General features: G+C 40.1%; 14 protein-coding genes, 1 non-coding gene and 1 pseudogene across 29 annotated transcripts; 7 read left to right on the top strand and 9 right to left on the bottom strand.

Moving 5' to 3' along the window:
• Positions 1 to 29,903: 29,903 nt before the first annotated feature.
• micall2b (mical-like 2b) lies at positions 29,904 to 49,370 on the bottom strand. Its single transcript, XM_049571880.1, has 16 exons — positions 48,943 to 49,370; positions 46,304 to 46,352; positions 42,691 to 42,832; positions 42,416 to 42,603; positions 42,082 to 42,209; positions 40,459 to 41,187; positions 40,150 to 40,352; positions 39,044 to 39,101; positions 38,362 to 38,504; positions 38,067 to 38,131; positions 36,787 to 36,910; positions 36,593 to 36,695; positions 34,363 to 34,436; positions 34,167 to 34,281; positions 31,659 to 31,705; positions 29,904 to 30,405 (listed from the first exon to the last, which is right to left on the bottom strand). The coding sequence occupies exons 1-16, from the start codon at positions 49,083 to 49,085 to the stop codon at positions 30,329 to 30,331; spliced, it is 2,388 nt and encodes a 795-aa protein (XP_049427837.1). The 5' UTR covers positions 49,086 to 49,370; the 3' UTR covers positions 29,904 to 30,328.
• A 5,940-nt stretch (positions 49,371 to 55,310) lies between these two features.
• Positions 55,311 to 71,308, bottom strand: gaa2 (alpha glucosidase 2). Its single transcript, XM_049571564.1, has 21 exons — positions 71,144 to 71,308; positions 69,875 to 69,986; positions 67,754 to 68,329; positions 67,416 to 67,561; positions 66,682 to 66,847; positions 66,136 to 66,232; positions 65,459 to 65,578; positions 64,216 to 64,334; positions 63,992 to 64,123; positions 63,801 to 63,911; positions 63,351 to 63,464; positions 63,176 to 63,260; positions 62,956 to 63,073; positions 61,376 to 61,509; positions 60,432 to 60,583; positions 60,151 to 60,299; positions 59,932 to 60,073; positions 59,725 to 59,823; positions 59,420 to 59,584; positions 58,138 to 58,284; positions 55,311 to 57,404 (listed from the first exon to the last, which is right to left on the bottom strand). The coding sequence occupies exons 2-21, from the start codon at positions 69,965 to 69,967 to the stop codon at positions 57,339 to 57,341; spliced, it is 2,931 nt and encodes a 976-aa protein (XP_049427521.1). The 5' UTR covers positions 69,968 to 69,986; positions 71,144 to 71,308; the 3' UTR covers positions 55,311 to 57,338.
• Positions 71,309 to 74,690: 3,382 nt separating this feature from the next.
• On the bottom strand, positions 74,691 to 82,833 carry LOC125886301 (oocyte zinc finger protein XlCOF28-like). Of its 2 annotated transcripts, none has more exons than XM_049572395.1 (6): positions 82,630 to 82,833; positions 80,606 to 80,739; positions 78,919 to 79,871; positions 78,580 to 78,757; positions 78,332 to 78,460; positions 74,691 to 76,658 (listed from the first exon to the last, which is right to left on the bottom strand). In XM_049572395.1, the coding sequence occupies exons 2-6, from the start codon at positions 80,721 to 80,723 to the stop codon at positions 75,961 to 75,963; spliced, it is 2,076 nt and encodes a 691-aa protein (XP_049428352.1). In that variant the 5' UTR covers positions 80,724 to 80,739; positions 82,630 to 82,833; the 3' UTR covers positions 74,691 to 75,960. The 2 variants fall into 2 exon arrangements, with proteins under 2 accessions (XP_049428352.1, XP_049428351.1); XM_049572394.1 differs by having other exon boundaries at positions 74,693 to 76,658; positions 78,332 to 78,463.
• A 664-nt stretch (positions 82,834 to 83,497) lies between these two features.
• Positions 83,498 to 101,852, bottom strand: LOC125886213 (oocyte zinc finger protein XlCOF6-like). Of its 4 annotated transcripts, none has more exons than XM_049572238.1 (8): positions 101,673 to 101,852; positions 99,422 to 99,916; positions 98,326 to 99,030; positions 93,036 to 93,097; positions 92,802 to 92,954; positions 91,394 to 91,613; positions 90,989 to 91,240; positions 83,498 to 84,336 (listed from the first exon to the last, which is right to left on the bottom strand). In XM_049572238.1, the coding sequence occupies exons 2-8, from the start codon at positions 99,876 to 99,878 to the stop codon at positions 83,717 to 83,719; spliced, it is 2,469 nt and encodes an 822-aa protein (XP_049428195.1). In that variant the 5' UTR covers positions 99,879 to 99,916; positions 101,673 to 101,852; the 3' UTR covers positions 83,498 to 83,716. The 4 variants fall into 4 exon arrangements, with proteins under 4 accessions (XP_049428195.1, XP_049428193.1, XP_049428194.1 ...); XM_049572236.1 differs by lacking the exon at positions 90,989 to 91,240 and adding an exon at positions 85,033 to 85,299; XM_049572237.1 differs by lacking the exon at positions 83,498 to 84,336 and adding an exon at positions 89,308 to 90,631.
• On the top strand, positions 93,251 to 96,747 carry LOC125886214 (E3 ubiquitin-protein ligase TRIM39-like). The gene is made up of 2 exons (XM_049572240.1): positions 93,251 to 93,379; positions 94,545 to 96,747. The coding sequence occupies exon 2, from the start codon at positions 94,547 to 94,549 to the stop codon at positions 96,203 to 96,205; it is 1,659 nt and encodes a 552-aa protein (XP_049428197.1). The 5' UTR covers positions 93,251 to 93,379; positions 94,545 to 94,546; the 3' UTR covers positions 96,206 to 96,747.
• A 1,710-nt stretch (positions 101,853 to 103,562) lies between the features above and the next one.
• On the top strand, positions 103,563 to 110,552 carry LOC125886398 (uncharacterized). The gene is made up of 11 exons (XM_049572585.1): positions 103,563 to 103,973; positions 105,612 to 105,777; positions 105,948 to 106,206; positions 106,317 to 106,590; positions 106,680 to 106,857; positions 106,956 to 107,032; positions 107,131 to 107,311; positions 107,410 to 107,658; positions 107,840 to 108,011; positions 108,922 to 109,058; positions 109,188 to 110,552. The coding sequence occupies exons 1-11, from the start codon at positions 103,695 to 103,697 to the stop codon at positions 109,313 to 109,315; spliced, it is 2,100 nt and encodes a 699-aa protein (XP_049428542.1). The 5' UTR covers positions 103,563 to 103,694; the 3' UTR covers positions 109,316 to 110,552.
• A 3,004-nt stretch (positions 110,553 to 113,556) lies between these two features.
• Positions 113,557 to 131,930, bottom strand: LOC125886048 (zinc finger protein 879-like). Of its 2 annotated transcripts, XM_049571974.1 has the most exons (12): positions 131,731 to 131,930; positions 128,644 to 128,818; positions 128,068 to 128,534; positions 125,380 to 125,587; positions 124,917 to 124,969; positions 123,285 to 123,450; positions 123,105 to 123,197; positions 122,912 to 122,986; positions 122,729 to 122,815; positions 119,886 to 119,963; positions 118,182 to 118,424; positions 113,557 to 114,714 (listed from the first exon to the last, which is right to left on the bottom strand). In XM_049571974.1, the coding sequence occupies exons 1-12, from the start codon at positions 131,737 to 131,739 to the stop codon at positions 113,930 to 113,932; spliced, it is 2,439 nt and encodes an 812-aa protein (XP_049427931.1). In that variant the 5' UTR covers positions 131,740 to 131,930; the 3' UTR covers positions 113,557 to 113,929. The 2 variants fall into 2 exon arrangements, with proteins under 2 accessions (XP_049427931.1, XP_049427932.1); XM_049571975.1 differs by lacking the exon at positions 131,731 to 131,930 and having other exon boundaries at positions 128,657 to 128,783.
• A 2,420-nt stretch (positions 131,931 to 134,350) lies between these two features.
• LOC125886049 (bifunctional apoptosis regulator-like) lies at positions 134,351 to 147,066 on the top strand. Of its 2 annotated transcripts, none has more exons than XM_049571977.1 (9): positions 134,351 to 134,606; positions 136,061 to 136,361; positions 137,649 to 137,747; positions 138,108 to 138,180; positions 141,307 to 141,479; positions 141,726 to 141,870; positions 143,512 to 143,691; positions 144,213 to 144,409; positions 145,492 to 147,066. In XM_049571977.1, the coding sequence occupies exons 2-9, from the start codon at positions 136,069 to 136,071 to the stop codon at positions 145,682 to 145,684; spliced, it is 1,353 nt and encodes a 450-aa protein (XP_049427934.1). In that variant the 5' UTR covers positions 134,351 to 134,606; positions 136,061 to 136,068; the 3' UTR covers positions 145,685 to 147,066. The 2 variants fall into 2 exon arrangements, with proteins under 2 accessions (XP_049427934.1, XP_049427933.1); XM_049571976.1 differs by having other exon boundaries at positions 134,353 to 134,606; positions 138,093 to 138,180.
• Positions 147,067 to 148,611: 1,545 nt separating this feature from the next.
• txndc11 (thioredoxin domain containing 11) lies at positions 148,612 to 161,734 on the top strand. Its single transcript, XM_049571844.1, has 13 exons — positions 148,612 to 148,921; positions 150,303 to 150,399; positions 150,538 to 150,657; positions 151,085 to 151,182; positions 152,731 to 152,860; positions 153,085 to 153,178; positions 153,368 to 153,480; positions 153,586 to 153,789; positions 154,786 to 155,491; positions 158,417 to 158,604; positions 158,720 to 158,832; positions 159,011 to 159,091; positions 161,059 to 161,734. Exons 1-13 carry the CDS (start codon positions 148,794 to 148,796, stop codon positions 161,585 to 161,587), a joined length of 2,601 nt encoding a protein of 866 aa, XP_049427801.1. The 5' UTR covers positions 148,612 to 148,793; the 3' UTR covers positions 161,588 to 161,734.
• Positions 161,735 to 170,951: 9,217 nt separating this feature from the next.
• LOC125884983 (uncharacterized) lies at positions 170,952 to 220,365 on the bottom strand. Of its 2 annotated transcripts, none has more exons than XM_049570326.1 (65): positions 220,225 to 220,365; positions 215,748 to 215,844; positions 211,617 to 211,635; positions 211,436 to 211,484; positions 207,063 to 207,185; positions 206,471 to 206,670; positions 206,288 to 206,391; positions 205,272 to 205,384; positions 204,710 to 205,096; positions 203,583 to 203,657; positions 203,191 to 203,432; positions 201,118 to 201,202; positions 200,818 to 200,961; positions 199,380 to 199,582; positions 199,193 to 199,287; positions 198,000 to 198,118; positions 197,716 to 197,892; positions 197,592 to 197,623; positions 196,892 to 196,989; positions 196,682 to 196,704; positions 196,547 to 196,568; positions 196,431 to 196,458; positions 196,256 to 196,334; positions 195,989 to 196,135; positions 194,860 to 195,065; positions 194,415 to 194,518; positions 194,201 to 194,319; positions 193,937 to 194,113; positions 193,815 to 193,846; positions 193,613 to 193,710; positions 192,284 to 192,306; positions 192,173 to 192,194; positions 192,055 to 192,082; positions 191,842 to 191,926; positions 190,625 to 190,771; positions 190,336 to 190,547; positions 190,092 to 190,195; positions 189,384 to 189,502; positions 189,117 to 189,272; positions 188,555 to 188,769; positions 188,289 to 188,374; positions 187,509 to 187,636; positions 187,283 to 187,408; positions 186,998 to 187,188; positions 186,811 to 186,899; positions 185,405 to 185,532; positions 185,135 to 185,262; positions 183,399 to 183,516; positions 183,066 to 183,284; positions 182,762 to 182,932; positions 182,227 to 182,376; positions 182,073 to 182,137; positions 181,794 to 181,923; positions 181,433 to 181,518; positions 181,213 to 181,342; positions 179,333 to 179,523; positions 179,032 to 179,122; positions 178,770 to 178,899; positions 178,502 to 178,692; positions 176,061 to 176,222; positions 175,840 to 175,976; positions 174,561 to 174,712; positions 174,366 to 174,460; positions 173,556 to 174,159; positions 170,952 to 171,451 (listed from the first exon to the last, which is right to left on the bottom strand). In XM_049570326.1, the coding sequence occupies exons 2-65, from the start codon at positions 215,797 to 215,799 to the stop codon at positions 171,375 to 171,377; spliced, it is 8,238 nt and encodes a 2,745-aa protein (XP_049426283.1). In that variant the 5' UTR covers positions 215,800 to 215,844; positions 220,225 to 220,365; the 3' UTR covers positions 170,952 to 171,374. The 2 variants fall into 2 exon arrangements, with proteins under 2 accessions (XP_049426283.1, XP_049426291.1); XM_049570334.1 differs by having other exon boundaries at positions 207,063 to 207,182.
• Positions 220,366 to 223,446: 3,081 nt separating this feature from the next.
• Positions 223,447 to 227,687, bottom strand: LOC125886504 (piggyBac transposable element-derived protein 4-like). The gene is made up of 3 exons (XM_049572755.1): positions 226,887 to 227,687; positions 225,659 to 226,774; positions 223,447 to 224,122 (listed from the first exon to the last, which is right to left on the bottom strand). The coding sequence occupies exons 1-3, from the start codon at positions 227,033 to 227,035 to the stop codon at positions 223,696 to 223,698; spliced, it is 1,692 nt and encodes a 563-aa protein (XP_049428712.1). The 5' UTR covers positions 227,036 to 227,687; the 3' UTR covers positions 223,447 to 223,695.
• Positions 227,688 to 233,186: 5,499 nt separating this feature from the next.
• On the top strand, positions 233,187 to 238,765 carry LOC125883653 (kelch-like protein 10; annotated as a pseudogene).
• Positions 238,766 to 240,565: 1,800 nt separating this feature from the next.
• LOC125886089 (ADP-ribosylation factor-binding protein GGA3-like) lies at positions 240,566 to 255,540 on the top strand. Its single transcript, XM_049572034.1, has 16 exons — positions 240,566 to 240,937; positions 243,321 to 243,405; positions 243,914 to 243,989; positions 245,358 to 245,456; positions 246,670 to 246,793; positions 246,963 to 247,063; positions 247,155 to 247,235; positions 247,399 to 247,536; positions 249,943 to 250,156; positions 250,267 to 250,428; positions 250,513 to 250,580; positions 250,667 to 250,779; positions 251,934 to 252,094; positions 252,205 to 252,374; positions 252,579 to 252,689; positions 253,664 to 255,540. Exons 1-16 carry the CDS (start codon positions 240,895 to 240,897, stop codon positions 253,772 to 253,774), a joined length of 1,857 nt encoding a protein of 618 aa, XP_049427991.1. The 5' UTR covers positions 240,566 to 240,894; the 3' UTR covers positions 253,775 to 255,540.
• Positions 248,008 to 248,090, top strand: trnal-cag (transfer RNA leucine (anticodon CAG)). Its single transcript has one exon. It is a non-coding gene; the product is annotated as a tRNA-Leu (tRNA).
• Positions 255,541 to 256,896: 1,356 nt separating the features above from the next.
• On the bottom strand, positions 256,897 to 274,665 carry LOC125885672 (cAMP-specific 3',5'-cyclic phosphodiesterase 4C-like). 2 transcript variants are annotated; one of them, XM_049571361.1, is made up of 17 exons: positions 274,411 to 274,665; positions 272,606 to 273,450; positions 271,469 to 271,603; positions 268,497 to 268,624; positions 268,214 to 268,396; positions 268,058 to 268,097; positions 267,716 to 267,786; positions 266,327 to 266,489; positions 265,235 to 265,328; positions 264,969 to 265,126; positions 263,934 to 264,032; positions 263,680 to 263,844; positions 262,308 to 262,407; positions 262,007 to 262,161; positions 260,149 to 260,271; positions 259,849 to 260,031; positions 256,898 to 259,110 (listed from the first exon to the last, which is right to left on the bottom strand). In XM_049571361.1, the coding sequence occupies exons 2-17, from the start codon at positions 272,645 to 272,647 to the stop codon at positions 258,052 to 258,054; spliced, it is 2,898 nt and encodes a 965-aa protein (XP_049427318.1). In that variant the 5' UTR covers positions 272,648 to 273,450; positions 274,411 to 274,665; the 3' UTR covers positions 256,898 to 258,051. The 2 variants fall into 2 exon arrangements, with proteins under 2 accessions (XP_049427319.1, XP_049427318.1); XM_049571362.1 differs by lacking the exon at positions 274,411 to 274,665 and having other exon boundaries at positions 256,897 to 259,110; positions 272,606 to 272,735.
• A 3,141-nt stretch (positions 274,666 to 277,806) lies between these two features.
• cdc37 (cell division cycle 37 homolog (S. cerevisiae)) lies at positions 277,807 to 285,836 on the bottom strand. 7 transcript variants are annotated; one of them, XR_007448921.1, is made up of 9 exons: positions 285,457 to 285,836; positions 283,080 to 283,376; positions 282,887 to 282,992; positions 282,106 to 282,221; positions 281,892 to 282,014; positions 281,600 to 281,782; positions 279,964 to 280,035; positions 279,602 to 279,810; positions 277,807 to 277,847 (listed from the first exon to the last, which is right to left on the bottom strand). XR_007448921.1 is itself a non-coding variant. In XM_049571378.1 (8 exons), exons 1-8 carry the CDS (start codon positions 285,646 to 285,648, stop codon positions 279,694 to 279,696), a joined length of 1,161 nt encoding a protein of 386 aa, XP_049427335.1. In that variant the 5' UTR covers positions 285,649 to 285,836; the 3' UTR covers positions 278,081 to 279,693. The 7 variants fall into 7 exon arrangements, 6 of the variants coding, with proteins under 6 accessions (XP_049427335.1, XP_049427334.1, XP_049427337.1 ...); XM_049571378.1 differs by lacking the exon at positions 277,807 to 277,847 and having other exon boundaries at positions 278,081 to 279,810; positions 281,600 to 281,737; XM_049571377.1 differs by lacking the exon at positions 277,807 to 277,847 and having other exon boundaries at positions 278,084 to 279,810; positions 285,457 to 285,835.
• Between the last annotated feature and the right edge of the window lie 414 nt (positions 285,837 to 286,250).

Genomic DNA, 286,250 nt, shown 5'->3' with positions numbered 1-286,250 from the left:
GCATGTACAAGTACAGTAAGTGTGTGTGTGTGTGTGTGTGTGTGTGTGTGTGTGTGTGTGTGTGTGTGTGTGTGTGTGTGTGTGTGTACAGTGAGCCTGTCTGCGTTAGCATGAGCATTTTCCTGGGGTGAGACTCTGCAGGGAGCAAGCCTCTCTCACAAACACCATCTGTCAACAACAGGCTCACCTGCTAGCAAACATTTAGCTCAGGAACCATCTCTCTCTCTCACACACACACACACACACACACACACTCACACACACACACTCTCACACACAGCAGCACAATTCAGTAATGTCAAAGCAAAAGATAATTTCCCACTTAGTCGACTTGACAACCTCACCTGCTTTGCAGCCTCTGCAATCTCCGAAGAATACACATGGATATGTTTGTATGTGTGACAGACAGAGGGATAGAGACACACTGAAGGGATTTTTTTTTTTAAAAAAGCACAAAACAGAACATTTGACACCTTGTTTGAACATGAAAATTGTTGGGCTGGAGAGTAAAAAGCAATATGCAGAGTGGGAAATGTTTGAGGGAGAGGGAAGGTGAGAAAAGAAGGAGATGAAGACAGAAGAGGTGGGGGGAACTATTACCTGAGGTGTCTGACTAAATTAACTTCTCATCATCACTAATTAGCCCCTTGTTCCTCTGTTCCCTCCAGGTAAGTGCTACCTATATTATTGTGTTTGTGCCAGAGTGGTGTGTGAATGTGTGTGTGCCTCGTGTTCATTGTTTGACTTGTGAATAGCAGCAAAATCACTCCTTTGTTTCTGTGTCACTGTGTGGGTATGTCACCCTGATAATCCTTGAGAGATCAGTATTTATATTTACTGTCATTTAATTCATATTTCTAAGGTGCAGTTATCATTATAATTATACAGAGTATATACTGGTATGAAAACACGTTCAGGGCTGTAGCTGTGGCCATTTCACCACATTCCAAGCTCCAAAGTCACTCAGTCAGCTAAGCTTCTCTTCATGTTTAACTTTCTGGTGAATTAATCCAGTTTACTCTCAAGGCAGTGTTGAACGATTTTTTTAAGTGTTACTTGATGTCTTGTTCTGTATTGATAAAACATGTAAAAAGCTTCACACAATCAAATATGAAGACTTTTCTTTAACATTAGTAGCACCACAGTTTCCTAAACATGCATACTAGAACATCTTATGGCACTATGACATGTCATAAATATAATTAAAATATATGTAGGCTGCCTGTATTCTCAGTAAGGGATCAAATCAAATATAAAGCTCACTTCCATCCTCCTAAAAGTCATTACTTAAAATAGGCAATAAAGCTAGTGTGTGAGCTTTAATGATAACATGTAGGCTATAATATTTAATAACATAAACAATACAGATTTGTGCTTAAGAGGCTATTACAATGAAGAAATATAGGGATAGTCATGTAAGCTGCCCTGTGAGGCTGCACTTTAGGCACATCTGTGATTTGAGCTACATGCTAACATCAGCATGCTAACATGCTCAATGCTAATGTCTAAAGAAGAGAAGAAGCACCCTAACACTAGCCTGGTTCCAGACCATAGACCCCGCCCACTCAACTGAGTAAGCTTGCATTACTGGTCTGGCATACTCCAATGAATTTGCGATTTATCTCGTCCAAACGATGGACAGACCAATGAACGCCGGGGGTCTAGTGATTAGCCAATCAGTGCCACGCTGATGTCAAGCTGTACGCCGGTGGGTAACTGGTAAGGATAGCAACAATGGCAACTGCTACAGATCCTACAGACCACATTAACGATGCTATCGAGGTATTTCGCCACTACTCGCATTAATGGAGGACCAAATTAAGGAAGCTGCTAAACTGGATTTAACGGCGATGCAGCTGGGCGTGCACGACGACGGAGACATTTTAAACGGGCAATGCTCGCTTGTTTTCGGCACCCCCGAGGCATGGATACTAATGACGTCAGATTCTGGGTGAGTCGTTGATCTCTACTGATTGGTTAGGGGAAAATCAAATTCCCTCCCCCTTGTAAATCGCCTTCAATGGAAGCCATGTCAGACTGAAGATTCTGGGAGCTGCAGTCTGACACTCAGGCTAACCTAACACAGTGTGATGTCAACTTCACAGTCTCCATTACTGTCTAATAATATTACATTAACACAGCATTAGACAAATTGTTCCTTTGTGCTAAATGCTAACGCCATTTTGCTAACATGCTCACTATAACAATGCCAACCTGCTGATATTTAGAGGATATAATGTTTATCCTACCATGCTCAGTTTAGCATGTTAGAATGCTCACAGTAGTTAATTAACACGAAACACAAGTTGCATGAGACCGATAAAAAAAAAAAGGTTAAAGTGTTGCAGTATGGATTGCTTAGTGGGCCTACTGGGCACAGGCCCAGGGTCCCAAAGTGTCAGGACAGACCCTGGACTTCACCTGCAAAAATCACTCATCATGAGGAAGGGACACAAAATGACCACAAGGAGACACAAAAAACAACCAGGAAGACACATGATAATTATAAAGAGATATGAAATGACCAAAAAAGACACAAAATTACCTCAAAGAGACACAAAACCGCAAAAGATGCATAATGACAGACAAAGAGATGCAAAGAAACAACTCCAAAAGAGACAAAACCACCACAAAGACTGTATGTGTTCTTCCTATAGGAGAGGTCTTGGGGTCTATTGCATATCTGTGACCATAGACCCATAGTCTCCTAATCCACCCATGGCTATTGGTCAGCAAATTTAAAATGTGACACACAGTGCAAGATATGAAGTCCTGGGAAGTGATTAAAATCCACCCGGATGGGGAGGTGAATGTTTAGCATTATATGGTAATCAAAATATAAAACCAGTAGTCTCTGTCTTACTCAAAACCACAAATTTTAACCTTGTTAAAGGAAAAGTCAGGGATCACCAAAGTCAGTAGGATTCATCTTCAGTGCACCAGTCCACCCAATCATCAATGAGTTATTTTAGTCTGGATCAAAATTGTGGACTGACCCACAGACCGACATTAAAGCCGCGCAGATATCACAGCCCCAGTCTGGAGTTTTTCAGACTTATAATAATAAAAATATACAGTAATATGTATCAGTAAAATAAGAATGCAAGACAAAATCTGAAATTAGCCAAGTCCTCACATGAAATTTCCGTGTAGGAAACCCATCCAGCAATAAACCCCTTAATTAGTTTGCTACATCTCTCTGTAAAAAGAGGTTTAACGTTAAGTATTTCTCATATTACCCTTAGTGTATTAGTGCGCAGTGACAAAAGGAATATTCCTGCTCTATATCCCTGCTTCCTCGCCAGCCACATTTCAAGAATGTAGAATAATCTGATTATTCAAATAGATGTTAATTAGAGCTGTTTCCTCAAAAGATGGCATTATTCACTTGAATAAAAGCGAGTCATCTCTGAAGATTCCTCTAATGCCACAGAAGAACCTGCGTGGACATAAAAAGAACAGCTCCGTCATTTTTTTTGTTTTTGTTACATTTTTATTTGCCCAATTTTCCTTTGTGTTCCCGCAGTGTTCCTCTGGTGGGACATAATTTGAAGTGGAACAATGGCGCCGGATGAATAACCTGATATAATACATATTCATGGCGTTTGAGAAGCAGTTGAGTTGATCCACTTGTTTGAGAGACAACAAAGGTAGCTTCCGCTCCTCTGTTATCCTCTCTGCTCCCAATCCCTCCTCCGTGCCTCTTTCAATAGTTTGCCTGTTCGTTCCTCCTTAATTATCTTTTGAAATCCCCCCTCTGTTTAAACCTTTGTCCTTTTCCCATGTGGAACCTATAAACAGACAGTAGCAGCTTTCTGGGGGAAGTAAAAGGAGGAGGGAGACAGAAGAAAACATTTCTCAGGTTAATCTTCCTGCTGCTAAAATAGAGGAAGCATCTGTAGCTTTATAGCTCTGTAGCCATACTGTTTTTGTACTCTGACGTTTACCTGCAACATGCAAAAGATGTCGGCATTGCAAATTTAAGTTAAGGTCTCCTGCATGTATAAAACGTGACTAGCAGAGCAAACACACAAACACTAGCCGCTATATTAGCCACGCAATGTAAAATAACAACAGACAAGAATAGCTTCAACAGTCTCATTGGTAGAACAATTGTAATTACAATAACATTGTGTGGTAATCCTTCTAAATAGAAGCCAGGAACTAAATCGGTTTGATGACGGTGGTGCTCAGCTTAGTTGCCTTTCACCGGTTTGTACGGTAATCCTCATTAACAAAACACTAATCCCGTCTTCCATGTTGCCATGTTCAGTCCTGTCCCCCCTCTCTGACATATAAAACTTCACCAAACTTCTCGCCCCACTTTAGCAGAGACGATCTAATCACCCCAGTCCAATCACAATCCTGTAAACTCTTCATGTGGTGTATTGACTCTGAAAGGATTCAACAGTTTGCGAACATTTGCTCGGTTGTTTACAACAGGCTCACAGATGTCAGAATCAGCTTCTGCAAATGTTTGTACATTCATGGTAAATTATAAATCGTGGCTATTATGTTCCTACACTCAGTCTATGAAACATGAATGTCTGTGTTGAACAAAGGATTGAGAGAGCTCTCCGCTTGTCACTTGGCTTTCAGCACTTGGGAAACAAGTTGAATTTGAATGGACTGTGCAGTAATTAGCAAAGTCAGCTCCCGTTTTTTTCTTTGTTTGCAGCTGTTGATGGATAATATTCCTCACTGTGACTCGAAATTAATTCATGTGCGATCAAATGTCAAGCATAAACATTAACACTTTACGTATAAATATCAAAACAGGCTGTCAGCATGTAGCTCTTATTCTCTTACTTTCATATTAAAAGATAATCTCAGCCAATTAACAATTAACAGGCTTTTGTTTTTGGAGAAGAGAATAAAAACCACCCTCTATCTGTTTGTAATATCCAGTCCAGGTGATGATCTCTCCTGCTTTATCATCATTTTAAACATCCTGGGTAACTGAGCAGAAACCAGGAACCATTTAATCCATTGAACCAACCTTATTTATTTATTTTATTTATTTTACTTTATTTTTATTATGATGAAGAAGAAAAAAGAAAATATATTTTGACCAAATCATCACGGATTGTTGAGACATTCCTGGTCCCCAGAAGATGAATCCTAATGACAGTGATCCCCTGACATTTTATCCAGTCTTTTCACCCTAATATGTCTAATGCTGGCCCCACACTACAGGACAGTTGGGTAGAGTTTGGATCAGATTCACGTCTTTCGACAGCCGCGGGGGAATGACATAATCTTAATTTTACGGACTGGACTGGCATCTCAAACAAACATGTTTGACATTTAGGACTTGAAATCCTGTAGCATCAAAGGAACAGCACTGGAATATTGAACTAAAACCCCCACTAGCCAATGAGAGTGAACTGACAAGGAAGCATCAACAACACGTTTGAGATTGACAATAAAACTTTATTTCCAATTCACCTCCAGCTCACACTGCAAAATGTAAACTGTTATGATTCCATCTTCTCAGCCGTGACTTCTTCCACAGCTCTCATTCTTTTTTGTGTATTGGTGCAAAACAGCACACACAAGAGCAACCAGCTTCTGAAGTGTGATCATACAAGTTCCTGTGAGATCCCAAGTCCCTTGTATTGTCATTCTGAAATCATGTCGTGAAATATGGTCCTTTGCCTTGACAGAATCATCTGGTGTGTACGTTGCAATTAAAATATTAAAAACTAGTTGAATCTGTCGTTACATCTGTGGTGTGTGTGATCTGTGTGCATAAGGCATTACCTCTGATTATAACAAGTGAAAATTATTCACTCCTCTGCTCAGTCTTTGTTATAAATTTGATTTGTCACAAACTGGTTCATGGAATGTGACGAAGAGAGAGTGAAGGGCTATAAAGATACAAACCTAATTTAACAAACTAAGGTCAATACAAAACAAACAATGGAGTAGATAGATCAGTGATAAAAGGAGCACATGGGTGTGTGTCATGCACATGTTGGAAGCCTTAAAGGATGCAAAACCAAAAGACAGTGATGCTGAAGGACGCTAGCTGTTGGAAGAAAAAGACAGACTGAGCACAAAGACCAGCTTGCCTAGCAACTCCCATGTCCTGCAAAGTAAAATTATTGTTTTTGTCAATGGCAACACACCCAACTCGTCAAAAACCAACGCTTGGTCACTGACCCTACATGTCAAACTTTTACGCTCTGGTACTCTTCTAGTGTACGTTTTAGGCGTTCAGGGACTGTGTTTCAATTTATGCTCATTACATTGTGTCTCATGACATCACTAGCGTAGTATGCTACACATATTAACATGCAACACGTAAAAATATCTCGATAGACTTTTGGTCTCACATGAGACGCAAAATGTAGTCTACCCTGTGAAAGTCTGGAGTTTGTTAAACCTATCCACCTCCTTCCCCACCTGCATTATGCAGACTTTCTCACCTTTTATACTATGGCAAAAATGCTGCCACCCAGTGCATCCCAAACTTTTTCAAAAGGCTGCCTCTGTGCATCAGCTTCAGTTCCCTGTCAGAAAGACAACACAACAAAACAGCTAAAATATTCAAAAAATAGCTTACACTTATGCTGATATAATTTTTTTTAGTTGGGTTTTCTTTTAGGTGGCTAAAAACTATCCAACTGAGGCAGCATTTGCTAGCGCGTTTCATTTTCTACACATGAGGCGCTGGGTTTCTACCCGGAAGTTATTGAAAACAAGCATTGTGATTCGGTCTAAAGGCTTTAAAAAGCTATTTATGCTGCAATCACCTTAAACATCTTGCATCCGTACTGCATCTTTCCTCAGTATTCCTGTCACTTCTACAGCAAGAGGATATTAATTTCAAATTAAGCAGTGAAGTATTCAGTCTGTCATTAGCTACTTGATCTGTGTGTGTGCTGTTGCAACTTACATAGTAAAAAATATTAAGAGTGTCTGAGGAGATATTCAAGGAGATAAAAGCTGATGTGTGTTATAATTTTCAAATGTTTGACCTACTTAGATCCTCACCTTTACTTTCATCATGATATCAAGTTATTGGTAACTATTTTAGTTATAACACTGATAGCAAGAATACAGTATACCAAAAGTTCCCTCTTTACTTACAGCAAACTGAGATGAGCAGAAGGCATTAATATCATTAAGACTTGCAGAATAAAGTATTTTACTGTCAAACCTTTTCACTAAATCTGTCACCGGCTTCTCACAGCCACACCATGCAGAATAATATAAGATCTTTAAAGTTTTGAAGGACATTTACTGTCTTTATGTGACAGCCATTTATTCGTCTGGAAGAATCTTCTCTAATAAATTTCCAGGCTACACAAACTGTCCCTGACCCACCTACAGCTGCAGGCTCCTCGCCCACAATCCTTTGCTTTCTAATTATTCAAATAACAGACAGGACCGAGAGCTGTGATTCGCCAGCCCTCTTCAATTAGTGTTGTGTTAATTAAAGAGCATCATCAGGTTCTCGTTAGTGATTAAACACCCGAGTGTGATTACTTAACTCAGCAGGACTCCTGACGAATCATCTGCCCCCTGATCCCTGCGATGGGTGTACGCGAGCGAGTGTGTGTGTGTGCGCGTGTGTGTGTGTGTGTGTGTGTGTGTGGGTGGGTGGGTGGGTGGGTGTGTGTGTGGTTGAACATGTGTGTGTATGTGCATTTGAAATCTAACGATGCTAAGGCGCTAGCTATGGGAAAAGATTCTCCCGCTCACGCTGCATATCAATGCTTCAATGAACACTGCATATGCAAAGCTGCGAGTACGTGTGCGTGTTTGTGTGTCCGATTAAAGGGGGATTTTTGTTCACTTGCTGATGAGGTGTCTGAAGTAAGTTAATTGCCTATCAAGAGAGCAAGCCAGCTCTGCCTCTTGTGTGTGTGTATATGTGTGTCTGTGTACTTGTTTTTGTGTATTTGTCAGAGGCTCTACATGCATGTCTATGTCACTTCACAAGCTAATTGCCTATCAGAGGACTGCTCAGGTCCCTGTCCTTTGCCTGGATCAAGTCTGTGTTTAAGTGCGTGTGTTGGCATATGCATGAGCCTGTGTGCATAAATATGAATATTTTATTTAGTAGTTGGAAGTAACGAAGTACATCTGCTCAGATTCTGTTCCTAAAGACTAACACTGGTGTTATTATAACTTTTTATCAGTGTTAAAAAGAGGCTAAAACTTGTAATGAGTTTATCCTGCTAACATGTTTCTAATATAACTTATGTCTGTATATAATAGAACTCCACAGTTGCCCCAAAACTAACTAAACGAACAAATACTGCACTGCTTCCATTAGTTGAAACCTTGCATCATTGCATTCAATACTGTTAATGCTGTTCTTCTAAAACAACTTCCCGACTTCCCTTTTCTAGTTTTGACAGGAGTTTAGTGTTAGGAGGACATCATGCTGAGGTAAACTTAAATTTTTCAACCCAGACACCAGAAAATTATGGGCATTAAATGGTTCTCCAAAGCTCAGATATGTAACATTTTCACATTATTATCATATAGCAGATACTTTAAGTCTAAAAAACGCTGTGGATAATGTGTGGTTAGGTTTAGCCACAAAAACGCTTTGTTATGGTTAAGAAAAGATCCTGGCTCAAAATTTTGGCTTAAAATACATCATCTACAGGGCACAATCCTGGTAGGAAAAGCAGCAACATCTCAATAAAAAAATTTTCAGGCCACAAACCTGGGAGAAAAAGCAGCGATGTCCAGAACAACCGCTCTGTGGGCCACTTTTCCAGGACTTAAAGCAGAAATGTCTGAGGCAAAAAACATCCACTTTTTGGGCCACTATCTTGGAGGAACAGTAGCGATGTCTGGGCAAAACAACAACTACTTTTAGTGCCTAAAAAGCCACTGGACAGCAATGACTTGGTAAATGACTGGGTGTTTTTTGTTGGTCTCTGCAGCTTGGCAGACATCTCACCAAGTTAACACCCATCCATCCTCCCCTACACCTCCCGAAACATTGAACTTTTTATTCTCCTACATGTATTCCAAAACTATATTTTCTTGTGACTTTGCAGATTGTTTGACATGCAAAATATACATTATAAAACATCGTAGAATATGTTATATATGATAGAAAATATGATGCTCCGTTACCAGAAGCCAACAATGTATAAAGTAGGTGAAATTAGCCACTTGAAGTTGACTTCAGAGGGGAGTCAATCCCCGCGGAGCCCCATGTTATCATGTCCAAATTTACAGCAGAAATAAACATGTTAACAGCCTGGTACAAACAACGGTTTGGGTCTCTATAAATGATTTAACTGTACTGGGGGGCTTTTTTATTATTCATCGGTTTAAATGTTATTAAGACATAAAGGTGTGCCTCTTTGAGTGATAGGCTGTTCGTGAGGCATCATAACAGTCTATAACCTCGTTTCCACCACCTTTGAAACCAAAAGTAAACCTTCAAACATGGTACCTAGACCCTAGGACCACTTAGTGTTTCCATCGCAAACAGCACTCTAAAGACTCATTCACACTGGCGCTATTTGTTCCACTTTAAACGAACTTCCACAGATAGTTTGCTTCGTTTGGAGCTGTGTGAACGCTCATTCGAACTCCGGTGCACACCAAATGAGCAAACCCTGGTCCGCTTAAAAATTGGGGGTCTCGGTTCACTTGCAAGTGAAGCCTGGTGTGGTTCACTTATGGTGGGGAAATGCAAACGTACTATCCAGCGAACTAAAGAGAGGAAGTGAACCAAAGAGAGGAAGTGAAGTAGAGTGCAGTGCATTTTGGGTAGAAAAAAAAACAAAGCAAAAAGCGCGAACTGGGAGAAGCAGAGGTAAAAAAAAAAAAAAAAAAGAAAGAAAAAGCTGGAAAATGTCTCATGGGCAGACATGGAGTAGTGAGGAGGTGCAGGCGCTTACTGATATATGGTCAGAGGACTATATATCGCAGTTTCTTGTGGCTACCCACAATAGATTTCTGTTTTCGGTCCTGGCCAATCAATGAGCCGGGTTTTTTTCGTCCTCATGCTTTTTTTCTTCCTGGTTAGTGGTCGTATCGAGCAATGCCGCCCCCAAACAAGCAGCTGCTGTAACTGCATGAAGTTATCCAGGCGGTTTGGTCTGCCTTAAAAAGTGCAGTGTGAAAGTGAACCGAACCAAATGAAGGTGTGAAATTTTTGGGCATTCCCCGTCCAATCGAACTGAGTCCCCCGGACTATCCTGGTGTGAATGCACCCTTAAATGTGGGCGAGGTTGTTGTCACTCACTTCTCTGACCAGCACTCACTGTATTTCCTCCTTTATCAGCCTGCACCTTGTTTATTGTCCACAGAACAGGGTTGCATGCCAACATTTTTAGGATTGCAGTTCACATAATCCGGTCAATGTATTATTATTTTTTCAACGCTTTAAGATTCACTCATTACTAAAAGTCTGTGTCATCCAAGAGAGACAATAAAAACTAAAGTAATGGTCAAAGTTCTCACACTGAAATTCAAGGTTTCCTGGTGGATTTGCATCGTCAACTCATAATTCAGTAACATAACAAGTTAACATTCCACCTTAAAAGTCGCCAGCAATCGACCCAGTGACTTAAATTATTTTTTTCTCAGTCTACAGCTGCTGTGAGAGCCAGCAAAACATCCTTTCATTTTATAGTTACAGTTTACTAATAAAACTCTCCAGCCTCAGAACCAGCCACAACTCAGCCCTGAGCAGAGTGACCGTCCTCTACTGACCAATCAAGAGACTGCAGTGTTCACAGCTCCACCTTTTAGTACCAGATCTGTGTGCTAGGTACCAAAAATGGGGACGGTATGGAACGGTTCCATTGGTACCATCCACAACTTTCCACAGTGGAAACAGAAAAAATGCATACTGAACTGAACCGTACCGTACTGCTCGGTGGAAACAGGTCTTATGAGTCAGTTCTACCCCTCCATCCTGCCCAGTTCTACCCCACCATCTAAATATAGTCACTTCCAGCCAAAATGTCAAACTTGAGGCTTTAAAAGGGGTCTCCACAAACCAATAGGTGATGTAGCTACGTCCATGATTTTTATACAGTCTGTGGTAATGATCCAATAATATTTAATAGAATATGACTATGAAAGTGGCCATTCTGCATATTTTAATACGTAAGTAAAATGTGTTAATAATGCTGCACAAGTACAGTGCAGTACTTGTCGTTGTAATGGAGTATTTTTACAGCGTGGTGTTGCTACTTTTACTTAATTATAGTCCAAGTGTATCCACCTTTGCCTGTGTGTGCATGTTGTTTGTCTGTGTGTGTGTGTGTGTGTGTGTGTGTGTGTGTGTGTGTGTGTGTGTTCCCAGCAGAGTAGTTTACCTCCAGAGGACCAGAATGCTAATTAAGATGAATCCACCTCCAGCCCTCCTGGCCCCGCCTCCTTCTAACACATTCATCAGTGTTATGCAAATGTATGTGTGTGTGTGTGTGTGTGTGTGTGTGTGTGTGTGTGTGTGTGTGTGTGTGCACGCATGTGTGCAAAATCACATCACAGGCCGCACAGATCACAGCTACCACCATCCCATCTGACTCATAGTAATATATAGCATTTAATAACCCTGTGTACACACACAAACACACACACACACACATATACACACAAAGACAAAATCAATATCCATGATTTAATAATGCAATGTACCAATCCAACTGGTTTCGCGGGCCTTATTCCTGGCCACAAGAGCATCGCCACGACAACAGGAACCAGAATAACAGATCTACTGCTAGTGTGCTAATTGAATGCATTTACGTGTGTGTGTGTGTGTGTGTGTGTGTGTGTGCACGTGCAGTGAGAACACAGGCAGCACATTCTTCATCTTTGGAGTGATGAAGTAGGATTTAATAAACCAGCAAAAACACACTCATAAACTCACACACACGCAGATATCCTCAGCAGGTGAGCGAAGCTGAGTTGACACTTTGTCAGCACAGTGTAATTTGACATAATGAATGCAAGCATCGTTACTGCTGTTAATTGGCCAGACTAATTATACTCCGAGGACGTCATTAGAGAGAACCTGCCGCTCCAACTGTGTGTGTGTGTAAGTGGATGTGTGTGTTTGCGTGTGAGTGTGTTTACGAGTCAGGTCTGGGCAGACGGTGGGAAAAGTGCAGGAGACTGGAAGAGACTGGAGGTGGGTTTGAGCTCTGGAAGGGAGCGGCGATGAGGAGGAGCAGTGCAGGTGGTGAGGATGGATGCAGGGGGACGAGACAGGGTTGGAGGGGTGAGGAAGGGTCTGGTTTAGGGTGAGACAGTGGGAGGGGAGAGTTTAGGTTTCAGGCCAAAAAGCAGTGATGGAGGAAGGCAGGAGGTTTGAGGAGCGACAGCAGGACGAGGACAAGGGAGCTTGAAAGGTTCATGCTGTCAGGAAAAGTTTGTTACTGTCTCCTGCCAAAGTCAGGGCTGCTAATGACTTTCTTGTAGTGGAGGTCTAGAAACAAGGAATGAGTGAGCACAAGCAGTTATGACTACATTAATCCAGGGATGCAAAATACTAAAATCATTGCCGACAAACATTTTCATGTGTATTTTAACCCATAACCCACCATTACCTCTCTGTGTCTGGTTTTCACTAGAGGACTTTCTCTATTATACTGTAGCAACAGTGATGCTTGGTTCCTAAGTACCTATTTAAACGCTGTTTCCAAATGTCTGCACTCAGTGAGGCACTAAATGGCTTAAACAGCAGAACAATCTCAAACATATTTGTTGTAACATTTTGTTTCTACAGCAACCATAAACTTGTCACCAGTAGCTTGTTTAAAGCTACAGTTGGTAGCAGATACTGATGCACCGAGGCACCTTCAAGCCGCAGAGACACACCAGGCAGCTTGTCAATTTACGGTCATTACAGCAATTGTGTCTTTTCAAAATAAAATTCAGCTTATGTAAATGCACAGTTTATTGTAGTTCAATGCACACAGTCCCTTTTCAAAATAAACTTAAACATAGGTTTAAAAAACTGTTTTAAAATAAGAACACTTGATATTAACATAACATCACATGACATACATCACGTCACATGACATGCATTACTAGTGTAGTATGCTACAAATAGCACACTAAAGCCTTTGCACACTGAGTCCATTTTTTTTTCAGATGCGCTTTTTTAATCCGTCATCTGAAAAAAATCGTCACGCACAGAAACCTTGCACAATGATTCCTATGCATTCTATTCTATTCATTTTTAAAATTTGAAGTGTGTAGCAAAATGAAAAGACACATTTCCTCCTTTGCGTCTCTCCACTGGAGTTACCTATCTGACTGTCACCACTCCCTCCCTGTCTTTCATTTGGCACCGCAGCTGAATGAAGGGACAGAGCTGTCCTTCCTGTCTGTCTCCACATTCTGTGTGCGGTCCACATCCTCCTCCTCCTCATCATCATCCACCTGAATATTACTCCTCTGTGTTGTCGCTGCTGTGTCCCGCCTTCACATTTTTCTCTCTGATTCTTGGTCAAACATCTCTAAAGGCTTCTGACAGATGCAAAAAACTCAGAAAATTGAACCTGTTCCGAAAATGTTAATGACAAATTTTTTGTCACAACTTGAGGTTGTTTTTATTTTTATATGTGCAACAATGTTAGGCAAAAAAATTCTACACTGTGCGCAAAGGTCTTAACACCTTGTTTCCACCCAAATTAGCGTGTGTACACAGGTTTTAAAACACAGGTAAACTCCCTTAAAATAGGCTCCTTTCCGATCGCCAGTAGAGCAGAGCTGTGTACACATCCATGTCATGGACAGGCTGGAGAGCAGGTAAACAGTAGACAGCACTATGAGACAGCAGCACGGTGTAAAGAAAACTTTAGGTGGTTACACTTTATTATCTCTTACTCACTCAGCCTCTCTTTCAAACTCGGTGCAGACTAATTTGGAATGATGTTTGAGCACTGCTTGGGAAAAGATGGAGGCTTTTTGTGACAGCGCATCATAGCATCTCGCCAGTTAAGGGGCTAAAATTAGAGAGTTCACCTGGGTGTTGTGTTACCATCAGTGCCAATGGGAGCCAGAGGTGATAAATACCCATGACTACCGCAGAGTCTTTTGACCCGGGTGTGAATGCCGATTAAAACCATTCCCATTGCATTAAAAGCCAGATGTTAGCGGGTGTTCGGGTTAGGGGCTTATGTTGCTATTCAAATAACTCAACTGACTCTTGGTTTGTAACAGGACACAAACAGCGGTCTCGTGGGTGAAGATCCAGAGTTTGTTTTACCCATCCACATCCCCTGCCATCCGCCCTGAGTGAACTTTCTTATTCTATACTACTGTGGTTGCTTGGAGCAGCTACAAATGGGGCCACCTGGTAGGTTTCATACCGCCACTAGAAGGTGTCTTGGTGCATCAGTATCTGAGTCTGAGGGCCATTTGTTAAGTTAGGGGTGAAACTGGATTTTTCAGACTCAGGTAGTTTCTGTAATAAGCTCAAAAGCTCCCTGCACTTCAGGACAATTTACTGTATTATATCCATTCAAATAAAACCCTCACTGGTAACAGAGTGGGGACAATGCTATTTATTAATGACATTTTAAATCAGAAAAACTACCATGACCAAACAACAACACACTGATGGTGACCATGCTGATGCCTCTTGACTGAAATGGCATCAGTGGAGTATTTACTTAGTCAGCCATTACAGCCAAGCAATTTGAGCAAATTCTGAGAAACAATATCGGCTCGCAGTCCGCCGGCAGAGCAGAGAGGGAGGGGGTGAGAGTCTGCAACGGGTAAAGCATGTAATTTCCTAATTCTGATCTTGCAAGACAATCCGTCCTTATCAGTGTCTGATTCCCACATCGGAGGGAAAGTAGACAGAGAAGCTGCAGGCCATCACACACACACACACACACACACACACACACACACAAGAAGAGGCATGAAATTACATAAAGGAAAGGGATACAGATAGAAAGACTGAGAGACTAGTGAGAGAACAAACAGGCCTATCAAGACGACCACAGACCCAGATAACAAGATAAGGCCTAATCAATCAATCCTTGCACACTGAGAGAGATTGCGCTAAGTGGCTCATGAGTCCTGCTGAAAATTAAATCTGCACACTCCTTCAAGTAAGACAGAATGTGGGGAGTGAGAGTTGGAGGGAAAAGGAGAAAGAGAGAGGGGGGGATAATAGAGGATAATTTCATCAGCGTGGCCCATGATGAAGCTTTTACACGGTGGTTTGAGAGGCCAAACTAAAAGGCTGGAGGTTTGGTGATATTGAATATGAGTGGTGTGTCATGATTCGATTTGTAAGACGATAGCCAGGAATGAGATTATAGCGTCTAATGCGGATATCTGAAAGGGTGTCAGATCTTGAGGGTGTATGTGTGTGTGCGCGTGTGTGTCTTGAAATTTTCTTCCTGAGCAGAGGAAGCTTAACACACTGTGATTCACTTTAATTCACTCACTCCATCCTCATCCATCCTCATCACAGCTGTGCGTCCTCTATGTGTGTGTGTTGTTTTAGCTTACGTAGACTAACCATCACCAGGCTGCTAAAACAAAAAATGCTTCAGGAAAAAAAGCAAAGCAGCAGAACCAGAAATGAAAAGGAGAAGATGGAAGCCAAAAAAAGAAATGATTTCAAATCTTGCGTTTGGTGAAACAGAGGTGCCAGTGTTCCACCAGATGATAAATCATTTTCTTGGTTTTCTGTTTTGAAGCCACAGCGCCAAAGTTTATGTTTCATTTGGCCTCACGTAATTTTTCAGACGCTGGAAAAACATCTTCACAAGGCAATATTTAAGACTATTCAAATGTTTACTCTAATGACTTCTCTATTTGTGTGAACACGTGCATCGGCCAACTCCAGCTCTCAGTGTTTATCCAGGGAAAATGGCGAGTCAGCGTAACACAGTACCAAACATTAGTAGAGACAGATCGTCGTGATGATGGACGCATCGAGCCCAAGTGTTGCTGACTCTGTCTCATCTTGTCCTACCACATTATGAGGGGTGAAACTTTTTTTTATGTCAGCTCTGCTGAGAGCTCATTGTTTTGGTTTTGCAACACACAACTTTCTGTTCTGCTTCAGTGTCACTGCTCTCATCATTGTTTTCTAGCTGTGGAAGACAGACGTCTCTGGGCTCAGCAGCAGCAGAAGAATTACTTTCCGGTCATTATTCAAATACCAGTGAAGCTATGCTAACCACGAGATGATGTTAGTACATTACAAAATGTCTATATTTAACGAAAAGCCAAAGAAACACTTTGTTTCACCAACTGAATTTAATAATTTTGAAATATAATGTCGTTCCACAACCAGTGTCCCTGTTTCTCTGGATAACCCACTGAAACACAGTGTTGACCGTTTCCATTGGACTTTTTACCTTGGTTGACAGATTGTGGATTATTCAGAGTATATGGGACACTGGACAAAAACAAGAATTTTTCATTGTTTTAGCTCCACATATCAAATTCTTTTCACCTCCGTTGCCTTGAAGTCAAGGCAGGAATATCTTGAGATACCACTCGAGACAGAAAATATTTGTTTTTGCTTTTTTAGTTAAAGAAAAGAAAGTAGAGAAGGAAAGAAAAATAACAGAAAGGAAGACAAAACAAACAAGGAAAGAGGAAAGAATGATGAAAGACAGAAAGTAATCAAAAGTGAAAGATATTAAAAATATTACTGACACTTCTTATGCAGTTTTCATCTTAAACTGAAAGGGCACTCAGATAGTGCAGACCTCTGCCAAGGCTAATAGTCCAGTGTCCATGATCCATGATGTGCAGATCTGCAGGCGCAACCACTATATATGCTTGTATATATTTCCAAAAAAAATAGAATTATTCAGTGCCACGAACAAATGGAAATGCAGCGAAGGATTGCCAAAAGATAACCAGTGTTGTTTAGTCCTGAACGGTGGGCTGCAGCCTGGCAGCCGTCTTGCCTTCGTGCACCGTATCCTCATAGAACGGGTTTGTATGATATCCTACAAATTAGTGCCCCACAAATTAGGTTATGACCTTAATGTAAAGGCATGTAATTAATGCAAAATTACAGAGGTTAGGTTTAGGTTTAGGCAAGTAAAGTTACTGTGGTTCGGCTTAGGGGCTAGTGACATGCAGCAGGGGGCCACAGGCTGGGCTCGAGCCCGGGCCGCTGTGGCAGCAGCCTTGTACATGGGGCGCCTGATTTATCCACTAAGCCACAAACGCCCCATTTATATAGCACCTTTTATGCAAGAAATAGAGCACAAAGTGGTTTGCAATAGTTGCGACTGTGTGAAGTGTAAAAAGAAAGAGTTTTAGACCTGTATCAGGAAGTCCAAGCTAGTTAAAGGCTAAAGTGAACACATACGTTTTACCTGTCTTTAAAAAAGATAATTAGTGAGCTAGCTTCCTGATACCTAAAGGTAGTGTGTTCCATAGCTTTGGGGTGTCATTGACAAAGGCTGCATCCCCAATCTCCTTCCGGCTGTTGCTGGGAGCCTCCGATAAACCAGCAGCAGCTGATCGCAGTGTTCTTGGAGGAAAATAGTTAACAAGGGAGCTGGCAATGTAGCTGGTCTGAGCCTTTTAGGGCTTTGTATACAATGAGTAGGATCTTGAAATCAGTTCTAAATGTAACAGGAAGCCAGTGCAGAGCAGCTCAGACTGGCCTGACGTGCTCTCTCCTCTTGGTGCTGGTTAATAGCAGAGCTGTACAGTTTTGAATGAGTCTCTAAATGGTGTCTTTTGGGAGTCCAGTAAAAAGTGTGTTACAGTAGTCAAGTCGGCTTAAAATAGAGGCATGAATCAATTTCTCTGCATCTTTTTTTCTTCAGAAAAAAACGTTTGCAGAGACATATGATGCAAGCATTTTCTTCTGGCTGCTGGGCTGGAAAACATGACCTCTTTGGCAGAAGTAATGATCTTCTTAATAACCACAGGCATCAGATACATGAAGTCAGGTTAAAAGTACAACACTGTGTCTTAAATGTAACAGAAGTCGAAAGTACAGCACTGCTACCTAAAAAATCCCCTCTGTCGCACAGTCCTACATGACCTCACACACACAACACACACAAACACAACCAACATATCTGAATTATAAAAAAGGGAACAGTGACGCAAAGCAAAGGCCTCATAACCAAAAATGGATTGGTACACACACACACACACACACACACACTAATAAAGTTGTCTGAGTGTTGTTTGGCAGGGAGGGCGGGTGGGAGATTCATGAGTTTTAATATGCAGAGCAACTGCAAAGTGGAAAACCAGACACACTCACACACACGAACACACCTACAATGTGACATCAGTTTCAGAGCTCTACACACACTCATACACACTCACAGACACACACACATTTCACATGAACTATGAAGATGTTTTTCTATTCATATGGTGACAGACAGCAGCTAACACACAACAGATCGCTCCCAGCAGAGAACACAGAGCCCTCACATCATTAACACCTCCTGCTGCGTACCGCTGGGCTTCAACTGTCTGGGGACACAAAGCCAAGAGAGGGAAGAAACAAGAGACGAACACTTAGGACACGGACAAAAAGGTGCTATAAATGTGTGTATTTACGTCTGTGTTTGTGTGAGTGTGTACACACTCTCTGTCTCCCAAATGCCTCGACTCATCTGCTAATTAGTCAGGAGCAATTAAGTACGCTTAAACTAACCGCACACAGATGCAGCCCAAACACACATCGAGGTAAACAAATAATCACAAACACAGCAAATGACTCACTTTAACTGTATCAGTTAATAATAAAAAAAAGAGGCAAAAGGAGTCCTCAAATAGAAACAGAAGAAAGGATTGTCTGTGAAGAGGAGTGGAAAGTGAATGAGAGAAAGGCAGACACAGAGAAAGAAAGGAGTAATAAGGAGTGAAGCAAAAAAAGATCATCATAAGTCCCAATGGACAGATTGAAGCAGAGTGGATTCTATCACATGCTATCTCTCATTTATATGCTAATTCACACTATTAACAGAGAAAGAAAGAGAGGGAAGAGAGTCTAATAAATAGCTACTGATTGCTGTTTGTTCATTAGTTAGTGTTTTTTTAAGAAATGCCGTAGTGAGCAACGAGCCAGCTGTTTCCGTTACAAGAAAAACTGTGTCTCATACTGTCTCGAGTGCGAGTGACAACAACGCGAAAAATGGATGTTTGAAATGAAATGAGAAAAATATATATATATAAAATAAAGCCAGAAAGAAAGATGTTATCAATGTAATTCAATTTGGATTAACGCTGCAAATCATCTCCTTTCATCCCTCCTCCCCTCCTTCACTTTTGTTCCTTTATGATACTGATAGCCACTTGAGTGCTTCTCTCATTTTCTGCTTTAAGCTTTTTGCCGCTACTGATCTCAATTCGGCTCAATTAACTATAAATATGAGCTCACGTGCACACATACACACAGTGTCGGTGTACTTCACTGACCTTCAGCCATACAAGAGGCAAAAGATCATGCTGAGATGCCACGAAGAACAAACGCAGGTACAGAGACAGTTTGTCTTTTGATGTAATGTAATTGGGTGTGAATGTGAAGCCAAAATTGTTTAATATTCTTATTCTGCCATATTTTTCATCATGCAAATCCAGCTCTTTCCAATAGGATCTAAAAGTGGGCGGGGCTATTCCAGGCAGGATTCAAGTTTCTTGATTTGAGAAAGAAATCAAGGCCTTGAATGTTTTTTAAAATACACATGAAAAGAAATTTGGTCACTGAATGTGCTTGAATTTACAAATACAAATAAAATACAAATTGTAATTCTTTTGATGTTGTCTGCCATCATTGTAACACATGGATAACTGGTGTTGGTGAGGTTCTGTAAATCTGCTAGTTCTCATTATAAAAAATCCCAAATGTTTGTGAGGCTAAACATCAACAAAATGGATTGAAGCTGAATATTTGGAAAAAAAAACATGTTGCAAATTTTGGAAATAATCACATCTATCCTTTTCTGATAAATTTCGAATTTTGGACTTTTCAATACCTACTAGTTAAATGTTATTGGAAATGTTTGGAAACAATTCTACACAGCCACGACTGGACTCCAGGCCCACAAGTAGTACAATACAACCCCAATTACAAAAATGCAATTATTTTAAAATTGTCTTTGACTGAGATTCAGCTGAATACAGTAAAAAGAAATACATTTAACATTTAAACTTATTAACTTTACTTTCTTTGATAAATATACACTCATTCTGAATTTGATGCCTCCCAAAGTTTTAAAAAAAAAAAAAAAAAAAGTATGGTGCAGGAGCACGTTTACCATTGTGTCACATCACCTTTTCTCTTAGCACACTATGTGTTTGGGAACTGGGACCGAAATATTTGAAAGTAAACTTTTTCCTCAACATTCACAAGCTGGCCCCCTAAAATCTTCAAGCTTTAAAGATTGTCTGTGTGGAAGAATGAGCCAAAATCCCATCTGAACACTGAGAGATTAACTTCTTTACAGGGAAGCTGAAACAAATTTCACTTAGCATGTTTAATACTTTTTCCTGTGTCACTCCACTTTATTGCGTATCATTTTTATGGATGTAAATGTTACAATTTGTTTATCAGTGCAGTGTTATTGAATTAATACTGATGTCTGATCCAATTGGGTGTGAATGCGAATACACCAAAATTCTTTATTATTCTTATTCCACCATATTTTGCATTATCTAACTCCTTTCGCATTTTTCAATATAGAAACTTCATTCAACATTCATACTTTCCAACATATGCAGCATTTTTTGGGAATTTTTTCCCCATTCAAATGAATGGAGGACTGTTCAAATCTGTCATAAATTCCAATTTTTCCCAAGCATCTCCAACTCCTCCACATTCATATATTCACGTTGAAATTCAAACTTTAAAATGTTCCCCGTCTTTCATACATTCTGGCTTGTATTCAACCTTTAAATCCCATTGATACTTTTTGAAATATTCAGACTTGTTTGGAGTATGGTAAAAATGCCCTCCTCAGGTTTTATAATGGGTTTCTATGGGACAGAGCTAGATCGTGTGACATCATGGCGAGTGTGTGGAGTATCTGTAAAATCTTATTTAAAATTTCTCTTTAACTCGATGTCACACCTGCAGTTTTGACTCTACATACACAATTTAAACATCAAAATGTAGTAAAATGTGTGCTGGTTGCAGAAATGTTTTTTTATGGAAGCAAACACACTTGCAAATTTGGCTCAATGAGTCTCCAAGCAAAGGTAGAGCAATGTTTTTTCCACATTCACACCTTTTGGCCAATTCCAAAGACAGAACCCAGTCAGCTGCCATGACAACCCAAATTCAACCAGTACCAAAAACAAGACGCCCAGGCCAGATTAGCAAACTTTCTGTTGCTGCTGTTTCACAGTTTAGCCCAGTGCTACTGCTGGCCATTTGCCTGCTGTGACCTGGGGTGTGAGGGTTTGCAGTGGCCATGTTTGAAGCCTGTTCTCGTCCCAGAAAAGCAGTTCACAGCAGTGGGGCGTGATAGCTGGTTAATTCTTGTCTCATTTTTGGCCTGATAAACAGAGAGAGAGGGAGAGGCTGCACACAGCTCAATAATATATGAGATTAAAAAAATAAATCAGTGTATGGGAAACAATGGGTTACTGTATGAAGCATGTGCATACATGCTCATCTGGTGGGAGGGGCTTAGTACAGACAAGGAAGAGATGCAAGAGGAGCATGTGTTTTCAAATGTATTTATTTTTTTCCCTTTTCAAGAAAACTTCCTAGCCCTTCTTTAAAAGAAGCAGCTATTAGAAATGGCATTGACACTGTTTCTGGACTCTGCAGACTAGACAAGATAGATGTGAGTTGGAGATTTCTTTTTACTTTTGCCCTCTGAGTTCTTGTTTGTTCTTAAACATCTGATTTTATAACTTTTATTTAAATTTTATAAAGCACCATGGTCAGTTTGTGTTGTTTTTAACATAAATAACATGGAACACAATTAATTCTTCGTAAATAAAGTGACTTGAGTGGACATCTTTAGTTTTAAGTAGAAAGTTAAAGTAAGTTTAAGTTTAAGTTAAAAAGCCAAAGATCAGTCACTAAGAGAAAATTCAGGGCTTTTCACCTCTTCTCTGTTTTAAAGCCATTTAATCAGAGCAGGATCTGATCTTTAAAAAGCTTGAAAACATGAGCGAAAATATTCACCCTGATAGATGGCGTTTGTGATTCATTGAGCACAGATCATCTCTGTCTTTTACATTACTCATCCATACAAACACAAGTATCCATCCATAGAGGGACTTAATCTGTGTGCACACAAAGCACACACACACACACACACACACACACACACACACACACACACACACACACACTGATCATTACCCTCTTGCCTTGTCACAGACACTTGGAGAAACACAAAGAGGGAGACCTGAACTAAAATCCTGAGATGATTTTGCCGCCTGTCACCATCACCATCACCACCATCATGTGTGTGTGTGGGTGTGGGTGTGTGTTTGTTCAAGTAGAGACCACATGCAAAGGGTTTTCACGGGCGACATCCAGAGGTTCTTGAGGGGGGTCCTCGGGCTGTGATCGCTTTTCCAGTGCTGTCATCACAAAGACGCACTTATGCTAAAACAGCACTCTGTCAAAGCACAGTGACCGAGACTCAGACACAAAAAACATTTTGTTCCACCTTGTGTACTCATGCACACCGTGATGCATCACACCAACACCAAAATCACTTTGTCATGGATTCCACACACGCCAACCTGCTCCTCCTCAATGCAGAAATCTGTCTTCACTCTAAAATCTGTCGTCACTTTTACACCTGGTTCTCACTGATTCACCTAAGCGGAACATATTGCACTGAAACGTATCCAAGCACAGAGCAAATATCTATACATGAGATTTTTTTAAATAAAGCAGTCTACAAAATAAGGTTGTAACACTTTAAACTTCTTTACGTGGTGTCCAGTTTATGACCTCTCGCTGGTTTATAAGAAACAGAACATTATAGGGCATATAATTTCACACCAACTGGAATACAGATCCTTAACTCAAGTAAGATCAAGAGCAGTGATTCCCAACTCGTCCAGTCACAGGGTCCAGATTTCTCCTTAGTCATTTGTTCAAGGTCCACACAAGTCAGTGTTTTCAGTGTCATACCTGTGTTTGGCCATGTCGTTGGGCTAGTTTGTTGTGTCTACAGCAGAGTACAGCACTCTAAAGTAAAAGCTCTGTGCCAGAAATTCACTGTTCTTTAAAATAAAGAGTGTTTTTTACAAACTTGACATGTTTGCGAGTCACTTGTGGTCCATTCAGAGTGGACTGGGACCCACGAGTTAGGAACCACTGATCTAGAGTGTAAAGTGTTGGTTTAGTTAAGTACAACATTTATTTTAATATATGCAGTTCCAGTAAAGCACCTTGCCATACCAATACAACAGTGGTGGAAGAAGCACTCACATCCTTTAATTCAGTAAAAGTAGTAATATTACAGTCGGCCACAGAAATACTTACAAGTCAACATTAAGTAAAAGCACAGAAGTATTGGCTTCTAAATACAACTAAGTTTTCATTATGCAGAATGGCCCATTTCACAATAATGCACATTATTGGATTGCAATTACTGATGCATCTAATGTGTTCATATCTTTAATATTGAAGCTGGTATTCAGCTACTATAAATACCCTTCCTAATGAGGAGTTTGTGAGTTTTAGTAGAGTATTATCTTAATCTATAATATTAAATATTCATTTGTTTGGTTTAGGGTATTAAATAAATGCATTGCAGTATTCCCTGCTGAAATTTGGTGTATTAGAAGTTAGCAGGAAATGGAAATAGTCAAGCCATGCACAAGTAATTCAGGGGTTTGTCTTTTTCAGAACACATGCAAAAATACAATCTGGACTATAAAGGTAATTATTGGAAGTATTTAGAAATCAGAAGCTGTTTCACTAAAGGCCAATTCATTCAAGACAACCCAGTATTAAAGTTTTTGGAGTTACCTGGCATAGCACACAGGGTAGCAATGTTCTACAAAATCTTTAGTGGGTTACCAAAATACATTTGTAAAAATCTGAGGATCACCTGGCAGAAGGACCTAGGGTGGGAATTAAACAATGAGAAACGGTTGAAAATACTACGAAATACTGGGAAATATATAAAGGAGGCAAGGGGGAAATTTACTCAGTATAAATAATTCATAGGTTTTACTTTACTCCTTCTGAGTTGTACAAGATGTGTCTACTGGCTCATAATTTATATTGGAAATGTCAGACAGAAACAGGAACACTTCTACATGCAATCTGGGAATGTAAACTGGTTAATTCATTATGGGAAAAAGTTGAGTATCACATAGAGAAGTGGGCGGGTATGACGACACCTAAATCACCAATATAATGCCTTATTATGGAGGACCACACAGAATTACGGAATGTAGCAAAATATGACCTTGTTGTGATAAATGTAGGGGTCGTCACAGCTGCTCGCATGATCCTCAAATTGTGGAAGAGTACATCACCTCCAGATTTTGAAAAATGAAGGAATCAGTGTTAGAAATTGTGTCATATGAACACGTTGACTAGGGTCAGCAATGAAGTTGAAAGCTTTAAGAGGTCATTGGCAGGCTTTTATGTTTGTAATGATTTGGTGTTTAGTTGTACAGCTGGGTCGCTAAATTAGTATTATGGGTATAAGAATGTGTAGGTACCAGGTGCCTGTGGATAGGTTGAGTTCCAATAACAATGCTGTCTGTTTGTTCAGATTTGACTGAATAGATGAGTAAATAAAAAATTGGAAAAAAATAAAAATAAAAAAAGAGCACTTTCTGAATTTTGTACAATAGATTTCATGTTTTTGTGCTGGAGAATAAATTGCCCAAATACATGTTTCTTTACGGCACAAGACACATCTACATGGCTATGTGGACACCCAAACATCACACCCATATGTGATGGTTCAACATTTCATTTAGTACTATTAATCTGCTGCTTTAACAGCCTCCTCTCTTCTGGTTTCACTCTTTACACAAGGTGTTGGACCCCGGCTGCAGGGCTCTGCACCCATTCAGTTACAAGAGCATTAGTGAGGTCGAACACTGATGTAGGGCAGTAAGACCTGGCTCATAGGCGCTGTCACAGCTCATCCCAAAAGTGTCAAATTGGGTTGGGGGCCTCTGTGCAGGCCAGTCATGTAGTCGCACGCCAAACTGGGAAACACATTTTGGCCCATAGCCCAGTGTACAAGAAACAACCCCTGAACAAACCTGCACAGAGTCAGACGTGTCTACATAGAGGTGGCTCATGAATTTGTGTTTTCTATATTTTGAAGCTGCACAAATCACAAAGTTTTAGTTCAGTCTCAGCACTCTCAGGTCCTTTGCTTAGTTTCAATGAATAAACCCTGGTAAAAATAGTTCATAGTTTCAGAGCTTCTTTTAGTGTATAATCACCTGAAAATAAGACTAGCTGAGTTTTCATTACCTTAGAATAAGATGTTTATGTCTACATAGGTAGCAGGTCACCACAAGACGCCACTGAATCTCCCTAAATATTACACACTGCCCTTTAAATGGACGCAAACATGACACCAAACAAATATTAATGTTGCTCCTTGTCTGCTGGACGTGTACATAGACAACTTGCTAAAACATTTTTAGTATATCAGTTCTATAAGGTGATAATTTTGTGTCTTCAGCGTGTGGTTCGTGCTGCCCCCAAGTGGAAAATAAAACAATCAATGCACGTACCAGGAGAAAGAAAATGTTAAATAACTAAAGTGATGAATAAAAACAGGAAGTTAACTTGAGGTGACTTTAAGACACCATAAAATCTGCAGTGTGTGAAAGACCACGCTGAACACTGGTAAAGGGATGAAGAGAAATAGTGGGAAGTGTGCAGTGTGTCAAATTATGAACACAGCTTCCTTTGAAACCTTAAAGCAGTGAGGAGAAGAGCATAAAGGCGTGTGAAACAACAATACAAACAGGTTGAGTGTATGCTAATGTCAACTTTATACTTTTTTTAACATGGATTTAACAGATATGAGCTGTGAATGGTTGAATCACATTATGTCAGGACGGCGTCGAGCCTCACCGAAAACTCACTAAACTGTTTAAAAGTCTGTGTGAATGATATGTGAGGGCCCACTGTGTTATGTAAATGAACCACCTCAAAGGTATATTTACAGTCTGCGCTGAAACAGCACTCTGCCACATTATAAATGTACCTTACAGAGTCGACTTAAAGGCACGTTTTTGCCCCAAAGATAAACATGTTCCAAAGTTTAGCGGAGACGTGATTGATTCAGACACACAGCGGTGCAGTGATGGAACATTTTATCATGGTTTTAGGAAGGAATCAACAAACACTTTCACACATAACAACAGGAACAGATGTTGCCTTTAGAGAGGGGGAGATTACACAGTTTTGTATTTTCACACCAAAGATATATATATATAAAAAAAACAACTTAGAGCTAAAAGTCAATTTTCCTGCTCTTTTCTTCTTTATTGTAGTATTCCTCTCTTTTCCTCTTTGCTACCGTGTATGGATATTTTAAGCGTAGCAGAGAGACAGTGTTGTGTGTGCATGTGTGACGCTCAGAGCTCAGTGATTCTGTGGTTTTGTTGCAGGAGATTAACAGCTGCATGCTTATTCTTCACCTGTAGCTTTTACAGGTAGGATGACAAGACGGTGGACTGCTCGGTTTTTGGTCACAAATCTTCAAATGTTCTAAGTACATGCTTGAAATGTTTTAGACAAACCTATATTTTATACATGCAGAGGTTCAGCAGAAACATATTTATCTAAATTACAGCATTTTCTGTGTCTTGAATTTTAAAAATAAAACAAAAACAAAAAAAATGATTTAATAATTGATTTGTATGGTAAAGGGTTATGGTGAATCTAGGGACTCTCAGCTGTAGTGATGGCAGTAAGATGATTTTTATTAAAAAAAAAAAAAAGGGGGGGGACCAGAAATGAAATGATATGCAGTTAGGAAACAAATAAGATCTTCATATTTCTAAGTTATTCTTGTTTCTACTTTCTCCTTTCCTACTTCAGCATCATAACTTTTATATTCTTGCTAGAAAAAAATCTTGTCCCTTTGCAAAAAGGTGTTTTTGATGTGTTATATTTGAGAAACAAAAAGGAAAAAAAGGACATACGGATAATAGGGTTGTCGTGTGCTGTGCAGATTTTAAAGCCCTTTGAGGCAAATTTGTGATTTGTAATTTTAAGCTACCTGACCTGACATGACTTGAAACTGGCTTTGAACAACTAGTTATGAAACTGGCATGTTTCCTCCTCACTCTGTTATTGGAGAAGTAAGTATCTGAAGTGCAGAAAATAGGAAGCCTCTGTAGCACACATTTTGCTAAAGCAAAAGAGGACTTAAAGATTGTTACTGACTATTAAAGTCCATCGGATTCTGTGTTTTATTAGAATTTTAGTCATTCCTGACACAAGAGAAAAAGAGATATGTGTAACATTACAGTTTGTGTATTATGTAATAGTTTCACTAGGGAAGTGGTAACAAAGTGGAAGAGTGAAGCCTGTGTTGCTGTTCTGCATTAGTGAGAATAAAAGGAAAACCCAAAGCTGAAAACTTTACTTCTTTTGGGATATACATATAAAATGTATCTATGTGTGTATTATTCTGTGTTCAGACTGGACCTTTAGTGTATTCGTCAGCTCTACAGACCAAAAGATACAAAGAGATTTGCACTCTGGGAGCTCCAGTGACATGGAAAGTCTCATGCTGCCTCCTGGTGTTTCCACAGAGAAAATACATTTTCACTGCAACTGCGACTGTTTTCTGAGACCAATGATTAATTCTACATGGGCCAAATATGATCAGAACATTACAGTGCATGAATAAAACTACCAAAATAAAAGCCCTAGTTTAGGCTATAGAACATTTAGGTAAGTAATATGACAACCACCTGCGACCACCACTGCTCTGCAGGAGCTACTGTCAGGTGAAATGCATTGAATTAACAAAGTTCAACAATAATAACATGCAGCATTAAATTCTACTTCCATATGAGTAAATTTCAGAGAGCCATGATCAATTCATGATGTTGTCATTTTATTAAAATTTCAGTAGATTTATTACAGTAATCTGTTAAAACATCCAGGCCTGTTTCTCCATTTAATAATCAGACTGCTGTTAAGTACCAACTTTATACAATATATACAGCTGAGCGAGAGGAGAATAAAAGGGACAAGAACACAAACATATATACAGAGTTACATTCTGTGTTGAAATTGAGCACTTTGGGTCACAACACAGACATTAAAAGTTTGCCTCAGTGCCTCTAGAGTTATAGATTATGACACAGACAAGCTAAACAGTTAATTCAGCAAAAGAAAGATTTAAAACATACAAAGATCCAATATGGACCAGATCTTATATTTCTAACACTCACAATCATCCAGTCTACTCAAACTTTTAGTTTTTACTCAAACTTTTAGTTTGAGTGATTAATCTATTTGAGTGACGTGACGCAGACCAGATATAAAACCACAAACTGCATATTCAAGTCCAACAGAACATGATTGGATAGGACAGTAAAACATGACATGACATCCAGTGACTGCTTTCGCTCATAAATGCATTATCTGGAGAGACTATAAGCTCAAAGGTGCAGTTGATGATTCAGAGCTTTTTGCTTCATTCAGGAAGAATCACAGCTGATTTTCAAACCTAAATATGCAGTTGAAAGCTCTAACTTAGAGAGTAAACCTTCAGGATATATGTTTCCCAAAGGTCAAGAGTGAAATGCTGTGTGCACGAGTGTTTTTCAAGAACTATGGTTTCAAAAAACAAACTTATGCCTGCATACAGACTGTGACACATTCAGCTGCAGAGTGATTATATCTTAGACTCTAAATTTGAGAGGTGTGGACTCGAGTCACAAATCTGATGATTTTGGACTCAACCAAGTCAAAAAGACTTGCAACTCCACTTGGATTAACACCAGTGACTCATAATTTAAATCAGACTTGAGCCTTTTGACTTGAAAATACTTGATCCCCTCCCCCAAGCCTACAGATTAAAAATTTTATTACTTAAAAAATGTTTCAAAAATCAATTTATTTCCCCCCGATTTCCTGAATCAACTAAAGCTAATGCTAATCATTTCAAACAAGTCAACACCTCATTCTCCACATCCACTTTGAACCAATCTGACAGGGTCCAATCAAGCTGCAGAGGAGCTGCAGGAAGAACAAACGTTACGTTACTGAGCGTCAGCTGAAGAAAATGATACCAAAGCTATTTTGCTCACTCACAAAATCTATGCAGTGGTCAACACAAAATGAATCGCAGTGTGCAAAACGTGTGGGTCAAAAATTACAGACGAAGACGGAACAACTTCCATGAAAATAAATACAAATCTTTATAAAAGCCTTAACGTTTTTGTAAATCTTATATATTCTTACTTTGTTGTTAAAATGGCATTACATTTGGGGAAGAGCGCATGATGACTTGTTGAAGACTCTTAATTCAAAGATTAGGACTTTAGACATGAATTAGGACTTAAGTGCAAAGACTTGCTTTTGACTTGCAAAACAAAGACTTGTTCCCACCTTGGCTAAATTATCCCATAATAAATAAACCTCAAATTGGAAACCACCGGACTAGATGACGCTATTATAACAAGAAAAGATTTTTTTTAAAAAAACCAAACTTGTTCTTCTCAAAGGGCAGTGCTCTGAGTCTACGTCGTCCAAGAAAAAAAAGATGCTGTATTTGACAGAAAACTACAGACAGAGAGAGACCTCTAAGATTAAATGCAATTTACACATGTAATTGACAACATCAGAGTCAGAAAGTGACCCTGAAGTTGTTCTTGTAGTGTGAACTGAAACATGAGCAGAGAGCACGACGCATCTGTCCGACCTCTGTTCTTTAACCCGTATTAGCATCTGTAGTGGTACTGTATACAACCAACATCTCAATATGTCGCATATGTAAGAAGATATAAGGAGAACGTGTGTGTGTGTGTGTGTGTGTGTGTGTGTGTGTGTGTGTGTGTGTGTGTGTGTTCGAGAGCATTAAGTAGACAGATTAAGACTAGAAGGGTATTAAAACTAACAAGTGGAGCACTGAACCCAATCACAACACGGCTGGTGAGTCATTAACCCCTCAACATCAGCTGTGTCTGTGCATTTGTGTGTTTGCATGTGTGTGTGTGGCACTAGCAGGCACAAGTAATGTCAGATCTTGAGTGATGCAGTCGACAGAGGGAAGGGCATTTTTCTAAAAGCGCTTAGAATGACGGATCACACGCACACACACAGACTATCAGTGTTATCCCATGAATCACAGGCTGAGTACACTGACATTAAGACTACAACAAAAAAAAAAAAGAAATGAAATAAAACATCAAAGACTGTAGCAGGCGCTGTGTACGAGGAGCATCATCCCTCCTTCTTGTTCCCCCAGCCGAACAGTTTGGACATCGGAGACTTTTTCTTTGGCTTGTCTTTCTTCATGTCTGAGAGGGAGACAAGCGGGAGGGGAGGTTAGTCAAAAGATGACAGAGGGGAACGTGACACATGAGATTGGTAATAGTAATTCTGTGACAGCTCAATCAATAAACCCAAACAATTTTTATATTTTCGGCTATTTAAAAATAAAACTGAAAATCTAGACTCAAACAGAGGTAATCCCTCTCAGTCATCACTTATGACCCACCTGAAGTGTGTGGCGAGGTCGTCTTATTTTTTGTGTTCAGGACATTTTTGGGCATGTACCCCCACAGCGCCCAGATGAGGTGGGGCCACCACAAGCTGATTCTGATATAATTCATATATGTAATATTGGTACACATCTGTATGTATCATAGGGTTTCTTTCACATTCACTTTACACAAGCAAAAAAAAAGTTGTGTTTAAAAGTTTGTTTCTATTCATTTTGAGTCATAAGCTAGGTCTGTTTCACCAGTGAGGGTTCACATAAGCAGAGGCACTGTTGCCATGGTTACACGCAGTTAAATGTAATTAGCATCCTGTTTCAGGATGTCAGTTAACCTTTGTTTGAGGCAATACAAGTTAAAAAAAAAACACCTGCCAGAAAATGAAAAAGCTGTATTTTCCGTGGCTGTGGTATAAAGCAGCATTTATCTTGCGTGATACAACATGTGTGTAAACTATCACATGACTGCACTCAGAGTAGGACTGAACTGTGAAACTTTGGCATTAACTTTATGAATACATTAAAATGAAATGGCTAGTCTTTAGCCCACGGTCGGCATTCACTCGCTGCAACATAACGACCTTTCACTGAAGTTCAATAAATCTCCTCAATTTTCAGCCCTGCTTTCCCGGTCATGAATTGCAAATGAAGGCGGCTTTAACTCTATTCTATCAGAGGGTCAAATTAACCAGCTACATTATCCATTTGTCTAATAGGAAATGCCGCTGACAAAAAGAGGGGGAGCATTTTGTTTGATGCTTTTTCCATTAGCAGTCATTAGATCAAATGAGATGAAAACATCGCCCGGTGGCACCCTTAAAAATGCAGCACACTCTCACACGCACACACACAGACAGACACACACACACACACACTTCCATAAACCACAATGAGAATTCTATCTACTTCAATTAGAGGCACCCATGATGGAAATCCTCAATTGGATAATTTATAAGCCAACTAAGTTGCAGTGACATCGGGGTTGTGATAACTAATGAACAGAGCGGGGGGTGGAGGGGCAGACGGCCTGTGGAGGTGTTGGGAGATACTCACTGAAATTCATCATCATCTTGTTTAGCTGCTCGTCCTCCTCTTCCTCCCTGAGAAAACGCAGAAAAAACAAACACAGATTAACATCAGTTCACACCTGTATGAACATACTGTATTCATACATTCAATGGAATATAGGGCCCCCTAATAGTTAACTCAACGTTGGTCGACCAGAAAGGTCATTAGTCGGTAAGATTTCCTTGGTTGCTTAGTCGCAGAAAAAAACAAAAAAAACAAAAGGGAAGCTCTATTAGGAGCTGCACCATGTCAAAATAAATCAAAACCTATATGACTGGACCGTGTGGGAATTTAATATGAAAAGACAGACACAGGAAGTGGCCACGCTCAGCAGTTAGACAGGAGTCACATTACAAACCAATCACAGCTGACAGATATCTTTCCCTTCTTCTGTAAATATTCGTCTGACAAATAATGGAAAAGTTGATCATTTTGGTGCAGGGCTACCCAGAGCTTTATATCTGTCCCAAGGACGATAGGCCTACGCACTTAAAAACAGCGCCTGGAAGAAGATCAGCTCTGCACTGACGTGCCGTGGCACGTGTACAGCCCCTAATTTCCAGGGCTGGTACCTGCGGTTATTACACAGGCTAGTTAGTAACATGTCAGGCAGGAAATCCAAAGTGTGGGATCATTTTGAGAAGGTGAAGGATGAACCCAAGGTGATATGTAAACTTATCTTCATTGGTCGACTACAAACATGACATATCATCTGAAACATGTCAGCAGCTACATGCCCATTATCCACTTAGCACAATCATTACTGCTTTGCGGACAGCGTCATTAACAGGCGGCTCGCTCAGTGAGTGACGTGCACTTGTAGATAAAATATAGGCCTATATTAATGAAGGTTCTTTAATACCGTTTGTATTTCTCTGTAATGTAGCACAGTGTTAACAATGTTACTGATACTATTCTTTCTCACACCTTGAACTCAAACAGTTGTGTTGCCCCGCCCAAAATATATCATTTAATAATTAAATTAATCTCGTAAACATGCAGGCGACTGGTTGACTAATGGCCCTAAATGACAACTATTGATCGACAAGGAAAATTCTTAGTCGGGGGCAGCCCTAACGTGAGAACTGTGCAGTGACATTTTGTTATGTTGGCTCTACACTCGAGTACACAGGATTTGAAACCAAACAATGACCATGAGATAATGCTGATGCTAATCATTTCTTCTTTATCGATTTAATTGTTTCTTTAGTTTATTTATTCATTTCAATTTCATTCACAATTTCCCAGAGCCAAAGTAATGTCTTTAAACTGCTTGTTTTGTCTCACAAATAGTCCAAAACCCAGAGATATTCAATTTACAGTGATATAAAATTGATAAAAAAAAATCACTATTCCTCAAATCTGAGAACCTGTAAACACTGAATATTTAGCATTTTTCCTCGATATACGACTTAAATGATTATAAACATTTGTAACAAATTCATGAAATAATAGTTTGAGCTTTACTATGAGGGTGAAGTGCCCATGCCCAGTTTTAATTTCACATCCACATCAGCTGAAAAGTGCAGGCATTCATATATATCATTTAAGGTAAAATCCTTTGCATTCAACAAGTCTCTAAAGTCTCGGACTCACAGACATCAGCAGGTATTTGGTATCTCCCCTGCTGATGCCCCATTGGGACAACTTTACTTTTAGCTTGTTTCGGAGGCCTTTTCCATTCAGGGTCATTAACTAAGTAAGTAAAACACATTTTGAGTTAAACTGAGGTCGTGAAAATGTGTACAAAAAAGAGCTAAGAGTCCTGTGTACACTCAATATGAACCCTAAAACCCTGAATTTCATACACTACAAACAATTTTCCACTTAACTTCCTCTTGACCATGTAACATTATGTCATCCAGAAGAATTCTTAACCATCTAAAATCAACAACATAATCTGTTGCTGTTTTTAGGTAGAAAAAACGGTGGGGCAACAGCTGCTTTGGACCTTGCAAGACCAGAAAATTATACAATTTTACACAACATGCTATTTCACATTTCCCACACAGTTTAACAAGGTTGATAACCAGACTGAGCACAAACCACAGTCTCCAAATTTTAGCGTATTGTCTTGCTGCTTTTATGTTTGATAATCCTCTTAATAAAAATCCTTGAGATCCTGAGAGTCTGTTCTCGACCAGGTGGAATCAGCTCTGAATAACACATACAGGAGGCTCAAAAGCATCTTCTCTGACAAGCTAGCTGTTAGCTAGCACCACTCCAGTCCAATTATTTTTTACCAACATTTTGGATTTTATAACATTATCCTGCAGCTGGTGGGCACCAACGTGTTTAATCAATTTTTACTTCAAAGGGGAGACTTTGAAATTTGTGCTGTTGAAGATAATCCACATAGTTCATGACGAAAGAAATATAACATCTACTAACCACGAGCAAATGACAACAACAGTACTTTGCAAACTCATACTGTCGCAAACCTAATCATTATAAATAACAGCAGCTTAGCCTCCACTATAGTCGTATACACACCTGAGTCTGTCCTCATCCAGACCATCTACTATAGCGTTTCTGTCATTGACGATCTCCACCAGTTTGGCCATCAGCTGCTCTTCTCTCTTCCGGTCCCAGGCTGTTTTCAGATGTTCTGTACAAACAGAAACACATTTTAATCTCAGGTCTGTTTCATGTTGTGTCTTGTGTTGAATGAGTTTCCTCAAACTCTCACCTGGTTTGTCCATCAGTCGTCTGAGCTCCTGCTCAACACTGGGCTGCTCTTCCTCCAGGTCCTGGGTCCTTCCACTACACACAAAACAATATATGAATTTAAACTGTTGTATTTGTTACTGTCATGTAGAGTTGTATGTCTATTGTCTTGTTGTTTGATAAATCTAGTTTTGCCTCAGTTCCAAAACTATTCAGATGAGCTGTACCATCACTGCCTTAACACATTTTCCATGATCTCTGGTTGAAAGCTTCATTAAGTAGCCTACACTGAGTAGATTAATGACACGGAGTTAAGATCATTTTGCCAAACCTCTATAGCCAAGGTCCAGACTGGACTTTCATGCTCAACTTTTTCCACCATTTTTTTTCTCACAAAATTCACAAATCTATCCAACCTTCACTAAATTTGGTGTTCAGAGGACAGCACAAAAACATTTGTGATATATTCGTTTCATTTTTGTGTAAAATTTGGCCAAATTCCAAATGGGTGTGGCCTATTCGACATAAATTGCCAGAATTATAAAAAAAAAAAACATACACTGCACCTAATGTATTTACTGATAAGATTTATACACTGATGGAATTCAAACTATAAATGGAAAAAAGACCACATTTATATACTGTAATGCTTTTCTTCCTTGCCAGACAAAGCACATTACAATCTTCAGTATGTACTGTACCTCTGTCTACCATCTTCCTCCTGAGCCACATATACAGGTGGTTAAACAGCACCATATCTATGATTTATTTAAACCTGCATTAGCTCAGTTTTTGGCCACTTGGGGGCAGCAGAAACAATCTGTAAACCCAACACTGGTCTAAATTTATAGTTATTGCTCATTTAGATATCCAGCAATTACAGAACAGAAAAATGTATTTGAAGCTAAGTCCAAGTCCAATATTCACTCAACCTTTAGCTCCATTTTGGTCTGAGAAAAATATCTAGCTCTTGCGCTGCTTGATGCACAATGTTCACTAGACTGTCATTAACTTTGCCCGTCTCCCATTTGGTGCTGGCCAGGTAGTGTACACTGGGTTTATAGGACTGAAACAATTAAGTTGCAGTGTGTCAAAACCAGAGGTGTGGGTTCAAGTCATATGACTTTGATATGAATCATAATCGAGTCACAAATCAGATGACTATAGACTCAGATTAACAAAATCAAAAAAGACTTTCAACTAAGTAAGTAAACTAAATACTTGATACTTTCTCTGAGCCCAAAGATTAAAAAGTACGTTCTTTAAAAAGTACCACAAATCAATCAATTTTCCTTCAATTATGAAATCTACTAACACTATTAACACTATTTATTCCAAGCAAGTCAGCACTTAATTCATCAGATCCACTTTGTTTAAACCAATCTGACAACATCTGGTCAAGTTGCAGGAGAAAACAATGTTACCTTACTGAGTGCTAGTTGGAAAAAACTATACCAATGATAGTTTCGCTTGTGTACAAAAACTACACAGTCATCCACAAAAAACAAATTACAATATGCAAAACAGGCAAAAATTACAGACAGAGGCGCAAAAACTTGTTTTGATAAATACTGTAAATACACATTTTAAAAAAGCATTTTATGTAAATTGAATCTATTAATCTTTTGTTAAAACGCATTACATTTGATGAAGAGCGCATTATGACTTGTTTAGGACTCAAAACTCAAAGTTTAGGACTTGAGACTTAGTTGTGACTCGCAAAACAATGACTTGGTCCCATCCAACCAATAAGCTTAAAGACACTAAGACACGCGGTTGCAGGGCAGATGATCATTCATGAGCGACCTCTTTCACACTACACATAAGCATTTGATCCATTGACAACATAAAACTATCAATTTAATGTCCATTAACTCAGTTCCCAGCAAAAAAAATGAATTCTGACACTGTCTGTTTTTCAGTGCAAATCTAGATTCAAAAGCAGAAAATGTTCTCAATATTTTTTTGTTATATACATAAAATTGCAGGGTTGTGGCCTTGGTAGAGGTTTAACATGAATTTATGAAAGAAATAATTGCGGTGCATGTGTGCTGTTAAATAGCATCCTGCTTCACGCTGCAGCCAGTGGGGCGCTGTGCCGTCTCGTTCCAGGACGCCCTGCTGTGGGACGGGGGAGGGAGGACACTGGGAATTCAAACTGTCAGCCTTCTGGCCACAAGTCTGTTTCACTAATCGCTAAATAGTGGCATGCCCCTTTTCTAAGTGCGTTGTGTGTATGTGGGCGTACTCACATGTAGACCAGTTCGGACTCCCGGCGCATGGCCACCTGCTTGTTCCTGATCAAGTTGAACCACTCGACCATGAGCCCATCCATGAGAGAGTCATCTACGCCCTCTGACACACAAACACACACAGTTTAATCCCATATACACACCTTCTGCTAAATCCGTGAGGGCTCATACAATAATGAGTGTGTTTATCTCACCTTCTTCAGAGCTGCGGAGCCTCACCTCCAGCTCCACTCCCCTCCTCTCCCACTCATTCAAATTATCTTCAATCTCCTTCAGTTCCCTTATGATTTCGTCTTTAGGAATGTAGTCTGGTTTAGTCTACAGACGTAACACACATATATGCAAAAATTAAAATGGAGGATGTGAACCAAAACATGGATCAAGAACGCAGGTGAACATGACCATGCCATCCCAGTGGTATTATTATATGACATCCTTAAGGCCCAGACACACCAAACCATCCTCAAAGAAGTAATGATGACGAAGGCCGACTGTTGCGTCAACTCTTGTCACCTGTGTCTCGGCTGAAATGTTGCATTGAACACACCACAAAGACTACAGCCCAGAGACAAATATACGTGTATGTTTTGATATCTATGCTCCAGCTAACATCCAACCACATGTACATTCTGCACCTACGTGAGAGAAAATAACTCTCCATACCAGCAGGTGGAGGTAGTCTGTATTTTTCACTAAAAAAGGAAACCAGGTGACCAACAGGACATATTTAGGATGCTAGTTAGCCAGTTAGCACATTGACAACACAACCCAATGTTAAAACAACAGAGGATATTCACTGTGCACCAGCGAACTATAACTCAAACAAGTATGAACCATTTCTGCTGAATGGCTCAATGACTACAAAAATAATCTTACCTTACATAACAAGTTTGTTTCAATCTCACACCCTCTTGACTTTAGCCTTTTTTTTTTTCTTTCCTCAATTCAGTGTCTCTTCTTGTGCACTGAGCTGAACGGCCAATCAGAGTAATTTCATCTCTGACACCTATTCAACAAGCCTACTTGGATGAAAACAAGACTGGGCCTACTACTGCCAACGATGCAGGACACACCGCAAAAACTAGGGCAGCAGACACTCACAAACAGCCTTACAATGACTGCTGGCTGATAGTGTAAAAGGTTTTCCTATCCTTCAATCAGTTGGTTATCAGAGAAATGTATTTTTTTTCCCTTTAACACCAATCAGTAGATTAAATAAATTAAATGTTATTTATTTTTAGTCTTTTATATGTCTTTCACTAGCTCATTTTATCTATCAACTACTTAGTGTTCCTATTATTTTGGTTTTGGTAATGTTACACACTTAACCACTTCTATGTACTTGCTAACTTTGTTAGCGTTAAATGCTTTAGCTATATTAGAGCTTATACAGTGAATAGGCCTATAGCTCAGTCTGACTGAACAATGATGTATGAACTAAAGAATTTTTTTTTTCCATTGACGGTTCAGGTACCTTGGAAATCTTTGCCTCTGTCTTGGTGCCATTTGCAGTCAGATCTTTTTGACCATTCTGGAATCCTTAAATAAAAAGAGATAAAATACAAAAAATTGATATAAACCCACTAAGAACAAAGACAAAAGAGGGAGGCAACCCTGAGAGGTCTGAATCATGTTTGGCTAATTTTTAGGAAGACCATTTGTGGTATAAACATTGTCCTATAATAAAAGAAGATTGGCTACAAGATAGCAATGTACAAATTTTTTTCTTTCTTTTTAGTGAATCATATTTAAGCAGAATAAAGTGTTACCCTTTGATGCAGGTGGAGTGACAGAAATGCTCGGGGTTGAAGGATGTGAGGAGGGAGAAGGCCCAACGGACAGTTCTGAAGTCTGAGGCTTTCCGGCTCCATTAGCCCATGGTTTCGGCGAGGGCTGTGACGGAACAGCCGGTCTGTGGATGGATAGAGGACGAGCAGGAAAAGAGAAAAAGAGAGACAGAATTTAATTAATGGCAATTTATCTGCTCCTACAAGTAGTCCCCTTTTCTACAGTGCTTCCTTTTGATTCATGAGTGTGGGAGGAAAGGTCATCCGGGGGAAAGGAACTGAGCACTGAGCATATGTTGCACCACGGAGGACTCTACTCAGTCTTGACACCATTTGGGGCTCACATGCATGTGGCGGAAGAGGAGAGACTGAAAGCTCTGACTACAAATGATGGCTGAGCCATTTGGAGGAGCAGCAGGTACAGGCTTCCTGAGGGAGGCAAGGTTGGATAGATGGATGAAAGACAGGATCAAAGGATGGATGGATGGACAGGACATCAGGAGAGATAAGAGATGTTGATACGCTGTGATGCCCGCCCACGTACAGATACTCCCTGCTGGAGGTATGACAGTAGAAACTGAGCCAGTAAGGGCAAGGAATTAACCAGAAACACAGAACATGGAGGAAACACTGAACAAGATAATGCCAATATAACACATCTTACTTTGAGATGGGTTTGAGCTTTGACCGCCAGTCCGCAGGAGACTCGTTGTTTTCTGATGCTGATGAGAAAAAGGAAATGAAACAAATCTTGAGTGTTTTTCACTTTCGGGTTCAGCTCATGAATCACACCCATCAACTATCCAGTGTCACTTCCTGTTGTTATTGTTTCGCTGATAGAGCTATTTGTCACCGACAGCAGGTCAAATTTAGGGCAAGAACAAAATAAAAAGTCCACATTTACTGTAACCTGCTGTGTGTTCTGATTCTAACAGTGACACTTATTGAGCACCATGAAAATAACACGAGAGCTGTCATCAAGGCATCAATGAGTATGTCAAACATTAAAAAATCCCCCCCAAAAAATCCCATGGAATGCAAATGGACATTTTTCCTAAAGAGATCTATTACACAACACAATGACAAGTTCATTCTTTACCTCTGTGAACAGAATGTGTAAGAAACTAATCCAAACTCAAGGTACACCGTGTAGCTTTTCTTTGTGCAAGGTCTTCTTCATGTGCAATGTAGAATTTACAGAAGAAGACCATGAGATGTGGGTTAATAGCTCTGGAAAGCTAGTGAACCCTTGAGCCTGTATTACTGTGTTACATCTGAACAACTATTAAAACATGAAGCCAAACTGAACTTGAACAAAATCATGTTGTGTCATTGTTCACTATTAACCTGTTCACAGTTTTTTTTTTTTGCACCTTGCTGTTAATTTTTATCATATATATTTTGTTTTTTTCCATACTTTATATATTTGCACTCCTTCCCACTTTGTATAGCAACCGATGCACAACAATCTCCCTCTGGATTAATTAAGTTTATGACTTTATGGCGCTGAGCAAGCTGAACTATTTATTTAACACGACAAGTTTCCTGTCATGTAATTCAACACAGCTCACAGCTTTGAACATTAATTTCACAACTTAATGTGTGATTTTGCATGTATTTGCCATATCATAATACGACCAGTGCTTTCTGATAGATCATACCGTACACAAATCAGGCTTTCCCACTCACTGCTCCCACACACACCCACAAGAACACGCATTAAAACAGGTTTAACTGCTCTGTGCAGTTATCAAAGTGTGTGAGTTGAACCTGAGGTGTTGGGTGATGCCCTGCCGGGCTTTGGGCTGCCTCTGTCTGGAGTTCTTGCTCTGACTCCACTCTTGCCGGATGGGCTCGGAGTCCGGGTGTCTGTCGGAATCTGAAAGTCGGCGAGGATTGACGGGTCTGGTTTCAGCCTCACTCTCCCTCTGACTCCTTCTGTCTCCTTCTTTGGTGTCTCCACTTGAGAAGGTCTGATTGGAGATGAAGTGTTATTAAATGCTGTTATTCACCAGTAGAGGTCAGGCTGCAGCACGACACCATAAAGTCTGGTCATGTGAGTGTGGTTCGATTACTTACTTGTCAGTTTTCTTTAACACTACATTTGTCCACGATGGCTTGCTGTTGTTATTGTTGTTCTCCTCAGCTAGTTTTTTGGAGATGAAGGCTGCTGCCGTTGCTTTAGCCTTTGAATCTCCACCTACACCTGCTGCTTTAGCTTTCTCCCCACCTGTGTTCAAGCTCTTATTTGCTTCCTTTTGGCCAAGGCCACCAACATTTACAACCACAGTGACGGCCTGCCCTGCTGTGGCCTCCTGCACCTTACTGGTCACATTCGTCCCTTTATTTATGTCAAACTTGACAGTTGTCGTCTTTTTCTCTTCATCTTTAGCTGTGTTATCTGACTGTAAGAACTTCAGCTTGGACTGCTGTGTCTTCGCAGCCGTGGTGGAGGTACGGGGAGCAGCAGTGGGCCTGGTGTTGATAGAAGTGGTTGTTGTGGTGAAGGGAGATTCACAAGTAGTCCGTGAAGCTGTGGGTTTGGAGACAACAGATGTCTGAGAGTCTTTAGAAGCAGAGGAGAGACTTGAAGCTGGCTGGGAAGGAGATGGAGTCGAGAAAGTGGAGGAGAAGCTGGGAGGGGTGCTGGGTTTCTCCGTCAGCCATGATGGTCTCAGTCTGGAGGATGTGTGAGTGGTAGTGGTTGTGTTTGTTTTGGTGGAGTCTGGCAGAGGTGTAAACTTGGAAACAGGGGTGTTTGTGGGTAAATCTCTGAAAGGTGCAGGTGTGTTTGTGGACGACACTGACCTAGAAGACAGAAAGCACAAGACATATAATTGTTGTAGTGTGTAATACTTGGATTTCTACCATCTGTGGTAGGAAGACGATAAAGGACTTTCCAAACAGCCTAGAGTTCACTTTTGATTTTTTATGCCTTTATATTTCCCACATCACTGTAAACATGATGTTGCCTTGTATTTTCAGGTTATAGAGATTTTCCATATATGTTAACATTCTATGTATCATTTTGGCATATGGATTATTACGTTGGTCTGTTCTGTACACACATCTATTGCACCTCTGTCTATCCTGGGAGAGGGATTCCTCCTCAGTTGCTCCTCCTGAGGTTTCTACCATTTTTTCTAATTAAAGGGTTTTTAGGTGGAGGATTTTTCTCTTAACCGCTGCTAAGGGTGTAAGGATGGAGGGTGTCATATGCTGGACCGATTTTTCATGAAATGTGAACTGTAAATGTCACACAAATGGACGGTGACACGAAATATAGTAAGCAAGACACAGGTATAACGGCTCTAGGTTACATTAGCCAGTACTAGCATACACAGATCTCCAAGCAAACTGCCAACAGTTGAGTTGCATTGTGGGTAATGTAGGTGTCAATTATGACAAGCAGGAAGAACGTGTCTGCTGCACCAAGTTTGATTGTATTCTTCCCTTAATTGACCATTGCGAGTCAAACACTGTTATAGGAGCACAATGAAAAATCAGTGGTGTACTCTTTTAATGCATAATTTAAATGCAAATTGATTAATCAATTTATAATTGCTTTTTCAGATTTATCAATTAGTTAACTTTTTTTAACTTTGATTTTAATTGAGAATTAAAGCGTCTCTAATCGTTCTGGTGGCACACTCTCAACTCTATAAGCATCAGTTATAATTAAACTCATCTATGGGTCCTTACTTTGCACAGCTCCTGTGATAGAGCTTCCCGTCCACTAGATGTCGCTGCACCAGGTGAACGTGCTTGTTGCATGACACACATTTGTTACTCAGGGTGCCTGTCTGATGGGATTTCTCAACCACAACATCCTAAAAGAGGGGAAGAGAGAATGTGTAAATGTTTAGGAGAGTATTACCATACTTACTGAAACTCGTCTGAGGCAATGTGGGATTTTTATTTGTTTTGCAATAGCGGTTTTGCACTGACACAACAGAGCAGCGTAGGTATTTGGGTCATTTTTAATGAGTTTGGCTTTGCAAATATTTGTGTAAGATATTCAGGCAGCAAAGATTACCTTTGTAGCATTTCTGGTTTGTCTTGGGGAAGGAGAGGGCTTTGAGATGTTGGAGGAGGGGGGAGGGCTGTTCTCTCTGGCAGGGGTGGAAGAGGGAAACACCTTCGCCACCACCGGCTGGTTCTTCTTCCCAGACGGTTCCTCTGTGGGAGCGTCAGCTGGGCGCTTTATACCTCCCATACCACCAACTGCAAACACATGGATGAACAGAGTGATAGAGACACATGAGACAGGAAGAAGGGAACAAAGGCGAACACAGAGACACTGATACTCACTTGGGGAGCGTCCATGGAAGTAGTTGTAGTACTGTGAGACGTATGTCAGGATACTGAGGCGGTCAGGGACCTTAAGAGCCACCATGTCTTCTGCATCCAGCAGTGCTGGAATTCCCAACTCCTCCTCCGCAACCTTGAAGGCCTGCAAAAAACATCGGCTTTATCCAACAAAACAGATGCAGCTCAGGGTGAATTTTTAGCTTCTAGACCCAGTGGCCAAAGATTGAAATGGATCAATAAATCACATGAAAAGCAGATCTGACTTTCTGAGACCTCAACATGACTTTCTGCATCTTAACACACTTCAAACAAGACTTAAGCTGCTTAGTATTCAAGTGCATGTTTGGCACTGTGAGTGTCCCACAGAAAGTTTTCTGTCAAAAGGAAACTGAAAAGCTTTACTTTAAGTGGGTATTCTCTTTTTTTATTCTCAAAGGAATTCTGGCCAAAATCAGTGTGTTTTGACACTGAGGAAAGCAAGAGCGCAAATACATGTTGGCAGTTTTGAAAAAGTTTCCATTTGTATTCCTAGATGTCCATCCTACCTTTGGATGTGGACATGTGTTTTGTGTGTTGGAATTAATGTTTTCTATCATCCATATTTGTTTTTTGCATATCCTAAATAAATTCCCTTTGGTTTGTTGTGGTAAAATTCTGGCCACAGATTGAATCTACACCTTATGTGTTGACAGAGAAAGTGAGTCAGGAATTTCCAAAGTTTAGCGATTTCATGGAAGCATAAAAGGCGACAAGCAGAGGCAGGCCTGAAGAGTACCTACAAGAGTCAAAACTTAATCAGTAATCTGATGATCAGGTGCGCCATAAAAACACTGTTTACTTTACTGTGCCCTTTAATCTCTTACAGCTTGTTGTTTTTAACCGATCTGTTCCTTTCGTTTGTCTCAGCTGATCCTGAATAGTGTCAAACAATGGCTGCTAATTTGGGCTTTTGTTTAATATCTTCAAATATAAATATCTTCACTTCAAAGAGCAACAGATGTTGATCTTGTGTCAGTTTCAGAGCTCAGAGTCAAGTTATGGAGCTCCTCAGGGAAAGTGAAAGTAAAGAAAGCCATAAAGCAGCCACGTCAAAGTGTCCAGACTGAAACACTTTGTATTTGGCAATGACTTCTCCTCTCAGCTATGCTTGAACTCTGATGTTTTAGAAAATTCCCAGTTACATAACATCAAGTAGTACAGATGTAATATCCAGAGCCAACACGCACGTAGCAGCAATCTATGCCTGCAAGGTACATTTACTTTTACTAGCAATTCATTCCTTAATTATTTTTGGCTTGATTTAAAGGCACAGTGTGTGGGATTTAGTGACATCTTGTGGTGATGTTGCAGAACTGAAACTTCTCCCATGTGCCAAACGTATGGGAGAACTATAGTGCCCAGCCATAGACAGTATAAATAATGGACATAGCTTCCATAACGGCACCCACTGGTTTGTGGACTGCCGTTTTGAAGCCTTGAGTCTGGCATTTGCGCCGCTGCCATCTTGGGTTTTTTTGTATTTTTTTTTTTGGAGCCAGAAGTAACCATATTTGGACGAGAGGCTGGAGCTGCAGGGGAGCAAGGGGTAGGGCTGACTCATAAACTGTAGTGACACCTTGAAGACACTCAAGCGGCCCCACCCTTAAATATGCAGAGCCTTGGGCCATAATAAAAATGTAAACAGGTAAGATCTATAAAAATCTAAAAAAAATCAGCTGTCATGTAGGGGAAATAAGCTATAGAGCCCAAAACTGTTTTTTGAACCAGGCTGAAAACGTGTTTATTTCTGCTGTAAAGTGGGTATTTTAACATGGGGGGCTCTGGGGATTAACTCTGTTTTGGAGTCAGCCTCAAGAGGTCATTCAGTGAACTGCAGTTTTTGACACTTTCGCACTGGCTTCATTTTTCAGCCCCAGACGATGCCGCTTGTGGTCAATACAAAAACACGAATGGCCCTGCTTAGAGCCAGTATTTGATTTGTCCGTTCTGGGCTACTGTAGAAACAACTTGGTGGACCCACTCTGTATGTAGATATAGACACTTATTTTAAGGTAACAAAAATATATCTATTCTTACTAGGGATGCCCCCAAAAGTCGAAGATTTGAATAATCAATCGGAGACCCCTCAGTCAGCTGAGACTGCCTTAAGTCGAGCAATCGTGGGGGGTTTTATGTCGGTGTGATAGTCACTGTGCTGTGCAGTTACTTCTGTTTTGAGCCCCAGATTCTGCTAGCTGTGATTAAGGAGGTTTCTGCAGCGTGAGCGCTCTTGACTTTCATTCTACTCTTTAGTACAGACAGCTACGGATATGATGCAGCAGCAGGAAGGAAGAGAGACTGCAGTGTAAGGCTCCAAAATAACATTATCTTCTGCCTTCTGTGGTGAATTTACAGCTCACAGCAACTTAATACGACACAGTCTCTGGCTTTTGTTTGATATCTAGTGTCAGCACAAAATGTTGTTGCACATTTCTGACATTTCGTTAGCGCAGTTAGCTTGTTTACTTTATTACGTGAATGCTGCCGTCACACTGAACGTCCCGCTGAGCCCTGTCCAAACTTCATATGGCAAAAACTATCTGTCGAATATTCATATTAAACTGCTGAATCTGATTTGACTGACATAATTCTGAGTCTGGGACAGTCTTTATTCTTATTTTCAGGTCATTATAAACTGACAGAAACTTAGTGATAAATATACTACTTTTGCCCACAGATGCCCCTAAATCCTGCTAGAAGTATTTTATACCCTGCATTGATTACATCCATTTTTACAAGCTTGTGGTCTTCCTTAATGCCCTTGTTGACACACTGCAGCACATCTTAGCATGTTACCACCACCTGCTAATTAGTGGAATAGTGTGACACCTAGAGCGACAGTATCACTCGAAATAAACAAATCGGGGACCCACTAATGGACAAACGGCTCCATATTGAAACTAGAGGTCTTAAACTCCACAGGGAGCCTTTAAAGGAATACTTCATCCACTAAGTGATTATTTGTTTATCATGTACTCATCCCATGTTACGTTGAAGTCTTGAGGAAAACCTTGTTTTTTTTGCATATCTCCACAGTGAACGAAGAATCCAATGGCCGAGAAAATTCTTGATGAATTTAAGTCATAGGGGTCCGCGTTTAACAACAGCAAAATTAAATAAAAACATCTTGTTTATCCAGTTGTGTGCTCAGTACTTCCCAAAAACATGCATTTTTGCTAAAATCATAATATTCAAAACACTTCCGCATTAACAGTCTCATGCATGGATGAGGAGCGCACTTGTGCTGCGTATGATATAGCTTTGTTGGTGTTAAATGCAGACCCCCAAGACTTCAAATAATCAAGAATGTTCCCCTTTTTTGGATTTGTCATTCACTGTGGACGTGAATGTGGAAATTCAACACGACACATTGTAAGTAACATACTAATGATCATTTAGGGAGTGATGTGTCCCTTTAAGTCAGGTGGATTCCTCCTCTGGAGACCATGAATGTCTGTAGATCTGCTATACCAAAAAGCTGTGTGTACTCCAGGTAACAAGAGTTTGTCTGAACAAAAAATCCAAAACAACATCAAATAAAAAGGTCAAAATGCAGCATGTAAACATTTCTTACCAGTTTGTTGTTCTCATAAACATCCTCCTTCCTGAGTGAATCAAAGTCACTGCAACAGAGGATGGGAAAAAATTAGTAACAAAACATGAGATCCAACTTCCCTTCCTCATTCATTTGTTTACCAGCAGTCTGGACCAAAAATGTGTCATTTAGTCACACACACACATATGAACACATATCATGACACTGACAGTGTGACAGATCGATTCATTACATGACCGCTGTGGTGTCATATGATCTCATGTCAGTTTGTCATACAGCTGAACCTTACAGAAAGCTCAGCCTGCATTCATAAAGGCATTACAGTGTCTATGTTCAGTAAACCGAAGCAAAGCCTTTAACCAACGTTTAAAGCTTCAGCCCATGTAAACATGAAATGTGCCGCCACGCTCGTCTGGCTGCAGCGAAAAAGTGGAACGGAAAGCACTGGAGCAGCTGTGTCTCATCTTAAAATGAAACTACTGTCTGTCTTCCATAATGGCCTGCCTGGAACAAACCCAGGCGTCTCTGTGTGAAACTGGCCAAAGCTCAACAAGAGATGGTGAGTCAAGTCCTTGGAATATTCAACCAAAGCCTAACATGGACAGATCTTATTCAGAATATCTTGTGCTGAAAGACTTTTTAGCTGTCAAGTAAAAAATATTAACCAATAAACCCTGGCGGGAAGTTATCAGGAAATCCTGAAGGAAGGAGGTGGTTTTTTGGAATGGGTGTGTAACACATTATCAAACTGTAAGACATTCAAAGTAACTTTAATTTTAATCTGTAAGTGCACCCTAGTCCATCCAAATAGTAAGTAGCAGGGGCCACAGAGACAGGAAGAGCTGAAATGTTTAGCTGACTAAACGACTCACGTCAATAGGCAGAATATTAAACACAATTTTTGATTGTTACTTACAAGTTTAAGTTATTAACACTCAAAATATCCAAATATACAATAATTTCTGTTTCTCAAATGTCGAAAAACCTGCCGCTGTTCTCCATTTCATGAAGTTAAAAACTGAACATATTTGGGTTGCGCACTGTTTGCCAGAAAAGACAAACATTATAAAGACATCACCACCGGCTCTGGGGCGTTTTTCATTACTGTCATATATTTTATGGAATAAGCAAAAAAAAGAATCAAGTATGGAGGCTCTGAGAGGTGAGGTGATTTTTTTTTTTCATTTTTGCAGGCAATGTTGGCCAAAAAATAATCAAGAGATTATTTAATGGTCATAAACATCATTAGCTGTTAGTTTTTGAGTCTTTTGAAGCAATGGCAAGTCGTGTTTTAAGCAATATGCCCATCAACAATAAGTCTGTTATTGCTTAATGACGTTCCAACAACTGGGGTTTTTTTTTTTTAATACACTGCTTGACACCATGATCTTTCCATGTACAGGCCTAATACTTCAGTGTGCAAGATGGGTGGCTGTAATGGAAGAAAATAATGACTAAGGCTCAATTACTCAGCCTTGTTAAGTTCAAGTTGTAAGTTCATATGAAGATGATTTCATCTTGAATTTTACTTTGATGATGCAGATCAGACCATATAAATTCAGATACATGTTTTTTAAAGTAATATATTTTTGTGCTATTAATTCAGTTGCATTTAATTCTCAGTATCATATTTATGGCTTGATCCTCCAGGATTTTACCAGATCAAAGCCTGAGATCTGAATGTTGCTTACAAGCCTCAGTTCAACTTGTTTTTAAGGGAGTTAAGTCTCAAGTCCTTTAAGCCAAGTTTAAGTCTTGAGCTTTAAAGTAACAGTGTGTGAGATCGACGGGAATTCAGTGACATCTGCTGGTGAGGATTGCAGATTGCAACCGGCTGAAAGTTCTCCTGGTTAGAATTCCTTCAGTGTTACTTGTACAGGAGAAGTACACTCCTTTTCTAAACAAACAAACCTGGTGATTGAAACCCCTAAAAAAAACTGAATAAAGTGGTTTCACGCTACAAAAAAAAAATTAGTGTTTTTTCCAACGCTCTTGTTAGGGAGGGGCTGCTTACACACAGTGACTGACATATAAACGTAAATGGCCCTATCTAGAGCCAGTGTTTGGTTTGTCCATTCTGGGCTACTGTAAAACATGACTATGCAGATTAAAACAGCTCATTCTAAGGTAACAAAAACACAACAATTCTTATTTTCAGGTGATTGTACACTAAAGAAAACATACTTATTCTATCGTTATACTCTATTTCTGTAAGTATGTCCTTGAGGATAATACTGAGAATCGAAAAAGATGATTATGATGTCCAGTAAAATTAGTCAATAGAGATAATAAAATCTAGTCCAAGTGTAAAACATACAGACTCCACTAACACTACATAGTTAGTGGCCCTTGCTGCAGACCTCAGGGGGGCCACTCTGTATTTTGGCCCTCCTCGGTCACTGAACTCTTCAGTCCACATCTGAGCTGCTGTTCCTGTTTTTCCAGCAGACCCATGAAGCTGAAGTTTGTTCCCTTCTATTAAAGAACAGCTGAACCCTACCATAAAGCTGGGAAGTAAAACCAATGGACTCCTTCTCCTCTATAGTTTATATATATATAAATAGCCAGAATACATCTGGCACTGCTTGGTGTTTTACAACACTAGGAAAACCACTCAGTCCCTGCGTGTTGTCAAGTCTTCTGGTTTCACTACTCACATGAGATCGGGTCTGTGTTTGTGGATGAGCGCGCAGAAAGCCAAGCCGTCCCTGAAAGACGTGGTCATGTTGGTGATGGACACATCCCGGTAGCCCTCACACCGGAGCTTGCACCACTGCTGCAGCGCCTTGACGGCCGACATCCCCGGAGTTCAGAGCCGATCTGATCCGCGTGTGAGTGCAGCGGCGACCGCTGTGTTAAGACTCCCGGAGCTCCCCCACTCCTCCTCTTCCTCCCTCCAACACCAAACTTCAGAAAGTTTCCACAGCCGCTTGGACACGCCGGATCCAGGAAATGACAGACAGCAGGACTCTGTGTGAATATGTGTGTGTGCTGGCGTGTGTGTGTGGGAATCACCTTCTCTCGACTGAGAACATGGAAACAAAGTGGATGTGACACCTGTGAAAGGTCGATAGTGACGCGGTATGGGTGGAGTTCAGTCCGCCTTTTGTGTTTCTGTTAACCCTGTCAGTGTGTGTGTGTGTGTGTGTGTGTGTGTGTATAACCTACTCATACAGACTTATCACAGGGCCATAGATAACAATTTAGAGATATGAGTTTATGAGTCCAAATTACTGTAATTTGTTTTACATCTTAAATATTGTTTCACTTGACTGCTAAATTATATGTTCTCCTCATTTTATCTGCTGCAGGAGACAATTCTCCAGACTGACAGAAATACCCTTAAATCCCGCTGGAAACTCTTTCACTTTCTCTTTTTTTGGCACATTCATGCTAAAGATATCTCACAAACAACATCACAGTCATCTCCCTCTAAAAACCCCACCAGGTGTAATTATGTCACATAAACTCCCCAAGAACCCACCCAGAAACTAAACTAAGAGTCATGTCCCACTCCCCCCTGTTGAGTCACCTTCCAAATAAGAAGTTGCTGTAAGGAACCTGTAATATGTATTTAAGGGTTGAAATATGGAGCTATAAATGGAGGATAAACTGTGAAACCAGTTAACCAGGACTGGTTGTTGCTTGTTCAAGTCAGCCTGTCCCTGCCTGTCCTCTGGGTGTGTTGATGGAGGCGGGTAGTATCTGTTCATCTGACACCTGCACACATGCACACAAGCAGAGCAGCACTATGCAGTTAGGAGACATTTACCTGGAGGGCTTTCTACCAGAAAGCCTGACAGTCTATTGGTTAAGGTTAAAGAAAAAGTTGTGGTTAGGGTTAAAGTGAATAGATTTCTGTCAGAAAGGTCTTCTACAGGGAAAACTCCTGCCATGTGCCCGCATTGTTTGGCTGATTCAGACTTGCAAGGACTTTCTATACTTTGGTTCACCCTCTCCACTGCAGGTTAATGTTTGATTCTGGGTTTTTTGTCTGTTTCTAATCTGACTGGTCTGCAGATTACAATTAAATCTGGTAGAAAGGACAGAGGGAAAAAGAAACAAGTTAGTTATTGGTGCTGATAGCAGCAACATGTGTCCATTTATGAAACACCATAAGCTGTCTGTCAGACATCATCAATGAAGTTTTTTCCACTTCCTCAAATTTTAAGAAAATTCGATAAATATTTCAATATCCCCTAAAATGTTTTTCTTTCTCTTTGCTGCACCGATCAAGATTTCACTAATCAAACACTCAACACTCAAGGCCATTGGAGTACAGTGAACTCATTGTCATGTTCAAGAAACCAGTTTGAGATGATTTGAGCTTTGTGACATGGTGCGTTATCCTGCTGGAAGTAGCCATCAGAAGATGGGTACACTGTGGTCATAAAGGGATGGACACCGTCAGCAACAATACTCAGGTAGGCTGTGATGTTTAAACCATGCTCAGTTGGTACTAAGGGGCCCAAAGTGTGCCAAGAAAATATCCCCCACACCATTACACCACCACCACCAGCCTGAACCGTTGATACAAGGCAGGATGGATCCATGCTTTCATGTTGTTTACACCAAATTCTGACCCTACCATCTGAATGTCGCAGCAGAAATCAAGACTCTCTCTTTTTCCAATCTTTATTGTCCAGTTTTGGTGAGCCTGTGGGAACTGCAGCCTCAGTTTCCTGTTGTTAGCTGACAGGAGTGGCACCTGCTGTGGACTTCTGCTGCTGCTGCTGTAGCCCATCTGCTTCAAGGTTGGACGTGTTGTTGGTTCAGAGATGGTCTTCTGCAGACCTTGGTTGTAACCAGTGGTTATTTGAGTTACTGTTGCCTTTCTATCATCTTGAACCAGTCTGGCCATTCTCCTCTGACCTCTGGCATCAACAAGGCATTTTCACCCAGAGAACCGCTGCTCACTCAGACCAGCCTGTCTGGCACCAACAACCATGCCACGTTCAGAGTCACTTAAATCACCGTTCTTCTCCGTTGTGATGCTCGGTGTGAACTTCAGAAGGTTGTCTTGACCATGTCTACATGCACTGAGTTGCTGCTATGTGATTGGCTGATTAGCTATTTGCATTAACAAACAGTTAAACAGGTGCATCTAATAAAGTGGCCGGTGAGCGTATATTACTCTGTGTAGGTGGAAGGGATAACTCATAGTGATGGAAATTATCACCCACTTTTGCAGTTCACCTAAACTTTACAGAGCTTTTTAGCATCTTTCACGTTCTCTCTTATAAACTCTGCTACAGTTTTCAACAATAAAAGTCTGATAAAGCCACTGTACACTACCTGCTCAGCACCACACAGCACACACAAAGCACAGCTGGTGAATATAGTGGAGCATTTAGCTGCTAAAGAGCCTGTAAGATATTTTTCTAAGGGGGTGTGTGGACACAACAACTTACAAGTGATCCTTTACAGTTTCGTTTGCTGCCCCCAGGTGGCCAAATAAGTCAATTAATGGGGCGTTGGTGGCTTAGTGGTAGAGCAGGCACCCCATATACAAGGCTGTTGCCGCAAAGGCCAGGGTTCGAGTCCAGCCTATGGCCCTTTGCTGCATGTCATCCCGTCTCTCTCTCTCTCCCCCCTTCACACTTGGCTGTTCTATCCATTAAAGGCTAAATGCCCAAAAACATATCTTTAAAAGAAAATAATAAGTCAATTAATGCTGCTTAAAAGTGAGTTTGATTCACTTTAAAATGCATCTCTGGTGCTTGAAATTTGGACCTTGCTGCAGTGATACAGAAGTGCACTGTGACAACACTGTTGGGTTGGCCAGAGGAAGGCGGTGATTTTCAGTTTCACTTTTCACGTTTGTGGTTTTATGCAAAATTTAGATGCAAATTTAAACTTGTGGAAATTTTGTTATTAAAATTAAGTACTGGAAGCTTGTGCAGCCATGTAGGAGACATATACTCCTGTTTTTTCTCTCGTTTAACAATTTTATTAATGATGATTTACATGAACTTGTCCCTAGATGTTTTGACAGTGACGTCTTTAAATTACATATTAGTCACCATGATTTGACACATCGTTTCCCTCTCTATGTCAGGGGTCAAACTGTTTTTATCTATATTTACACTCATCAAATGACCATCATGACACATGTTAGTTGTCTGCCAGAAGCTAAAGTTTGGGCCTTAAACCATCAATGATGAATAAAAGCTTCAGATTATCAAGATAATCTGACAGTGGAGGGAAATTTACAGGACTTTCAAAACAGAACTGGATTCTGTAACAAGAGGACAGTGATTAAAATGTTTTGTTTACATAGCTCACACACACACACACACACACACACACACACACACACACACACACACACACACACACACAGAGGCAGCTTCCTTTAACCAAACAGAAGAGAGCAAATGGAAAGGAAAAGTAAGAAAAGTATATCTGATAAGGGGGTAAATATTTGGCTGGTTGTTACACAGGGCATGTCAGCGAGCAGCAGACCTCACCGCACCTCTGACAAAGGTGTAAGTGTGGAGGCCAAATACAAAATCATGAGCACCAACTGAACAATCTGTTGTTTTCCTTATGAACAGTTTTGACTGTCCATGCATAATTCGACTTCACTTAATCATTACAGAAATCTAACTCTAACAACAAATCTAGTCCTAAATTATCCTCAAAGAAGTGAGGGCTTGCCAAAAATAACTTAGGCTTCAACACTGTTGGTCTTGGTGGAAAGAATATAAGTGAATAATGAGGAGTAAACATGCACACATATACATATATGTAGGTGGAGCTTTCGGAGGGACACAGGGGACATGCCCCCCTCAATATTTCAAACATGTGCACCATAAAGACATAAACGTAGCAGAGGACATCAACAAACCTAGACATTTACACCAGAAATTGATGCAGAAAATGCACAAATTGGTGCACAAAAATCCCCTAGAATGCAGGAAATTGTGTGTGATGCTCAAACTTTTCTTGCGGAGGACCCCAAAACCCCGTTTCATATGCCCCCACCCCTCCAAGCTGTAACAAACCTTGATCCTTGTACATTAAAAGAGCTGTAGTTTGTGTTGTGCACAAGTTTGAGACTCACTCGTGTTAAAAAATAAACCCAGATGGACAGAAAGGGAAAGTAACAATGAGGCTGCTTTTAGCCTTTTTATGACCCCCAAGACTCTCTTGCGCAATAAACATCTCACAAATTAAATCAAATTAAACCCACTTCATTTTACAACATGTAACTGGCATTGTTTTGTTTTCTGAAGCACACTTTGCAGCTTCCTGTATGAATTATGCAATAAACAGGACTCATGTTCAGACTGAAACACTATCTGGCAACAATGGATTGGTCAACATGGAAACCCTGACACTAAATCACTCTTTGCTTTTATACATTTCCATTCCTCCCACATGTGCATTAGGAACACGGTTGCTCAAATCAAACATGTACAGAATCCCTTTACAGTCCAGTGAAGTCCTGTACTTTGTCCCTCTCTCCACATGCCGACCATACAAACACCCCCCACGCACAAATACTTAATCCTCCCAAATCCAGACAGGAAATGCCCTCGTCAGTAGAGCAGAATGCTTTTGACAGACCCCCGTTGCTCTCTCTCCGTGCTCTCTCCTCCCCCTCCTCTGAATGATATATGTGCCCTCCACAAACTGCCATCTGGAAACAGTTAGCCTGTGAACGTTTGCACAGAGCCAATAAAAGCATGTCTATCTATCGCAAGTCTATCAGTGGTGGAGGATAATTCAGCCCTGCTATCAGAGGGGGGATATGGGACAAGTTGTTTGCTTTCACTTACTGGAGCTGGTGTGTGTGTGTGTGTGCGTGTGTGTGTTTGGGACAATCAAATACTTGTTTAGTGTCATGACTCATGAGATCCAGTCAAAGTCTTGGCGTAGCTTCAGTGCTTCTTTCAGAGTTCACAGCTTGTTTTCTGGTTAGTTTCTATGGATGGCAACACATGTGAGGCATTCATTATGCAATGTTCAAGAGACAAGCTAAATTAGTTCAGCCCTCACATAAAGGCTAATCACTGAAAGAGGATGTGATGAAAAAGAGGCATTAGAATCGCTGATGCTGTGAAAACAACAGGAAGAATATTTGAGACATTTATTTATATTAACACTGGACATGTCTGTTCATTTGAGCCGACGCAGACCAGGACTTTAACCTTAGTAACTGCAGTAAAATAGATAAGGTGAACACTAACCACACATCTTGCAGCTGCAATTCACTCTAGAACAATAGGTATTATAAGATAAGATGGCCATATTTCAATATTATGGTAAAACTGACTGTAGTTTAACCCCATGCTCTTGGTTACTAAGCACTTTGGACCTGTTGTGAATTAAATACCTCGTTCAAGGATGCTTTCATCAGAGCCATATAGAGAGGGAAGAGGATTTGTTCTTTTTCAGCAATAAAATCTGATAAATATCCCATCTTTTGCAGCCTTTGGGGAAAGAACACAATCTGGTATGAGGAATGATAACAACAATCATCCTCAAAGCATTGAGAAATTGTGTCCTCTAGTGGCGCATGTGCTCCAACACCTCAGGTTCAGATACAAATGCAGGCAAGAGCAAAATAAATGCAGATTTATGTATTAAATGTATTGAAATAAAATCTGTCAATAGCAACAGGCACAAATTTATAGATTTCGCAGAAAATGGAATGAATTAAATGATTTTATAATGACGATTCTTATACCTAATATTTATTTGTCTAGTCATTTTATTAACTTTTTTTTTAAGATATTTTTTAGGGCATTTTTGGGAGAGACATGCAGCAAAGGGCCACTGGCTGGAGTCAAACCCGGGCCACTGCGGCAACAGCCTTGTACTGTACATGGTGCGCCTGCTCTATCCACTAAGCCACTGACACCCCCATTTTATTTTTAACTTTTATTGTATATTACGGAATTGTTTGATTTTATGATCTATGGACACATTGCTGCTTGTTTTTTTTAACCGTGTCTTGTAAGGTGTCCTTGAGTGCTCTCAAAAGGCGCCTATAAATAAAATGCATTATTATTAACTCAAAAAAAAAAAAAAACAACATGAGTTTTCTTTGCCTTGAATCTTTAAAGATATACTTTTAAGGATTTTCCAGACCGTAAGCAGCAGGCATCCAAGAGACACGACACAAAAATAAGGCAATAAGTGATGCAAAAGTCCAAAAGAGATTGATTTGGGGTTAGCTTTTACTTTCACTGACCGCCTTTACAAACAATAACCCCCAATCCTGCTTAGTATATCTTTAAGGTGACAACACATCCAGGTCAACGCAATTCTTTGTTTTGTTGCCCCAGAAGATGCCCGTCATTAAACAGAAAAAAGATCCAGTAGCACTCCAGTAGTTTTCACATTGTTCATACAATTCAATTAAAGCAGTTACACAAAAATTGCAACACAAGGCTTCATGATAAAATACAGCAAATTTTTAGTCACAATTTGAGATACTTTAACACAAATGACAGTAAAATATACTCTGTTTCGATGTCTTTACATGCTGACAAATGTTCGGGTAGTCTGCTTTACAGCACACATGCATCGACGATTTGCTTTGAGAAGGTGCAAGCTTGTCACAGTTATCTGTGAGAAAGGCTATAAATTCAAATCAAAATTTTTCACAGCATCAAGGTCAAATTTAAGCAGAATGAACCTTGCTGATCTTGGAAACTTCCCTCAACCAGCTCCAGAAAAGTATCTAGCTTCAGGTTTTAGTGGCGTTCTGCCTTTAGAGGTGTCAGACAACCAGACAGTTCACAGTGAAATGATTGCACGACACGTATGGCTGGTCTAGTATACCATAGTTATGCATTAAAGTAATCAACGTGCATAGCCGTACTATGGTCATCAGCATTGAAAACAGGCTTACAATATAAAGCTGAACAAAGGATCATCTGGAACAAACCCAGAGAAGCTCCCAAACACACAAACAGGAATCATAAGGCACCTGTATCTACCTTTATAATACTGCAGCACTATTTAGTGCAAAATTAGGCTGTAAACAGCATTTAAGCACAAACAACATATTAAATCAACTATATTCAGACTCAAGATTAAAAAGGAAGATCATCCTCTTTCACTTATTGCACAGAATCTTTCTGCTAAAGAGAATTTAAAAAAAAAAATGCAGATTTGATCTACGAACTGAACTAAAGATGAAACTGCCACGATGTTTGTGTGAATCAGATGACAGTACAGTGATAAGTTATCAGCCATTAAATTAGATTTTCCACACAGAAAATTAAAGCAGTGTCCAGACTACTGTAGGCCAGTGGTTGTGTATTGTCTAAAAAGCCTTCATGGGGTTTTTTATCCATTGTTTGAAACGCCACACTGTAAATATAATTAACACTAACTTGACCTCACTCACTCCAGTACTTGTTTATCTGTTCATCTTTTCGGACAGATGGACAGATTGTTTTGTCTCTGTACTCCAGCACATTAGCTGTGAAATGAAACAATGACTTTGAGGTTAAAGTGCAAACTCTCAGCTTTAATTTGAGTGTTTGCAAACACATCAGGTGAACTATTTGGAATTGTAGCACTTTTTTTATGCAGAGCCCACTCAAACAAAAAGGTCTACGAGTCCTACACTGTCCACTAGAGCTGAGAATGGTTTAAAAAAATTATAAAACCAGTACCAATACCAACACCCTTAAAGTGATACAGATACCAACAGAGTACCTCGTTTGAAATTATCCTTCCACATTTTACACATCTTTTTTATATCAGATGTCATTTTTTTTCTAGATCTGGGTACAAGAAGGATCGAATGCAGGTATCATTTGATTGTAGGTTTTGATACAACTTGACACTAGGTTATTTCAGTCGATATTACTAATATTATTCGATGTTACTGAGTACCGATCCCCAGCCCTGCTGTTCACCTGTTACAAATGTGAAGTTTAGCACTTAAACCTCAGTTAGTGTTCCCTTTAATGTTCTGGCGTACAGAGCCAAAACATCACTGTCCTAACGCTCACAGACTGCACTTTGTGGCAGCTTGTGACTTCGACAGCAAACAGAAAATAAAACCAACGATTGAAGAGTGTCTGATTCAGTACAGCCAGCTGATGGTGAAGTTCTGACTGAGGTTGAGACCAAGATCTGCAACTGTTAACACCTGCAGAGAGAAAACACATCGCTTCAGCGTTAAGAGTTTCTTCATTCTGATAAAATAAAAACATGATAATCTGAGGAGCCACTATAAAGCCTTCACACTAGATCTGCTTTTAATTTTAAGAAAGAAAAAAAAAAGATTTACATTAAAAATGCAGACTCTTTGTGATTACACAATATATTGCATTGTGTTAGATTAGCTGTCAAAAAACATATGAAGCAGTTAAATTTAGAATATTTAGGTATTGCTTACATGTGTGAACAATAATGATACAGTAATGTGATTACACAGCGTAGCACTGACATGGACCATTCTACATAATGAGTGCTTTTACTTTTCATACTTTATGTGCACTTTGTTGCCTATCCTCTGTGTACCTTTCCTTAAGTGCAGTTTTGAATGCAGGACTTTCACTTGTAATCGAGTATTTCTATAGTCTGGTATTGCTACTTTTTTTTTTTTAAATGATACTAATACTTAAAACCTCGCTGATGCATAAAGGTGAAATAAACAAAGCTACAGCTGAACAGTGACAGCTGATAAACAAAAAGATCCCTACAGCAAATAAAACTAACAACACTAACTTCATCTTATGCTTAATTAATTGCAAGACCACATTATTTAAGAGGCCAAATCCACTTAAGCCAACCTCATTATACTTAAGTGACTCATGATAAACATTAAGCACAACAGTAGTTTCCCATTTTCTGTGTCTGTCCGTTCAGCATGACCTCACCTGGTTGGTTCTGTAGGTGAACGCTGCATCTTGGGAGTTCACCAGCACTCTGCTTGGCGGTTGCTTCACACCATAGAAGGAGGCCGTCTCGACTGTGATGTAAGTGGCCTCCACGTTGCTATGGAGCACCTGTGATGTCATCACATTCTACAAAATAAGCAGATGGATGGGGGTAAGTTACATCGCAACATGTTTTAATGAGTATTTCCTCAAAACTAGACATTAAAGCTGCACAAATCCATATTTGTGTATTAATATCAGTCAAATGACTATATGTAATGTGAAAGGGGCTACTCATAGTGATGAACCTACAGAGAAGTACCACCTGACTGCAGCTCCCCCAGCTCTGTGGAGCATTTAGCCTCTTTCTGGTAGTTGTTTTGGTTTTACATCCCACAGCTTTAACTGTTCTGATTCAGTGTCACCGCTCTCATCAACCCCATTTTGAACCCCAGCTGTTTTCATTTCAAGAAAGCCCTGATAAACCAACTGTACATTATCTGCCCAACACCACACAGAAGACAGATAAAGATAGCAACTAGCTGACAATTAGCTGCTACAGAGCCAGATATTTCCCTCAGGAGTTGGTAGGGACCAGATCAGAGGTAAAAGTGAGTAAAAATTGGATCTGATGTTCAAAGAAACCAATCAAAATGAATGCTAATGCTGCATTAATATGTGCTTGAGGTGGCTGTTGGCTAACACATTTGTTACAACTACTTGAGAGGATGATCACATACAGTATATGTTCTGTTGACAGCATGTTCAGCTGCCCCAAAACAAGTGGCCAAAACATTAAAACTGGAGCTTTAAATTCCTGCCCAGTCTTTTACTGCTATTGGCCAATTACATACAATGTGCTTGATATGAAATTATGAGTGAGTGTCGCAAAAATACTTTAAAGATTAACCATTTTCAATTATTTTAACATCAAATGTCAGAACCTAAAAGCTTCTCTCTAGACAGGCAATATTATAGCAAAGAAATGGGCATTGATGGGCTTCACTGTAGAGGATGAGAATTAAGCCTCATTAGACCAGCATGCATTGCTGCTACAAAGTATGTTTTGGTTAAGTAAGTTTCTCTTCATCTACACACATAACCTTGAGCTATATCACACAAGTTCAGACACAGTTTGTGAGGGTTTTAAAACGGGCAGAGAAATGTGGGTAATCACAGACTGAATCAGATAATGCAGGGTGGGATGAGGAAGTGGTAGTGACACTAAGGGTGGGTTTTGTTTGCTTGTAAGGCAAAAAAAAAAATAGCTGAGTGTGAGCACCTGTGAGACGTTGAAGATGATGTAGGCGTACAGATTGTTCTCGTAGGTGTCAATGGTCTCTCCGTCATCCCAGAACAGATCTCCACTGGCAGAGCCATCGTCAGAGAGAGCTGAGACCAGATGGAGAGGCTGACCGCTGCTTACCCACAGGGTCAGGTTGGGGGCCTGTACAGATAAACATGGAGAGAGAAAAACAAATGTGAAATCGTACATTGAACAAGAGCCTGTAAGGTGAGGAAATTCGGAATCAGCCTGGAAAAAAACCAAAACAAAATAATGTAATTTGAGTCAAAAATCCTTTTTACCTGTGTTGGAATAACAGAGCCCTCACGCAAATGCAGGTTGATCTTATCTAGGGGTGCTTGGAGTTGAACGTCTTCGCCCTTGCTGCGCAGAGAGTCACCCTGAGGAGTAGAGAACCCCATGTGGCCATAAGTACACTATTCACACCACACTGTTCACAACTCACAATGCACTGTGCTGAATACTGATAGTGTGAGTGTGGGTCTTACCGTGTAGTAGTCATACCACAGACCCTCTGGGAAGTAACCATCCACATAGGTGACTCCAGGATCCAATACTGGTGTCACCAATAAACTCTTCCCCCACAGGAACTGTTTGTCAATTCCATAGGTTTTTACATCTTCTGGGAACCTTTGGAGTGCATGGAAGTTAGATACAGTAAGGCAAACATCTTCCTGATCCAGACATAATAACAATCAAACACTTACTCAAACATCATCGGCCGTGCGACAGTGTGTCCGTGTACATGTGCATGATGGAAGAGAGTGTAGAGGACGGGGAAGAGAGAATAACGCAGCAGCAGAGCCTGCTTCATGGCTGTACGAGCCTGAGGGCTGAATGCTGTTGGGTCTTGAGACTGTAAATTAAAGAAAAGAAAACAGTTAAAGAAAAAAGTAACATCCTAAAAAGGAGTGAAGGACAGACTGGCTCCTGAGTATTTTTACCCACTGTGCTTTGTGACGTTGGAGCCGTGACCGTAAGATTTTACCTTCATGTCGATGGCGTTGTGGTTTCGTGTAAAGGGATAGAAAGCTCCCAGCTGCGTCCAGCGGACACACAGTTCCTCCTGCGGCTCCTCGCTGAAGCCACAGATATCTGCTCCCACCAACGGGATGCCCAGAAGGTTAAAGGTCAACATACCTAAAGGAGACAAAAGAGAATTGGGCAACGTCAAGATAACATGGAAAGGAGAGATTTGGAAAAGGTCAATATTAAAGGAACACTAAAATGACAGAGAACCATTAATGAAATATTAAATGGACGACTTAAAACACAATTCTAGGAAATCTAAAAATAATACACCAGTGTGGGTGTTACTCTTCTTCCTCATTGTGCTGTAGTCGACAGAGTAAGTACAGAGTAGTGTGTGCAATAAAACTTGTGTAAGTACCTCATGAAACTATAATACAGATCTTTAGAAACGCACAACCTTCAAATTAGCAGTTAAAATACAACGTTAGTGTGTCATAAAATCCTATAAATATATTCCAAATTGCTGACTAGTTTGCATTTGTTGAACAACATGGCTATCACTCAAGGCTGCATTCATTCATTTTGGCCACTTTGGCAAACATGATAACACACACAGAGACACAGAGCAGTGTCAGCATTCATTTAGAGTCCTGTTTTTGTGCTCTTGCTCTGTTTTGACCTGATCTATGAAAAATAAGTTGTGGTGCTCATGATTAAAGAGGACTTTTGTTGATTTGTTTTTAAATGGCCAGATCAAGGTTGGAACAGTGAAATGTTAATATCAGAATAAAGCAGAACATAAAACTGTATGTGTGTGTGAGAACAATTGGCAGAGACAACACAAAGTAAGATGTTTTCTCTATTCCACCAAATTTCTGTTTTATTCATTTGAAAGTTAAAACATGGCTAGCAGTTATTTATTCAGTCTGCTTCTGTGTATGTGTAATGTATGTGTCTAACCTGCTATAGAAGTGTACAGGTCTTTCCACTGGCTCCTGTTGTCTCCCAGCCAGTGACCTGAATACATCCCCTGACTGGGGAAGGTGGAGCGAGAGATTACAAAAGGTCTCTTTGCCAAGATCCGCTTCAGAGCACTGGAAAATAGGACACATGACAAGAAAAAAAAAATCAGCCTTGCTGATGCTCGTCTAGTGTACAAAGTGATTAATGATCTAGCTGCTCTTCCATTAGAAGAGTTCATACAACTGTGCTCAGACACTGGGAGGACATCTAGGACGACCAACAAAGGCGACTGTGCAGTACAGCTCAGATCTACTGAGTTTGGTAGATCAGTTTTATCTGTTAAGAGTTAAAAACTATTGGAACTCAGTACCAAGTGAGATAAGACAGTGCAACAGCTTTTTTGGTTTCAACCCAATCATGAACCCATCACACATGAACTCAAACACTTGATCTAACATTATGAAATCTACTTATATCTTAATGCTGTAGTTTTATTATTGTTGTTGTGGTGTCTTAGTGCTGTATTGTTGTTGCTGTTGTTGTTGTTGTTGTTGTTGAGATGACTTGATGTTGTGTTGTCTTGCTACTGTTATTCCTGAAGCCGTTGTGTCACGAATATGTTATATTTTGTAATTGTGTTTTTTAAATAATAGTGTGGTTTAGCAGAGAAATTATTCTTTGTTTCCTACCCAGGGACTACAGATAAAAATGAGCTTATAGCTAACTCTGGTGCAGCTAAGTGGCTGTGCACTGTCGCTGTTAAATAAATGAATAAATAAATAAAAGACAGCGAACAGGCAGATTTAAGGTAAGGGCACAACTACTCAAGTTGCAGTTACATCAATGTCTGTCTAGATTCATATATGTGGTGAGGACTAAGGGATTAAGTACATTTTTGTGCTGCAATGGAAGTTATCACTATACCGACGTATGATTCTAGTGATTAAAATATCCAGTGAGAAACACGTATGTTATCTAACATATCTATGTTACTGCGAAGAAGCTACATATTCTAAAACATGGATGCTTCACACATCTTCAACACGGAGATCTGTACAATCAGCACAGTGTCAAGGTGAACACCAAAGATAAGAGTCACCAATTCAGATACTGACCAAATGTCTCCCCCGCTCTTCCTGAGCTATGACGCTAATTGTGTTCAGAAAAGTGTTTTTGCAGAACATTATAATGCCACAGTGAAGCTGACCTTTGACCTTTTTGATATAAAATGTCATCATTTTATCCTCTTAGACATTTGTGTGAAATTTTATCATAATCAGCATATGATATCTTGAGTTATGGCCAAAAACGTATTTTGTGAGCTCACATTGAACTTAACCTTTGACCACCAAATTCTAATGAGTTCATCCTTGAGTTCAAGTGGACGTATTGTGTGCCAAATTTGAAGAAATTCCCTCTAGGCATTCTTGGGATTTTGCGTTCATGAAAACAGGATGAACTGACAACCTGAGAACATAATTCTTCTGGCCACAATTGTTGCTGGTGCAGAGGCAGCAGTGTTCAGCATTGTATCTTTGTTGTGTGTGTGTGTGTGTGTGTGTGTTATAGGTCTTGACCTTGCAGATGCCTTAGCTTCCATAAGTCCATAGAGGCTGTGCATGTTATAGTGTATGGACTGTTTTTGCTGTGCAGTGGCACACACAGTTTTGCCTCTCAGCAAACCTCCGAGTACTCCTGAAAGGAAAGAGACACAAATTTACATTTTGACAATCACATGTACTCTTAAATTGTGTGTACGTTACGTTTGTTGTGTGATTTGTTCTTGAGATTTCCCACCGGGTGTGTAAGGGGGATTTTCAAGACTGTTTGATGGACAGCCCTTGGTGGACCCATCCAGGAAATTTGACGGCTCGTTCATGTCCTAAAGACAAATGAGGCAAAAGTCAGGGTGAAGACATCATGACCTGAGGAGACCAATTACTTTAATAGTATCTCCCATTTCAGCACTTACAATCCATAGTCCATCAAATGGCACCTTCTCATGGAACCTCTTAAGGTTGTCGTACCACCATTCATGAGTCACATCATCAGAGAAATCAGGATATGCCGTCAGACCAGGCCACACCTGGAGGGAGGGACAGAGAATTTTCTTTCTTTCTTTCTTTTTTTTAAGATATTTTTTAGAGCATTTTGCCTTTATTGTACAGGACAGGTAAGGGTGGGGTGGGAGAGAGAGAAGGGGGACATGCAGCAAAGGGCCACAGGCTGGATTCGAACCCGGGCCACTGCGGCAACAGCCTTGTACATGGGGTGCCTGCTCTGCCACTGAGCCACCGACGCCCTGAAAATTTTAATCCTAATACACCCTCAACATTTACTACTGACAGCAGAATACAGAGTGGAGGGTAGTAATTGTGTCCTGGAATAATCCCATTCATGAAATATCATCACTGGGTCTCACCTTCCCAATAAGTGTTTTTCCTTCCGCATCTTTAATAAAAACATCCCTCCTCAGCCCTTCATCATACGGCCAGTATGAGCCCTCAGGCTGAGAGCTGCTGATACCTGGGTCCTGCAGGTAGAGACACAACTGTCATACAAGCAAGCCAAAGCAGACACAACACAAACATTTAAAAGCAAACTCCTGCGTACCAGGATTATGACGTAGCGCTGGTCATGGGCGTGCAGGTCCTTGACTAGATCAGGCAGTGTGGCGAACTTTGCTGAGTCATAAGTGAAGTCCATAAATTGGTCCATGTAGTCAATATCATTCCACTGGACATCCTGTGAACAAATCAACGTTTAAATCATTTATTTCACATAAAAATGAAGAAAAAAATACAAACAGACACACAATCAAAATGGGTCAACTTTACCTGGGGTATCCCATAATTCCTCAAGCTCTTGACAACCTCCCAGGCAGAGTCGCTGGTGTTGTAACCCCAGCGACAGAGGTGGTAGCCTAAAGCCCAGTAGATGGGCATCGCTGGGTAGCCTGTAAAAACATGGAGGGATGAAGAGAGGGAAAGGAATGAGGAAATCGTCAGTAACAAATGCAGGAAATAAGACTATCACAGGGCTGACACATAGAGACAGACAACCATTCATGCTCACATTTACACCTACAGACAATTTAGAGTCACCAATTAACCTGTATGTCTTTGGACTGTGGGAGGAAGCCGGAGTACCCGGAGAAAACCTACACTGACACAGAGAGAACATGCAAACTCAGCAGAAGCCAGACCCATAAAGTAAAGACCATAAGGACAAACCTAAACAGCAAAGGTATGTAGAGTATTTTTACTTTTCTCTGTGGATCAGTGTCATACTTGAGTAGGGTAGCCAGTGAAGTCTGGCTTTCAAGAGAGCGTTGTAAATAATGGCTTCAGTTCCCTGTCAGAAATCACTGTCTGACAGAAAGGTAAAGCAGTGAAAATATTCTAAACATAACATTAACTTGGTGGTACTCTTGCCTGCTTCTCTAAACTAGGGGCATGCAGACTGACACCTACTGTAGGTAATACAGTGACTATGAATAAGGAACTCATACAACCCCACTTCAAAAGATCCGAACTATCCCTTTAAGCAACCTGAAGCTGTTTGTGTCTGTGAACCCTAGAGCAGTGATTCCCAACTGGTGGGTTGAGGTCCAAAAGTGGGTGAGACACTTTATTTTAAAGTACAGTGAATTTCCAGCACAGAGCTTTTATTTTGAAGTGCCATTTTGTGCTGTAGAGTGAGTGACTGACCTACAGCTACTTGACAGACAGCAAACTGGCTCAATGACATGGACAAAGCTCATAAGACAATAAATGTATTAAACTATGTGGACCTCGAACTAATGACTAATCTAGACCCTGTGGTTGGACCAGTTGGGAACCACTGCACTAGAGCATTTCTTTTAGTGTTTATTTTATTCATCCATGTTTGATACAAAATCAAATAATGGATTGTAGCAACTGTTCAGCCTCCAGAGTGACTGAAACTCTCTTTTTAAGTGAGTAACAGCTGCAAAATGCAACTCAGAAAAGTAGTCTGTAAGACAGGAATGTGCTATCATCATATAGCTACTGTACACAACATTCCCACGTGACTTCACCCCCACAAACTCCTACTGACCTATGACTTCCACATACTGTTCAATCACTGCAGCAGGGTCAGGACCAAGGAAAACATAAAAATCAAGGATTCCTCCAATAGTACGCCAGGTGAGCGCCGGGGCGGGCTGGAGGATCACATCTGAAGAAACAGAAAAACTAAGGATGAACATTTGTTAATTGGAAGTTAATTCTTCACAGTGAGCTTTAATTAGGGACCACTGAGAGCACGCCTACAAAGCTAGCGAGCAAATAAAGAAAGTACAGAGGATATAATGAGTGACTAAGAATACATGTACAGCTATGTAAATATTTTTAAGTAAGTGGCTGATTATCCCTGCTCTGTAACATCTCTCATGATGACGAAGGGAAACCAATAAAATTAAACATTATCTACATTTACAAACCTATTCAACCGTTCAGTAAGCAGCACTCAGTATCTCCATTAGGAATACTAATGAAATACAGCGTGACCTCTAAATGACCTCTATACATAACACTAGAAAATTCATATTTCCTGACACTGCAGTCACGCTTCTGTGAAACTGCACAAACTGCCATTTAAGGACTTCTGTTTTTTATAAAGTTGCTTAATGGTGTCATATGAACAGCTGTGTGACTTTAACAATCAGCTGCTAATGTGTATGACTGCACGTAGTGAAACCTTAAGTGGAAGTATCTGGCGTCTAGCAGACTGACCCATTGCATTGCTGTTCAGCAGGAAGACGCCGTGTGCGTTCCCTCTGTCCTCCATCGCCAGGTAAAATGGATGAGCTCCATATAAGTTTGTTTGTTCCTACATCGTAGAGAGGAACACATTTTCGTTTATCTTATTTGTACAAAGATGAATTGCACATTCAATAAAGATGTAATCCTAAGTAGAAAGATCCTGAATGTCACAGAAGGAAAAACATCGGTTTAATATATGATGGCTCAGTTCCATTAAGTGTCCCAGGAAGCTATTCCAGTGAGCCAGCATGCACAACAAGACCTCTCTTAGGTGGAATACAGCCATCATTGCTTCTATTAAATAAACCCGTGCTTTTCGTGCCAAGACATGTCAAAATGTCTTCTGTGAAAAAGCTCTATCTTTCATGCTGACTCACTCTCACACCATCATGGCTTACTGGAACACATTAATGTTATAAATAATACTTATACTTTTCCTACTAACATTTAAATGTCTGCTATTGTTTTAAACATTTGTGTCTAAAATGTTTGAGACCATAACAGGTATCGTCATACCATAGGAGGCACATCTCTGGCCCACATGGTGAGTGTGTTCCAGTGGACATCGTGCAGGAAAGTGGAGCGGTGCTCACCCAGCCCATAAATGAACTGACTGGGCAGGGTGGTGGATAACTGGAGAAACTGATCCGCATAGAAGAGAGGAGCCGCTGTGGTGTTCAGACTGAAAGGAAACCGTTGAAAGGAGACACAGTATTATAACATTAATTATTACATAACAAGATACAGTGGATTATTTTCACAACTGGATGTGCCTTAAAAAAAAAAATACTTCACCCGCAGAAATTACCATTTGTATATCAAGTGCTCACCACGTGTTAGAGTGAATTTTCTTGCATGCCTCTACAGTGACTGGAGAATCCAAAAAAGGCAAATATTCCTGAAGTACTGACCATACAGCTGGATAAATGAGACTGGGATTATACTGCCCGAGTTGTGTGAGAGTTTGTGAACAAATGTTTTGATATAGTTTTGCTGCTGTTAAGCGCAGCCCCCTTTTATTTCAATTCATGAGGAATGTTTGCCTTTTTGGATTCTCTGTTCACTGTCGGGGCATGCAAGAAAAACAAAGTTTTCTCGGAGAATTCAACCTAACATTTTGTGAGTAATTGAAAGACAAATGATGTGGGTAAAGTATTCCTTTAAGAGTTTCTAGTATACTATAGAGGTTAGATTGTGATCATCACACCTTCTTTACCCATCCTAAAATAGCGTATTCAAGTCAGACTTACAGCACTGCACCTGTGGAGCTCCTCTTCACAATGAGCCCAAATGGCTCCTTTGAAAGCTCTACTTTGTAGGCTGGACTTTTGGCCTTCTTGGTGGCAGCGGGAACAGAGATTGGAACCTCAAATCGTGAACTGGAGGGGTCTGTAATCTAGATTAAGAAACGTGACAAAAACAAACAGACCAGAGAATTTATAGTGGTGTGTAATTAAAACTTTATCAGCTGACCTATGAACAGTTACGACTGCTTTACACCCACCTGGTTGAATAAAAAAGGGTTGGCACTGATCGTATTAGGCAATAAATTTGTTGTTTGCTTACATGAATGATGGGTGTCACTCACCCTGACTCGTAGCCGTGTGTCTGTCTCATAACGTATCTCCACCTCTAGAGAGAGAATATCTGCTGGGTAGTAGGTCTTCACCTCCCTTACGAGTGTACCTTTCTGTCCCAGCACTGTGTCGTTTATTGACACAAGCGAGTAAGAGGGGAAATCCTGGGGATAGAAACACCAAGGGATACCATTTCTCCCTGATGGGCGAGTGGCAGAGGACGAGGGGGAGGATGCAGGGATAAAGCAACAGTTTCTTGCCTCACACAACTCTCGGGTCACAACCACCTCTCTTTCAGGGTAGCAGTCAAACCTCCACGCCTCAGGGATTAAACTGCAAGCCTCCCGGCGGGAAGCAGCCACAGTGTCGTTTACTAGTGTCTCTACTCGAGAGTCTGGTGTTTGTGCAGGGGCCGGTGACGGGGGTCTATGTGGCTGCTGCGTGGACGGTCGGTGCAACCAGAACATGGTACCCAGTAGCCAGCCTCCACAGAGGAGCAGCAACAGGCAGCCAATCACAAGGAAACCTGTGGTGACAGAGCATGCCGGCCTCTGTGGAAGCAAGGAGGCTTCCTCTGGCTCCGGCACCTTAAAACACAACAAGGAAATCAAATAAGACACACAAAAGCAATCAAGAGAAACTATTTTTTTGTACTGTAAAAAACTGCTGATCCTTGAGAGCTACCATGGTTTTTTTTTTTTAATTTAACCAGGAAAGCCTCATTAAAGGGCAATTCCAGTATTTTTCGACCTAGACCATACAGTATTTTCCCATGTTTTTGTGCCGCCATTGAGAGTGCTTGTTTTTGCAACTATCAGGCTCAGGTTGTTATTTTGAGACTGACATTTTTTTTCTATACCTTTTGCTTGTTCTGCTCGGTCTTGTGTCCAAGTCTCGCTGAAGGAGACGACTTGTTCGTAAATCTTGCAGACTTTTTTTTTACGTTGTCAAAGTCTGCTAAATATTCAGCCACAACACTGAAAACTTTCAGATAAGGTTAAGATATGCTTTCTGTACTCAAAAAAAACCAAACTATTAATGGCACTCATCTCTCCAACTCTCACTCATGTAATAAGTCACCGCTCAAGAGATTTCAGAATGAGACTTCTCATTACACTGTAGACTGTTTCACTGCTGCTGGCTGCAGCGCTCTCTCAAAACTGGACCAATTCAAAAATTGTTCCCACAAGTCAGGTAGACACAAAAACGTTGGGAAATAAGATTCAAGTTGATAAATACCAAAGTTCTACTTTAAAATAAAAATATCATCTTCAACAGTGTCCAAAACAGGCAGCAGTGTTACAGACTAAAACATAAAAAATGGGAAACACAAACTCCTGAAACAATCTAAAGTGGCACCCTCAAAACAACCTAGAGCTGTCTCAAGCCATTACAGAGACAGACTGAAGGGCTCCAACTAAAAATTGTTTTCATTATCACTTATCACTTGTTTAGTCCAAAACCAACAATCATTTTGTTTCCTAAGAGCACATTCAGCACCAGATACAGACTCCCCCACTGTTCAAAAGAGCGCTACAAAAAATCATTCATACCCACAGCAATACAACTGAACAACTCCTCCCTCTGATCAAACTCATATGCACTTTGAACCATTCTTCCTTTTCTACAAAGATATTTATTGTACTGTTTTTATACACCCTTTTATACCTTTTATTCACACCTTGTGATCTCATGTACTTTTAGGATTTTTCTTATGCAAGTATGTGTGCTGTGTTCTTGTGATTTGTGTCTTTTGTCATTCTTGCCCCTGCTGCTGAGGACATTTTAAATTCCTCCTGGGGATTAAATAAAGTCTATCTATCTATCTATCTATCTATCTATCTATCTATCTAATCACAACTCAAACAAAAGGCAACAAATCCTCACAGCTGAGAGGCTGGGACTGAGAAAACTATTCATTAGCTCTTAAGAAAATCAAACTACAACTATCAAACAATGAAATAATTAGACTAGCATGGCTAGATTTATAACATTGGCTGCCCAAATAAAGAGCATGAACTCTCGACATCAATTATTTAAATCTACAGAAAAAGACCAACAATTTGCACTTTAAATCTGACTGCAGAAGGTTCAAGCCAGAGGAAGCGGTCTACATAAACACATGAACTCACTGGGACTTCTTCATGGACAGGACGAGGCTCTTCTGACAAAGCTGCATTGGAAAACTGAACATCTTCAGGGTTCAGCCGCTTGTACGACACCATCCTGACAGTGTATGCTTGTCTAAGTGAGCGGTTGAACATGTGAGAGACAGAAACAGAGACAGCACACAAAATTCAGTTGGGTGGAAAATCTCATTTCCTGATAATTGGAGCTGGTGGGAGAAGTGTGCATAAGAACCGCTGGAGTGAAATTGATTTGACAGTTAAGTTTGACGATTTCGCTTTAGCACTATCAGAGACGAACGATGCAGGCTAACAGAGAGCAGATGGATGCTTAAGACAAAAATTACGGGAACTACAATGCAGTGATGGAATTTAACTAAATAAAATTACTGAAGTACTGTACTTAAGTGCAGTTTTGAGGTACATATACTTTTCTTGAATATTTCCATTTTCTGCTACATATACTTCTGCTCCACTTTATTTATTTGACAATTATATATTTAAGTTATGTTAGGACTTTTAACTTGTAACAGCATATTTCTACACTGTGCTGTTACTGGTTTTACTTAAGTAAAAGATCTGAAAACATCTTCTGCCATTGCTTTAATGGATTTTTAAAAGTCAGGGACTAAAGATGAGTATATCTATGGGGTCATTAGTCAACACACACACACACACACACACACACACACACACACACACTTAGCATTTAAGCTGGGGAAAAAGGCTCCCATAAATGTGCCATTACACCGTCATAAATTACTATAATTTCTATGTTTAATTTGTTTAACGATCATAACTGTACATTAAAGTCAAGCTGCATCTTGTACTGTAGACTGTTTACCTTCATCTCGAGGGTACACATGAGAACATATCGTGTTTATATAGCTATACTTTTAAATAAAACCTAGCAATGCCTTGGTATAATGTCTCAAGGTCGAGGTATGACGAGGGCCCATACTGATATGGCATGATGAACACTGTCCGAGGAGCATTATGTTATACTTAGCTAACTACAGCTAGCCCTGCGTTACTAAATCATGTGAATGTCAAAGTTCACCGCAGACATTTGACGATTTAATAAAATACAGTTCAGCCTGTCAAAATAATAAGGTTATAGCAGTGAGGGGACATTAACTGCTGCCTCGAGCCTGACACAGTGGTACGTTACTGTGGCATTACAACGTTTATCAGTGTTAGCTAACTTTAACGGCAGTGTAACTTGAAGCTAACGCGAGCTAACGTGACAAGGGCGTTAACATCAGCAGCACTTACCTGGATATCCCTTGAGTCTTACATACACAGAAAAATATAGTTTACACAGCAGCTTTCCGTCTAAATTAATGTATCTTTAGCTAAATAATCCGTAACGTTGAGAACCTCAACTGTCTGCATCGTGCGCGTCTGTTTATCTTCATGTCACGTTCACTGTACATCGTAATTTATACAACTTCCGTTTGACAGCCTTTCTGTAAACTTAAAATGTCATTTAATGTGCTCATGTCGACAACGTTTTAAAATATAAAGACTGATAATACTTCACCTGTCATGTTGTCTTGTTCTTCTTCTTCTTCATTTTTTATTTTGTTAAATAAAGAGTTAAGGAGAAATATGTCCTTGCCACGGTGCTGCCTTCAGGAGCAGCTCAGGGTTTTCTAAAACTTGTAAATCAACAGTCTTCTGTCATCAAAAAAAAAGAAGCACTTAATTTTATTTTCTGGGAACGTTTAGCAGGCTAGTTTAACTACCAGTAGTCGAATTTCTCAGTGGTTCAAGAAATTAAACTGACATTGCTAAAATATTGGTTTAAAATGTCTCATATTGACTAACAAAATGCACTGCACATAATCTTGGCCAGTGTTGGGGAGCAACTGGTTACATGCAAATAAATTACAACATTAATGCAACTGTAATCAGTTACAGTTACTGAGAATAAATATGTAATTAAATTACAGGTACTAATCAAACATGTTGGTGATTACAAAAAGGGGTTACATCCAAATATAAGGTTTTCTGTAAAAAGTTTAAACGTAGAAAAACTCTGTTTCTTTGCATGTTTTTGCCCTGCATGAAAACCTTCATTTGGCATAGTCTATTTCCAGACATCTTTCAGCTTTGATAATAAAGAAAAAATAGGGAGTGCTGCACTGGCTTAAGGCTCTGTGTAGTTAGTTGGGGGAAGAATGTAGGATGGGGCAAAGAGTCACTTACTGATAAACAAACAAACAAACAAACAAACAAAAACAACGCCTTACCAGGGGACTGTATCACGAAGCAGGATTAATGTCTCAGCGAGGTAACTTCAGGGTTAACCCTGGGTTTTCGGTCTCACGAAGCCGGTTCAGTTCTTATCGGGGTAGATCACCATGGTAACTTACTCTGAACGGCTATCCTGCTCCGGAGCAGGGTAAGTTCAGGGTTGAATCTGATCCTATAAAAAGCACCACCCACTGGCCAATCAGCTGTTCGGAAAAAAAATGACAGAAATGCAGCCCAGTCATGACGGGAAGTTTAATTCATTTGATTGACTTTGATTTGAAAGTTTATTTTGAACATTAAAAAAGAAAAGAAAGCAACAACAACAGACAATGAAAAGATTGTTCAAAAAGGAGTGGAAAGAAGTTGTAATTTCATCCCACCCCTTCATAAGAAAGAAACTGATCATTTGTGGACACTTAATAGCACCATTAATTAGTGCCAACATTTTGTTTTGTTGGAGGAAATGATCCCTGTTAAAGATAATGGGCCTAATTGACAGCTTTGCTGCTGGAAATGTGTAAAGTAGCCTATCATGTCTACACTTCATGGTGTTTGAGGGATTTTCCTTTTTGTTTTTTAAAGAGGGAGACTAGGTATATTTTTGCACAGCTGTTAATTTCTATCACAGCTCAATATCAGGATGATTTTATTCAGACTATCAGTTTGGTGTTGATATGATTTAATTGTGGCGTCAGCTTTAAGCTTTATTGTAGCATAGGCTATATAACGTTATGACAAAGAAGACCAATTTATCAGACGCAATGATGTTAGACGATAATACACGCAATTCATCTGCGCAGCATTGATTTCATGGGATTCAAGGGTGTGATCAGTGTCAGATGTACAGGTACAGGTACTGTAGCTACTTGAACCAGTGATGAGTAATTTAACCTACACATCATTTTATTTGCTACCTTGTTTTGTCTTGATTTTTCCCTCTCTCTTCCTCTATTTCTTCTTTCCTCACTTTTTTTTCTTGTCTATTATGTGATTTCATTGATGTTTTGACAGGGGAATTTCTTTGATAGGCTTTTAGTGGCTTCTAACCTCTCTGGCACTTTTCTTTTTTTAATCTTGTAAATTTTATACTGTCTGTTTTTAACATTATGTGCAAATAAACTAATCTAAACTAAAGCTAAATATTATTCATCCCGTTATGCGTTGCCACGCATGTTTCCTCCTCCTGCAGCTGCCACGGTGTTGGCCTTTTCTGTAAAGCTGCTTTTCTCCTCCTCATATTTTAGTAGAATTACTCTATGAGCCTCACGAGAAATACTTGTTTCCCCTCACATACGGCGCTCTGTGAGGACGCTCAGTGACGCTGCGCTTCTCTCATGATTGTGATTGGTCCGCTGCGTGCGCGTTCACGGCTCTTGATAAAGCAACTCTGGGTTGAGTTACCGAGTTGACATCCAGCGTCGTGATACCGATTATCCTGATTGCCATTGTTAGGGTTAGTCAACCCAGGATAGGTCTGGGTAACCCAGGAAAGGTTGATCTCGCTTCGTGATACAGGCCCCAGCTCACTCAGTGTAAAAGTCCACAGTACAGGCTCACAGTCCAAACATGCATCTGACGCACTCTGACTGTAGTTAAAAATCCTTCATTAATACACTGATAACCACTACATTTAAACTAGAGTCTTCATCAGGGTGTAACATGCACTGGAAACAGGTGTGCAGTTTCAGAGCTCATGTGAGGGTCATGTGACACAGGTCACATGATATATTGGTGTAGCCCTACTAGACAAAAAACCACATGGACAGGAATGAAAATGACATAAATCTATAATTTGAATAATTAACATAATGGTGAGGTTGTACCTATGAGTGTTTTTAATTGTACAGTATTAGTGATTACATGTTTTTATACACATATATTACTGGTGGTAATCCTTTGTAAGCCTTATTAAGTTTTCCTCTACCAGAGGCCTGGGAGTTTGAGGGTTCTGCACAGTATCTTAGCTGTTCCTAGGACTCTTCTGGACAGAGACCTCAGATGTTGTACCTGGAATCTGCTGGAGCCACTTTCTCAGTTTTGGGGTCACAGCCCTGAGTGCTCCGATTACCACTGCCACCACTGTTGCCTTTACTCCCCACATCGTTTAGCCCTTGATATTTTTCAAGCTTCTCATGTTCCTGTTTGTTGATCAACATGATGTCTGGTTGGTTAGCCACCACCAGTTTGTCAGTCAGGATCTGGAAGTCCCACAGGATCTTAGCTCGCTCAAGATGTCTCTGTACACTATGCCAGCCACTTGGTTGCACCTGGGGTCCTGTTTGGTGTGGTAGACCCCTGCTTCCATGGGTGCAGATCTGATAACAAGTTTGGGGGGGGACACAATCAGTTGTGATTTTTTTTTTAATTGCACACATGCAAATCATGCCCACAGAGCGCTTGAGATTGCCAGCATATTTCACGATTTCATAGAGGCTCATGACCATCACCAAGTCATTCAAAAAGCACTACAAAGAGAATCATATGCTTACCTTTACTGTTTATTTCTCTTTAACAGCCAGAAGTACATGGAACCAGCCATCACCCTCCTTTTCACTGCTTCGCCGTTAGTTAATACTACTTCTAGTTTCAGGGTCTCAGGCATGTTCTGTCCACTCATGTTCTCATCTCTTGCCTCTCACGGATTCCCATTTCTCCTCATCATCTTCCCTTTCTCCCAGTATATAGGACTACTGTATACATTTGTTCAATTTCAATCATTTAAGCTATTTAGAATTGGGGAGGACAATTTGTGTTTTTCAGAATTTGGGGGGGGGGGCATGTCCATCCCATCCCCCCTGGGATCTGCATCCATGCCTGCTTCTATTGATCTTTTACTGAGTGTCTGTTCTTGTGCTGCCATGATAGATAGATAGATAGATAGATAGATAGATAGATAGATAGATAGATAGATAGATAGATAGAGCACACCAGGCTTTAGTACTTTTACTTTTATTGTTAAGTATACCATGTCTCATACAATTAGACAGAGGCAGCACTGGGCAAAATTTACCATCTACATGGCTTCAAATTATTGCCTTTTGTATCACAGCCTTATAGGATGACCTTATTCACAATAGTTACTTGGCCTTTAAGAGCTGTTCAAACCAGGTGAACCTGATTCAAAATCTGGTTGTTGAATAACACAAACAGAGATAAAGACTGATCGCCACTAAGGCAAAATGGTTTTGGCAAAAACAACAACAAAAAAAGATGATTATCACAATCTCATTGTTTCATTACTGGTTTTTCATTCTGACATTTCAGTAGCTCAAACCCAAAGAATGAATTCCAGTTTCACCTGATTCATGAACTGCTCACTGGCCATCGTAACGTCGATACAAAAACATAATTACGCTTCAATCCCATTTCCACATACACGATTAGTCTGAATGACAAATACTGCATGGAGAAGTGTGAAATCACAGACCTTAAATGAGTCATTTGTACTACAATAAATACTCTAAATGTGAGTGCGATATTTTGATGCAACTAACATAGGTGAGAGTGATAAAAGAGAGTAAATATGAGCTCTAAAATTTATCATCTGAACAGTTCCCAAGATTTTATGAAAGAAGTGTTTGGTCATTTTGTCTGAAACTGTGTTGTTAGTTGCTGAACATCACCTGACATGTGTCTGTGTATTAATTTAAGGGAGTTAAATATTTCAGCTTGAATACTTTTTTTTGTGAACCACCACATAAAGTTTTAATGCCAGTCTATTCACAGAGGTAGTCCCTTACTTTCCCCTCTCTCAGTTCATGTTTTACTGCCTAAAATCTTGTCTCGTTATACTACTACTGGTACATATCTCTATGGTTTATATAAATACACTGTCAGTCATTTTGGTCTGCTATACACATATTAATTGGAGAGTTATCGTCACTCTGTGATAAATCATTGTTCTTCACACTGAATGCAGACACATCCTCAGGGAAAATCTGCTCATGTTTCCGTTTGTGGAGCCTCAGGCTTTGTGAGCGGCTGAAGCCTCTCCCACAGATGTCGCAGCCGTACGGCCTCTCTCCCGTGTGAAGCCTGAAATGGTTTTTGAGGCTTGAAGCTCGTGTAAAACTCTTTTCGCACTCGGGACAGTCAAACTTCTCCCCAAAGTGGATTTTCTCATGTTCCCTCAAGCGGCCCGACTGATTAAAGCTTCTGTCGCACACAGAACAGTGGTAGGGCCTCTCTCCCGTGTGTGTGAGCCGGTGTCTGTTCATGGCCCCCGAGTGGGCAAAGCTTTTCCCACAGTCTGGGCAGGAGAACGGTTTCTCTCCAGTGTGGACTTTCTGATGACCTTTGAGTTGCCCTTTCTGGGTGAACTGCTTCCCACACAGAGTGCATTGGTAAGGTTTCTCTCCCGAGTGAATTCGCATGTGAATCTGAAGAGCAGACATCTTGTGACAGTCTCTTCCACAGAGCCCGCAGCAGTAAGAGCTCTTTGTCAGTTTGTCGTTACACTGTTCCTGCCCTGGTGACGCTGGAGGGCTGTTTTTATCACTGTCGGAAACATGATCAGGATCCTCTCCAGACACTGTGGAAACATACATGATACACTGAAACATGCCATTTTGTAACAATAACAAAAACACACATATTTGCTTGTTAAGACATGGCTCCCTTTGAAATCCACCATTACAGAAAACTGAAAGGAGATAAAATAAGAAAGACCCAGATGATCTGATCTGTGCAAGCATTATCGTCCAGTCAAGGAGTGACGCACGTGTGTTTATGTTTAGGGAGAACTATAAAAGCTGCACCAAGTTGCACCCCTCTATAGACAGACACCTGTCCCAACTTAAAACATGTCTACAGCAGCAATATTCATTTTATTGCTATTGGGTGCATGTTACGCGTCTGCTTCGAAGTGTAGACCTGACAATAGAAGGAAGTGACATGTTCATATGCTGGCTTTTTTATCTTAGCAGCATCCCACTGAACTGAAATAGATACACCAAAGGTCCTTGACAGAAAATGTGATATTAAACAGTTTATTTATCAGTCCATAAAATAATCTATTATTCTGCAATTGTCAAGTTAATCATAGGAAGGTATATAAAAGCTATGAATCATGTGAAATTCTTAAGGAGACTTAAGAAGAAACACAAAATCACCACTAACCACAAGTGCAGGGTTCTCATTTTCAAACCAGTCAGTCAGTCACACCAAAGAGTCAGTCAGAGTAAACTGAAAAAAGACACAGTCTGATTTCTATCATTTCAATCAATCAATATAACAGAGGGTAATGGTTCTTTCTCTAATTTTAAATAGTTTAATAAAACTACAATTAATAAATCTGTCAATGACATTTTTCATTTAGATCGGCTAAAAAACTTTGGCTACAAATGAGAAACCTGCTTTTGCAATCTTTAGGTAATTTAGATAATGACAAGTAGAATCCACTCTTACACTATGTCCACACTAAGACAGCTAAATCTGAAAATGCATGTTTTCTGCTCCTTCCTATAATTAGCCAGCATTTTTGTACCAGAGTACAGGCAAAAAATGACTCTGGTGCTTTACTGTTACCAGAGCTAAATAGAGGTTAGCCTTAAATTTGAAAGACTTTTAATTCTAATTAAATTTTAATTTTTTTACATTTTAAGTTTTAAAATTGTAAATCATTTAGTAATTAATTTTACCTTTTATATTTTTGTTTCTATTCACTCGTTTATTGTAAATGTGTATCCTTTATTTTTTTGTATTGCTCTGTAAAGCACCTTGAATTGCCCTGGTGTATGAAATGTGCTGTACAAATAAAGCTGCATTGCCTTAAATTTTATTGTGGACAGGAGCAACAAAGCTTTTTAAAATGAATATTCAAGTCCTCTCAGAAAGTGCCAGGAGCTTTAGAAAACAACGAGCTGTCACTTCTAACTTTGTGATGGAAAAGATATTTAACCACTTTTCTGTTCAGGGGTTTCAGTGCCGACAGAGATCTTAAAAATAATAATAATTAAAAAAAAACTATGTAGCCTAACATTTTTTTAGAATTACCCAGCTCAGTGCAGGTATGCCAGAAAAAAAACAGAGTGAAACAATGAAAGAGTGAAGAAAAAGAATATACAGTGTAGGGAAAGACAGAAGAGTGGGCTGAAATCACTGAGAAAAAATATGTTTTAATCCAGTCATTCAATGACACTGGGTCCCAGTTAATGACTGTAGTAAAGACAGTAATTAATCTTTACTGTAAAATAATTTCCTTACTGTTCACAAGTTCCTCTTCTTCCTCCTTTACTGTAATCCTAATTTCTGTGTTGCTTTCCTGCTGCTGCTCTTCAGTGTCCTCCTGCATGGTGCAATCCTCACTACCAGACACCTGGTCAGGAGCTTCTTCTACTGAGGGAAACACAAGCAAAACAACCACTTAAATGTTAAAATCATCATTAAATACATTCACACTACTTGTGTTATGTTACATAAGAACAAAAATCTGACATCTCATGTTTATTTACCACACAAGGGCTCCTCTTCTTCCTCCTCTTTCACTATTACATTCATATGCGGACTGGAAGCGACATCCTCCAGGAGGTCTTCTGGTTCTTGTAGGTTACTTTCACACTGAGCTGTTTTGTCAAGACCTTCTGAGGAATGGGGGTCAACTGCACTGAGCAAACTCTGACTGTCTGACACCTATAAAAACAGTTAAATAAGAACAAATGGAGGCAAAAATAGTGTTAGAAGGTTGTAAAAGACCCAACTGTACAAATGCAGAAGAAAAATTAAACATCTCAATCAAACTACCACAAAAAACACTGAGATTCTACCGTGAAACTGCTGTGCACTGTCTCTACCTCAGAGCTGATGTTGTTGACCAGGTCCTGCTGGGATGATTCACCACCTGCAGCTTGAACTGGGTTTAAGATGACACCTGTAACTGATCCATTCTTGTTCTGTGTACACGATCTTTTGTGGTTTCTGAGAGTTCCTGCCAGTGAGAAGTGCCTCCCACAGTCCTTGCAAGTGTACGGCTTTTCTCCTGTGTGAATCCTGGTGTGCCTCCGAAGCTCTCCCGGAGCTACAAAAGACTTATCACACTGTGTGCAGCTGTAGGGTTTTTCTCCCGTGTGAGTCCGCATGTGTGTCGTCAGAGTCCACTGCTGTGCAAATGTCTTACCACAGTCGGAGCAGTGGTAGGGCGTAATGCCTGTATGGAGACGCTCATGTCTTACAAGTGTTCCCGACAGGGCAAATCTTTTGTCACAGAAAGAGCACTGATAAGGCCTCTCTCCAGTGTGAGTCCTCTGATGATCTCTCAGCTCAGCTGCTGAGTTACAGCTCTTTTCACAGTCCGAACATGGAAACTTCTTCCTCGTAAAGCCTGCGACAACCTCAGAGTGCATCGCCTCTAAGTGAGTTTTCAGATGCCAGTGTCGGGAAAAGCTCTTCAGGCAGATGGAGCAGTGATACGGCCTCTCGCCTGTGTGTGTCCGTCGGTGCAGCCTGAGCTCACCCTGACTGGCAAATCTTTTTTCACAGAAAGTGCATGGGAACGGCTTTTCCCCAGTGTGGACCCTTTCATGGATCATGAGCAGCCCCTTTTCTGGAAATCTCTTCTCACACATGGAGCAGGGGAAAGGTCTCTCTCCCGAGTGAGTGCGTAGGTGGCGCTGAAGTTTAGAGGCGTAAGGGAAGTCTTTCCCACACACTGAGCAGCTGTGAAGAGACGGCGGTTTTTCATTCTCGCTTTGATCAAATCTCTTGGAGGGAGCCTCTGCATGTACAATGCCAGGGATAGCGCTCTCTCCTGTGTGAACAGAAAGATAAGACAGCATTTTATTCAGGAAAACAAAAAGACTGGGGAAACATTTTCTTAACAGTTAACCCCTGAGCACAACAAACATCAATGCTGATGGTGTTCAGACATGTTGTAGAGTCCTTTATAGTGTAGGTAAGTATAATAATGCCTCTCTGCAAGAAACATTCAGTGTAAATATGTTGTTCTAAAAAGGTGTATACATCATTTACAGTCATACAATTATTTTGCAGGTCTGAAATTGACCATTTAAATTTTTTTATGTGAAAAAAGACTAATATTGAGACTTAGTATCGCCAAATATCTTGATTTTGGTGTTGGAATGGCTTCTGGGAGAGAAAAGCAAAATCACTGCATCTGTACTCTGTATGCAAACTGCAGCTTAATCTAACACAGACATGCCAAGCTTTGCTGGGAATGTATCAACGTGCCACTGGATGTTTATCCTGACTATGTAGTATAATTTTATAGAGTAAATACTGCACTGCAGATGTAGCTCAGAGTAAACGTCTTGTTTGCTTTTAAGCTTAAGACTTAATATATGTTCATTTACTATTAAGAAAAGCTCTTTGAACCATGCCTGTAAAAGTTTTGGTGAGAAGTGCATCATGATGTGTTTTTATTCTTATTCTTATATTCTCTAACCCTGTGTGTATCTGTGTTTTTGTATGCATTGTGTAATTAGCTACTAGGTGCCTGAATTTCTATCTGTCTTATTTGCTCACTGAGGTCTGAGAAATCCACTTCTTCTCCATCAGAGTTGATCAGGCCTCCAATTTCTTGCTGATCATCCTCAGCCAGGATCACAGCTGGCCCAAAGTCCTCTGGGTTTTCAGAGCCCATCTCTCAAATGTACGACCTTGAGGAGGTGAAAAATCAAGACACATAAACAGACACGTTTACAAGTTAAGAAGTTATAGCAAAGGACTTAATAAATACAGGCAAACATGGCCGAAAGCTTCACAGCTGAGAAAGACATTTAAGCAACCACTGCTGTTGCTGACTCTTTGGACTGTTAGTGCATCATAGGGATAAAACTAATCTAACATATGATGTGCTTGAAATAATGTTTATTAATTTAAAGAGATCATCCATTTATGATGTGTTAGCATTCAAAAGTAGAGAAAAACACTGCTCACCCAGTATCAGATCATAGTATTAAATATGTGCAAAACTCTTCTTATTACACTACAAAGGACCACCAAATCCATGTAACTGCTCTGGGCCTGTATTCATCAAGTGTCTCACAATACAATATTATAAAAATGTATTTGTACTGGCTGTGGCCTCATTACACAAGTCATGTTTTTGGATAGAGACATTTTAATCAAACCAACTGAATCATACCAGGATCTTCCTGCTCATTTCTGTCTTAATGTTTTGTTGTTAGCTCCTGAAGGAAATGTTACAGATGCTAATTCCAAAATGGCAAATCACTATATAGCATAGCTAAGAATTCAAGATCAAGGTCCTGATCACAGTTTTCCAAGAAAGTGACCAAACTTACTAAGTCAACAGTCAAACTGATGATGTGTCACTTGCAATATACATTATGTTAAATAATAATGTACATGTCAGTCATAGTCCTGTTACAGACAGGCTGTTATACATTATAATAAATAGTATTTCAAATGTTAAGTGCATAAACCAAGTCTGCTTTGATGGACAGATCTGATATTCAAAATTTCCCCTATTCATTAATTTATCCCAGATATCTTATTCAAGGTTCAGAACTATTTCAAATATTTGTGACATACTGGTGATTGTGACAGGTGACAGTGATGTGAATAAGGTATGAAAAATGAATTTACAGTTCATACAGCATTTATTAAATCATATTTCAACCCAGGTGTGACAGTGTTGTGAGCAGTCATTCAGTGGCTGTTGTTTTTAATCCATTCTCTCTTTAGACTCTCAGCCTCCGGCACCACATCACTATGGGGAAACCATTCTTGTCACTTGTCCCCCTCTACAAGCCACACAACAATGCCTCCACCCTGGAAGACATCCATCGTCCTGCTCAAGGACACTTCAGCAGGGCGGATGCTTTGTTGTGACAGGGGACTGAACCTGGCTGGGCCTGATAGACTGTCTACTGTTAAAAGGAGTTGTCCTTACAAATGTACTGTACAACAAATAAACTATTCAGCAACACTGCTGGCTATGGAGCTGTTTAGTGTTAGCTATAAAAATAAGTAACTGTGTTCCAGTGGTTAGACTGTCAAGGGAAAACCTCTTTTCGTGCATCTGCACTGAGTAGCCCAGTTAGCTTAGTAGCATTAGCTTGATGGGACTCATTCTTGCTCCTCTCCTGTCTCACACTAATTGATTTAAGTTAGATAGAAACCTAATTGACAAACCTGTTGGTATCTATGGCGACATATTCAAACCCTGTATGTCAGGAGCACTCTGCAGTACAGAACCCGGTATTTGACCTCTGATTGAAATGTCTGAGTCGGCGGTGACCAGCGCTTTGGTCAACGACCACCTCTGCCTTTGAGCAAACTGTTATTAGCCAGCTAGCCACTGACATGGCGTTACCTAGCATGACTGATATTAGCAATTAGCTAACGATACCTCCCCCTTAAGCTACAGCCGCTAATCAACAATAACAAATAACGCTCCCAACGGATTCACAACCGAGTCTAGTGTGAAAATAATACCTTAAATCTACTGAAATTTTAACCTCCGCTGTATAACACTTGCTAATTCAGCTAGCTAACAACAGACAATAGACATTTTGACCAACCTCAGCATTGATTTTTCCCTCAGGTAAAAAGTAATCGCTCGACTGAAGTTTATTAAAACGACTTGGCAATGTTTCTACGTCTCTGTCATTTTCAGGCTCAGTATGTTCAAACAATGTGTCAAATTAATGCCACCTATCTGTTGAGTTTAGTTAAAAAAGCGTTTGGAGCTGGTGATAACCTTTCTAGCTTTAGCTGCTAGCCACTTACAGTAGTGTCGGAACTTCCGGTTGTCTTTTTTAAAACCAAAATAAAAGCCCCAATAATATAACATTAAAATCTCGCTTACTGCAGTTTCCTGCAAACATGCGTACATATTACATTAAATAATGCTTGTATTAAGTAGAAATACTCACCAATAACTCACTTTAAAATATACAAATATAACAAAATAACGTATATAATATTCACGTCAGCTATACTATGTTTAATGCATGTGGTGTACTATTTCCACTACTTGTACTTTGCTTGAATATCTGCATTTTGTGCTACTTCATTATTCAATTCAAGTCAACATTTCAAAGAGAAATACTGTACTTTTTACTCCACTAAATGACGCAGTGCTATACAATTAATTATCCTGCTGCATGGTCATGTTAACCCAGTGCATGAAGCAGTTTATATTTCTAAAAGATTTTTTTTAAAAAAGGCTCCAACTACAAACACAAGCATATATTTCAAAATACAAGCTTTTGTTTTAGTTTTTTTTGGCCAATAATGCAGTGAAAGAGTTTTACTATGTAAACAAGCACTGATGTACACTGTGATCTGCTGGGTCCAATTATTGGATAAAAACTCTGCTCAAAGGCCAAGTTAAGGTGAATTACAAGAGAAGAAACACAGAAAAATTCAAAGAACATTGACTTATGATGTCATGATTTATTTTCTTCAATACTATATAGTCCAATACATGTTATTAACAATGTAGCTGACTGCACACCTTATACAACTGATTACTATCATATTGTTTGAACAATCACTTCAGACATTTGAAAGATAGTTTACTTCACAGAGTAAAAGATGGGCAAAGCTAGTATATTAACTTTCCTCTTTATATCCTCTCAGACTAGTGTACACTCCCAGGTGACATTATTGATTATGTGCCACTGACAGCTGTTGTTTTGGTCTCCCCAGTGGTTTTGTTTGAGGCTTTGGCTTCTTGTCGTGAATCTTCAGATGCGCTCGATAACCTTGAGTGTAATAAAAGCACTTGCCACACTTGTCACAAGTATACGGTTTCTCTCCGGTGTGAACTCGCAGGTGAACTTTCAGCACAGATGCTTTGGAGTAGCTTTTACCACAGATTGAGCAGAGGTGAGGTCGCTCTCCGGTGTGAGTCTTGAGATGCACCTTGAGGTGGGAGGATTGTGAAAACGCCTTCCCACACTGATCACAGTGGAAATTCCTTTCTCCAGTGTGAGTCAGCTCGTGTTTTTTAAGCGAATCTGCTGTGACACAGCTCTTACCGCACTCTGTACAGAGGAAAGGTGACTCTCCTGAGTGAATGCGCTTATGTATTTTGAAATAGTATTCCGTTTTGAAGGTCTTGCCACAGTCAGGGCAGGCGTAAGGCTTTTTGTGACTCTGGCGGTGTTCTTCCAGCTGTTGCTTCTGAGGGAAGTCCATGCCACATTCTCCACACACATGAACTGTCACATGAGATTCTTTAGGGGGACTCTCTCGAACTAATGTCCAATTTGGTAACTCTCCTGTAAGAAAAACAAAGATATTCATAGTTATTTATTTGCAGCCAGTTCTGTATTGTTAAGGCCCAGTCACACCAGCATTTAAAACATTGATATTTTGCTGCAAAATTAACTCATATCAATGAAATAGCTGCAATCAGTGGATTTTCTCATGCGAGCAAAGTAAATCCACAAACCATTTTTGCTTTTAAAGCATGTTGCAATGTCACTTTTATTAAGTAAATGCTGCAAATTTATCTTCTGACTGGACTTGTAGGTCTATCCTTTATGAGAACATATGACATAGAAAATTGACTGACTAATTGAGATTGTGTCAACATTTGACACATTACTGATCAAGAACCAGACATTTATTAAAAGGCACTTGGCTGAATTATGCTGTGCCACTTTTTGGTGTGACTGGGCCTTTAGGACATAGTCTATTCAAGTCCCACAATACGAATAAATTATTATTTCTACACATAAACCCAAAACAACACTTTTTAGCATGGGAAGACTTCAGTGGAAGCACAAGATCAGATAGACAAAGCTTATCCGTCATATAGATAAGGAAAGAAATAACAAAGATACAATTTTAGATTAGTTTACAATGACTTAAACTGAAAAACACATGAGCGGAGCTTCCCAAAAGCATCTAATTTAAAAAAAAAAAAGAAGTGTATCTAATTAAAGACAAAGGAGCATCTTGTTGCCTCTGACCTCTGTGCACTTTCATGTGTGTTTTGAGGTTTCCGCTCTGGGTGAATCCTCTCCCACAGATGAAGCACTTAAAAGGTCTTTTCCCCGCGTGAATCACAAGGTGTCGTTTCAGCGCGGTGTTGTCAGAGAAAATTCTCCCACAGGTCGGACAGTCGTACTTCTTGAGTTTGCGAGGCTGCTGGCATTGTTTTGCACCCTCAGATGGCTTTTCCTGAGGCTGTTCATGGGAGCTGCCGAGTTCAGGTTCTGGTCGTCCTAAAGTTTCTTCTAAAGAAAAAAAAAGTAGTAGTGGGTCTGATTTGTCACCTCAGAACAGCAGAAATAAACTGTAAACACAACATTGACACAAGCTGATATGGCGAACAAAGTTGTTAGAAAACAGTTTGTCTACACATCCAGCAGACACGGAGCAACACCAGCATTCATTCAGAGTCATGTTTCTGGACACCTGAGGAATATAAGTAAAGAAATACTTTGTACAATGAGCTAAAAGATGCTAAAAAGGTCTGTAGAGAATATTACTGCAGTCATGTGTACGTTCATCAGAATGAGCAACACCTTTTACATACATGAGGTAATTCTATCCACTGTTAATATGAAAATATTAATTGGTTGAGCTTTAGGCAGTGACTGTTTTTTACTGCCCCCTTTCAAATAAAACTACACTACAAACTTTATCTGTTTTGGAATAAAATCATGTACTTTGACTTTATTCCATATTGTTTCTTTATTATCATAATTATTATACAAATGTCACAACATGATACTGACATGTTGTTCTGGGCTTACTATCTGTGAATTTCCTGGTGGACTGTAGATTCCTTTAATAACTACAAAAAACCTAAAAAAGATTTTAGTTTCAAGCTCAAACATAATTTGAGGTAGAATCTTGACAGCTTGAACGTCTTGCTTATTTCAGTTACAAATCTGTATGACTTGTAGGTGTTCACAAAAAATAATAGCACTTCAGTCAGACTCACCTGTAGGTGCTGTGCTGTGATCCTGCTCCTGTGTTTCAGGTCTGTGTTCTTCATGGTGATTTACCTCTGCACCCGTGTCGCTCAGGTGCATTTTCTTTGATGTGATGTTATGTGGGAGGGGTGTGGTGAGGCTGAGGTCAGAGGGTGGTGATACTCCAGTGGACAGCTCTGCTTAAAGTGCTCCTGCCCCTGTGATCATGAGAGGTTTTAAATAATCACCACATCTCTAGTTATAGAGTTTCATTTTATTGTTTTGGTGCTTGCACAAAATCAGTTTTCCAAACTAAAATGCAGCTGCCATGTCTTTGTTAAACTGAATGATTTATAAGGAACTTGACTGTATTACTCTAATTATTAGACCATTATTCTTCAGCTTATTCCAAAAGGCACCCAAAAGACTGAGATGACAACAGATACCATCTTACAAAAATAAATCTGTCTCAAAACACGGGGACTGTATTTTGATTATGCAACTGGATCATAACCAGGGTTGGAAACTTTTTGTCTACCTGCCACTATGGCTGGTGCATTCCAAAATCTATCAGCCGCTCAGTCGATTACCATTGGGGTTTTTGGTTTTTGTTTATTTACTTTTTTGGGCAGGTGAGTAAAACACATCTGACAGCTACTTGCATACTTTACCAGCATTTGGCTGCTGGCTGATGATAATTTCCAACATTGATTACAACTTGTCAGATTGTTCATCACTGCAACCAAGACACGTCCTTGAACATTGTCATAAATGTGCACACAAAATATCTGGTTGCTTGGTCCAGTAGTGTTGTGTCATTCGCGAACAAATTGTTTAAAAAAACAAATCTGTTGAGTGAATGTACTGAACTGAATCACTTCCGGAACTGATTCATTCATTTCTCAGTTCAGTTGAGCACAGCAGCGAGCGTGCAGGCCGGGAGTGGAACTGCCTATTCGGTCCGTGCGCACGATGAATCACTCGCAAGTTGCGAGGCAGCCAGGGTGCAGGGAGGGACTGCCTAGCCAATGCCAAACTGTAGTAGACCAGTTAAAAAACCCTCATTCTAAACAGCGTTCATTTACAATAGCCTACCCGGCAAGGACAATTAAAATATCATGATTAATAAACGTGTTTGCTTTGACAATCGTGTTTGTCAAAGCAACACTGCCACAGCACTCCCAGAAGCCGTGAACTGAACTGAATCATGAATCGCATAGCCGTGTATCAGTTCAGTGAGTCAGACTACACAGCACACAGTCAGGGGTCCTCCCACCAAGCACTGAACAATTCGGTGAATGAATCTTTTGAACGAATCTTTTTAATGAACAGATTTTAGTGATTCAGTAACATCTAAAGAACTGCTTTGCCCATCACTATGGACCAGTAGTTTGCCAGTTGAGCTGCGGACAGACATACCTGTGTAATTAGCAATGGCGCTTTATCCATCGTCATTTTTTGGACCCCCTTAACATTCTGCCATGAATTACACATATTTGTCAATTTAAATGATAATTTTGCAAGTCAAGGAAGACACAGTCTATCATAGTACTAAACCTCAGTGAACTACATCGTCTCGCACAATATACGTCACCAACACCAGCTAGCTAGCTAACTTAGCTAGCAAGGTAACTGTTAATTGCTCCATGCACAAATGTAATGTAATGTTATCTTACCTGGTGTTTTAATATCCAGCTACTGGTCTTTTCATCAGCTGGGAAGCCAAATAACAAGCAAGACCCGTTGCTCCTATACGTACACAGCCGCTAATCAACAATAACAAATAACGGTCCCGACAGACTCACAGTCTTGTCTAACGTAAAACTAACACATTAAATCTGCAGCAGTTTTAACCTCCACTTATTAAACACTCGTTAACTCAGCGAACGTTAGCTAACAACTGACAACAGACATTATGACCAACCTCAGCATGGATTTTTCCATCGGCTAAAAAGTAACTTAGCCGCTCGACTTAAGTTTATTAAAACGACTTGGCAATGTTTTTACGTCTCTGTCTTTTTTGTGCTCATTATATTCAATTCGAATAAATGCCACCTGACTGATGAGTTAAATTAAATAAGCGTCTGGGGCTGATGACAACCTTTCTAGCTTTAGCTGCTAGCCACTTACAGTAGTGTCGGAACTTCCGGTACTTTTAAAACCAAAATAAAAGCCCCACTAATATAACTTCTTAAATCCTCGTTTACTGCAGCTTTCCGCAAACACGCGTGCTTATCACATTAAATAATCATTGTATTATCAAAAAATAGTCAGCAATAGCTCACCTAAAACATACACATATAAGGGAATGACGTGTATAATATTCACGTTAGTCATATACTTAATGCATGTGTAACGTACATTTACTCAGGTACTGTATTTAAGTACACTTTTTACATATTTGTACTATATTTGCACTTTATGCTACTTTATGATATATGTCATATTTCAGAGGGAAATTGCACTTTTTACTCTACTAAATTCATTCCACACTAATGATTACTATTCACATTAAAATATATGATGTGTTTACATAATGTAATGCAGTGCGATACTATTAATGTACCTGGTAGTATATAAAGTATACCATTGTCCTGTTGCATGGTCATGATGATTCAATGTATAAAGCAGCTTATATGTATGAATTAAGATACAAAACAAATCTGACTAAAATAGGCATATTTTTCAAAGTACGTGCTTTTGTTGATTTATTTTCACTCCACTACATCTGACACTTTTTTTTTTTTTTTTTTTTACATATATATTAAATACAATAGAGTACCTTCTATACTATTAACCTACACAAATAATCTAAAATTGGCTCCACTTGCAAGAACTGCAACATTAAAATGTTTGGAAGGAGTTGATATTGATTAAAAAAAATCCGTGGAAACATAACATTTTGAGAGGAGCCATTATGCATTGTCAGTACTTTTACTTTGGATACATGAAGTACATTTAGCTTGTAATACTTCCATACTTTTACTTAAATAACATTTTGAATTCAGGATTTTTACTTGTAATTACGGAATCTTTAGACCATAGTATTTCTACTTAAAAAATCTGAGTACTTCTTGCACCCCCGCCGAATGTTTATCAGTAAGAAGAGAGTACTTAATGTGTTTCTATATTATTACTATTATTATTAGTAGTAGTAGTAGTAGTAGTAGTAGTAGTAGTAGTGTAAATGAACATATTCTGTTGCGGTTGAAGTTAAAGCCAATCCTTTGGTGGAAAAAAGGTAAACTGACAACATACCCTTCAAGTCAAGCAGAAAAGTTCCAAACCTTTTTATTTCTTGATAATCCTAGATGCCTCCTGCTGACGGTTTTCCAGGCATGTTGGACAGGTAAGACTAGAGGATGTCTCAGGGTCCTCTTGGACAAACTGGAGGTCATGTCTGAGGGAAAAAAATCATCTGTCCAACTTTGCTACTCAGACTCTGAGCCAGATAAGATGCTGAGCAGTGATGTATGAATGATGGCTAATGTTCAAAGATTAAGTCATTGGTTCCCAAATTGAGAGGCAAGGAGGAGCATGACAGAAAAAACTGAGAACAATAATTTGTATACAAAAATAAATGCCCAACATTGAAGTACAGCATTATCCTGCTGCATGGTCGTGATAATCCAATGCATATAGCAGCTTATATTTATGATTTCAGATACAAAAATAAAAGTTCTGTTAAAATAACAAACATCTGAAGTTATTAGATGTCACAAGTAAAATATTTCAAGGTACAAGCTTTTATTTATTTATTTATTTTAGCTCAGTTCTTTTGAAGAAAATGCAGTGAAAATCCGTTTCCAAACACTCAAACAGTCAAATTATTATTCATCTTTAGGTGAATCACAGTTAGTAGCAAAGACTGCATACCATATGCATGTGATTACTATAATATTACTTGAATTATCACTTCATTCACTTAAAGATTTCACACAGTAACAGAGCAGCAAACCAATACTGTTTTTATGTTTTAACTTTTCCTCTTTATATCCTCTCAGACTAGTGTACACTCCCAGGTGACATTATTGATTATGTGCCACTGACAGCTGTTGTTTTGGTCTCCCCAGTGGTTTTGTTTGAGGCTTTGGCTTCTTGTCGTGAATCTTCAGATGCGCTCGATAACCTTGAGAGTAATAGAAGCACTTCCCGCATTTGTCACAAGTATACGGTTTCTCTCCGGTGTGAACTCGCAGGTGAACTTTCAGATCGCACGCTTTGGAGTAACTTTTACCACAGATTGAGCAGAGGTGCGGTCGCTCTCCAGTGTGAGTCTTGAGGTGCACGTTGAGGTGGGAAGATTGTGAAAACGCCTTCCCACACTGATCACAGTGGAAATTCCTTTCTCCAGTGTGAGTCAGCTCGTGTTTTTTAAGCGAATCTGCTGTGACACAGCTCTTACCGCACTCTGTACAGAGGAAAGGTGACTCTCCTGAGTGAATGCGCTTATGTATTTTGAAATAGTATTCCGTTTTGAAGGTCTTGCCACAGTCAGGGCAGGCGTAAGGCTTTTTGTGACTCTGGCGGTGTTCTTCCAGCTGTTGCTTCTGAGGGAAGTCCATGCCACATTCTCCACACACATGAACTGTTACATGAGATTCTTTGGGGGGGCTCTCTCGAACTAATGTCCAATTTGGCAACTCTCCTGTAAAGACAAAGACATTCATAGTCACTTTTTTACTGCAAAATCAACTCATAAAAATAAAATCACTGAAATCCTTGGATTTGCTTGCATAGGCAAATAAATCCACACAAATTTTAAGCTTTAGACAGTGTCACATCGTCATTTTTATTAAGCCTGTCACAGCAAAAAGTGCTCCACACAAGAGGACATTGTTGTGAGAAAGGAGTCAATATCCAAATTTATTGCTTGAATAAACTGTGTGAACATCTGTCCCTTGTGCGGCTAAGGTAACTAGCCTGCTAATGGTCTGCTTCCAAGTAAGAAAACACATGACCAAGCTCACAAAGAAAGACAAAGGAGCATCTTGTTGCCTCTGACCTCTGTGCACTTTCATGTGTGTTTTGAGGTTTCCGCTCTGGGTGAATCCTCTCGCACAGATGAAGCACTTGAAAGGTCTTTTCCCCGCATGAATCACAAGGTGTCGCTGCAGAGCAGTGTTGTGAAAGAAGACTCTCCCACAGGTCAGACAGTTGTACTTCTTCTTGAGTCTGCGAGGCCCCTCAGACAGATTTCTCTGAGTCTGTTCATGGGAGCTGCCGTGTTCAGGTTCTGGTGGTATTAAAGTTTCTTCTAAAAAATAATAATAATAATAATAACAAAAAGTTGGTGTACATGAAATGTTCTAAAAGTTCTGTAGGGTTCTTGAGTATTGCGTATCAAGATTACAAATCTGTATGACTTGTATGTGTTCACAAAAAACAATAGCACTTCAGTTAGACTCACCTGTAGGTGCTGTGCTGTGATCCTGCTCCTGTGTTTCAGGTCTGTGTTCTTCATGGTGATTTACTTCTGCACCCGTGTCGCTCAGGTGCATTTTCTTCGATGTGATGTTATGTGGGAGGGGTGTGGTGAGGCCGAGCTCAGAGGGTGGCGATACAGAGGAGGTCCCAGGAGGCCAGGAGGGCTGCTCCACTGGACAGCTCTGCTTAAAGTGCTCCTGCCCCTGTGACCATGAGAGGTTTGAAATCATCACCATCATAATTTCTTTGTAAAACAGAATGATTTAAAAAGAACATTATTGTATGACTCATATCATTGAACCATTATTCTACAGCTAATTTCAACAGGCACTCAACTGATAAAGATGACCTTCAATACCAATTGGGTGGCACAATGTCGCAGTAGTTAGCATTGTCACCTCACGGCAAGAGGGTTCCTGGTTCGAATCCAGGATGGAGGGCTCAAACCCCAAGGTGGGGGAGCCCTTCTGTGTGGAGTTTCTAGTTCTCCCTGTGTCAGCGTGGGTTTTCTCTGGGTTCCTCCCACAGTCCAAAGACATGCAGGTTAATTGGTGACTCTAAATTGTCCATAGGTGTGAATGTGAGTATGAATGGTTGTCTGTCTCTATGTGTCAGCCCTGTGATAGTCTGGCGACCTGTCCAGGGTGTACCCTGCCTCTCGCCCAATGTCAGCTGGGATAGGCTCCAGCCCCCTCGTGACCCTCAACAGGATAAGCGGTTACGGAAAACAAATGAAGAAACCATCTTACAAAAACAAATCTGCCTCAAAACATTAGAAATATATATTACAGCCTAAGCTGCTGATCCTGGTGCTCGTATTAGAGATGGCGGTGGAAGCGTGGAGGAAATGAGGGTAGAAAAGAACTGGGGAATTAATACCTGCCGTTTGTTGGCGAGTTTTCTTGGCATTTTTGTGTTTCTCACTCTGCATTTGGGATCCCACTGCCTTGATTCCCACCATGCTGGGGCTGGTGGGAATCATCTGTCCAGAGTATTTGTATAAAATAGACAGAGCCTCATACACATTGCCAAAATAGTGTTGTTGAGTGAGTGTTGTTGGTTCTGCTATCATGGTCTGCAGAACGTTAATGTGAGAGATATTAATGAACTATTTAGAAAAATAGATGTTGGCAATTATTTTTAGATTTTACAATGCAACATTAGGAAAAAAATATTCATAAAAGCCTACTTCCCTCATCTTGGCATTTTTAAGACTTTTGAAAGATTTATTAAGGCCTTATTTTAAGGCTTTACTGGATTTACACAACTACCTACTGACAGTTTTACATTAACCTCCACCTCATTGCGCCTCTTCCTCACAGTAACAAGTGAAGCCAAGCATGACAGTTTATTATTGTCTACTTCATCCGGGAGGTCAGGGTATCACTTACCGCTGTGCCCCTGTGCAGGGCACTGAAATTAATACTTGCTCCTGCTGGGGCACCATAAGCCTGGTGGCCGTCTGCTGCGCTCCAGTGAGATGAATTTGGGTTTTGGTCCCACAGGTTGAATGCTGTATGATGACCAAAGCTCCACGTGGATGTCTTGAAAATATAAAGCAACACTGAATGAATGTGACCAGGCAAATAAGTTCGATTTAACATCTACAGGTTGTAATTGCTCACCTGGCTGTGGTTCTCTGCAGCATGATTTTCTTGGTTGCCAAGGTGATGCTGGGGTCTGTTTCCTGTATAAACAGATGACTCATATTTATTAGATTATATGGTCAAGTTACAGAGCACAAAGAACATTGTAGTGCTTCCCAGTAACCATGTGAGTTAGAGGGGAAACAAAACCTAACCAGCAAAGCTGCAGTAAGAGGAAGAGCAACATCAGAGAGGAGAGCCTCAGTGTCACACCCCAGAAATGAAACTTAAGCTTGTCGGAGTCTCTGTTTCCCTTTGAAAGAAAATCCAAACGGCCAAGTTAATCGGGTCTTTGTCAACAACACAGCAGCTGCTAAACACCAGTGAGTACAGCTGACATCCTAAGTTTAAACAACCAAGATTAACATAAAACTGCAGCTCTGCTCAGGCAGGACGTTCCACTATGGCCGTTTGTGCACTAGCCCATTATGCAGTAGCCCACTTTAATAACTTTAAACAGTCCCCCTCTCTGTCAGCTCTCAGGACTAACTTTTAACTGAATCTCTGGTTTAGAGTTTTGTTCCACTCCTACTTTCCTGCTTTTATCACTGTTTGCTTATCACCTTCTACGTACTGCTTCCTGAACCACTCGGAGGCTGGTAATGCGAATCAGCTAGAGGGAATACACAGTGTTTGTCATCAAGTGAGCACAGCTTTAGAAAAAGAATTGGAAATTTACGTTTTAATAACAGCTTTGACATCATTGCAATGGTACACATCTGTCATTCCCACTCGGCACCCTGAATGTGTGTTCCTGCAATACAGTAAGTAACTGTGTTGAGCAGGTTGGATCACCAAAGCATAACGTTTTATGACACTAGCAAACTCAGTTAGTTGGCGCTGCTTTTCATTTTGTTTTTTCAGTGCTTCATCTGTATGTGTGTGATTCTGATGTTTTCTTTTGCCACCATGTATGTCGACGATTTGAAATTAGGATTAAAAAAAAAAAAAAAGAAACTAGCTCGGAATATACAAGAGGATGTTGAGTGATGAAGCATATACGTTGTTTTTTTTAAAGCTTCTGACATAATATTTGCAGGTTCCAAAATCGTTCAGCTTGTCAGCAAATGCACGTGCACAGCTGTCCATGAGACTCTGTGAGACAAGGATGAAACTGATAAAGTTACAGCCTGCATCACAATCTTACATTATAACATTAGCAGGGATGTACACACTGTTGTCGGTTTCCTGTTAGCGTTCGGAAATCACTTCAACTTATGTAAGGACAGGTTGAACAGTTTGCCATGCAGCAGGCGTAATGTATTCACAACATTGGGGTACCACTCAGAATCTGTAGGGGCACCAAATCTTGCATAATGTTGCTTGGTGCAATTCACAGCACTTATTATTCAAGATCAGCCTACTTTAACAAACATCGTGTTATACTAAAAAAAAAAAACCATAATCGTACTTCTTTCCTTTAAAACAAATAATTAAATGTGTATTTTAAATAAAATGTTTTTCTTTTCTGTCACACTACCTGTGTAGATATGGCTGCTGCAAAGTATCTGCCGCCAGAAGATCAGTTTCTGTGCTCCATCTGTCTGGACGTGTTCACTGATCCTGTCACCACATCATGTGGACACAACTTCTGCAAAAACTGCATCAATGCACACTGGAACACTAATGACCAGTGCCTGTGTCCGATGTGTAAAAAGGTTTTCACCACCAGACCTGAGCTGCACGTCAACACTTTCATCTCTGAGATGGTTGCTCAGTTCAGACAGTCAGCTCAAAGTAAAACCAGCAGCAGCAGCAGCAGCTCAGAGCAAGTGAGCGCTGAAAGTGTCGAAGAGTCGAAACCAGGAGAAGTTCCCTGTGACGTCTGCACTGGAACCAAACTGAAAGCCCTGAAGTCCTGCCTGGTGTGTCTGGCCTCCTACTGTCAGACTCACCTGGAGCCTCATCTGACAGCTTCACGTCTGAAAAGACATCAGCTAATTGACCCTGTTCAGAACCTGGAAGGCAGGATGTGTACGAAGCACGATAAGCCTCTGGAGCTGTTCTGTAAGACCAACCAGACAGGTGTCTGCATCCTCTGCATTGTGTTAGACCACAAGATGCATGACGTTGTTCCTCTGAAAGAGGAATATGAAGAAAAGAAGGCCAAGCTGGAGGCTGAAATTCAGCAGATGATCCAGACGAGACAACAGAAAATTCAGGAGATCAAAAACTCAGTCGAGCTCAGTGAGAAGGACGCAGACAAAGAGAAAGCGGAAGGTGTTCAGGTCTTCACTTCTCTGAAGGAGTCTGTTGAGAGAGACCTGAATGAGCTCATCAAAACTATAGAAGAGAAGCGCAGAGCGACACAGAAACAGGCTGAAGCTTTCATCGAGGAGCTGGGACAGGAAATCTCTGAGCTGATGAGGAGAAGCACTGAGGTGGAGCAGTTGTCACATCATGAAGACCACCTCCATCTTCTCCAGAGTGTCCAGTCCCTAAACACCCACCATCCACCGCCCACCAAGGACTGGACAGAGATCAGTATCCATCCATCATATGAGGGGACTGCGGTGAGAGCTGTAGCTCAGCTGGAGGAGGCACTCAATAAAAAGATAAGGCAGGTGTTGGAAGCCGAGCTGAAGAGGGTCCAGCAGTATGCAGTGGACGTGACTCTTGATCCTAATACAGCACAAGCTGAACTCATCCTTTCTGATGATGGCAAACAGGTACGCCACGATAAGGTAATGAAAATTCTTCCAGACAATCCGGAGAGATTTTCTTTCAGTGCCTGTGTTTTGGGAAAACAGCATTTCTCTTCAGGAAAATTTTACTACGAGGTTCAAGTTAAAAGAAAGACTGAATGGTATTTTGGAGTGGCCAAAGAGTCTATCAACAGGAAGGGCCAAATCACACTGGGCCCTGCAGAAGGTTTCTGGACTGTAGGTTTGAAAAATGGAAATGAGTACAAAGCTGCTGCTGGCCCTTCAGTCACTCTCTCTCTGAGGTCTCATCCTCAGAAGGTCGGAGTGTTTGTGGATTATGATGAAGGTCTGGTCTCCTTTTATGACACAGATTCTGCAGCTCTTATCCACACATATACTGGCTGCTCCTTCACTGAGAAACTCTTCCCATTCCTCTATCCTGGTCCTCATTATGGTAATAGAAACTCTGCACCTCTGATCATCTCTCCTGTCGGAGAAAACTAATCACTGATCTTATTTCATGTACTGATTTATGTGTACTCAAGGGATCAAACCTACTTATTTAGGGGGAATATTTTATAGTTTTGATTGATTTACACTTAATTGTGAGATTTTTTTAAATATATGTACCCATTATATATGCAACACATTAATTTGATGCATTAATTAGGGATGCACCGAAATGAAAATTTGTGGCCGAAGCCGAATAATATTAAATGCTTGGCCGAATACCGAGTACTGAATACCGAATAACGTTGTTTAGTTTTTCATTAGTTTTTGCAGATGAACCCCCTCCAGATTCGTGTTGTCACGGTACCAAAATTGAATCCCACTGTACTATACCAATGAAAATATCATGGTTCTGAGTAGTATCACGATACCACAGCGAAAATGAGAGAGATGTGCCTTTTGTCATTTATAAAAAGATAAATCACTTTTCTATAATACATCAATGATATTTCAATGGAATAAATTACTTATTGACTTATTCATACTTCAAAAACAGCATCAATAAGTGATGAACATAGGGGGGATCAAAATAAAATAAATAAAAAAAATAAGAATCAACCAGCCACCCTCCTCCTCTGACAGTCCCTTCATAAGTAAAGAACAGTCCCTAAAGTGCGGTGAGGTTTGTGGGCTGTGAACGGCTCGTTTCTCCTCTGACACGTCACATTGGCTACCTGTGTTCGGCTGGCTCGGCTGTTCAGGTACTTCTGGGCAGTCATGACACCAAGAAGAGGATATTATTGGAGCCGACTTCTCCGTCGCCGGTAAACCGATGGCCGCCGTATTTGACAGGAATACATTACTGTCTGTGTCTGTGACCCCCGTTCAACCCACAATCGGTGGGATTCGCCTTTCGTTTCTGCTGCTGGTTGAAATCTGTAGGCTGCTCGCACAGCGTGCTGAATGATTTAAGCCGATTTTGCTCGCTCAAAAGTATTTCTAGTCGCAAATGCGAGTGCAGTGTCGCCACACTGCCGACATTTTACTCTGCCAGTCACGGCACGCTGTTTGTAGTGACAAACTTAACGTTCCAAAACCAGCCGCCGGCGATTTAACCAGCGGCGTAGCAGGTGACATCATCAGCCCGCTTGAGTTGAGCTCAGACGGCCAGTTGACACCGCTGCAACTTTCTCTGCAACGTTCTTAAATCTCTTTGTCGTGTCGCAAATCTTTGTTCTGAAGTGGGCTTAAGAGTATTAAGAGTAAGAGCAATTATGTGCCTATTGTAACTACAGAATATAGTATATGTCATTGTTGTCTGAAATCTGAAAGTACCTGAATGTCATCATGTATAATAATAATAATATTTGTATAAATATATGATTCATCCATGGTCGTGGTAAGGTATTTTGAAAGGCTCCAAAGTCCCTCATTGTCTTCATGCAGGTATATGGGGAGGCTCTGAAGGTGTCTGAAGGTTAAGATACTGTAAGACGAAGACCTTGTAATTACGAAGACTCCAATGTTAGACACATCTGTATGACGTGTCAAATACACTAAGTAAGGCTGAGTCACTGATGTGTTACTTTAAGTTTATGGTATGTCTTTGTCTGTGCCTCGTGCTGTGCCAAAAGCTTCTCTGATCAGATTTGTATTAAACATATGTTAATAAGAGTATATGTTTTTTTCTACATCACAGGGCATAAAAAGTTAATGGACAATGTAACTGATACAGCAGATGCTAATGGTATTTGTTCTGTTTTGAGTGTTTAAAAAAAAAAGTTTTTGGCTTATTGCAGGTCAGTTTGGCTTATATTTCGTTGTTCTGTGAATACTGGTAAGATGGTTTATGAGTCAGAGAAATCTGTAAATGCATGATTGTAAAATAAAAACTGCAAAATGAACTAGTTGTTTGCAGATATGTGACGTCTCTTTCATAACCCTTTCACACTGAGGGCTCAACCAGGGTTGAACCAGCGCAGAATTTGTGTTTGAAAGGCTCAACCTGCATTGACCAACTTGATTTTAAAGAAGAAAGAATTCCTTTATTAGTCCCTCAAAGGGAAATTTGATTTTTGTCTCTCTGTTGTTAAAATAACTTTGCAATCTCATCACAGACTTTAGTTTTCATGTTGTGAAGTGCATGGTCATGTGTGCCTGATCAACACACCTACCAAGGTCAGCAGACACCCAGGTCAGGTCCTCTCCGTCTGAATCAGGCGGAGCTCTCACTGAGATCTTCCTTGACTTCCTGGTACCTCCCTGCTGTCTGGGTCTGCCCAGCTGCCTGGTTGGACCGATGGGTTTGGCACTGTGAGTCTTCTTATGGTTGTTGAAGCCTTGCCTGTAGTAGAAACTCTTTCCGCATTCGTCACACTGGTACGGCTTCTCTCCTGTGTGAACTCTGAGGTGAACTTTGAGCTCTTCAGTCCTCGCGTAACGTTTCCCGCAGATGGAGCAGAGGTGAGGCCTCTCTCCAGAGTGCGTCACATAATGTGCTCTCAGAGTAGATTCCTGCTTGAACCTTCTTCCACACACAGTGCACGGAAAAGGTTTCTCTCCGGTGTGATCTCGCATGTGGTTCTCGAGTCCCTTCGAGCTCAGGAAACCTCTATCACACAGTGAGCACTGGTGGGGCTTCAGACCCTCATGAACAGCTTTATGTTCTTTTAATTTGTGGATATGCGTAAATTTTTTGCCGCACTGTGTGCAGGAAAACGGTTTATTTGATTGGTGAAATTGTTTTAAGTGTTCTTCTAAAAGTTGTTTTTCTGAAAATTGTGTCCAACACAAATGACAGAGGCAGATTTCCACTGATGACTGAGTCTTTTCAGGTGGAGGGAAACTTTCCTCTAATGCCGCCACATTTGTGAATTTCCCTATGGGAAGAAAAAAAACTAATTAATTATACATCCTTGCTGCCATTATCTTCAACTTAACAATGAATCAACTTACAACCTGTGAAGTGAAAGTGGTTGCATAGAAGTGATAATAATATTCCATAGTCCCCCATAGTAACTACAGAGTGTTTTAGCTACTTTAAGTGTTAGGCATTGCTTTGGTTTTATGGCCCATAACTGTACTCTCATCCAGGTTAAAGTAGGTCAAGGTGTAATCACGCAGCAAACAAAAAAAGCTCAGATAAACAAGAAGGTAGATATTTACAAATGATGACTGATTGTTAAAAAGAGAGATCATCACACAAAGACACTGCAGCTGTCTCAACATTATAAAGGTGAAGAGAAATACTGTAGACCACACTGCTCTCACCTTTATGAACCTTCTGGTGTGTTTTGAGGTTTCCAATCTGTGTGAAACCTCGTCCACACAAAGTGCACTTGTACGGTTTCTTCCCTGAGTGGATAATAAGGTGTCTTTTAAGGGCAGCGCTTGTAGGAAACTGCCTTCCACATGTTGAACACATGTAAGACTTTGGAACAATTCGCTCTTCTTCAGGCTCCACTGCCACTGCAGGTGCTGGATGGTAGATCCGCTGATGGACCATCAAGCTCCGGCTGACTTTAAATGTCCGTCCACAGTCGCAGCACTTGTGAAGTGGTGATTTGTTATGTTTCTCTCTCAGATGGCGATCTCTGGCGTATACGCTCTGAAAACTCTCGCAGCATCCAGTGCAGCTGAATAGCTCCTCACACTGTGTTTTCTTCCGACGTTTTCTGGGTGTCATTTTCGGAGAGTGGTGATGTTCAGGTTTGGCAGATGAAGACATGTGCTTGTCAACAGATAATAAAACAATGACAGCATTACCTGCAAACATGAAACAAAGATGCTGGTAGGTGTTCAGATCCACAACAATTACATTGTCTCTCTTTCTTTTATGTTTGGGGCATCCTTTGTAAACAATTGTTGATTTAGTCTAAAATAACAATTTATTTTTGCCTTTTTTTCCCTTTACCTCTTGCATCTTGGCACCTGCATGTTCTGCAGTGAAAGTTGGGGTATTAATATATTGCACATTTTTATTTTAACTTTAGGGCTAATTGTAATCTTGTTATTAGAAGGTCAGTTCACCCAAATCACAATATATGTAACCATGCATTCAACTTTGGTTTTATTGGCATACATATCCACCTTTAGGATTTCTATCGGCATGCCAAGCTTGGGAATAATCTCTAGTGCTCATAACAATAACTGAAAAAATAATAGCAACGACTTTTTCCAGTGACAGTGTCCCTGTTACTCTAGATAATACAAAAAACTGGAAACGAAAGTGGAACAACATTCCTTCAAAACGGGTGCAGGAAAGCCTTTGACTTTCCAAACAACTGGCACATTAACTTACAGTAAATACAAACTGCTGCTGGGCTTTTCAAATTGAATTTTTTTATTACACTGAGCAGTGCAACAAAATTACAATGACCTCTATTGTATTAAGATTGCAAAACAAGTCTCAAAAAAAATTCTGCATGACTAACGATGATAGTGATAAATTAGAAAATATATTGTTTTGTTGGTGAACAGACCCTTTCAGCTTTTATCTCACTTACTTTCAGGTCTGATACTACGACACTAAATAAACATAAAGCTCGCACACTGCAGGTCTCCAACGATCACTTATCTATTACTTCAATCCTGCCTGTAGTGTGCACGCTGTTTATTTATTTCATAACCTGGTCATTTTCACCACATATTTATAATTTCCACTAAAGTTGAATTAAAAATTAAGAATCTGATGCATTAATATCTATCATTCTATTAAAGAAGCAGGTTAAGTCATCCCCTGCCTTACAATCTGAAGTTTTATCAGTGCCTCAGCAGCAGGGTTACACTAATATTGTTTTAAGACAGAAGTCTGCTACAGATTCTTTTGTACTGAAGCTGCTGGTTGACAATATTTTGCACAATGTTCAATATCTTTAAATATGGCCACAGAAAGTATTCATTGTTATATCAGAGAGCTGTGTTCTGGTCAGGCAGTATTTTACATGTAGTATCTAATCACTCTTTAAATTGCTCCTGAAAGCTCTCAGCCTTCATATGTGCATCAACATTAGGGGTGCAAAGTCATTTAGAGGGTCGCTATGGGACCCTTTGGCAGGCCGGTTCTGGCCCCGGGGCCATAGGTTTGACACCCATAAACTAAATAAAAAGAGAATTTAAAAAATAATAATCCTCACACTAATTTATTGTGAAAATAATCATTGGATGTAGTCCGATACAAAATATTAAAATAGCCTCCAATTACAAAGTGCTCCAACTGACAGTAACAGAAGACACTTATCTACATTAACTTAACCATATTTTCCTGATTATATTCACCAGTACATGCTTTTATTTAAGTCCCATTTTCAATGCAGGACTTTTCATGTAACAGGGTATATTTACAGGATGTTATTTGTACTTTTCGTCTACCCAACGAGCCTGATGTTTGACCCGCCTCGCGTCATAACTGCACTAACTGAAGCTAATGAAGCGGCTCTGACCGTTATTGGACAGCTGGCTAACGGCTAGTTAGCATGCTGCATGCTAACTCGACCTTTGTGAGCAAATTAATATAACTCACCTCATTCATGGTGGCTTCAAATCACCACGTTAGCTTAAACTCACATCCCCGACTGCCAGCATCACCGCTGCACATGTATGAAAATGTATTCAATGTCTTTGTACAAGCAGTAAGACTACAACAACAGTTAGCATTAAATGCTTGTGGGCACGGAGGCTAGCTAGGTTCAGGGTTGCCAGATAGAGAGACAGAAATAAGGAAATCAAACTGTCAAACTGCGAGCATCCCTAAAACCACCATCAGTACTTGTACGTGACTTGTTTTTAAAAGCTGATTTCCACCAGGTTTAACAGCTACGTTTTGTATGATATGCAATCATACGAAATTATATTCTTATTCATTCATCCTGTACTTAAGCCTTTAATGTTTGTTTCCTTGGGCCAGTAATAAACAACCTTGCTTGTTTGTTTTTCTCCTTAACAGTCCCCATAGTTTTATGAATATAGGCCTTTACCAAGTGGTTGACATGTCATTTTATGGAATTTGTAAAACAGAAAGAAAAAAAATCTAAACTTCAAACTATGCATTGTTATAATGTTTGTAATGTGTTAGTATACCAACATACATCAGTATGTTACTATGGAACTGGTAGTATTACTGGTCCTAGTATCATTTCCACATATTTAGTCTAGATATTCACCATTTCAGTGCTTTAAAACATATTGTGATAAATAATGCTGATATTTTTAATCAAATAATGGAATGATAGTGAGTATATAGCATTAACAACAATGGATATTCTTTTTTCATAAAAAAAAAGTGAATTTATTGTCTCAAAATCACCATATATACCATAAAATGACAATTTAACCATTTGTTTGAGCATGGGCCTAAACAGACAGTACACAGTAGCAAACTATCTAACCACTGTGCCAGATCAGAAACTGGGAAAGACACTGACTATGTACAGACTCAGTGATCACAGCCTGGCTAAAGAGACTGGCAGACAGGCTGTGTCAGCTCTGTCTTCAGAGACAGGTGGGGACAGAGCAACATTTCCTGCTACAATGCAAAACATATAAGGACATGGGAACAAAGTTCTTAGCAAAAATTACATGTAAACGCCAAGATTTTAATTCACTCTCTGACCAGACTCAAATGCAACATCTTGGAGAAAAATTGTCAGCGCCATAGATGCAGCAAGATATGTCAGTGCATGTCACAGCCTAAGAGACAACCAACACAACAACATATAACAGCTGGAGTTCATCTCCTCACAGCTCACTCTGCCTTTTTTATTCAGTCCTACATTTCAGTTTTTTCCCCCTTTAGAAGTCATGTGTATGATTTTGTATTACTATATTGTTGTAGTACACCTATGACACACACACACACACACACACACACACACACACACACACACACACACACACCACCAACAACTACAACAACACAGAAATTCTGAAGTCTGCTTTTTTTTTTAAATTTACTCCTCTACTCCTTTTTCTGTTGTTGTTTGTTTCCACACACAAACACATAAAACGTGTTTATAGGTAAACGCGAGACATGAGATATGCATGCATATGTGTATTTCTATATACTGTATGTACTAGATATTTTCCCATTTTGCTTACACATTGATTCAGCCTGCATATTCTACTGCATTGACTAATATGGTCTTTTATGTGATCAATTGTTTCATTCACTATCTTTTTGTATTTGTAATTTTTTGTAATCAATTTTTAATTTGTAATTGTGCCATGTTAATGCCAATAAAGCCTATTGGATAAACTGAGAGAGGAGATAGGATTATTTTTCCTGAAGGATTTGGGTTGTAACTCCACGCTTATAAACACTGGTTGGCGGTAATGCTCCCGATACGTTGATTGCCAACCGCCGTTAAAGCAGCAGAAGAAGAAGTAGCAGCCGCAGCAGAAGCAGAAGAAGAAGAAGAAGAAGTAGAAGAAGTAGTAGTAGCAGCAGTAGCAGCAGCAGCAGCAGCAGGAGGAGAAGCCAAATATCAACAACTAGAAGAAGAGAAAGTGGACAAGTAGAAGAAAAAGAAGGAGAGTTTCGTCCGCCATGTCGAGAAGACGCTGTTTTTTTAGGTGCGAACGCGGCCACTCTTTGTGTGGACTTCCAAACGACGAAGCCCTAAGGAAGCAGTGGTTAACATTCATTTTTAACACTATTCCTGAGCAGTACAACTCCAATATTGTGTTGTGTTCCCGACATTTTACCCCGGACTCCTTCCGGAACCTGGAATCATACAAATCTGGATTTTCTACAAGGTTGCTCCTCAAAGAAGGAGCTGTTCCCACTGTGCCTGTGGTCAAATCTGAAGATGGAGAACCACAGCCCGTAAGTACTGTAACGTTATGCTGTACCAGCTGTGGATTCATGTTCACAACAAACAATGTAGCTGCTACCGAGTGTTGGTTGTTTTTAAGATGTAACGTTACATTAGGACTCAGCTAAGTGAACTACCGTTAGCTAGTGTTACTGTGTCGAAATGTTTTGCTATGAGGCTGTAGGCATCCTACAGTGTTGAGGTGCATGTATAAAGTTAAGGTCGCTGTCCACTTCAGTTTGACTAACTTGCGAGCAAAATTGATAATACCGATATTTTTTTTCAATCCCGATACTCATATCTGGGCTCTGGGTATCGGCCGATATCGAGTACCAATCCCACACATCAATAAAACCTAAGTGACTGGGATCACTTTACATGTGAGAGACATCAGGCTTGATTTGCACACGGCTTTCCTAAGCTTGTAAAACATTGTGACAAATTCATTAGTATGAATATTCTTGGGAATCACCAGAGACTCCACAATACGATATTATCATGATGCACCATTATTGCGATACTGCACTATGCTGAGTATTGCAATACAATATATCGTGACATTTTGCAATTTATCACCTTCATTCAACTGTAGATTTCTTTCCCGAAGGAAAACTTTGTCAATATCTGTTATATCTAATGAGGTAAAGTTTCCAGTCTGTTAATCTCACTTCAGTCATTTTATTTGCATCAAAATGTTTCTAGTGGACTGAAAAAGCAATTGATTTTATTATTCAAGTAGGTAACCTAAAGTTTAATTTGTAATATTAGTCATTTATATCATTAAAAAAAATCAATACTTGGCACTGTGTGACTGTACAGTATTGCCACACAAAAAATATTGTGACACTATGCTGTATCAAGTTTTTTTTCCCCATCTCTAGAATTTTCTGAATTATTTGTTATTAAAATAACTTATCGTGCACCAGCATCTTGTTAGAAAATCTTAAAAATGAACAGGAAATACAATTCAAGTGTAAACTTGTTAAATGCAGCAAAAAATTGGTTGAAACTTAAACAGGAGTTAAAATTCAAGTACTAAACAATATAACTGTGTAAAATTAGAACAGGGGTAAATATCAGTCACAAACATGCAAACACACTTGATAAATACTAAACATTTGAAAAATAAACAGGAATCAAAATTCTTTCTGAATCTTCAGGCTACATAGACATTTAAATCACAATATAATATAGCAGCTGAAACTATAAACATAGAACTGAATAGATCAGCCCCATTGTCACAGATACCCAATCCAGCTTTCTGAGTCCATATAGGCCTGCTATCCAATATCAGTATCAGATGGGTGCATCCCTATATCTCCTTCCATAGTAATGGAGTGCAGGTAAAAGGTCAGCGAGACCCAACCCAGCAAAAGATGGCTAACTTAGATGTACAGTATGCCTTTTACTTGGATTTGTTACATGGAAGCCGTTCACTATTCACAGCAGTGTAGTTGGTCCCGAGATAAACAGCTGGGGCTGTATTTATGTATAATATACGGATACCATGTGGGTTTGTGTACGTGTGTTTAAGTGTGACAGTGTTGTTTGCTGGTTTTACAGTGGACAGTGCTGTTAAGCGTTTTAGATGTTTACTGTTTTCATCTGATGCTAGCTTGGTTTTAACTACTTCATTTGCCACACTGCAGGACGTCTTAGCCCAAGACCCCTTTGCCATAAGAATCAATCATATCGGATGCCAAACTAGCCCTCAAAACACCGCCTCAGTGAGCACACAGTTTATAGCATCTCAGAAGACGGTTGCCACACAGCTGTCCTGGGGCACACTGAAGGAGCAGCATGTGAGAAGCAAAGGTATACAACACAGGCATTATTTGTGGTTTTGTGTTTGGGAATTGATATTGAAATACTGTTATATGGACTATAGGAAATACAATGCACCTAGCAGTCCACTAAAAGCTAATGGATTTCATATTTCAGGCTCCCATTCTCATGACCTTTTGACTTTTTTCTTTCATTCGTAGCCACCCAGACAACGGTGTCTTCTCTCAGTGCTGTCACCAAATCCACTTCCAGTTTCCCAGATTTCCTACCATCTTCAACACCCACAAGGGCTCCAGGCTTCAGACCAAACAAGAGACCTCGTCTGGAGTTGGAGGAGGAGGAGGAGGAAGTGGAAGTGGGAGACACTAATACAGAGCTCCAAGCTCAGCCTCATGAAGAGCCTCATGAATCAACGTATGGCCCTGGCAGCTCTGATGTTACAGAGAAATCTAAAATGTCGTAAGTTTTATATTTTGGCTATATGTAGCTATGAGTTATCAGCAGAGATGGAAAAAAATGTTTGAAAGCTAAAGCAAAAATGTCTTGTTGTTTTTGTGTTGTCATGTTAGGTTTGAGTCAAGGCCAAGGTACGGTGATACAAAGTACCTTGTATTTGAAAGCTGCCTCAGAGAGCTGTTTGACACCTGTCCAATATGCATGACAAAGTGTGATGTCCAGCGACGACGAATTGGTACTTATGTGGCATTCACTCAGCTCTGCCGAAGCTGTAATTACTCCAGACAGTGGCAGAGCCAGCCCATTGTTGGAAGTACGCCTGTTGGCAACCTCCAGTTATCGGCAGCCACATATTTCACTGGTGCATCTTTCTTCCAACTGGCAAAGGTGCTGCTGTTTCCATTCCCTGCATATGAAAACTACAATCAGTGGAACTTTTCTACAACTTCCCTTTCCTTTTTTTCATGTATTCATAGATATGCAAGGCCATGCAGTTCCAGATTTTCCCATATGACACCTACAGGAGGCATGCAAGGAGTTTCCTGGAGCCTGCAATTGTCCACAAATGGAAGACGGATCAGCAGAATCTTTTTCAGCAGCTACAACAGAAGGGGAAGGTTGCAGTTGGTGGAGATTTACAAGCAGACTCGCCAGGTAATTCAAAACTCTTGACAAAAAAATGTTAAAGAGCATCTAGCTTATCGATTCTGTTTGTGTTGATAAGCCTTGCAACCTTATTATGTTTTCCTTAGGACACTCGGCAAAGTACGGCAGCTACACTTTGACGCACCTGGAGAGCAACACCATTATGGATCTGCAGCTTGTTATGGTGTGTTACACTTTTAGGATTTTTTTTTTTAAACTTGCAAAATGTTGAAACATGCTTCACATTTGTATCTTTGCAATTGTGTTCCCACCAACCACCAGAGCGATGAAGTAGGTGGTTGTTACCGGATAGGGAGGGAGGGACTGAAACGAAGCCTAGATCTTCTGAAGTCAAAAGGGTTGGCGGTGGAATACGTTGTAACCGACCAACATCCACAAGTTCAGAAGTTACTGAAGGAGCGCAACATCAAACAGCTCTACGGCGTGTGGCACATTGAGAAAAGTAAATGCTCTGTGCATTCTGTGCAATTTGTCACTGCAACAGGTCGTCATCAAACTGTGTCTTGAATATTAATTTCTTGCATGTCTACTTTCATTAAGGTTTATCCACGACACTAGAAAGACTTGCACAAAGCAAGGACTGTGAGGTGTTGAAGAAATGGCTGAGCAGCATGAAAAACCACTTCTACTGGAGTGCGACCTCTTCGACATCAGGGTCTGAGAAGGTAGCTAAGTGGAAGTCACTGGTCAACCACATTCAAAATGTACACGTGCATGAAGACCCCATCTTCCCGAAATGTGAACATCCTGACAGAGTGTCAAAGGATCCTAAGAAATGGTTCCAACCAGGTTTGTAAACAAGATGTGCCTTCATAATATTAAATAGAAAATTAATTTGTTTTTTCCTTTCATAATAGCAAAACCCTGAACATCACTTCAAATATCTCTATTGTAATGCAAATATATTGGTGTATATTGACTGTTTAGATGGGCTGCTGTTTAACAAAATGCTTTTGTAATATTACTCAAGGGTCAGTGGCACTCCAGAGAGTGGAACAAATCCTTAACAACAAGAGAGTTCTCAAGGATGTGAGGAAGCTGAGCCACCATGACCAGAGTTCATTGCTGAAGGCCTTCCACAATTTGATCCTACGTTTCTTACCTGAGAATGTGATCTACTCTTTCATGGGATTGCTGTGCAGGTAATTAATGGATTCTGTAAGTAAGAGATAATGTACAGCAAGCAGGTCACTGTAGTAAAACCCCAACAGTGTACATGATCCCACTTATTACTCAGCTACTTACTAATGAAATCAATAATTTCACACACAATATTGATTCAAAACTATGTCCATAGAAACGGTAGGCCATTCATAAATAATAGACTGCAGAATGCCATAATTGACCAATTAAAATCAAGCATTAGGCAGCCGTGTCAAAATATCTTCATAGGATGTTGTAAAAAATCAGACAGCTGCAACTCATCCTGAATGCTGCTGTCAGAGTCTGCACTAACACCTAGACAGTGGAGCACTTCACACCAGTCCTTGAATCACTTCACTGGCTTCTGCATGTCAAAGGATAGATTTTAAAATCCTTTTAGTAGTCCATACAGCACCGAATAGTCTCAGGCCTAAATACATTTCTGGTTTACGTGTATACTAAGAAGCACCCAGACCCTTTAGGCCATCTGGGACAGGTTTACTCAGCATTTTCAGGAACAAAACCAAGCAAGGTGAAGGAGCTTTAAGATTCTACGCTCCCCACCTGTGGAACAAGCTCCTGAGGTCTGCTGAAACTGGTAACTCGTTTAAATCAGGGCGTAAAACATTATTGTTCCCTGTGGCTTTTCAAAAATCTAACTTTTTCTTTGACCTGCAACTATTTATTTGTTTGTTTGATTGTCCTTAAATGTGTGAATGCTGTTTTAATGTTTTCTTAAGGTATTTTTATGCCCCTGTAAATCACTTTGAATTGCCTCGTGTAGGAATGGTGCTATAAATATTCATAAACTTGCCTTGCTTTATAACAAAGTTACTGATTAGTAGCCAATAAGCCCTTAAGACAAAATTAACTTACAGGTCATTCATTGTCACCACTCTGTTATTGTAGGTTGTACCTAGCAGTCATGCACCACAATGAAAATGTGAACCATGAACAAGCACCTGCAGGACAAGCTGTCAGCGAAGCCGTGTCCTCCGAGACGGGCGAATGCACTTTAAAGCCTGTAAAAACAGACACTACATACAGTAAGTACAAATATTTTCATTACAAAGCAATACAATGAAAGCAAATTGAAATAATTGTGGCCACACTTTCAACATGAACAAGGAAGGTGGATTCAGAAAAGTCCTGAATTTAAATGTAATATTTTACAGATTACCTGAATGAATTGATGAGGCTCGTCTTCGAGGAGGTACTTGTGGACCCTGCGCCGTTTGTTGAAGAGTTAAAGAAAATCCCCCTCCCCAAAGACTTGCCATACCGGTATGAGAGAGGCCGGTAAAGCCCTGTATGGAGAGGACTGCACACTGCATCTTTACAAAAGTTTTGTTTTTTGTATCATTTCTTTTTTACATTTGCTAAAAGGTATGTTATTTTGAGAAAAATATTTCAGTCTTATTTCCTTAGTGGTTCTTTGGGTCCTGCGGTATAATAAAATCTTAGTGTTTTGATTTTATTTTACTCAGTTGTATCTTGTTACATGTACTATTCCTCTGTTATACACCTCAAAGGTCAAAAGTCAGCTCTGTCAATGTTTGATGTTCTGCGGGGTGAAGGGCTTCAAACAGTGTAGCTCTATGCCTGTATGGTTGTACCAAGCGTGTAGGAGGGACTAGGACCTGGTTCCTGGACAAATATTGGTCCAGGAGGCAACATGTGTGTCACTGTCAAACATAAACATATTGATAATTGCAGCCAGGAGGTGATTATAAAGTGTAGCTGAAATTTTGCCTACTGGTCACACTAAACAGATGGTGAAAACATTTTAAAGCACTAGTAATTTTTATGACTTTGTACTGTATACAGCAGAAATCTGTAAAACCCAAATCTGATGTACTGAAACTGCTACAGTCAAGAATCAAAGTACATCTGGTTTTAAATTGCAAAGGTGGTGACAGCTAGATTTTAATCAGGATACTTTTGGTTATATTTTCCAACTCAAGCTGCTGTTTGTGCTTCAAGGTAAGAAGCTCCATAATGTTAGCTAACTGTTGTATTTCTTTGCATCAGACATTTTCAACTGTGCTGAGCATTCTTGCACAGTTTTTTACAAGTGCACCTTAACAGTTAGAGTTAAAAATAGACACTTTAGTCAGTCATCTAATATACAGTTGTTACAGCTCTGTAGATAAATGACACTTATGATAAAATATAAGTAAGTACAAAATAAAAACTGACTGTTGTGAAACATCCTACCTCAGTTTTGATTGTAAAGGTGGTTCGGAGTTACCGGCTTGCTCTTAACTGTCAGCAAGGACACTATATATAACTTAAAGCAGGGCCTTTAGAGAGAAGGGCCCTCTAGTAACATGTTGGGTGGAGAATGGGCCCTGATGAGAGAGACTGTCACCTTAGAAATATGCTTGTGTTAAAAGATGATTTCTCATTAAATCAAAAATGGTGCCATTTGCTGTATATGCCTAAGAAAAAGGTTACCCCATCATCCCTTGTTTTTTTTTGTTAACAAAAAAGTCATATGCATATTCAACATTTCTACAACTAGAAATAAACAATTGAAATTATTAAATGAATACTTTCTGATGTCTTAAGTATTTTTTGTCATATACAGATATATATATATATATATATATTTTTTTTTTTAAATATATATATTTAAATATATATAATATATATATATATATATATATATTTTAAATATATATATTTAAATATATATATATATATATATATATATAATGATTGCTCTAAAATGTGTGTCGATGTTGTCAAATGTCATGCCTCTGTTTGATCATGTGAAGAGATGATATGTGCACGATAGCGTGCATGGAGGCCCGTCGTAACTACATTTCTCAACTCAACTCAACTCAACTCAAACTTTATTTATAAAGCACATTTAAAACAACCATGGTTGACCAAAGTGCTGAACAGGTCCATAGAAATAAACAAGCAAATACAATGAGGCACCCAATAGTACACCACAGTAACAACCATAAGATACATAAAATACAATACAATAAAATAAAATACAAGAGTTATAAAATAAGATAAAAATAAGATAAAATGTTTGGGTGTCCAGCTCAACCTGAGTTAAAAGCCTGAGAGAAGAAGTGGGTTTTAAGAAAAGACTTAAAAACCTCTAGGGTCTGGGCAGACCTAATGCGCAGGGGCAGGCTATTCCAGAGCCTAGGGGCAGCCGCCCCAAAGGCTCTGTCACGTCTGGTCTTCAGCCTCGTCCTAGGAGTAGCCAATAATAGCTGACTGGCCGATCTCAAGGCTCTGGAGGGAGCATGAAAGTGCAGGAGTTCGGTTAAATAATGGGGTGCCAGCCCATTTAGGGCTTTAAAAACAATCAATAAAATCTTCTTCTAAAATGCACTGGAAGCCAGTGGAGCGAGGCCAAGATTGGTGTGATGTGTTTGCATTTACGCTTTCCAGTGAGGAGGCGGGCTGCTGCATTCTGGACAAGCTGTAGATGGTGTAGCAGTGACTGGTCAATACCGACATAAAGCGAGTTACAGTAGTCCAGACGTGAGGTTATAAAAGCATGGATTACCCATTTTATTAAGGCTCACCACAAAAGCCTCTTTGACATTACCCATTGGTTTGTGGACTAACGCTTTGGAGCCTCAGGTCTTGGTTGTTGCCATCTTGTTTCGATACACATGGCTCTGCGTCTTCCGATTGACAGGTTGCTGTGGTAGTAATATCTATATGTATGTAGAATCTGTAGGCGTGGGACAGGATTTTGTATCAGAAGCGTTCTGGTGTCCATTTGTAGTTTGTAGTCCAAGTAGTGTTGACGAATCATTTTTGAGCAGTGCTTAAACAATCTGTGTAGAGAGCCAGAACCCATCAGCTGCTGTCTGATGATGATGATTTAACTTTATTAGCTTCTTCTAATTTATCTGCATTCAAATGCAGATATCAGATATCTGACCAGTGCTCAGAAGAGGAGATCTTGGCCTGGATATCTGTCTGCTTGAACAGATTTCCTAAAATATTGGCTGCTGCACTCAGAGGATTGTCATCGGGCCAACAAACAATGGATTTCGAGTCTGCCGTGATATTGACTTGTCAATTACAAGGTAGAAACACCCTAAATCAGTGGTCAGCAACCTTTATGTTTGAAGAGCCATTATTGGCCAAAAAAAGAAAGAAAAAAAATCTGTCTGGAGCCACATATTTGAAGAACGGTAACAGCCTATTAAGTCTAAATAAGCCCATTAACATTACGAATAGGTCTAAATGAGCATTCATCAATATGATTTAAGGTACAACCCAGGAAAAGAGAGTTACAGAATGGGTCAACATTAAAGGTGTTTATTGGTCTGCAGTGTTTTTAGTCTTGCTTGTGGTGTGAAGTTCAATCAACAACCATCAGAGGAATATGCCTGCTGACTTTGGTGATCCTCTGACTTTTCCTCCAGTGCTACCACGAAGTTAATATCTGTGGTCTTGAGTGAAATATCTTGACAAGGGTTGGATGCATTGCTATGGCATTTGGTGCAGGTATTCATGCCCCACTCAAGATGAATTGTAATCACTTGGGTGATTGGGTGGCATTATCCTCAGGTCAATTACTTTAATTTGGGGCTACTGGCTACTCTGCAGTGGGCTATTTATAATTATTTTGTACTTAAACTTTGCATCATTGGTGGTGAAAGCAAATTAATCTGTCCACACAACATTAAATCCGTTATTTTCCTCCAAGATTTTTCCTTTTTTTGGATTTGGAATCCACAGTTAGCCATGCTAAGGAGACTTCAGGCCACCGCTACTGAAGTTTAGTAAAATTTAGAGGAAAAGGCACCAGGTCATAGACGTATGATGCACATTTTAGTTGATAAAACCTTAAAACATTTTTTGACTCAATGAATAGGCTACAAATTTTTACAATAGTAGAATGAAATAATCGCTCTAGGCCTACAAAAATGACAAATGAAAAAATCTGGATGTTAAAAAAATAACCATTATTAATTACCAAGGTAACTTTCTGTCAAAGCCACAGGGAGCCTCAGGTTGTCTGATCCTGCCCCTAAGCATACCCTGCTTTACCGTCTATTTAACTTTAACTGGGACCATAATTTACAATATTAACATCATGCTATATTGGGAAAGACTTGAAACCAGCGATAGAGACCATAATCAGATTAGGAAAATGTTTACTTAGGTAATAAATTGAAAGAGCAGTAGGGCCAATTTCCAATAGACTTGTGTAATCTGAATCCTTTCTGCTTCCAGTGGAGTCGCCCCCTGCTGGCCTGTAGAAAGAATGCAGGATTTAGGCACTTCAACACCAACTTCACTGACTTGATTATGCTGCAGGAGTTGTTGAAGTTGACCGCAGCAACTTTCAACAGTCCATCTTTCAAGACTACAGGGGATGAGGATTTAGGAGAGACTATCGTTTTAGGGACAAGTAACTCAGGCACTGATCTCTGATTGATCTCTGAGTTTTAATAGTATGTTGTACTATAATAATACTAGGTGTCAAAGTTGGGTCACTAAGATGATCAGGGAGAGCTGGTCTTACTACAAATGTAGAAAAGAAAACAAGACACATTTCTGAAAAATTTCTGTATTCCATCAACATGGATTTTTAAAATAACAAGGATATTGTGCATATTTTTTTAACATTAAGTATTAGTATTTGGCATGCAGGATACAAAGGCACTCAAATTGTACAGATGGGCTACTAGAGAGGAGTAAACAGAGAAACATGGGTACAAAACATGATTACGAGAAAGACAACACAGTAAGCTTCCACATTATTCTTGGCAACCCACGCTGACTCTGTAGCGTATATTTTCAGACACAGTAATCGTCTCTGCTGTAGGTGGGAGGAATGAAAGGAAGAAGAACAGGAAAGAAGCGCAATTTACTGTAATATCTTCAAACACGGTTAACAACAAAAAATGCATCAATAGATCAACTGTTAGATGTCCAGCCTGGCCTGTTGCTTCGGTCTACCGAGCTGTCTGGTTGGCCCGATGCGTCTTCCAGCATGTGTGCGCTGATGCTGCCGCAGACCCTGGCGGTAAATGAAGCTCTTCCCACACTCTCCACACTCATAGGGTCTCTCTCCTGTGTGAAGCCTGTGGTGCACCTTCAGTTCCTCAGCTCTGGAGTAGCCTTTCCCACAGACACTACAAATGAAAGGTCTGTCTTTGATGTGGGTCTGGTAATGTGCTGTTAGGTACGAGTTTATCCGAAACGTCTTCCCACAGATGGTGCATGCGAAGGGCCTCTCCCCGGAGTGCTGCATCTCATGCAGCTTGAGTGAGGAAGCCGTGTGGAAGCCTCTGCCGCACTGGGAGCAGAGGAATGGTTTCTCCCCAGTGTGGATGCGCTGGTGAACTTGGATGTAGCTCTCGTTGATGAACTTCTTGCCACAGTCGGGACAGGAGTAGGGCTTCTCCTTGATGTGGGTTTTCATATGTTCTTCCAGCTTTTCTTTCTCGTTGAACTGAATGCCACAGCGGCGGCAGAAGAGAAGCTGCGATGCGCTGTGCTCGACTGCGTCTGGTTCACCAGCTGTTTCTGTGTGTGTCGTGATATGATGTGCTTGTAAAGCTGAGTGACTCTCACATTCTTTTCCACATTCCAGGCAACGGAGGGATGATCTGATCCTGGACTCCCCCGGCAGAGACTTCAAGTATTCGGAGAGTTCTGATGCTATGGGGTTCACCTCATCGTCAAAATCCACAGCACCCTTACGACCTTCACAAAATGACAAATACATGTTTTACTCTTCAAGTATAACAATCTTTGCACTGTTAAGGACTTAGTCTTACTTCACTTCTGGCTTACAATGAGCCAGGTAGACATTACTGTACTAAAATCAATTCTGCATTTCCCAGATTTTTCTCCCAAAAGTTTCCAGTCTTGGGCCTATTCTTAAAATATAATATACATTGCTCTGCCTTCCTTTTCAATCATCCTGAGGGCCCGAGCACACCAAATGGACGGTAAACTGTTGGTCAATATCGAGCTGTTGGCGAGCGCCTGTCGCCCTAGTTTAAGTCACGTGTTACGTGCTGTAGGCAATCTGATTGGCAATTCAACTCAGTGCATGTGAAGAGAAATGGAAGTGAGGAAAGCAAACAAACAGCTAAGTGATAAGATTGTTTTTTTAGCTAATGAACTCTTTAGGAGAAATTGTGTTATTATTTGCTCGCACTCGGGAACTATCCTTTGTTCTTTAAACATCCGACTGTGTTAATGTGCTATTTGGCTAACTAGCGTCTTCAGTGCATCCTGTCGGTCTTCCTTTTTCCCGTATTTAATGACGAATACAGACTACCGCCACCTGCTGGTATGGAGAGTTGCTTCCTCTCATGCAGGCACAGTATATATGTGCTAGTTGGCCACTGGCTGTGGTCTTTGTGGTGTGTTCATGTGCAACTTTTTGGCCATGACACAGGTGACGCAACAGTCAATGCCTTTGCACACTGAGTCGAGTTTTTCATCCGAAATTGTCACACGTCTAAAAATAAATACAACCTCACGCTGTGTCAATCACGTTTCCACAGAGTCCGAAACTTTCGGCCATCATAAAAAGTTTTGGAACAGGTTCAATTTCCTGGGTTTTTGCATCATCAGAAGCCTTCGGAGATGTTTGACCAAGAATCGGTGAAGAAAATGTGGCGGCATTGTGCACATTTGCGACAAGACAGAGGAACGGGGTGCACAGTATCCTTTCATAACTCAAATAGCTCACGTTTAACAGGTCAGACAGTAACATTCAGGTGGATGATAATGATAATCTGGCGGACAGAAAGGAGGGACACCTCCGCCCTTTCTTGCAGCTGTGGTGCCAAATAAAAGACAGGGAGGCAGTGATGACAGCCAGATAGGTAACTCCAGCAGAGAGAGGCATGGAGGAAATGTGTACTTTTCATTTTGTCATGTTTTGCAAATTTTCGCATCGAATACAACAATTAAAAGAATCGGAATCAGTGTGCACGGTTTCTGTGTGTAACGATTTTTTTCAGATGACGGTTTACAAAAAACACATCCAAAAATGGAGTCAGTGTGCAAAGGCATTCAGCCTTCGTCTCAACCACTTTTTTGATGTAGGTTTGGTGTGTCTTAACATTAACAGTTACAGTGCCCTCCAAAAGTATTGGAGGCCAGTGAGGCCAATTCCTTTATTTTTGTTGTAGACTGAAAATATTTGGGTTTGACATCAAAAGATGAATATGGGACAAGAGATCAACATTTCAGCTTTTATTTCCAGGTATTTACATCTGGATCTGATACACAACTTAGAAGATAGCACCTTTTGTTTGAACCCACCCATTTTTCATGAGGGCAAAAGTATTGGAACATGTCACTGACAGGTGTGTTTTGTTGCCCAGGTGTCTCCCAGTTACACTGATTATTCAAACAATAAATAGCACTGAATGTCTGAGCTCAGTTTCAGATTGGGTACGATAGATTTTGCCTGTGCAGACTGCATTTAGAGGTGGAACCAACATGAAAGCCAGAGAGCTGTCTATGGGTGAAAAAGAAGCAATTGTGAATCTGAGAGAAGATGGACAATCAATCAGAGCCATTGCACAAACATTGGCCATAGCCAGTACAACCATTTGGAATGTCCTGAAGAAGAAAGAAACCACTAGTGTACTAAGCAACAGACGTCGAACAGGTAGACCAAGGAAAACATCAGCAGTTGATGACAGAAACATTGTGAGAGCTGTAAAGAAAGACCCTAAAACAACTGTTAGTGACATCAGCAACAACCTCCAGAGGGCAGGAGTGAAGGTATCACAATCTACTGTTCGCACAAGACTTCATGAACAAAAGTACAGAAGCTACACCAGAAGATGCAAACCACTCATTAGCAAGAAGAATAGGAAGGCCAGGCTGGAATTTGGCAAAAGGTACAGAGATGAGCCTCAAAAATTCTGGGAAAAAGTTTTATGGACTGATGAGACAAAGATTAACTTTTTCCAAAGTGACGGAAAGGTGAAAGTTTGGAGAAAGAAAGGATCTGCTCATGATCCCAAACATACAAGCTCATCTGTGAAACACGGTGGAGGTAATGTCATGGCTTGGGCTTGCATGGCTTCTTCTGGGACAGGCTCTTTCATCTTCATTGATGATGTAACACATGATGGCAGCAGCAAAATGAACTCAGAAGTCTACAGAAACATTTTGTCTGCTAATTTAAAGAAAGATGCAACCAAACTGATTGGGAGATCCTTCATCATGCAGCAAGATAACGACCCAAAACACACTGCCAAAACAACAAAGGAGTTCATCAGGGGCAAGAAGTGGAAGGTTTTAGACTGGCCAAGTCAGTCTCCAGACTTAAACCCAATAGAGCATGCATTTTACCTGCTGAAGAGGAGACTGAAGGGAGTAACCCCCCAAAACAAACAACAACTGAAAGAGGCTGTGGTGAAAGCCTGGAAAAGCATCACAAAAGAAGAATGCAAAAGTTTGGTGATGTCAATGGGTCACAGGCTTGATGCAGTTATTGAAAGCAAAGGATTTGCAACTAAATATTAAGTCTCATTAAATTTAATCTATTTTAAGTTTATATGTTCCAATACTTTTGCTCACCTAAAAATTTTGTGTTCCATTACAAATAATGCTATCTTCTAAGTTGTGTATCAGATGCAGATGTAAATACCTGGAAATAAAAGCTGAAATGTTGATCTCTTGTCTCATATTCATCTTTTGATGTCAAACCCAAATGTTTTCAGTCTACAACAAAAGTAAACGAATTGGACTCACTGTTCCAATACTTTTGGAGGGCACTGTAAGTTTGGAGACAAGACGAGATTGAAAAACTTCGTAGACTGCCAGGCTGGTTATCCTGTGTTGCTCTGTGTACAATGATGCAGCAGGAAAAATGTCAATATTCAGCTGACAACATGAGGTTTGATTTAGGGCCTCAGAGACTGATGAATCATTGATGTTCATGGGATGTTTATTGTAAATACTGACTCAAAGTTTTGGATAAAGGCACTCCTGGATACAAAATAATACAGGCCATCCATACAAAATACCAAACAGAAGATAACTTGTTTGCTATTTGGAACAGAATCTTCAGTAATGTTAAATAAAAAAAATCTGAATTTGTTGTGTAAATTTACATTACATATATAAACTGACAACAATGGCAAATATTCTTAGAGATAACTGTAATGATTCAGTTGTGATGTTACAGCTCTCACCTAAGTGGACTTTGTAGTGCGTTTTGAGATTCCCCTTTTGGTTGAAACCTCGACCACAGATGGAGCAGCAGTAGGGTTTCTCTCCTGTGTGGATCAGCTCGTGCCTCTCAAGTTTGTAGGCGTGAGGGAACTCTTTGCCACACACTGAGCAGTGGTACTCCATCTTCTCTTTGGGCTTCTTCAGGAGCTCAGGAGGTATTTCTATTGGAACACGAATCATCTTTCTGCCAGGGCGCTTCTTCCCTGTGTGGGAAAGCAAAGCTATTTAATGCTTAGAAAATGAGTTTGGAGATTTATCCCAACCCATTACAGACCAACCACATTCTTCTGTTATTAGTCCTAATTTGTTTGTTACAAAAACCTTGTTCTGTTCTGTTCTGTTCGGCGCTCAACACTTAATGAAACTGACTCGTAATCCAATCAAAAACTTAGACGCACTCCCTCACATTGAACAAGATGCAGATCGGTCTGTTTAATGAGGTGTGGCCCCGTACATTCCTATTAAAGTTGCCCAGTGGTGCGTGAAGCCTAAAAATTTGACTTCTGTGTGTAAAATTCCGTTGATCTTCCACTTTGTTTCTGCACTGCTGGGGCCATAGAGCAAGATCACTGGAGAATTATGGCAGCTGAGCAGCTAACTTCTGGTTTAGTCCCACCCTAACTTGAATGAAGATAAAATGCAGCTCTTCTAGACTTTCAAAATGTTATCGGACCAGATGGATCAAATCCTGATAGTGAATCAAGTCATTTTCCAGGGGTTGTGATGCCAAAAAATGTATCCACAGATTTATAGATGTCGCTTTCAACTCTTTTGACCCTAATGGCATCACGTGATGGTCATGAAGTTGTAATACCACGGTTTGGCCACTATGTCAAACTGGCTTCAAAAGCCCTGGTTGGTCTGTTCATGGTAACACCAACACTACACACACTAACCCTGTCACATATAGGAAAGGAAGGAAATGGCAGCAGCGGTTTAGATGTGGACATGTTGATGTCACCACCTGCAGGCAGTGTGTGTTACACCTGCGGTTTATTTATTTTCACAGCTGCTTTTTTCTTTCTGTATATGTGAGTTTTTAGTTCAAACTGAGAAGATTGTATGACTATCCAAGGGATAAATATTTTTTTTTAATTTAATTTTAAAAACAACTTTAAATATTTCCCTGTTATTTTAAACAACGTCTATGACATCTTTCAATCACTTTTCTCACCCATAGATGGTGAACATGAGCATATCTGCATGACTTAACTGCTGCTGCTATTAAGCCAAGCAGGTTGGACTGGAACTGCAGCTGCTCTGCATTTGGATGCTCATCATCAACACTGCTTGTACTTGTTCTGTAATTTGTCTTCTCTGTGTTAACAAGTATATGGGATAACATTAGAAAAAGTCCAACATCTGTCCTTATCTGCAGGTGAACATTAGAATCATAGCTCCTGTCAACAATGTATGTACTGCTCTAAATCACTGCATCACATTTATTTAACTGCAGGAAGCCACAGCACAGGAGGTCCTGTGAAGCTGTATTTTTACATCACCAGTTAACTTTGAAACATGGCCTAAGACATCTTATGATAATTCAAACACAGCCACCCTTTCCTTACTCTGATAATCCAATGATCATGGCTAAGAATTTTGCCGAGCAATAGCTGCAGCCACACTGGTTATGCGCTCCTGTGGACCATTTTATTTGCTCTTACCAGCAGAAACACCTGTGTTGTCTCCTCCTCCTTCAGCAGATTGTTTGGTATCTTTCCTTCTTCTGTAAGGTCGCTTTGCTGATAAAAGAAAAAATCAATATCTTGCTTTAGTCTAAAACATAAAAGTGATATTATATAAATAAGGGCTGGGTATCGAGAACAGGTTCAAAATTGGGATTCAGAATTTTTAATGGTGTATTTTACAGGATTTTTCTAAAACAAAAAAAACAATATATAGACTCATACAGATGTAATTCCCTCTAAATCATCATTTGCAACCTGCTAGAAGGTTTTGAAGCTGTATTTTTCTGCAAAGACTGTCTGCTTGGATTATTTTTATTTTCTGTGTTGGAGACGTTTATGGTCATGTGCCCCCACAGCCCTCAGTAGGCTTGGGTAGTATCACAGTATTACGGCATACCAAGGCATTTAAAATCCCGATGGTGTAATTTTCAAAACCGTCAAAAATACAGACGCTCATCTTTTTATTACACCTCACACTGGAAAGGCTGGTGCGAGAGAGACCACAGGGAAAACAGCTTATTTCACATCTAACTCGGTGAATTATGGTTTATTTCAACCAAGCCAGAGTTGGTGATTGTTGAACAATGGACTTACTAACCAACTAACTGAAGGACTAATAAGCCTGGCGTAGTGCAGTGAGAGAGACTTGAATCCAAAGAGTGTACGGTTGTATTTCTCTGTTTAATATTAATATTTTAATATTTATATATACATATACAGTACAGGCCAAAAGTTTGGACACACCTTCTCATTCAATGCGTTTTCTTTATTTTCATGACTATTTACATTGTAGATTCTCACTGAAGGCATCAAAACTATGAATGAACACATGTGGAGTTATGTACTTAACAGAAAAAGGTGAAATAACTGAAAACATGTTTTATATTCTAGTTTCTTCAAAATAGCCACCCTTTGCTCTGATTACTGCTTTGCACACTCTTGGCATTCTCTCCATGAGCTTCAAGAGGTAGTCACCTGAAATGGTTTCCACTTCACAGGTGTGGCTTATCAGGGTTAATTAGTGGAATTTCTTGCTTTATCAATGGGGTTGGGACCATCAGTTGTGTTGTGCAGAAGTCAGGTTAATACACAGCCGACAGCCCTATTGGACAACTGTTAAAATTCATATTATGGCAAGAACCAATCAGCCAACTAAAGAAAAACGAGTGGCCATCATTACTTTAAGAAATGAAGGTCAGTCAGTCCGGAAAATTGCAAAAACTTTAAATGTGTCCCCAAGTGGAGTCGCAAAAACCATCAAGCGCTACAACGAAACTGGCACACATGAGGACCGACCCAGGAAAGGAAGACCAAGAGTCACCTCTGCTTCTGAGGATAAGTTCATCCAGTCACCAGCCTCAGAAATCACAAGTTAACAGCAGCTCAGATCAGAGACCAGATGAATGCCACACAGAGTTCTAGCAGACCCATCTCTAGAACAACTGTTAAGAGGAGACTGCGCGAATCAGGCCTTCATGGTCAAATAGCTGCTAGGAAACCACTGCTAAGGAGAGGCAACAAGCAGAAGAGATTTGTTTGGGCCAAGAAACACAAGGAATGGACATTAGACCAGTGGAAACCTGTGCTTTGGTCTGATGAGTCCAAATTTGAGATCTTTGGTTCCAACCGCCGTGTCTTTGTGAGACGCAGAAAAGGTGAACGGATGGATTCCACATGCCTGGTTCCCACTGTGAAGCATGGAGGAGGAGGTGTGATGGTGTGGGGTGTTTTGCTGGTGACACTGTTGGGGATTTATTCAAAATTGAAGGCACACTGAACCAGCATGGCTACCACAGCATCCTGCAGCGACATGCCATCCCATCCGGTTTGCGTTTAGTTGGACGATCATTTATTTTTCAACAGGACAATGACCCCAAACACACCTCCAGGCTGTGTAAGGGCTATTTGACCAAGAAGGAGAGTGATGGAGTGCTGCGGCAGATGACCTGGCCTCCACAGTCACCGGACCTGAACCCAATGGAGATGGTTTGGGGTGAGCTGGACCGCAGAGTGAAGGCAAAGGGGCCAACAAGTGCTAAACACCTCTGGGAACTCCTTCAAGACTGTTGGAAAACCATTTCAGGTGACTACCTCTTGAAGCTCATGGAGAGAATGCCAAGAGTGTGCAAAGCAGTAATCAGAGCAAAGGGTGGCTATTTTGAAGAAACTAGAATATAAAACATGTTTTCAGTTATTTCACCTTTTTTTGTTAAGTACATAACTCCACATGTGTTCATTCATAGTTTTGATGCCTTCAGTGAGAATCTACAATGTAAATAGTCATGAAAATAAAGAAAACGCATTGAATGAGAAGGTGTGTCCAAACTTTTGGCCTGTACTGTATATATATATATATATATATATAAACTCGATATTAGCATATACATTTCCTCATTTATATGTACGCAAACATTTAGTTTTATAAATGAGGCCCCAGGTGCCAGACTGTAAGCAGCAGGCATCTATGACACAGTGCTGAAAAAATAGGGGGCGAGGGTGAGTAAATGTTGGGTTGGATTTAAGTTTCACCGGCGAGTATGTTTACAACCAGTAACCGATAATCCTGCATGATATACTTTTAAGTACCACTGATTTGTTGGGAAATGTCTTTCTTAATTCTGCTCATCATCCCCCTGAAACATAAGTTTGCATGTGCATTTTGCCTCCAATAAGTCAGATCAGAGCTCGGACTCAGAAGACATATATAGAAGACATATATTTAAAGCTGATCCACTGATGAAGAAACCCCCACAAAAAAAATGCAATTAACGACAATCAATGAACAGCTGCTCGATACCCAGCTGTACTTCTTGTCTTACCAGCAGCACGGCGGACAGTTTTGGAGTTTACTTCTTCTGGTTCCACAATGATAGGGACATTTCTCTTTCTTCGAGTGCGCCTCGATACTATAAGATAAAAAGACTTATCATAAGAAAACAACCACAGGCATCATTTCAGGAGCATAAACACACATTCACCGGTATAAAATCAAGCACACTCACTTCCTGGCTCTTCATCTAGGTCTACATCAGACAACAGCGGCACCTCTGAAGCCTTTCTTCTGCCCCGTCTTTTTACTTTATAACAACGAAAACCAGCAGAAATTATTACCACATGGAAAGACACAATTAAAAACAATCCATCCAACTCTTATTTTGAGTCCCATCCTCCACATTATAATGAAAATCTTCTCACCAGGAGTTGCAGGAACTTCTTTCTCTGATTCCGAGACGTCCACTGACACCACTGTTATTTCTGGAGCCTTCTTCTTTCTCCTGTGTCTCTTTCCTGGTAACATTGTGGGGAAAATGTTAACTGAGTCCTAACTATTACTTTCAACTTTCACTTTTCAGCTTTTGTTTGAGTTGTGTTTACCACGGTGTACGGGCGGGACAGCTGCCGTCTTTACTGCTCTCTCCTTTTCCTCGCCTTCTTCCCTTTCTTCATCTTCCCCAACAGACACAACTTCCATGATGAGCGTTGGACTACTGCTGTCTCTCTGGTTTGGGCCTTGCAGCTGAGACTCTGACAGGACGACACCCTGTGTTCACAATCATTAAACACCATCAGAAACATAACACCCAAAGGTGACAGTACTTATTGGATAACTTTGGTGTTTTTCAACCTGGACCCTGTTTTTCGATGTTTCTGTGTCTACGTGACTAATAGGAACAATTTTTGAACTTGGTCCAGTATTGACCGAGAGGGCTGCAGCCAGAACTGGAGAAAAAGGCTGCAAAGTGACTACTCAGGTCATATTCGCACCATCAATGAACATCCACTAGAAGGAGGTTGGCATCAGCAGACCTAAGAGTGCCGGAGGGAGTGTGCCGGTGGAGGAGCTCAGACAGGTGGGGGCGGGGGGCAGGTTGTGGAGAGCTTTGTAAGTGATGATGAGGAGTTTTAAATGAATACACTGGGGGATGGGGAGCCAGTGGAGATCATGAAGGACGGGAGTGATGTGGTCACAGGTGCGGGAGTGTGTGAGAAGATGAGCAGCTGAGTTCTGGATATAGTGTAGTTTCTTATAGTATGCTGTAGTTTCACATCTATCTGGGTGAATTAAGGGTTGTCAGACACAATAAAAATATGAGTTTGGCAGTGGCAAAAACAAGCACTCTTTGTGGATGAACGCTGACAGTGGCTCACGGCTGTAGCCCTCGCTCAATACTGGACCAATTTTAAAAACTGAACCCCATTCTTTACTTAGACTCAAAAAATATAGGGTCCCGAATGAAAGATACCACAGGTCCTTTTTAAGGCTGCAAACAGAGCAAAGATAATGTTTTTAAAGTAGTAGCTATAGGGTTTAATTAAACTATTCTGTGGGGTTGTTTTTCTTATCTGTGTGGGGTGGGAGGCAACACAGGGTGGCACCATGCTGCAAAGCAATCCTGCCTATTTATCTACCCTGCAGTGACAGTGAAGACTTGTTCCTACTGTAACCAAGTTTTGGCTCCCTGTTGTATTTTGATGTTGAACTTTAAAGGTGACTATAACATGAGGCAGAATTTACATTCTTATTAAAATAAGTTGGGATAGTAAAGTCAGCTTCTCAGAACATAGACAGCTATTAAGTGTTACGATATGAACTCTCCTTCATCTCTAAACAAAGCACTAATTTTAGCAGGCACCCTGTGCATTAAAATACAATTAGGGGAGCTGTAGGGACACCTGTGACAATTCATTTAACAAGTGTGTCATAATTATCTTGTACATTTAAAGCTTTTCCAGGATAACTCATTGTTTTCAAGACATTTCGAGCTTTCCGCTTTGCCAAACTGGAAAGGCTGCCTTGCCAAATTCCATTTCTTCAGGTTGTGCAGGGCGCATATTGATTCAAATCTTACTGGAGCAGGAGGCTGTAAATGTGCTGCTGTTGAATTGTACTGCAATGTAATTACATGCTATATAAGCAATCCAAGGTTTCAAGACTTAAAGGGGAAAGCCCTAATTATACCTTTGTATCGCAAAACTGATAAATGATATCATCTTGAAACCAGTTACCTTGCTAGGCTGAGGACTTTCTGTGCAATCAGAGCCTCGGTCAGGACTGTCTCCTGTAAAAATCAAAATAGCTGGCTCAGGTTCAAGAGATACCTGACATGCCAACTGATACTCAACATCTTCAACATTATTTTAAAATGTTAGATTATGCAGTCAGGCCTTTCAAAAACGGCTGAATTCTACATAGAAAATAAAGTCAATGCTAATGTTCTGAATTATGAGCAACCGTTGAACTGTGAATGGTAACAAAATGAAAACAGAAAACAAAGGAACAAAGGCTTGTTTTCATGAATTTAAAAAAAGTCTCATTTTGGAAATACTTGGCTGCCAGTTGCTAGAAAATGTCTTTATTTTTAGCTGCTGTTTAAAATATGCTTTACCAAATAAACTCTAAAACTCACAGGGGAAAGTCGAAGCAAAAACTCATGGCTGTGCTATAAATGTGCTGTTCCGAATCACTTACTGACATTCCATTCAACCACTTCTCCATCAGAGTTGATTAAACCACCAATTTCTTCATCTTGTTCCTCTTCTTCTTCTTCTTCTTCTTCTTCCTCCTCCTCCTCCTCCCCTGCCCGCAGTCTGACAGTCAAATGGAGCGTTTGGTCCTCTAAGTTTGCAGATGCCATCTTGAGTCCACGTGAAATCAGGGGCTTACGTTCAAGAGAATCCTAAATATAGAACACAGTGTGAAAAGTTGTTAATTTTATGCAGGGAAGCAGTGACACCACATTTAGAGACTTCTCTCATTTGGGTGGAATGCATGGTGATAAAACATCTCTACTACTGCTCTGTTTGATACTTAAACTAAAAACAAGCAGTTTTATTACTTTTAAAAAGAGTCATTCGGCCTCATCATGCAAGAACATTTTTGAACTCTTAACCTAAACTACTTCTTTCACTGTACAAGTCAGACTCATCAAACTCTCTTAACTGGACAAATTTAAGTTGTTCGTAGAGGAGGTCCACATTTGTGAGATGCGATCATTAGCATCATCTACATCAGTGGTTCCCAACTGGTCCAGCCACAGGGTCAAGATTTCTCCTTAGTCATTAGTTCAAGGTCCACACAGTTTAATACATTCAATGTCATACTTGCGCTTGTCCGTCACTCCCCACTTAACAGCAGGAAACAGCACCTCAAAATAAATCTCTGTGCTGGAAATTCAAAGTCACTTGTGGTCCATTCAGAATTGAACTGCAACCCACTTCTGGACCTCTGCCCACCAGCTGGGAACCACATCTAAATCATTCATAAAAGGAGACCTGTCCTGCTCAGTTTGTGGACAAGTTTCAGATGGAGCTTCAGGTCCATCTGAAACTTGATGAAAACATTGCACATTTTGCAATTTCAGTAGTGGTTTTAAGGACCACTGTGTTGTTTAGAATATTTATAACATTACAGCTGCAAAAACATGTCATGAGACATAAAGAAGAAACAGAAAATATGAAGTTAGACACTAAAAACATTCTAAGAAAAGCGGTCTGTGACCAATTTGAGAGGCAACTACGGGTGATGTTACACTGTTGGTGCAACAGAGGATGATAATAAACAAAGGCCTGCATAAAGACCCTGAAGCAGCTGTTAGAGCAAAAGAATTTTCCGAGCAAGAACTTGCTGTAGAATTCACAACAGGTTTGGAGAATTTTGTTTGTACCCAAGACTAAATTCTAAGCACGAGAAAATTGGTGAATGCCACAAATTCTCTTACAATCACTCGTACGTGCTAGCCAGGTAAGACCATCCCGATGACTTGAGTTCAACATTCTGGTTTGCTCTCTGTATCAGTCTTGACTCGGGACCACCACAAGCACTTTCCAGAAATTAAAATCCAATTGGGGCCAATCAGGGATCTGCACTGTAGTTGACAATATCAGCAAACCAATCAGGGGCTGCATTGTAGCTGATAACGTAAAATGCAGGCCGCAGCTTGCAGAACAGTTATGGCAGCTAACAAAGCAACAAGTGCTAACTTTAATGTTAGTAGAGTAAACATGGCAATAAGCAAAGTTGTTGCCGAAATAGAGTCGATAACAACAATTAAACAAGAACAAGAGTATGAAATCGCAGAGTTTCTCAGAGGAAAAACTTTTTCGCTGTTCTTCTGACTGGATTTGGCAAATGATTTATCAACTGGCTCAGTTGGTGAAAAAAGATGTTCCCTGGTGTTTTGCTACACTGATTGGCTGAACGGAGTTTCTCTGTCAAGTCATCGAGTCCAGACTGATACAGTGAGCGAAACAGATTGTTGAGCTCACGTCATCACAATGGTCTTACCAGCCTGTAAACATGCCACTTAAAGCTGTATTTGGTAACTTTTATAAAAATAACCTTTTGTCATATTGGCCGAAACTGTTACTATACCCACACAGTAATACATAAAACAGATAATCTATGGAAAAAAAATCATGTTCCCCTGCCTCCTCTTAGTGCTTTCATGGCACTTGCAAAAACCCGCTGCAACATATTGAAGTGTACTGTTTAGCTGTAAAATGTGAAACTTGTGACCCAGCCACCATGTTCAAAACCTCCATCTTTTTTTATTCATTCATTATCCTGAAATCATTATCTGTTTAAAACAGTCTTGCGAAAATCCAGCACTGCCTACTGGCCGGAGCAAACTTTCTCATATTACAGCTAAACAGTACACTAAAGGGTGTTTCTGAAAACATTTTAAGCATGAAATAGGCAATGCAGTAACAGTATCTGGATTTATATTTGATCAGTGCTGCCTAGATTGACAGTTTGTCCGCAGTTCACAAGCAGTAATCGACATGATTGACAGCTGTGTTAGAGACTTCTTGGCTCTGATTGGTGGTTTTCAAACAGCCGCGGAAATACTGTGTTGACAATGCATAATTATTTTTTAGAAAAGTTATTAGCTGTATCTTAAAGACAGAATCTGATCAAATGAGTGATTACTGTATGAGGCCAATAGTTTAGTTATTATCTAAATGCAACTACAGTAGGAAATGAATGAATAAAATAAGCAAGAAACTTAAAAATATTACATTATTTAGTCCTTGGGCTGATGCTGACCTTATGAAACCACTACTACATATCTACTAGAGAGATTTTTTTCTTGTCTTTTCACTAATATTTGCATGATGTTATATAATGAATTTCTATTTAAAAAAAAAAATTACGTACTGTTTGGCAAGGTGCTAATCTTTTGGTCTCTTCTGCTTCTGTTGATGTGCTTTCTTTGATGTCAGGGCTCTGGTCTGGAGTGTAACTCTCATCCCCTGCAAGTGTTCTCTGTTGGGATTTCATGTTCCTTTTGTGAGTGGGGCTCGACTCGCGTAATGGGCAGGAGAAGGGTTTCTCTCCCGTGTTATTGCACTGATGCACAGTCACATTTCCTGGCACTTTTCCTCGTAGACAGGAAATCTTAGGTTTCTCATCAGAGTCCATGAGCATGTGTCTCTGCCGCTCCTCTCTGGCAGAGGAGCTCTGCCCATAGAGAGCGGGGCCACCAGGCTCCTCGGAGCATTTCTCCACCGAATACACTCCCTGCTGTCTCTTTACTCCGAATGATATGGAGCTCTCCTTCCCACATGCTTTGAGGTTGTGCACTGAAATATCCTCTTTTTCTCCTTCTAAGCTGAAGCTCTCATCTGTGTTTAACATTAAAAGGCAAAACAAAAATTTGAAAAATCACAATCAAGTAATTTTTATGTGTGTCATCTAGTAAGGTGATGCTAAGACATAAGATTTTCCACTCACAATTTTCACTCACAGTCCAGCCTTCCTCTTCCTCTTTGATGATTACTCGAATCTCTGGTGTCTCACAGTTATAGTCAGGGCTGGCAGGTGCTTTTTTCGAATCATGACTTGGCGAATTCTGGTCATCATAGTTTTCATTTAGACTCAGTGACAACGGATCTTGGAGTTCAGGATCCTATTAAGAAATAAAGGCAAAGACATTTATGCTCGGTTCTCAAAGCCTGCAAGGCATACAGTAACAAACCTCAGAGACCTTGAAGATGTGTGGCCACCATGAGTTTATGGCAGCCACAATTTAAGGAAAAATTCTGTATATGCAAAGAAAGAATAATGATCAGGAGGAGGCTGCCATTTATAGCCTAATATGTTGACTTAAGCTTGATAAAATGTCAGGTTAGACAGGTTGTAATGGGTACGTTCATGGCTCTTTCCAAGAATGTAACCTGCATTGCCAGTCCTGCAGTCTCACATTAAATCTCTAATTTAATAATGTCTAATGCAAACCTGGTAGACAGGTGCGTAAGGGACTGAAATAATGCAAAAGAAGGTAGTGAAGTTCTGCTAACTGTCACCACTGCGTTGATTTTAAAAGCAATTTTCAGTCATAGACCTTTGTGAGACATTAACTTTAAAGAGAAACAAAGAAAAAGATTTTTTTTTCTGTTTTTAACATGATTGTTTTTCAGTATTTTTTCATATTGCGATACTTTTCTAGGTACTGATAGATACCAAATTATTCAAGTTTTACAATAAACCTTACTTGTAATAACAACAAATCTCTTTATCTTGTAATATCACACAACCTTCTCAATGCTCCACAAACTGGCAGACAAATTTTAATTACCTAGATTTAACTTCTTCCGATACCTCCAGATAAGAGACTATGCACACAAGTTCATCCCATCTAATGAGACTACAACTGCTACAGCTCCCACACTTAGACCTGTCGTCAAGCTCCCACCATATACACCCCACTCGGTATCTATCCTTTAAACAGCTCTGCAGGATGAAAAAGTGAACACTTCTCGTATAAGAGAGAAATGGGAAAAAGATATAAATATCCAGAGTGTAGAGGAACAATGAAATCACAATTTAAAACAGATTAATGAATGTTCTATTAATGTCAGACAAGTGCATTTAAAACAGTACATAGGTTGCATATTTCCAAATCTAAAATAAATAAATGGTTCCCCTCTGTTTCTTCTCTGTGCAACAAGTGTCAGTCTAACAAAGCCACTCTAATACACTGTTACATAATGTGTCCTAAGATTCAGAGGTACTGGTGCAACATTTTCCACACAACTTCAGACATTCTTGAACCAAGAATTGAGCCTAAACCACAGGGACATTTAACAACCTCACATCAGCTCAAAGATGACTTATCAACTATTTCCTTATGTCAGCTAAGAAATGCAGCGGAAGGGTAAAAAATATCTCTATTGTGAATATGTGGCTTGATGATGTCATTACTCCAGGGGTGGAGGGGATCAGATATATTAGAAATGAGCAGGTGAATTTATTTGACACCATCTGGCAACCTTTTATTCAATATGTGAAATGTCATTTGCAGATTCTTATTGCCAATTTAAAGTAGGATCCTTCAATTTTGATTTGGGTGTTGATTTTTATTTTTATATATTCTGAAAGAGAACAGTGTCTCTATCAGTTTTGTAAATGAACTAATTATCTCTATATTGCATTTGTATATTTACCAATAATTTCTTTATTTGTATATATTTACCTATGATCTGTGCAAACTGACACCACCCTCAATAAAATGCTTGAACAGATGCGTCATGAAATTAACATATCTCATTAAAACCAACTTTCCTTGCAATGAGTGCAATGTGCTTGATATTTTGTTATATTAGTAAACAAAACCTTAATTTTTAACACTTTTTTCCTACATTTTTATAGATTAAGAAATTAATCAATCAAACAAGAAATTAGGAGATTAATCAATAATGGGTAGCTGGTTGCATCCCTATTTGAGAACTACTTCTTCCAGAACTCACAATCACAAACTTTGAAAATAAGTCATTATTAGCTTTCCTTGTTAATATTAATGTTGTATATCGCACCATTTACTAATGCAGTCACCTTATATCCCTGTATTACTACACACCAGTGTAACATCTCCACCTGAGTAATGTATGTAGATGTACAGTATAATCCATAAACAGCTGTTTCTATTTACATTTATGCAAACTCAATCCTGCACACTACATTACCTACTTGCACGAATATAGACTTTAGAGAGTTTATTACAGTGGCACTATCTTTGCACAGAGTATATTTAATACATATTAGAGTTAGAGGTCAAGATCATCTTATATTGTCATTCTTTTTATCATTCATGTGCATTATTCAAGGTTTACATTTCTTAGACTGTCATTTTCTTACCTACTAAGAGTGTCATCTATCTATCTATCTATCTATCTATGCACCCATCGGGCAGAAAGTCAACATTTGCTTTGCTTTAATTTAACAAATGTAATATAATTATGCATAATGCCAAAAAAGTACATTTTGGTGCATCCCTTTGATGAGTGGCAGAGGTGAGTGAGATATGGTGACAATGGTGACACCCATCTTTAGGTGTATGAAAGCAATAACGTTACAGTAGGCTGCAGGCTTAAATAAACTTCTGTTTTCTAACCTTAGCTAGCATTATTCTCGGCATCGTGTGCTCTCTCGTATTTTTTTGGCACCAAAAACACAAGACAAGACACCCCGAGGGTCGGTAACAGTGAATAAATCATTTCCCCGGATAATTTTTATATGCTACTGAATGCAACGCTCACTACTTTAATAACAAACGTCACAAGCTATCTAGCTAGCTATCAAGCTATTCTGACAACATTAGAGCTGTGGTTGAGTGCAGGAGAAAAGGGGGGTTAATATTCAACCACTGTCACCCCAGTCGACCTACCGACACTTGTTACTAATCTGCACACCAGGTTAAGGAGCCGCAGCCACTCAGCTAGTTAACTGTAACAGTTTAGCTGCATACAAAACCCCAGCAGACGACAGTTAACGCTAGCGGTACAATAATGGCCCTGGCAGCTGCTCAGCTGTTAACGTTACCTCAAACATATTGTGCTGTGGTCGCCGGGTGTGAAGGTTGTCATATGAAAAGCAGGGTGAAGAGTAAATAAAGCTAAGTTGACGCGTTATTGTGGATGACAGCAGCCCGTCATGAACTAGCCCTGCTGTCTCGGCTAGCTAACTGTGTTTTTTTCTTCCTTGCAGTGGTTACCATCCGTGATGGCAGGTCAGAGCTGGAAGGCGCATACCGCCACCTACCGGACAGTACGTGTAAATACAGGCTCGTTACAGATGAAGCTGTCCTTGAGTATTTCCATTTTATGCAGCTTTACAGGCCACTTAGACTCAGCTAGGGGAGACCGGGGATGGTTGTAACTGCACCACTTTCACCAAGAAGACCTGTCCTGGGACTCATGTTATGCATTTATTGTGTGACCTCTTCCTACCTGACCTTGCATGTGAAATTTCATAGCTGTGTAAATAAGTGTGCAGATTTTACAGCCAAAATACACATTTTCAGGTATGAAAGTAATTTTTTGGACAAAATCTAGTATGTGTGATCTGGTGGTGATTCAAGACCATATGATGAAACACTATACATGACCAGTGGTGGAAAAAATACTTGTATCTTTCACTTAAGTAAAATTATGAAGACCACAGTGCAGAAATACTTTGTTACAAGTAAAAGTCATGCATTTAAAATTTTGCATTTAAAGTAAAAGTAGGGGGAAAGTCAAGAAATTTGTCAAGTGAAAATAAGTCAAATCAAGTCAATTTATATAGCACATTTAAAAACAACCGCAGCTGACCAAAGTGCTGTACACCATAAAAGACACACAAATATATAGCAATATAAAATGTACACAAATATAAAAGAGAACAAAACTGGTAAGAACAATTACCAACATGAAAAGATAAGATGAAATGCTAATCTATTAAAATCACCACAGACAACCAAAGGCCATTGAAAACAAAAATTAAAAGTGTCAGTGGAGGGGGAACATTTGATTAAGAGGGGAAGGCTATTCCAGAGCTCTGGAGCAGCGACTACAAAGGCACAATCTCCTTTACCCACCAGCCTTGATCATGGAACGGTCAAAAGACAGTGTTCAGAGGATCTAAGAGGTCAGGAGTGGGAGTAAGGGCAGAGGAGTTCAGCGATATACTGGGGTGCCAGCCCATGTATGGATTTAAAAACAAATAAAATAACCTTAAAATCAATCCTGTATTTGATGGGTAGCCAGTGCAGGGACACTAGCACTTGTGTAATGTCTCTTTTTCTGGCACCAGTGAGGAGTCTTGCTGCAGCATTCTGCACCAGCTGCAAACGAGACAAAGATGACTGGCAGACACCCAAGTACAGGAAGATACAATAGTCCAGCCTTGAGGAGATTAATGCAGTGGTTACTGTCTTAAGGTCATTGTGTGAGATGATGGACTTAAGTTTTGCGTTGTTTCATATAGTTGAAAATAACAGCCCCTCACCACAGTATTGATTTGTTTGTCAAATTTGAAAGCAGAGTCAAAAATGACACCAAGATTCCTGGCATGGCTATGAACATATTATGGTATGGGTGGTCCGAAGTGGCTGACTATGCTGGCTGTGTTGTTGGGGGGACCAAAAAAAAAAACAACCCTCTGTTTTGTTATTGTTTAACTGAAGTTTGTCGCCATCCAGGATTTCGCATCCTGGAGGCAGTTCAGGTGGATGTGATGGAGCTGGAATCCCCTGGGTTTAACGGAAGATACATTTGTGTGTGGTCAGCATAACAGTGAAAAGAGACTTTGTGCTGGCAGAAATTAGAGCCTAATGGAAGCATGTACAGTGCAAATAAAATGGGCCCCAAGATGGAACCTTGAGGTACACCACAAATGATATGGGCAGATGAAGAGGAGAGGCCCCTAATCCTAACAGAAAAAGAAATGTCCGATAAATAGGAGGCAAATCACTTGAGGGCAGTTCCCTGGATGCCAACCAGTTCTTGAAGATGGTTTATACAATGATCAACAGTGTCAAAGGCCGCAATGAGGCCTAATAGTATTAAAAAAAATTCTCTCATTGGAAATAAGAGTGCTGCATCTAAAACAATAAGGGTATAACTAAAAAAAAAAAAGGTAAATAAAACTGCATTTTATTAAGTGTTCGACCTAAAATCAAAATCTTTTCACAAGAAACGTTCCTTTAAATGGGAAATTTCAAGCGAGATCATAATGTACAGTATACAGTTAAAATGGGCCAAAAGCTAAAATGGGACATTTTTCTAAAAGTGAAACCAGGATGTTTTTAGGCCATAAAATTATGACTTATGCTAGTGTGTGCTAACCTGTCATATTACAGATACTTCTAATATTTTTTCACAATATTAAAGTGCACAGACAGCTAACACCTGGCTTTAAAGGACATTAATTTAGTTACTCTCACCACTGGACATAACACAAAACACATAGTGGTCTCCTGTGCATGCAGAGCCAACGTGTAAAGTTAATAGGTTACTGTTAGGTAATTATCGTGGTCAGGACACCATAGTTGAGGTCACAATCTGAGCTTCAGATGTGATCTGAACTTTGAGCTGCAGCAGCCACATGGCGGAAATCAGAGGAAGACTTCGGACATCGCCTGTCCTTTTCTCCTCCAGCTGCAGGCACGCGCACTCAGGGATAGGTGAGCGTGTGACCAATGACGAGTGTTATCAGGTACCGCATGACACGCCGACGTGCGCGTGGGTGTGTGCGTGGGACTTTCTACCAGCAGCAGCGCGGAGCCATGGCGACAGCTATCCAGGCAGAAATATCTGTCAGCAACATGCACCGTTTGATTCAGGGCTAAGTCACGATAAACAGACTGAAGTTATTTCAACCACGTTGTTATGTCGTCCTCCATCTTGTCACCTGTCAGACACCGTTCCTGAGGCGAGGTAAAAGTGTCCGTTTGTTGAATAACATTGGATAAGTTAGCAGTTACGTTACTCTCACTTAACGTTAGCTTTCATTTCCTGCCTAACTAGCATGTCAGTCTTTAAGCTCACGATAGTAAGTTATATATTTGTCTCTAATATCAGTGTTTTTTTATAATTACAGTGCGGTAACGTTGCATGTTTTTGTTGCTCACCTAGCTAGTAGCAGAAGACTAGCTAGTTACAGAGTACAGCTAACGTCCACAGCAGGTAGTGATAGCTAATTCATCTGCTATAAAAGTAGTTTGCTATATAAGATGTCGGTGTCTCAGTTAACGTTATCGCTTTCTGTTTTCTGTTTAGTATCTGCGTAGTAGTTTGACTTAATGCTATCATTGCCCGAGTCCTTGTTTACCAAATACTTAAAAAATGAATGTCACGGGGTGTTAGAAATATCCGTATAGCTATTCCTCACCCATACGAGTCTGTTTACTCATAACCTTGCTTCAGTTTACTTATTGTCGTCCTGTGTCACTCAACACAACACCATAACTCCTGTGTTTTTGCATGTTGTAGCTATCTCCTTGACCAGAAATTATGCAGACTTACACTTATACTGGCATTTTTTAAATGCTTGCTGTGTGTTTATAGATTCTCAGATGTTTTCCTGACGTCTCAGTCAGCAAACCTGGTTAAATACATCACATCAAACATAAACCTGTGTTATTTTATTGTCAAAGTTATATTATCTTCTTAGAGTAAAGTAGTCCAGGCCTTTCAGACCAATCTGTAATTAAAATTCCTATAGTGCTGAAACAATAAGTCCATGAATCAAGTAGTAGATAGACAGGACGTTAATCTCAAACTATTTTGATAAGCCATTGATCATTTTAGTTATTTATCAATCAAAAATGCCAACCGCTTTCAGGTTCCAGCCTCTCCAGTTTAAAGACTTTCTCCCTTTCTTAGCTTAATATTATTCTAAGCTTGGTTTGAACTGTTGTTAAGACAAAAAGAGACATTTGAAGACATCAGCTTGAGCTCTAGGATACTCTGATGGACATATTTCACTATTTTCTGAGATTTTATAGATTAAGCACGTAGTGGGTTAATTGAAAACAATTTTAAGTTTTATTGTTATCAAATATATATAACTCAAGAGTTTGCTAATGTTAGCCATTGACTTCCTGGAAAAATACATTTAAAATTCCCAAACAAACACAAGAGCATGGGTTACAAAATAATTACTTGTGATGTTAAATACATGTAAATTGTAAAATAGGACTGGCCTGATAACAGAATGGACCCAGGCAAATGTAGGATACAACAGTGGAACAAAAGTAGGACTAAAGCACCGGTCCTTTTAATTGCTGGTTGTCTTTTAGAAGCTTTTAGAAAATGTACCTGTACTTTAAACTTGCATCACCTGCTCCCTTTAGGTCTTCTTTTGTAACCTTGTTTCTCCTCTTATTCAGACTTGGATATGTTGCACCAGATGGAGTGGGATTCATCAGATGATGGTTGTGAAGCTTTAATGGATAACCCCCCTCACCTGTCCGAATCTCCTCAGTTGAAGCCCTCCACCACCACCATCTCAGAACACGAATTCTCGTGCCACTGTTGCTATGACATATTAGTGAACCCCACCACCTTGACCTGTGGCCATAACTTTTGCCGCCACTGTCTTGCTCTGTGGTGGGAGTCATCTCATAAGAATGAGTGCCCAGAGTGCCGGGAGAAGTGGGAAGGCTTTCCTAAAATCAACATTCTGCTGAGGTATGCTTTTCACAGCCAGATCATATCAGGGAATGAATGTTTGGTTTTCTGCTCTGACCACAGTATTCACATTTCTCTCTTGTACAGTAGAGAACAGAGACCTACTGTACTGACAGCTTCGAAAGACAAGTGTGTGTGTGTGTGTGTGTGTGTGTGTGTGTGTGTGTGTGTGTGTGAGAATAAGACAGGAGTGGTTCAAGTACATCTCTATGAACGGAGGGCAAGGTGTCATTGCTTTATATACTACTTTCACACTATGCCAATATAAGTAAAGCTAGTTTTCTAAGCAAAAGTCACATTATTAAGAAATGTCTTTTGTTCAGTGGTCAGGAATTTAGGGACAAAATTAAACCCATGTAAGCACAGAAACATTTGTTTGTCCAGAACTTGAATGCCGATATATTTACTTTCTATTTTTTACTATAATAACTAAGAGGAAGCAAGTGGTTGTCATCACACACAAGAAAATGGGAAGTGATGTGGTTTACAAGAACTAGATGTGAACATGGGCGGTTATGAGACAGTAGGCTGCTGGGCATAGATATGCAAAGGGCTGCACAACCTCTTCTACACAGGGGCAAGACACACAGACTTTATGGTGGTTTTGTGTCTCTTTGAAGTTGTTATGCATCTTTTGGGGGTTTGTCTCCTTGTGTTTGTTTTGTGTCTTTCTGTGGAAAATTTGTGTCTCTTTCAGTTAAGTTTGCAAATGTTTTGGTTGTTTTATGTCTCTTTGTGGCCATTATGTTTCTTTTTTTGTTGTTTTGTGTCTCTCTATGGTTATTTTTTTAATCTCTTCTGGGTCAGTACATGTTCATTTTTAGAGATTTTGCACTGACACTTTGGGCCCGTGCTTGATAGGCCCACTCAGTAGTTGATCACTTGCCCAAGTGAGCTGTACAAAGGAGGGAAATTTCCAGATGTCTAAGAGTTTCATTTAACTCCATAAAGCAGACTCCTGTGGCTGAAGGTTGACCAGCAGTGTCGGGTCAAGTTCAACACAGAAATCATTACAGTGTCTGCACTTAGACCTGACATTGTGATGTATCACACATAAGTGTATCTGTGCTGACCGTCGACTAGGAAGAATAGGGGACACAATTTATCACAATTGCTAAAGATTTTCCTGAACATGGTTGTGAAGCATGAGCCAGGTTGGTTGATGCCAAAGAAGAACCCAAAGAACATAGCCATACCTTCACTGCCCCCTTTGCTTGTTCTTTTCTTGTTGTACATTTCACTTCCATCTACTAATTTCACTTGTTAAATTAATGCTCTCCTTTCTAGGGATGCAACTGATAAACTGTTCAGTGAGGTTGTTCAGCGGAGGAGAGAAGAGATCCAGGCTAACCCCAAAATTTCCCGCAGCTTGCTGGCCTTCCAGAGGTATGGCAGTATTATCTATAGTACAAGCCATTTTGGTGGAAAGCTTTGTGTTAGCTTAGTATACTCTGAAAGAATACACCATTGATTTAGCACTACACTCCCACAAAATGGTCAGACACATGATGGACAGTTTAAAACAAAAATAATCAAAATAGATGCAGCAGTAAACAGAGATATCACCTTTTTCTTTATTCCATGCATTCTTCATTTTGTCAAAAGGGGGTGCATACATTACCCACAATGCAACTGGAATGGAATCCTTGTGATGATGATGTTATTCCCATGATCTTGCCTTGTGACAGTCTAATCTGTTCACTTATATTTGACACCTTTTGTGACCTGAAGCCTCCACTTGGGTAGATCCAGGACAAACCAGCACAAAGGAGCAGGCTTCTTCTTCTCTGGAGTCCTGACTGCACTCTCATGTGTGGCTGTAAGTACACAAGAGCAGTAAGAAAAAAACACAATCACCCTTCATGTTTATCACGTTATCTTGTGCACTTTGGATGAAAACTGGCCCCAAACTGATGCTGTTGTACCTAGTTACCTTCTTACCTGTCTATCAGGTGCCACTGATACATTGACAGTGCGTCAGTGACGCTGTGGCAACAGTAGATTTTTAGCTTTAGGGCATGGTCACAAATAAGCGAAATTAGCATTGGAGAAAATTTGCCTCTGGCTCACTTCCATTCAGTGCAAGTGAAGGGACGAACAAAACAAATTTGCATCTACGCATCCCGTGGAGTTCAGCTTTGGTGAACTTTGAGAGGTGGAGACGCAGCCTCAGCCAGCAGCAAAAAGTATTTGTGGAGGAGACGATTGTTGCTGTGTTTAACCAGCCACGTACTTTGATATTGGCCATGAAAATACAAACTGCCCCACATGAGAGATGCTTCTTGTTTGGCAGTGAGTGGGGAGACAAGCGTAGAACAAAAGAAAATGGAAAATGCACCAATGATGACATTATATTTTGCGGTATTTATTAGCAAGCCAGCTAACATTAGCTAGCAAGCTAGCTTTCCATGTCCATCACACCAGGCACTGCCCACATTCACCCATGTGTGACTGTGCCCTTACACAGATTCATCAGGTTTTGAGGGTGATGTATTGATGAGGTACGCAATAATTCAAGGGATATCATGTTAAAATAAGAACACTTAGGGAGTAACCTAACCTCACTTGAACACAGTTTTCTTATAACGTTTTTCCAGTGAATGGTGTGATTGTGATTTACCTTTCGTAATGAAAAATAGAAATTATGTTGTTAATACCTGCCTCTTGAAAAAGTTTGGTATAGAAGCTTATTCTGTTACAGTCATTGTAAGTTGTTGTGGAGAAGAGTTATGAATAACAACAATGTTAAACAAAATACATTTGAGCAGTTGCTTGGTAAAAAAAAAATCATACTGTATGAGACACATTTTTCAGTCTAGAGTTTGAGTCTATTATCATTATCCAATTGGTACTTCACTTTGCAATGGTGTGTCACAAATCAGTGTTATGTTGTAATACATAATGTCTCACTAAAGAGTTTTTTTCCCTTGTGCCCATGTTTTTACTCCATGATATTGCCAAATGTGCCTTTGGAAGAAATAGTAGTAAACCTGAACTATTAAAGGGTGGTCAGTGACTTTATTTTTAGATTGTTGTATGTTGCAACCAAAGCTTTTAGCTTTTAACAGCAGTGGTATGTAATATTTAAAGGTTATCACAGTAGTAGATGAAGAAATCGGTTTTTCATTTCATGTAGACAGACTGTGTTTATTTTGCCCATGTGGCACTCGGGACCAACGTCATTGTGTGTCTTGCAACGTGGCAGTAAATTTGTGTGTGTGTGCACTCCTGGGAGCATGTAAATAGATGAGAGCATGGTCCTGTTTTTGACCCCAGTTCATTAATGAATATCATTATCGAATCAGGCCTTTTTTGTAAAGGGGAGCTCTTTGTGTATAACATCAGTTTGTTTGTGATGTGTTTGACTTTTTTCCTTGGCTCATGAACAGTACTGGAAAATAATATTCCTTGAAAACTGAGATTTTTATCGTTAAATCATTTGGTAATAGATAGATGCTGATTGATCAAAATCATGCAAACCATGTTATCATGTAAATAGGGAAATAGGTTTCAGGATGAAAATACCTTATGTTATTATTTTAAGTGAACACTGAGCTTCAATTTAACCAATATTTACATTTTAAGGTAGGCTAATGTGACGTCATACGCCCACCAGTCCCTTGCAAGTCTGGGTTCACCTCTCCTCCAGACTCCTCTTTACTGCATCCTCATTATCTAGTCTTTCACCAGAAAAACAATCTCCTGCAGGACTATTTACAACTTAATAACCCACACATAACTATTAATTTTCTTTGGCAGAGAATACCCTGTAAATGCATTCAGTTGTCACCTGTGCATATGTACTGATATTTACCAAGGTGAAGTTATAGTTACTGTTTTAACTGTCAGTCTATCATGGTGCTAGTGTTGTCACAACACAGGAAATTCTAACTTCAATACGATATTCTGAAAAGTATTGATATTCTGTACCACTTTTGATATCAAGGGGAAAAATTGACAATGAGGGCATGAAATTGATTTATTTTTATTACAAATATTACAAGGCTATAACATGACAAAGATTACTCTTCTTTTCTTAGTTACTAGCAGAGAATGACAGATTGATTGTAGTAAATATTAACAATGAGAGAGAGTGGAAAAAGCACAGCTGTAGCGGGTGTATCAGTATTGCAGAAAATGAGTTTTGAAACAGTCCAAATATTCAGAATCAGTATGCATCGATTAATTAGTATTTTTGACAACATGACATGGTGCCAGATGGACACTGGGCATGACGACTCACTATTTTTACAGCAGTGGGTACATGCATGTAGTTGCACCAAAGCCTTACAGAGTTTGGTCTTAGACTGTGCACGTAATGCAATAAATTCTCATAATAGTGCAAATGAGATTTAGTAATTAACTGTTTATAAAGATGTGATAAATGGAGCATTTTATCAAATCATACTTACGTTAAGGAGCGAATCGGGGCGTCGGTGGCTTAGTGGTAGAGCAGACGCACCATATACAAGGCTGTTGCTGCAGCGACCCCGGTTCAACTCCAGCCTGTGGTCCTTTGCTCCCTCTCCCCCTTTCACACTTGTCTGTCCTATCAATTAAAGGCTTAAAAATGCCCCAAAAATATAAAAAGTTAAGGAGCAAATGTATGTTTTTAGTTATACTTTGAGTAATCATGCTGCTTGAGGTTTGAATCAAATATATAGTGATCTTCGGTGGCTATGATTTCTTTGTGCAAGACACAATAACTGGAAGTATTGTAGGCTAAACCAGAGCTGTGAACTGTGGGACTAGTTGGCATCAGTCTGGCCAGTGAGGGATTCCAGACACTGTGCAAACTTGTTAATCCCCTACTCCTCACCAACAACAGTTATGTGAAATAAATCTTTTCTTTGCATCTAAATATGTAATGTATCGTGGTGTGGTATGAGCAGAATATAAACAAGTGTTCACTGTATCCTTGTTTGTTAATATCATGTGTTCTCAGGTGATGGTGCTGGTGTATCACTGGAGCGGTGGTGTGGTGGAGCAGCATGACCTGTTGATCAGTAAACCAGTGTCTCACTGGACGCCGGAGGAAGTCGTGTCCTGGCTGGAACACTTGGGGCCCTGGGCCCAGCTTTACAGAGAACCCTTCCAGCAGGAGAGCGTCAACGGGAGGTAAATAAATGCTACGGGATTTTACTTCAGCTTTGTTTCCTTTTGTTACATCCTTCCTTCCTTGCTTCCTTCCTTTCCCTGAAAACTTAGTTTAGCCACATTTATTCATCTTTGAACTGTAGTACTGTAGTTCATTGTTCTCTACTGAGGTTTAGACTTGCACAGACGACACTAATTTTACAGAGCATGAAGGTCATGTTGTGTTTCATTGTGTTCATGCCTGGGGTGTGGATTTCTTCACTTTAGGCTACTGTTGATGCTGGGAGACGAGGAGCTGTTAAAACCCCCTTACAGCATTGAAAATCAGGCTCACAGACGGGCTGTTCTGGCTGAGCTGGACAGAGTTAAAGCCCTGGGGGTCAAACCTCCACAGAACCTCTGGGAATACAAGGTAAAGAGTCTTTTCTGCTTCAGATCACACGACAAAGAAACGTGATCACTGACCTTGTCAGTGTTCTGAATTTTGCATCTTTGGTTTGCAAATAAGAACCCTGTTGCAGTTAACTTCCCTTACTGGAAGGGCGTGACTACTTCCTTGGTTGAGTAAATATGAAGTGATAGTACCTCTGAACAAGTGTGTGTAAAACATCTTGTTTTGTTTCCACTTTCACTACGGTAGCATGCACTAGTAGTCCTAACATCTATTTAAGGATGTGACCTAGGGCTGGGGGGGTATATCGATAATACTCAATGTATCATGGCATGTTCCACATGGCTTGGAAAAATTACAATATTGCAGACTTCAGGTATGAATTGCCACCTCATTTTTTAAGCCACCGGCATGAGACTCGCTTTGGCATTTTGGTTCTCTCCCTCTCACAGACACAATAAGAAAAAAAAACATTTCACAAACATGATTCATCACACGCACTCCCCCGTCCCCCCAGTCCACTGTCTCCTGGGCAATAGTGTGTATCCAGGCGAGGCATGTGTTTTGTATCTGCAGTGCTCCAGTCTGCGTCTATTTCGTTACATTTTGCAACCATGGAGCACCAATGCAACTTGCGAATGTTATTAATATATGAACTGAAGAGCTGTTAATTCGTCTCCCGCTCACAGTGAATAAATTGTCATGTTTAACGACATCACTGTAACGTTTTAGCTTTCCGCTAACTGCTAACAGCAAACTGTTGACTGAAAGCTCCAAATTCACAGCAAAACATCAACATTTCTGGCCCAATGAGAGCCAGACACTTCAAAATAAAAGCACCAGTGGTTCCACTTTGATTTATTTCTTTGTAGGAATACTTAATTTAACTTAATTATAACAATACGTTTTTATAATTTTACTATAACAGTACTTAATTGAACTTTATTGAACTTATTTTTATCTTTGTTATATCAGTACTTTATTTAACTTTATTTTAGTAGTACTTCACTTAACTTTATTGTAACTGTACTTTATTTAACTTTGTTATAACAGCACTTGTTTTTAACTTTATTGAAACCTGGGTTGCCAGGTCAGCTTATTAGCCGCGACTTTGGGTTTGTATTTTTTGTAAAGTTGCTTACAAATATTGGTTGTCGCGGGTTGCAGTTTTTTGGGCTAGTTTCTAAAGTGGAGTTGCTTATTTGGGCTTGGGCTTCCTTTATATCCATCGCTACTTTTGGGCTTGTTTCCATAGCCCTGGTTGCTTGTTTCTCTCCCAAGGTCTGGCAACACTGATTGTAACAGTACTTTATTTATCTTAATTACAACAGTTTAACAGTATTTAACCTTATTGTAAGTGTACTTTATTTAGTTAATATTTTAGTAGTCTGCAGTAGTTTAGAGTAGATTTAAAAACATCAAGATATATATTGTTTATCGAGATACAGCCTAAAATGATGATGATATTATTTACAGGCCATATTACCCAGCCCTAATGTGACCTTTTCCTTTAGTGTTTCACCACAGTTCCGTCATTTAAGAAAATTTTCTGTAGTTGAGAGTTTTTATAACTTAATCTCCAAATAGTGTGTTTGTCAAATTTCTTGCATGAACAAATGTCCTCTTACTCAGTATAATTGTATTTCTCTCACTTTCTGCCAGGCTGCTAATGCAGGGAAGTCGCTGTTCCTGCTGTACGCACTGAAACGCTCCCCTCGTCTCACACTCTTCTACTTGTATTTGTTCGACTACTCTGAAACCTTCCTGCCCTTCCTGCACACCTGCTGTCCAGCCATCACACACATCGGCCAGACAGTGGAGAGCAGCTTCCTCAACACACAGGTAACACTTTAATACAGTATTAGGAAATCTGTTTTAAGAGGTAAAAATAAAGTATTGATATGCACAGGACCTGCTGGTGGCTAATATTCAGATTATGATGTTCTATTACACAAAGGAATAAGATAGATCAGACAATCCTTGTTAATAGGATACATTTTTTGTTGCTTTTCATAGCAGAATATTACCAGACTTATCTGCCAATTAAAAAAAAAACGGAATGTAATAGCGCTATCTCAGTGTAGTTTCAAATTTTGATATAAATGGTACCAAAATCTGGTGGATCCAGGTCATCCTATCCAATGCCATTCTGCGCAACACATGTACACACTGTAACATAAAAAGATAAAAATTAGAATATATCACCACTTAGTCTAATTTAATTGAACATATGATTATTAATCAGCATGTAGATATGTTGTAACTTTTACTCATCTGTCTTACATTTATACATGTTTTAATTTGTTAAGGAGCAATTCCCAACCATCATCTTTTGTTGTCTGTGATGTACCTGTGTTTGTTAGTTGGAGCCCAGTTGGCGACAGTGGGCAGAGTTTCTTGTCAAGTACCTCCTGCTTCCATATCAGCTGATAGCAGAGTTTGCCTGGGACTGGCTGGCCGTCCACTACTGGACATCTCGCTTCATTATTGTTAACGCCATGCTGCTGTCAGTGCTGGAGGGCTGTGCCTTGTGGAGACTCTGGACAAGAGCCAGCATCAGGTACACACAGGGGTGACCTGGTGCTTTCTTTGTGTGGTCTCTTCTTTCAGTTTTCTGTTTTTAAATACATTTTAAACGTAACTCAAAAACACTTGAGAAGCAACATGCATCCTGTCAACAAGAACAGACTGCAGGATGCAGAGCAGTCATTTCTAAACTCAAGGGAAAATAGAAAATAGTGATGTAGCGTTTGGTCGTGCTTCCTTGTTACCTAACGCAAGAATTGTTTCACACTAAAAGGGTTGCATGTATTTAGAAATTCCCACACTACTTGAACATCACTGGGAAATTTAATTGTTAGGTCAAGTTACATGTGAAGTTACGCCTGGTTCAAAGATCAAAGATTCGCGACAAGATGAGTTTAGACTTGCAAGCGCTAGTCTTTAACGTTCTAAAAACCTATCAGTTTGCCGAGATGAGACAGTGTTTCATCTCCATATAAACAACTATGTATTTTATTTTGATTTCTGGCTTCCCAGACTTATTTTGTAGCTGAACATAATTTGTAGCTTCTTAAAATATGAATGAGAATAGTGATAGGGAGACAGTTGCTTTTCTACCAGCGCTGATTAATCAGTCAGTGAGAATGTGTGTGTGACATGCACACATACAGCGAGCAGCAGCAACAATGACCCACCGTCTGACACCAACACACTGTGAGAATGCAGCCCAAATACATATCGCAGCCGTGGGATGTAAATGAAACAGACTCGGGCTCGGTGGGGATAGAGGGCTGTTGTCAGAGAATGCTTCAGCAAGCAAACACCCTGTCTACTGACAGTTTGTAACTGACTCAGCCAGCAGACTTCACTATAAGTTGATTTGATGTTAAAACAGATAATGTGCCTTACATTCTAAAACCAGCCACTGGCAGCTTGACAAGCTTCGTTGCAGGCGACACCATCAGCCAGCTTGAGTCGAGCTTAGACAAGCCGGTTCACTGCTGCAACTTTCCTCTGCAACGTTCTAAAATTGTTTCGGTCTCTTTGCAAATCTTTGTGCTGACCTTTGCTCTACAGGTAGGTCAGTTCCTGTGGTGGACAAAGCTACATGCTGTAACTTGTATCTTCCACTTTCCTCAGGTCTCTGCCGCACAAGATGTGGAACCACTTGTGGAAGATGTTATCTCAGGGCTTTGCCTTTGCCCTCCTGTGGCCTTTTGTCCCTCAGTTTGTGTGCAACTGCCTCTTCTACTGGGCTCTCTACTTCAGTCCCATCATCAATATAGACCTGGTGGTGCAGCAGCTGATGCATCCGGAAACACAGGCGCCGTAACAAACTGCATGTAGTCAGCGCCCAGCTAATGCTGTACAGTTCACAGCAAATAAAACCGCCAGAAATCCAGTTGCTGAAGAGGAGACGTGTTTATTTTCAGCAGTGTACTCACATGAGTCTGGCCTTTTTGCTGTGGAAGGGGAAGTTTTCTCGCTTCCAGTCTCTGCTGGATGGTTGCCATGTGGATCAAGAGGGCCACTGAGCTGTTGTAGGAGACAAAACCAACAAGACGAGGAACAGTGAAGTATCTGTTAAGCTATTGATTAGGAAAGATTACTGCAATGATCTCTCTGCGTGCACAGTGCATTCACAAACCACGTTGCCTAAATGGCTCAGAGGGCAGTTATGCAAATGATAAGTCATGTTCAGACACTGCTGGTAGTAAAGTCTGGCCTCATGAGGAGTTTTCTGACAGCTTCGTAGCACAGAGACAACTGTAGTCCAATTGAAGGTGAGCTTTTTTACGCATATACAGACTGAACATGGAACCGAACAAGTATATATAAATTAATTTTTGACCTCTTTTATTAAATGCCTTAATGGCATGTTATCCACAACCAGTTAAATGACCTCCCACTTTAAAGTTATCAGTTTGAATAAAGCAGTGTTCTAGTTGAATATAAATCCTTATTCTGCATGAATTTCAATCCCTTCTTTAAATCTTTTTAGTACAATTTGCAGTCTAGCTTTGACTGTGATCCTGGCGCCACAGAGCTGTCTGAAAACTCACTCTATGAGGTTTGGTAACATGATTGTGAAATGTGTCAAATGTCGCTGTTTGTAGTTCTGCAGCCAGATGAGGACGTCAGGCTTTACGGTTGAATCAGAGGAAAACAAAAACACAGTCTTTGTAGACAAACAATGAAGGGCGTCCCTGGAATTCCAGGCGTTCATTTCACAATATGTGTGGCACTTAGATTTGAAATAATACATATGTTCTTAAAAAAAAAATTGAGATGCTGATCCATCCATCCATCCATCCATCCATTTTCGTAACCGCTTATCCTCTTGAGGGTTGCGGGGGGGCTGGAGCCTATCCCAGCTGACATTGGGCGAGAGGCAGGGTTCACCCTGGACAGGTCACCAGACTATTGCAGGACAGATGCTGAGATTTTTTCTAATTTTTATGATTTTAAGGAGAGTTTTAAGGACAGTTTGTAGCAGATTTTATTTGCTGTTACTGCCGACAAATTGTGTTGCACATTGTTTTTATTGCTCAAAAAGATTTTGTTCGCAGTGTATGTTTCCATGTGACAGGTAGGGAGGGCTAATCAAAGACTTTGTTTTTTTTACGTTGTTCATTTGCACTTAAAAGTTTACACTGTGATTTTGTTCTTTAATGTTCTATAATGACGAAGAAAAAATAAACATTTTTAATAACATTATCCTGTCATGTGTATTTGTTTGCTGGACAATTTAAATGTAGTGAGGATGATTATGTGTATAAAAATGGTGTCTGGATGTAATAGTCTGAACTTCAAAAATAGAAGCATTACTTATTGAACAAATGCCTGTCTTCGCAAATACTTGTTCAGTAGCCATCCACACAGTTACATGCAATATTTAATTGATTCCTATGGAGGAGATTCACATCACAGTGGGACAAGAAACAGACTAAACAGGTCAGTAGCAGCTAGAGAACTGTTTGAAATTAAATGATGTGGAAAAATTAAGAAATATAATTCTGTAAAGCTACTGTATACAATATAAACATTAAAATGCCAGGCCCAATTAAAAATATCACTAAGACATGTTTCTTTTTTAAAGATATTTTTTTGGGCATTTTGCCTTTATAGATAGGACAGTCAAGCATGAGGGGGGGGGGGGGGAGAGAGAGAGGGGGGATGACATGCAGCAAAGGGCCACAGGCTGGATTTGAACCCGGGCCGCTGCGGCAACAGCTTTGTACATGGGGCGCCTGCTCTGCTACTAAGCCACCGACGCCCCGAGACATGTTTCCTTTTTAAAACTCACTTCATCTCTGACTGTTATGCTTGACCTTTAAAGAAGAGGTCCTCGGTCAGATTTAGTTCTGTTAATCTATAAATACAATTAACTTTCAAACATCTTTTCCTCAGGCTCAGCTGTGTGTCCTGTAAGCCATATGTTAATAATATAATTTCAGGTAATGTATATTGTGTATTTTACAATATGCCAGTGACATCTTTTATATATTTTGTGCATTTTATACAGTACCATTTCTTTTAAAAGGATAATAGATAAAATAGTAGATATTGCTACAGGCTGTTGTCTTTGTATATTTAATAGATTACATTAAATATATGAATAACTGATGCTGTGTATAATACAGATGGTTATCTTGATGGTCTGAAAAGTACAAAACAAAAAAACGGACTGTACTGGAAAGTTTCACAACAAACAGATGAATCAGTAATAAAATAAATGTGATAAATAGATTAACAAATATATAATGTCAGGTGAGGGGTCTATCCCACTTTAACAAGGAGAGTTTTGTATAATTTGTGCTGTCTTCTTATTATCTTGTCTGTCCTTTGTAAAGTAGTCAAAGACTGTAACATTTACATAAATAAATCTTTTACAGTCTATGAAAGATGCTTAAATGGTAAAACCCTGCATGTAGAGAGGTGATATATCAATAAAGTTTGATAGATTGAAAACTTTAAAATGGCCGCCCTCTAGTGTTCAACCGCCGTCATTGCAGCAACGGTTGTCGCTATAACAACGTAGGGACTGTCTCAAAAGAGCACGTAAGACTTAATACGCAAAATAACTACAAACACAATTATTGTACACAAATTAAAACTTCATAATTATTTAGATGTTTAACGCAAATCTGTCTAACTATATTTTTTGTACCTAGGTTAATGTTTCACCTACCGCGCACTTTTAAATGGCGGACAGCACTTTAGGGTCTCTCCCTTACGTCATTGTTGCGGAAGTGAAAAGTCTACGTGGGGAAGAAAGGTTGGTCTGACCGTGTTCAAACACCAACAGCACCGATGCCCAATCCAGGTTAGCTCCGTCCCCCCTGTCGAACCAGTCCTTCCCGCCCCCTCGTTAGGCAAATGGATGCGTTGAGCAGTGGCTGGGGCGTATAAATGGGACGGAGAGCCGACGACAGCCTGTAATGCTGCGCCGGGTGCGGCAGTCTCTCCGCCGGCAGGTGCTGTTTCTGATGGCCCGGAGACCGGCTCTACTCTGCGGGGCTGTGGTGCTCGGCGTCCTGCTCGTACTGGCCGTCAAGTTCACATGCAGGTAACAGCCAGCAGCGTAAACAAGAACAGCTTCTGTTCCTATTGTGGCGTGTTTCTGTGACCAGGCTAACATGAGACAGTCATGACTGAACATTACTTTACTGAGACATAAATGTAGTAGTAGCGTCAGTAAATCACACATTAGCTATCCCTAATTATAATGTAGCTAATCATAACTAATCAGGGTTTTCAATATGTTTGACAGCTGAGCTGAAACTGACGTGTACTGTGTGACAAGAGGATTAACTAATGCTTGAACCCGTTTAAACAGACAGTGTAACACCAGGAGTGTATCAGTCCTTCGTGCTGTAGGATTTTATTAAGGGTTTGGTGTCTGTGTTAGTAAATGGCTCCAAAGACAACTGCGTAACAACCACAGCTCTGTAGTAAACATTCATGTTCCGTGTGACAAGCTGTGAAGATTGAAAGACTGAAGACTGAAACTTGAAGCAAATTACAACAAGTTAGCTCAGTCACATCCTGCTTCTTATCCGGTTGAGATGGGAGAAGTATTGTAATCACTTAATTAAGTAAACGCAGCAATATCACTGTGAAAATACTCCCATTATAAGTAAAAGTACTTCACTCAAGATATTATTTTATAGAGATACAAAAGCATTACCAGCTAAATCTGGGGAGCTGAAACAAATAGTCAAGTAGCTGATGGACAGAAAATCAACTATGTTGATCAACTGATCAGTCACTTGGTTTTATTAATCAAACAATAATGCTAAACATCCTCTAGCTCCAGCTCCTCACTTCAGAGGATTTGCTGTCTTTTGTTGTCAGTCATTATAGTACAGCAAGGGAATATCTGTAATGATAATTGATGACAAAACAAGAATTTGGAAATTGTAATAGGCAGTTTTCACCATTATTGACAGAGAGATTGTTGATAAAAACTAATCATGAGTTGCAGCTATAAACCAGTTGGGGTCTCTATAATGTTATGCACCTGATCTTAACTGCTCAGGCAGCCCTCCTCTAAAATCTCTCTATTCAATGCATGTATAGGTCCTGTTTGTGCATGTGTGTGTATGTCAGGCCTGTGTGTGTTATGATAACAGAGTGAAAAAAAACTTATTTAGTATATCTCCTGCTTCTTCTTCTTCTTCTTCTCCTCCTTATAAAATTTGTTGGTGATTAATTTTCACCGATCCTTTGATTGATAAATTGACAGTGTCTGTGCACCAAACAACACAGACTTATGTTCCAGTGAACTCAGCTTGGAAAATTACACCTTGGAGGACTGAAACTTGAAGCAAATTATAGACAAATGATCTGGGGCACAACCTGCCGCTGTGACAGTTGCAGAATGGAAGTGCTTATCTTGTACAGGAAACGGAATTTTGGTGTCACATTGATATCTTTTCCCTCTATAGTCGTGCTAAGAATGTTGTGGCAGCAGCTCGGCCTCCGGTGCGGTTCTTCTCTGCCGACGCCCCGGTAGTGGACCTCTACTTGGGTCAGCTAGACCAGGTGAGTTATACATGTATTAACTCAAGTTTCTCAAAGCACTTTAACTACAAGTGTTAATCCCTGAAAGAACTTAAAACACAAGCAGAATTACAATCTAACACAGTGGTTAAGTTGATAACATCTACATTGTCTCTTTAGGTGGAGCGTCTTAGGAGTGTAGCGGAGGTATCTCTCATCTTCTTCTATGCACCGTGGTGTGCTCACTCGATGGCTGCCCGACAAGAAGTGCAGCAAGTGGCTAAGAAGCTGGCCAAACAGGTACAGAATACCTGAGGACACAGTAAGCGTTCTGCAGGAGTGTTTATATACACAATAGTGACCTAAATTGACGCCATAATGGACTACCTCTGATAAGATAGCAGAAACCTAAGGCTTGTTATTGCTTGTTATTGTTATTGCAGACAAGTAATATATAGAAGGTAAATGTGTAGAAGAGAAAATACAGCTTCTGGGACACCATTAAAAAGGGGCTAAAACAAAATACAGTGTAAAATAATGAACTAAAATGTGTCTGTTGGGGTGTAATTAGTCAGGCACAGATTATTGGGCCCCATTTGTGCTGAACGTGTGACAGAATAAAGCCTGATGTCATGACTGACAGTGAGAACACACCATACCCTGTTTGTGGTTTGGAAATAGTTGTTCAGCTTGTTTTTGTCTCTCTCTTACAAACACAAACACACAGGTGCAGTTCGTGGCCGTGAACTGCTGGTGGAATCATGGGAAATGCAGGAAGCAAAACCGCTTTTATCAGTACCCCATCATCCATCTGTTTTATAGAAGGTAAGACACTCATCCCTTTCAATGTTGTTTGTACTTAAGTGAAATGATTGTTAGTGAATAATTGACATGTGAACAGTGTGTGTGTGAACAGCACAGCTGTGATTTTGATGGTATTGCTCCAACTGATAGGATTGCTGTGGTTTAATGAACTCTAGTTAACTGCAATTTCTTGTAACATAAGACATTCACTAACTTTAAACTTTGAGCCAGAATTGAGACACCCTTGTTGGTTTCAGGGTGTTGACCATGAATCACAACATCCTCTGTTTGTGACTGACCAGGGACCTTTGTTGTATGTTGTCTAATGAAAGCTTAAAACGACTAAACATTTATTCTTATCTTACATTTATCATAATGGTAAAATAAAAATAGGATCTTAGACGTAGACTCCTCTTGTCAGTGTTAAAATTTATATAGCAGGGCAAGTGCATTCACTTCATAACAGCTTTTCAGACAGCCTGCGTTGTGTTGTTTTGCCAGCTTGACTGCTTTAATTTATTTTTCTGATATTATGATGTTGTGCTTATGTAAACCGTTTCTTATAGAGGACAGTGATAAGACTGGTCCTCTGTAGCTTTCTTTGATATTTGTAAACTTTAATGCTTTTGGGATTTTATTTGTTGTTTTCAAGTTTATGTTTTTGAGCCGTAAAGGAACAAATATCCTGAATTGTTCATTCTTACATGGGCAGACATAATTAGGAACACCCAATGTCTCCATGCAAACAGCTAAAGTAAAACTGGAACTGAACTGTAGGAGTGTTTGTATTGTTTCCTTGGTTCATCATTTTGTCTAAAACTAGATAAATAGAGTCAATCGCACACTGACTTACCTTCCATCCATTTCCTGAAGCCCAACGTCACATCCTCAAATTGCTGGTTGTGTCTGACCAACAGTCCAAACCCCAAAGATAATAAATTTACAGTGATAGAAGCAGTAAATACTCACACTGAAGAAGCTTGAATCCATAAATGTTTGGCATTTACGTAAGCAATTAAGTGATCATTTTCGTCTTATTTTATATAGTTATTGTGAAGCCCCAAATGCGACTCAACAAGTGCAGCATCAATTTCTGCATTAGTGGCTGTGGTTTGTAATATCATTCTCAGCTCATGTATCCACGGTTTCTCCCAGGACTTTGTTTGGTAGAGGTTTTAATTTCTGATGCATCTCATCTATTGCACGTCTGTCCATCCTGGAAGAGAGATCCCTCCTCAGTTGCTCTTCCTGAGGTTTCTACCATTTTTTTTCCCCGTTAAAGGTTTTTTTGGGGGGAGTTTTTCCTTATCCGCTGTGAGGGTCATAAGGACAGAGGGATGTCGTATGCTGTAAAGCCCTGTGAGGCAAACTGTGATTTGTGATATTGGGCTTTATAAATAAAATTGATTGATTGATTGATTGATTGATTGATTGATTGATCATGTAATCAGTTTACTTAGTAGATGATGACCTAAACATTTGGCATTTACATGTTTCCTGAGTAATTTTGATTCTTATGATCACATAATTGATCCACTATGTTGTTTGTCTTGTGTTTCTGTGCTGCAGATTTGGGCCTATAGAGTACAAGGGTCCATTTGTGGCTCCATATGTGGAAAGTTTTATCCTCAGAGTCATCACACCACTCACTTACCTCCCATCGAGAGCCACACTCGAAGAGTTCCTCTCCTATCACGAGGTATTGTTTGGCTTCAGGCCATCTGGCTTATTTTCTGGCAGTAAATCAGTTTGTTCCTCACTGTGTGTGCTGGTCAAGAGTTAGTTACGCAAGTTACTAATGTTAGCTCTCTTCAAGGAATGACCTGAAAGTTTTACTGGGGTTGAATAATGTGTGTGTTCACATATGTGTCTTCTTTCAGGAAGGATATGTGTTATAATAGGCTTTCTCATGTGTATTTCCAGCCTCGAGTGGTGGGTTTCTTCCAGTTTAACTCCTCTCCTCAGCCACCGGGGTACATCACGTACCTTTCCTCTGCCCTGCAGGCCTTAAAAAGAGGTAAGAAATGATCATATGAGCCTATTCACAGGACCTTCTCAGGGGCCCAGCCATTTCTTTGAGCGGGCTTGATTGTAACAGTGACTGTAGCAGTGAGTAGGCTAAAAATAAGAACTGTACAATGATGGGAAAAACACATTGTTAATGTCTGTGTATTCAGCCCTCCGCCTCTCTGTTTTTCTGGTGCAGATTTCCGTGGTGTTATACGTTTCGGGGTTGTGACCAACAAACAGGTGGCAGAGGCCATCTCAGTAGAAGACGATGAAACAGTTTACCTTTACAGAAGATTTAACTCCTCTTTGGTAAGCAATGTTAGGCCACAAACCACAGGTTAAAAAAGGATTAACTATTATTTTGGATGTGCAGTACACTAAGGCATTCCATCGGCATCTGTTTTCTTCTGTCAGATCTTCCCTCGAAGGGAACGTAACTTCACATCAGAGGCCATCTGTAAGTGGGTGTTTGAACACCATGAAACCGTCCTCCAGTGGCTGCAGCCTCCAGGAACAAAGTCCCGCCTCCTGGAATATGAGCTAACTAAAGGTCCGGCACTGCTGCTCTTCCTGCCGCACAATCCACTTGGATCCAAGCCGAGCCCTGTACTGCAGCAGGTAAGCAGGAATGGAAGAAATCACATAGTTTTAGGTCCACTACTCTTCTCTGTTTACATGCCTTTTTCTTGGGACATCATTCACAAATATAATATTATTTGTATTTTTTTGTTCTTCATATGTAAAACAAACACTCACACAAAATTTGAGATCTGGTCCAACTATCAATAATTTTAAAACAGGGTAAAAACTTTTCTTTTTGCCACGTGACTTTTAGTAAGTTAACTTTGGGACATTTATTGGGACAGTTTATTTATTTATTTCATTGCACTGCACCTACCGGTAGTTTCTATTTTTAATTTGTTATCTTTTTTTAGCTTACTTTCATCTTCTATTTTCTTTTGTTTTACTATTTTATGTGTGTCTTTTTTATTTTCTGTTAATATTACCTTGTGTTTCTTTTGTATCTCTTCTTGCGTAAAGCAGCGCTACACATATGAGCAAATGAATCTTTATGCTGACTTACCAGTATCACCTGTTGATAATAGCAGTCACTCTCATTAACTGTGTCGATGAGACTGAATTCCGTATGCTTCAAAAATTTTCCTGCAGCTAAACAACAATAAATCAGATATAATAAAACTCCATTCAGCGCATCTGTGCTAACCTGAGCAGGCTGTCAATAGATGTTGAACCTGTAGCTCACAATCTAGGAGTCCCTTTCAACTGTAACCTCAGTTTTGACGCTCAAGTCTAGAGGGTTGATCAGTCCTGCTTTCTCTGCTTTTAATACATCTTTCCTATCCTCTGCTAACCTGGAGAAATGTATCCATGATTTTATTTTATTACATTTACACCACCATAACTCCATTTATCCATGTTTTGAGTTCTCTATCGATGGCAGGTGGTTCAAAATGCAGTGGAAAGGATCTTAACAAAACCCATCACCTGTATTTTAGCCTTCCCTCACTGGCTGCCCTTTAATTTCAGTTAATTTATTTTTTGTGTACAATATATATTTAGTTTGTTGTTATGATGTTGTCTTTTGTCTTTCAGGTTGCAGACATTGCTGTGCGTTATCATTCCTGTGACAACAACAACCACTCCAGCTTGGACAAAAGTTTCACCACCCACTTGCCATGCTGCCAGTCGGTTCTTCTCCCAGAGTCCAGTACAAATGTGTGTGAGGTGTGCCTCAGTTTGTCACGATCGAGCCTGACCAGCTCCTCTGTGCGCTGCTCTTTCTCCTCCACGACTCACGGAGGAGACATGTTGCAGTTTTATCTCAGACACTGCTGCCTACACCGACTGCTTGCTGTGTCCATAAACACCACAACCTCAGTGGGCTGTAGCAACTTTCTGAACAGCTACAGCCCCTTTAGTCAATACAGTGCCTGCTGCAGAAAAGTTGAACCTCAGCTCAATGAATCACAAGCCAAAGAGGAGTCAGACATGCAAAGAGTTCCCCTTACACCTCCTCCTCCTTCATCCATCCCTCCATCCTCTGCCCCTCAGCAGGGAGGAGACGGCATCACAGGTCTCCGGTGCCAGACCAACAGGACGCTCAGGTTTTATGTGCTGGATCTTGCTCTGAACTGGCCTCTGGCAGTGAGGCTTGGAGCAACAGGCAACAGAAGTGCTTCTCTTTACCAGGAGCATGGTGTACAAAGCGATGGGTCGTTTGCAGCTATCGTGAACCTGAAGGATGAGGTTCATTACGTTCTCCACCGCAGCCCGGCAGCCACGCTGACAGAGTCTCTTGGTAAGATTAGGACTGCATTTTATTCAAATGAGTTTAAAGTTAAGAGAATTAAGTCAAGAATGCCCAAATAAGAGTCTGAAGAGAGTGGAGCACCGTTCTCCAAACAATGAAAAAATGTCAGTAGTTCTGAATTCAAGATTCATCTGCAGGAAGTGAACGCCAAATGAGCTGTCATATTTAGTAGCGTCAAGAGGGGATAAAAAATAATTTTCAAAAAGGAGGGGATGCTAAAAATACATGTTAATCAACCACCCAAACCGTAACCCACAAACCTCATGCATTATAGTAGAACAGTTGTCTGGACTGAGGACAGAGACAAGCACTGCAGTGCTCTCCAAGGTGTGTGTTTGTGTGTGTTTGTTTATATGGGTAATTAACTTACTCTGAATGCTGCTTTGTCAGTTTTTGACCCGCCTGTTCAAACTGTCCATGATACTTTCTAGCATGATCAGTCATTACATATTAGACGACATAGTTTCTATTAACAAAACTGGTGTGAACCGAAGCTTTAGTGTAGTGTTTATTTTAAAAGACCATAACACTTTAGTAAAATAATCATAATTATTAAAACATATTTAAAATGATAAAATATCATTGTAATATAAATCCTATAATATTATACAATAGTAGGATCAGAAGAAAAAAATAACCAGTTATTCTGCACAATATGTGTGTGTAAGCGTGCTCTTGAGTGTGCAGATTCTGTTCGTACCTATGAACTGATGCCAAATATAAAACATAAGTGAATGTCAGAATACTCATAAAAACTGCATAAATAGAATTTAAGGAGCAATTTCTGAGAAGAACAGTTGGTGAATGACATTTCACTGTCTACAATTGGTAATGCTTTATCCTCCACTGTCTGTGTCACTTGTGGTGTGCCACATGGCTTCATTTTAGGTCTACTACTCTTTACTATTTACATGCCTTTTTCTTGGGACATCATTCAAAAATCTAATATTAATTTTAGACTTTATTTGCTATAATTTCAGCATGTAATGATAGTGTTTTTGTAGATTACTATATATTATAGACACAGAAGAGTAAACACTCATAGATACATTTGTGTGTATCTGTTGAAAATGGCTGTTGTGTTATAGGCTATCAGCGTTTCTGTCATACTACTGAACTCCAAATTTAAATTTAGATGTACATTGTAAGGGCCTGGCCAAATTTCACTAAATTTGATGCAGCCAATGTTAATTTTTTTTATATTTATTAAGTTTTGTGTTGTGTTGATGGAGGAGTCAAACTAGTGTGTAGATACCATGTCCATTTTGATTCTGAGCACAAAGTGCAAATATGACGCATAGTTAAACAAAGACTGAGGCAAACAATACTTTTGCATATTATGCAGATCAGCAGGTCAGGTCATGTCTTAGTTTCATGGTCTTTTGCATACTCTGTACAGCTGTTTTCACCACAAAGAAGTTTGCAGTGAATTCCACACACAGTGTTGTGGCCCTTGAGTTGTATGTGATGAGTTTTTCGTTGCATACATTTTAAAAATGTTGCTTTTTTGCTCCCAAAGGCTGTATAATGATGTCATGGTTATCTGCATGTTCATGTTTATAATTAACAAAAAGTATTTTTAACCATTCTGCATGCGCGTCTTGATCCACTGTGATCTGCAAGCATCAGGCAGCTTTCCCCTGTTCACTGCCTGATGACATCACAAAGACAACAGACTGCAGCTGAGAGCCTTAAAATTATGTTCAGGGTGCCACTGTTACCCAAGTTATTACAGAATAGTAATAATTAATAATATTAATAATTAATAATATAAATTATGAGAAATTATGAAGTTATTTGAACGATAATAATAATAATATGAAAATGAATAATAGGCTTGGGCGGCATCTGTTTTTTCATTCCTGACATTTAGTAGAGGCTGACCGCTGGTGGCGCATCCTCATCATGTGACATCACCTTAGTACAGCATCTCCATATCAGTTTAACAGAAGGAGGAGCATCTGTATCTTATATGATACTGAGAATCATACCTTCAGGATTTCTAAATACGTTGATATACCGCAATAACTTCATACCGCCCAAGCCTAATGACGGTTTTAAAGTTATTAGCCTAAATCTTTTATTATAGAGCTCACATTTTTCACATTACCTAAAATACTACAGATACCAGCTGCTCCTTCATTTAGTTTTGATGTGCTGTATAGTGACCCACTTACACATGCAGTATGCAACAAATTTAATGCCTTTTCCCAGCACCTGTGTAAGCATGTCAGTGTGTTAAACTGCATGTGAGATATCTTCTCTATAATATTGTTGATAATTTAGTAACGTACAAAAAGTTCTCACCCAAAGTTCTCTGTCCAATGACCTGATTGTCAAACTGTGATAGTTTTACCTAAATATCATTTAATTTTATTCATGTTATATTGCTATGTTGTACTTTTTAAATTGGTTGTTCTATGTCATTATTTGTGTGCTCAGTTCTCTCTTGAAAATGTGATCTCGATCTCAACGGGACTTACCTGATTAATTAAAAGGTTTATGCTACTCTACAATCCTGTAGCCTGATGTTAAGAGGCGTCCTAGAATGATAAAAATAATGCAGTATGTACAAGTATAATATTTGGATGCTTAACCAGACAGAAGTGAAAGTCATCCTGAAGTAATTTTCTGAATTGCTAGAGGAGCCCTGAAGAAAGCTATAAGCCAAAATGTGTTGGTCTCATAACAAAGCGGCTGGAGTTGTAATCCTTTATTATTTCTCTTCTCCATGCACCCTGGAAGTGAATTTCTGCCAGCGTAACCCTAGATTGGTATCAGTGATACCACAACAATCTTGTAATTGTCTGTTACACTGTCTTTGTGTCAGCTGGTTAAAATCTGCATCACATTTGAATATGATCCTGATAGTAATTCTCTGTTTTCACTGAGTGTCTCTGTATCTTGTTAAAGAGGCCTTCATCAGGAACTTCAGTGCTCCATACAGCCTCTTGCAGAGACACTTAGTGGGAGAAGAAGACAGGAAAGGAGGAGACGAGGAAACCAGGCATCCAGACACAAACCAGCACTCGCCTCCACGCCTCCTCATCACAGAACTGACCACCTCCTCCTTCCTGCCCTCCGTCATGGACCTCGAAAAGGTGACAAAAGATGCTGCTCCCATTCCTTTTTACTTTGACCTTATCCTTCCATATAATTTGTGTGAAGGATTTAGCATTCAATACTGAAAATGACTGTGTGTGTGTTCTCTTGCAGGATGTGCTGCTGTTCTACTACACTCAGTGGTGTGGATTTTGCTCTGTTCTCAACCACATCATCATCCAGCTGGCCAGATTATTACAGGGAAACAGCACCATCACTGTGGCCAGGTACCGCATGTGTATGCTTTTATGTTTTACTGTTGATGTGGGTATTGTGGCAGTACTGTGTGTTTTAATATGAATTTCTTTCTGTTGATCATATCTTTAATTTTTGGTGAAAAATAAACAGTTCTGGTCAAACCTTTAAAAGAAAAAAGAAAAAAATAATCACATTTTTTCTGTGTAGGGTGAATGTTGCACGTAATGATCTTCCATGGGAGTTCATGGTGGATCATGTTCCCGCTATTCTTCTGTTTCCCAAATACAGGTAAGAACCATACACACATATGAACATTTGGAGATTGCATTTTCTAATACCTGGACACTTGGCTGGCAGTGACCACAGTATTCTTTAGAGCTGAAACAATAAGGCTCCAATCACACAGAAAGCATTTTGCAGGTTGCAAAACATGAGGTGTGCCACACTGTCCTTTAAAGAAAGAAAAAAAAGAAAAAAGAATGCCACTAGTGAAAAAACAGTTGCTCTGCCTTTTTACTGTTGCCAGGCAACCACTGACTCACCTCCTTATTCTAACCTTCCTGTGTATTCAATCTACTATTTATTTATTTATTTATTTTAGTTATTTGACAGTAATCAGTATCTAGTTCCTAAAATGTTGAGGCAGAGGGTACCTGCTGTAGCTCTGGTTGAGAGAGAGGCTGTCAGCAAATAGTTTTTTTGGGCACAGGGAAACAGATCTGTGTGGGTACATGATACCCTAAAAAAGAGGGTGGATCACGGGGAGTATCATCAGTTGGTCCAGGAGCTTCTCCTCCATGATGGCTGTTTCCAGGCATATTTTAGGATGATTCAGGGGCAGTTTGACAACTTGCTATCTATTGTTGGGCCGTAAAGCTCTGGGTATCCAGCAAGCGCTACCACCAGTTTCTCCTCCATTATTTACCAACTGTAAACATGTCATGACCACCACAGAGGGCCTGCCGCCTCTTAAATCATCCGTTTCGACAATGGGAAAAAAAGATGGCAAAAAAAGAGACGATGTGGGGCATTTTTCTACTTTGAGTTGAAGTTTTTTCAACTGAAGGAGTTCAAAGCGGTCCAGCAAAAACACCAGGCACTTAGAGCGCAGAAACGTGAGGCACGGCTCAAGGCAAAAAGCTTAATTCTCATTAAAAACAATTGTAAAAAGGCGCCTCCAGCTGCTAAAACACCTTCTCTGTGATCAGGGCCTTATGCAGTCAACAGAAAAATAATTGGTAACTGTTTGATAAAATAAATTTATATGTAAAGCTTTTCACATGTAAGGGTTTACTGATTTTCTTTGTCTCAGGTTTTCAAACTGTTAGTCAACAATTTGAAGATATCACATTCAAGAAATTATGATGGCCATTTTTTCACAGTTTTCTGACTTTTTATTGACTGAACAATAAGTTAATCAAGAAAATAATTGGCTGATTAACTATTAGTAAAATTAGGATTTAGTTACAGCTATAGCACACTTACAGCAGAGTACAACACACAGTAACCTCCAGGGCCTTTTCAGTTACAACCTCGATGCTATACACTGAATTAATTGATAAAGTTAATAATGCCTAATAGGAAACTGATTGGCCAATTTAGCACATGGAAAAAAAAGAAACATAGGTCCTCTTTATACCTGGTATTACCATACGTCCTGGCTGATGCAACTACAAATGGACAGCTCTAAGCACAGGCATGAATGTACCCAATGCGTCCTCAATGCAGTGAGTTAGCCCTCTCACTGTGTGTGTGCCGGCCGACTCTCACCAGCTGTCCCCAGCAAGGCGCTGACACTCCCATAGCAGTAGGCTAGTCTCCTAGCGCCAGGGAGGTGCTAAAACAGAAAGAGAGAGAGAGAGAGTGTGGGGCCTGGAGGAGCTTAGGGAAACAATACAGTGCAGATCCACAATGAAATAAGATTATACCTGTTTTTTTAATAGTAAAAAACAGCGCCAAACACATTTGGTCCTTGTGAATGGAAATAATTCAAGTGTTTATTTGCATACAGTGGGAAAGTGAGATCTGATCACAACTGGTCACTCAAAAATCACATGGAGACGCAGTCTATCGCCAGGTGTGAAAAGACAGACATAGAGCTGTCCACTTGTGATAGGACCACCCAAGTATAAACAGTGTAAACAGTACCAAAAGGAAACTGATTTGCTGATTTGACACATAAAAACATAGTATTTCACTGAACTCACAGACACACATGCAGTTTTCACTCTTCTCTGTTTCTTCTTCTCTTCAAGAAAACATTTTAGCGTGAAGTTTCCTGATGACCTGCCCATCACGTTACCCAACCTCCTTCGCTTCATCCTGCAGCACTCTGGCTCTGTACAACATGCAGACAAACCAGTGCCAGTGTCTAGCGAGGCGGAGAGTGCAGGACCTGGTGCTGTCCTCCGTGCAGAGTTTCTGGCACTCCAGCAAGAGGTTCAAGTGCTGCGTCAAGCCCGCAAACGTCTCTCCGAACAGCTGGCACAGCTGTGGCGCGACAACCGCCGACTGACATTTGACACTCTCAGCTTAGAAGCCCAGAACACAGAGCTGCAGCGAGAGAGGCAAAGCTTAGAGGAGCAGTACCGGGAGAAAAGCCGGCAGCTCGGGGAGGCGGTGAGACGGCTGCAGGAGCTTGCAGACACTGCTGAAAACCTGCTGAATGAGAACACATTGCTCAGGGTCCTGCTGAGGGCACTGAAGGACAGGACAGAGGCTCAAGAGCAGGTAGAGGTGGAGAGACAAGAGCCAGAACAGAAAAGAAGCCATATGGCCTCCTGACCACGAGTCTGTAGGGAATCCTGAGAGAGATGCAGAGAAGAGGAGGAGAGAGGAAAGAGGGCCAGGAAACAAAGACGGACTGAAATGGATGAAGAAAAAAGATGCGATTAGACCTGAGACTGAATGATGACGTCATGCATGACCCAAGGGGAAACATGACTTTATCATTTGTCGTGGTAGAGGGAAAATGAAGATGACTGATGACTGATGATTACTGTCAGAAGAAAAACTAAGACTGCTGCTACGTCAGGACAGAAGAAGGAAACACTTAAAACAAGATAGATAAGTGGCTGTGTTTGTTACAGACAGACTACTCCAAGGTGCCGTCATGACTGTGGGCTTATCCACTCTTAGGAACACACTAGTGTGGGAATTCAGTGCCAACTGTGCTTGCAAAAATGAAATTCCTGTAAAGGGTGATGACGTAATCCGAGTTAAATGTATTACACAGACCCTGCAGCCCAATTCTCTATCTTACCTGCATTGCTATTAATTCTCAAATGATAGCCAATCAGTGGCCAGCCCAAACAAGTAAAAGGAATACTTCACACATCTATTTCCAAATAGGTGCGTGGGAGAGGGACAAGAAGAATTTGTAGGAAAGACTCCTGCACATTGTCTAACTTGCAAAAATAATGATTTTAATGCTGCAACGTTTCAGTGACTAGACATTCATCAGGCAAAAAAAAGGTCACAGTCTTTATCCCCAGGGTAATGAAGGTCTAGTCCCCGAAACATTGCAGCATTGAACAGTGTGCGGGAGTCTTTTCCACAAGTTTTGTTCACCCCAAACTAGTAAAAGAAACAGGAAGTTCAAATCACCTGTAGCTCACTACAACAGCTCACATGCTAAATTCAGTATAACTCACTAATTCCATCAGTACAACAACCAAGTCGTGAAAACTCACCACTCTGCTGCTTCCAGTTTCTCCTTATATTAACATAAATATTGTTTTCATACTCTGATTAATTACAGTTGTTCCTCCTTTGCTGTATTCCTGATCGATGTGAAGCTAGTAACTCAACACTTCCTGATGTTTTCACACTAAAAGCCTACCTATCAAAGGACGGATGCTGGAAGAAGTTTGAGTCATGCTAGCTTCACATCATTCAGGGACGGGGGAGGCAAAGTAGAAAGCCTGATATGACTAGCTGTAATCTTGGGTGGTATCTGTTTTGTCATACCTTGCTGAATAATCCCCAGGGTGTACAGTATATAATGGCATGTGTGTGTGGCGCTAAAATTCGACAGAAACAAAATGGAAAAACCCTTAATTCACTGACTGGTCACAGTCCTGTAACATTATCCCCAGCCGCCATGTCTGTCAGCTCAGCTGCCCGCTCCACCAGCACAGACTGACCTCTGGTGGTGCATGATGTGCTCTACATGCTCATTACTGTCTCTATATGAATTTAAGAGACAAATGTGCATGCGTCCGTGTTTTTGACGGTATTTAAAATCATACTGTCAGGATTTCCAAGTACCCTGGTATACCATAATACCATGAGGCGCCCTAAGCCTACCTGGCTGTACTGATGGAATATGGAAATTTACATTATACTGAATTTCTCAGGACAAACATGGAGGAAGTTAACAGGCCCAGTTCTCTCCTCCACTGAGGGAAATATAAATGCTACTATCATGCACTCACCTGCTGCTTCAAGCCAGGGGCCGATGATGATGATGATGATGATGTTTCCCAACAGTGCTTTGTATCATCATAAACTGATGAGCAGTAGTGGATGTGTGCATGACTGCAGGTTAGTGATGTAGAATTTGGCTGCAGGGAGAGAGGGCTACTAATGAAGCTGAGACTTATTTAATACTGAAGTGGCAACTGCTCACTGATCTGTGGGTGAGCCTTAGAGCACTTGAAATAATTAGCAAAATGTTTCTTTTCTTTTTTGAAGGGGATATTGTTCTTTTTGTTAAACTGATCTATTTTTACAGGAATCCTTGAGTCACTAAAATATTTCTATGTAACTATTCAGGTATTAAGAATGAGATGCTGCAATTGTTTACATGTGAGATATTGCACCTGTTTTTACTGATTAAAAATCTTTCATCTTATTGTCATCCTGTGGTTTCATTTGGTTGATGTTGGTTTTGGATGTGGGTCAACCATTTGGTTGAGGTAAATTAAAAATACAAAATCCCTGCTGCTTTTCTTACTGAATAAACAGGGGAAATTTGTTCATGTGACCAAACATTTTTGAAGAGTTATCCATTTTACGACCCTATGCTGGAGAGAGGGCCATGGAGTAGGTGATCAGCACATAGAAGTATAATAATAATATAGTAATAAAATATAACATAGTTGTTCTTCTTTTTTGTTTGTTTGGGGGGGTTTGCCATTCACTATGATCTTTTTTTCACATTCAAGGAGTCAGCATCCTTGTGAGTCATCTGCTTGTCATCTGTGTTAGTGCTGGAGAAGTTACAATATGCTGCTATGCTGTTAGCGTGACGTTAGCTCTACACTACTTGATGATACAAGTTTGGTAAAATAGCAGGGGTGATGTAATGTGAGCCAAAAGGCCTGATGGAAGTTGAGCCAGTGGCCCACTCATGATAATTACTGTAGTATGTAGTAGTAGTGTAGTAAGTATTATTATACTGTAATTCTACACTGTATGCTTACATTTTATTATAACATATTAATAAAATGTATTTGATATAGCACCTTTCACAGAATGAAATTCACAAAGTGCTTCACAAAATACAATAAAACATGCAATCAATGAAACAAAGGCAATAAAACAAATGAAAACAAGGCAACAAAAAGAAAGTAAAACATAGAGCAAATGTAGGCTGCTGAGGCCTCGAACAGAAACATACCAGGGAACAAGCACATGACAATAAAGGGTGGGACAAAGGCCAATTTGTAAAGATGGGTCTTCAGTTGTTTTTCTTTAATTTCATACAAGGCCACAGACCGTAAACCTAATGGAAGAGAGTTCCATAGTGTTGGAGCCACGACTTCAAAGGGACAATCACCTTTTGTTTTGAGTCTGGAGCAGGGGACAGCCGGTGGGTCCTGCTCTGAAGACCTCAGGGACCAACTGACAATATATGGATGGAGGAGATCACTAATGTATTCAGGTGCCTGACCGTAGAGGGGTCTAGTATAGGTGAGAACAAGTATCTTAAAGTGAAGCCTGAACCTGATGGAAACCAGTGTAAAGAAACTAAAATGGGAATTTTATCACTGAAATGATGTGATATTTTGAATTTTAGACCAAAAACCTTTGTGCCATGCTTCTATCAACGGAGCACAGAAAGGGCTTCAACTCCTCTTGTGGATTTGGACTGAGCAGCGGGAAAGTTTACAGAAATGGAAGTCCATAAAACATGAATATGAGAAGGAGAAGTAAAAAGAACAGGGTACAACATTTACCCCCATTTGGCTCTGTTCCCTATCCCTAGGCTCAGTTTACCCCTCATCAGGGGTAAGTTCAGCCAAGAAACTTTTTGGAAAGTCATATTTTGGTAAATCAACTGCACTTGTATAGAGCTTTTCTAGTCTAGTGACCACTAAAGGCACAATTTGGGGTTCTTTATCTTGCCCAAGGATACTTCGACATGCAGACGTCTTCCACCATCACAATTACAAGCCATATCTGAAAATAATCCCAATAACTGCACCATTTACTGTAGTTTGATGTGTGCTCAACTGTTTTCGGTCACACCCAACACCTTTTTTAATAAGTGAAACTTTATATTTGTGGCCTCATTTAGAATATTTACATTTCAGGAACCAGTGGGCAGTGCTGAAGAAAAATACCGTATCACTGTGTTCAGTGAAAAGCTACAAGCCTGATTTAATTTGGAGCAGCAGGAGTCATGTGCTGTTAATCTGAGCCTGAATAGAAGGTTATTTGTACGTCGTGAGTTTAGTATGCTGCAAGTCTCTCAGCCGCACAGATGTTTTATATGTTTACCAGATGTTTACATAAAAACTACATACACCTCCGCAGTCATTCAGTTATAGTTATAAGTGTCATCACATTTATGTAAATCTTAGTGTGTGACCTGAATTCCATAATACACAGACATCATAGCATCTCTCCTACAGGCCATGGTGCACAGAGGCAGCTAAGAAGAGGCAAACTCTAACTGATAAACCATAAAACAATGTTAAAGGTTAGATTGTATTTCGGAGATAATCCAGGTGCACGGATCTGGGAAATAGGAAGGTTGTTATAAAGTATTTTCCTTGCTCAGTGGGTTTGTAACAGGGTTGGGTCAGTGGTCCCATGACTTCTGGGGAAGTGAACAAGGTTGGCAGGGAAGGTGTATCCCACACTGAAAGACAATCCTCTCTGCTGTCAGACTTCCCTCTGCTCATACTGTAAGTACTCCTCTTAATTTGAAAAACTTAGTGTACATTTTTAAAACTTGTATTATCAGTGTTTATAGGATTTCAGTGGGTGTCTGTTAGTTGTCCTGTTACGTTGTGAATTTGTTTGCACTCCCAAAAAATACTATATCCGTCTCAATTCTAGTGACAAATGCATGTTTATAGAATTTGAATATGAGTGTCAATTTGTAAAAAAAATTAGGGGGAAAAAATAAATCTCCATCCTTTTCCTCCATCCTTCATGCGCAACACGTGATCAAGTTAAAGAACATTTCAAACAGCTGTAGCAATGAACCAAGGGATTCTTCAATTTACACAGTCTCTCATACGAAGTCCGATCTGCTTGGCGACATGTGCTCAATCTAGTTTTCCCAAATTCTAAGAAATGTATCCAGTTCCAATCTGGAAGCAAAAGTCAACTCCTCCATCACATATATATCATGTGTTACATCCACCCAGTCCTCGGTCATAGGTGCCACTGACTTCAGTCATTTTCTGTTGACAGCTTTCCTTGTAAGACCTATATTTATTTTCCCTAAATATATTACCTCAAATGTAAATAGAAATTTTACCCTCAGGATTTCTGACATAAAATTCTTTTGCTCCAACCAGTACAGGCTGATGGAGGGGCAGCCACAGAAAACATGAAAATGATCTGCTGTATTTGCTCCACATAATCTCCAGCACCTTGCATCTTGATATTTTATCTGTGCTGGTTTTCCATCCATATTCTCTCCAGGATATGGAGCAAGTTGTTTGCCATTGTTGCTCATTGATCTCATCCCAATCGTCCACTGACAGCTGGATATTTGCCTCTTTCTCCTACATCTCCTTTAATGTATTATTTACTGTCACATTTTCCACTCCTCTATATAATTTTGAAATTAGCTTTCAAACCAAATCCGATTCATATGCTGAAATAAAGAAAAAAGATAATTTTTTGGCAGTTTTATTATCTATTTTTTATTTATTTTAGTACTTGTTTGTTGTCTTTTTCTTATGTTTTCTTCCCATTGTCATGCACGATATCTCAAAAATGCTTTGAGGAAATTTCTTCAAAATTGGCACAAACGTTTACTTGGACTCAATAATGAACTGCTTAGATTTTAGTGGTCAAAGGTCACTGTGAAAAAAAAAAGATTGTTTTTGGCCATAACTCAAAAATTCATTCACTAATTACGACAAAGTTTCACACAAATGTCTAACAGGATAAAATGATGAAATTATGACATTTTTATCCAGAAGGTCAAAGTTCAACTTCACTCTGACATCATAATGTTCTTTTTTTGGAAGTTTTATTATCTCAGTTTTATCTATTATAGTTGGGGTTTTTTTGTCTTTTTTTCCCTTGTTTTCTTTCCATTTTCATGAGTACGATATCTCTAAAATGCTTTGAGGAAATTTAACTAAACGATGAACTGCTTAGAAATTAATGGTCAAAGGTCACTGTGACCCCAAAAAACTAACACAAAAATTCATACACAAATTATGACAAAGTTTCGCACAAATGTCAAACAGGATAAAATGATGAAGTGATGACATTTTCTGTCCAAACAGTCAAAGGTCAACCTCACTGTGACATCATAATGTTCTCTTTTTTTGGCAGTTTTATTATCTTATTTTAGTATTTTTTTATGATCATTTTTTTTATTGTAGAATGTACAATATATATATCTATATCTATATATATATAGATATATATATATAGATATAGATATATATATCTCCACATCATATACATAGTTTTCCCCTTTTTTTCACCCTCCCCACATAGTAAGTGCAAACAGAAACAAATTCACTTGTACATTTGCAGGGAGGTAACAATAGTAGAGCCCCTATATCCCTCCCTATTTAAGTATTTTCTGTTTGTCTTTCTTTCCTGTTCTATCTGAAATGACTGATGGAAGAGGTGTAGACAGAAGGACAAATAAGCAAGGATATGCCCATGTAGATGTGAGGGATTGAAGTATAGTATCTAGAAATCAGTGCCCTTTTCTTAATATGTGGGTATATAATAAGAATTTAAAAAAAAAAGATTATAGCGATCACATTTTCCTCGACATAAACAAAATCCACCTTGTTAAAAACACAACCCAAATTGAATAGATATAATTTATTCGTCTTATAGAGTTTTTGTTCAAATCTCATCATTTCTTTTATATTTTAATTATTATGTTGAGACAGACGCAGCCAGTAACCACCAGTTGAATAAGGAGACACGTTTGTGATCACCATAAATTATTTACAATATCATTACATTTAAATCTTGTTTTTACTTCATGGGTTTGTCTCTAGTATGCACATGTTGCAGCCTGTTTATGGACATCTTTGATATGACCCATTTACAGGAACGATGGCGAATGGACAAGTGCCTGTTGGTGAGTTTATACTGTCTGTGATTCAAAGGAGGTCAGTTACAACACAACTCTTGTAGACCAGTGGGTTTATCCTTATCACATTAAGTCGCTCTAACTTCCTGTAACTTCATTGAAAATCTAATTCTATTCACTACTTTCTCCTCACTTTATATTCCTTCTCCATCCTCATTGTATCTAGTAACAGTCGGCCCGTTGGGAGACAGTCCGGTTCAGGTTGCCTGTCCTAAGTGCAATCAGATGGTTCTCTCCAAGGTGGACTACTCCTCTGGTTTGCTCACCTATCTTTTCTGTGGAGGACTCTTCTTCTGTGGGTAAGAAAGGTTATAAAAACAATACACTTTATAATATTAATAAAGAAGACAAGTCTGCAGCCATGCTAAAGGCCCAGTGAGGCTTTATACCACCATAAAAAACTGCTGTTCTTAGAGCCTTACTAGGGGACAAACATTGTGAGATTTGGCCTGAGGTAGTGTTGGATGTGCGGGTTACATAAAGAAATAGTTTGACATTTTGGGAAACACTTTCCTTTAACAAGAGTTAGAAGATGAGATACCACTACTGTGTTTGTGAATTAAGCAAAGAGCAGCCATTAGCTTAGCATAAAGGCTGATAGCAAGGGGGAAAAGCGAGCTGGGTCCTGGGGTGCGAAGTGCTCTCACCATTCCCTGGAAAATAACAAGTGCTTACTGACACAGTTGCCAGTCAGTCAGTAGAGATGCTGCATCCTACAGGGAGATCTGTTGGTCAAGAAATGTTTTGTTTTCAGCTTTAGAGATAGAGTAAGGAGCTCAGACATCTGCAGGGAGCTCGGAGTAGAGCCGCTGCTCCGCGTCAAAAGGGGTCAGTTGAGATGGTTCGGGCTGATCAGGATGCCTCTTGGGTGCCTCCTGTTAGAGGTGTTTCAGGCACGTCCCACTGGTAGGAGGCCCCGGGGCAGACACAGAACACACTGGAGGGATTACATATCTTATCTGGCCTGGGAACACCTCGGGGTCCCCCAGGTGGAGCTGGAAAGCATTGCTGGGGAGAAGGATGTCTGGGGTGCTTTGCTTGGACTGCTGTTCCTGTGACTTAGTGCCAGATAAGCGGATGAAAAGAACGCATTGGAGAAATTTCTTCTTATTTGGCACAAACGTCCACAAGGACTCAACAATGAACTTTTTGGCCACATAATAAGAATTCATACGCTAATTACGACAAAATTTCACACAAATGTCTAACGGGATAAAATGATGACATTTTCTATCCAGAGGGTCAAAGGTCACCTTCACTGTGACATCATAATGTTCTGAAAAAACACATTCTGGTCATTATTCAACCTAACTCAGAAAAAGAAGGCAAGACATTTGATCGGATACTGAATGAATGACACTAATCTTGGGTGAGGGGAGGTGTGTGTGTGTGAAGCATTCATGTTTTCACAGACAAGGATGTAAACTAAGTGCAACTTGACTGGTTCCTGGAGGCATATGACCACAAGGCGGTAATTCGTTTAACTTTGCAGAGAGCCAGATAAGTTTCCCCCGTTTGTCAGTGCTAAGCTAAGCTAAGCTAGTTGCTTCCTGGCTCTAGGTCCAAACTCAGCTCACCTCATCCAGACTCTAAGGTCACTTGCCAAAGTGCTGAACTATTCCTTTATCTCAAAATAGTTACGTCAGCCTCAGCTGTACTTGGGCTGATATGTGTTTCGATAATGCTAACTGTCATATGAACATCAGCATGTTAATACAGACTTGTGGAATGCATTAAAACTTTACCCATCCTATGATAAAGTAATATGTTTATATCATATTTTGTTTGAGTCCTGACATTAGCTGATGTCCTCTCCAGTTTTGTCTTAGGTTGCTGTCTCATCCCGTTCTGTGTGGACCGACTGAAAGATGCAAAGCACACCTGTCCCACTTGCAAGACTGAGCTTGGCGTGTATAAACGCTTATAACTGACAGCTGCAACATTAAGTCCATTAACTGACAGCGGATCAATTGAAGAAAATTATGTGGCAATTATTTTGATAATGAAACAATCAATTTAATCTTTTTTTAGTGAAAAATTTGTTACTTTCATGCTTCTTAAATGTAAGAATTTGATGCTGTACCATGTCGGGCATGATGGTAAACTGAATTTGAAGACGTCACCTCAGGCTCTGAAACTTTTTTCCCCAGACATTTTATCAACAAAATTAATGGAATAATTGCAGGAACTAATTGGCAGATTAGTTGATGATGAGAATAATAGTTTGTTGCAGCCCTAACTGACATACTGTAGTGTCTGTCCTAAGGTAAAACTTCCAACACATCCTCCAGTACACCAGACAGCAGCTTGCTCCTGAATGAACCACTGTTGAATAAGAAAATGTAATTATACTGAATCTGACCGTAATAAAGGCTGCCACTAACACTGTTATGTGTCTTGTTATTTGCTGGCTTAACAGTTTTACAGACTTAGACTGGAGAAACAGATGGCGGTCACTCAATAACCGAGACTTTGTAAATATATGTATATTCACGGTCATTTTGTAACTACATTTTTAGATGGGTTTACTACACAGATGAAATGACGTGACCCTCTGTAACAACTTTTTCCCTTGAATAACTTGAACAAACTGTGACCAAGCAAGTGACGAGCTTCTGTGATTGTTAATCATGTACAATATGCATTTATTATTAATCTCATTCAGCTTCAGGCATGTAATTAATTTTCAGGGTAGGCCTGCCTAAAATAAGTGCTACCTCAAAGTAACACAGGATTACAGCTACACAAATACAGCAGAAACTGTCACCTTCATTTTTTTGTTAAACCTTTTTATCAAAGAAAAAAACACAAAATCAAGTAAATATATGAGTCTAAAATAAAGTATGAAAAAGTTTCAGAGCAAACATACACACTACAGAAGAATCAGTTTAAAAGAATACATTATTTTAAATCTGCTGTATTGTTATTGCACATTAAATATTTTCTTCATAGTAAGCAATGCAACGTAGCATGTAGCGACAGTATTTCCTTCTGTGATATATATTCATCAGTTACAATAATCAGCCACACGTTTCTTTATACAAGAGAAGTGATGAGGAGCGTGAGGAGAGCGAGGAAGGAGAGGCCAGCGTCTGCTCGGATGCCATTGTTACCTGAAACAGAGACGTAAACCCACATTAGACATCAGTGAAGCACTAATAATAAATCCAAATACCAACATATATTCATCTAATGTTCAACTAAGATCAGCAATTAGTGTCACTGAAGCTCCTACATGAAAGTATTTTCCACTTTATTAGGAAAATTAGCCCTCAGTCTATCAGCACCCCAACTGACCATTTGCTAAGCTCCACCTCCTCCTCCTGTGTCTATGCCTGTCAAACTCTCTTCTTTTAATGTTTCTTTAAATAACAGTTGCAGATTTACGACTCCACATTTTAAGCAATTTTGGAAAAAGGAGTCCTTGATTTCAGACACAGGAAAAGCACGCTTCATGACTGGATGGCTGAAATGACAAGCTAGCTGTAGCTAGACAGCTAATTACAGTAACGTTAGCTTCATGAGTTCTTTAAAAACACTGGGTCTCATTCATGACACGAACAAATTTGTGTGTAAACTGTTTGCAGAAGGAAATTTATGTGTATTTCGGCATTCATCAGTGTATCAGTAGCTCCGATCTTCATGTAGGCACTAACAAAATCTACACCTGCTTCTGCTTGCTCGTAGTGCTTGTGTAAATAAGACATTGCACATAAATGTTGCTTGTCATTAGAAATTACAGTTTTATATGCTACTGTTATGATCACAATACGCAGATGCCTTTGAAACAAGTAAGTTAAACATGACAAAAGATTCGAAATATAGCATTTATTTAAATTAGTTGGCATTTAGCAGATTTGAGCATCAGATTAGGGTTCTTAAAAATGTGAACGAGTTATTTAAATCAACTTTAATACAAAACTGGAAACGCTGTTCTCTGAATAAATAAAATAACAAACCAACACGCTCCTCCTCTGCCCTCTTTACGCACCACAGCCCCAAACTGCATGTCATTTTTGTTTAATTTAAGCTGGTGAATCTGAATCTGGCAGAGAGTTGGAGCAAGACGGTGTGGTTTTACGCCTATCGGTGGATTATTGCTGACATTAGACTGCCTGTATTAAGATGTTTAAATGGTGGTTTAATTTCACAACAGTGACAAACATGCTGAGGCTCGGGGCAAACTGACAGAGAGGTCTCTCCGATCCAAGCAACGCGCTCGTCTGCAGCAAAGAGCTGTGACTGGGAAGAGCCTCCTGTAGCTGTTGTGTTTTTTGTGTGTACTTGTGCGTTCTTTTCTCCCACCTAGTTTCATATCGAGCTATTTTCGTTTAACTTTTTGGACAGTTTTGGAGTGTTAACGGCACCCAATACCTCTTTCCAAGCCTTCACCTACAAGAACTTCAGTCTCAGCGTCGGACAAGTTTTTCTTTTTCTCTCTCCCTCTTTCTTTGTTTGCTCCGTGTTTTCAGGTCGACAGGATGCACTTATCCATTCATGGGCAGGGATGTATGCTAATTGCTGACCAGCAGGAGCGTGCTGTCAATTTACGATTGATTGGCATTCATGAACATGCACACGTGCCTATGATCAAATACGAGTATTCCGTGGCGTTCATTAATCTGGAGTAGGTTTTCAGTGCCAAGGTATTTTATATGCAAATTTACTCACAGATTTACTAACATGTCATGAATGAGACCTGATGTGTCCAGCTGAGTTAAGTGTTAAACATTTAGCTGACTTGATTAAAACACAGTCCCAGGCAATAAGGAACTGTTCTTTGTTTATCAGAGGAAGGGGATAGCTGGAGTGTGACTTTGTTTACCCTCCCTGAAGCTACAAATTTTATTCCCTGAGCCTCCCCGAGTCACTGGGGGACACACAGGGTATTTGAGCAAATGCAAGAGAAAACAGCACAGGAGTTTTATCTCCGAAACAAACAGCTACTTTCTTCAGCAAAACGCAAACCCTCCTTACAAATCACATCATCATCACACAAGCTGTAGATACACTTAGCAGACAGCTGATGACAACATGACAGCCACCCGTCCTATCACACAAAACCAACAAAATGTAATAAGCCCACACATCACGCACACTCCCACACCCACACAGCCGGCACTGGCAACACATGCATGATGACAGTTTTCCCAATTAAACCACACACAACAGTGGCAGCATCGGCTACCCAGATATAGTGAACTTCTCAGTACTCACCTGAAGTGGTGTTTGTTGTTGAGGGGTTGGGGGCAGCAGTGCTGGCAGTGGTTGGAGAGCTGGTAGTAGTGGTCATGGAGTTGGAGGTGGTTGGAGAGGCAGTGGTGGTCATGGAGTTGGAGGTGGTTGGGGAGGCAGTAGTGGTCACAGAGTTGGGGGTGGTTGCAGAGCCGGCGGCAGTGGTCACAGAGTTGGGGGTGGTTCCAGAGCCGGCGGCGGTGGTCAGAGAGTTGGGGGTGGTTCCAGAGCCAGTGGCGGTGGTCACAGAGTTGGGGGTGGTTGCAGAGCCGGCGGCAGTGGTCACAGAGTTGGGGGTGGTTCCAGAGCCGGCAGCGGTGGTCACAGAGTTGGGGGTGGTTGCAGAGCCAGCGGCGGTGGTCACAGAGTTGGGGGTGGTTGCAGAGCCAACGGTGGTGGGAGAATTGGTGGTCACAGAGGAGGGTGTTGAGCCAGCCCTGCCCCCTCTAATCCCCAATCCCAGTCTGTCAAGGTCGCTCTGTAGCTGGCTGCTGGTCCAGGTCTGTATCACAGTTTGGTTTTCATAGGACTTTAAATCTGGCAGGTTGGTGCCAAGAAGATCTCGAACTTCATCAACAGTCAGGGTCTGTGGTGAACAGAGCAGAGAAATGTTATATTAACATGCAGATAAACACACTTAGCATGCAGGCCAAGTTTAGCAACTGCTGTACTTTACATGTAGCCTGCTTCAGTCCTCTGAGGCATTGCTGCCCACTAAAATACAGTCTCACACACACACACACACACACACACACACACACACACACACACACACACACGTACACCACTAACCAGTAAAACGTTCTCAATGAGACCGATAAAGGTAGCCATGTCCATGCTGATATTGGAGGCTGCCAAATTTTGGACATACGCTAAGTCTGCGCCACCTGCAGGCCAGGAAAGAAATGAACAGCATCAACACTTTTTGTTCACATGATGTTTTCCTGCATGCAGTATGGACGTGCGAGTGTGGGTCTGTTTGCCTACCAAGGTAAGGTTGTACGAGCTGGTAAGTGGAGACAGGAACAAGGGCAGTTGAGCGGGAGCGGGTGTCTGTGGGAAATGCTTGTTTGGCGATCTCGAACAGTGCTTTCTTTTTCTCCTCGGTGCAGGTAGACACTGTCAGGGCATCAGCTTCTCTGCAGGAGACACAAACACACAGAGTGGAGTGGGCAGGTCCAAAAAACCTTTGGTGGGCACAGTAGGTGCTGCATGCCAAAAAAAACAATAGAACATACAAGTGCCCACACACTGGAACTCCCTTAATGTTTTATGAAACTTTAAGTACCATTATTATGATTTAAGTACATTCATATGTGTCAGATTATCCCTACTATACGTCAAAACTGGAAGTTGAAGGTCTGATTGTGAGTGATTTTCTATTGTTTTCTCTAAGAGACAAGAAAACTGCACACTCAACCCAGCAGGTGAAAAGTTTACTTTTTGAAAATCGCAAGTTATTTTTGTCTGAAAAGCTTCAATTTTATCGGGATTTTTTAAATTTAACAAATTCTTAACTGTGTTAAAGAACATCTGCTACCAGTTTTTCCTTTATATTCTTTTTTCCTTTGTTTACTGGGTTTTTAGTCTGATCTTGAAACGATTAACTTTAACTTGAACAGCAAATAAATGCAATATGATTTTATTAGTTTGGTTTAGTTTACTTCTCTACTTTGTTGTAAGCAAACTATTTTTTTCTTTTTTGGGAGAGAGTGTTTTTTTTTTTTTTAAACAAGGTATTTTTAGTGATAATTCAATAAGATGCACAGCGCATCAAAAAACAAACACAGAACCAACCAAGAAAACAACCCCACCCACCAACACAGAAACAGAGAAAGTCAAACCAGCCAAAGGAAATAAAAGACAAAAATGAAAAATAAATAAATAATTAAATGAATGAAAAAGAATTTTAAATATATATACATAATTATAATTTAAAAATACATCTACACTTATAATACATAAAAAAATAATTAAAAATAAACAAATAAAAAACAAAAATAAATTTTAAAAAAGGATGACAAATTAATTAACTCGTGTGACATAAGCAGGGGAGTATTACATGTTTCATTACAATTTTTCAGCGTCCATATTTGCTACAAAAGTTAAAAATGGATGCAATGCAATTCATCCTTTAATGAAACAATTGATTTTCTTCAATTGTAAATAATAAATAATGTGCTTAATCCAAAAAGAGAGTTTTTTTTTTACCAACTAATACCAGCGTAACAATCATCCAAACACACACAGAGTCCTGACTTCTTACTTGAGGTTTTCTGGGGAGATGGTATTCAAAACATTGGTGTCCAGGGAGCACAGGTTGGTTCCTCCGATTGCATTGAGCTCAGCTTTGCCCAGTGTGTTTCCTTCGTTGCTCAGATACTTTGTGATGACGGCCGCAGCCTGGATGAAGAGAAGAAACATTCATTCATGAGAGCACACAAGCACACATGTACACAGACCACACTCTTTTGCTTGTTTGCTTACCAGGGTCGGGTCCCACTCTCCATTAGACGAGTCCATCAACGCAGAGAGTGTGTCGATCTGAGTGATAGTCCACGTGTTGATGTCATCAGTGGTAGCCACACGGGACGCTGGGCCTAAAAGTTGAACCTGATCCTCTGGGATGACAGAGCTGGCAGCATAAGCCTAAAAGTGTGTGAGAGTCATAGTCAAGTCATTTTTTAAAGTTCTCTGTGGAGTTTTAACTTTAAATAGACAAAGAAAGTAAAGAGAAAAACGGAGCGTTTGCACTGATATATTTCCCTCAAATGATTTTCTCCCAGAATGGTTGTTTGTCTCTATGTGTCAGCCCTGCGATAGTCTGGCGACCTGTCCAGGATGTACCCTGCCTCTCGCCCGATGTCAGCTGGGATAGGCTCCAGCCCCCCCGCGACCCTCAAGAGGATGAAGCGGTTAGAAGATGAATGAATGAAGATTTTCTCCCAGATTTTTGTATATAGATCTTTAAATATGATTTTGTCAGTTTTGTAATTATATTCATATCATTAAATGTAGTTCCTGAGCCTCTGAATTTTTGTATTGTTGTATTATTATTGAAACCTAAAGAGAAGAAAATATAAGCTGAGTGCTGTTCATCTCAGAATAGAAAACAGTGCTGCATCCTGCTACACAAATTTGCATTGTTGTTGTTGAGAAGTTATTTAAACTTCTGTTGGTGGTGGTGGTGGTGTTGGTTACACAAATAACACCACCACCAAGCTCTTCTTGTAAGCTTAAGTATTGCTGTCGTTACTTCCAGATCCTGGGTCTTCAACAAGGCCCCTGGACGGTTCCTGGGCTGCCAATTAATTGTTTGATAACCTCATTTAAGTCTTAATTTAAGTTTTTTTTCCCCCTACAGCACTCAACATTAATGACTGGCTAACTGTTACTCATTAATCCAGCCATGAAGTATACAGACGTTCCTGTGAGCCACAGTTAGTAGTTTTATTACTTTTCAAAGGTTTCTGACACACCGTCCACCTCAGAAACCACCAGCTAGATTATTACTGCTGCATTCACTAGGAATTTCGAACTGCCAAAAAGCCTGTGCATGATGGGTAAAGTTAATCCACACCTTCCAGCCAATCAGAATCCAGAGTTCTCAGTGGCCATGGTGTATAGTGCTCTAGGCAGACAGTTTTCATTTGGCCGACATGGAATTTAGCATCACACTGGTTCCCTCGTCAAAAAGCCTATGGTGAAGTTTCCATTGGATTTTGGATTATTGCAGAAAATAAGATCTGTGACGAACAAACGTTTATGATACTTACATGTTTTGTTCAGCAAGATAACCTTCACATATGATCACCATTTTCATGATTTTTACAGCCTAAATGCAATCGCCAGAAGTCAAAAGCTAACATTTGGCTATAAAACAACTACACTACGGTTGAATGACCTAACGTCACCACCATAACAAGACTGTAACGCCATGTTTGGCACAGCATGGCGTGATGACGCTCTGTAGTCTCATTTAGCCACTTGCTATCAATTCCTCTTTTTAAGACACAGAAGCTTCAAAGTTCACAAGTGGGATATTTACTGATTTTATGTCATAGAACAAAACATAAGTCTCTTAAAATTATGTTAACCACAAACATTACTTTAGGTATCTAACCAAAAACCCATTCAAAAAACCCAATGACCCTGAGATGAGGGAACTGTGAGTGGTAAACTCATTTCCAGGTTTTGGGACTCATTCCTGGCACATTCTATAATATGTACAGTATATAACACCAAACTTAACTATTATTTATAACCAGTTTCAGCTCTACACGTGACTTGGCTTTACAGGTGTCATCATTATTTTTGCATTTTTATCAGACTGTAATTGTGATCTCTATCTGTAAAGCACTGTAGGAAAAATATGTTCTTTTGCCCTATTAATAAAATGAATCAAAATCACCAGCACAAACAATCCTGAACTTTTATCGCTGGGCTTAAAGGGGAACTATTCCCATTTTTAAAATTCAAAGATGTTGTTCCTACAGTCTAAGGCAGTCAAAAAATATTAGTAAAGATAAACAACTCTAAAAACTAGAATGCAAAAAATCTGGAGCTGAAAGATGGTATAGATGACACTGACAGCAGCCAGGAGACTGGTCTACATATTTGGGTACATTTTCTGTTTCAGAGCTGAAACACAAGTTAAAGCTAATTTGGGTGTAAAAAAGAAAAACAAATATTCTGTTGGTCCAAGACATCAGCCACCCATTCATTGTATACGAAGCAGCTCCAGAATTTATACTTGATGACATCACAAGTTTGAGACTGGTTTCTGGCTTTGATAGAGAGCAGCTCATGTTCACAAATACTGAATTAACTTTCCTAGGCCACAGAAATAAAATACTGTAATTCTTAATTTAGGTGGTGTTCCCTTTTTAAATTAATTTATAAACCAATCACATCCTCCTGTCACCCACCTCTCGCAACTTGCTGAGAACAATCCGGAGGTATTCTTCCTGGTCCACCTTTTGGGTGATGGCATCCAAGCTGTCTTTAACGGTTGAGGCGCTGAGGCAGCAGTTGAACTGGGTTATGTCATCATAGTCGAAAGGGAACGTTTCATCGCTGATGGTCACCTGGGTGATTATTCCTACAGTGCACTCATTTTCTAAAACACAAGGAAACAAAACAGTTAAAATAGTAAATTCATAAATAGTAAATAGCAAATAATGGAAGGAGACTCACCGATGGATCGCTTTGACTTCTTTCTAATGGACTTTCTTATTTGTCTCTTCAGATTCCTCTTCTTCTGTCTGCTCACTCCTTGGCTCCTAAGAACTCTGAGGAAATACCTCAAGAATCTCCGCTTTGTTCTCTGCTCGCAAAACACAACACCAAACATCACCGACCTCAATCCAGCACCAAACGGGTGATGTAATGCCACAGACAAAAGGAAATGCAGTCACCTTTTCTGCTAGACGCATTTATTCATATGTTTGTTACTCACTTTTTCAAAGTTATCATAGAAGCTCGAAGTCAAATACAGCGGTAACATCCCAAGGTCCTTCAGTGTATTTTCGTCCCATGTTGACGGAGCTCTGATTATTTAAAAATAAAGGGCATAGAAAGAGGGTATCAAACAGACATTCAGATTAAAGTTTTAGTTTTTTGTAAAGACAGAAGAAAATGGGGGGATTTTTAAAGCTGCTGGTAAAAAATAAATCTGCTGATACTATAGAGACACAATAAAGAGGTTTAATGATGTTTTAAAAAAACTGAAACTAGATGTATTGCTGCTGTTGTCGTACCCGTACTGTGTTGTCCCGCTCTGCAGCAGAGCTTCAACAGCTGCTGCTTGAGCACTGGTGAGATCCTGGCAGTTTTTGAGTTTTTCCAGAATGGATGGGTGAGAGTTCTCGATGTAGGACGAATCCAAAGTGCAGCACATGTTTCCCAGGACTGATATGTTATCCTCAGTCAAATTCGTGGTCGTTATGCCCTTAGAAAATAAAGAGATTAAGAATAGAAATTAATTACAGATTGGAGTATTTTTTTTAAAGATATTTTTTGGGGCATTTTTGCCTTTAACTGATAGGAAAGCCAAGTGTGAAGGGGGGAGAGAGAGAGGGAATGACATGCAGCAAAGGGCCACAGGCTGGAGTCGAACCTGGGCCGCTGCAGCAACAGGCTTGTACATGGGGCGCCTGCTCTATCCACTAAGCCACCAACACCCCACAGATTGGAATATTAAAAGAACAGATGTGCAAAGCACCTGAATTTAGATTTACATTAAGACTGATGACACTCAAAGTTGTGCTTTTACACTGTAATGTGCACTCTGATATTTTATCTTTTTTTTTTATAATAGTTTAAAATGGTCAGGGTACAATCTAAATCAGGGGTTCAGTCTTAATCCAACATATCAATAGAATAATAATGTCTTAAAAAGTGCCTTTCTGAAGTGCCTTGGATCAGGCACCTTGTGTATGAAATCCTGGACTAATTCGGGAGTCATCAGATTGGAGCACAAAAACTGAAAATAAAATCAGACATTTAAAAGTCAGTGAAATGATCCCAACAACATTTTCTTTGTATGTGAAAAAACTGTCTTGGAGACTGATTTCTTTACCAAAATTATTAACTTGACTTCAGTGGTGCTCTTGTTGATGCTCTTTAGTCTTCACTGAAATTATACCTAAATGATCCATGTGTTTCCACTGACAGACAACAGAGAACTAAGCCACGCTCGATCTGTGTGTGTTGTAATCAGAGCGTCTCTGTGGTTTGTTGTGTGGTAAGCCGGTCCTGCCGGGTGTAGGTTTTGTTTCAAAATTGAAACAGAAAGGTTAAGGGGTTTAGGCGTCTTCCGCCAGGAAATGTTGAGCATCAAACACTTTATTTCCTACATCCTGGTGAATTTTTGTGCACCAAATTTGTGCCTTTTCTGTACAACCAAACGTTAACTCGAACAGAAAGTTATTAGTCCTCAAGATTTCATTGGTCACTTGGTTGCAGAAAAAAAAGAAGAAAAGCGAGCGTGAACTTCTATTAGGAGCTGCACCTTGTCAAAATAAATCAAATCCAATATGACTGGGCTGTGTGGGAATTTAATTTGAAAGGACAGACACAGGAGGAGGCCACACTCAGCAGTCAGACAAGAGTCATGTTAAAAAACCAATTACAGCTGACAGATAAATACAGAAAAGCTGATCATTTTAGTGCAGGGTCACTCAAGCTTTACATCTGGCCCACAGATGATAGGCCTACACAATTACAAACATCCCCCTTTAAATCTACGCCTAGCCACTGGCTAGCTCAACTCATACATACGGCTGTTACCGCTGATATGGAGAGAGCATTGTCGCTGAGGTGCAGGGCCCACCCTGGTTCCTCTTTAGTTAAAAAAGTTAGCTTTGTCAGCATTGTTGCCATTGTTTAGCACTGTTTATGGAGTAAGCACCATTAGCTGCTAGCTGCTGTCACCTCCATGTTGACAGGCGTATGAAGACAACTCATAAGCTCTGAATTTCACATACAGTCCATTTAAACTTCCTTCAGAAAATTGGTTCAGTTTATTCAACATCATTTGATTTCTGAGAGAGCCAGTTTAAATTTAGTTTACTTGTCTCTTTCAGCATAGAACGTGGGAGCGCAAGATGTTTGTGTTGTTCGTTCTTCTGGGACTCACCAGGCAACTCCGTGCATTAGTAAACAGATTAACCCGTATGTAGCTGAGATCAGAGGAGAAAACAGAGAAGTCTGCTTCTGCCAGCTGTTGAAAATAGGACCTGCAGTTGGCCTGTGGCACCAGAGAGTAACTGTAAAGACACAGAGAGACAGTAACTAACACACACTGATCTGACGTTATTACAACAAAATATCTGTTTCTATCTTTAGTCCAAACTCACTCATAGTACAGCAGCATATCGTGAGGATAGAGGCTGAAGTTGATGGCATCTGGGTCTCCTTTAATGTAGTTGAACATGCAGGTCAACTGTTGGTGAGAAGCTGTTATAAATTCTGTATATAGTATCTCCTTTGTACTGTAGTTTCACTAAGCCGTGATTTTTAGGTGGAAAGATGTGGAGGTGAAGAACCAAATGTTGAGGCTACAACAGTGTAACATAGACATGTTGTTTTAACTGCATTTCAATTATTCTATTAAGAAATGTAGCGATGAACTACACTTACACAAACACACACACACACACACACACACACACACACTCACACACACTCACACACATTCACACACACACACACACTCACCTGGGTCTCCACTAGTCTGACTTTGTTGCTGCCCGTTCTCCGACAGGCTTTAATCAGCCTCTTGATCTGCACTGTTTGAATAGACCTTACTCCAGTGCACGTGAACCCTTGCAGCACAGAGGATGACAAACTACACACACACACACACACACACACACACACACACACACACACATGCACGCACACACACACAAAGTTTGTTATGTACAAACTGAAACCCAGTTGCAGGACAGTTGCTGTATAAACTTTTGTTTTAGTGAAAGCTCCTTCAAAACCTACCTGTTTGGACTCCCAAGTGTTGTGGTTGCAGATTCTACAGCTATTACCTCAAAGAACAACTCAACCTATGAAAAAAAAGAAGTGTGTAACGACATGCTGTACAGCAAGTGCGTTCAGTGCAAAAGTGTGTGTTTTAGTGTTGCATCCTCCTCACCTGCTGCCGTTTCCATTTCTTCTTGTTAAGTTCGCCAATAACGCTGCCCTTATTTGAGAGGCCCAGCAGCAGAGCACGAGGGATCTGAGTGGCCATTTCATCTGGAACGTTCTGTATGATCACCTCACTGCTGCTGTTCACCGATATGATCTAGGTGAGCATGTGAAAGGCAGGTTAAATGTGTGTTTCACCTTTGACCCCACCCAACAGGGATGTCATAGTGTCTTCAAGTCCACTTTTACTCCCTGGAGCACAGTGAGAGGTTAAACCACTAGAGGTAAGCAGAAATGCAAATTTCAGGAGGTGTTAAGTTAGTGTTGAAATACTCCACCTTCACCCAAATTAATCCAACAAGTCATGACGTGACTTTTGTGTGTGGTCTAAAGTTGTAGCATCAGTTAGTACTCAGCTGAGGCTTAGAAAAGGCAAACCAAGCTAAACCGTGAGTTTGGTATTTGTCAACGTGGACTCTATTTACCTGTGTATTTGAACCACATATATAAAATCCTGTAACATAAAAATTAAGCCGTCATACCTGAGTAACAAAAGTTTGCTGGACGATCTGTGGAGCAGCTGTTATGTGTTCCAGAAATGAAGCATCTTTGGATGCAGTAATCAGCTCAGAGCCACTGATGCTGGTAAATGTTTTCGCAGGTATACCCACAACAAGGGAGCCCAGCATGAACAAGGTTGCCGTGCTGTTGATCTGGAGGGAAGGACAAGGATAGGAGACAGATGTGGCAGCTTTATTCTGACTGGTGTGCTCACAGACACAACTTAAATCTACTCTGAAATCAATAAAACATACAACGACAGACAGACTGACAGAAAGCAGCTACCTCCAAACCCCCTGAAGACATCAGAGACTGGACAATGGCCTTGGCTTGACCTTCATTCCAGCCCATCACAGTGCTGAGAGTGGTGAGGGCATTAAGCAGGTCCTGAGGCTTTATTGTCTTGATCTGACCAGTAGACATGCCGGTGCTTTCATTACCAAGGGCAGAAATGGCCTCAGCATCAATGCTGTCACCGAGGTTACCCGCCAAAGCTGCAGAAACCTGCAGAGGAAAAACGTAAAAACTTGATCAGTTGCCGTCTGTTTGTGAAAAATGTACGCCTCACCAGGAAACTACACTGGCTAATGTATGTGTGTTTTTGTGTGTGTTTATTACCTGTGGGTCCAGATCTGTACAGAGAGTGGTCAGGTTGTGCAGAACTACCATACTTTCATCTTTTGTCAGCTGGCTGAAAGCTGGACCGGGAGCGTCACACCGCATCAACAGAGGAAGTCTGCAGAGAGAGAAGAATCGGTTTACACACATATAGTATCACCATGTATATGCAGCGCCATCACTAAGTACACACAAATCACACACTCTACGTAGGTATTAAGTGCTGGAGGCAGCACCAGAACAGCTAATGATCAAAAATCATAATCAGTGATAAACTATTTGAATTTAAGATGAAGCACAACTACAATAGGCACCATTAGAACACTGCAGGCAATATCAATCCATCCATCCATCCTTGTTTTTTGGGCCAGGTCGCAGGGGCAGCATACTGAGCAAAGTTTTCCAGATGTCCCTCTCCCCAGCAACAATTTCCAGTTCCTCCTGGAGGACCCCGAGGCGTTCCCCGGCCAGATGAGATATTTAATCCCTCCAGCGTGTTCTGGTTCTGCCCCAGGGCCTCCAGGGATATCCCGATCAGATGCCTGAACCACCTCAACTGGACTCTTTCTACATGAAGGAGCAGTCCTCTCTGGATGTCTGAGCTCCTCATCCAATCTCTAAGGCTGAGCCCAGCCACCCTACAGAGCAAACTCATTACAGCAACTTGTATCCACGATCTTTCTTTCATTACTCAAAGCTCATGACCATAGGTGAGGGTCGGGACGTAGATGGACCATTAAATCAAAAGCTTTGCCTTCTGGCTCAGCTCTCTCTTTACCACAATAGTCCGCCGCAGTGCCCACATCACTGCAGATGCTGCGCCAAACAGCCTATCCATCTCATGCTCTATATTTACCTTCACTCATGAACAAGACATCGAGATACTTGAACTCCTTCACTTGGGGCAGTAACTCTCTCCCAGTGGACAAGCCACCACTTTCAAGCAGGGAACCATGGCCTTAGACTTGGGAGGACACTCATCCCTACCACTTCACACTCATGCACGTTCAAGGGCATAGTGTGATGAAGCCAACAGAACCACATCATCTGCAAAAAGCAGAGATGCAATATGTCATGCAGCTCTCTCACTTTGTCTCCCTGTCTTGCCCTCATTGACCAAAATTTCAGTTCCCTCTCAGTATTCTGTAAATTGTCCACAATGAATCGGGCCGAAAGTCATATCACAACTGTGGAAAGCAAGCACGGCTGAGCCAAAGTCTGGACCAGAGATAGTGGTTCAGGTGGGCAGGTCAAAAAGTAACTCTTTAACAACTTACAATAACACTGCGTCCAATAGCCAATGTTCCACCTTCTCCTCCCTCTCTCTCTCTCTCTCTCTCTCTCTCTCTCTCACACACACACACACACATACCTCAGAGAGCACTCAGGCCTGGTCTCTGTGTTGTGAGTATTGTTATATGAGGGGGATGCCGAAGTGAAACTAAACAATTAATATTTACTTAATAATAGTACAACTGCTACTCCTACAAATAATACTAATTTAAGAGCCTACCTTAATGGGAAAACAAGCCAAATATTGTCTTAAAATCAGCAAAGGCATCAACTAAATTGGCTCAGCATGTGAGACTGTAGAGACCAGTGTGTCCCCTCCACTTGATGCTGTAACGTAATATACAGTATACAGTATACAAACTATTATTGTACAGTTCTGGCCAGCAGTGGCACTAGTAGTATATATTAAATGAGTACAAGGGTTTGTGGCTGTTTCAACTCACAGTAAGGGGTTGAAGTTGCTGTCCTGTTGATAAAGGAGCATGGTGTAGTACTCGGTGAGGTTGAGAGGTAAAGCAGAGTGGTTGAAGAGGGCGATGTTCAGAGGGTTTACTGTGAACACCTGGATATCCTGTAGAAGAGGACAGAGAGGCGGTATAAACACTAAAAAGGCAGTCTGTACATCATTAATCCATCTATCTTCAACTTCATTTTGATCCCAGTTAACAAAACCTGAGCTGCAGTTTAAAAACGACATAAATTTGGTTTAGTACCTGCTCAGGTCCAAACATAAGAAGATCTTCCAGAGTGAGGAAAGGCATGAATGGGCCGATGTACTCAGCAAACCAGGCTGTGGAGTTTAGTTCTGGATCACTGGAGTTGTAACACCTTGCCTCCGTTGCTACAATGACAAATTACAAAAATTTACATGGAGGATTTCACTGAGAGATAAACAAAGAAAAATACAAACATTTTTGAGATATAATGAGACTGACTCTTTTCAGCATGGACCATTTTGTTCTCCTGACAACTGTGAAATACCTAAAGGTCCAGTGTGTGGGATTTAGGGGGGATATATTGGCAGATATAGGATAGGTCCTCGTCTACAGATACTGCCATGTTGCACTGCAATGTTTCTACAGTAGTCCAGAACGGACAAATCAAACACTGGCTCTAGATAGAGTCATGTACTTGTTTTGTGTCAGCTACCGTAGTTAGTCTGTGACAAGAGCATTGGAAAAACACCTATGTTTAATCTGAAACTGTTTTAGTCAGTAGTTTTATCAGTTTTAATCAACGGGCTGTTTTTTTTTGAAGAGACAGAGACCTCTGCGGATAATTCGGCTGCCCTTGAAAACTTCCTAAACATCTGGAACTTAATTTATCAGAGAAAGTAGGTGACCCCACATTAGCCGGTGCTAGGCTAGCTGCCCGTCTCCAAAACGTGCTGCTTACAGTCTGGTACCTGGTCACTACTGAAGGTTATGATATTGTAATCCTAGTACTGTTAGCATAGGCATAGCCCTGTACTGGACTCTAAGGGCAATGGTCTCCTCCATTCACAAGCACGTACTAGCCCACTGAAATCGACATAAAATGTGTCTACCCAAATATGTGCGGAGCCCAAAGTATATATATATATATATATATATATATATATATATATATATATTTATAAGAGCTTTATGACCGTCTTAGCATCCAAACCCTCTCCAGCGAGCAGCATAGTAGCAACAGTGTCCCTAGGTAGAGGGCTCTGCCTGTGCTAATAGAACTAGGGATACAATACTGTGTGTAAAGGACGCTGAGGCCGGCATACAGCTCCTGTCAATGTTATGTTACGACAGGGTGTACATTCATCAGGCTCCAGCCACTGAACCTAGAGCGCAGTGACGGGTGGAGCCTGTGTGACAGAATAAAGGCTATGATATTGTAACCCTAGTGCGATTAGCATATGCGGAGCCCTCTGACAAGGGGCCCTGTTGCTCCTTCGCCACTCACTGAAGGGGGAGTAAGATACTGTATATATACTGGGGGCTCTTTGGGTGGGCACTTCTTGATTGGCCAGCTACGTTTATGCGTTAAGCTACGTAATTTCAGTAGGCGAATGTGTGCTAGTGATTGGAGGAGAGTATTACCCGTTATCAAAGACGAGCTTTGTGTTATACTGTGGACTGACCTGAGGTGAGGTAGGCTCTGATGGTGTCGAACACATCTCGTCTCATAAAGTCTGCGACAGTGTAGTTGTATTCACCAAGAACTGAAACGCTAAAACCAAAACACGTGATTCAAAAACATCCTAAAATCACATGACACATAAAAACTTTCACAAAAGGAGAATTACGTGTTGTGAAAACCACACATACAGCTTTTGGAATGCTGGGCAAGTGGCGTTGTGTGTGTGGCTGGTGCTGATCAGACTCTTTGTGAGGAAATCCAAGTAGTTGGAGAGGCGTTGGTCAAACCAGGCATCAACCTCTGAACTCTCGGTGCTGCTGAGCGCCACAGGCCAGACGCAAGGCAATGTGGGCCGCCGCACCACCACTGGTAGAGACTCCTGTAGTGTTTGCACACAGTAACATTGTTACTCAAGGAAATACAAACCCATATTCCTGTATGTGTTTACATTTGTGTGTGTGTGTGGTACATACGGTTTCTAGGAACATCGGTGTCTCCACGTAGTTGTTGTAGATTACACACAGCTCTGCATCGTTATCGACAACATCAGGGCGACTGAGAAAATCTCCAAGAGCTGATGGAGGGATGGAGTTCACCAGCTAGAGGAGCAAAAGACATTAAATAATCCTCCTCACAGTGTTCAACCCAGGCACTCAAACTAACCTTCTTTTAACCCTCTCTGTTATTTTGGACACGTACCTGATGTATCCTGTCATGAGGCATGAGGGACAGGAAGGTGGTCAGGTTGGGGAACTGGAATCCCATGAATGAGCGCTCCAGGAAACTGTAGAAACTGTGGTTGCTGTAGCAGTGGAGAGGTATAGGTCCTAGGATGAGGGAGAGTGGGAGAGGTCGGCTGTGAAACACACTTTGATCCACTAAGTTAAAAAAATCAAGAGGTTATGGACTTGTATATTTTGTAAACTAAAGTACTGCACGAGTTCTGTGAGTGTTTCTCAACAGATGTTACTTCAATTCATGAAGAATTTTCGACTTTTTTGGATTCTCCGTTCACCATTGAGAAATGCGAGAAAAACAAATGTTTCTTCTTGAATTAAAGGTAACACACAGTCAGTAATAGATATATAAATGGTCATTTTGTGGGTGAAGTAGTATTGCTAATCTTAGGAGGAAAATTGTGTGAAGTTGAATTTAAAATATATTTTACAATTCTACACCACTTTCATGACTCATATTTTTGACATGAGTTTGAATATACAGGCATTTGAACCACAGGCAGGAACTGATAGCATGCTCATGTGCATGCATTAGATACAAACAAAACAGGAACCCACTCATGAAAACATAATGCTGCTGGTGGTCAAAACTAGAGTATGTTTAAACATCAGATACTCTGTTAAATTAGTAACTTTAATGCAATGGAATGGGTATCCTGATGATTTATTTCAAGTGTCATCATTTTGTAACATGTTACCACCCAAAACTGTTACCAGTATCCTTTCAGTGTGCTTTCCTTACCTCTGAGAGATTGAACGATGTGGTTGTGGATCTCTGTCTGTGTATCTTCGGCCAGAGAGGAGATTGTTGAATTCAGGTCTCCGACTCTGAAATAAGAGAAATAAAATAGAATAAAAATGAATGCATTTCATTTTGGTGAAATCACAAAGAGGGGACTGTAATGATGTGGTTCAATGAATTACATTTTTCTAAAACCAAAAGGATCTGATTTAAAAATAAACATTTCCAGTAAAATGTACTCATAAGGTTGATCCTCATAAACTTACGCCTGCTGCTCAATACTGCAGTTTCTTCCCACCAATATTGCGAAGAAAGGTGCAACATGCTGCGGCGACAGGTTGACCAGCAGGGGGCGCAGTCGGTTCCGAAGCCACAGCGACACAACTGAATCTCCCACTGAGTGATCTGAGAGGTTTGCACGGTCAAACACAACTTGCAACATGGCTGACCTCACTGGAGAGGGGAACATGCTTTCATGATTCTGCAGAAAAATATGAACAAAAAAAAAATAAGACGGAGAGTTTTAAACACAATTTTTTCCCCTAAAAGAAACAACAAAGAGCAGCTTTTAGAAATATAATTTAGAAAGGTGTTGCCAGTTTAACTCCACCATCTTCATTTTAGTGAGAAATGTAGTAAAACCAAATGTACATTTTTTCCGTTATGGAGCTTCTCTCATGTCAGTTCATGTTAAATCATTCATGAGTTATGATGTACCAAAGCAAAGCAGATAAACTGTATTTGATTCATACTGACTAAAACATTTTGTCCTGTTACCAATAAAGGACAAAATACTGATATGAAAACTGGTGTTTGATGCACACTCACCATAATAGCAGGTGAGAAGTCATCAAAGAAGGCAGGGAGGTATTTGTCGGGGATGTGTCTCATCACCATGCGAACCTGGGCAGCAGAGGTGAGCTGGCCAGGTGTGGAGGACACCTCTGCCAGCTGTCTGACTGTAAGCTGTGGCAAAGCTTCCATCTGCATGTGCACAAAGACAAATGTGTGTGCAACGACATACGTGGTTAAAACCCATTACAAAAATAAAAATAAACAAACAATGACAAGAAGACACAATGCAACAGGAAGTACCGCTGAAAAGTTGGAGTAGAGCATTTCAAGATCCTGGAAGGACACAAGGACAGAGAAACCTCCCAAGTTCCTCTGCAGCCATTCTCCACTGTTGATAACATTTGAGCTGCAGCTGGAGTCTGAATCACAGAAAACACACATCAAATTCAACTTTACTGTATGCTTCATGTTTGCATCATGTACAACAAACTCTGACAACTGTGGTATATTTCTAATATGGTGGACTGAAGAATGATGGCTCTGTTGGTATATAAAGAGAAGGTGCACATCATTGCAATGATGCCTTTGGTAAATTTGGTATACAGATGTTCATAGTTATTTTTAAGTAGAGACAGTAAGTACAGGGAGAGAGGAAGGAGAGCCCCAGTCGGAATCAAATGGGATTATATGGTATGCATTTTACATTGCAAGGCCTCAGGGGATGCCCGTACTAGAGCTATCGTATTTGCTGAAACTGTTACTTTATCCACATTTCTTATCTAACAATACTGTTTTCGGGTGTATAACATAGTATTAGTGGTGTTACAGCCTTGCAAGTCACTGTAACCTTTTATTCTTATACTTTCACTGTAGCACAAAACATTTATGAAACCTTTGTTAACTTTCTTTGTAAAGTGTAATGAGACAATTTGTGATTTTTTTATTCTAAATAAACATAATTACTTACAGACTCTGACCCTCCATCTTTACAGAAAAGTGAGAACCTACCTGTGGTGTTACTCCTGGTCAGGAAAACCATGATGAAGTGTGTGTAGACAGAAATCTGCCTTTTGAGTGTCATGTGCGGCTGGAGCTGGCTCAAAATCTGCACCCTGAGTTCAGAAAATAAATGCAGGGTCATGTGGTCAATGCAGAAAGTGACAATATAAGAGAGAGAATTAGATATGCACTGAAATGAAGGCAGTCTAGTCGGAGGTTATGGTAAATGTGAGAAGTGCTTTCTGCTGCTCACATGTGCTGGTAGGTGTTGCAGTTCAATCTCTTTGTGGTGAGACATGACAGGAACTCGGGCGTAACAGCTGGCAGGAATGGGCGAAGCCGGTGTTTGAACCACAGCCGGATGACAGCGGGATTGTTGAGGCTGGCTATGCTAAATGTGTCCAGACGGATTTCTTGTATAGATTCCAAAATCATTGACACTGCCGGATTTCTGGGGTCAAGAGTCTACAAGAAACAAAAAATATCAAGTGTCTAGTGCTGATCAGAAAAATGATAACATGAGGAGTACTGCCAATTTGTACCATGTTGGTTAGAAGATCCAGAGCTTCGTCCAGAACATGGGAGGCTTTGGAGAGGAGAAGCTTCCAGACAGGTCTTGAGCCGCTGGAGTTGGAGGAGCGATTGCATACCAGTATCGCTGCCAGATGTTCTGCTGTCAGTGCCGTCAACTGTGTGATGAAAGAGCAGAATGACAACAGGTGAATACTGGGGGAAGTTCAAAAAACATACTGAGGATCACACTGAAACAATTTTAAACAACAGTGGTTTTAGGGACAGTTGTTGATCAGAGATGTTCAGTGATTGGTGGAAGACGTACTCACATCCTGTAGTTAAGTAAAAGCAGAAATACCATATTCTGAAAACACTCCATTCCAAGTAGAAGTTGCGAGTACAACATTTCACTTAAATAAAAGTACACAAGTAGTATCAACAAAACAGATAGAAGAAAATTGTGGTTTGTGATATTGGACTCTATAAATAAAATTGAAGTCATAATGTACTTAAAGGAATACTATGCAGGATTGTCCTTTATTGTTTCTAAACACTCTCTCTGACTAAAGTTTAACTAAAAGCCAACCCCAGATTCACTCTCATTTAGCGTTTCACCTAGCTATTTTTTTTATAAAGCCCTAACCTCACCTGAGTGGAGTGGGGGCATTCACACATAAAAATACCTAACATAGAAAATAAGAAAGCACAGGCAGAGGGCAGAGTCTCTGCAGATAAATACAGTGCCAAAAGCTTCAAGTGGGTCATGACTGATGATTGAGAGGGATTACTTCTGTTCTTCTAGAAAATCCTGCATGGTATATCTTGAAAGTATCTTCAGTAAAAGTACTCAGTGTGTGGAATAAGAGTGTGTCATATCATAAAATATTATTATTGTTTTAATCATTAACAAATTCAAATAGGAGTATTTTAATGTTGTAGTTCATTAATGTGAAGCCAATTGTAGATATGCTTTATACTACTGGATAGATTATTAGTATAGTACTGCATAATATCATATACGCATATCATGTTTTCTTATGTGAAAAGTAACTAGTAATGTGTCAAATAAATGTCGTGGGCAAAAAAGTAAAATTTTCCTCCTGAAATGTAGTGGAGTAGAAGTATAATGTTGCATATAATGAAAATACTTAAGTGTAAGTACATCCAAACTGTACATAAGCACAGTACTTGGGTAAATGTATATACTCAGTTACGTTCCACCACTAGAGATGTTTTGACGCCTTACCGAAGCACAAGCAAATTCCTCAACAGCAAAGTCACAGAAACTTCCGTTCATCTGTCCGTTGTGGAGGCGGAGCTGCAGCATTGTGCTGTGGTTTCAAAGCAAAAAAATGATCAAACATTGACTGACTGTATATTAACACAAAATGTTTACACAAGCTCAAAGTAAGATATATGTATATATTTAGAAAAAGGGGTAGTGTTTTATAAATCCCACCTGTTCACTCCAACACAAATGTCTGTTTCTGAAAAAAAATAGCAATACATATATTAATGGTGATTATTAACATTTAAATATCTAATTTATGAACTTTTAAAGCTGTGAGACATCTTACCGTTTGTCATGGTAACATTGCACTTGGGAGAGAAAAGATTAAGATGGTTATAAGTCTTCTATCTCAAGAAAATAATGAGACTAACAATATACAGAAATCAAATTCAGTTACCTCTCCGCTGTATATGATGCAACCTAAAACAAAATTAAATGCATATGAGTTCATGGTATAGCTTAGAAATGATTAAAATGCTCATTTCAACAATAAGTTTACATCCTGATTATAACAACAACATGTTCCGGTAAGATAAAAATAACTTGGATACAAAAAATACAGATTATAGCTGCTTTAAGGAATTGCTGTCTCCTTTATTTATCACTCAGTCACTGCTACAATACCATACTCTCCATTTAAGTCTTGCTCCTCTCTATATGTGAGGAATCCACAGGAATCAGCTGTTAACTTCATTTTATTCTCAGCAGACATGTTTTTCCACTGGTGTTTTTATTAATAAACTTTTTTTTTTTGCAGAAATCTGAGGCACTCAAGAGGGTAATTATTTAAAAAGGCTTAAATATCTCATGGTTGTTAAGTAGAAACAGCAGTTAAAAATATGCCTAGATGTTTCAGCTAATAAGGCTCTCATCAGGCTTTAAGGGCACTGATGAAGACTTTAATGGCTGAACTGTATAGATAGATTTTTAACTGTTACTATGACTATATAGCCACGAGATATTAAAGGGTATTTAAAAGTACAGTGTGTAGGACTAAGGGGAATATATTGGCAGAGGTGGAATATAATATGATAAAAAGTTTTCTTTAGCGTATAATCACCTCAAAATAAAAATCGTGTTTTCATTACCTTAGAATGAGCCATTTAGATACAGCCATATGCATTTTTACATTGGCCACTATCAGCTCCTCTATCACGAGAGTACGGAAAGGCACTCATTTTTAACGTGAAACTGCCTTATTCAGTGTTTTTACCAGTTAAAATCACCGGGTCCAACGTTTTGATGAGGAAGAGACCTCTGCGAATAATATTGCTCCTCTTAAGTTATTAGAGAATATAAGCGAGCACACATCAGCAGGTACTGGACAAGCTGCTTGTTTGTGATGTGCAGAACAGGGTAGGAGAAACACTGATTTGTAACGTGAAACTGCTTTATTAAATGTTTTAATCACATTGTCTGTTTTGAAAAGGAGGAGACTCCTGTTGATAATTCGTCTCCTAATTTAAGTTCCGGCATTTTCCAGCTGGTTGTAATCAGCAATCCTCACTGCTAGCAGCCACAAAATCCCCCTAAATCTTACACACTGCTCCTTTAAATCATTACCATCTTGAATGCCTAAGATGAGAATATGTCCATTTGATTAAATGGTGCAGCCACAAAATCAAATCTCAGTGATGGTTTCCAATTTAAAGCTACTCAAGGTAAAAGTCTTATATTATTGTTATATTCTAGATGTTAACAATATTCTATGGACTGTGCTTCTCACCTGGTGGTATGTATTTGGATAACTCCATCTTAGTGTATGCAATGATTGATGCTGTTTGAAGAGAAACTGTAGGCATAATCAAATCCATTCTGGTAATCCTAGAACAGCAGCATGTGGGATTAACATCATTATCTTATGTTTCATAGCATTATTTATGAATAATCACTTTAAAAAAAACATAAATATATATATATGAACTCACAGTGTTTTGTATGATGAGCAGGAAAGGTTTCCCTTCAGATACAACATACAACAAACAAAGATTATTACCTTCAACAAGCAGTGCAAAGTGTCAATCTGAATAAAGAGAGCTCATCTTTGTACCTGGTTGTGGATTGCCCAGAGGGCAAGTAGGAAGTACTGAAGGTTCATCTCATCAGGAGAGTTAGTCAGGTGATCAAAGATCATATCTATTATGACGTCTTTCTCTGGAGAGTTAGGATAATTCAATACGAGCAGCTCTGCAGTCTGCTCTGGAGTCAGAAGTTGTAGGACCTCTAGCTGCAAGGTGGGAAGGGAACAAAAAAAAATGTTTACCTCTGCTGAGAAAAAATTACATAACTGATGTCAGCAGTAACTGAATCTTACAGGGTTAAAGTTGGGGTTGAGCTGAAGCACTTCTTGGAGGGACAGAAACTGTGAAAATGGACCCAGATTCTTCATGAGCCACTCTGCGCTGTTGTTGGAGAAAGACACACAGCCTGGACCTGGACCGAGTCAGGAGCATAAAGAGATATCAGTAAATGCCAACATATTTTTTCATATTAATGTTTTAAAGATATTCAGATTGTGCAGAGAGTACCTGAGTGTGGCTGTGACAGGAAACGGAGGACGAAATTTCTGAGGACCTCATACTTTTGAAGATAGTTGGCCTCATAATCAAAGAGGGGGAAAAATTCCCGAAGTCTGGTAATAAAATCAAGGACAGAATGAGAAATATTCCATTGATTAATTGGTGTAAAATTGTGAGGCTGTAACTCTCATCAGACACTAAAAGACAATAAAATTGTGGTGGATGAAAAACAGAAACACTACTCTGTTCCTTATCGTCAATGAGGCAAAAATAAATACACTTTGCTCTGACAGTGACATCAGAGGAGAAGCCATAACCTAACTCGTAGGCTCTACGATGACTATTTACATCTTAAGCCAAAAGGAGCAAAGCAGATATAAACATGAAGTGTGAAACACGTAACAATAACACGATTGTCGTAAGAGGATCAATAATGCAAGTTCAAAACACTTACATTTGCTGGTATGCATAACAGCTGAGGTTCCTGCTGCTCAGACAGCGCAGAAAAACTGGTGATGCAGACGGAAGGAGACCACTCAGACGGCCGGAGAACCACTCTCTTATGACACTGCTATTCATCAACTGCTCCTCAGTCCATACTGACACTCTGATCTCTCCAATCACATCCAAAACCACAGACCCAGATGGAATAACAAAGGACTGTGGGAAAGATCAATTGATCATATCATTATAGATGATCACTGTATACCCATGTTTCCTTAATAATACAAGATCAATATTTTCTGATGTGAAATGAAGAGTACCTCAGGGCTCTGTTCTTGGTCCTCTGCTTTTCTAACTTCATGTTTATATTTTACCAAATTACACAAGTCATTGGATTAATATTTCACTACTATGCTGATGACATTCAGCTGTATGTGCCTGTAAAGGCAGATGATCATTCCCAAATCATTAGAGGCCTTCTTGTTCTCTGTGAAAGACTGGATGTCAAGTGATTTCATGCTCCTAAATCCAGTTAAAACTAAGACGCATGGTAGGCAGCAGTGTTAGGAATACATTCTATTAATTACCCTTACTTAATATCCTTTAAACTGCGTCGTGCTTTCTGGACCGGTACATTAGTTACTGCCATTGACAATCTTGAAAAGAAGTTAAAGCTGTAGTGCGTAACTTCTACAGGCCCGTAAAAGTCCTTTTCACCCAAGCCACTACTACAGGAGATGACACAATGCTGATTAAGCCGATCGGCTCCTCTAACATCTCGTGGTATTTTATAGTATATATCATTTTTAGTTTGCGTGTCGACCGGCGACATTCCCGCGCTGGCGCACAGGAAATGCTTCCTCACAACAAGAAGGGAGGGGGAGGAAGAGCGGAGAGTGTCATAGCAAGAGGTAGAGCGCAGGTAGAAAGAAAAAGCAACATGGCGGAGAAGCGGCCGAGACAGGCAAGGCAAGTGTTACTCTGTGTACGGTGTGTGGCGACTGGCGAGTGTTACTCTGTGTACATGGAAGTGCCACCGGCTTATTAGCTGTAATAACGCATTTTCCGCTGGGAGGCAACAGAAGTTACGCACTATAGCTTTAAGGATGTTCATTAGAGAGTTGAAAAGGGTCACTGACCATGTTTGCTAAAATGTCCAGAGCTGGGTCTAAGACAAAGGATAGCTTTGTCAGGAGCATCTTCCACAACCTTTTGGAGTGCCTACTGCCTCCAGGCAGATGGCACTGCAGAAGAGACACCAGCTGATTGGCTGTGAAGTTCTCCGGCTGTATGTGTGAGACAGAAAGTTGTCATATAGTAATTTAGCTTGTGTGTCATCTAAGGGCTACAACAAGAAATAAACCCTTGTGTTTCTTATCTGACTTTGACTCATTTAAATTAGTCACCTGTGCACATGCATATGTCTCCAAGGGAAAGCTGCAGGGGACTTCCATTGATGAGTTCAAGATGGAGTGCAGGTCAGAGCTGTGAATACATGTAAAAAGGCAAATACACGTCAGCAGAGAGACTAATCAAACTGTTATTTGTAATTCTGGATACAAATCAGAACAAATGGGTCACCTGTTAACTCCTCTGCAGATGTTGGTAGCTGTCAAACAGAAGAGGACAAACATTTCAAATGATTTTAGCTCTAAAAGCACTTAAAATGAGACTTTACAACGTCAAAGAGCTCTTACCATTGTACTGGGTTACTGGGCACTGTGAATGACAGATAAAATAAACCATCAGAAAAATTTAAACAAAATACAGTTAAAATAGATTAATTTGCAATATAAGTACAAATAAATTAGTTCAATTTAAAGAAATCTTACCGTTAAGTTCTTCGGCACACACTCTGTCCGAATTAAAATATAAAAATAGGCAGTCGGTTATAGTGTGCACCTGATGACACTTGTAAAACATAAAATACAATCTAAAAATTAAAAACAAGGCCTTATCTTGGCAACTGGGCAGAAGGTATACAGGAGGTATTTGTGACTTTGTGTTTATGGTCATCCTGTATGTGTGAGAAAGAGACTGACCTTCTGGTGTAAAGTATGTCAGTTCATTAAAAATATGCCAGATGACTGGTTCCAGGTCTAATGGCAGATTTGGTAGGGCTCTGTAGAATCTTTCAGAACTGACACACAAATGAAAAAAATATATATAAACAAAACAATTTCCCTCAGGATAAGGTCATATTTTATCCTATCTTATCTCTGGAAGCATAAAGCAGTCAATTCTGTTTTTCGAAATTAACAAGAATATAATCTCATAATTATTAGATAAGGGTTTTTGTTTTAGGTATCTTTTTTTGCCATTTTTTTGCGCCACTGAGATTGTGATAGACAAAGATTTAAAAGGGGAAAGAGAGCGAAGGGCCAAAGCCAGACTTAAACCCGAGCTGCTGCGGTAAGGACTCAGCCTTAATGGTATGTACTCTACCCAGTGAGCTACCAGGGCACCCCGAGATAAGTTTTTATAGAAAAAACAGACCATGATCTTGTTAATTGTTGTTTTTCTGAATATATGAGATTATTGTCCTGTTAATTCAGAAAAATGAGATTTCTTTGTCTCAAAGTAAAGGCATTACACTTTCATACTTATCTAACTCTCAAGTAATGAGTCATTTCCAACAATTAGCATCATGCAATGCAGCAATTTGACCTGCGTTTGACACATAAAAATGAAAGTAATTACCAACTTAGGTGTAAATTGTTAAAAGCATCTAAAAATACTCACATCTGGTTGTAGACACTGCAGTTTATGGTGACCTGGCAAATTGAATATTTTACATTTAATCCTCCAAGACAGTTACTTTTATTTACAAAAGCGTTAAAGTTGCGAATCATTACAAAGCTTTTACCCCATGGGCGAGATAGGCCAGTTCTCCCAGGACTTCCAGAAGTCCCCTCTCTCTAGGAGACTCCAATAGGAAGTCAAATATTTGGTTGATAACAACGTCTTTCTCAGGTGGAGTAGGAAGAGGCAACAGCAGCATCTCTGCTATTTGCCTTGGAGACAAGAGGTGAAGAACTTCCAGCTGGACAGGAAACATTAGACGAGAAGAAATTAAAAACAATAATGTAAAATCTTCAGAAAGTGAGTTTTAGATGACGCTTTTTAGCTTGTCAGGTTGTCCAGACTTACTCCAGAAAAGTCTGGGTTGAGCCTGTAGAAGTCAGTGATGGAGGGAACTCTCGAGAAGACACCAAAGTTTTTTGTCAGCCATTCTGCACTATCATTGGCTGAGAAGATACACCGTGGGTCTGAAATATACATGCAACAATGAACGTATATTTATCATGTAACTCCCCGTATTAACACTTTGTCTTGACATTATTTTTATCCATGGTAAAAAGAAAGCAAAACTCATTAATTGGTGGAAAGTACATTTACTCAAGCACTGTACTTGAGTGCAAATGTGAGGTACTTTGCTTGAGTATTTCCTTTGGATATTACTTTATACTTTACTGCATTTCAAGGGGAAAAATAAACTTTTTACTCTGCTACATTATGATTCATTGTATACTTATGGTCACAACTTACTTTGCAAAAGATTTTACACGCAAAACATGTGGTCATCTTATAAATTATGATCCAGTGCTATAGAATAACTAACCCATGGTAGCTAAAATTTACTCCAAATTGACCAACTCAACCTTTAAATTCTGCATCAACATAAATGAGAATCATGAGTGATGATATTTTAATATTAATAATATAATGTGTAAAATACTGAAACACTGAGGCATTCTGCATTGTATTTCAATGCCATGCTTCTTTAAACTTTTACTTCACTATTTTTATTTGACAGCTAAAGTAACAACATTATAAATAAAAACTTTACATGCAAAACATATGATCAGTTTTTAACAGGTACAGAAAACACTGATTAAAATAGTTAAAATTGGCTTCACCTCAACCAACTAAAACATTAAAGTGCACATCACTGACAATCTAGTATTATTAATGATTCATTCAAAGGAGCCATTTCCAAGCATTTAATGCTTTTGCTTTTGATTCAAGTAATTTTAGCTGATAATACTTATTTTACTTATGTAACATTTTCAATGCAAGACATATTTCTAACAGAGTGTTTACTATTATTAGTACCACTGCTTTTACTTAATAAATGATTTGAGTACTTCCTCCACCGCTGCAGAAACAGGACTCCTCTATCATATTTGTAGTGGGGTTTTTTTTTTTGCATTAAGTGAAGACTTTTGTCCTTCTATTTTTTGCCAAAATGTCAAGCTAAGATTTTTATTTAGTTGCAGGATAAAAATGTTTCCATGTCTGGCAACTACTTTAAACGAGAAGGGCTGATAGTCACTACTTACCAGAGGTGTTGTGATGCAGCAGGAAGGGATAGATGAACGACTCATAGATGTTATTAGGATGATGAATATTTGTGTAATTGCTGAGTCCTGCCACACTGCACATATGGAAAAAGAAGGGACAGAAATTAAATGTAATACACCATACAGTGTGGAGGAAGAAAACATCTCCTCACACCTGAGAACTCACATGGTTTGGAAAACTGGGCAGGAGAAGTTCTTGGTGCTGAGGCAGGACAGGATGTCTGTGGGTGGGTTGGACAGGAGGGGCATCAGCTTGATGTGAAACCAGAGCCTAATGAACTCCGGGTCGTCCAGGTGTTCCTGGGTCAGAGAAGGAGAGTCCGCCTCGCCAAAGATCTGCTGAAAGTCGGACATCAACTCTCTGAAGTTCTACAGGAGGAAAAGAGAGCACCAATTTTAATTTATATTTTTACAACAAACATACATTAAGAAGTTTAGGGGAGACTGGGGCTGGTTGGCTGGGTAAACTGGGTAAAACAGAGATATTGGAAATGTGTTACTTGTACTTAATGGACGTAGCAATCAGCTAAATTTGATATAGATTTGAAAGTCTGTGATGAGTGATGTCGCTGGCTTTTAAGATTTCATCACAAAGTTGGCTTAAATGTGAGTGGGGTTGCTTGGCACACTGATTTTTAGGTTGGTCGGTATCAACTGGTTGTAACATTAACCGTTATAACTGTAGCTGTATTTTGAGAGACGATGTCTTTACTGTTTTATTATTTTGCATGGTAAATGGAAAAAGTAATTGGACAATCATACTGATGAATTTATTACAAAATGTTGTTTGGTTTGAAAAATGGGCAGATAATGTTCATGTTTTTTGGTACATGGTTGAATTAAGTGTTCAAACTGTTTCAATTGGTTGCTTAATTTTTTTGTAACTACAGCTTTTTAACAATGTGTCAACCAACCACAAGATGGGGCCGGTTAGCACAAATGCACAACATGACCATAATCACTAATCACTTAATTCTAGAAAACATTTTTTTAGATTAAAACATATTAATCTATAGCTGAGATAATCCTTTCATTTGCTGCTGGTTAGACTATTCTAACATACATAATGCCAATGAAGTACAGCAGAGAGTGAAAAGTGTGCCAACCAACCCCGGTCTTCCCTACAATAAAGATGTGTAACAGCTGAGAGTCTCCCAGGTAGGAGCTGGAATTCATAAAACATTAGTTTTACAGTGGAGGTTGTGTGAGTCTATAATTATCTATGAATGCTAAAATCATTGTGTGTGGTGGTTTGTAACATTTGGCTTTGAAAGGCTTATTTGGCAGGTTATTCTAAAGGTTAGTATTTTAAAGGCACAGTCAGTGACATAAATAAAACTAAAGAAAAACCGACCACCAAAGAGACAGTCAGAAAAGACAAGATTGAAATTTGCTATTATTTCCAAATTGTTACACACTTCATTTACAGTAATACAGGCACAGCCCATAAACATGTGTTAATTTTTGCTGGTGCTCTATAAGTTTGTTTACATCAGTAATCTCTGTAAACATCAAGTTGAAACAGGCTCCTATCATGACCTAAGACTTGTATATCATTTTAATAGAAGTGAAAACAATGTGAGTTTTAAGGCTGATATACTCACAGCTGTGGACAACTCTTTCATCAGTAACTGCAGACGTTCTGTCAGCTCTCCAATCAATCTCATGATAGTTTCCTCAGACATTTCCAGGTTGCTCTGAGCAGCACAGTGCAAAACATTCGCCATATTTTCCACTGCATCTGTCAGCTGGTAGAATAAGAAAAAAAAAAATGTAGACAAGAAGCTCTTTAAGACGACTTTTGAAGCAGACTTTTAAGAACAAGGAAATGTCACTTTTAGATAAAATACAAATTCTAGAAAATTCAAACTTGATTAATCATAAAAAAGAAATTAAAGCCTCACGCCACAAGGTCGTCTGTCAAGACTGATGCTACAGACGTCCTGGATTATAGAGGTTTCATCGTTGTCCATACCATGGTCCAGATAGCTGCACAGAAACAAGGCAAAACATTCAAGTCATCAGAAGAAATTATCTTACAACACAGACACCTATCAACTGACATCAGGGTGGATTGAGTCAACTGGTGTTGATTTTTAGCCACTAGTGGACAGAGGAGCTTCACAACAAGTTAATCCACAACATCGACACACTGTCTCTTATGAAGTTACTACGGCAAGCACGTTAGCAAGCAATTTTGTCTTTTTACACATCTAAAAGACATGAAGCAACATTAGCATTAATTTGCTAATTTGGTGAACTGCTTTAGCCATACTCTTCAGCTCGCTCTCTTCAATCTAATACTCTAAATTTGTTGTCTCTCCCTTGCAATCGCCTTAAAACTCGTGGTGATCGCACCTTTGCGGCCGTAGCACCTAAATATTGGAATGCTTTGCCTGTTCCTTTATAGTCTGCTGACTCTGTGGTTTCTAAGGATGCACCTGGTGACTTGTATTCACCAGAACTGTATTTTATTTTATTATTTATCCATTTATTTTTTGTATGTGTTGTTGTTGTGTATTTTTTTTCTGTGTGCAAATAGTTTACTTGTTGTGCACTTTTACCAAAGTGGCTCTCTTAGTCACCCTATCTTTCTTGTTGTATAATGCCCTAGTGAAGCACTATGCGACCTTTTGTCTGAGAAAAGCGCTATAGAAATAAATTTTACTTAACTTACTTTACAGATGTTTATGGACGCCTGAATCTAAATCCAACATATTCACTTCCTTTTAACTCTATTTTGGTCTCCACCAGTCTTTGGCTGCTAAATGCTCCCATCTCTTCACCAGCTGGCCGCTGATTTTGTCTTTGTGCAGTTTGGTGTTTGGCTGGGAGTGTAGCCAAGAGCTTTGCCCCCTGGTGCAGGACTAAAATTGAAACAATGTGCTAGAAGAGGCTGAAAGATAGAGCTACAGTTGGGTGATAATTGCTGCCTTGCATTGCAATAATTACTTGAACAGGATTATTAAGATTATAGGAGCTTTAAAGAGATACTTTTCCAATATTCAACCAGCTTTGTATCACAACAGTTTGGGTAGTATGTGTAAATGAACTGTGGTAAACCTCCCACCATCTTACCAGCACCCAGATCACCCTGCTCATCTCTCAGCTCAAATCCAGTTCAAGATTTCCACTGGCTCTAGGGCTATTACTTAAACTACAAATTTTTCATTAGAGTATTGAAGTGGATTGAGAGAGAAACCCGCCTCTCTCCATCACACACACACTGGCCAAACTCTGATCAAACGATAAAACTAAGAAGTGCTTATCAAATATGAACCAAGATTCTGCTACTGTGTTGCCTCTTTTCTGCCTGAAATTATTTCATAAACATATTTTAGCTGACCCTTTAACTGTAATTCCAGATCGTTCGTTCACAGTCAGCCGCCATTTTAAATGCATTTGAAAATACTCAGCCCAAGTGCCCGAGTGCACTCTGACACAAACTGGACTGTTTGTAAATTCAGTGTTGTCATGTTGTACCGTTTGGTTATTCAGAGCATCACACTCAGAGCAGCAGAGTGTACTGTGGAGTGAATGTGAGATTAATTTAACCATTTGTTAATTCATGTGGAAATAGAAAGCTCTGTTTTTTCGAACAACACTGTCATTTTAGCGTGGAACTTCAGATCAGATTAATGAACCGCCCATTGCTTCCTGTGGAAATAACCAGTGAGCAATTGTTGGCCCAGTGCGGCACAGTGCATTCTGGTAGTTGTAGATTTTCTCCCTCTTAAACAAACGCAAATGCCACAGCCTCTTTTTATCTGTTTATCTTCATGTAGCACCAATTTTTAAAGGTATTTGCATCTTTCTACTGCATAGACAGCCTAGTTTTATGAAACACCTTTAAATCTGCATTTCAGACATGGAATACATTTGTTTTCCATGTAGTTCTATCTTTACTGACACACGTGAAAAAATAAATGAATACTCAAGGATGCAGAATACTAATCCAAAATTTTAGTTTGACTTACAACACATGGTGGAAGGCCATTGTGATGTTTGGGGGCAGCACAGACTCGCCATCTGGCAGGAGCCTCTGCAACACTGGCATCACAACATGCTGGAACCAATCATCCACATTGGTCACGTCAAACTGTGGTTCCTGTGGAACTGTAGGTGGCTCTTGTGGCCGATACATGTCTGCCAGTTCAGCCAGAGTCCAGTTGAGCAGGAACTGAGTGAGAGTTGTGCTTCTTATTTCTGACACGTCCCTCTGAAGAAACAAAGCAGGGTAGGAGTCATTTCACTTTGCAGGTGTACTGTGTACATTCATCTGCATGTTGATTTATGTTAGAGTGTGTGTGTGTGTGTGTGTGTGTGTGTGTGTGTGTGAGAGAGAGAGAGAGAGAGAGAGAGATAGTACCTCTTGTGTGAAGGATACAAAATCATGAACCAATCTCCCAAGGGGTCTGAAAGCCGTCATAAAACCATGCGCAACCTGCAAGTTTGAAAAAAACATATAAATAATTCAAATTACTATCTATATCTTTACTTATTAAACTATTATCAATACTATTATTACTTATATATTTCTTTAAACCTGCCTTCATTCAATTTTTTGATCACATTGGGGAACACAACGCGGACAAATTATCATCATGTATAGTTGATATGATGAATTTGTTAGCAAACAGTTGCCTGTTTACACATCCAGCAGATACGCAGCAACATCAGCATGTTTGTGTCCACCTGGCAATGTAAATCCAATCCCAAAAATGCCTTAAAGTCCAGGTGATATGTGAATATAATGTTCACTTTTTCATAAAAGCATGAAACTTGGTACACTTGTACACTTTGGGGCCCTAAACACTTTCAGAATTGGAGCAATCGCAAATATGCCTTGTAGCAGCTATTTTACCTTTTGCCATAACCAAATTATGTGTTCTGCATTATATCTCCTGAACTTGAGTCCATCCAACCCGTCTGTGTGAGATGGCATATTTGATGGCTCCTCAACTGCTTTTTCTCAACAGTGTCCTCCTTGGTACACTGCACTTGACAGAGCCTTGAAGGCCAAGTCTAGAATTGGTTCACAGATACTATGATTTCCTTCTCATGTCACTAAATTTACCCTTAACTTTTCACCTGAATGGTTTATGATTTTGTAAATGGTATCATTGTAATACCTAACCATCAGTACACAAGGGTAGACATCACTTTGTCTGTGTTGTCATTTTTGGTAGATATGGTGCAAATAATTCTGTTATGACAGAAAGTAAAATCTCTGCCACGGGGCGTTTTTGCAATCGCTCCATTTCTGAAAATGTTCAGGTCCCCGAACTGTAAGAGTGTACCAAGTTTCATGCTTTAATGAAAAGTGAACATTTCACCTCAAATTTGGCACATATCACCTGGACTATGATATTTGGAAGCTTTGTATGTCTCCATGAAGTTTGAAAAAATCTCAAAGATTTGAATAAAATAAATAATTTCAAATTATTCACAGTTATTTAAATTTTAAAACACTTGATCCATGCTATGTTACAGTACCTGTCCTAAGTTGTTGTGTGGGGACGGTGGTGCGTATGGGTCAAATGTGGGATGTGGAGGGTAGGTTGACGTGTATCCAGGGGGTGTCAAGTTGTAGCCGCCACCAGGGGTCGTCAAGTGGTGCCCCCCTCCAGGGGTTGTCAAGTGGTGCCCCCTTCCAGGGGTCGTCAAGTTGTAGCCCCCTCCTGGGGTCGTCCAGTTATAGCCCCCTCCAGGGCTTGTCCAGTTGTAGTCCCCTCCAGGGCTGATGGTGGGGGGATGGCCAGGGCCCCCTGTCAACAAACTGTGAAAGACCAGGCTTAGGGTGCTGTTGTCTAAACCTGCAACCTCTGGCAATAGCAGCAACTCGGCCTTCTGCTCTGGAGTCAGTAGGTGAAGAACCTCCAACTACGGGGGAGAAAAAACAATGGAGGAGAGAGGAGGAGGTTAAGACATAGAGGTAAGAGTGTGGAAAACTTAGTCTTGCACTGTGTCACATGAGCTACATAAAAACTCTGTCTCTGTGGGGTTGACTACTATTGTAAATCAAAAAAATCTTGGAGAAAAAACAATGGAAACTCACTCCACTGAAGACCACGTTGAGTGCTGAAAAGTCATTCATTCGGGCCATGACCCTGAAGGCACCAAAATTCCTCATCAACCACTCTTCACTGCTCTCCTGTGGGTTCACACAACCTATACAGAGATTACACGCACTGAGTGAACACATAATGTATGTACACAAATTCGACAAGAGCAGCAATCTTGTATAGGCCTATTGACAAATATGAAAATCTGTGTCTGTTAAAGATATTGCATATATTGTGCTGCATACAGGCTGCTGGGAACTTTAATCTACCATGGCAAATCGTTGTTTTGCAAGTCAAAAGTAAGTCTTTGCAATCGAGTCCCAACTAAGGTGCTTTTCATTCAATGTAATGGCATTTGAACCAGTAATAATATATTGGACTTATTTGTTAAAACAAGTTTGATGGGAGTTGTTGCATCTCCATCTGTAATTTTCAATCCCCATGTTTTGCATATATTTAGTTTCAGTTGACCACCACATAGTTTTTGTACATGAACAAAATTATCTTTGGTATAATTTTTTTCTAACTGGCACTCAGTAACGTAACGTTAGCTCCTTATGGTGCTCTCCTGGTTCAAACAAAGTGACTGGGGACTCAAGTGTCGACTAGCGTCGATGTTAGTTGATTCAGAAAAAGTAGGGAAATTAATTGAATGCACACAAATGTTTTGAATAAGTTAATTTTTAGGGATTGGGCTCGGGAGAAGGTATCAAGTTTTTTCAAGTCAAAAGGCTCAAGTTCAAGTCACAAGTCACTGGTTTTAAAGTTGAAGTCAAGCTGCAAGTCTTTTATGATTTTGTCAAGTTGAGTTTAGTCATATAATTCATATGTCATGTGACCCAAGCCCACACCTCTGCTTGTGGCCTTTATTGTGATGCATGGGCCTCATAATAAAGTTGTTGTTTATACTAAGTGTTGCTGTAGCTATTAAAAAAAATTTACATGCGCTATCAACTGTAAACCAATTCTAGTTAATTGTAAAGTTGAATCAAACAAATAAAAGCTTTACCAGCTACTCTGTCTCCTGACAGAAAGGGGAACATGAAGAATGTGTAGATCCACTTTTGTCTGACGGGATCCATCTCAGAATAATGGTTGCTGAGCTCCCTCACCCTGCAAGAAGAGATAAGAAGGTGAGATAGGATTTTGTGACAATGGTAACAGAAACGTGTAGACTGAGATTCAGACATACATCGTCTGGTAGGTGCGGCAGCTGAATGTCTTGGTGCTGAGGCAGGTCAGGAAGTGTTTGGTAACAGATTTCAGCAGCGGGTTTATCCTGACCTCCATCCACATCTGGACCAGGGCTTCATTCTGGAGGGGGTCTGCTTCGGGGTTAAATGCCAGCTCCCCCTGCATGCTAAGAAATGGCCCTCCTGTCATGCTGGACCTCTGTGGTTGAGGTGGTGGAGGGGTGTAAAAAAAACAAACAAACAAAAAAATAATTAAGAGGTATAAAAGAGGTATAAAAAGTCTGTTGAAATGTATTGATGTTATGTGGGTAACTGTATTTGAAATGCTTAGAATCAGCTTGTCGCCACACAGAGGAGATCTGGAGGATCTGCCATTGCTAATAATACAAGTATGCAAACACACATGACACGAATCATTCAGTAAAAGGGATAGTCTTAACAAAAGTCACCGTGGTGCTAATCTGCCATTGTCTGGAAAATCTGAGTAAGCATTACGAAATCAACTGGTCGGGTTGGTATTTGTGACAGCATTCCTTCCTTTGTGTGTCTACTGGGCAAAGTTCTTATCCAGTGGTTAACTTTTAGCCTTACCACGGAGGTGTACACATCCATCGTCGCTTCAAGCATTTCTTTCAGCCTCCGCATGTGGCCTCTCCCCGTGTCATTCAATGGCAGTCCCACACAGTGGAGAAAGTGAGAGGTCGGATCTGGCTGCTGAGAATGAAGGACAGAGGGAAAACTTCAGCAATCAGGAAAAGCTAATGTAGAGGCAACTAGAAAGCTTCTTTCAAAAAAAAAAAAAAAAAAAATCAGAGCTCACCAAACACGGAGTTAATATAAGCTGATTTTATTGGCCCAAAGTGTACAGTGGGTTTGTCAAAGCTTTTTTGGCTACAGTTGGGTGATACTTGCTGCATTGCATTGCAACAATTGCTGGAATGACATTATTAGGACTATTAAAGCTTTAAAGAGATAATTTGCCAATTTTCAACTAACTTTTCATCAAAACAGTGTGGCTAGTATGTGTAAATGAACTGTGGTAAACTTCCCTCCACCTTATCAGTGCCCAGATCTCCCTGCTCATCTCCAAGCTCAAAATCATGTCATCTGAGGGATTTAGGTTGGCTCAGGGGCTATTGCTCGAACAAGATTCTACCACTGTATTTTCGCACTGCCCGTCACCAAGGACACAAATAGTATAGTTAATTTGAGAGAGAGAGCTGCCCCTCTCTCTCCCTCTCAAACGCTGACCAACCCAGATCAAACGTTAAAGCTAGGGAGTGCTGATTAAATATAAACCAAGATTTTGTAACTGTGTTGCCTCTTTCTCACCTGAATTGTCTTCAGAAACATAGTTTAGTGCACTGTTTTGCTGTAGTACAATAATTAAAACGTACTGTTTTCTGTGTTGTAAAACGCAGGCTGAAAAAACTTAGACCAAACAGTAAAACTACGCAGTGCTTCTGTTACTGTGTTGTCGAGTTCTCGCCTCAACTATTATTCAGAAACATGTTTATTCCATCTTGTGACGGGCTCACTGCATGAACAATCTAAGGCACACTGGAGGGTTTGTGCAAAAATTAACATACCTTTATTTTACATGGCAATATAGATTAAAAAGACCAACACGTTGTGACTGACCCAACACTGACACTGACTGACACATCTTCATCATGGTCAATGTCTCCAATATTGGTATATCACTTCTTTGTTCTTGACCAATAGGCTTGCAAACTGGAGGAGAGTAATAATAATGATAATAATAATAAATTGGTTTTATATAGCGCTTTTCTAGATACTCAAAGACGCTTTACAAAAGAATACGCACAGAAACAGGCACTCAAACAAAACACTCAATCAAAGGACACTCAAACAAGACACTCAAACAAAAGGCAAATAAACAACACTATACACTACACTACAAAAGGACCACATATTAGAGAGTCATCCTCTCACTCAGCTGACCTGTGAGTTGCAATGCGTTGGTCTTTTTAATCTATATTGCCATGTAAATTAAAGGCATTTTAATTGTTTCACAAACCCTGCAGTGTGCCTTGGATTGTTTTTGTAATATCTTGTAATGGGCCCTTCACAAGATGGAATAAACACAGTACACCTGAAGAATCCAAAGAGCATCTGAATGTGACTACTACGAAGACCCAGCAGTGCTTCTACGTCCTTATTTAGCTTACCATTTTACTATAATTCGAGATCGTTTGTTACCACCCCGCAATGGGACCGCCACCCACCAGCAGGAGCTTTTATTTGTCTGGTGTGGCACATTGCATTCCGGTAGTTGGCATTGGCATGATTTAGACTTACATGGAACTGAGGTATCATCAGTGGTATTAAATACACCTGTGGTTTTTCTGCTTTTACAAGTACAAGTATCTGCTGTGAAAAACACCTTTATACAATTTCAGTGTTAAGTTTCTTTGTTCCTCTGCACTGCCGGTTCACAGAGCCTTCTGTACAGGATGTTGGCCTGAAGACACATTTTGAAACGTTAGCACTACACCTCTGATTGCCACGTTGTACTGCTTAGTAATGGTATTTACCACAGGTGAGTCTACCGTTTTGTAGTTCTGTCATGCAGTCGATGCCAGATTGTTTTGATAAACTTCGTTCAGGAGCTCAATTGGATGGTTGTAAACAATGTGAAAACTGATAATGATCCTGTTGGCATGTGATTTGGGCAGTTTTAAAGAATTCTCAGACAGTGACAGTGAAGTCACAGGCACAATGTGACTTAAAAGGTGTCATGGGAACTTTAAGGTATATGTCCTGGGGCCAAATATCATTCCTGGTCCTCTCTGAATGGATTTTACATGTTCTCAACATGATTATTCAAGTTTTTTCACACATCATATCATTCAGTCTAACAGACCAAATCCCTATGATGCAGCGTTACGAACAACAGTCACTTCCACATAGATGTCAGGCAATAGATTTGAATTGCAGAGATAAGCGAAACTTGCAAACTTGTTTACTTCTACTGTAATTTTCAGCTGTGACTGTAACGTTTAAAGATATATAGTTAAACACAGTGATCTGACCTACCTGATGTTTTTGCTGTGCTAATTTTATGTACTGTGTTGCTTTGCTGAAATTTACCGGCACAAAAGCTTAGATACATACTGCTGTGAACTGGGGCTGCAATGAAACGTATTTTAGTCACCTAAGAAAAATAAAAAAATAAATATCAGTTTTAGTGTGGGCTATCTTTGGGATATTTTCGCCGCTACACTTTACACACTAACCAATAGAGTACTAACAAGTACAATTACTATTTTTGTAAATGGAGTTTGGTGACTTTGAGATAATGGCTTCAGTTCCCCATCAGAAAGGCTGTCTGATGGCAAGGTGAAACAGCAAAAATATTCTTTAAATAACATACACTTAAACCAGGGGTCAGCAACCTTCAGAAGAGTAATTTTGACCAAAAATAATTTTAAAAATGTGGAGCAGACGGACATTAAAAATGGCTCTAAAAGAGCATTTAAAAATGTTTTGCCACAAAATGGCTCCTCTATAGAATTTCTTTAGGCCTACAACAATAACAATTTAAGCGAAAAAATAAATAACTGGTATTCATTTTCATATTATATTTTTTGTCAAAGCCACTGAGAGCCACTGGAAAAGGGCTACAGAGCTGCATATGGCTCCAGAGCCACAGGTTGCCTACCCCTGACTTAAACTGATATATATATATATATATATATATAGATGGCCCTTTTTTTTAGATGGCTAAAAACTAACCACTTGAGCAGCTGTCAGCAGTCAGCGCCCTTTCATTTTATGTATGTTGCATGGTTTTCTACCCAAAACTTCATGTAAACAAACACTGTGATTCGGTCTATACCACTGTTAGGAAAACACTTAGCAGCATTTCCCTCAACTACGACTGACAATTTCAAAGTTGCTGCCGACTATTTCTGTAAAGAGAACAATGGGGAGAAAACAATAAATTAAACTTCAAATATTCTGCTGTGAAATGATGACCTCTAGCTGCTCTGTGGACACTATAAGAGGAACTGATTTAATGTGGAAATAGACACTTTTTTACTGTAACTTTAATTATGGTAAATGTTAATTGCACAATGTAATGGCTATAAAGTAATGACACTATTTAGATTGTTTCCCACTGAGCCTCACTTTCACAACACAATTTTGTCTCCAAATGGGTACAGTCTCATGGGAAAATGAAAGCCTGATTTATGGCACAGGGAAATGTGTCAACTACTGCATAACCAAAACAGGAAGAGGATAGTCTTTTGTTTTCTCCAAGTAGCTATTGGTAGCTATCCCCCCAGATGCCAAACAGTATCAATACAAGTTCCCTACATTTACTATCCTCAGTAGTGGACATGGTGGACAGTGGAACAACCAAAGTAACTGTGGATACTGTGGTAATTGCTTTGCGACAACAGCTGCAACAATATTGCCACTTGGAAACGCCAAGTGGAAAAGCTACAAAGTTGTCTGATTCTAGTTTATGAGATGCATTTTTAAAAATATATATATATATTTTTACTAATTGCTGCCTATGTTTTATTGTTGTGGTGAAGATCTTTCCATTATAGAGTGGTGCAGGAATGAGTCAGCATTTTTGGAAGCTAGTTATGTTTCCACTTCAATATTTCAAACCATATTCACACTCATTCCCCCTTGACATGTTTTTAACTTCTTCAAAACTGTCTTATCAATTGTTGCCTCGAAAACAATTTGAGAAAATTGTCTTCAAAGATAAATAGATAACAGATCAAATCAGATCATGACGTTTGTACCTGCAGCTTTGAAGGGGGTTTGATTGTGATCTCAAATACAAATTCATCAGCATAATTGAAAAACAAACAAACAAACATGCAGAACTTGGGATTGTGTTTTGGGTTTTGGGTTAAATTTTCTTTCTTTTGTGTACGATTAGAAAAAATGCAATTACAGCATGTGACAGCTTCACTCACCTGACCACATGTTTCTCTTGAAGTGCAGGTTGCACTGTTGTTTCCATGACTGAAGAAACGAGACAAGAGTTTAGAGACAAGAGATGACGCAACATAGTTCATTACAACTAGAGCACAGTGAAATCTTTACAAATGGAAAAGAACATTTTGCTCTTTTTACATTTCAACATCCTGAGCTTACCTTTGTGCATTTGATGTCCCTGTTGGAAGAAGACAAAGTTCATTGTTAGAGATGACCCTAGAATTTGGAAGACTTATGCTAGATTTTGGACACATCAAGGACATTTTTATCATGAGACATTTTATTATTTATCATGAGATAATAATTGTTTTTAAGCTTCAACCATTGCTAGCCTACTTTAAATACAGATTTGAGTTACATGAGTAGTGATATAGAAAACAAATACAAGGCTGCATTGCATCAAAATTGAAAGCCTGAGTTTTTTTAATCCAGAGACACTGACATCAAAATTAATCACAAAAGATTTTTCAGCTGTTAAATTCCATTTTTATCTGTGCTGCTGAGTACAAACAAACATGGGATTTTCATGAGAGCGCGGTTCATGTCCCCTGTGACACCAAAAGTCGAGGCTGACTCATTGTAACCAGAGATGCTCATTTTAACTGACATACCATATCTTTTTCTATACCTACCTATATAGTGTTTGTTCCTGAACCAATGGTGTTACAGTGAAACCTAAAACTGCAACAGCTTCAGCTGAATACGCAAATGTCTATATGCAAACAACCATTTAAAGGGTTGATAATGGCCTCTGAACCAAACCTGCCGGTTATGAACAACTTAACAACAAACACATTTGGTCCTTGCAAATGTAAATGATGTAGCTACATGTGTATTTCCATAGAGTCAGGAAGTGAAATCCAATTTCCATAGACAAATGTGGAGATGCATTCTAATGCCAGGTGTGAACAGACAGACAGAGCTGTACATTTATGATCGGATCACCCAAGACGCATGTTAATAGCAGATGTCGCAGTGAAATTCAAGGAGTGTTGATTGATTCACGTTGTCAACTCATGCACTGAGTAACATAACAAGTTAACGTTCCACCTTAAAAGTCGCCGGCAGTCGACCCACTGAATTAAGTTATTTTTTCTTCGACTCCAGTTGCTGCAAACGGCAGCAAAACATTCTTTCATTTTATAGTTACAATCTACGAAACTCTACAGTGGTTACATGAGTTTCAAAACCAGCAAGAGTGACAGTCTGCTATTGACCAATCAACAGACTGCAGTGTTCACAGCTCCACCTCCTTAATACCAGATCTGTGTGCTAGGTACCCAATCAGGAGGTACGAAAGGGTTCCATTGCTACCATCCACAACTTTTCACCATGGAAACGGAAAAAAACGTAGGCTACCAAAATGAACTGAACCGTAATGTACTGCTTGGTGGCAGCTGGGCTTATGAGGCTTAAAGTCACAGATAACAATCAGTTTATGGCCTGATAATATCACAAATGGGTGAAAGATGACTTGAAATACTGAAATACATAGGGGTGCACAATAACATCGTCATCAATATAAGTCTTAAAATCAAATATCGGAATCGGCCAACGTTCTTATTTCTGCCGATATGACAAACCGATTTTTTTAAAATTGACAATGTGAACATGCACTAAACATCAGGTAAATGATAAGGCACAAGTAACAAAACAACATATCTGAAAGAGACTGCTATGAATAAAATGTACTGAACAATAACGTTAAAACAGCTGGGCCCACAAATGTTTTACTGTTAGAGTCTGTGAAAGCCTATGTAGTAAGTACTATGGAGCTCAAAGGAATGAGCCGTTACTTAGGAAACCTCACCGTCATGACCAAGGTAAATTTAGAGGTTGCTGTCTAATGAGGTCCTTCGCTGTTTTTTGTGTGTTTTTAAATCCAAATGGAGATGCGAAATATACTAACATGTCCAAAGTTGCCTCCCGCAGTGCTGTGTTGTCCTCTTGTTATGTAGCATTATGCTCTCTAGATCTGCCGACCGACGTAAACTCATTTGCTAAGCTAGCTAATGCTAGCTAGCAAGCTGAAATCCACACTAGGTATGAGCCGTTAAAGTAGCTAGCTAGATGCTAACGGGCTAAACCGTCCACACAGTTCTTCCGACACACACTTTGTCAAAACAGCACACACACTTGGTCATTCACAGTCACTGAACAAAAGCCCCAAACTCTGTATGCTCCTGTGCTTACAGTCAGTCCTTGTTCAATATTTAGTACTTTTTCCTTCTATCTGCTAGCTAGCATGGGTTGCCAGGTCTGACCATTTCTTCTTCTTCGCCCCTGTGATTGGCTGACAGCTCAACAAGCAAACTACCACCCATTCAACTTGAACTCTACTGTTTTACACATTTATTAAACCATTACAAAGCAAAACACCCATAGAAAATAAGAGGCCGTGAATTACTATTTTCATTAAAGCATTTCAAATTTTAAGGGAAACGTTCTTTATAAATGCCTATAAACCAGACAATGAAATAATATTACTACAATGCGAACACAGATAGACGGTCTTAAACCAGGGTATTACATAAGTAAATAAATGAAAATACACATTAAATCAAAGATAAACTGGGGTTCAAACATACAGATAAAGAGGTATATTCAGACAGAGGTTTCTGGGAAGAAAGTTGCATAATTTTCCATATTTTATGGATATATATCGCTATTAGTAATAGGCCAGATGAGTTGTTATATAGTTGGCATATTGGATATTGGCAAAAAAAAATCAATATTGTGCATCCCCAGAATCATATAAATGTGCTTTACTATTACTTTCTCTGTAGTCTCGCCACCAGACAATCAGAGATCTCCGCCTTCTGATAAGCAAAGCGTCTAAAGACTGACTTGTGAGTCTACTTTCTCTGAGTCAGTCCCCCACACACTGTCACTGGCTGCCATCAATATTCACCAGGGCACCAAATGTGTATAAATTCACAACTGAAAACATGCACAATTAACTCAAGTTTGAGTGGCATGTTCTAAAACTGTAGTTTCTGGCTGTTTGAAATAACTACTGAGCATTTTTTTTAAAATGAAACTTTATATTTACCACCCAGTTTAAAACATTTATATGTTTAGTAGGAACGAATGGGCTCAGTGCTACAGACAGGGTAGGGAAGTAGTGAGAGACGGACATTATTGATTTAGATTTTTTTTACTGGAATTGCTGACAATGCAAACATTTTAGAATAACACAATGTTAATCATTTAAGAAAGAAGCTACCTCTATTGTGTAGTTTTGTTATTGTCCCCAAATCCAGGCAAAAGAGCAAAACCAACAATGCATTAATCTGTCTCTCAGTACTCTCTGACTTCCATATCCTGTCTATCTAAGGGTCACAACTGTATACTTTTATTAACGAGGCTAAATAATGTCTTTATACAGCTGGACACTGAGGTTTAAACATAATGCTTTATGAGTAAATAAAGAATTTATTTATGACTATTTTCAGATGTGGACTGATACACATTTGGTGCTTGGTGAGTATATAAGACAGCAGGAAGCTGTGTGTGAGATCACTAAATCATAATGTAATGAAGGAAAACGTCATCCAGTGAAACAGTGTGGCTACTTGATATGTTTTTAATTGTTTTTGGACAATAATGGAGCTTCATGGCCCAGAGGATTATACTTTATCAGGTTTTGGATACACCTGTTAGCAGCATTGATTTGTTGTTGTTAGATATGTAGAATATTACCGGCTCTGTCCTTTAAAGGGACAATTCATCCCCAAATAAAGAATACACATTTTCCTCTTACCTGTAGTGCTATTTATCAATCTAGATTGTTTTGGTGTGAGTTGCCGAGTGTTGGAGATAATCGCCGTAGAAATGTCTGCCTTCTCTCCAATATAATGGAACTAGATGGCCCTCAGCTTGTGGTGCTTAAAGTGCCAAGAAAGAAATTTGAAATACTCAACAGCAATGTGTCTTTTCAGAAATCATGACCAGGTAACTCAAGATGATCCACAGACCTTGTTGTGAGCAGTTTAATATAGGAACTATTTTCTTTCTACCAAACTACTGCCACCAACCATATCACCGTGTGTAAGGATGAATGCATCTACTCATGGACGTAAGACTCGTGCTCCTGACAGCATGGGATTTAAACATAAATGGTATCTTTCTCAGCTGAGCTTTAACATTAGCTAGCTCAGTGGTGCTAGGTGAACTAACAGTAGTTAATCTGGGGGTGAACTGTCCCTTAAGGGTGGATTTGTCTTTTGACTGTATCCTGGTACTTACTATAGGCCTACATAAGATAAAAGACACAAAAGCAGCTCTTACCAAACCAGCTTCCCAGTAGGTAAACCAGGAGGAACAGACCGCGTGATCTCATAATGTGATGATTCTCATGGGATGAGAGGGCTTTGTGTTGAATTCGCTGGGGAGGGAATCAGAGAGAGCAGGTGACACAGTCAGTCGCGACACCAACAAGTACTAAATGACTAACAGGTGGATTAGAAGTCTGGATTATGAATGTTTATTCCAAACTAGAAATCACACAGTTCTCCTTCTTTAAGGTAAACTCAAACCCCAGGCAAAAACAGTATGTCACCAATCATCTCGGTATGAGAACTGCAAGTACAGTATGAAATATTTGATGTCATGTATACTCCTTTGGAATTGTGGCCTGTCAAAGCTTAATATATCACATTTTTTGTCAGACCATTGTTGTCCAGTCACTGTCATCACCTTTATGTGAAATTAAGCTTGGAGCCTGTGTGTTTGGTGGCAGAAAGAAAACAGGGAGTGGCTGTCAGATCATTTTCAGTCAGTAGCAGATAGTGACCTTTAACTTACCAGTACAAAGATGAAGAAACAATTGGCACATCAGTGGAAAGAATGCTGAAAGGTTACACCCTATCCATATTCAAACAATCAACACAAAGACAACAAGCATATGACACTGCTCCCAACATATATTGCGTAAGATGTTACCAGAACAAAGAATATACCCTTTTAAATCTTTTTTTTTTATACTTAAAATATTCATTACTAATAGCTACATATATGCAGTATGACAGCAGTGCTTTTAGACAAATCATGTCTCAAGAATAAGGTGTTTCTAGTTGTAAAGTAAAGAACATATTTCATGATGTAGCAATGAAGTGTAGGTGGATTATCGATCATGATGCCCTCTTGATTTTGTCACTTATAATGCCATTGAATTGACTCACACTCATTTCCAGGGGTTTACCCTACTCTTAACCAGGAGTCAAGTCTCAACCTTTACATTCAAAGCTATAATAAAAGACTTAGTGGCTTCTTGTGGACTGAAACAACACATTCTCACTTTGACCTTGTCACACCGTGTGAAGTTCTGCCTGTTACATGCATTGTCTTCTTTCAAGATACACTTCCATTTTTACAGGAAATTTACCATTAACATACAGTCTCTTTCAAAATAAACGCACTATGTTGGTACAACAATGCAAATTGACTTTTTCTTCCTTCAACAAATGGTTGGGTTTAGGAAAAAAGTACAAGGTTTGGCTTTAGAATCTTACGGGACGCGAACACCATTGGACCCATCCACCACACCTTCCGCCCATCCCACTTGGAAAGTGTTTCTCCTTGACACTGCTGGGTGCCGTTAAACTATAATGGCAACTGGGGGCTGCATATCATGCTGACGGTAAAGGACGTGATCGGATGAGATCAACCAGAGAGAGGCCGTTTAGCTTAGCTCTCCGCACAAGGGTGACAAACTGATATTACCATGTTGTTGCTTAAGTGGTCATATAGCCTGAAATAAAGCACTCCGGCTGCTGTCTTTTGTGGCTGATGTGTCTGAGTCAACCATGGTTAAAAGTTACAATGAATGTGATTACATAAATGTTCACTGGGAGTCATGTTTCTGTCCTCTCATTAGCTTGCTTAATGCCTTGCTATCTTCACCAACTAGTCATTAACTTTGTCTGTTTGCCGTTTGGTGCTGGGCTCCAAAGACCCCATAGAACTGAGGGGGACTGGCGAGTCAGGTGATAATTTTGCCACGAGTGACTCCTACATAAAGTTTTTGGATCCATTGATAATTTAAGCAATAAGCCAAGAGAGGCCATGGTTTACATTCACTTAAGAACAGCTAAGGGGCGCTGGTAGACATGACGCAGGGCGGAGGGCCTAAAACCATTGCATATTTCTGACCGTTCTGGTCCTGCAGATGATGAATGATTTGGGCTTCAGTTGGATTTTAGATGCAGCTATATGTAGAACCAGAATTTAATGATAAGACCCTCAGGTGTGCTTGGATACAGTGCCCAAGAGTGCTTCATTTTCTGAAAGTCTGCTTCTACGAACGCTTGGTGGTGGGGTGTTTTGTCGCGTCCTTCTTGGTGAAGTTTTTTTTTGCTATGACAGTAAACAGACTACACAGTCTAGTCACAGTCTGTTAACAAGCACCAGCTTTGTTTCTTGACTTTTTCAACTATTCAATTTTCTCTTGCCCACGCTTTGTCCAGCCAGTAAATCGAAATTGTACATTTTGAAACAGCGGTTAATTGGCGCAGTGATAGGCTACAGTTGCTATGCGGTCACTGCTGTGTGCTTATGGAGTATTTTACAGTGACTTCGAATGTGGCTCAACCAATCATAATCAAGGACGGGAATCATCTGTTTTACGAAGACAAATATTAATTAGTGCATTTTAATGGTTAACTTGGGACCCACCTTCGAATGAGAAGTGAGTCCCCACAATGTGACTGTGTGAGCTCCATAGCATCATTAATACAAGTACACACACACACACACACACACTCATTCACTCATGAGTTCCCTTTCAACACTCTGACCCACTGATTTCTTCCGTTAAAGCTTCATATCGTAAACATTCATCCTTGTGTCAGAGAAAGAGCTGGTGAAATGTTAAGTGTTTGTTCAGGATTATTCTTCCTCCACCCCCTTCTCTTGTAACTCTGACAGGTGAAAGACAAACACTATTTGGATTGTTTATGACTAGCTTGCCATTGCCAAAGATGGAGCTTAACAGAACTGGTGTGAAAATATTTAAACATGTCCAACAAGGCTGGTTAAATGACCTCACCCATATCCACATGTAAACATACTCTGTCTCTAAAAGGGAAATGAGAGAATCATTTCCCTTTTAATTTTTTGTATCCTTATAATGGAGGAAGATGTAAAAATTGACAAGTGACTGAACAAATTTTTACAAAATAAAATGCAGATTGACTGTTTCCACATTAAAATCACTGAAATTTTAAATGTTTTACATTTTAAATTATAAATTACAAATGCTTTGTTATTACAGGTTATCATAAATGTTAATTTACCTGAGATGGACTGATACAGCCTGCAGCCTTACACAGATGTTAAAATAATTTGTTACACAGGATTTTTCTCACTTTTACTTTGGATTAAGTTGAAATAAAATCAAGAATATAACACAAAACATGTCCCAGACTTATTGCCATTGTGATCCTTGATGTAAAGATGGCAAACAGTCAGGTGACACAATTTGACTGTATTCTTAAAATTGTAACCAAATAACAAAGACCTCTTACTCAAGTACTGTACTTACAGGTTCAGTGTGTTCGATATATTCGGATATATCGGCAGAAATTGGATATATTATGTATTAAGTATGTTTTTTTGTGTGTATAATGACCTGAAAATAAGAACTGTTGTGTTTTAGTTACCTTATAATGAGCTGTTTAAAGCTACTTCGGGACTAAAGCATTGGCAAAACACTTTTTTTAAACTTGGAGCTGCTTTATTCAGTGTTTTCACTGATTTAAATCACCAGGTTTGTTTGATTTGGAGAGACCTCTCAGATAATTCGGCTCCAGGTAACAACCTCCTGAGTGTCTACATCTTATCAGAGATAAAAGGTGAGCACACTTAAGCAGGTGCTTGGCTAATGGCCCATCTGTGACATGCTGAACAGCGTCAGAGAGACACTGATTTGTAACATTAAACAGCTTTATTTAGTGTTTTTACTGGTTTAAATTACATGGTCCATTTGTTTTGGAGAGGACAAGACCTCTGCCGATAATTCGACTCCTGGTAAAAACAATGAACACATACAGTAAGGAATTCTAACCAGGAGGAGCTTAACACTTTAAAGAAGGCATTCTGCAAAGAGGACTTTTACTTTCAATACAGTTTGATACTTTTAGTACTTTTTTGCTTTTAATAATTTTTAAAAGCAGACCTTTTAATGGTTAAGGAGTATCTCTACACTGTGGTGTTGCTACTTTATTAAAAGGTGTGAATGCTTCTTTCTCTACTGTTTTATCCTCGCTGAGAACACCAAATTAATGTCATCAACTGCAGTTACACAATTTCCTGTAATGTATTTATTCTTCTTATTCTTAAAGGTTATTTAGAAAGCCCCCTTTTAATGTGACTCATACAGGTTTGAGCACACCCTAACCCAGTTTAATGAGGCAGAACTTCTTATTCCCACTCCTCAAATCCCCGGACGATATGTCGTTGCCAGAGGTGCACACCCACAACAAAAAGGACCAGATTATGATACATTAACTGATTACTATACTGATTTTAAGCCTTATCTCCTTTCAGGTACCTGCCAGCATACACCACACGTTTAGCCAGGCTTTAAAGCTTTCTATTTACTCTTAAAAAGAGTAAATATCAGTCAACAGAAAAAGATCCATCTATGACAAGTATATGCATTACACAAAGAGGTAAGATGGATGATGGGATCTTTTCCATTGCAGTGACTGACTTGGCACAGAAATAAAATGACATGATGACATGAAATCAAAGCCAAATCTCTTACCAAATCTTGTTAGGATCCTTCAGGTGCTGTGAAGAGCTGGTGTTTAACTATCACTGTCTTCTGACACCTGAGACACAGGTGCACCAGTAATCTGCTGAAGGGTGTGTTCTCATGTGACGACGACACAGGCAATAATAGTCGACTGCTTCACACTGCACAAGGGGGCCGGGCATGGTTTGCTCTATTAATTCAACCGTGTACTGCTATTGGTTTGTTCATGTGTGTGTGTTTGTGTGTGTGTGTGTGCGTGTGTACATTTACACTCAGTTTTTCAGTATGTGAACATATGAAAACAAGTAGACACAAAGTATAAAGTTAGAACTGATCCATGTTCAGCAGTTTTTTTTTGATATATAAGCTTCTAGCTTTGTGTAATGAGAAAATTTAGACTCTGACACAACTGATTTTGCAGTGTTTAACTTAGAGAGTAGCCCGAACTGTGCAGATGAATTATTAACACAACAGTATGCATTCATTTTGAATTTTAACCAGCTTGTTGATGTCACTCTTTTTCCCTTGTCTGTGATTACACCCAACCCAGACACTAGTGTACACACCAAAATAAAGGTTGACCATAAACACTCCCACCACAGATGAAAAAAAAAAAACAGATCTCTTTCTTGGCTTTGAAGCTGACACATTTCCTCAGTGTGTCCCATGATTTATTTCAGGGCTGTCTGTCAATTTGCTTGAATGTTCAAACAAAGAAATAATGAGCAAACAATGAGAAAGAAGTCACAGCAAAGTTAAAATGTGGACTGTAAACATCAGTCTGAAGACAAGCTGCTCTGAAAACTGGTATTCATGTGTACGTGCATACACACACACACACACACACACACACGCACACCATGGCATGCACACACAGATCAAGTTAAACTGGTTTGATAATCACACGAAGCATCGGAGAAGCAGAACTCATTATGACGGGAAATGATTCATTCAGAGTGAAGGGTACAAGTGAACAGAACAACAGCAACAGGAAGCTGGTATAAGGATGCTGTGGTTAACGTAAACTGAAGTTTATTCATAATTTCAGGAAGGAGTGTTCACAAGTTTACAACCACCACAGCTACTGATACTATGTTACTGGTATTATTCACAGATCATGACAGAATCACAATACTTCAGTCAAAGGCCTGATTTATTACAACTCTTTAAAGGAATAATTCACTCACAAAAGTACTCACCCAGTGTTATGTTGAATTTGTAAAGAAAACTTTGTTAACACTTTATTTGGATTGTCTACCTGGGATAGTGTTTCAAACATTTCAACAGCTTATTAGTTGAGATTCAATGACTGACCTTTTGCTAAGCCCCTTTGTGGTGGTCCGACAAGCTGTCGCAGTAAGCATGGAGCCCACACTGTAACTAACTGCACTCCCTGAGGAAATATTATCATATTTTTGGGAAAATGAAAGAGTGATTCCAGAGAGAAGCAGACAGAGGGGTCTACAATCTGTGTTTGAAGGATATAGCAACAACAGGTTAAAAAGACAAAGATAGTTAGACGCTAACACCCCCTATCTACCCCTGTAACATACACACACACACACACACACACAGTACTGAGCATGCAACTGGATAAATGACACTTGGATTATACTGCAGGAGTTGTGTGAGAGTTTGTAAATAAATGTTTTGATTTAGTTTTACTGTGGTTAAACGTGGTCCCCTTTTTACTCCAATTCATCAAGAATGTTAGCTGTTTAAAATTCTTCATTCCCTGTGGAGATGTGAGAAGTTTTTTTTCCCCCACAGATTCAACGCAAGGTAAGGTCAGTACCTGATTTATAAATAATCATATTGCGGGTGATGTATTCCTTTAAGAATTCCTTCACAGCTTTAAGTTTTTAAGTAATTATTTGAGAATGAAACACGACGTGCTGTTTTTGAAAGAACATTGAACAACCTCTTTGTAAGTTGCACCCACGTGCCAGTGGTGTGTTACAGATGAAGCCAAACAAAAAAGTAACACTACTTAAAGCAGTCATTTGGGCATCCAGTTAAAATCTCTCTTTTTTTCAGAAGAGCAGATTACAATTTTGCAATATTGTGATATTATTTAACTAACTCAGAAAAATTATTAAAATCATGGATTGATGGGGAATGTGAGGATTCAACACAAGGCTGCTGAAATAAAAGAGATGGACAAAAAGGACAACACTGTGTGCAGTTCTTCTCCTTAAACTGAATGTGATGATGCTACCATCTTACAGTACGTCTGCCATTTCACTAACAGTGGTGTCTCCTGCCACCTCCTGTCAAATAAAGTTCTTTCATTTTACTAACCTTGAGTAAGTCTCATGTCTGTGGCACTTTAATCTGTTCACCTGTCCACAGTTTTGCTCCTTAGTCGCCGGTCGTCTCTAGCAGTCCATCTGCTCCTTTAGGTTTCCTCTTTATCTTCAACTCACTGCCAAACTTCACCTGCTTAGCTTTACTCTTCAGTAAAAACTCAAAAAAAGACAACCATCTGTCCCCTTGATTTATCTCCACGTATCTTGTACTACCCTGGTTGCTCTTGTTCTTTAGTCATCAGGCTGTATAAGTTAAATTCTCTGCAGGGAAATTAATTCTTATTATTTCTTTTTCCGAGGACATAACAGCGAATGAGTTGTACCCTGAAAACACTGTAAAACAAGTGTGTAAGTAGCACTACAATTTTCTACAAGATAGCCCTCATTTTAATATTTCTGGTTGAATTAGACTATTATGGGCATGTTAAACCTCAATAAGTAAGAATGATTTATGCCAATAGGAATTTTTATGGAAGTTATGCATCATTGTGATGAAGTACCTTGATTTTTCTGGCATTTAATTTGCTAATTTAGCCAACAAATCACAAATTATGATGTTGTTTCCATAGACAATCTTAACTGATTGTTCATAATTGATTATGTCAGGCATCCAAGATGGCAGCACGCCTTTTTGTTGGTGTTATCTTGTCCTCTCTTTATTGTGTTTAAGCTTGATATTGGGACTGCCTACTACATTTTTGCACAATGAAAGCTGTCTTGTCCTGCTTCTGTGGATCCTCGTTTCTTTCTGCAAATGGATTATTGATCATCCTCTCCATGCTGTGTTAGCCACCTGCAGGCCGTTTCACCTGTACCTGGGACTTACCAGCTGGAAAACCTAATATCATGCCTTACTTCATCAAAGTTTAAATTACCACAGAAAATGAGTATTTTACAACCGTGGTCACATACCTAGGACAGAAAGGCTACAAGTCTTAAATGCCTACCTTGGGCTCAAATCAAAGGTGCCACTTGGAGGTATCACATCCCACATCCACATTCACTGTCAGTTGCTGATACAGAGTAACCCGAGCATAAACACACTATAGTGCTTTTTCCCCTTCTTAAAAATAAACCTAGTGCATATGAAAAAGTCAAGTGATGTGGTAGAAAAACAGTTTATTAAAAGGTGTAATGAAGCTAACTATTTACACGCACATACACACACCTGTTACATGTTTTTAGCAACATGCCAGTCATTATAGCAGTCACGACCGGGAACAAAGCACAAAGGCACATCACAGGAGGGACACTTCAGCGGTGTCTTCAAATGGCACTGCCTGCACTTCAGGCGACCAGTGGTGCTGTGCCCACTGATGTGCACTGGCCTGTGATGTGCTGCCCATGGAGCGGGAGTTGGTACGGGTCTGGCTGTCGAGACAGACCCCGCCTCGGCCAGCTGCTCTGCGAGGGTCTCTCTGAACGCCTTCTGAGTGATAAGCTTCTCTCCTTTACTTTTTGCTATGTCTTTGTGGAGGAGGAAGGCGTTCACAACTGCGATGTCCATGAACTGATAAAAGAACGTCTTATACCACGTTTGAGTCTTGTGGAGGACTTTCCCTGTCAGGCCGTCAGAGGGGTCCACTCCACCCATGAACCTGAAGGGACAGGAAAAAAACACAACACTAAGGAAAATGTAACAAAACATAAATAAATCAAGAACGCCGATCATTACATTCAAAACAAAATCACCGGCACCACTCAAACCCAACTCTCAGACCTTTACAGTCATGCAGTGAAAAGAAAGACAGTCATCACTAAGGACTCTTCACTCCCTCTTCACCAGTCTTCTCACCTACTCCCATCAGGCAGCATTCAGAGTACCTCTGGTTAAAAAAGAACTTAGAGAAATGTTTTTATTCCTACTTTAACATCTATTTTAAACAAGGCCAAATAGACTGTCACTACTTTTTAAATGCAGCATTGCACACCTTCTCTTACTTATTTATGAAACTGTTTGTGTTTTAAAGGTCCAGTGTGTAGGATTTAGTAGCATCTAGCACTAATGTTTCAGAGCTGAAACTTCACATCAGAAAATGGCTGATGTGAAGATGCAAAAACATGGAAACGCGAATGGCCCTGTGTACAGCCAGCGTTTGATGGTGCACTCTTTTTGCTCCAGGAAGTCGGCATTTCCAACTATCAACACGTCTGTGTTGTTTGTGTCTCATACACACAGTCCTGTCCAGCTTCTATCGGTGGACATGTTGCTACAGGTTTGGTTGTGCAAAATATCACAAAACGCTTTGCTGTCAACAGCGAACCTGGCTAAAAGTGGTGCTGCTAACAACATCTTGGTTTCTCTGACTGCATAGGTAAATCATAGGTAAATGGAATGCAGCATGATTTTGCAGTTCTGGGCTACTGTAGAGCAACATGGTGGACTGCATGGAAGAGGACCCACTCTTCCATGCAGTCCACCATGGATGTATAGAGAGACCTGGATACAGCATCAGAGGTGGGACCCAGTTCATTCCTAAAGAGGTGCATGAAGCCAAAATCAATTAACTGCAGCTTATTAAATTGCTCTGATGATTGGCGCTACTTGCACATCATTGGGCCCCTACAGCAGGCACACTTGAGACTTCTACTGACGAGCCGGCTACTTCCGGTTTAGAGCTCCACTAACTTCAATGGGGATGAACTGAGTAAATCTAGCTGCTCTTCTAAACCCTACAAATATTATTAGATTCACTGGATTAAATGATAGTGACACAAGTCATTTTGGGGGGTTGTGATGCTCAAAAAATGTACCCACTGACTTACAGGTATCTTTTCCCTAATGTAAGTCTATAGGAAAAAGTCTTTGTGGGCCCAGTGTCATCATGTGACAGGCTTGGGAGCTGTAATTCCACTGTTATGCCACTACAACAATGGGCCCCAAAGCCCGGGGCACTTCTTGGGGGTCTGTCCACTCTCTGTGTAGATATAAATGATTAATTCTTGTTTTTAGGTGTTTATAAACTGATGAAAACATATTTATGAATACAATACAAAATTTCTGCCAATAGATGACCCTTAATCTTACACTGTGGACCTTTATGACAATTTTCGATCAATCATTATGTGATAGATTTAAGTGTATTGAATGTTGAACTTCAAAGGGCATAAAATATTGTTGGATATATACGTACTGGTTATACTCCTTCACAACTGGTGGGACTGGGATGTCCTTTGAGGTCCATTGCCCATCTGCACCTTTGACCCTTCTTGGCATTGTGTCCTTCGAATGGGCCGTGTGGAGGGTTGAACACAGGGAGACGTCCCCAGCGTCTCGCCACTGGACAAAGAGCAAGGAGTCCTTTCTGATCCAGCGGATGCTGCCGCGGGGAGATTTTGCATCTAGGCTGTTATTCTTTGTTTTGGGGAAGCCAGGTCTGTTCACTCGGATGGTTCCACACGCCCAGATGTTCCTCTTGAGGAGGTCACGGAAAAGTGTGGGACTTGTGTAAAAGTTATCAACAAAGAGCTTGTAGCCGGTGCCCAGCATCTGTATGTTGATTAGCTCCATCACAGACTCATAACCAAGCCCCTTGCTGCTGGTTCCCTTCAGCTTTCCCTCATAGATAAATAAGTCCCATGTGTAACCACTGGATGAGTCTGTCAGAACAAAGAGTTTATGTCCCCAGCGAGTAGGCTTATTTTTCATATATTGCTTGAGTCCATTGCGGGCTTTGGAGGCAACCGTTTTCTCACAAATGGAAACTTCCTGGGCAGGGTGATAGTTCCTTCTGCAGGCGCTCCTCATCTCCTCGTATAATGGCTTTATTTTGCAAAGGCGATCAAAGGCTGCTGTGCCTCTCTTTTCCTTATTAGCAGCATCCTGTGCCAAGCTGCTGAGGTGAAGGGACCTGCTGATGGCGAGGAACTTCTTACCAGTCATTACCCGTCTAGGAAATGGTAATTCATACAGTTTCCCCACTCGCCAGTAGTCAGCAAATCCAGAGCATTTTACCACACTCATGTAGACGACCAAAGCCATGAATGAATACATGTCCTTCAGTGTCAGGTCAGTCCACGGTATGAAAGGGGATGCATGACTGGAGCAAAACTCATTGGTGTTATTAACGATTGTCTGTAAAACAGAATCAGTGAAGAAGAGTTGGAAGAGCTGCAAGGGTGTGCAGGTGGCTGGAATTGTGAACTGTGGTCCTGGTGGCCGGGCGGGTCTGAAGGTGGGCTGCCGGGGTGTGATGTCTGGATCATTCATATCACTCCACCTCCATCCTCCCAACGGCTCAGCAGCCTCACTGCAGGAAACATGTGGGGAAAGGTAATCAATACAATGTGTACTGATGATTCAAACTGAAGCTTATTTATGTAGAATACAAAGTAAAACAAATAATAGCACAAAATACTTACTTGTCGGGGAAGTCTTCTCCCTCTACACTAACATCCACGCTCCAGCTGTCCGATAATTCGTCCTCAGACTCATCCTCGCTTTTAGGCACAATACTTTCGTCAATCAATCCTTGAAGCGTATTTATTATATTATCAAGTCGCCTCGCCATTATTCACCCCAGACGTCCCTAAAAATGTAAAAACGCCACACGTTTTACCTTTAACCCACGGACGCAGACTACACCAGAAGTGGGTATGTTGCTTGCCTGCTTCTTCTTCCGCCTCCGCTTCTTCTTCGTCTGATGTTTAATGGCAGTTGGCAGCTTTTAGGCGCATTACTGCCACCTTCTGGTTGGAGTCCTGACAGGAACGCCTACATTACAGCCTCCTGAGACCTGAACTTTTTTTGGTGTGCATTTTAAAATTTTCCTAGCTATTTGAGATTAGTAGGAGCTGAAAAATGTTAAAACAAATGAATATTGTCAACAATAATAAATAAATAAAGTCACAATATTCTCAAACAAGACAACAATTAAGTCCCAATGTCCTTCAACGAGCTTCTGTGCAACTTCTGAGAAACTTCTTTTTTTGTCCCCTTGATGGTGCTGTGTGATTATTTTCAGTTCAGAGCAAAAATGAACATAGGAGTATTTTTAGATCAAGTTAATAAATAAAAATATTTTGGTATGTTGAAACCACAAAACTGATTGATATCAGTGTGTTAACTGTGAGAGTTGAGGGGAAAAATCAACATAGGATAGTAGCATAGTATAGGGTATTTTGAGTGGCAATATTGTACTGATACACAAATGCCAAGTATCAATTTTTGTTATTATTATAAAAATTATTAATACAGCAAATACAAATTAAATAATTGCTTTTCCAGTCCACTAGTGACATTTTGCCACAAGGAAAAAAGATTGAAGTGAGAAGAACAAACTGTATCTTCTTTGATAAAACAAAGTTTTCCTTTGTGGATATAATTTGCAGTCAAGAAAAGGCAATCAATTTGCCATATATTGTCTTTAGCTTTTAAAGAATTTCTTAGCCCAACAGCCATTTATTTAGGCTTTTACGAGTTGTCTCTTCTTTCAGTCTGTGGCTTCTGCTCTTGTTTCTCAAAGCCGCTCCCTTGTCTCTCCACTAATACTGAAACTATCTTCTTCCTCTCTACAGGGCCACATAACCTCCTGCCCTGCTTACGCTTACCTGTGGGTGCGTCCTTCCTTTCTCCAGCCAGCAGGTGGCAGCCTTCATTGCAGAGGCACAGCACATTGCTTCATGAGTGCTGAAGTATGAAGCTTTTTTAATAACTCTCCCACTGCGTGTTACATGATAACTTACAAGTTCAGCGTTTGAACAGGATTAAGAACATTTCTGTGTGTTTGCACTTCAGGTTAATGCCTGAGCGAGGTGAAAAGCTGAAAATGGATCGACTTAGTAAAGATCTCAAGACTGTCTAAGCAGGCTAAAGCCACCAAGTACAGAGAAGTGATAAAGCTGGCTCGCCTAGTTCTCAGTGGTCTGCAGGTACCTGAACACATCATGTTCATGTTAATGACTGACATTAATACAAGAACACTACACAAACACAACTGCCTGAAACTGGTTTAGCAGAGGTGGTAAATTTGAAACTTGAGACTATCTTTGACCCAGAGCTTCACCAGCAGCTCTGTTTGTGTGTTGAGTCATTCCTCACACATCCTCTGTGGTGTGTGACTGATATTATGCATCAACATTTCCTGATCACAAACACTCAGAAGGCTTTTTCTGCAGACCAACCTCCTTCAAAATAAGCAAATATGATGTGTAACCCTGCTGAGCTACATCTGTGAAAATATTTTTTTATTTAAAGGGGAACTCCAACGTTTTTACACACCAGAGTCTTTCTATAGGTCTTGTGAAGGACTATGAAGGCATATGTGGAAAAAAAAAGTTGCATAAAGCTTGTTGTGCACAGATGTATTACTCAATGGGCCTTCAAGGCACAGGCCTGAGGCCCAAAGTGTCAGTGGCGCCTGTGGCCTTTACCTGCAAAATATCACTCACTTTATCATGTAGCAGCCAGGAGGAGACTCAAACTGATCTCAAAGAGGTGCAGAAGAACTGCAAAGAGACACAAAATTACTACAAAAAGGGGCAAAACAACCACAAAAAGACACATAATTATCTCAAAGGGACATAAATAACCTCAAAGCGACATAAGATGGCTACAAAGAGACACCAAACAACCACAAGGACACACAAAATTACCAGAAAAAAAATACTTAATGGCTACAAAGAGATGCAAAAAAGACCAACCAAAAAAAGACAAAACCACAACCAAATGTGTGTCTGTGTGCTCCTAGGTGGGAGAAATGGTGGGGCCTTTTGCTTACTGATGCCTGGGGTCCAGTGCCTCTTGTTTTTGTGGCTCCAGAGGGAGCTGTGAGACTCTGACAAACTGACGTCACTGTGATGTCAGTTCAGTCAGTGTTGGCTCGGTGAAGACTACAAGTTTGAAAATGAAAAAACAATCTGGAGCTGTGTAATCAGAGAGAAGTGAGTTTGAGAGATCTGTGTGGCCTGCTCCTCCTCCTCTCTGCTTGAAGCTAGCATCTTAAGGCTACATTAGCTGCTACCAGCATAGCAAACAGGGACCTCTGAAATGAACTTGTTGGTGGCTGAGTTGCATTGTGGGTAATGTAGTTGCCAGGTTGTGACAACAAAAAAGAATGCATGGAATGAAAAAGACAAGGTTTCTGGTTCTACTGCATAGCATCTGCATAGATTTTGATCCTTTTAATGTGAGTGTTACAGAAGTGCAATGCATAATTGCAGAAGTCGTTTTTTTTTTGTCAATACATTCAAGGATTTAAACATTAGGTCTTTATTTCTGGCAGGCTTTGTGAAAGCATTTGCAAATAAGACAAGGACGATCCATAATTTTGGTAATGGTTTAGCTTGTATGAAAAAATGTTAATTGACTTCATATTCTGTGGGGAAAAAAAACATAAATTGTGTTAATGGTTTGGTCCACAACAGACTGACGTTGTGCTAATTGTGTTTTGAGTTTTGAAAATGTGACTACAGATTGGATAAAAGGATGTCAGCCATTGTAAAAAAAAAAAAAAAAAAAAAAAAAACTGTCATATGAACATCCTTCATTGTAACACAAAATAAGGTAAAACGTAGTAGGTATAAGGATCCAAAGTCAAGTCGCACTACAAAAAAAATCCAGCCTTTCAGTGTGCAGACTCCACTCTGAGTTAACAAATCAAAGATCAACATGCTGTTTTTTCTGAGCCTTATCTTTGCTTAGCTCTTGTTTTGCCTACCTCAACAGCACCACCTGTGCTGTAATATTTTAAGATCATTTTTGACTCCAAGAGGAACTGATAGTGTCTCTCATTCTTTTTTTTTTTTACAGCTTACTTGCAATTTTCATTTCTGCAATTGTATTTGTCAAAGTCCACCTCAGCAGATGAAATCGTTTTTGCTGTAATAACCAAAAGCGACTCAGTCATCCTTGCAGGACTGTTACAATTGCATGTCTCCCTTTTTATTTCTGCCCGTGGCATGACTAAGCTAAGTTCTAAAATAGCACATGTATAATGATAGTAATGACTAAAGCCTCAGAAATCCTACAGTGACTCATTCAGCACAGTAACTCTGCAGATAGTCAGAGAGGGAATATGGAAAGAGGAAGTAGATTGCTCTTTACAGAGGTTACTTATCATCTGTTCTCCTCTGACATGCAGCAGGGGCCCATTGCAGCTGAGATGATGGTGTGGTTGGGGCCTGCAGAAATCAGCGATTGATTCCAGAAACTTATGCTGTTTTCAGAGTCAATTTAAAGACTGGACAACGTGTCTGATCATAGATTGATGTGAACATGATGAAGACAAGCTGCTGTTTAAGACATGTATGTCGACAGTGCAACCACCTGCTGATTCTGCCAAAGCTAACTGGGACACATTTAACATGATCTGCACCCCACTGATAATCAGTTAAACAATACTTATTATAACTATTTTCATAAAAGAGATAAAGACAGATTTTTCCTATATGATCTGTGTGTGTTCATCAGTACTGTTAGAATTTGCAGGACCAGGTGACACATGCAGCAAGGATGGGAAGTACCACGGTATTTTTATGCAAATGTTGTTGTGCTTTCTCCTGCAAATCATTTTAACGGACTACAACAGACAGATGTGTTGGGTATTCACCAGAAAAACCTTTTCAAGAAGGCACAAATACCAGATATATCAGTCACACTTACAGAGGGACTCACAAAATCCAAGTAGCAGCAGATGTATTTGAAAAGTCTTAAATCATTTTGCACACACACACACACACACACACACACACACACACACACACACACACACACACCTAAAATGTTATGGACATAGGTAATTTCCACATCTTGTAACTTGTTTACATTAATTTGATGTTCTCGACTTTAAATAGTCCATCCATCCATTTTCATCTGCTTATCTGGGGCTGAGTTGTGAAGGCAGCAGGCCAAGCAAAGCACCCCAGGTGTTCCTCTCCCCAGCAACACTTTCCAGCTCCTCCTGGGGGACCCTGAGGCTTTCCCAAGCCAGATGAGATATGTAATCTCTCCAGCATGTTCTGAGTCTGCCCAGGGGCTTCCTACCAGTGGGACGTGCCCGGAACACCTCTAACGGGAGGCATCCAGATCAGATGCCTGAACCACCTCAGCTGACCGTTTCGACAGGAAGGAGCAGCGGCTCTACTCCGAGCTCCCTCCAGATGTCCGAGCCCCTCACCCTACCTCTAAGGCTGAGCCCAGCCACCCCACTGAGGAAACTCATTTCGGCCGCTTGTGTCCGCAATCTCATTCTTTTGGTCACTACCCAGAGTTTATGACCATAGGTGAGGGTTGGGACGTAGATGGACCAGTAAATTGAAAGCTTTGCTTCTGGAAGCCGCACCAAATCACCGATCCATCTCACGCTTCATTCTACCCTTACTCATGAACAAGACCCTGAGATACTTGAATTCCCTCGCTTGAGGCAGTAAGTCTCTCCCAACCTGGAGGGGGCAATCCACCATTTTGCGGCAGAGAACCATGGCCTCAGATTTGGAGGTGCTGACTCTCATCCTGACGGCTTCACACTCGGCTGCAAACTGCCCCAGAGCATGCTGGAGGTCAGGGTGTGATGAAGCCAACAGAACCACATCATCAGCCTTTCACCTTTCAAAGAAATTAAGAGTAAGAATTGTTTTTTTATACAGAAATAAGTCATGTTTCACCTCACCCAGCAGGAAGACCATCGTACAATCCACAATAATGTCTGTTTTTGATTTTGGTGATGTCATATACATGCATGCCTCAGCTTCCACATTGAAACCTCTTAATGCAGTTTTTCACAGTGCCTTACGTTTTATCACTGGGGATCGGTATCTTACCCATCACGGCATTTTATATGAAAAAGTGGGCTGGCCCTCTCTCGAAGTTTGCAGAGAACAGCACTGTCTTTTATTCATTTATAAAGCCTTGTGTGGAAAGCTTCCCTTATATTTAACCTCACTTTTAAAACTTTGTACTTCTGGTTATAATACACGTTCACAGACACAGCTTAGACTTCACATCCCACGTATGAAATGTGAACTAGGAAAGACCACCTTCAGTTTTTATGCCTCTGACAGATGGAATAGACTCCAGGAGTCACTTAAATTAGATAATCTGGTTTCCATCGAGTCCTTCAAAGTGCTACTTGATGAGGTTTTACTTAGAGCTCAGTCTTGCTCCTGTTATTTTTAGTCTTGTCTGTATCTCCTATGTTAAGTTTCTTTACTTTTACGTTGTAAAGACTGTATTTTTTTTGTATTCTGTACTCTCATGTTTATGTACCTTGTAATTTTGTAATTGTGTGTGTTATGTATTGCATGCAGGGCGTCCTTGAAAAAGAGAGCTCGCTCTCAATGGACCTCCCTGTTGAAATAAAGGTTAAATGAAATCAGTGATTCAGTCATTATTTTGACTTAAGTGATTGGTTGAGCCAAGTTGCAACAAGACCCTGAATGTATCCAGACTGTTATAATGTTTGTGCCTGAGGTGTGCTAAAGCATTAGGTTCATTAGTTCTGTGGTTTAAATCTCTGGGAAATACCCTCTATCTCAGTCATATTTCACTCCTGCTGCTGTTTTGAAAAGTTTTAATTGTTACCAGTGTGAATATGAGGGGAAAAAGCTGAATACACTTTATTTTCAATCCTCTGCTGTGTCTTTAACCTGACCCACAGAGCTCTCTTCAAACACTGGGCAACTCCAGACCAAAAGGTCTTTGTCATACAAGGCTTGTCTCCTGACATGATGCAGCTCATCACTGAGTTTGCATACACTGACCGTCTGTCTGTGACGGAGGACAGTGTGCAGGAGCTGCTGCTTGCAGCTGATCAGCTCAACGTTTTGGATATTGTGCAAACTTGCTGCAACTTCCTGGGAGAGCGGCTCTGCCCAGAGAACTGCATCGGCATCTTTCAGTTCACCTTCATCTGCTTCCGCTCTGACCTGCAGTGCAAGACCTACCGCTACATCATTGAACACTTTGAGGAGGTTGTTTTCCTTCGTTGGATCGCCCATGTACGTCCATGTACCTGAAGAGCGAAACAGACACATCGCTGTACTCCTGTCCTGTCTAATCTAATTTCAATGTAGACCTCAAATGTTTTCAGAAACATATTTTAGTGTACTGTTTAGCTGTAAAATGAAAAAGTTGGTCTGGCTGGTGGGCGGTGCTTGGTGACCCAGTCAACGGTATCCAACATGGTGGCTACTGTTTACAGCTAAACAGTACACTGAAATATGTTTCCGTAAACATTTGAGCTGACAAATATGCAATGCAGTAACATAATCTTGAATCATATTCGATCAGCGCTGTCTAGTTTGACAGTTTGACTGCAGATCAGGAGCAGTGATTGACATGATTGACAGCTGCGTTAGAGACTCACTGGCTTCGATTGATTGTTTTGGTGTGCCGTGGTGGATTCTGGCAAATGCCATTAAAGGCAACAGGAGGAGGGGGGATGGGATTTTTTCACGGACTATCTGTCTCATGTACTACTGTGTGGATTTAGTGACAGTTTCATCAAATATTTATATTATTTTTATAAAAGTTACCAACTGCTGCTTAATTAAGAAATTCTGCCCTGTTTGTCCATGTAGGTCCGACTGGCCTTGTTGAGTCTGGACTACCTGGAGATCAATGTGATGCCCAATGAGCTGGTGAAAAACAACACTGAGTGTTAGACCATGGTCAGAAAAGTGCATGATGCCATAGATTACATCTGGACACACAGGGCCTCTCTGTCTCATTTCTGCAACCCCCTCGTCCGTCCTCGCCTGCCTAATGCCGTCCTGTTGGCCATTGGAGGCTGGAGCAGCAGCGATGTAACCATTGGCATTGAGGCTTATGATAACCGCGCTGAATACTGGATGTACATTACAAACAATCACGAGCGTGGCTATCATGGTACTGTCTTCCTCAATGGGGATGTCTACTGTGTTGGTGGCTTTTGAGCAGTGTAAGCAGGTTTAGCCTGAGCTCAAACACCTGGCATGAGGTGGCAGCCATGTACTACCGCCGCTTTGGTGTGAGTATCACTGTGCTGAATGGGTGTATCTATGCCATGGGAGGTTGTGATGAGCATACAAACCTTTACACTGCAGAGTGCTACAAGCCCGAGACTAACCAATGGAGTCTTAATGCACCCATGCACAAGCACAGGAACTGTGCCGGCTGCACAACACTCCACAACAAAGTGAGTGAAGTGAAAGAGATGCTGGGAGTGATAGAGAGTATTATGATATAATGGAACATTTTTTAACATTTGATTTTATATCTCAATTTTACAGACTCAAAGCCTGTAAGACGATAATGCTTCAAGCTACAGTAGGCAACTTTTTTTTTTTCGCAAATATGACAAAAAGTTATTTATTTTTATAACTGTCACTATACCCTGACAGCAGTGCATGAGGCAGATAATCTATGTAAAAAAAATCATGCTCCGTAGTATTCCTAACAGCATTTGCAAGAGTCATGAAAGCAACCAGTTAAAGCTGAGGAGTCTCTAACGCAGCTGTCAGTGACTCCATAAACTGTGGTCAAACTAGGCAGTGTTGATCAAATATAAAACAGGATTCTGTGACTGAATTGCCTATTTCTCACCTCAAATATTAATATAATTTGTTTGTTGTAATAATTTGAAACATATTTTAGTGTACTGTTTAGCTGTAAAATGAGAAAGTTTGCTCATGCCTGTGGGTGCATGCTTTGTGTTGGTTCGACTGCTTTAAACATGGTAGCGGGTCACTTACTTTCTCATTTTACAGCTAAACAGTACACTAAAATATGTTTCAAATATGTTTCACGAGCAGTGGTTGACATGACTGACAGCTGCTCCCTCTGAAAATGGCATGTCACAAGCTAGATTTCGTAAAGCCTGAAAACAGAGCCAAGCAGAGGGGTAGACGTCTTGTGTTCTTTAAGACCACCTGAATTTGATATACTCAAAGTTTATTGAGGGTTTTTGCACAATGATGCCAAAATTAAACTGCCTACCTGTGCTTTATTGCCAAACTATTAGATAAAAGTCGAGATCAAAAATTAGTTCTTGACTTTTTGCAGTTGCTTTGAAGTGAGGGGAATAATTGGCCAGAGGGTACTGTCAGACAAAAGGTCCTCAGCAGCCGATATCTGAAGCGTTTACGATGTTGTGTACCTAGAGGTGCTATGAGATGTGTGTGGCATTACATACTGTAGTTCATTTGTGTGAGGATGGTGTAAAAAAAAAGCTGCACTTAAACACACACCAAAGATTACAGCTAGCGGCCAACTCGCATGTACTGTACTTTGTGCGCCTGCATGAGAGGAAATAACTCTCCATAGCACTTCCACACCGTCCAGCCAGCGGCAGTAGTCTGTATTCATCATTCAAAAAGCAAAACTGGAAGACCTACAGGATAGATTTAAGACAGTAGTTAGCCAGTTAGCACTTAGCAACACAACCTGATGTTGAAAGAACAAAGGATATTTACCATGCACTAGCGTACAGTAACACAAACAGCTACTGTACAAGCTGAAAAGCTCAATGGCTAAAAAAAATAATCTTACCTGATATAACAAGTCTGTTTTGATCTTGCATCCCCTAGACTTTAGACATTTGTTTGTCTTTGTCACTCCCGTTTCTCTTGTCATGCACTGAGCTGAACTGCCAATCACAGTGATTTCATTCACTGTCTGGCTCTACGGTCTTTGTTGCCAATTCAACATGCTGAATCAGACAAAAAAAGCAGACAACAGCCAACTAGTGCCATCGTTGCGGTACACACTGCACAAACTAGAGACAGACCCTCCCTGACAGCATGACACTGACTAACAGCCGACCATCAACTTGGTGTGTCAGGGGCTTTAAGATGGCCATCCCCAAGCAATAGATCCAATACCCCCAATCCAATTTGGATTTTTGAGGCCAGAAAATATTGATATTTTAAAGTCAAACAATCTGAAAACAACAAAAGTATATATATATATATATATATATATATATATATATATATATTTATATGTAACATTCATTTTTAGAATCAACATTTAGTGTTAACACTTATCAATTCATAGGCAATACGGTAAGACTGGACGATTAATGTTTCGTCCCAGTTTATTTGTCTGTTGGACAGTTAGATGATTCACTAGATGCTGGATCTCAGCAGTAGTCCACTAATTATCTTGCGGCAGTGTAGAAATATTTCTGTGTTATTTATTACCAGTTGAAGCCAAGAAAGTGTTAAATCACTAAAGGCCTTCTGGTTCTCCCCAGATTAACATTTGCAGTGGTTTCAATGGGAACGAGTTCCTGCAAACAGCTGAATGTTACAGCCCAGAGACCAACCAGTGGACACTGCTTAGCCTCATGAGCTGCCAGCGCAGTGCAGTTGGCGTCATTGCATATGGACCATGTCTTCGCAGTAACACGAATCTCTGCTGATGCTTTCATAACACACAAACTGTTCAAAGATTTGCTCAGTAGCTAGATTCACACACTCAAAGACACTTTGAGGGCGGGTGTTCTTTCTTGCAAAGATGTCAACAGACTGGTTGTATCTCCATTTCAAACATTTGACCCTTTATTTTACTTTTTCTCCCAAAGGTTGGTGGCTTTGATGGGTCCCCCTGTCTGCCAAGTGCTGAGGCATACAACCCCCAGACCAACACCTGGCATGAAGTGTCGCCCATGTTGCTTCGCAAGAGGGCATTCGGCATTGCAGTGCTTGATGAACTGCTCTTTGTTGTCGGGGGATACAATGGCTACTCTGACTCCTATAATGTCCAGTGCTATGACGGAACAACTGATGAGTGGCATATGGCCTGTGACATGGACTTTGCCTGCTCTGATGTTAGCTGCTGTGTGGTGTCCGGGCTCAGCATGGCTGACTATGTTGTCCCTCATGACCTTCTGCCGTGTTTATATTTGGAAGATGAGAGTTCTGACTCTGCTGAGTCGTTAGACTTCAGAAACAATGAAATAAATTTCTTTGTGCATCAAAATGTTGTTACTCCAGAGATTTCAAACTTTTTTCAGTTTGTGTCAGAATTTTTTTTTCTATGTGAGAAGGGTGCTGTGTCTACTCTGCAAACACAGTTATCTTTGAGACCCTGTCCAGCTACTAGATGGTAGAGGGAACGTAGTGCTGGGAGAATGTATACAATATATATATATATATATATATATAGTTTTTTTTATTTAACATTCCTGACACACAAGGTAAGTCTGTGATAGAGGTGAAGGGGGGCACGAAGGAGGGAAGGGAAAATTGTTCTGACTAGTTCTGTGTTATTATCCTGTGGCTTAAATTTGAAATAAAAAGAAATTATTAAAAAAAAGATTCTTGATTTCAAGAATAAAGTCATAATCTTACGAGAATAAAGACATAATTTTGAGAAAAAAGTCCTAATATTACCAGAATTAAGTCTTAATTCTATGAGAACAAATTCATACTATTTCAATATTTATTTTATTCTCTAATCTAATTTTTGTCTTCAACGTGTCATTAATCGTAGAAAATGATCTGTAGTTACAGCCCTAACTTTAATCACCTTTATCAGGATCTCCAGACAGTCAGACCTAAGCTGCGGCTTGTTCTGTTAGTCCCTGATTTTTTTTAGCTAGCTTATGCCAGCTAAGTCCTGATGAAAAAAGGGAGTTCTCACCCTCTCTTTTTATAGACTACACAGAAACAAAATATGTCTGTATGTCTATCAGCTGTAACATCATTTCAATATTATGTTATAGTGGTCATTAGGGGAGATGGGGGTTGGTTGTCACAGTGCTTGTTACAGCCACACTAGAGGGCGCTGGCCTGACATCACTTGTCAAAAAGTCGAAGGTAATAGATTTGGATCAATGTTTAGCTAGCAAGCTACAGCCATGCAGCAGCTAGCTCAAAATGTTTGTCAAGAGGTCAGTTGGGGTTGGTTGTCATTCGTGTGACAGTTCAGAGAGACAGTCAGTATGGCAAACCAACACATTCTCACTCCGACCTCTTCACATATTGATGTTTGGTCATGGACTTTCCACGTCATGTCTTTCATTTAACATTTACATACAGTCTCTTTCAAAATGAATGCACTACGTCGGTAAAACACCACAAATTGATGCATTTTTTTCCATCAACAACAAACACAGTTTGGTGGGTTTAGGGAACAAAACACATGGTTAATGTTGTGATTTGTGATATTGGGCTTTATAAATAAAACTGAAAATTGAATAGACTTCTGTAGCCTTCTCCCCCTCTAGAAATGTCAAAAATTGTCCCCATATCTTTTCAAAAGTAAAATATTTACCCTTAATTGTAAAAGTATGTTTTTCTCCAGTGTGACAGTCCAGTAAGCCAGGTTTGTGAACTTTGTCTTATAGTGGATATCCAGAATCTGGCTATGGTGTGTTTTGCTTGTAGTAAGCAGTAGAGTGTCATTTTCTTAGCTGCCTTGCTTAGTTTACAATTTACAGGAAAATTTCCAAAGATAGACAGTTTGGGGCACACAGACAACACCTACTGAACACCTATTGCCGGGTACACGTTACACGATATCAGCCCGCTTATAGCCCGACGCAATGTCGTACAGTGTTGGCTTGGATCGCGATCATACGTGATAATCCATCATTTTATCTTGTGTAGTATGTCATAGTACTGCAGATGGCAACCGGTGCCCCATCTGGGATGCCTCATGATGTCCCAACAAAAAGTCTAGCATGTTTGGTTTTCTTTTGCGAATCATGATTGCTCCCATCACAGCCGTCACTTTGACCAATAGGAGCACAAAGATTTAAAAAAAATTATGGTGTGAAACAGCAGAGGCACTTCGTCAACCCAGTGAGTACTGCCATTAGCATCAGGCTAGCAAACAATATTATTTCTTAATAATGGAGAATATAGTAAGTAAGGAAATTAAAAAATAGTGGCGGAGCTTTTACTCACCACAACTGCAGAGGCTACTAGCTTCATTTGAAACATTACATTATAAACAGGCCATTATTGATTATTCCCTCTTTATTTTTATATTTTTACTTTTTATCTGGTCCCGTTTGCCTTGATAAAGCTAATGCATTGCACCGTCATTTCCAACTCAACACTTCCTGTGTGTGTTTCAAATTAAAAGCCCCATATAACTTTGGTTGAGAGAATCACTTCATTTTCTAAACAGGCTTTTATTGTGAAACATTTGCAGGAGCTTGTTGTGGAGGATTCAGTAGCTTGCATGTTTGCATGCAATACTTCAAATGTAACACAGATGCAATTTTTACGTTACCACAATAACATTTCGGCTGGCACATGAACAGCCACAGTGACTGAAATAATAGTGATAATAATAAAAATAGGACAGGAATAACCCGATGACATCACACAGGTCGTGCAAGACGACCAGGGGTGATTGGTGTGGACCATCGTGTAGTCTGTCATGTCTGTCAGCCAAGTCACAGCACGATTTTATGACTCCACTATTGCGTTATGTGACTGAAGCCCTTTTTAATAGGAATTGTGCAAATTTACAGGAAAGCTCAATCAGTCTTCGTTCAGCATTGGCAGTAAAAAAAAACAAAATCTGGGAGTGCAGCGAAATGCCGCCTGCCTACTTTTAATTATACAGAATGTGCCTTTTTCGGGGCAATAGGGTGCGTGAGCAAGTAACAAAACGTGTAGCTCAGCGTGTGACGCCAGTGGGTCGCACATGCAGCATCATCAACAGCTCCTCCCACAAGTCATCAACAGCCCCACCCATGACAGAAGAGCGCCTTGTTCTTTTTAAACCAAAAAGGTTCCACCAATATGTCTACCCCTACATGGCGGAAAATTGGGCACTTAGGATCAACTCGCCAATCTGGCTCTGTGTGTCTAAACTCTCGCAGCCTGCCTGCAAAACGTCCCAACATTCGCCGAAAATGTGGCAGTGTAAAAAGGGCTGTAGTGACTGTTGGAACAGACAAAAATGCTGTGTAGTGTAAATCAGGCATAAAGTTTCATTTAATGTAAGAATGGCTGTTGAAAGAAGTTTTGATGATGAGCAGTTCACACAAGAGTAAAAAGTGTGACAACCGACCCCAGTCTCCCCTACTGTTTATTGCCCCCTTAAATGGAGCAAAGACCCCTTAAATAAGTACTAGTAGGACAGTTTGCCTCCCTCCTGGACAGCCTTGGTGTAAACACTGAAGACATGCAGAGATTACTGAGTAACTGACTGGCACAGAGAGGCAAAAAACAGAGTGGAGGACTCAAACAGGGAAGGGCAAAAATGGGAATATAAAAAGAAAGAGAAACATGGGAGGTTCAGTGAGAATATAAATTGGTGCTGTGTCATGACTTTCTGTCTTCTGTTGGATGTACCACAACCGTATGACTGGACGTGAAAGTCACATGCCACCACAGACAGGCGGCGGCAGTTTGACACCTCCGCTTCCCCCAGAAAGACGCACACAAGTCGGCTGCTCAACACCTCCGGACCTGCAGGAGACGGACGGCAATGGCGACCGGTGACAGCCAGGCAACTTTTGACTCATGGCTCAGTGAGTAAACAGGGAATAAACAAGAGTTATGTTGTTGCTGTAGCTGCTTGTGTTTGCTTATTTTAACAACGCTAGCTTACCTACCTCATGATGACATTTAGTGCACCAACTGGCGCTGCTTTGTTTGCTAACGTAACACTAACGGTCGCCTCGTGCCGTCAGTTGGACTTAATTACCATAATAACCCGTTATATTTGCGTTTAAATTCTGAATGTGTCGATTTATTATACCTTTTATTAAATAACTTTGGTGTTTTGCACAAAGTTGCAACAGGAAGTTGTTGGTTTGCTCGTGCGCGTGCTTGGGGAGCGCTCGAGCAGTTTGTTGTGTGCTGTGCGCGCGCAGCGCAGTGGTTTTTTTTTTTTTTTATAGTTTCCTCAGTTGCTGGATGAAGTTTTAAGATAATTTGTTTAAGTAAAAATAGCAACAGTGACAAGTCAAAGACCTGCGAATTAAAATATACAGGCAAATAAACAAGTATAAACATTTAAAATGTACCTACATTTAAAAAAAAATGTATTTATGTTTATTTTATGTAGAAAGGGACAGTGCACATTAATTAACATGATCACTTAAGTCACGTAAATGTGACAGATTAAGCCATACAGGCTAATTTTTGACGTGCAGTCCTTGGCTGGCTAATGGTATATGTCTATGTAAGAAAAGATGGCAAGAAGAAAAGAAATGATGGCAAGTCCATAGAAGGGCAACTAAGCTCAGAGCAAGCATATATCCATAGACAAAAGCACAAAGCACAAAGCAAGTCACATAAGCAAAAACAGCAAGACATAAACACCATTAATAAAACAGTGACATAACCATATGAATTAAAACATTAAGAATGTACAATACAAAAGTGCAACATAAAACACAACATAGACCAAAGAACAAAAGCACACAACAAAGCACATAAGCCCCAACATAAAGAAAACAAGGACATAACCACTGTTTCTGTGCAACTATTCTGTTATACTCTAAATACTGTTATTTTCAGTTTCAGTTTGACATCATCCAACATTTTGGCAGGTTTCTCTCAGATGAGCTTAACTTTCATATTCCTTGCATGGATTAAAAAAACATCATCCTGTTTGCCTTATTTTTACAGATAATGTCAAATGCTTGTTTTCAAGGTGGCTCACCATTACAGATACACGATTATTACTCCAAAACAGCAGCCTTTAATGATTATATCATCATCAGTGCAGCATTAGAATCTTCAGTGAATGTATAACTCCATTCAGCAGATAAATGTAGTGGAGAAAAGTCTAAAGGTATCCAAAAAAGATTAAATTTTAGGATCTTAAAGTGGCACTGAAAGTATACTTCGTTAGAGCTGAGGTGATAAGACGATTAGTCGATAAACATTTAATCAATAACAGTATTAGTAATTAATTAACATTTAAGTCATTAAGTAAGAGAGCAAAACATTTTAGTCTTTGGAAATAGTGAGACAAAACAAGCAATTTGAAAAGGTCTTGGAAATTATGAGAGGCATTTTCCACATTTTAAAGAATAAACAATTACACAAAATTGCATACAGTTAGTGCTGCAGCTTTTGATTCTTTTAGTAATCAAGTATTCTACCTTTTATTCTGGTGATTAATCGAGTACTCAGATAAGAAATACTGAATTTATTTATTAGCTTTATTTAAGGGTATTAGTAATATATAAAAGAGAACATGATTTCCTTTTTTGAAACTCTTTTATTTGCTTTCATTGCAAATCATTTGTCTGCAGCATGCACTTTAAAAGGGTTGTAACAGATAAAAAGATGCATCTGCAGCTTGAAAAAAAAGAAGGAAAAAAAAACAGACTTCTGATGAACATTTCACAAGCTTAGATTTTTCTAACTAAACTGGCTGCTGGCGTCACTCAAACAAAAAGTGCATTTAAAGTGCCACTGGCATATTACATCCTGGGTATTTAAGAGAAAAAAACAGTTTTTGAAGTTCAAGAAGCATAAAATTATCTTAATCTTCTTGGTTTTTAAAGGAGAGTTTTCTGAAGTGCAAAAAAAAAAAAAGAAAAATACAAAAAATAATTTGAAATATAATTTTAAAAAAGTATACATCAACCTAAAACAGAGGTATATTAATAAATAATGCCTTTAATTTGTGCAACTTCACATTCAGAACTAAGGTATCAAGTCTCAGGCACTGCATACAGTACACAGTATTTGATTGTACAGTAATTACTCTCCACATCCTACAAGTATGCCTAATACAACATAGGTATTGTTTCCTTGTCCCTGTGTAGGTCTGTCTTCCATTTTCACCTCTGTATTAAATTGTATCATTTCTTTGCATGTATTTTATTTAACTGTGGCACAGTATGAACATATTCTTTTGATTTTTAACCTTCTCTTCTGGTGTAATTGTTCCAGACCAAGCCACAGACCCAAACAATCAGGAGGACAGATGGGACTGCATTCAAGGCTTCTACCAGCTCGTCAATCAGGAGACTGATGGGTAAACAGAAAACTGTCTTTTTATTAATTTAACCTAAGTGATGTGCTTGCACACAGTCCTGCATGGCTTTGCAAATCATTCTTTAGGCTTTGAACCTGAGCTGAAGTTTTCAGACGAGGTCAGTTGCTTCCAGAAGTTCCTTTAATGCAATCGTGGTGTTTGTGAAAGAGTTGCTTCACATCCATGTTGCGATTACCTTCTCAGTAACACCATCTTGTAAGAGGAAGGAGGAACTTTGCAGCACCTTTTTCCCTTTTGACCCTTTTCTTATTTTCTAAACTAATGTGTTATAACGCCTGAATGTAGTGGAATGTAAACTAAAAGCAAGCACGGATTGAAAAGTAAAAGTTTTCAGGTTTTTATCCTTGTCTGTCAGCTTTACTCAAGCATGGCGATGGGTGGAAGCTATGTGAACAGTGCGTCTTTTGAATGTTGGCACAACATGTTATACGGTCACGGTGTAATCAGGCATTTTAATGTGATTTAAATCGTAATTTTCTGCTTTCAGTCCACAGGTAGCTGTTCGCCTTCTTGCCCATAAAATTCAGTCACCACAGGAGAAAGAGGCTCTGCAGGCTCTCACTGTAAGCAATCACGTTCTTCATCTCTAAATATGACACACAGCTGATTTTATTTGTTGTATGATAGTAATATTTATCTATGAATTTCCCACAAGCATGCTTTTTATTTAAAAAGTAGTTTTTATCCTTTAACTAGTCAGTTGTTGTTCATTAAGTATTTTCTGTCTAGTTTGGTATGTATGTAGACATACAGTGTACATCTGATTTTTATTTAATGTAATTTATTTGGGGTTTTACTTTAACTCTACAGGTACAGACAGATGTCTTTGTTTTAACCCTGGGTAAGGCTGCCCTCGTGTAAGAATTTTCCTAGTTGACCAATAGTTGTCATTTAGGGCCATTAGTCAACTAGTCGCCTGCATGTTTATGATATTAATTTAATTATTAAATGATATACTTTGGGCGGGGCAACACAATGGTTTGAGTTCAAGGTGTGAGAAAGAATAATATCAGTAACATTGAACAGAGAAACACAAAACCGTACTAATGAACCTTCATTAATATAGGACTATATTTTATCTACAAGTGCACGTCACACACTGAGCGAGCCGCCTGTTATTGATGCTGTCGGCAAAGCAGTAATGATTGTGCTAAGTGGCTAATGGGCATGTAGCTGCTGACATGTTTCAGATGATATGTCATGTTGGTAGTCAACAAATGATAGGCAAATGTTTGCCTGCAGAGTTTACATATCACCTTGGGTTCATCCTTCACCTTCTCAAAATGATCCCACGCTTTGGATTTCCTGCCAGACATGTTATTGACTAGCCTGTGTGATAACCGCAGGTACGAGTCCTGTAAATTAACGTGACTTCTGTCTGACTGCTGAGCATGACCACTTCCTGTATCTGTCCTTTCAAATCAAATTCCCACACGGTCCAGTTATATAGGTTTTGATTCATTTTGACAAGGCGCAGTTCCTAATAGAGTTCACTTTTTTTCCCTGCGACCAATGAAATCTTGCTGACTAATGACTTTTCTGGTCGACTAACATTTGGTCAATTATTAGGGGGCAGCTCTAACCCTGGGAGAGGGCGCTCCTGTGAAGAATATCTGTGACTAACTTTCATCACATGGCCATGACATGACAGTGACACGAGGGATTTAGTCTGTTTTTTGAATCTGCTGTGACAGCACACGCTGCACGAGCTGCAGTCTTTCACTATAAAATGTAATTTAGCAAAGGTCATCAAGGTTCATGTGACTCATGTCATGTGACATTTAAAGGTCATAACCGCAAAACACACCGTGACAAATCTGTTGTCTCTCCCTTTTCTATTGTGCAAGAGGAGGGTACTTTGTTGTTTTCTTTCAGTTTCACTTGTAAAAGCTTCTGTTGGTGATGATTCATTCTGACTTGGTGCTTTCCAGGTTCTCGAGGCATGTATGAACAACTGTGGGAAGAGGTTTCACAAAGAGGCCGCCAAGTTTCGCTTTCTCAATGAGCTTATCAAACTCCTAACACCAAAGGTAACCAGAGAGAGACAGGTGTCCTTAGCTTCCTTTAGGCTCTCTCACTGTAATGTCACTGCTAGGCAACAGCTGGAGTCCATGTTTGCTTCCTGTCAGCTGATTCACATACACTGCAAATCATTCCAACGGGAAATACAAAGGGATCCATTGAGAATGTTCTGGTGCATGTACCGACCCCATTTCATTGTTTCATTGCCATCATAATGTCATTACAACAATACTATAGTTAACTTTATAACAATACTTTTTTCTAACTTTATGATAACAGGACTTTATTTAACTTTAATATAACAGGGCTTTATTAATTATTACAACAGTACTATAACTTTATTATGTAACAGTAGCTACTTATGTAGCTGTATTGCAACTGTAGTTTATTCAGTAGTTTAGTATTTCAGTAGTTTACAGTATTTTAGGAGATTCTAAAAATATCAAAATATATATCGTGTACTGCAATACAACCATTATTTATGGGCCATATCACTCAGCCCTAATTCAGTTTTCAGTTTTGAGAACTGTTTTAAAAGCCAATAGCAATATAGAAAACAGGTGTTAAGAAAATGAACAAGGCAGCAACCACAATAGCAAAGCTACAGCTCCAAACACCAATTTTAATCAAAATGATTTGTTAAAGAACCAAAACAAATCCTGCAGGCTATCGATCAAACTAAACAATAGTACGTTTACAAATATTCTAAGATAAACTACATAGATGTGTGTCATATAAAAACCTATACAGGGCTTAATCAACTGATACAAATATAATAGATAGATAATGGAACCAAACAGGTAAACATCGAACAATAGGAACATGCTGTAAATGTCAAAAGATGGATGATTATGCTACAGCAGCAAATTACAAGACCTGTTAAGCCTATCAAAAACATATGATTAATGATTTTATTAAAAGAGTTACAATAAATATGAATTAAAAACAGGAGAGGGGCCGATATCGTCTAAGAATCTGACAGAGAAAACTAGAATTATCCAAGTAAATAGAATCAATGTGACATCAAGTGTGGTAGTATTTGAATTTTACAAAAAAAACTTAATAGAACGGAACTTAATTTACCTAGTGCACAGTCTGATATGAGAGCAAGGAAGTTGTTTAAATCTGTTGTAACCTCAGAGCTAAAAGAATAATAGACTAAAAGTTGCTTTCTGAAGAACGACTCTGATGTGACTGACCTGGTTAATCTTTTCTGAGCAGTACTTTGGCGCGTGGACTCCACAGAAGGTCAAAGACAGAGTGACGGAGGTCCTCTACGGCTGGACTCTTTGGCTTAAAGAGGAACCCAAGATTCAGGAGGCCTACAGAATGCTCAAGAAACAAGGTCTGAATGCAACATACACTCTTAAAAGTCCTACGTAGCCGGAGTAAAACTTTAATAACTCACATTTACAGATATCATATAAGTATAATGTACTGCTATTGTAATGTAATGCGTAGTATCATTTCCTCTCAAAAATAAAACAACCTCACCCTTCATTTTGTTCTTTCAGGTATTGTGAAGAAAGACCCTAAACTACCAGACACAATCATAATGGCACCTCCAGCACAAAGAACCACAGACTCTGTTTTTGACCAGGAGGACAAGGCCAAGGTGAGTGTGTGTGTGTTTGTATTTCATATCTAATTCATGCTAATGTAACATTAACTTTCATCCTGCTAAAAATGTGTTTCCGTATCATCAGCTGTTAGCCAGACTATTGAAAAGCGCCCGTCCTGAAGACCTGGAGACTGCCAACAGGCTCATTAAAAGCACCATCAAAGAGGTGAGGAGTGCTGCTGGTGGGGATGGTCATCTTTGCATGTGTGCATTTGTAATCGTATGAGCTTGAGATTATTTTTTTTTTTATGTTTGTGTGTGTGTGTGTGTGTGTGTGTGTGCGTGCGTGCGTGCGTGCGTGCGTGCGTACGTGTGTGTGTGTGTTTCAGGAGCAAGAGAAGGCAGAGAAATTGTCAAAGCGCGAATCTACTCTGCAGGAGGTGGAGAGCAGCACCAAACAGCTCAGAGAGCTGCTGGACCAGCACACGATCACTGGAACCTCGCTACAGCCGAGTGATGACGAGAAGGTACGTTGGACATGATACAGACAGACAGACAATCAACCAGCTGTCGAGGACTGACTACTAAAAGCTAGATGGTTTTTGGGATCCCTGTGGACGTCCTGTGATTGTTGGTGCTCTATCGCCCTCTACTGGCTAATGTGTTTCTCTCAGCGTCCAACTTCTCTGTGACAATAACCAGCAGGTCAAAAGTAGCAATTAGAACCTGCTTTACATTGAAATGTAGTAAATGCTGTTATATTTAATCTAAATGTCTTAAAATCTTCCACTGTGTCACATAATTTAGCCTAGATTTGACCTTCAGTAGGTGTCTTTCTATGTACACACATGGATTTCAACTGCAACTGCATCTTTACTGGTTGGTGAAGGCATACAACTGTGAGGTGATTCTAGTTTATCTAGATTATTCAACAATAGAATATTGCTGGTCACACTTAGGGTAAAATCATTTTTAATAGAAATATTATTGAGTAGACAGTCAGGATGGCCGAGCGGTCTAAGGCGCTGCGTTCAGGTCGCAGTCTCCTCTGGAGGCGTGGGTTCGAATCCCACTTCTGACAGTTGCTGTTTTTCACTGGAGGCAGAGCTTGTAAGACGATAGTGGGGAAGTAAAGTGAGCGTTTATGTCACTTCAAACTAGTGATGGGATTTCTCTTTCACTTGTGAGAGCCGGTTCAAAGATGCAGTTCGTTTGTTCGTTTTTTGTTTTTTTTTGGGGGGGGGGGGGGGTATTGCTCTGTGTGTGTGTGTGTGTGGAGGGCGGGTGTTAGTGGGTTCAACGACGAATCGCATTGCTGATTTATCACATCACATGATCTGGATATTGTAACGTGGACCCAGAATAGACCCTGCACGTATAAAGTTTGGTGTAGCCATAGCAACGCCCTTTATAAACAACAAGCCTGCCAATACAAGCAAGTGCTGATAGTGGGTTAGCTTCCTACCTTTCGTTTCTAACCAAGGGGGGGTCATCAACACAATGTGAATTAGGAACTGGCTCGTTCACTCTAAAGAGCCAGTTCAAAGACTCGGCTCGTTCGAGAACGTCACATCACTACTTCAAACCAAAGTGTTCCTTGTACTGGAGCAGCAGCCTCCACTGTGCTCCTGATAACCTCCCCATCAGTGCTGTTGTTATATGCCCTCATGTTTAGTGATATGATGCCAGAAACAACATTACAGTCAATGCGAAGGTCTCATAGTGTAATGGTTAGCATCTGGACTCTGAATCCAGTATGACAGCTGTTTTGTCAGTGAATCTGGTGAGTCGTAGTGGAGCCAAACTGTGTGCTGTTACCTTTGTTTAATGTTGCTGTTGTCGGAAAAATCGCTAGTTGCTAGGCTAACTTATACAATGTAAAATACAGTAGGCTTGTGCCAATAACGTTAGCATGTTATATTTGTTTGGAAAACGTGTTTAGTATAAGACAGTTGTTTTGTCGGTGAAGTTGTAATGGAGCTAAACTGTGTGGTGTTACCTTTGTTAAATGTTGCTGTTGTCCCTGGTTTTATATGAGAAGAGGGAAAGATCGCTAGTAACTAATGTTAGGCTAATTTATACAATGTAAAGTGCAATAGGCTTGTGCTAATAACGTTAGCATGTTCTATTTGTGGGGTAAATGTGTCTAGATAAAGACTGTTTGTCTGTGAATGCTGCGAGTTATAGTGAAGCTGATTTATGTACTTGTTTTCAAAATTGTCTCTATTAAGCCATGTTTAATGTGTGTTTTGAATCAACAAAACTTTATAGCACTTCACAGAAACCTCCGCCGCCCACTAGTGTTGTGGAGATGTAACTGCAGAGTGACTCTTAGACATACCACCTAATTATGAAGAGAAAACTCTTTTTTAACTATAGTTTTAACTAGATGGTGAATTAGACAACAAATAAAATCTAAAACTTGGGAGTGATACACTCGAGTTTAATCTCATATCTGTCTTCACTCGAGTATGGGGGGGGGGGGTTGGACGGTAAAAGACTTATACGAAGGCTGCACTTGTGTATCCTTGCTTCCCTCTCCTCTGAAAGCCTCCTCTCTCCTCGACTCCACCAAGCCCAGTAATGAATTGAGTCGTCCTTCAAGATGGCTGATGTCAATCAGTTTCTAGGTCGAGTGATCGAGGATAGAGGATGGAGGAGGGATATTGGGATGAACCCTTTGATTCCCTTTTAGTGCAGCTGTTCTCGTTCTCATAAAGAGAACATCACTGCTAAACATAGAGAGAGATTGTGTTTAGTGGGTGCTGTCTGCATCATGAGCACTTTTTCAACATATGTTCACAAAACCAGAGCTCAAAGTTTAAAACATGAAAGTGATGTTTGGTCCCAACAAACCTCCAGATATTTTCTCAGAGGAGGAGGACGTCTTTGTGTGGAGGTATAATGCAACATTTTATCCATTCCCGCTGCAGGCCCTGTTCGAGCGCTGTGATCGGCTGAGGCCCAGCTTGTTCCGCCTGGCCAGTGACATGATGGACGACGACGCAGCTCTGGCACAGATCCTGGCAGCTAACGATGAGCTTACATTTGTAGTAAACACGTACAAAGACCGGGTGGGGAAGACAGAGTGTAACGGTAGAAGAGAGAGAAGCAGGAATGAGGAAGAAATGGAGGGTCAAAACAACGGTAGGCTTTATTTTGTACACCTTAGCATCCCTGTGGGAAACACCTTGACCTTGTGTTTGGCTCTGCTCTGCTCTGCTTGCGTTTGATCCTGTTTTTACTTGCTCCTCCAGCTCCAAAAAGTCCCAGAGAGATTAAAAGCTACCACCTCATCGACCTGTCAGCACTGGACTCTCCACAGACACAGAGAAAAGCCGATTCACCACTGTTCTTTGAATCCTCTCTCCTGGAAAGTACCTTCCACTCAGTGGCTGAGCAGGACTTAAATGAATTAGGTAGGCCTTCTTTGGTACCTATTTTCTAGTTTGCTCTCTGTGAGAGTGATGAACTCCTAATGATGCTCTGTCCTGTGATTACAGAGTTTGATAACCTGGTCTCAAAACAGACTCAAGAGACGTCGAGGTCGTATTATGAAGATCTGCTGCAGGTGAGGCTTGGATATGAAGTCAAAGATAAAGGTTTAAAGGTGATTTTATTTGGAAGATTGTTTAACACACACTATTCTCTTGTTAGCTTAATGGAGAGTTTCAGACAAGGAACGCTGAGCAGAATGGAGGGAGAGACTTTGTGTTGAGAGCCCGTGGATGTGGGAGCAGCAGCACTACATCTAATGGGACTAACATCTGGTAAGGATGGAGAAAAGAAAGAAAACACTGTAAACAGTGCTTTGAATGTGGCATACAGGGCTGTTACTGACTCTGAACTTAGTCAGTTGAATCAGATTTGGATTTTCAACATAAAGATTCGACTATTTGGTTCTTTTTCTTCATATAGACTACCAAGCAACACTTTGTTGACCAGCTAGTTTTTTGAACAGGGTTTTGCAGGATGGTCAGGGTGACAGAGACGTTCACATTATACAGAAACAAGCCAAGTTAACCCCTCTAGGTAATGCACCCTAACAATGCTAAGGACAGATCAGAAATGTGCATCGTTTTTTGCAGATTCTAAATATAAGCCAGGAACTGTATCGTATGAAGCTGCCGGGAGCTGTAAATTCACCACTTCTAAGCAGAAGGCAGAAGATAAGGTTATCACAGAGCCTCACGTCTTCTAGATAGCTGCCTCCATCTCACCCAGACTCACTCTGGGTCTGGGTCCACAACTGCTTGGAGATAGTGATAGATAGTGATCATACTCTGGGTGTAAATGCTTACAAATACATTATTTAACATGAAATAAATCGTTAAGATAAATAAATTTGAAAACAGAAGGACTGCCCAAAGAACATTTAAAAGAAAATCAGTCTGTGACGGAGCCACACTCGTAATATCAGCCTGCTGTTGTGTATTGGTGGATATGCAAAAAGAAATTGCAGCACAGTAAACTGTAATGAAATTGGCAGCTGTTTTCTGTGTCTATGACACATTTTTGTTTAGTTTAGTTTTTTTGTTGATGTTTATTTAAAATTGTTGCATTTTCAAAAGGTTTACTGTTAAAGATTTACTGCTATCTTAAGTTTATTGTTTAACTCTGGAAACATATGTATCCTTATCATTTTACTTTTGTTTGTGTTGTGGGCTTATGTAAAAAAAAAAAAGCATGTATTTGTTATAGTTTTATTCTGAAGTTATTTTTAAGTCTTGCTTTCAGCCTTAAAAATCCATCATCAGCGAGGCTCAGTGTGTTGTTGCATTATGGGAACACACAAGACATTTTTGCAATATATTCAACAGATTTTGTTTAAACATTTTATTGCGCATTATGACTGTATGGAGATGTTCTCTGGCTTCATTTACTGCTCTTATTATTTCTAAAATTACTGATTTTCTTTGATAAGGTCGCTCCCTCACAATCAGCGCTTCACAGAGTCAGGATCACTGTCCGAAGCACACAAACAGCTCGGTGATGTGTCGGGATCTCCAGTTAAACTAGAGGAGAGCTTGTGTCCCCCTCAACTACTGAAGAACATCTTTGTTCCAGTGGAGACCATCAAATCCAGTATGTTTATGTGGAGAAACAGCTCATTAACTTTCTGTTTCATAGTACTGTACTACTATCACCTACTGGATATCCTGCCTTAATGTCTGTTGTTGTCTAATTTGTGGAAGGTAACCTTGAGCCGATCACTTTATACGATCAGGGCGGCGTCCACGTTTCCCTCCATTTTGCAAAAGATTCTCCGCCGGGTCATCCAGGCGTCGCTGTGGTCGTCATCTCCACAGTTAACACGTCTGCCCTTGGTGTGAAAGACTTCCTGTTTCAAGCTGCTGTTCCAAAGGTAAAAAACTCCGAACACATTATCCGAATCTCTTGTCGAAATAATATACATGGGTTTTAATAAAGTGTGAGTGAGTGTCGTGTCTACCAGACAGTGGTAGAGATTTAACTCATTCTCATGCTGCACTGTCGATGTGTGACTGACCTGTTTTCCATTAATGAGTTGAATATTTAGTTAATAGTCAGTTTATTACCTCTCCTGCAGACCATGTCAGTGAAACTTCAGCCTGCCTCGGGGACACACCTACCTCCTTACAACCCTCTCCTGCCTCCACCTGCCATCTCCCAGGTCATCCTGTTGGCTAACCCTCAGAAAGTGAGTTTGTCGATTTACATTCATCAGTCACATTTCAGTTAAGTGCTGAAGTTCTTCAGTGTGTTTTTGTTTATTTGTTTGGCATTATTGCGGTGCAGTGTTGTTTTACTGTCATTGATTTAGTGTAGAGTTGTACTGATACTGATACCAGTATCGGAAATGCCTCTGATACTACCTAAAATGCGGTATCGGATATTGGCGAGTACAGCCTATGACCAATCCGATACCACGTAATGCCTCACGTCATTACATAGGCAAATGAAATGGAAACGGAGCGGAGTTTAAAAAGCATTCTACTGTAGCCTTTAAAATGTCTTTTTTTTTACCAAATTGTGTGGCTGCACTTTAACCTGTGTCTTGATCTGTGTCAACACTGGATAATAATAATTTTAAAAAAGTTTTATGGCATTCATTCTACTATTATGTATTTATTTCTTAATATTTTACATAGAGTTTTAGGAGTTGAGACATAAAACAATTCATATCCCATGCATTTTTATTTTACGTGCTGGAATCAGATCGGTACTCGGTATCAGCAGATACCTAAGGTTCAGGGATCGGAATCGGTATCGGGAAGGAAAAAGTGGTATCAGTACATCTCTAGTTTAGTGTCAGTGGTGGAAGAAGTACTCAGATCTTTTACTTGTAATTACATATTTCTACAGTGTGGGTCTCATCCTTATATAAAACCTGAATAAGATGCTATAAGTTGGATATTTCGGCATATTTACGTGTTTTACTTCCTGGTCTTTACACATTAATTAATAGAATTTAACTGTAATGTTATGTAGTCGAGAATATTCTTACAGTATGTATGACATGAAAGATGCAGATTAACAGTTTGTTCTGAATTGGATGTTAAAATACAAAATACAAAAATACAAAATAGCGTTAACTGCTAAGTAAGTGGACTTTGACCTTTGCATAAATTACTGATACAATGTGCGTCTGACATCCTTCTTTCTTTCCCTCAGCGAAACGTGCGTTTACGCTTCAAGTTGACACTGACACATGGGGACCGACAGCTGAATGAGAACGGAGAGATCGACAACTTCCCTGACTGGACGTCTTTGATCGGCCACTAAAAAAACTTAAGAGACTTGGACTAAAAAACAAAAAGCTCTGGACCTGGAATCTAGAATCTGAAAGCTGAGCGAGCAAAGCGAAGAAAAACTGCGACCAAGTCTGCAGTCGATCCTCATATGGTAAACAAACACAACAAATATCCAGTCTGTGTTTTCAGAAAAGTTTTATGAATAAAACACCAATAGTAACTGTGATGCAACAATGACAAAATAATATCAGAAAGATTTATTTCACTCTAAAAGGGTGAGTAAGACTCTTATTTCTCACATAAAAATATTTCGGGTGGGTTCGGTACATCCCTGATTGTACCTGTTCAGGTATTCACTGTTCTGCTGTTTGTGCCGCTGCTGCTGTCGTTAAAGCCCAGTGTGATAATACAGTGTGTTTACTGCGTATGCTGACAAGTAGCTGGTGTCTACGTATGCAAAGTGCTATTTATTTGCTGTTGTGCATTTGTGATGTTCAAAGTTCCCAAACAGCCTTAAGATGTAAAATGCTGTGCTTTTGTTTTGTATTTATTTTAAGAATAGGTAGAAAATGTGTGAGAGACCTTCATAGATTTGTATCTGTGGGCGATTTGCTGCGCTTGCTCGAGCCCTCCTTTTCCTGGGACAGAACTGCATAGCGAAGCTGAGGTTTATAGGGAACCAATCTAAACGCAGATGGTGTCATTACCCCACAGCCATTACACTGTGACTTGTCTGTGTTAACTTTATGCTCAAGCAAATCAAGAAATTTCTCAACCTGACAGCATGTGGCAGTGGCAGCATAAAGAAATGTGCTACAAGTACATGAAACAAGCAAAGAAAGACAAGCTGCGACTTCAGCACAGCATGAATTTGTGTAGGACAGAAAAACCTGATGAATTACATCAACTACACAATAAAGATGTATAAAAATAATGTTAGTTTTAACACACTGTGAAGACACCGGCTTCACCTGTGCCTTTTAGTGTTTAATCATTAGATTCAGTTCGCCAGATAATTTCCTGTTTGAAGGTTTACATGTCATTATGTACTGGGAGGAAGTGTGGGCTCTTACTGTGAAGAAACAGGAAGTGTTGTTGCGCACAAAGCATGTTTTGAACATGACAATTGCTGATGAAGTGTTGAAAAACTTCAACAGGTTGTCTTTGTTGATTGTGTTTGCCCCTACTTCCTCCCAGTGCACGATGCCAACACTCAAACAGGAAGTTACATGACCACTTGAGTCTAATGCAACCTGTCTGGAAATATTTTAAGCATATTAACATATATATGTGATGTCTGTTTTGTCAAAGTGGTAAAGCTCTGCTTGTGTTTTCTAAGTTTCAGTGTCTTGATCTCTCTCAGCCGCTGTAATTTTCAGACTGCCGTTAACTCTTTCTTACTCACTGTGAAGTTCATATGAACAGTGTTCTCTGATCAGCTGTTTTATAGGGTGAAGCTTTATAACTTGAGCCCAGAGCAACAGATTTACAGAAGTTCAAAACAGGCTGCATATTCAGTTTGTCAGATGACTTAAGGTCGGTGTGAATGTTTCTTTGAATGCTTGTCTATTGTCTGTCAGTTCAACTGTGTGCTGCTCTGCTGCATGTCATCAATAAATACTGTGTGTAACAGTGTACAACAAAGCTCGAATTCTGTCTCACCAAATCAGGGAAAAAGATCTTTATGCCAGTATGATCACCCTGAAATCTGATTGTAGATCATTATATTATTACAGTTCCATCTGAGGTGACACTGACATGTTGTTTAAGTGTTGAATAAAAGAGAGAAACTCTTCAGACACAACCAAGATTCCTGAGATATTTACATTATATATATGTGTATATATATATATATATATATATATATAGTTAAAAGTGTCCATCAAAACTTTCCTGGTGAAAGTTAGCTTCTTGTTCTGGCCTCTCCTCTGGTTTCACCGTATGTGACACATAAAACCCTGACTGTCTGAATCCGTGATTTTGAGACTTTTAATGGTACCCTGCACTTCCAAGGCGAAATTGCTCAGCCATGGCGTTGACTGCTTACTTTACTCATGATGCATATTAAAAAAACAAAAACAAAAAAAAAAAACACCATATGGACATATTAAAGTGATACTTCGCTGATTTTCAACCAGCTCTGTGTCACTGCAGTGTGTGCACTGTGTGCAGATGAATGGGGTTTGTCTTCCCCACGTGCCCACAGTGCCAGGCCTGTGCTGTGAGCAAAAATGAGGCATGTCAGCCAGATGACATGGCGTGTTCCACATAATCCAGTGGATTTTGGCTGATGGATAAGCGGGGAGATCTGGGAGCTGGTACAAGGAGCACTTTAACACCATTTATCTGCACACACTGCCTGCTCTGCGCTGACACAGAGCTGGGAAGTTGGCAAAGTTTCCCTTTAACAAGGTTAAAAACTCATGTCACATGTCATATTGAGTTTTATATGACCGAAGCCAAAAATACAATTAAAAATTAATAGCTGGAACCTTTTTCTATCATTTAAGAAAACCACTTTAACAATTACTTGATTATCAGGTCTAGTTTTTTTTTTGGTTTGTAATTTACTAATCAAGTTTTGGAAGTTTCCTTGAGATGCTACGTATTTTGATACTAACCAAAGAAAAACAGGAGTTTTCTTGAATTAAGTGTTCCAATATTGATACTTTATACTACTGTACACTCACCTGTAGACATATTTCACATATCTGCATGTCCATTCTCTGGTCCCTAGACTGGGTATGAAATTACCCGTCTTTCTCCAGTAGTGCTGCAACTGATGACTATTTTAAGTATCGATTAATTTATCAATATTTTTAATAAATCCATCCCTGACTGAGTCTATACAACATCCAAACTGACAGTTCTGCTCTGGTTATCAAAGTTGTTGCCAATTAATTTTCTGTCGTTTGATGAATCAACTAATTATTATTATATTATAAATATTATTATAAATATCAAAACATGTAGAAACTGATTAGAAAATGACAGACCCATAAAATGGAGTTTTAACAAAAGTATTAACTCTCTTGGTGGATGAATCCTGTCCAGTGTTACTCAGGAGAAAAAGACGTGAGAGACCTGCAACTCACAACACCGATCCATCAACTTCATTGATCATATTTATTATATGACATCAGCAGATTAAAATACATGTTTATTATGTACATATATGTAACAGGGGTGTTAGATAAAGTGCCAAATACCATTTTTACAAAAAACAAAGAAAGAAAAAAAGGGATTTGTGGAAGACCATCACACCCGTTACCCTGGTCCCACAGTTCATTGCTTCACGGTCGAGTCAGCCACCTTGTTTGGAGGAAGGCTGAATTGCTCAGTGCTGGTCGTGTATCAGTTTGGCACGATTCACCCGGGATTCAAACTCACAGTCTGGGAGTGGTGAAACTGTCGTGATGGGATGAATACTGGGTGTTTTTTTTTGTTTGTTTTGTTTTGTTTTTTTGTTAACATGAACTGACATCGACACGTACAACAGGTCAGCCCCTTGAGCTGGACTGCAGATGTTTCCACCTTTGACAAAACGGTCCAGATATTATTCAGGAATCCAGCATCGTTGCTTTAAGGTTAGCATGTGAGGAGGTTAAACTGTTCCAGAGCCCGAAGGTGTTCTCAGCATCCTGTTCACAAGCGGGAAGTTTTTGTAGTAAATATAAGACAACAGACACTTTCCAGACTTATTTTTTTCTCTTTTCTGACAAACAGAGGAAGTTGACATTCTTTTAACAGTTGTTGGTCAGTGTGTGTGTGTTTGTGTGTGTGTGTGTATCGTCCTCATAAACGAGACAGAGATGATTAGTAGTAGTCCATGAGATCGGGAGAACAGGCACGCACTTATTTGCATGTACGCATTTCAGTTTTTGTTTTTTTTAAGATTTTCAGGAGCTACAAAAGGTTGATAAAACAGGTTCACCCCTTTTCTTATCCCCCGTTTTATTCCCTACGGCAGTGATGGATGTACAGATACTCAGTGATGAAGACGTGAAGTCGTTCTATCACTACCAGTTGATCAGGACGCTGCAACAATCTGGCTGTTCGGGAAGGCGTATGCTTCGGCAGAGGTTTTGTATTTGTGTCCCTTGCTGTCCGTCTGCGAGCTGTGGAGTTTGAGACGTCTGTAGTTGAGTCAGAGCATGTTAACCCTGGAGAGAAGTGCATCTTCGGCTCTTCATCCTCCTCCGTGACAGTCTTACTGCTAACTGCTGAAGCCTCTCCGGCTCCATTTACGTACCTCTGTATCTCTCTGAGACCTTTCCTCGCTGACCCTGTTTATGTTTTTACACCCAACTAACTTTCCTCTTCTTCCTCTACCTCTTCTTCTCCAGCTTCATCCTCAACTGGCACCTCCTCCTCTGCCTCTGCTTCTGCCAACTCTCCATTCTCCTCTTCCCCATTGACATCTTCTGTTTCTTCAACCTCATCTTCAGCTTTGTCCTCCATTTCTGCCTCCTCTGTCTCGCCCTCCTCTTCCGCTACATTTTCTTCCACCTCTCCTGCCTCCTCTTCTTCTTTCTCTTCCTCCTCTTTTTCCTCTACTTCTGCCTCTTCATTTTCCACTTCCTCTTCACCCTCACCTCCTCCTTCTCCTTCTAATTCCCCTTCTGTCTCTTCCTTTTCCAAATTTTCCTCGCCTTCTCCTTCCTCCGTCTTCACCTCCTCATTTTCTGCACCATCCTCCCCTTCCTCTTTCTGTTCTCCTTCTTCTTCTTGAGTCTCTCCCTCCTCTTCTTTAGTCTCCTCGTTCTCCGCTGCATCTGTCTGCCCTCCTCCGTCATCTTCTTCTGCCTGATCCTCTCCATGTTCCTCCTCCTCTGTGTTCTCCTTCACCTCCTCTTCTTCTTCGACCTCTCTTCCTCCAGTCCCTTCCTCCTCCTCCTCCTCTGTGTTCTCCTTCACCTCCTCTTCTTCTTCGACCTCTCTTCCTCCAGTCCCTTCCTCCTCCTCCTCCTCCTCCTCATCTTGGACTCCATTGTGTTCGCTGTTGTGATTCTCCTCGTCTTCTTTCACAGTCTCTCCTTCGTCCTGCGTTCGGTGCGCGTCGTCATCGTCGTCATCGTCATCATCGTCGTGGTGGTGGTGGATGTCTTTCCGGCCGCTCCTCCCGCCGTTGTTCCTCAAATGTATGTGGTTGTGGTTGTTGTGCTCCAGGTCCTCCAGGGTGAGTTCGAACTGGAAGCGGTCATGCTGCAGGTGTCTGTCCGGGGGAGGTGAGGGAGACTGGGGCATGGTGTTCAGGTACCACTCCCTGTTCTCCTCCAGCGTGTCCAACAGCTCCTGGGCGTCTGGATGCACAAGGTCAGCCCACGTCTCCCACAGCGGGTGGACGATGTAGTCGATGAAACCCACCTGGAAAAGAAAGAGAGTCAGACCTGAGGCCATGATGATAGTTTTGGAAAATACATTAATCCACTGTCTTGTGAATTAATTGACATTGACATGAGAGTGGTATCAATCTTCTGATTTTTGGCAAGAAAGCAAAAAAGCATCTTTTCCAGAACAAACTATTCCCTCAAAGAAAAGAGAAATCCAACCAGAAAATGTCACTGTTAAACATCATGGACATCAAAAAGAGGCATATGACTGAAGCCACTGCCAGCTGGATGTCATACACACATCCAAAATATCATAACAAAAGATTTAATGACTATCAGTGTTTATCTTAAGTTATTCCAGGCTTCATTACGCTGCCAGATTTATCAAAAGAACCCAAGTTTGTCTCTTCCTGCCACAATGCAACACAAAGTAGAAACATGGACTTTTAGCCACGATAGCAGCGTGGCTCTATGGATGGTTTGGCACTTTGTCAGTCAGCCGACCTCTTTGGTCCAGACTGAAAGTTCTCCATAACTAGTGGATTTACAGCCATGAAATTTAGTACAGATATTCATGTCCCTCTGAGAATGAACTGTAATGATTTGGTGATCCTTTAACTTATATTGTGGCGCCAACAATAAGTCAAATATTTATTTGTCCAATATTTTGTTTTATGACTAGTTAAGCTTAAACAAATGATTAAGAACACTTTTTATATATTCATATGTGAAATATGATTAATTTACAATGATGAGAGAGATGGAGCGTTACCTGACTCTTCTCCACGGACGCAGTGTGTTTGTCACACATGGCACTGATCTCCATCCCTCTCTCTCGCTCCTTGTCACCCTGTCGGAAGAACTCCTCCATGATCCTCTCTGTCCACTGTCTGTATAACGGCAGCGGCTTGGTGGGGTTGCTCAGGTCTGCGCAGTGCACCATGTTCCTCAGCACCTAAACACCGTACATCATACAGTATAAATATATTCACACAGTACAATAGATGTGTGCAGATTTTACACAAGCCATTCTTTCACTAGTGGCCACGGTCTGCGTGAGTAGACGAGTTACCTGTATCCTTTCTGTGTAGTGGTCCAGCAGCAGCACACCAGAGCTGGTTACCTTCTTGGTCTCTACCATTGTCTTCAGGTCAGCCAGTAGGGTCATGTGTTTGGACATGTCCGTTGCCAACACCTGCAGACAGAGACAGGAAGACAAAAGTGAAGAGAAACACAACGATTCAACCTCACCTCTGTCCTCTGTCAAATAAAACCAGACCAAAACCAAAGATAGTGTGGGAAAACAGGCTGTAAGTGATGTGATGAGTGTAAGACTGGATCTAGGATGTTAGTTCAAAAGAGGAACTACCAGACAAGGAGCAATTTTTAAAGGTCTCATGTTTAGTATTTAGTGACATCTAGCGGTGAGGTTACAGATTGAAAACAATTACAACTTCTCCTGTATGCAAACTGTGGAGAAGAACTACTGTGGCTGATGCGAAAATGTGAACGGCTCTATCTAGAGCCAGTGTTTGGTTGTCTGTTCTGGGCTACTGTAGAACAACTTGGCAGACTCTGTGGAAGAGACCCTGCTCCGTAACATATCACAGCAGTTCTTAGCTTTCAAGTGACTATGAAAATGAATATTATATTCCATTTTTGCCAAAACAGCCCCCTACATTCTACACACTGGACGTTAAGGGTACTGAAACACCAAGGCACCTTCATAGTGAAGAGGGAACTGAGCCAGAAGGTGAAGCTTTCAATTTACTGGTCCATCTACGTCCCAACCCTCACCTATGGTCATGAGCTCTGGGTAGTGACTGAAATAATGAGGTTGCGGATACAAGCGGCCAGAATGAGTTTCCTCCGTGGGGTGGCTGGGCTCAGCCAGAGATAGTGTAAGGAGCTCAGACATCCGGAGGGAGCTCAGAGTAGAGCCGCTGCTCCTTCGCATCAAACGGGTCAGTTGAGGTGATTCGGGCATCTGATCAGGATGCCTCCTGGGTGCCTCCTGCTGGACGTGTTTCGAGCATGTCCCACTGGTAGGAGGCCCCAGGGCAGACCCAGAACAAACTGGAGGGATTATACATCTCATCAGGGTCCCCCAGAACGAGCTGGAAAGCATTGCTGGGGAGAGGGATGTCTGGAGCGCTTTGCTTGACCTGCTGCCCCTGTGACCGGCCCCAGATAAGCGGATGAAAATGGATGGATGGATGGATGGATGGATGGATGGATGGATGGATAAGTGCATAATGTATGTGCTTGTTGACTATTGGCTGTAGTCTTTGCGCTGTGTTCAGATGCACCTTTTTGAATGAGACACAAGAAACATGAAGCAACGCAACACCACCTTCGTTGCCACTAGTTCTTTGATGTCAGTTTGGTGTGTCTGGGCCTTAAAACATGAAATAGTATTTTTTTATATTGCAGTTTTGGAGGAAATCCAGTTCTTAAATGGACTGAGAATCCAAAAGGCATTTAATTAAGAAGCTGCTGACCAGATTAAATTAAATTAAATAAATTGGATTTTGGCTTCAATTTAAATTTACCTAATTGAGATTAAAAAGTTACAGACAAACAGCATAAAAAGATGAAAAATAATATATTATTATAAACAAGATCAGAGCTAAACAAATTGAACCTGTACCATCTAAAATAAAAAAACTGCCAGTAACAATCAAAAACAAGAATTCTAGAAAACCTCACATCACAACATAAAGTGGCACCTTAAATACAACATGAGTGCTGTCTCAAACCATAAATAGCAAATAAATAAGACAATTCTGAAACTATCAAATGATAAATGAGATTCTCAGAATTGGCAGCTAAAAGAAAGGAGCAGCCAAACCTAAGTAACCAAAATGGAAGAAGTTATTTTTCTATAATTCAACTAGTACAGTGTGAGATGTGGTAGAAAATGTCCTGACCATATCGATGACAAGCTTGCGAAGGCTCTGGCGCTGTCGCTTGGTGAGGTTCTGGAAGATGTCACAGTTTTCCTGGTGCAGAAGCTTGAAGCCCACAGCGAGGTGGTGGTTCTCCAAAACTGACTCATCATTATACATGAGGGCCAGCTCTGAGTCTGAGCACAGTGGAAAGGGGTGGAGGAGGAGGAGGAGAAGGAGGAGGAGGAGGAGGAGGTGTGGACACAGTTTGTGCAAATATCTCGACTTTTATTAGACATATTTGTCTATGTGTGTGTGTGTAGGGGTGTGTCTGTGCACTTACTGGTGTTGATGAGGAACTGATTGGAAACTCCAGGATGGTCGACGTCGTGGATAGCTGCAGCGAACAGAGCAGCGAGGATCTCCAGGTCAGTGAAGACGGCCTGAAAGGAATAAGAAGGGCAGAGATGGAGATGTTTCCATCTATTATTTTAAGTTTTTATCCAAAGAAAATCTGTGTATTTGTCTGTTTATTTAGAATGTTAAGAATATGTATGGGTAAAAACATTATTTTAAAAACATAATTTCCAATACAATCACATAGTTGAAACATGTTTTTGCTTTCTTAGAAGGACTTTCATACAGAATCAGCAGCTCATATTAGGATTGAAATTATGGCGGTCAGCTTTTCCTTTTCACTGCAATCCAACAACTTTTGGGTCCATGGCGACATTGAATCCAGGTGAAAATCTGTTTAAACTCATCTCATTCTTTGGAGAAAAAAATCTCTGAAAATGTTGAGCCTTAAAAAAAGGCTTAGGAGAAAGGTTGAATTGAAGGTTTGTGCATGAACTAAAAGTTCTGTGTTTATGAACGGAGTCATTGAATGTCAGTCAGTTAATTATTACACTTTGACCTTGGAGTCCACCCTGCACTAAAACTCTCTCTGTCACTACAACCCTGACATTGGCTGAGGGGACATACAGTAACATAATGTAATGTACAGTTTGATATAATCATTTTTCACAAAGTCAAATGCTGTCGTTACAGTGTCACAAATGAATGACCTCAACCTCAGGTAAAGTAGAGTTGAGCTTTGACAATATACAATAATGTGTTGTTATGGATATTATAATATAACACATATAATGTGTTATATTAATCTTTTGGATTGTTATCATCTCTGTGCATTGCACACATTCTGTGTGCTTTAATCTGTTTCACAGTCAGTGGTACTTTGCACATTCCTGCACTAAACTGCTCAGCTCCTTCATTTTAAAACAGATATACTGCACATCTTTTTACAGTATTTTTATTATACATTTTTGTATTATATGTTTATGTTTTTTTTCTTTTGCAGTAGTTTTTATTTTTGTTTATTATGATTATGACATAGTAAAAATGTTGTGGTGAATTACAACATTACACTTTGTAAACAGACATAAAGGGTCTGAGCATTTACATATGTTTAAATTAACAAATAAAGGTTGTCATGTTATCTTTAAACATTTATTGTTGTGCCATTTGTGAGGCTATGGTAAGTTTTCCTCTTTTTAGGTTTGTTTATAAACGTGCATTGTGCTGCTGCCTTTAATTGTGCTATGTCTCCATGAGTGACCCGAGCAGGAAGGGAAGCCAAATCTGTCCGCTTCCAAAAACAAACCAACCAGTATGTGTGCATGTGTGTGTGTGTCAGTGTGTGAGTGTCAACATACATCAAGAGCAGGTGTGGACAGGAGGACATGTGTGGACTGGGTGACATCTGCAGCATGGAGGCTGTTGTGGTACGCTACGTTTCCATGGTAATGGTCCTCCAGGGTCATCACATAAGTGACAAAGGTGTCGACCGGGATACGAAACGTCTTCAACAGCTCCCGCTCCTGAGGAGGAAGGACAGGAGCTACAACTTCACACACCAGCAAAACACTTCATCCCCCATAAAGCACACGCTCACACTTCTGTTGTTTACCTGGAAGATGGCGTACATGATGCAGCTGAGAGGTCTGTTGTTGGAGAATTCTGCTACTCTGAATATGTTAAAACTCCACTTATCCAAATCCTCCAGCTCCTGTTCAAACACACACACAACATGATGTGATTTTTTTAAGCCGTCAGGGTACTCAGGCGGTGTCATGACAGCATTTACATGTGCAGTAGGATCTAACATAGGGCTAGACAATAAACTTAACTTAAATTACCACCACCATGGATTGCTTACTGAATTTAATTTACCCAAAATTACAGATTGAACTGTGCAACATCAACCAGTGACATCGATCTATAAATAAACCAGCTAGCCAGTAATTACTTCAGAGCTGAAATGATTAGTTAACTATTGACAGAGAATAAGAATAAAAGATCACTGGTTCCAGCTTCTTGATTTATTTTGTTACAGGTATTTTTTAATATTTTCTGACATTTAATAAACCAAACGACTAATCAATTAATCAAGAAAATAACAACTGTCAGAGAACTCAACAGTGAAAACAGCTTTGCAAAACTGGTGGCATGGCTGTTGACTCTCTTGTACGTAGCATTGTTAAATCTGATTTATGTACTCCTAAATGAAGATGCAGGACCAGAGACAGTTTCCATCCTGCTTTGGCCTCTCCAAACATTTGGTGCTACAGACTGTATGGAAGTAGACAACGAGGCGCCAAGCACAAAAAAACCTCTTTCAAATCTTTCTTTCATCTTCATGTGATGTAGACATAAACCACTCTTTCAATACTATGAGACCATCAACCTGAAAGAAAGTGCAGGGCACACACACATACTATACTATCTCCATACTATTGGAAGGGAAAAATAAGCCAATATTTATATAAAACTATGTACAAGAAAAGATTGTAATCTGTGAAAATCCTGAAAGCTGATATTTTATTTTCTTGTGTGCACAAGATAATAAAATATTCTCATTGTTCACAGTCCAAGTCTGAACAGAATTGATTTGTGCAACTTGTTTTGGAGTGAGTCAGAGGAAAGAAAAGACAGACAACAAGACCTTGGCAAGCTCATCCTCGTGGTCCGTGTTGACACCGAAGCGAGGCATGGAAGTGCTGGAGAGGCTGGAGCTGTGAGACAGTTTCCTCACTCCGCTGATGTGACTCATAGGTTTGTCTTTCAGGGTAGGAGACGGGATTTCCACCTCGTTCTGCTTGTCTACAGATTGATGGACAAACACAAACACACAGAGGTGGATTTGCTGGTTTTATTTGGCAAAGGTTATAAATGTGATGTGGACAGGAGTCAGACTCAGCTCCCACTCACCCATGAAGGTGCTGGAGATGTATTCAGACACCTGGTTACCGGAGCGACTCATCTCTGACAGGTGGGACAGCTCTCTGTTCAGCATCCTCTTAAACTGTGGCAGAATGGGAGCAAAGCAGAGAAACGAGTCAATGAGGTGCTGGTTCTCTAAATTTTAAAGTGGAGTGCGGGACTTTTACATATAAATAAACATCTGTTACATTCAAGCCCTCGCCAAACGAGTTGATACAAGGCTGTTTAAGCCTAACACCACCTGGGAAAGCTCTCTTTGTTTTGAATTATACTGGCATTTTGGTGTGTGGTGAGTTTACTGCACTGGCACATCAGAAGTGATGCATTTTACATCACCAAGCCAGAGCTAAAGGGGACCAGAGGCAGGGAGAGATTATAGCAACAGAGCAGCTGCTTGGAGTATAGAGGAAACTATGGGATGCTATGAGAAATCGTGTCCAAGAACAGTTCCTGCAGTGCTCCAAATAAAAAAGAAACTCAACGTTCATAGGAAAAACTTAAGTCAAGACTTCCAAGCAAATGTCATAAGTACGAGTTGACAGTGTTTATGTAATTACTCTCACTGCCAGAGGGGGAGACAAAAGTCTGCAGGTTTAAAGATGGCCAAATGGTAATATTCAAAACAGTGCTCTATGAATTGAATGAATGAATTTGGTGGATGTAAGTAAGTCCCAAGGTTTAAGATTGCAGTAACATGACTGTAACATAGCATCAAAGGTTTTGCATGTCCCTGTTCAACATGCATGCATTAGTTGTTGGCTACAGTACAGTTCAGCATAGAGACCAACACCAATATAAAGCACAGAAAAACGATACCTCAGAGTTTGTTTGTAGTTGAACAATAGAATTTACTATTGTAAATGACAGCAACAAAAAACACAAGATGACAATACATCGTCAGAGACATAAACTATAAATATGCAGCAAAATATTTTAAAATTACATGCTACGTGCTAAAAATACATAAAAATGTGGCATGCAAAAAAATTCTATTTTCAACACACTGTATGCTGATAGTGATATATTAATTAGCCTGCTGATGAGTTGGTTTGATTAGTTGGTCCAGTGATGTTCACATACCTTGTTGGAGGCCATTTCACTGACAGAGCGGTGTGTCTGAATGGTCTCCAGCTGATCCAAGCACCAGTCCAGCTCCTCCAGTGTGTCCAGGGCGAGCTGCTGGTATTGCTGTTCTGATAGTGACGCCCTGGGACTGACGCACACACCACCCAGAGGAGACCTCCTGAGGACACAATGGTTAGTTTGATCTACCAGATACTGCAGTCAGCCACAACAAGTTAGCAACAGCCTTCTCACCTTGTCCATCTTTTTATATTGTTTGTTTTTTAAAGATATTTATAGTTATTTATTACCAATTCCAAGTGTAGTTTTTAAGATTATTGCCACAGAACAGTGTTTTCTATTCTCTTCCTTTCTACTGTCTGTTGATCTGGGTGGCGAGCTGCTGCATACATTTTCCCTTAAAGCTACAGTTGGCTGCTTTTATGAAAATAACTTTTTGTCATATTTGCTGAAACTGTCGCCATATTCTTAGTACATGAGACAGATAATCTCATGACCCAGCTGCCATGTTCACAAACAGTCACACACATGTATATATGGGCAGATAACACATTTCACGCATTCATACTCATTCATACACATAGATTTATACATCAGTCACAGGTGTCTGTAGCCAATCTACATTGTAATTTGCTCTAACTAAGAATCACTTATGAAACATCCCACAGTTTTAGCGTTTTCACATATGTCAGAAATGGTTGCCATGTCCTGTAAAATTACCTGTAGAGCCACCCAGTGTACACTCTATTTTCTCCAAGTGTAGAAAACTCATAAGATCACCAGCCCACTGGACATGTGTGGGAAACGCCTCCTGCTTCCTCTTAGTAGGTATAAGGTGTCTAGCAGTTAAGAAGGCAGAGGCAATAGAATTTCAATGGTGTCTCGGAAGAGGTATGTTCTCTGGAACTACTCTGGAAAAATTGCAATCAGTGGTGAGGGGGTAAATCTGACTCCAAGAACCACAGTAAATGTATTAAATATCGATGTCCAATAATTATCAAGATTTGGACAAGTCTGGAAAGTATGAATGAGGGATCCTGTTACTGTTCTCCACCTGTTGTGTAAGGGATCTGTCCCTGTGATAGTTTTAGGTTGGATGGCTCTGACAACCAGTGCTCAAGTAATATACGCCTATTGTACCAGATTTTACAAGCTACCTCACAATGTTACTGTGGTCACAAAATGTGTCTCTGAGATGAGATGAGATGAGATGCATCCTTAAACTGACAAGTAGCAGTATTGTAAGGTCTTATATACGGTAGTAAAGGACATTGTTTTACTTTGTTTGTGAAGTGCGAATTACCTCTTTGACCGGTTACACACATGACAACATACTATCACAATGTGTATAAGAGGAACACTTCAGGAGAATGAGTAGGTACTGACTTGATTGGCGGTGTGGAGACGTTGGCAAGAATGGTAAAGTTGCTCCGTACCGATCGCAGACTCGCCAGTACCTAAATCATCACACATACCACAAGATATATAGAATAATATAAGAGAGATATACTAATGTCCTAATGTCCATGTCATAATGGGAGGTTTAAGACAGGGATGAAGTGTTGAAGCTTCCAATGACAAATACAAACATTTGTCAACAGGTCAAAATGATGTAAAATTGCTGAGAAACTATTCCTGGGACTGGAGGCATTATGAAACATTTAACATAATGTATAGTATAATGATTAATAATTTACAGGAGATTAACATCTATTATGTGAGACTCACTTGGGCAAAAGGTGTGACAATGAAGTCCTCTCCTGTGTGCCTGAGAGAGACAGAGTTACAAGAATGAGAGAAAGCAATATTTCCCCTGAAAACATTTCACATACATGCTCTCTCCCCCTCTCACTCATTCTCTTTGTCTTTCTTCATGAGTCTCACCCTTCACTGGCGAGGGAGGAGTTACGTGAGACCGTCTTGGGCGACATGTCGTAGTCGGAGTCTGAACGGTAGAGGAAGGACTCTCTTCTCTGGCTCTGGAGAAAGGAGGTGTGTAGGGTGAGGCTTGGACTCTGCGAACCCAGCGGAGTATGACCTGGTGATACGCCATTTTCCGCTTCATAACTTCAGCATGAGGGAAGGAGAAAAGGTTTGATGGTCAGAGAGGACAGAAATTTAAACATCCTGCAAGTTTCCAGCAAGGTGGAAAAATTTGTGTGTGTACCTGTCAGAGTCTGCTTGTGTGATGGAGATGCGTGGCGGGATACGGAGGGGAAGAGTTGTTGGACGCGATACGTTGCTCAGGACCTCAGGTGAACGAGTGCGGTCTCGAGGGCGGAGCCAGCAGGGTACCTGAGGAGTTAGAAGGAAGACTTGTAGATGATGCGAGTCACCAGTTGCTTTGCAGGAGTAAAGCACAATTTGTTCACTCAGTCTGTGATATGTTAAAGGCTGGGAAAACAAGGAACTGCCTCAAGGTCCCAGACACACAGGGGCCCCAGAAAACCCAGATTCACTGTCAGCTGGTCTGACGTAAGTTGATTAACCGCAAATTTCTGACATTTCACTAGAACTTTTAAATAAAACTTTCTGTAAATAAAACAATTTTGCTGAACGTTTTAAATGTATGCAGTGAAATATTTGATTTATTTGTATATATTTTTCCTGTCATTTCACACATGCATGGGGTTTCTGCTGATTTAAGTGCAGTACGAAATTCAAGTCCATTAATTATCACGATTTTATCTGGTTATTTGGGTGCAGCAGAAACAAGCTGTAAACACACTTGAATCACTGACATAATATCCCCTTTAAGTAGATGTGGAAAACTTATTAGCAAATAGTTGGCCATTTATACAGTACAGGCCAAAAGTTTGGACACACCTTCTCATTCAATGCGTTTTCTTTATTTTCATGACTATTTACATTGTAGATTCTCACTGAAGGCATCAAAACTATGAATGAACACATGTGGAGTTATGTACTTAACAAAAAAAGGTGAAATAACTGAAAACATGTTTTATATTCTACTTTCTTCAAAATAGCCACCCTTTGCTCTGATTACTGCTTTGCACACTCTTGGCATTCTCTCCATGAGCTTCAAGAGGTAGTCACCTGAAATGGTTTCCACTTCACAGGTGTGCCTTATCAGGGTTAATTAGTGGAAGTTCTTGCTTTATCAATGGGGTTGGGACCATCAGTTGTGTTGTGCAGAAGTCAGGTTAATACACAGCCGACAGCCCTATTGGACAACTGTTAAAATTCATATTATGGCAAGAACCAATCAGCTAACTAAAGAAAAACGAGTGGCCATCATTACTTTAAGAAATGAAGGTCAGTCAGTCCGGAAAATTGCAAAAACTTTAAACGTGTCCCCAAGTGGAGTCACAAAAACCATCAAGCGCTACAACGAAACTGGCACACATGAGGACCGACCCAGGAAAGGAAGACCGAGAGTCACCTCTGCTTCTGAGGATAAGTTCATCCGAGTCACCAGCCTCAGAAATCGCAAGTTAACAGCAGCTCAGATCAGAGACCAGATGAATGCCACACAGAGTTCTAGCAGCAGACCCATCTCTAGAACAACTGTTAAGAGGAGACTTCATGGTCAAATAGCTGCTAGGAAACCACTGCTAAGGAGAGGCAACAAGCAGAAGAGATTTGTTTGGGCCAAGAAACACAAGGAATGGACATTAGACCAGTGGAAATCTGTGCTTTGGTCTGATGAGTCCAAATTTGAGATCTTTGGTTCCAACCGCCGTGTCTTTGTGAGACGCAGAAAAGGTGAACGGATGGATTCCACATGCCTGGTTCCCACTGTGAAGCATGGAGGAGGAGGTGTGATGGTGTGGGGGTGTTTTGCTGGTGACACTGTTGGGGATTTATTCAAAATTGAAGGCACACTGAACCAGCATGGCTACCACAGCATCCTGCAGCGACATGCCATCCCATCCGGTTTGCGTTTAGTTGGACGATCATTTATTTTTCAACAGGACAATGACCCCAAACACACCTCCAGGCTGTGTAAGGGCTATTTGACCAAGAAGGAGAGTGATGGAGTGCTGCGGCAGATGACCTGGCCTCCACAGTCACCGGACCTGAACCCAATCGAGGTGGTTTGGGGTGAGCTGGACCGCAGAGTGAAGGCAAAGGGGCCAACAAGTGCTAAACACCTCTGGGAACTCCTTCAAGACTGTTGGAAAACCATTTCAGGTGACTACCTCTTGAAGCTCATGGAGAGAATGCCAAGAGTGTGCAAAGCAGTAATCAGAGCAAAGGGTGGCTATTTTGAAGAAACTAGAATATAAAACATGTTTTCAGTTATTTCACCTTTTTTTGTTAAGTACATAACTCCACATGTGTTCATTCATAGTTTTGATGCCTTCAGTGAGAATCTACAATGTAAATAGTCATGAAAATAAAGAAAACGCATTGAATGAGAAGGTGTGTCCAAACTTTTGGCCTGTACTGTACATCTAGCAGACACAAAGGAACATTGTCATTCAATTGGAGTTGTGTTGTGTCCACCTGGTGAAATCCAGTATTTACTCATTTAGCTGTGTTTTGCTGCTCACCAGCTCCTAAAAAAAAGAAATGACCTTTTAGGTGCTCAATGCTCCACTGTGTTTTCCGGATAGCTGCTAACTTTGTCTGCTGTTTTGTCACTGGGTAGCCAGTTAACAATGGAAGTATCAGGGCATTACTATAGTATATCATAGTATCTATAGTATTTCCCTTAGAACAGCTGCATGCTGCCTCTAAAGGGCAAACAGCTGCAGGCTGTAAAACAAAAACAATGAGCTAAGGGGATGAGAGATAATTCTGTTTCCCTTTCACCTTACACACAGCCATCATTTATCTATTGTTAACAAAAAATATTTTCAAGCACAGATGGATTTAAAAAGTCTACAATTTAATACCTCATAATGACGGAGTAATGACCAAGCAAGTCTTTACATTGTACCCAACTTGATTAAAGCCAGAAAAACAAACTGAACATTGTAAGACAATGTTGTGCTTTGTAAAATGATTAGCTTGTAAATATAATTTGTTGTAAAATGGGCAAAAACATGCCAAATCAAATGGTATGGCCCTTTTATGTTATGTTCATGTGAGTGGGGGATTAATAGGGGCCCATTGCTCGTTTTTACCCCAGGGCCCCGAGCAGGTTAATGCGCCCTTCCTTCCTTTCAATACCTGGAGACTAGACGAAAGTCTTCTGCTCCTCCCTCTGCGTAGCTCAGCCCCCAACGTAGCCCCAGACGTATAAGACCGGCTGTAGCGAGATGACTCCGCCTTCTCCCCAGCACCTGTTATATCTGTGTTGTTACCCTGTGAGACAGGAGGGAGAGCAGGTGAGGGAACCAGAGACACTGGGCAAAAGAGACACGTTTAAAAAAACACACACACATTGTTTTCCTTGTAAATAAAAATATGTACTGTGTAAACATTCAAAGTAAATAAAATGAAAGAACTTGGTCCATGCAGAACATTTACCACACCATGTTGATTTTCTATGTTCAAATTCTGACGAGTGAAGAAACCACATAAAAACACAGGCTGTAAATTATCAATCTATGTGTGTTTGCATGCGTGTGTGACAGTGTGTGTGTTTGGCTACATGTGTGCATGTGTGACTGTGTGTGTGTGTGTGTGTGTGTGTGTGTGTCTGGGATAAGGCCTCTACAGACTGAGCTCTTAGAGGCTGATCTGCACTGCAGTACCGTAGCAACAAAACACTGGGGGAATGGTAGCAGTTGCTAGGCAACAGTGCCGTGTTGCTTCCATGCTGCGCTTGATGTCGTCCAGACCCAGATGTGGAAGGATGCTCACATCCACACACACACACACACACACACACACACATACAGTACACACAAACATACACAAATATATGGACACCTGCCTCTCAGCATAATCAATAAAAGAGCACTTGAATAATGCATGGTATTATGTCCTTCAGCCAAGACGTTATCTTTAAAAGAAATAGCTAATTTACATAGAGCGCTCATTTAGCTGAGGCTCATTTACATACAGGACTATGACTGACTGAGTGGTTCACACTGTGTGAGTGGAGGCTGGAGAGGACAAACTGTCCACTCTGACTCCTGCGTGCATCCACAGACCTTGACAACAAGAACAAAGGGAGCCTTGGAAGTGTGAAAGTCACGAGGTTTGTGTGTCATGGTAAGCATTCAAGAAACACACACACACACAGACACACAAGCACAGTCCAGTGTGACACACTGCTCTGCCTTATATCAACTCACATGGAAACAAGTGACAGAGTTAGTTGATTTTCTCGAGTATATCCCGAGTTGTTTATATTCTCACCTCTTCTCCAGTCACAGACAGCACGCTGCGGCTCTTCTTCATCCTGATTGGCTCGTTCTGGGCCCCAGGGCGGAGCGTTCCGGAACCCAGGCAGCAGAGCAGGTGGAGAGCCAGGACCGGAGAGGTCAAAGGTCACTGCAAGGTCAAACCGGGGTCAGACCGGGTCACAACCGGCCCCCATTGGAGCTGACTCAGCCAGCCAACCACCTCGCTCACACTCTGTCCACACCTCAGTCTTCAGAGGGCTGAAACTGGGCGTCCAACCTGCCGTTAGATGCTAAAGGTGCATTTAAGTGCCCCTCAGAGGCTCCAGGTTCAGTCTGAGGTGGATGACCTTTGTTTTGATCTGTTGGTTTTTTCAACAAGCCAAAGGTGGAAGACAAAAAAATCCAAATTCTCACTCCATTTTAGTGTAAGCTACGAGTTTCTGGGGAAAAATAAGTCCATCTGCATGTTGTCTTGCTCTGGCCAGACAGGCCAACTGGATATCCGGATCAGAGTTCATGATGTCACTGCTGAGGAAAACCTTTTCCCAAGTTTTCTAAAATGTTCACCCAACTTGAAGTATTGTTTGCATGACATCTCCCAGTGGTAAACCTGATCCCACATGAATGCAACTATCAATAATCCAGATACAGCTTGTGGGAGACTTTGCACCAACTCTCTCCTGTCTCAGATCAGTTTCCCATTGTCTGACTGGTCGGTCGGATCCAAATCCTGCATTGGGAGAAGTGTTGAATATGATTGGCCCATCTGATAAGTCCAGATGTCAAAATTCCAAGCTTGATATGTCGAGATCCATCCTTGAATCTGTCCCGGTGTGTCCTCTTCAGTAAAGATTCCCCCTGTGAGAAACAGAGATGAAGAGTTAGTGCAGCAAGTCATCATCCTTCTTTTAGAACTCTCTGTCCTGTTTTCATACAATGAATTAATCTGATGCATCATAAATATGTATATATATATTAAAAAAATCCTGTTCCATCATATACACACTGTACTATTTTAGTAAGATCGGGGATATTTTGGGGAAAAATGCCTATTGTTTTCCACATGCATGAACAAAACACCAAAGAAATGCTCATAAAAATTACAGTTTGTTAAGTAATAATCCAAATGATTGGTCGGGCAGCCCTAACAAAATATTTTGGGCAATGCAGGAGCTGTACCTACAGTGTGGCTAATTCTGAGCAGATACTGCAACACCAAAGCTCTGTGATGTTATATAATTACTCTGAGCAGTCCGAGATGACCTAATTCCATTGCATAGGACAGATTCGGCATATCAGAGTGTTTCTGATTGAGCTGGTACACAGACAGATAGCGGTGGAGACGACTTTTACCAGGGGTCATCAAGAACACACCCACTCAATGAAAGCACTCTCACACCAGGGTCTGCACTGACTGAGAGTGGGGGGAAAATAGGCTGGAGAAATCAACAAATGCATGGTGACACAGTGACATATATATGCACACACATTGAGAAATCTGAGCACATACATTCACACACCATGGCTGCCACCAGTGCCACCTCCACGACAGATAAAGCAGCTTATAAAACCAAGCAGCAATGCATCAATATGCAGCTCAACTACCAGCCTGCTCTTCTGTTACAAAACACCCAAATATATATATATTAAACACACACACACACACACTGAAACCATGCATACATGAGGACAGCCCTGCCATCGCGCCTGTCTGCACACGCACTGCAAGAGATATGTGCCAGACAGACACATGTACACACACATTCACATTCACACACACTGTCAAGCCGCAGCATGTAAGAATAAAAACACACTCACCTTGATCGCCTCAAGATCAATGGCAAGATGGGCTGGGCCTCGTCTTGCTTTCACTCGCCTCCTTCCCCTTGTCTCTTCCCCGCTCCCTCTGTCTCTCCGCAGACTAGCAGCAGTGTGTCACCACGGCGAGAGAAAAAACACTTGGCGTCTTCATGAATATCAGCGGCTTCACCAGCCTCTCTCCCTCGCTGCCTCTCCCCTGCCACAGTGGTCTCCCCCAGCCACCCCCCCACCAACACCACCACCACCACAGCCTCCGTGGAGAAGCCCATCTCCCCTCCCCTCCCTCCTCCTGCACAGTGTGTCCATTAATCCCATACAACAGCCTCCGCTCCTCCTCTCTCCATCGGTACCCCTGCCTTTTTTTTATTCCCTGGCAATGCCTTTTTTTCTCTTAATAGCAGCCACACGCCGATTCTCTGCTTCCATACCCAGGCGTCATTTCCCTCCATTATAGCCACCCACACACATGCACACAGCAGGGTTTTATTGGAACACATCGCTCATATTAAAAAAGAAAAATCCCTGTAAAGGATGCATGCATCTTGTTACTCTCCATTTGTCCTTCCGTGTCCTTAAACAGTCATTCGAGGACATGTAGTACATTTATCCATTTTAAACCCCAAAACAGGAATCATGCTTCTTTTGTTTGCTTCATCTTGGACACTCTGAAATAAATGTGTACATGGACACTGAGCTTCCCAAAGCTGGAGAGCAGAGAGCAACAAGGCTTTTGTGTTTAAGCAACCTTTAATGAATTTACCCCATCGATGACAAGTTTGTTGTGCGGTTTGTTGTTTTTTATCAAGTGATTCCTTGTTTGGTCTTAAAAGTGTCAGAAAATATTTTTAAAAGTCCATCATAAGTTCCCAGAGCCCAAAAATTGCCCCAAACCCAAAGACACTCAGATTACTATAAGACAAGTAAAGGCAGCAAATCCTCACATTTGAGAAACCATGAGGTTTGACATTTTTGCTTGAGAAAGGACTTAAAATAACAAGAATAAAAATAATACTAACTATATTTGTAGAGCACTTTTCGAGCTAAAAGCACAGTGCTTTCCATGGTGACACTAATAAAACATACGCATACACATACGCCTACACCAACATATACACTTAAACGCATACACCGATCAGCCAAAACATTAAAACCACTGACAGGAGACGTGAACAACATTGATCATCTTGTTACAGTGCAGTGTTCTGTTGGCAAATCTTGGGTTCTGACATTCACGTGGATGCCACCTGACACGCGCCACCCATCTAAACACCAGTGCAGACCAGGTACTCCCCCTTTATGTCAGCGGCACTCCCCAGTAGCAGTGCCCCCCCAGCAGGACAATGCACCATGCCACACCACAAGAACTGCTCAGGAGTGGCCCAGGAAAATGATAGAGACCTCAAGGAATTGACCTGGCCTCCAAATTCCCAAAATCCCAGTCTGATCAAACATCTGTGGGACGTGCTGTTACCCCACCTCACAACCCACAGGACCCAAAAGATCTGAAGCCAACACCCTGCTGCCAGACACTATAGACAACTATAGACAACTTCCAGAGGTCCTGTGTTCATGTCTTGACAGGTCAGGGCCAAGTTGGGTCCAAGGAGGCCCCACCGTGGATCGGGGTACCTCTGGGGTACCAGCACATCCCTCAAATGTTCGATCAGACTTTCAGGTAGGGCCAATCTGTAAAAGTATGTTTTCAGATGAGATTCAAAGACATGAACGGAGTCAGTCAGTGGGAGGCTGTTCCAAAGCCGAGGAGCAAGAACTGAAAAGGCTCAATCACCCTTTGTCTTTAACCTGGCCTCTGGAACAGTTAGAGGACCCAGACTAGCAGAACTGAAGGGCCTGTCTGGACAGTATGGTGTAAGAAGCTCAGTTATATACTCCAATGCCAGATCATTGAGAGCCTTGTATGTAATTCAAAGTACTTTAAAATGGATTCTGAAAGAGACTGAGAGGCCAACATAGGTGTAATATGAGGATCGTCAAAAGTCTTATACATTAATTATCAAAGATAGCTGTAGATTAGTTTTCAGTCCATCAACTCAGTTTGATCTCAGTCCTTTCAGACACAGTGATAGTAGACGGAATGTCTAAACAGCCTCTGTTGATCACAGTTAACATTAAGAAACTAAACCTGTGCTGACTTCAGCCTGCTCAATGCATTTTCAAAATGATTACAGCAATGACAGGACCCGACTGTGACAATAACAACCACACATTGATATAAACATAGAAATAAACACACCCAAGCAGTTTTGCATGAAGCTGTGACGCTATTCTGTTTCTCTCCCATCGGCTTTTACAGGCATTATCTAGATTTGATTTATTCCCTGGGCCTGCGCTGATTGTTTTCTATTTACAAAAGTGACTGCACAAAGAAGCTTTGCCTCAAAAAATCCTGCACAGACCACTAAATCAAACCCACCAATTAATTATGAAGGAGAGAGGGGGAGAGGGAGGGAGGGACACAGCAATTAATTATGCAAGTGAGAGAAAAAGAGAGAGATGGAGGGAGAAGTATGGCAGCAAATGAGTCAGGATACACAGACACTAGTGGAAAAGTTATTACATCAAACACAGTTTGTGATCAACACAAAGTCTGGACTAGTTCTCAACACAAGTTAAAAACAATCTCACAACTTCAAACAAAACGTTCTGCTTGTAAAACACATTGACAATACACACAAACTATGACATATCAAGAAAACTCTTACGTTAGAAAACAGGAACCAAAAAACTATTGGACCTCCACTTAGCTGGACAGACTTATTATGATATTCCATGAATCATTTCAGTCATTCTTCATGCAGAATTGTCAAACATTTCCTTGTTCCAGCTGCTCGGACACTTTGCTTTTGCTTTTGTGTTTTATATCACTGCACATCTTGGGGATATTTTATAGACAAAAAGCTTAATAAATTAATCAAAAACATGTAATCTGCAGATTAATCCGTGATGATGAGTTGGGCTTTGTGATTGTTATAAAATACAATTGAAAAGAATCTTGAGAGGTTTACTCTGAGATGTCTGGAGTGCCCAACCCATACTGGATTTTTGCGTTGATAACAATATTGATATTTGAGAGTTACAAAACCCTGATAATGATAAATCAGCTGGTATCATCATCATCATCATCATCAATATCAAAAGCTGGGTTTTATCGCAGTAGCTGGTTGTGGTGGAGCTCATAGTGATTTATTAACTAATGATTATTTTTTATAATGGATTAATCTGCTGATTATTTTCGTCATTAATCGATTGATTGTAAAAAAAAAAAAAAAAAAAAATTGAGAACTGGGCAGCCAGGTAGCTCAGTGGGCAGAGCTGGTATATCCTTCACACAGTGGCAGCAGGTTCGCTTCTAGCCTGTGGCCATTTGCTGCATGTAATCCTCCCTCTCTCTGCCTTTCACACTTAACACTGTCCTATCAAATAAAGGCAAAAGCCCAAAAATTAATATAGCTTTTTATTAATAATAAAATAAAGGTAAGAATATTAAGAAATGCTGTCCCAGAGCACAAACTTACACCTTCATTTTGTCCCATCAACAGTCAAAACCTTAACATTATTACAATTATATTAGTTATTACAAGTATTAAAATGAAAAGAAGCAAAACTTCACATTTGAGCAGCTGGAACTTCTAAATGTTTTTACAGTAAAATTTACTTCATTACAATCAAAATAGTTAACTAAACTAAGTCATCAACTAATTGATTGATCGACTAATTGTTTTAGCTGGAGGTGTATAAATTGCTGAATAGTTTTTTTTAAAACAATCTTTTTTATTGAGTTTTTAAACAACAAACGTGAACAGTAACATTTCAACAAAGAAAAAAGTATGATATCCCCAACCCTGGCGAGAAGAAAATAAATAAATAAATAAATAAATAAAATACTACTACTACTACTACTACTACTATATAAATAAATAAAATAAGTAATAACATAAAATTATAATGACAGCAGTGCATAATTTGCAAAAAGCTTCAAATTATTCAAACTCAACTGTTGGCTAGTTTAATCTACAACAAATCATCATATTCTAAAAGTATGTTTTGTATGCAAAAATCTTAAAGTAACTAAAGCTGTCAGATCAATGAAGTGGGGCAAAAACTTCAATATTTCCCTTTGAGCTGTCGGGGAGTAGAAGTATAAAGTTGCATGAGATGGAAAGAGTCAAGTGAAGTAGAAGTACCTAAAATGTCTATTTTAGAACAGTACCTGAGTAAATGTACTTAGTTACATTCCACCACTATGACACCTGACAGTCTCAATAACAAACCTCACTTTCACCTAACCCATGTTCCAAACAGTAGTTGCTGCAGTTATATTCAGAATTCACTGCACTGGACAAAAACTAGAGTCTTACAAAAGTGTCATGAATAACTGATATCAGCTGACTTTGACTACAAGATACTAAGTGGTCTTAAAATTCACAGAACTTGTAAGTGGGTTAACTCGATAGATTTGTGTTTACTATACAGGCTTCTAGATAGTGGGTGTCTCTCCCCAAACTGACTTGAGATGGCGCTGTTGACCACAGTAGGACAACACATGACCGTTCAATATGTAAATGGTAGGTGCCTGTGATGGCATACTAAACTTTATTTATTTATTTTTTAAAATAAAATATGACATTTGGATGACTTTTTAAATGTATCAGAGTTTCACGAGTCAGAGGTATAAGCCAGTGTCTCAGAGCTTCACATCCAGTCTGTTACTGTGTTGCTCTTAAAAACACTAGATAGGTGGCTGTTTTCTCAAGTGATCTTTCAAGCTGCTGTCTTCACTAACAAAGGATATGAAGAGACGGAAAACCTATTCACAATTAAGGAAGTAAGGACGCAGCAGCCAACTGTAACGTGTAAAACAATGTGTACGGGTAACTGTTCAAAAATTAAACCTAACAGAAAATCAATTTTTAGGTGTTAAGATGCTATCATCAGACACAGATACATAGAAATTAGGAGTGGCAAGGTTAAGATGGCAAGATTGGTGATCGGTATCAAATCAGATGATCAATTTAAAATCAGATTGAGACCTGCACAAAAGTTACCTTATTCTGTAGTTATTCTGTTTCTGGTTGCACAAAGCAGCTTGTTCTAACACTGCTAATCCAGTACTCCAGTTTCTATTAATTACATGACAGTTTAGTGCATATGCTTATTAAATACTTACATATGTATATTATGTTGGATGTATGACATTTCTTTTACACTGCTGGACTGTCAATCATTGTCAGCTAACAAGGAATGTTCTTCTCTCTCTTATTAATCTTCCTCATCCTCATCCTCTTCGTACTCTTCCTTTTCATCATCATCATCCTCTCCTGATTGAGGGACCCACAGTCCAGAGTCAATACACCTCCTAAAGTGGTACTTTCCTTCCTGTAGAGAGAAACACAGAGACACCCATTGAAGACGCAGACCGAATATAACAAACAGATACATGTTTTTGTAAATTAAAGCCACTTTCTGGCCTTCTTTATGTTGTTTTATTGATAAGAAGTTGCTATTTTAGGGGGTTTCAAACACACTCACCTCGGGGTCAAGTTTGCTGATAGCTTCCTGCAGCATTTGAATGTTCTTCTCATCAAAGCTTTTTTGTATTTCCTACAATACAAAACAAAAATGTCTTACATGGATCAATGAACATATTGTACCAAACAGACAACTGATGTGTCTGCACTGAAACTGAGTGAGTTTAGTTGGGGAAATACTTTCACGGTCACATTTGAAAACTTAATGTAAACCCTGAAATCTATAACTTCCTATTCATGTTTCAGTGCCCAGTACAATTCTACTGATTTTCGACTTAACTTCATTATCTAATAATAATTATCTTAACGTCACAAAGAGAGGCTGAAAGATTACATGTGTAATCTCAAGACAAGTAGATAATGCTGTTTACCTTCCACACAGAGAGCTCATGCCTGACCAGCGGAGTCCATTCCACTGAGTTGTGTATTGACTTCTCTGATTATCCAAATGGCAACACGCTTCATATCAATAGACTGCGCAAACACAAGCCTCAAAGTCTACAAACAACGATTTGGAAATCTGTGGAAAGAATGCAGTCTCTCCCGCTGACTACACGGCCGTCAAAGTATAAAATGAAATAAAAATGAATGACAGCATAGCTTGTAGCCATAAAGCCAACTTGTATGGGCCGATCTGCAGTATTGACTTTTGGCTTGCAGCTTCAGCCGCTACAGCAAAACAAGGTGGTCACTGATGTGGTGTGTAAACTGGATGAAATGGGAGATGCTCTAACAGGCCTACTGTTTTCCCACACAGCCCCGGGGGATGTAGAGCAGGGAAACAGACACGTTTTGTTGCATTGTAAGGTTATAAGGTTATATCAAATATCATTGGTGTAAATTCAGAGTGTACATCCAGGTGTAGAAAACTTCCTATTTTCTAAACAAGGCTTGTTGGATCTCACCAACCAGGATTTATTGATTGGGTTATTTTGAGACCCTTTATTTATTGAATTAGCTTATAATCATGCAGTTGTCTGAACATATAGTGCTCTCCTGCCTGTTTGAGGAGATTTATTGTGATCTGCTGCACTGACACTCAAAACAAGTAACAAGACTGCAGAAGTTAGCTGAAAAGTTGACTCTAACCTGCCAAATATAAAGCTGAATTACATCTGCTGTGGCTGTGAATAAATGTGTTCTAATGTCTGAAGAAAGTGAGTGTTTATAATGAACTGATTTCATTTCTAAATTTGACTAAATTGATGAAATGAGACACATGTTAGTTTGTAAATCGTATTGACGTTACAACTATTGACAACTGGGGTTAACAGTAACCCTGATACATTCCTGTGCTGCAGAGGAAGAAGTCACCAAACTTCTCTTCAAAATCTGACAATCTAATGAAACCTGGCTCAGGACAAGCAGTAAATACTTTGTAAAACACTGTCTTAAATCCAACCTTTATCGGTCTGTATATCAGCATTAAAACTAATGAACCTCGTTTCAGTTATTTCAAGAAGAGTCCATCCTCTGAAGACCTGTTTGACAACGCTTTTGTTCACAGCTAGTTTGTTGCCCTCTGTTAATAGTTCCTTATTCCACATGCAAACAAACACTGGCTGACTACTCTGACCTCTCTTCCCTGAAATACGCAGAACTCTGTGTATGCTTGCGTGTGTGTGTGAATGGTTCACCTTTGGCAGTGATGAATAAACCTCCACAGGGTCTAAACCACCTGGGCCTAGTCTCTTCTTCCTCTCTTCTTCCTCTAGTTCCTTCACAGCGCTCTCCATACGCATCTGCGCACAGCTGCGGATCCGCTCCTTCAGCAACTGCAACTCATGGTCAAATGCGTCTTGGTATGGCTTGTCTGCAGTCTGACATGGACACAAAACACTTAAATGGCCATACACCAACTCAAATAACTTTCTCTGTGGAAAGTGACTACATATACAAACAGGCAGAGAGCATGTTGGGTTTACTGACCTTGATCTTTGAAAAGAATTGTCTGAAGCAGCCTCTTGGGTCGACCTTAAGCGTCCGAGCCAAGTCCAGGATAAACTGCATGACGATGGCCTGGTGGGCCACTTGCTCCATGAGTGCGTGTTTCTACAATAACATGGAGAATTTACAAGGCTTGACCTGGCTGGATTTTTTGGTTACCTGGAACATGTATGCACACTTTTCTCACAACACTCACCTCATCTATCTCAAAGTCAATACAGATGACAACAAGGTAATTAGCCGTCTCTTCGCACACCAGATGTGGGTTGTCTGACAGATACTTCTGACTGTCATCCCAGCGCCGCATCATACCTGGTGCACACACAAACAAGTCCAGCATAATGTTAATTCAAATTGAGCTCCAGGGACTGTGTTTTTAATGCAGGAAGTCAAATATGATCTGCATTTAAGTGATCATAAGAACGCTGTGGTGTGATGACTAAATGCCTTATGTACATGGGACTAGAATCACCTGGGGACCTTATGTGATTTAGAAATTTAATTAAAGGCAGAAAGTGTTTTTTTTGTTTTGTTTTGGGAGGATGCTTCACACACATCTTTAACCCACCATCACAGAAGATCTACAATATAACAACAGCTTCAAGGTGGGCACCCAAGATAAGTGTCACCAATTCAGTATCTCATACTGAGATATGGCATTGAGTGTCAGCCAGAAATGATTATGATATCACTTTGAAGTTTACCTTTAACCTTTTCGATATAAAATGGTATCACTTTATCATTTTATCCTTGTAAACATTTGTGGGAAAGTATGCTTATGTCATAAATAGTGCATGAATTTCTTTTTTTTATTTAGTGGGGAACGTTTGGTGTCTTTGAAAATCTAGGGACTAGAGATCAAAATAAAGTGGTTTGAACAACAACATGAAAGAGTAGAGATGAAGAGAGGAATAGCGTGAGGGAGCAGGAAGGCAAAGACAACAAACACACTCAGTCATATCAAGACTAAAGCATACCAAAGTGTCTGATTTCCTTTGCGTACTTCTCCACAAAGGTCATGTGCTTCTCCAACTTTTCCTGCTCGGTTTCCTCCTTTGGAACAGGCTTGATGTTGAGTACACTCTAGCAAACAAGATAAACATATAAATCGGGATACAGACGAGTCACACTAAATCTTGCAAATCTTGCGACCCTGATGTGATGCCTTACCTTGCTGAAACCTTCTTTGCTGATAGTGTCAACATTCCAGGCCTGTTTCTTTCCCTCTCGCCGGTGTTCTTCGATCATTTTCTCAAACGATTTTACATCTTTCTTCAGTTTTCTCACCTCGGCCTGGACTTTCTTTAGCTCAGCCTCTCTCTCCTCATCCTGCTCTCCATCTGTCCTTTTTTCTTCCAACTCTTTAAGGCGTCCCTGGGCTTCCTCTAATAGCGTCTTGCATTCTGATATGTTACACTCCAGATCTTCCCCTCTCTGCTGAAACTCAGCCATTCTCTCCAGCCGGGCCTGTAGTGGCAGGCCAGAGTGGATCAGAGTTAAGACATAAATGAAAAAGAAACAAAAGACACAGATGGTTGGAGTTGAGGAGAGGGTAGATGGAATCAGGTGGAGAGAAGTGGCTAAAAGGTAAAGTTAGAAGAAAACTATAACACAGACATATAAAACAAATATGTGCATGACGGACATAAAACAGTCTGAACATGCCTGAGATCTATTTAACAAGGAGCTATGACGAATCAGTGCCTAATGTGGGAGAAGGGTCTCACATCTAAAATATCTTGGAAAATATTAGACGGAATTATTATGCCTGTCGCTTTCTCTGCAAATAAATATATTAAGGGCATGAATCAGAAAGATTTCTCCAGCCTCTTCTCAACTAAAACATACATGGCAAAATTTGAGGTTCTGTCAGTATCAATGACGCCAGTGTACCAGCCTATAACATTTCAAACACATAGGCCAGAGCTATTTTTGTAGCTTTCCCACATAAAGTAAGCTTTGATTCCTAACAAATATTAAAGATTAAAGAAATTCTGGGAGTGATAAAAAACAAGGGAAACCAGGGAGATGCTTGAGACTACAAGTCACTTTCAACTAGCTAGTCATGTGACACCAACTAAGCTCATTATTTACACAGAACCAGAGCCATACAAACGGAGCTTGACCAATGCAATCGGGAGCCACGTTAGTTCTGTAATTACTCTAATTTCCAGCGAGTTGGGATTTCACGCTGCACAATTTGATGTCTATTTTTGGCATTTGGGTTGAGACGCCCTAAGAGATTGCAAGATAAATGTGTGGGGTCTTGAGACAATTAGCAAATTAGGAGAAAAGAAAGAAAATGCATGTACTGTCTGTACTGTTTCTAGAGTCTAACTGATGCTTGACTTTTGACGCTCAATATCTCAGGGTTTAAAAAAAAATTGTATGATACATCGGCAAATATTCATTTTTAACTAAAAACTTAAGGCTTGGTTGTTGTGATATGGATACAGGAAGATTTTAATGTTGAAAAATGAACTTGTCAGTTGTCTGATTTACAAACTGTGATGGCAACACAGATCATTTTGATAATCTTAATTTACCTACATAATCTCATTTTTATCCAGATCTTTTTATTGCGTCTCATACTGTGTGTCTGAGAGATGTGATGGAAAGCTCTGGAAAAGGCCTAGAGGAAGGCCTTGTGATGTGGCTGTAAGCTCTGGAAAGAAGCTAGTAAGTGGTTTGTCATTTCCTCTGATTATTTCCAGGGTTGAGCGTGAACCTTTGCACTCTAACTCAAAACCAAATGGTAATAGGGTAGGGCTGCAACTAACGATTATTTTTATTGTTGACTAATCTGACGATTATTTCTGCGATTAGTCGACTAATCATTTTATTGAAAAATATGTTAAAATGTTGAAAAATGTCAGTCTGTCTCTCCCAAACCCCAAAATTAATGTCTTGTTTCGTACTCACGCCAAGGGGTTTTAGTCAACCATCATGGGAGAATGTCTAAAGCTGCCAATATTTGAACATAAGAAGCTGCAATAGGAGTATTTTGGGGTATTTTTTATAGTACTTTTCTGGGAAAAATGACTCAAATTTAGACGACTACTAAAGTTGTCACTGATTAGTCATCGATTCCTGTACATAATGTTTGGACAATGCTGATAGCTGTTAGCAAACACTGTAATCACATAGATGTGGTCACATTTTTTTTCTGGTGTTTTCTTTGGCTTTCTCTTGATTTTACAGCCATAAATTAATAGTTGTAAAATCAAGATGTAAAATCATGCGTACAGTGTCTCTTCCATCACCATCTTTTTTTTACTTTTCTTCTCACTTTTAATCCCTTTGTCCTTGTTGTTTTTAAAAGGTGCTCACGGCTACATAAAAATTACTAGCTAGTTTTTTAGCTAGCAGACCCTTTAGCGTCACACAATCTGACGGGTCACAGATTTCTGTGTAACACGTGTTGGTCACCTCGCCGTCTATATGGCCACCTCTGGTTATCATTTACTAAGTTAACTCACTTCTACTGGTCAAACTAACCAGGTATACGACTCCAAACTTCACGGCTACCACAAGTTTCTCTGCTGACCCGGTGTCTCATTCTGAACAAGCTCGGTGTGTCCACGAACGGACTGGTAACGTCTTCATCATCCGACACATAGATGTGGTCCCAGGCGCTGTAGTCGATGCCCGCTCCGGTGCTCATATTCACGGCTCCTTCTGCCCCCCCTATCCTCGGGTTTTCTGTTTCAGCTACAGGAGAAGGAGACAGCGGATTCATCAGGGGCACTGTACTGATAAGACGGCAGCAAACAAGACGGACATTGACAGTTTATAATCCTCTTAACGGCACAGGCAGCCACAAGCCGTTTACAGATATCCCCTCTTAAACTGCAGCTCCGCGCCCGGAATCCAATCAGTAGACGTCATCATGAAGCGCGTGCCGGTCGGGTTGTTCATATCGATCAATCAACATCTATTAACTGCAATTATAATGACAAAAACATTAATAATTTGCAGTAGTGGAATGTAACTAAGTACATTTATCGAGCACTGTACCTAAGTAGGCTTGTACATTTATTTTTGGATACTTGTAGGCCACTTTACTAATTCTATTTTCTACTCTACTAACGTTACATTGCAGAGAAAAATGCTGCATGTTTACTCCACTATGTTATTTGATAGCTTTAGTGGGCCACTTATTATTTTACTGATTCAGATTATTGAAACAAAATATTTTTAATATTATGGTGTACTACCCAATAGGCTGGGTATTTTAACCTGTAATACACCTTATATATAAAGGGTATATGAAGTTGCCTAGTTAAAAGTAATAAACACATGACCACACCAGTAAGTAGGGGAGAGCGGGGTACAAGCTAA

This window comes from Epinephelus fuscoguttatus, linkage group LG3, assembly GCF_011397635.1.
Source record: "Epinephelus fuscoguttatus linkage group LG3, E.fuscoguttatus.final_Chr_v1".
Classification (NCBI taxonomy): Eukaryota; Metazoa; Chordata; class Actinopteri; order Perciformes; family Serranidae; genus Epinephelus; species Epinephelus fuscoguttatus.
Note: the sequence above shows the minus strand (reverse complement) of the source record. Positions and strands in the feature narration are given on the sequence as shown.

What these genes read in the sequence shown, in the direction of transcription:
- micall2b (XM_049571880.1), bottom strand. Translation starts at nt 49,085, where the DNA reads ATGTCGGCCGTCAAGGCGCTGCAGCAGTGGTGCAAGCTCCGGTGTGAG. An exon ending in CTTCCATGGACGCTCCCCAA is followed by an intron (nt 42,604 to 42,690) that starts GTGAGTATCAGT and finishes ATGTGTTTGCAG; the next exon opens with TTGGTGGTATGGGAGGTATA. An exon ending in GCTCCGCAGCTCTGAAGAAG is followed by an intron (nt 36,696 to 36,786) that starts GTGAGATAAACA and finishes TTTGTGTGTCAG; the next exon opens with AGGGCGTAGATGACTCTCTC.
- gaa2 (XM_049571564.1), bottom strand. Translation starts at nt 69,967, where the DNA reads ATGGTGTCGTACAAGCGGCTGAACCCTGAAGATGTTCAGTTTTCCAAT. An exon ending in GAAAAACACTTATTGGGAAG is followed by an intron (nt 63,465 to 63,800) that starts GTGAGACCCAGT and finishes CCCTCCCTCCAG; the next exon opens with GTGTGGCCTGGTCTGACGGC. An exon ending in CATTTGATGGACTATGGATT is followed by an intron (nt 63,261 to 63,350) that starts GTAAGTGCTGAA and finishes ATTTGTCTTTAG; the next exon opens with GACATGAACGAGCCGTCAAA.
- LOC125886301 (XM_049572394.1), bottom strand. Translation starts at nt 80,723, where the DNA reads ATGGGCTCTGAAAACCCAGAGGACTTTGGGCCAGCTGTGATCCTGGCT. An exon ending in TCAACAACATCAGCTCTGAG is followed by an intron (nt 78,758 to 78,918) that starts GTAGAGACAGTG and finishes CTGTTTTTATAG; the next exon opens with GTGTCAGACAGTCAGAGTTT. An exon ending in AGAAGAGGAGCCCTTGTGTG is followed by an intron (nt 78,464 to 78,579) that starts GTAAATAAACAT and finishes TGTTTCCCTCAG; the next exon opens with TAGAAGAAGCTCCTGACCAG.
- LOC125886214 (XM_049572240.1), top strand. Translation starts at nt 94,547, where the DNA reads ATGGCTGCTGCAAAGTATCTGCCGCCAGAAGATCAGTTTCTGTGCTCC.
- LOC125886213 (XM_049572236.1), bottom strand. Translation starts at nt 99,878, where the DNA reads ATGTCTTCATCTGCCAAACCTGAACATCACCACTCTCCGAAAATGACA. An exon ending in ACACCAGAAGGTTCATAAAG is followed by an intron (nt 99,031 to 99,421) that starts GTGAGAGCAGTG and finishes TTCTTCCCATAG; the next exon opens with GGAAATTCACAAATGTGGCG. An exon ending in CTGCAGAGAACCACAGCCAG is followed by an intron (nt 92,955 to 93,035) that starts GTGAGCAATTAC and finishes TATATTTTCAAG; the next exon opens with ACATCCACGTGGAGCTTTGG.
- LOC125886398 (XM_049572585.1), top strand. Translation starts at nt 103,695, where the DNA reads ATGTCGAGAAGACGCTGTTTTTTTAGGTGCGAACGCGGCCACTCTTTG. An exon ending in AAGATGGAGAACCACAGCCC is followed by an intron (nt 103,974 to 105,611) that starts GTAAGTACTGTA and finishes GCCACACTGCAG; the next exon opens with GACGTCTTAGCCCAAGACCC. An exon ending in GCAGCATGTGAGAAGCAAAG is followed by an intron (nt 105,778 to 105,947) that starts GTATACAACACA and finishes TTTCATTCGTAG; the next exon opens with CCACCCAGACAACGGTGTCT.
- LOC125886048 (XM_049571974.1), bottom strand. An exon ending in AAAGTCCTCAGCCTAGCAAG is followed by an intron (nt 123,451 to 124,916) that starts GTAACTGGTTTC and finishes TTGTGAACACAG; the next exon opens with GGTGTCGTCCTGTCAGAGTC. An exon ending in AGAAGTTCCTGCAACTCCTG is followed by an intron (nt 122,987 to 123,104) that starts GTGAGAAGATTT and finishes GTTGTTATAAAG; the next exon opens with TAAAAAGACGGGGCAGAAGA.
- LOC125886049 (XM_049571976.1), top strand. Translation starts at nt 136,069, where the DNA reads ATGTTGCACCAGATGGAGTGGGATTCATCAGATGATGGTTGTGAAGCT. An exon ending in CAGGAGAGCGTCAACGGGAG is followed by an intron (nt 141,480 to 141,725) that starts GTAAATAAATGC and finishes TCTTCACTTTAG; the next exon opens with GCTACTGTTGATGCTGGGAG. An exon ending in GCAGCTTCCTCAACACACAG is followed by an intron (nt 143,692 to 144,212) that starts GTAACACTTTAA and finishes TGTGTTTGTTAG; the next exon opens with TTGGAGCCCAGTTGGCGACA.
- txndc11 (XM_049571844.1), top strand. Translation starts at nt 148,794, where the DNA reads ATGCTGCGCCGGGTGCGGCAGTCTCTCCGCCGGCAGGTGCTGTTTCTG. An exon ending in CCTGCAGGCCTTAAAAAGAG is followed by an intron (nt 153,179 to 153,367) that starts GTAAGAAATGAT and finishes TTTCTGGTGCAG; the next exon opens with ATTTCCGTGGTGTTATACGT. An exon ending in CCGTCATGGACCTCGAAAAG is followed by an intron (nt 158,605 to 158,719) that starts GTGACAAAAGAT and finishes GTTCTCTTGCAG; the next exon opens with GATGTGCTGCTGTTCTACTA.
- LOC125884983 (XM_049570326.1), bottom strand. Translation starts at nt 215,799, where the DNA reads ATGAGATCACGCGGTCTGTTCCTCCTGGTTTACCTACTGGGAAGCTGG. An exon ending in ATCTCCCCAGAAAACCTCAA is followed by an intron (nt 174,713 to 175,839) that starts GTAAGAAGTCAG and finishes TGTCTCCTGCAG; the next exon opens with AGAAGCTGATGCCCTGACAG. An exon ending in TCATTGAGAACGTTTTACTG is followed by an intron (nt 174,160 to 174,365) that starts GTTAGTGGTGTA and finishes TGTTCACCACAG; the next exon opens with ACCCTGACTGTTGATGAAGT.
- LOC125886504 (XM_049572755.1), bottom strand. Translation starts at nt 227,035, where the DNA reads ATGGCGAGGCGACTTGATAATATAATAAATACGCTTCAAGGATTGATT. An exon ending in GGAGAAGACTTCCCCGACAA is followed by an intron (nt 226,775 to 226,886) that starts GTAAGTATTTTG and finishes TGTTTCCTGCAG; the next exon opens with TGAGGCTGCTGAGCCGTTGG. An exon ending in GTTGTGAAGGAGTATAACCA is followed by an intron (nt 224,123 to 225,658) that starts GTACGTATATAT and finishes CTGTCCCTTCAG; the next exon opens with GTTCATGGGTGGAGTGGACC.
- LOC125886089 (XM_049572034.1), top strand. Translation starts at nt 240,895, where the DNA reads ATGGCGACCGGTGACAGCCAGGCAACTTTTGACTCATGGCTCA. An exon ending in TCAAACTCCTAACACCAAAG is followed by an intron (nt 245,457 to 246,669) that starts GTAACCAGAGAG and finishes TTTTCTGAGCAG; the next exon opens with TACTTTGGCGCGTGGACTCC. An exon ending in AGCCGAGTGATGACGAGAAG is followed by an intron (nt 247,537 to 249,942) that starts GTACGTTGGACA and finishes TTCCCGCTGCAG; the next exon opens with GCCCTGTTCGAGCGCTGTGA.
- LOC125885672 (XM_049571361.1), bottom strand. Translation starts at nt 272,647, where the DNA reads ATGAAGAAGAGCCGCAGCGTGCTGTCTGTGACTGGAGAAGAG. An exon ending in GTGAAATGGCCTCCAACAAG is followed by an intron (nt 265,329 to 266,326) that starts GTATGTGAACAT and finishes ATTCTGCCACAG; the next exon opens with TTTAAGAGGATGCTGAACAG. An exon ending in ACGAGGATGAGCTTGCCAAG is followed by an intron (nt 264,033 to 264,968) that starts GTCTTGTTGTCT and finishes GTGTTTGAACAG; the next exon opens with GAGCTGGAGGATTTGGATAA.
- cdc37 (XM_049571377.1), bottom strand. Translation starts at nt 285,648, where the DNA reads ATGAATCCGCTGTCTCCTTCTCCTGTAGCTGAAACAGAAAACCCGAGG. An exon ending in GCAAAGAAGGTTTCAGCAAG is followed by an intron (nt 282,993 to 283,079) that starts GTAAGGCATCAC and finishes CTTGTTTGCTAG; the next exon opens with AGTGTACTCAACATCAAGCC. An exon ending in TTGACTTTGAGATAGATGAG is followed by an intron (nt 282,015 to 282,105) that starts GTGAGTGTTGTG and finishes ATGTTATTGTAG; the next exon opens with AAACACGCACTCATGGAGCA.